The sequence below is a fragment of the Armigeres subalbatus genome, chromosome 2 (genome assembly GCF_024139115.2).
Source record: "Armigeres subalbatus isolate Guangzhou_Male chromosome 2, GZ_Asu_2, whole genome shotgun sequence".
In the NCBI taxonomy this organism is placed as follows: domain Eukaryota; kingdom Metazoa; phylum Arthropoda; class Insecta; order Diptera; family Culicidae; genus Armigeres; species Armigeres subalbatus.
Window position 1 is genome coordinate 299,179,473 of NC_085140.1, and position 288,358 is coordinate 299,467,830.

The 288,358-nt window shown below is 40.0% G+C and overlaps 9 protein-coding genes, 4 long non-coding RNA genes, 1 other non-coding gene and 2 pseudogenes across 21 annotated transcripts; 8 read left to right on the plus strand and 8 right to left on the minus strand.

Annotated features, from left to right (window-relative positions):
• Nucleotides 1–4,939: 4,939 nt before the first annotated feature.
• LOC134212478 (uncharacterized) lies at nt 4,940–15,268 on the minus strand. The gene is made up of 8 exons (XM_062690383.1): nt 15,174–15,268; nt 14,114–14,179; nt 6,110–6,483; nt 5,971–6,055; nt 5,635–5,906; nt 5,470–5,581; nt 5,304–5,401; nt 4,940–5,240 (listed from the first exon to the last, which is right to left on the minus strand). Exons 1-8 carry the CDS (start codon nt 15,187–15,189, stop codon nt 5,064–5,066), a joined length of 1,200 nt encoding a protein of 399 aa, XP_062546367.1. The 5' UTR covers nt 15,190–15,268; the 3' UTR covers nt 4,940–5,063.
• Nucleotides 15,269–15,291: 23 nt separating this feature from the next.
• Nucleotides 15,292–137,854, minus strand: LOC134212475 (arginine kinase Lit v 2.0101). Of its 8 annotated transcripts, none has more exons than XM_062690373.1 (15): nt 137,366–137,854; nt 100,521–100,880; nt 55,122–55,178; nt 54,847–55,007; nt 54,471–54,782; nt 52,634–52,786; nt 52,376–52,545; nt 51,426–51,648; nt 40,014–41,126; nt 39,141–39,479; nt 38,548–38,694; nt 35,918–36,071; nt 20,115–20,272; nt 17,063–17,186; nt 15,292–16,688 (listed from the first exon to the last, which is right to left on the minus strand). In XM_062690373.1, exons 2-15 carry the CDS (start codon nt 100,639–100,641, stop codon nt 15,292–15,294), a joined length of 4,629 nt encoding a protein of 1,542 aa, XP_062546357.1. In that variant the 5' UTR covers nt 100,642–100,880; nt 137,366–137,854. The 8 variants fall into 8 exon arrangements, with proteins under 8 accessions (XP_062546357.1, XP_062546360.1, XP_062546359.1 ...); XM_062690376.1 differs by lacking the exons at nt 100,521–100,880; nt 137,366–137,854 and adding exons at nt 64,367–64,608; nt 64,871–64,892; XM_062690375.1 differs by lacking the exons at nt 100,521–100,880; nt 137,366–137,854 and adding exons at nt 64,367–64,608; nt 64,792–64,810.
• Nucleotides 102,558–104,646, plus strand: LOC134209820 (uncharacterized). Its single transcript, XM_062685847.1, has 4 exons — nt 102,558–103,211; nt 103,337–103,535; nt 103,628–104,062; nt 104,129–104,646. The coding sequence occupies exons 1-4, from the start codon at nt 102,558–102,560 to the stop codon at nt 104,644–104,646; spliced, it is 1,806 nt and encodes a 601-aa protein (XP_062541831.1).
• LOC134209821 (uncharacterized) lies at nt 105,513–142,728 on the plus strand. The gene is made up of 2 exons (XM_062685848.1): nt 105,513–105,543; nt 140,048–142,728. The coding sequence occupies exons 1-2, from the start codon at nt 105,513–105,515 to the stop codon at nt 142,726–142,728; spliced, it is 2,712 nt and encodes a 903-aa protein (XP_062541832.1).
• An 8,459-nt stretch (nt 142,729–151,187) lies between these two features.
• On the minus strand, nt 151,188–151,889 carry LOC134216608 (uncharacterized). The gene is made up of 3 exons (XR_009980740.1): nt 151,794–151,889; nt 151,370–151,445; nt 151,188–151,303 (listed from the first exon to the last, which is right to left on the minus strand). It is a non-coding gene; the product is annotated as an uncharacterized LOC134216608 (long non-coding RNA).
• Nucleotides 151,890–158,051: 6,162 nt separating this feature from the next.
• LOC134216609 (uncharacterized) lies at nt 158,052–158,686 on the minus strand. Its single transcript, XR_009980741.1, has 3 exons — nt 158,604–158,686; nt 158,332–158,534; nt 158,052–158,264 (listed from the first exon to the last, which is right to left on the minus strand). It is a non-coding gene; the product is annotated as an uncharacterized LOC134216609 (long non-coding RNA).
• A 356-nt stretch (nt 158,687–159,042) lies between these two features.
• On the plus strand, nt 159,043–160,062 carry LOC134216610 (gamma-secretase subunit Aph-1). The gene is made up of 2 exons (XM_062695474.1): nt 159,043–159,394; nt 159,458–160,062. The coding sequence occupies exons 1-2, from the start codon at nt 159,173–159,175 to the stop codon at nt 159,953–159,955; spliced, it is 720 nt and encodes a 239-aa protein (XP_062551458.1). The 5' UTR covers nt 159,043–159,172; the 3' UTR covers nt 159,956–160,062.
• A 13,809-nt stretch (nt 160,063–173,871) lies between these two features.
• LOC134216611 (tRNA N(3)-methylcytidine methyltransferase METTL6) lies at nt 173,872–175,952 on the minus strand. The gene is made up of 5 exons (XM_062695475.1): nt 175,004–175,952; nt 174,766–174,818; nt 174,466–174,513; nt 174,154–174,232; nt 173,872–173,937 (listed from the first exon to the last, which is right to left on the minus strand). Exon 1 carries the CDS (start codon nt 175,891–175,893, stop codon nt 175,012–175,014), a length of 882 nt encoding a protein of 293 aa, XP_062551459.1. The 5' UTR covers nt 175,894–175,952; the 3' UTR covers nt 173,872–173,937; nt 174,154–174,232; nt 174,466–174,513; nt 174,766–174,818; nt 175,004–175,011.
• On the minus strand, nt 174,293–174,388 carry LOC134218677 (small nucleolar RNA snR60/Z15/Z230/Z193/J17). The gene has a single exon (XR_009981438.1). It is a non-coding gene; the product is annotated as a small nucleolar RNA snR60/Z15/Z230/Z193/J17 (small nucleolar RNA).
• Nucleotides 175,953–178,600: 2,648 nt separating the features above from the next.
• Nucleotides 178,601–193,576, plus strand: LOC134209822 (cyclin-dependent kinase 8-like; annotated as a pseudogene).
• A 4,900-nt stretch (nt 193,577–198,476) lies between these two features.
• LOC134212477 (poly [ADP-ribose] polymerase tankyrase-1-like) lies at nt 198,477–200,382 on the minus strand. Its single transcript, XM_062690381.1, has 2 exons — nt 200,225–200,382; nt 198,477–200,146 (listed from the first exon to the last, which is right to left on the minus strand). Exon 2 carries the CDS (start codon nt 200,143–200,145, stop codon nt 198,562–198,564), a length of 1,584 nt encoding a protein of 527 aa, XP_062546365.1. The 5' UTR covers nt 200,146; nt 200,225–200,382; the 3' UTR covers nt 198,477–198,561.
• Nucleotides 200,383–205,535: 5,153 nt separating this feature from the next.
• LOC134216614 (probable proteasome subunit beta type-2) lies at nt 205,536–206,852 on the minus strand. The gene is made up of 3 exons (XM_062695476.1): nt 206,651–206,852; nt 206,323–206,548; nt 205,536–205,917 (listed from the first exon to the last, which is right to left on the minus strand). The coding sequence occupies exons 1-3, from the start codon at nt 206,739–206,741 to the stop codon at nt 205,614–205,616; spliced, it is 621 nt and encodes a 206-aa protein (XP_062551460.1). The 5' UTR covers nt 206,742–206,852; the 3' UTR covers nt 205,536–205,613.
• Nucleotides 206,853–210,387: 3,535 nt separating this feature from the next.
• LOC134216616 (uncharacterized) lies at nt 210,388–210,886 on the plus strand. Its single transcript, XR_009980743.1, has 3 exons — nt 210,388–210,517; nt 210,590–210,643; nt 210,704–210,886. It is a non-coding gene; the product is annotated as an uncharacterized LOC134216616 (long non-coding RNA).
• A 348-nt stretch (nt 210,887–211,234) lies between these two features.
• LOC134216615 (uncharacterized) lies at nt 211,235–212,433 on the plus strand. Its single transcript, XR_009980742.1, has 3 exons — nt 211,235–211,819; nt 211,903–211,938; nt 212,005–212,433. It is a non-coding gene; the product is annotated as an uncharacterized LOC134216615 (long non-coding RNA).
• A 9,534-nt stretch (nt 212,434–221,967) lies between these two features.
• LOC134212483 (myotubularin-related protein 14-like) lies at nt 221,968–240,584 on the plus strand. Its single transcript, XM_062690388.1, has 7 exons — nt 221,968–222,298; nt 232,029–232,512; nt 232,575–233,298; nt 233,467–233,763; nt 233,825–233,932; nt 239,206–239,634; nt 239,710–240,584. The coding sequence occupies exons 1-7, from the start codon at nt 222,218–222,220 to the stop codon at nt 239,864–239,866; spliced, it is 2,280 nt and encodes a 759-aa protein (XP_062546372.1). The 5' UTR covers nt 221,968–222,217; the 3' UTR covers nt 239,867–240,584.
• Nucleotides 240,585–270,388: 29,804 nt separating this feature from the next.
• Nucleotides 270,389–282,181, plus strand: LOC134209823 (uncharacterized; annotated as a pseudogene).
• Nucleotides 282,182–288,358: the final 6,177 nt, after the last annotated feature.

The window sequence follows — 288,358 nt, forward strand, 5'->3', positions numbered from 1 at the left end:
TGCCCGGCTATCGCTTTAACCTGTTGCCAGGTTAGATTTCGGTCGACTTCTTTTATTTCTTTATTGAGGATTCGCCGCCATGAACCTCTGGGTCTGCCTCTGCTGCGATGTCCCGCTGGGTTCCAGTCTAATGCTTGTTTACAGATTTCTTAGATTTACGGTGGCCGACCCAGCCCCACTTCCGATCCCGAATTTCTGTTGCTATCGGCCTCTGGTGACAACGACGATGGAGCTCGTTGTTTGAGATCCAGTTGTGAGGCCACCAGGCCCGAATTATATACCGCAGGCATCTGTTAATGAACACCTGCAGCCGTTGAGTGTTCTCCACTGATACACACCATGTTTCGCTAGCGTATAACAGCACAGATTTCACGTTAGAATTGAAAATTCGTATTTTGGTGCGTTCACTTATCTGCCTGTTTTTCTTGATCCGTGCGCCTATGTCTATCTTGGTACCGCCGTCTGACGCCATTTGGCTACCAAGATATTGGAAGCTTTCAACATTTTCCACTGGTTGCCCGGCTACTGTGAAACTGGAAGAAGTCACCGTGTTTACATCCAACGATTTGGTTTTGTTGACGTTGATGACTAAACCTGCCGAAGAGGAACGTTCGGCAAGGTCGTTGAGCTTACTCTGCATATCAGAGCGCCGTTGCGCGAGGAGTGCAACGTCATCAGCCAATTCAAAGTCGTTTAGGTGCTCCATGGTTATAGGCTGCCATAACAGCCCGCGGTTTGGTTCACGGTCAATCGCATCTATCAGAATCTCATCGATTACGATGAGGAACAGTAACGGTGATAGAATACATCCTTGCCTCACACCAGCTACGACCCGGATAGGGTCGGACAAGACCCTATTGTGCAGCACTCTACACAAGAAGGCCTCGTACTGTGCCTCAATGAGGCCGATGATTTTCTCAGGGACTCCCTGGCGCCCCACATATTCTCGTGATTGAGACGGTCGAAAGCTTTTTCGTAGTCAATGAATGCCAAGTAAAGGGACTCTTGGAATTCGTTGACCTGCTCCAGAATGATGCGGAGCGTGACAATATGGTCCACACAGGATCTTCCGACACGGAATCCGGCCTGCTGCCGCCGGAGAGTCGCATCGATCTTCTCCTGAATCCGGGCTAGGATAATTTTGCACAGAATGATTATCACCCTGCTTCAATCCATCTAAGGTCACAAACGAGGTTAACACTTCGTGTGCAATCCGAAAACTTGATTTCGCGACATCCAGCGTTGCACGTATCAGTCTAATTAGTTTCGCCGGAAAACCATGTTCGGACATTATCTGTCACAGCTAATTTCTTTTCACTGAACCGTACGCTGCTTCGAAATCATTAAACAGATGGTCAGTCTGCAAGTTGTACTCCAGGAATTTATCAAGGATCATCCGCAGGCTGAACATCTGATCCGTCGTTGATCGGCCCTCACGAAAACCTGCCTGGTATTTGCCGACGAAGGACTCCTCTAGCGGTCTCAGTATGTTAAACAGGATACGCGACAGGATTTTGTACGCCGAGTTCAGAAGGGTGATCCCTCTGTAATTGGCTCACTCTAGTCTCTGCCCTTTCTTATAGATTGAGCATAGGCTATCCAACCAGCCGGCAGGCAGTTCTTCATCCTCCCATATTTTCTGGATAATGTGGTGGATTGATTGATGCAGCTGCTCACTTCCATGTTTGAGAAGCTCGACCGAGATCTCGTCCTTCCCAGCAGCTTTACTGTTTTTCAGCTCGTTTAGAGCCTTTTTAACCTCGTCCAGCGTTGGTGGTTCCACAGATTGACCGTCGCCGACTATGTCCATCCTATTCCTTAATACACCTTCATTTTCACCGTTCAACAAATCTTCGAAGTGCTCCTTCCACCTGGCTGCCACCATAGTCTTGTCTGTCAGCATATTCCCCTCTCGGTCATTGCACATGGCGGGCACTGGCGCAGTCTAATGCCGCGTGGAATTGACAGTTGCGTAAAACCTCCGCATATCGTTTCTACACTCTCTTCGCTCAGACAAACAGACATAACACTCGTTAAAATACCATCGCTCACTGATTTACTGGTCAATTCAAATAATCATTAGTTGGCTAATCGATCACTCGTGGCGCGCTCATCGTATTTACTCTAGTTTGACGTTTGCTCACTACCGCCATCTGGTTCGTGATTTGCCCAACTAACTGAAATCAACAGATGTCGTTAGTGTTTGAACGACGATGAATATGATGAGTGAATATTCAATTTGTTCTGTCTGTTTGTCTGTGCTAGCTGTCTGTTTGTCGTCACTAGCTGGCACTCCTCATCAAACCAACCATTTCGTTGGCGTAGCTGTGCAGTGCTGTGCAGCTGGCATCTCCTATCTGCTCGTCTAGCTTCTGGTGGTACTGTTCAGCAACTCCTTCAACTGACAAGCGTTGGATATTGAAACGCACCATTCGGTTGTTTCGTGAATTCGTAACGCTGGAGAGTCGCGCCCGAATTTTTGCAACTACAAGATAGTGATCCGAGGTGATGTTCGGACCTCTGAAGGACCTTACATCTACAACATCCGAGAAATGTCGTCCATCGACCAGCACGTGGTCTTTCTGTGAGCAAGTATCTCCACTCGGATGTTGCCAGGTGTGTTTGCGGATATTCTTATGTGCGAAGTAGGTACTGCTGATTGCCATCCCTCTAGCAGCAGCAAAGGGTACAAGTCGTAGACCATTATCGTTGGTAGCGGAATGAAGGCTTTCCGTGCCAATGACAGGGCGAAAGAAACTTTCTCTTCCGATCTGCGCATTTGCATCCCCGATGACAATCTTTCCATCGTGTATTCGGCACTCTCCGTAGGCCTTATCAAGGCTCTCATAGAACTCATACTTCACGTCATCAGGCTTATCGTTCGTTGGGGCATAGATGCTGATCAGGCTATAGTTGAAGAATTTGCCCTTCATTCTCAACACGCAAATGCGGTCGCTTATCGGCTTCCACCGGATAACACGCTTCATCTGCTTCCCGATCACCATGAAACCAGCTCCTCGTTCTGCTCTGTTACCGCCGCCATAGTAGATGTGGTACTTGAATGAAGCGTTCGCTATGGGATCCACCGCCCGGAATTCACGTTCTCCAGTTCTGGGCCACCGTATTTCCTGGATTGCTGCCACACTCACGCCGACTTTCTGCAGCTCACGAGCCAGGAGCCCAACACGTGCGGGTTCATTCAAAGTTCTCACGTTCCAAGATCCGACTTTCCAATCGTTGTCTTTAATCCTTGCCGGGTCTGTTGCCGTTGAATCAATCGTTTGCTCTACGTTTGCCTTTCTTGGTAACTGTGGAATCTTCGGTAGGCTACCTTACCAGGGTTGCGCTACCTACATCGCGTTGAAGGGGCTGCCTTCTCGATGCTGACACGATGCAACATGGTGTGCACAGTTAAGTTTAGAGTCCCTCGATGGCACTCAGACGATGATCAGCCGCCCCTAACATGGAGAACAGACGCTGTTGTGAGCTGATCCTGACATGGAGAACAGACGCTCAGTAAGATTTGCCCCCAAGCCCCCGCCCCCTTCCCTGTCAGCATACGATCATAGTTCCCACCGGTTACCCGATCTTCCCTAAGGTTGCTCGTATCCCGGCCAGCACGAGGAGGTAGGGATAAGAGTTGCCAGGTGAGAGGCTAAGGGCCACGAGATGGGGTCTTTTTTATTCCTTCAGGTACGCGAAGTACCAATGGTACGCTTTACCCAGTATTTGCCGTGCCATTTCCGAAGTAATTCATTCTGAAAAAACGGCCAAAAGCGAACACCCATTTTGAATCCGGAATAACTCCGGAACAGAGTGGCCAATCCTGGAAATCCTTAAGGCTCAAATTACCGTCATCCAGTTTTTTGACGAGAAAGACAGCCACATGCTCCTAGCACCCCCCAGTAAGAAAACCACCCACCGAGGAGAAAAAGCAGTCTCCAGCTGGATGGGGGAAGTATTTTTGTTTCAAAACTACATCATCCAATAGCGAAGACATAATTATATCCGGTGGATGCTTCATTTGGTTGCATTTCGCTTTAGTTTTCAAAAAAACTGCCTTTTGCAACATGTTTTGCCGAGAGGAGATATCGACGATTTACTCTCTAGGGAAAAAAATGTAGCAAAAGTCAGTTTTTTTTAACTAAAGCGAAATACAACCAAATGAACAATCCACCGGATATAATTATATCTTTGGATGATGTAGCTTTGAAACAAAAATACTTCCCCCATCCAGCTGGATACTGCTTTTTCTCCTCGGTAGGTGGTTTTATTACTGGGGGTGGTACGAGCACGTGGCTGTCTTTCTCGTCAATGACTGGATGACGGTAATTTGAGCCTTAAAACTCATAAAACTCTTCTTCTTCTTCTTATTGGCATTACATCCCTACACTGGGACAGAGCCGCCTCGCAGCTTAGTGTTCATTAAGCACTTCCACAGTTATTAACTGCGAGGTTTCTAAGACAGGTTACCATTTTTGCATTTGTATATCATGAGGCTAACACGATGATACTTTTATGCCCAGGGAAGTCGAGACAATTTCCAATCCGAAAATTGCCTAGACCGGCACCGGGAATCGAACCCAGCATGGTCTTGCTTTGTAGCCGCGCGTCTTACAGCACGGCTAAGGAGGGCCCAACTCATAAAACTCCTAAACCTCATTTTTCAAAAGGGGGGTTGGTAACCGAAGTGTTAAACAGTTATCTTCTTCTTCATTGGCATTACATGCCTCATTAAGATTTTCCACAGGTATAGGTTCCCCCAAACACACGCGACGCGACAGTCGCGACGCGATTCTAAGTAAAAGAAGCAATGTCTTTAACAAGTAAAAGTAAAAGAAGCAATGTCTTTGCAAATCTCGTCTCTGGTCAAGACTATTGGTGCTGGAGATCGGTATGTTCCATGGATGTATGAGAAATGAAGAAGTACATTTGATGATTGCTCTTTTCAAAATTATTTACTATATCAAATACAAAACTGTACTAACAATAAACAGCTAACAAGATTAAATTACCATTTTCCAACAATTCTTAATATCATGGTCCCTTGTTCTCTAGATTGTTCATTCTTTTTCTTCTTCTTGCAAACGTAAAATGTCGGCCTTGTTCATGAAATAGTAACTCGCCTGTCGCCCCTTTAGATCCTTCGAGACTCGTTTCGATCCATTCTTTATCAGAATACGACTGATTGCTTCTACGTTGCTTATTCCCATCGCGTAGTGGAGAGGTGTACGCTCCAGCTAATATTAAGAAAGAGCAGTTTAGCTTTTTAATAAGCAAATTTTATTGTATTTTAAACTTACATTGTCACCAACTTTTAGAGTTGGTCTGAAATTAGTTGCCAAGTATTCAACGATTTCCTCATTTTCCATCAATACCGCCACGTGCAATGAGCAGCGTCCTGAAATAGAAAATGCGATTTGCATCATTTTCAATCTTCCATGTTGATAGTAATTCTAGAATTCATACCGTAATAGTTTTTGGTTCGTGCCAGCTTTGCTCCATCCGGTTGTTGAGTAATTTCTTTCACCTTTTGCATATCCTTATCTCGGATGGCACTCAGCAATTTTTCACGATTTTCCTATGAAACAAAATCTTTTAAGTTTCGTTAAAATAAAAGTCTAGTTCTCATACCTCAAACTGCCTGACTCCTTCTAAGAACCGAACCAGTTCTCGATGACCCCGGGTCGATGCAACTTGTACAATGGTCGTTCCGTCGGTACCAGTGACATCGACAATGTGGTCGTACCCGTCCAGCAGCATTCCGTTTAACGCTTCCAAATCACCGCGTGCTGCCAACCCCATAACGTAGCGATCGATTTCTCGAGCGTTTTCTGGCTGCGTGGCCTGTAACGAAACGTCTCTAGCCGTACGGTACAACTCGTCGCGATAGGTGATACTGGTCCCTGCAAGAGTAAGTTCCGAAATGTTTGAAGTTCAGTACATGATCTTGTGCATTATAAGTCTTACCGGATTCTTCAATCAGTTGGATGATGGCATTCTTCCCGTGAGATCTTGCACATGCAAAATGCAGCATGCTTTGTCCATGTTCGTCCTAGAATTAAATTTTTATGTCACGACATTTTTTCAATCTCGTTCAGCAGTTTACCCTATTGTCTATCGGTGATGAACTTTCCGCGGATTCCGGGGAAGGTGGAGCCGGTTCCTCTGCTCGTTCGGCCATCGGTGATTGTACGATCCGCGTGTCGATGTTCGAAGCGGCGGCTTGTACAGTCTGGACGATTTGAACTGTGTTAGACGATCCTTCTAGTTCTTTGTCAGAGTCCTCTTTGATCACGCCCTCGATACTATTGTTGTTGGAGTCGTTTTTTGCCGGTTCGGCTATCGTTTGACTACTGGCACTGGTTTTGATTCGGTTCTGGTTGGCAAAGTTGTACAAATAGGTAGCCAGATAGGTAATCGGATCTGCAGGGCGTTTGTTGGCCACTTCAGTAAGACCTTTGATCAGTGGGTCACCGAGCGCTGATGAAGATGAAGATCCATAAAAAAACTCATTATTTTGTATATTAGTAATAAGCTTTTCAATGCTTTTCAGACGGGTGTAGATCATAGTCTTAGTGTCATATTGTTTTTTTCGACTGAAAAAATTTTTTCTTGGATTTTCAATCGATTTTGAAGCTTAGATTATTTGAATAGAACCAGATTAAAGAACCTTTTTACCACGACAGTGTCAACCCTCGCACGACCTCTCTCTGAGCTCGAAATTCCCTAATTGGACGCATAGTCAAATCACTCGCAATTCACTCGTCAAGCCAACACTTCCACAGCTTGACGACAGACTGGCAAATAGCTCACCCAACCTCACTTGATCAGTACAGTTGCTGATGAAGAATGTGTGTAGCCGCCGGACATTCTAAATACTCACGCTCCTCGTGTGAGCGTGAACGTGTACTATACACATGTAGAAGTGTTGGCTTGACAAATGGATTGCGAGTGATTTGACTATGCGTCCAATTCGGGAATTTCGAGCTCATTCAGTAGCCGCTAGGTTGCGAAGGCCGACGGAGGTCCTTCGTAGCTTAGTAGGTTAAAGCACCAGTCTAGCGTACTGTAGGGTCATGGATTCGAGTCCCATCGAAGGGATAGTGGTTACCTCCTATACATTTTCCAAATCAACATCCTCCACATAATGTACATATTCACATATGAGTTTTCATAACATTGTAAATTAACGTTCAAGTCGGGTGGTTTAATCCCCGGAAATAGGCAGTTAACTTTGATTGAAATAAAAATGTGGAAATATATAAAAATGGAAAATTTGAATAAAAAATTAGGGCAAAAAAACATGAAATTATGGAAATATGAAAAATGGATATAAGGAAATATGAAAAAAAATATGGCATAACTGCGGTATACTTCGTAGACTGGAAACTAATAATAATAGCGCCCATGAAAAGCCACCCTCGGGCGAGCACTGGCGCTTGAAGCTGGCTATTTAGCACTGTAAAGAATTAAATAACTTCACAGAACCCGTAGCTTCCGGGAATGAAAGCACACCCAGAAATGGAGTTACGCTCAAGAAGAATACCACCCATTCGATTGCCCGAGGAGGAAGCCCCTACTGGAGCTGGTCCTGAGACGGGGGACAGAGTAAACGACCAGCGGCTAGAGGAAAGAGAGGTGCAACAGCGACCATCTAGTCATCGGGCTCAGCCCGTACCGCAAAGGCAGCAGAAGAAATCATCAATGCAATGCTGCACCTACGGATGTTGCTGTGGTTGATCGACGTCAATCACTCACGTTAGCGGGCCGCCGACGGCAACGGATCATGTTGACAAGGAAGATGAATCAGTACGCGATCCGTTGCTACTACGTTTTCACCAAGATGGAAACGGATATGTCCGGCAGACCTGCAATGCTGGAGATGTTCAATGAGAGGTTCCCTCGATTTGCACCCCAGCTTGACCAGAACAAGTTGTACATACGCCAGAGAGCTATTAAATATGTCACATAATATGCTGACTCCAGAAGACGTAGAGTGCATTAAGCGGGAAGTTGATGACAAAGAGTATATTGTTAGGCATTGCTCGAATATTGATTCCCTGAGGAGGAGGCAAGATCGAGTGATACGTCGAGAAGGAGTTCTGTTGGGTTGGATGCATCAATCGCAAGTAACCGTCGCGAATCGATTGCACCCGCCGCTCCAGAACAAACAATGGAATTGCAACGACAGCAATTGAAGGACGAACTAGCCAATCATACTTCCCGTAACACGGTAGATCACTTTGACGTAGTGTGTTGCGGTGTAAGATCTACCAAACAGAGCCCTAACCTAATCCATTTTTTTAGCTAGGGCAGCGGTTCTCAACCTTTTTCTTTAGAGGTACCCTTGGAACTTTTGTATTAATTGAGGTACCCCCTCTCGAAATTAGGCTTCCAATCCTTTCTAAATAATAATACCGAGCCCTTTGAAGGGAAGCTCCTTTAAGCTTTTGAATCCCTTTGAAGTAGAGTTTTGCGCCTCTTCATTAGAGGCTTCTGGGCCTCTTGTAGAGAGGTTTCAGAGCCTCTTGAAGGTTTTTGAGCCACTAAAAAGGAGGCTTCATTTGCAGTTTAAAACGACGCTTCCGAGCATTTTGGAAGAAGGCTTGAGCCTTTTGGAAGAAGGCTTCCCAGCCTCTTAAAAGGATGCTGAAAGGAGTCTTCCGAGCCTCTCGATAGGAGCCTCTTGGAAGGAGGCTTTTGAGCATCTTGAAAGAAGGCTTATAAGCCGGGAAGGAAGCTTTTGAGCATCTTGAAAGAAGACTTCTGAGCCTCTTGAAAGGATATTGAAAGGAGGCTTCCGAGCCTCTTGGAAGGAGGATTTTGAGCCTCTAGAGAAGGAGGATTTTGAGCCTCTAGAAAAGGAGGATTTTGAGCCTCTTGAAAAAAGGCTTCCAAGCCTCTTGAAAGGAGGCTTCCGAGCCTCTTGAAAGGACACTTTAAAGCCTCTTAGAGGGAGGCTTTTGAGCCTCTTGAAAGGGTGCTTTTGAGTCTCTTGAAAGGGATTATTGAGCCTCTTGAAAGGAGGCTTCCGAGCCTCTTGAAAATAGGTTTCCGAGCCTCTTGTAAGGCTTCCGAGCCTCTTGAAAGAAGGCTTCCGAGCCTCTTGAAAGGAGTCTTTCGAGCCTCTTGAAAGGACGCTTCCGAGCCTATTAGAAGGAGGCTTTTGAACCTTTTGAAAGGATATTTTTGAGCCTCTTGAAATGACGCTTCCGAGCCTCTTGAAAAGAGCCTACTGAGCCCATTGGAATGAGGCTTCTGAGCCTGGAAAGCGGTTTTTGAGCCTCTTGAAAGAAGACTTCTGAGCCTCTTGAAAGTAGGCTTCTGAGCCTGGAAAGATATTGAAAGGAGGCTTCCGAGCTTCTTGAAAAGATATTGAAAGGAGGCTTCCGAGCCCCTGAAATGAGGCTTTTGAGCCTTTAGATAAGGAGGCTTTTGAGCCTCTTGAAAAGAAGTCTTTTGAGCTTCTTCAAAGGGAGGCTTCCGAGCCTCTTGAAGGAAGGCTTTTGGGCCTCTTGAAGGGGATTTTTGAACCTCTTGAAAGGGGGCTTCCGAGCCTCTTGAAAATAGGCTTCCGAGCCTCTTGAAAGAAGGCTTCCGAGCCTCTTGAAAGGAGTCTCTCGAGCCTCTTGAAGAGACGCTTCCGAGCCTCTTAAAAGGAGCCTTCCGACCCTTTTGGAATGATGCTTCTGAGCCTGGAAGGAGGTTTTTGAGCCTCTTGAAAGAAGGCTTCTGTGCCTCTAGAAAAGAAGTCTTTTGAGCTTTTTGAAAGGGAGGCTTCCGAGCCTCCTGAAATGAGGCTTTTGGGCCTCTTAAAAGACATTTTTGAGCCTCTTGAAAGAAGGCTTCCGATCCTCTTGAAAATAGGCTTCCGAGCTTCTTGGAAAGAGGCTTTTCAGCCACTTGAAAGGAGGCTTCTGAGCCTCTTGAAAAAGGCTTCCGAGCATCTTGAAAGGAGGCTACCGCATCACTTGAAATGAGGCTACCGCATCTCTTGAAAGGAGGTTTCCATGCCTCTTAAAAGAAGACTTACGAGCCTCTTAAAAGAAGGAGGAGGAGGCAACCTAATCACTTGGAAGGAGGCTTCTGAAGTGCCCAGGAGGCTTCTGAGCCTCGTGTAAGATGGTCTTCAAGCTGCTTGGAAGAAGGCTTCCGAGATGCGTAGAAGGATGCTTCTAATCCTCTTGCAACGAAGCAACCGAGCATTAGTGAAAAAAAAATCATTTTGTTCATTCGACGTTTTGCTCGTTCGATCTTTTGTTCCGCAGCCCTTTAAATATTGTGCTGGTTGTGGAAGGCAGAATTCAATTGGGATTTATTGATCGCATTACATATTATGTACAATAAAAATTTTTGAAATAAAAATACACAATTATCAAAACTATATCAATGAGTTTTGATTGGAATTGTAATACGTCCGCCATTACGCATGTTTGTCCGAGGTACCCCCTAGGGCCAGCGAAGGTACCCCCAGGGGTACATGTACCCCAGGTTGAGAACCGCTGAGCTAGGGCAATAAGTTGTGGTAATTAAGGATTCATCGTATTTAGTTCTCGCTACCAACAGCAGTCTCAGAAATAAAACACAATTAATGTTACCTTGCAGACAGTTGAAAGACTCGAATTCCTCTTGTTTGAGGCTAAACTGTATGCAGCAGAAACAACTTTTCAAGCAATTAGTTAAAAAACCTCGGTACCCGGTCCTAGGCTGAACTGACTGCTGGAAAAATCGAGTTAGGGGTTTAAATACGTACTAACTCTTCTTGAACTGGTGAACAATGGTAGTGACGCACGGAAGTTCTTATTACTGAACAAATTCTCTTGCGTGAAATGGTCTTGTAGACAGAGCTAAATCCCGGGTTTTAAGAGTTTTACTGGTGATATTCTAGAAGCAAGACAAGAATGCGGCTAGGGCTCCGATGCATGGCCAAAAACAGTATTACTGTTCTGTTTTCTCAAGAAAGGATTGATTTCCTATTGATAAGGGGCGCGCCTTCAATGGGATTGCTCTCTATGAAGGGTCTAAATAGCGGGACCTTGTCATGGTGGTCTTGAGAAAACAAAACAACAACTGTATCGAAACCGATACTGCATTGCTTCTCAATAGCACTGGAGTAATTCGACATGCACTTGAACACTAAGGATACGGGTAACGCTACAATAGATCTAATAATTGGTCGCAGTGGCACACCCGAACAGGAAAAAAAGCCAATCATACGGACACAGCAGTTACACAGTTTCGTGGGACAGACCCCATGTCCTGACTCCTATCGGTTGACGAGTACAGTAAGCATCCTTAACCAGGATATTTTGCCACAGTACTTGGAAACCGTTAAGAACCTTGAGGAGCTGCAATTGATCGTGTATTCGGCTGCAGTGGCTGTTGTTAGAACGTTGGGATTGCGAATGCGCCCTCAAGGTGAGAGTAATGGACGCGCACGCCCCAAAGCACAAAAACCCGCGTGGATGCGACGTCTGGAAACCCGCATCGCCACACTGCTGTCAAAGGTTGGTCGATTAACACAGTACAAGCAGGGGAATCGATCATCCAGGCTAGTTCGGAATGTTGCTGAAATTGTGAAACCCACAGAACTCCGTGATCTCACCGAGGCGAACATAACTGAGATCCTCGACGCCCATGTACCTACAGCGGTTGAATGCTCTTGCTAAACGATTGCGACGTTGTGGAGAATGTTTAAAGAGGAAGGAGCAAAACCGAATGTTCAACATCAACGAAAGGCAGTTCTACAACCTCATCCGAAACGACAAAGCCGACCTTGGCGAAGGCCTTCCAGAGATTGGAGAATACACAACAGCAATGGGGTGTGGATGGCAGAAGAAGAGCGATATTGTGGTAAAATTGGAGACATGACCACTATCAACGTAATCTATCCGGCATATCAGGAATTGGGCTGCACCAGGGCCCAATTTTGTGCATAATTTCTTGAGCTTGAGCTTGATTGACTGCTCGTAGTTGCTACTCCATTATGACCAGATCAGCTGTTCTTGCACAGGGAACCAACAGATGTTTGCTTGTGACTAGCACACATCTTCAATGTACAAGTACTGGTGATCTCATTTGTTAGGTCATACTGGCGCCTGCCACGTCAGAATGCAAGTCAATGTAGGGAAGGGGGAGGAAATGATGATGCAATCTCACTCGCCCACTGCAAGCCGAATATACCTCTGCACTTGCCACGAGTTCATGCGGAATTTGTTGGAATTTCTGGGTTAGGTTGGAGAGGCAGAGGTCCGTCTTGGTTAACGAGCTGCCAATGTGATAGATAGGAGAAGGTAACTGATGGAATTTCTAATTGGATGTAGGAAACGAGCTCTATAGTCAATATCCAATTCTAGCAGATTACTGTTAGAATACTCAACATGAAGGTACAGGAATAGTAATGGAAACGGTATGGAAGTCCATTTCCAGTTCTAGCGATTGCTAGAACATGAGAAAGTAGGAAAAATGGAACGAACCTGGGATTGAACCCACGACCTCCTGCGTATGACGCAGAAGCAGTAGCCATATGACTACCAAGCCCGCTTCCCAATTTTGTGCATAATTTCTGGTATACAAACTCACGATGGTTCACGGGCGGCCGGAAACCATCACTAGGGGTTAACTTATCTTCTGCCGAAGGATCGAAACACTTTGAACCCAGACATGTACAGACCAATAACGTGTCTGTCAAAGTGTCCAAAGTGCTGTCATCGGTAAGCCACTCACAGGAAAAGGAACCTGAGCATGGTGTATATCGACTATAAAAAGGCATACGACTCAGTACCTCACTCGTAAGATACTGCAGTTGTATAAGATAGACGGTAACGTCATCAGGCTAATGCAGCACGCTATGGGGATGTGGAGCTCATCCCTACACATTACCGATGGAGAAAAGGTGTTACGGTTCAAGACTCTCAGCATCAGGAGGGGTATATTCCAAGGCGATAACTTTAGTCCTCTATGGTTTTGCCTTGCCATGAACCTTCTTAGCAGAGCACTCAACCATCACAGCTATGCCTATAATTTGAAGAGTGAGGAAAGAAGTACAAACATTACCCACACCTTCTTTATGGACGATTTGAAGTGGCGTTGTGGCGTCGAACACGCGGCTGGTGCGGGGTGAACTCTTCTCAGAAACAGAAGGATTCATTGTAACCATCCAGGACCGGGTAATTGCGACGAAGAATTATCGGCACCATATATTGCACAAAAACGTGGAGGACCACTGCAGGAAGTGCAATTCAGTGGGAGAGACGATCGAGCATATCGTGCCCGGGTACTCAGCCTTAGCTGATTCAGCCTATCTCGGTCACCATAGCGAAGTAGCCAAGATTGTGCACCAACGGCTTGTCGCCTACCACAAATATGCCTAATCCGGTTCCGGAAAGTAGTTTCTTAAAACCTCTGTCTGACAAAAACATGAGGATTACTATTCCCTAGAATAGGATGTGCCAAGTAGTCAGTAAAAATCGTACCAATTTGCTGTCACAATCGTACCGGTTGCTGATTGGTTGAAAATTACAATCGATTACTTCGATTGGTGGCGGTGCGTTTTTCATAGAGTAGCATGTTGTTCGTTTGGCTGTGTTGCAGGTTTGTAAAGTTGATAAAAAATACGTAAATGTTTGAGTTCCAGTTTTTTGGAAAAAAAAATTATGTTGAACTGCAAACGCCATATAAATTATTCTCAAGGGTTTAAAACTGTTGATTTTAAGCATTATTATTCACCTTTTTGTCATTTTCGATCTCAAGAACCACGGAGTTGGATATTGGGAAGGTTTTTTTTGTTTGGGTCAGGATTTGTCTGTAGCTGACAATGTGACTATGGTAGAACTTACCCCGTAACACACCACGTAAAGATGTCTACCTAGCATTACGGGTAATTATTCAGATTACCAGTTTTTTTTACGTGATTGTATATGAAATGGTAATAAGATGAGTGAACTTTGACATCAAGATACTCTTTACCATATCATAAAGTTCGTTATCTGAATGGGCTTTAAACTTAATAATCGTTATTATTGCACTAAATTTTACGATGTTGAGTTCTGATGTTTATTTAAAACAATAACGGATCGACTTAAAATACCCTGCAACATTTCTTACTTACATGTCGCCAGGTAACGGCCTTCCTCCGTTCGAAATAGGGGAATTTCGACTTGTGGATCGTTCAGTTCTGCAGAAAAGTTTAACACAAACGAACAAAGAAAGAGAATTCTTCATTGGTATGCCATTTTTATCAATCGTGATAGAAACATCAAATCAATGCATGCAACAGATGTAGCGTAGTCGAAAGACATTGCAAATTAAGACGAACGAGAAAATTGACTCAATCTAAAATACTAATACGAATACTAAAACTGAATATTATTACACATATTATGCCAATCACGTGAACACAGGGGTGAGCTAAATATCTTCCTGTAAAGGGAGTGTCTTCATAATTTAATGATGCATGTTACCCTCTAGCATTTATCCTATTCGGATATGAAAAATATAACCTTCTTCCATGGGAATTATTTGTTGAAAATCGCAAATAAGACAAATGTTTGAGCATAAAATGTTTATCAGTAACAATTACCCTTCGCATAAAATGAAAATTGTTAGGTATTTTATACAAACTGTTGGAAAGATTTTACAAGCTCTTGATTGGGAAAACTGCTACCAATGTTGGGTAATGTGTCTACTTTTCGTTTCTCATTAAAATGCAGTACATGTAAGTAAGTTATGTGTACGAGGACATGTGCTGTCAATCACCAAAGAGCATTCGGATTGATAAGCATACTTCCCCTGGCCGTATAAATATGCATGCTGTTCTGTCAAACGATACACATCAAGCACACAGGTTTGGTACGATCGTAACTTTGTTCATAGGCATATGTATATTGGATTGAAGTAAAAATGAGATCACACTGGGAACACCGAGAGGATAAGAAAGTTAATAATAAACAAAAGAAGATGCTACTAACCAGCTCCGAGTCCAGACAAAATCTTTCCAACACTTTGTACTCTCTGTCGTTCCTTCAGATCGTCTTATCTCTCGTATCAAGTTAGCTTATATTTTTTGTAATCTTCTAATCAGTAAATATTTAACACTAAATGAATGTGATTTGTGAAAGATTTTTAAAAATTCAGGAACTTTAGTAGCACAAAGTTGGATACACACTAACGGTTGCTCCTCAACATCGAATTAAAGTATGTTGCCGTTGTTGAAGCCTACGTCTCTAAGAGTGGTGATGAAGACGAACAATGAATGATTGGTGCGGTGGAACAGCAGCGTAGGGTCGTCTAGTGGGTTGGTGCCGCTTCCACCAAGCTATTCTTTTTCTTACGAAATATTTTCAACAGCGTGGCAGCAATGTGCAGTGAGTTTGACAGCGACAGTTCCTTCTCCAGTGCGACAATGTTTGTTATGGCCCCGGTGTAGTCCTGGAAGATTTGCCACTCGGTTTGTGAGAGCGAACGCATGTTGCTCATTCGGATTGTGGACTGATCCTCCGAGGTGAGCAGATGAAGACCCCGAACCAAGCAGAGGTGTCGGAGATTTTCCATTTCCTTTTGGAGTTGCGTGAGTTCAAGAAACAGAGTTATCTTCAGACCAGTTCCCAAAAACGACGGACGTGAAACGAGGTATCCGAGGAAATAGCTGTGCTTGAAATGTATTTTGTCTTCGAGGTAGGTCATGGCTCGACCAATCTTGGAGTAGGCACTTCCTATATTGGCTGGATTTTTTGAACTGGTGCAACAGAGCACGCGTAGATGTTCTTGAGCGTTGATCCAAGCGACTAGATCTTGTTTGTGGCTGACATAAACGCCACGTCCGTATGGCCAATATTTTCCATTTAGGGCAATCGATTCCGCGATTTGATACGGATCGCTGTGGTCTAGCATGGGAATCAACAGACCAGCTGTTGCAAGTATGGTTCGAATCTCCGAAGGACTCTCTAGGATTTCATTCATCGTATAGTACGTGCCTAGTTCGTCCTCCCCTATTGCGTTGGCAAACGCCATTGATAGGATCTTCGCCGTTAGAATTCGCTCCGCCTTCTCTAGTTGCGCTATGCTCAGATTTAGCGGAAAATCAAACTCGTCTAGATTTCGCGTGCATTCGATAACTACTCCGGTGATAAACTTTCCCGATGTGTCAAGATTTAAATCCACATCACAAGGATTCTCTCGGAGAACGTTCCCATTACTCTCACCATTTTGATTCGGAGAACCCTCTATCACGTATCGTGGAAAGAACTGCGACGACGGGTGGGGAAAGAACTCCTGCTGAAGCTCCATGCAATGCATATCCTTGATTAGTGGCACTAGGAATTCTTGAAACACTACAAAAACGTCGTAATCCGGGATCACAATTCCGACGTTGAAGTCTTCGTCAATGTTTTTCTCTTTGGTGGCTTTCTTCATCGCGGGCCAAATTACATCGAACAAGTTATGATCCAACTTCGTCTGACGTTTTTTGATCTTATCGAACACATTTCGTTTCATGAACTTAGCCAAATAGGACGTTATAAGAATCCTCAGCGACGAGGCACTACCGGGAACACTATTCGTTGGAAGCGGCAAAGTTTTCATCCGATCTTCGATGGGCTCGTGGATAATTTTGAAACATCGCTCTAGCGTCGTTAGCGTGTCGACGTCGTCCAACTCGCGGCGTGCACTATGTTGATCGTCGGGAACTACACCACAATCCATCACAACCCGACATTGAAAGAGCGTGCGGCGAGAGATGAGAATAAATATGACAAATGATGAGAACTTGGTGGCTGGAAAGAGTTCGCACGCGTTTTGGTGGTTGGTCAAGTGTCACGATAAGCCAATTCGAAGTTTGATCCATCTAAAAAAACTTTTCTAGAAGAAAAACTTTTCAAAAATCAAAACAACAAAAAGCGAAAAAATCTCGCGAATCTGATTAATGAGAGTGCCAAATAGTGAGGGACGGAAAAATTCCAGTTGATCAGAAGAGCAACCTTTAATACACGTGGACAACACTTAGTGATTCAGAGTTCGCACAATGAGATGAATTGAGCTTGGGTAACAAAATATGACGTACCTTGATCGTTGAGCATCGATTCAGCGAGATCCTCTTCGGCGCCATAGTCTTGCAACAGTTGACGGTGAGACAGTAGATCTTTGGTCTTCTCTTGATCCAGATAGAACTCGGCCGAATGGTTCGACTATCGAGGCGAGAATGTTGTTGCATGGAACGATACAAAAGTGCAGAAGTCCGTGACACATTTTTCATACATGGGCGGTAATTGCATAAGGAAATGTAAGCTATATTTTGCCATGAAATCATGTTCTTGTATTACAAATACACCGGCATTGTGGATCAATAACTGCTGCGCCCCGGGACATGCATTAATAATCGGTATATAGGTTGTGGTAGACACTCAAACGCGTGGGAACCTTAAAAGTATTTTCAATGGTATATACAGAAATTGTTTAAAAAATGACATTATACATTATACTAGAGGATATTTTATCGTATACTGATTTAACAGTAAATTTAAATATTTTTTAGTTTTCTACTCGTAGCTGTTTTTTTTATCACCATGCGAGGTTTGGGTCAAATTACCTGCGAGGTTTCTAAGCCGAGTCACCATTTTTGCATACGTATATCATGAAGGGCCCTCCTTAGCCTAGCGTTAAGACGCGCGGCTACAAAGCAAGACCATGCTGAGGGTGGCTGGGTTCGATTCCTGGTACCGGTCTAGGCAATTTTGGTTAGCAAATTGTCTCGACTTCCCTGGGTATAAAAGTATCATTGTGTTAGCCTTATGATATACGAATGCAATAAAGGAGAAGAAGAAGATATCATGGAGCTATAACGATGATACTTTTTAAATGTTTTGAGACCAGACCGGGAATCAAACCCTGTCATCTTCAGCATGGTCTTATTCCGCATCCACGCATCTAACCGCAGCAGATCTTTATATTTATCTACTAGGAGGAGCTACTAATTATGAGCTGACATAAAGTGGCGCTGGATGGCACGAGAAAGAAATTACACTGGGTTGCTATTTACGCGGTGGGGCCCTCCTTAGCCGTGCGGTAAGACGCTGGATTATTTGTCATGTGTTTACTCAATGCTTTATTAAATCCAAAGTCCAAAAACAAGCAAAAGCGACCCCTGTGTAGACCATATAAGTGTTGTTATACACCCATAAGCCGCCAAAACTGGAAAGCTGAATAAATATAATTAATATTTTAAAAGACACTTTTGCTATGATCTTTTTCTATGAATATAAGCCTAAATAACGATTCTAAAGATAGTTCGACATATTAACGTTTGCATTGAAAAATGGACAAAAAATGCCGATTTTTCATATGTTTACCTTCAACCACACTGGCGAAACTACATCAACCATAGCTATATCAGTCGAACTCTAACCGTGATGACAAACGTTCAGAAGTGTGCACGTTCAAAAAACGGCACCTCGCCGCCTCGAAAACGGACATCGTGCGGCACGTTGTGGACGCCGTATACGCCCGGTCCGGCATCTACTACATCTTCGCACTATTAGACTGCAATCAGAGCATCGAAAGAAAACCCGGTTCAGGACGTACGACGACCCTGAGCGACAAGAAGCTTCAAAGGAAGCTAAAGAGGAAGACCGAGGAAAATGTGGCTACATCACTGCGTGTGCTTGGCCGGGAGGTCGGTGTAACCGGCCAAACAGTGAAAAAGTACCTTGCGAACATGAGCATGAGAAATTTATCAAAGGCAATTATCAATTATATTATTTTATCACCATCCAAAAAAAAGTCCATTTTTTATGCAAACGTTAATCCTTCTAGTACAAGGGAAGTTGATAAGATAGAGGGTTAGTTGAGCAAGATCGATCAACTTATACAAACTATTAACTACAAATTCTAAATAAGACAAGGGAAGTCTAAATAACACGTCAGTTCAGTTATAGCATTGTTCACTCAGTATACCATACCATTGTTCCCTCATATTTACCATGTTTAAGATGACCGTAACAAGACTAGACCTAAAATTGTGTAGGTTTATTGAAATTTGTATCAAGATAATAGATAGAAATGTAGGAAAAACCGAAATTTTCTACATTTTGAGGAAACATCTGACACTTTGTCAGGCAGAACCAGGGTAGAAATATTTCACAGTCAATGCAGTGAAAAACATTGATCTCAGTATAATCTGTAGTCGCCTTCTTCGCCGCCGTGGTGAGTGCGACTGGGTGCAGCCGAAAAATCATTTCCAACACCGACCGGTCAATTTCGCATTCAGCCACTCACAAGTCGCTCTGACAGGCTGCTCAGTTCGCGCCTTACCGCATGACTGTGAGTGGCCCATTTAAACGCGTGGTGATTTTTTTCAATTTGCTGGGTGAATGTGTACATTTTGCTGTGGTAAATTTCATCTTCGCGGCGCAGTGGGTGATGTGAGTTCTGTTGTTCACTTTTCTGCCTCTCCGGGAATGTGAGGTTGATTTCAAAGCAGGAAGAAAATAAAAACATGATGTAAAAAAACATCACCTTCATCCAGTGCTGCCGAAAATTTACAACCCTGGGCAGAACACACAAGAGGGTCTGACCTACAATGTACTACGCGTCCCCACGCACTGTCCATACCAAAATGCAGTTAGACCGACGCGTGGTGCATTATTCCCCAAGAGCTCCCAGCTAAAAAGGCGTTTTGCCTCATGACATTTCCGGCAACAAAATATCACCACTTTTTATTAATGTGAATAATAGCAGTATGATTAAAATTTTCTACATGACATCAGCTAGCTATATTGTTTAACTGTTGCATAAGGCAAAAATTCCCATGAAAATCGTTATAGCTAAGATATTATACAGTATATTGCTCCTCCTTCCTCTACTGAAGTTGAAATCTTTTGGTAATTGTATTCACCTAATAGGTCATTTAAAAAATCTTGTTCCGGGCCAGTCTAATGTGTATACGAATCATACAGGTTGAAACATGACGCTTTGGTTCTTCAAAGAACCAGTGCTGGTGAAACCAAGCCGGGTTACCAATCTCTATGCATTCCCATGGACACACCACATACTGACTGACAACCGTAACTATCGCATAGATTGAATTTTAATATTGCATTATGTGAAAGTGTACTCACGTTATCTTCAACCTTTGGATTCGCCCCCAGATGAGCCAGCAAATTATAGAAATGACCGTTGTCCTTCAGCGTTGCGGCATAGTGCAGCGGTGTGCGCCCGTTGTTGTCCGTAGCGCTGGTCGTTTCCGGAAAACGACCCGCCAAGTATCGCACGATACCTGAAATTAGTAACAATTAGATGCTGAATATGGCAAAATCTTGGCAACAGTTGAATGTGTACTATTAATATCCTTCAAGTTTAACTGAGCCAAGCTCATCTTGGCACGGCAACCTTCTTCACTAAAACACTGGCAGATATTGAAACCGCCCAACTATGCCGGGCAGCAGTTGGGTCTTATTTATATGATCGTATTTACCCACCAGCGATGGAAGTAGTATATAGAAACAAGCAGTTCTATAGAAACAATTTAGACGCCTGCATACCGACCAACGTCCTAACAGTTATCACAGAGTTCTTGCTTTGGTCGGTATTGGTAATGTGTGTCAACTCATTAAATTGTAATAGCCCATCGAACGAGGACGTCCTTGATAACTTTACACTGATGGATATTTAAGTCGCAGTCGATGACGATTCGTTCGTACATAGGCGTGCGTGATGCGTCGTTTGCATACCATGCTATTGCAGGGCTGGTAGCAAGTCACTTTTTAGTGACTTGGTCACTATTTTGAGCCTAGTCACTAAAAGTCACTATTTGCATCCAAAAGTCACTAAAGTCACTATTTTTCGGAAAATGGTCACTAAAGTCACTATTTTCGCACCACCGTTTGCAAAAAAAAAGTTGAAAATAAAAATCATATGTACCTACCATTATCATCAACCAAATCAAATGTAAATCTGTTAGCAAAAAATATAAAGTTTGAGAAATTGCTCCAAGGCCGTCTTATGAAAGGCAGAGTGGGTTCGAACCAGGACTTCGGGATCGAGAGGCCTGTATGCAGACCACACAGCAAAGCTTGGGCTTACGTTTAGGCAACTCCTTTTATAAAGCGCAGGATTGTTACGACTACGCGGATTTCGCGATTTTCGCGGATTTAATGCGGATTTACATAACGGTTTTGAGGCTTCGCGCGGATTTAGTTTTGGGTAGAAATTTAATAAATAAGGAGCGTCCCAACAAACATTGGAAGCTAATAAAGCGCTTATTAAACCAAAAGTAGTCTTCTTCAGCTTGAAAACTAGCTTATTCTGCTAAAATTGTTTGTTGGGGTAGGCTTTTGTTTTCGATAGAAAAATGTCGTTGAGAAGGGACTCCACATTTAATGTCTATGCTTACTCAATTTTTTTATATTTCCAAGCCATTATTGAATGCATTATACTCTTGAGCACTCGTTAAACAAGCATTATAAGGGTAAGTACTTCACTTGCTGTCATTTTTCATCGTTTCTGAATATCAATTTATTCTCACGTCAAATTTGAAATAATTCCGAGATATTTCTTAGTTTCTGATTGATTACCCCTCTACGACGAACCACGCAGCATGATATTGCGGCGTAGCACCACACTAGAATTCGGAAGTCGGGACATCCGAACCGAACTTTCTTCCGAAGTTTTATCTGTCAAACTAATTGATGTGTTGTTTAGCGCATTATTAGGCGAATCCAGCGTACTACTTCCTATGTTGGGTAAGTTGCCGGTATGTATCTGGAGAAAAATCCAGCTTCGTTATAAAAAGCTTCCTAACTTTGTTTCTCTTGGAGGAACTTTCACTGTAATTTCTGTAAAAAATCTTTGTGTAAAATTCCGTAAAAATTCCGCCTTGAATTTGGAAAATAATTTTTGGAAGGTTTTACTTAGGAATTCCCAAAAGGATTTCTACCGGAATTCATGAAAAAATCCGCTTGTATTTGAAGAAGATTTTTTTTCAGGGATTCGCGGAGAAGTTTTTACAATAATTGACGTGCAGCTCCCGCAGAAATTCCTGAAAGACAGCAGGAATGTCTACAAAATATTCTGCCTTAAATTTGTGGTATGAAAGAATTTCCGGAAGTTTTTGTGCTGACATTCGCCATCGGATTTCTGTAGGAATTTCCGTTTGAACTCCTGGAGAAAGCTTTCACAAGAATTTTCCGCACAATTTCTGAAAAAAAAATCTTCACATTTTCCGCACAATTTCTGAAAAAAAAAATCCTAGAAATTTCCACAAGGTTTACCACAAAAAAACAACTTCCGCTGAAATTTCGGAAGAAAAAATTCAGAGCAATTTCTGCATCAAATTCAAGATTTTGGATTACATTGGATCATTAGGCGTGGTAAAATTCATGTTATAAACGAGTTCTGGTTAATGTTTTTAATAAAACCGAGATCAGGGTCTCGAAAAAACTGTCTTGCAGCTGAATCATTGGGAATATATTTTGACGAGACAATATTTTTTGAACGGTAGTAAAAGACAGCGCAAAATTTGTTATATTTCATTCTGCCTTTTTCATACACAAACTGCAGTTTCACGAAAAACTTCGAGCTCATGTTAAACTTCATTACCACAATGCTGTAGAACTTGCTTTACCCGTGACGCTGGCTGACTAAATAACATTACGTGGTGTGTTACGGAATAAGGTTTACCATGGTCATATTGCTAGCCTCTGGATGTCCCAACTTATACCTTCCTCAATATCCAACTTCGTGGTATTTATGATGGTGTCGCCAAGTCGGTTGCCCCCTGCTAAGATCCATCCTCTCCCTAGTTACGGTGAAGATGCACAAGGCCAGCAGTAGTAATCCTCATGCTATTGTAATTTTTGTCTTTTCTTGATTTCTGATAGCATTCTAATAAGGATTTAAAAAAAACATGATATCCCTAGTTTCCGATCTACTACGAGTTACACAGTGACAATACGAATGCACCTCAGCTCATGCAAAAGTCACTATTTGGTCACTTTTTCTGCTTCTGAAAGTCACTATTTGGTCACTTTTTTCGTCATCGTTGGTCACTAAGTCACTATTTTGACCGGCATTTATCGCTACCAGCCCTGCTATTGTGAAATAAACCGATTATTTTCTGAAACCAAACTTTGTCTCATTAGTATAGTTTGGGTGATGTTCGAAAGTCCGTTAGAAAGCCTCGTTACTGATTTTCATATTCAATTGCTTTTGCCTCATGGCAGAGAGTGTCATAACCGTCAGGCCCGAAATATTATAGTAAGTTAAAAAACAAATCCTTTTCAACAAGGAAAATACCTGTCCTGTAACATTAATATCTTCACCCTAGCCATGACGTGGGATAAAGCCTGTCCACGTTAAATTTCGGACACTAAGACAATGTGTAATTGATTTGTAGCCATTTTATAAGTTTGGACAAGAATGCAAACACGCTGAAAGAATCACATAAAGTGGAAAGATTCAGCTGTCATAAAAATTGATCTTCTTAGTGATTCGTGAAAATTTTCAAAAATCGCATTGGATGATGGGTGTCCGAAATTTAACGTGGACAGGCTTTAGTTCGACAGTGGGCTTTGTTCAATGTCTATAAAAAGCTGGCTGTATCTATGGTAAATTGATGATATAAAGTAAATTGATTGATTAAGAGAGCATGAAAGCACAACGGCCCGTTTTAGGCACTACATGTATTCTGTGTACTTTAGTTGATGAAAATCATGGATACTAAGCATAGGGGAAGTGCGGGTAGCACGCCCATAGGGGACAAAACGCGCCACCCTTGAATAAGGCTAAACATCCCCATTGTGATTATTTTCAATAGTCTATACGATAAAGCAATGGAAAATATTGATATTGGATACATACATTTCATGATTGTACTCTAATTATATATGAAAATCTCGAAAAATTAACTATTTTTGCATGTTTTGATGCAATTTTGGCTCGGTGGCATTTAGTCTTTCTATCACTGTTATACATTCATAAATTAAAAATTAAGCCATGAGCCATGATGCTTACTCGTATTCTTTATGTTCCACACGAAATCGTCGTCAAAATGGGTCTTAATACGATTTTATGGGCCCTCGAACTTCTGAGGTCGGTGTGGGGCAGTACGCCCATGCTCATTTCGTATGACCGAAGCAGCTGAAACATTCGGTTAATTGCTTTAATGTAAGCAATGAAAATGAAAGTAAGCATTAGACTGGAACCCAGCGGGACATCGCAGCAGAGGCAGATAGCGACGAAGCCTCAATAAAGAAATAAAAGAAGTCGACCGAAATCTAACCTGGCAACAGGTTAAAGCGATAGCCGGGTAATGCTCAGGATGGAGGTCTTTCAAGTCGGCCCTTTGCACCACCGGAGGTGTACAGGATCCATAAGTAAGTAAGTAAAAATGAAAATGAAAATCAGTACGATGGGCACATGCGCGTTTTAACCCATCCACTGGCGCATCCCGAGCAAAGACTGAAATCAAATCGAAATCAAAATTTGCTGTCATGATGTCAATTATTTGATTACTCCAGTTGATCTCGTTTTGTATGGATTAACGGTTAACACAGCAGAAATGAGTGAATATTTTTACCTGTGAAATCATACTGAAAACACATTTTTGCTGTCAATGAAATCAACATGATTACTACATTTAATATCATAAGATTTTTAATTTGATTTCAAAATGAGTATTCAATTAGATTATTTTTATGAGCATTCATAACAACAACAGCATATTTTGTTTGTAGATTGCCTTTAATTTTCGTAAAACACACTTTAGATAATCGACAGCATAATTTGATGTAAAGCTCCTATCATTATGATCACTAAGGGTCGATTTCTTCACCTCCACTTAGTGCTTAAACCAGGTTTAAGCGTATGGGTAAGCACCGCTTAAGAGTTAAGCGGAGGTGAAGAAATTGGCCCTAAGGAATGCATATTGAAAACATGTTGCTTTATAAATTTGTATTAACTAACAATTGACAACAAATTATGTTTTCAATATAATCTCAACAGCAGAGCTTAATATCAATTTGCTCTCATTTTGTTAACCGACTTTGCTCGGGATCTCACCCCACATGGCTTCAAAATCATTTTTTGTGGGTGCTTTTTAAAAATCAAATTTATGAACAATAAAATGATAAATTAGATAACTGTCATCGGAAATCAGTAGCAGATAAGCTGTTCTTCAGTTTGCGCTGGTGAAAACTGGCTGAACTGGTGGTTTTCATGGATAAAAACGGCATTTTCCTTAACGTGGGCGTCCTACCCTCAGTTCCCCTACCACGAAATACTATTGCGGGACATTAAACAATAACACTAAACATTGTAATTCTTAGAGTTGGTTAACCCTTAACCAAAGCAGTCTTTGCTGCTCAGAGCGCATTAGCCTAAGTCTTGGTGTTGCATGGGACGCTAAACAGACTTGATACGACAACCCCACCGGCGCAAAAAAGGCTACGCAGGCCCAAGAGGGCGTATAAAATCAACCATGACGAACGTCAAAAGAGATAATATGATTCAATACAATCGCAACGAGCTACGTAATAAATACCTACAAACTTATTTTTTAACGGGAACTCGGCAAAATGATAAATTTTTACCGAGATTCGCACAGCCATGCCCCAGCAAACATGTTTTTTGCCGAGATTACTATCGTTACTAGATAGCTGAAAACCAGCTAACAAACGACATTTTTTTTGCCGGAATATCAGTTTTCATTTTTGCTGGCGCACAGCTGTGCGGATTTTTGCTGAGCTGCAGAAATAAAAACTGAGTGTGTATACCTATGATGGTCGCACACTCCGTGTTGGTCGGAGCAAAGCGAAGGTACAGTCACATAGTACAGTCATAGGTGGCTCGTTGTTGGACCGCCAATCGCCAGTCTTCCTGCACACCGACCGCACACGTACATTCCTGGATTGCAAACAGTTATCGAATGCGATTGCGGGGTCTACTCCGCAGCCGACGTCCTCTTCCAAGTTCTCTGCTAAACACTTTTCACTTTTGCTGATCTCTCTTCCGGTATCCATTGCCAGCACACTGTAATTTGCCGTATTTGATCAGCCTGCCTGCCTTTCATGTGTTTGTGCCATCCGCCATTTTTCACCACGCTACGAAATATTGAACGCAATACTTATTGCTCCAAGATTCCGAGAACTTGATAGTCTGCATCCTTTAACGTCCATGCTTCATGACCATATAGGGCCAACGGCCGAATCAACTATGTGTTCAGAGGTAATTTTGTTCGTGTTGTCTATGCAAACCGTAGAAAGCCCTATTTGCAGCCGCAACACGAGTGTACCAACACCGTTTAGATTGTCACGTTCTCTGCCAGCCACCAGGTGCTTAGTTTTGACAGAGTTTATGATCAGTCCTATTCTTCTAGTCTCCCGTTTAAAAGGCACGAAAGTCTCTTCCACTGCTCTGCGATCTACACCAATGATGTCGATGTCATCCGTAAAACCAAGGACTGTAAGACTTGTTGATGATAATTAGTTTCTTTGCACACCAGAGCTTTGAATTGCACCTTCCAGAGCTATGTATGTTGCATAACAGGGCATCGCCCTGCTTCAATCCATCTAACGTTACGATCGAATCGGATGTCCCACCGGATATTCTGACGTTCAATTTGGAACCATCAAGCATCACACGAATCAGCCGATTAAGCTTATTCCGTTTCACTGAGTTCGCAAGTTTTATTTCCATAATTTATCAAGGATTTGTCGCAGATTAAACATCCGCCGACAAGGGTCTCCGCAAACGGACGCAGTCTGTTAAACAGAATTGGGGAATCTTCTGGCTCTATATTCCATCTGGAACTTGACTTGCTTTTCAACTTACTATTCTATTAGCATTTCCTCATTTATTTATTGAAAGCTTTTCTATGCCCGCCATTGCATGAGTGTGTATCTTGTGTGGCAAGTACAATGGATACACAATTCCCAGGACGTAGAGAATGTTTCCAACCCGAAAACATACTAGACCGCACCGAGAATCGAACTCGCCATCTCCGGATTAGTAATTCTACGCCTTTGCTCACAGGGCTACTGGAGACCCCATTGAGGAGTGTCATACATAGATAATAAGGACAATCGAGTATGTGCCATTTTTTGTAGATAGGACATACGCAGGCCTGGTAGCGGGTCACTTTTTAGTGACTTGGTCACTTTTTTCGGGCAAGTCACTTAAAAGTCTCTTTTTTCGACCACAAGTCACTAAAGTCACTATTTTCAACTATTTTGAAACTATTTTTTTGAATTTTTTTTAAATAAAGTCTTATGTATCCGTCGGATGATGTTTTGATCATGGCGGAAATGAAATTACGAATCTTGGAAAAATGATCGCTCAGAAACTTCGCCAGCCATTCAACTCGCTGCTCTTATTCGCATTTCACTAGTAGCTATAACTAAAAATGTTTTACGTCACAATTTTTAAATTGGTATACAATCATGCAAGCAGGAGACCTGCCGATTTAGATTTTGTTTTAAAGCTTAAACTTTATGCAGTAGGGGAAGGTGGGAAGACGTAATTTCTTGGGAGACTTAATTCTCCGCTATTTTACCGAGAACTATACCGCCGTGAATCGCATATCTGTCCCATATTTGCTGGGTTTCCTATTCATATGGGACAAATATGTGATTCACGGCAGTATAGTAGTATTGTTGTAGCGTATTTTTATTATAGATCCTCTAGACAAATGATCGTTATGTGGCGAGTTATTTTTTTGATTGACAACCTTATTTACTCTATTATTTACTGTGTTGTGTCCCTCTTAAAGATGTTTTTAAGTGGCCACGTAAAATTGCTAAATGATCTTCACTGATAAAAATGCCAACATCCCACCACATTTTCAGGATAATTGGATTTTGCGTTGTTGCCACAATATGAGGAGACTTGATCCTTGAGACTTGAGAAGTTTGGCAAAAAATATTCAAGAAAATATAAATTGTTCTCAAGCGGCTATTTTTTTTGTAGATGTGACAGATGTAATGAAGGGTTTGCTCTAAAAAAATAGTTTCCCCAATTTTGAAGAATGCATGCGCTATCAAATTCCATAGCAAAAATCGTTCATGAATAACCACAGCAAGTTGGAAAATCTGCGTATTTTGGAGGAAAATTATTTAAAAATTCGGAAAGCATGATCCTGCCGGTCGTGCGTTCAATCCCAGGCTCGTTGTACCTGAATCGTCATAATTATTGTTTCGTTATACAAATTACGAAAAAAAAGATTCTCTCAAAGTCACTATTTTGAACGGCATCGGTCGCTACTGGCCCTGCATATGTGGCCATCAAGCCAGCTCGAAGGCATTTCTTCTCCCTCCCAAATCATTTCAATTGCTTGGTGGTTTTTATCGTTCAGCTGGTCACTTCCAGCTTTTAGAAGCTGATCGGAGTAGATTTTTTGGCCCTCGCAAGGTCCTCGCATCTATGACATCTGAGAAATGCCGCCGTCCACCGAAACATGATTTGAGAAGGCGTATCACCGTTTGGGTGTCTCCAGGAGTGCTTCCGAATATTCTTGCGTGCAAAATAGGTGCTACAGAAAGTCATTCCTCTGGCTGCGGTAGAATTGATTAGCCTCAGGCCGTTGTCATTGGTTTTTGCGTGGAGTTTCTCCTTTCCAATGACTGGGCGAAAGAACTCCTCCCCTTTTCCCACATTTCACGTCGTGTTTTGGGCATTCTCCGTAGGTCTTGTCTAGATGCTCATAGAATTTGTCCTTCACATCATCGGGTTTGTCGTTGGTTGGTGCGTATGTAGCATTGGTCAAGCTGTAGTTGAAGAGCTTGCCCTTAATTCTCAACACCCAGATGCGATCCCTTACCGGCAATCATCTAATCATTCAACGCTGTTGCTAATCAAGCACTACGAAACCAACTCCTTGTTCCGCCTTCTCGTCGCCACTGTAGTAGATGTGATACTGTCTGTTCCCGAAAAAATACACCGTGAACTCGTTAGTTCACGAATTCATGAACGCTTTTTTTTGCGTGTGCCCCCTCCACCTTCGCCTCACCTTCACCTTTTGATACTCTCGAGCAAGGAGAACAATTCGTGCAGGTTCCAGCAGGGTCCTAACGTTCCAAATACCGAGTTTCCAATCAGTTTTCGTTAAACATTGCCGTGTCCTTTGTCGATTGCTCAATCCAGTATTTTCGTTTACATTTTCGGGGTTGATTGTTGGTTTTTCAGTATGCAGTCTCACCAGGGTTGCAATACCTAGCCACGTGATAAAGCTACCACGCTACCACGTGAATAGCTGTCGTGACACTGTAATTCTTATTCAGTCGCCCGCTACGGGTCATACGCTGCTCTGGGCCGCCCCTAACAGGAGGAACACTCGCTCACGCAGGCTTGATTAAAGTTACCAACTCCATGATTAGGCTAGTGTGCTTTGAGCGGCATACGGTCGTTTTGATAAGGCCTGCTTTTGCGGACATATGCAGCTTTTTATAGAAGTTCAACAGTGCCAAGGCTACACTACCAGCCAACTACGCAACTTTTAATTAGCGGTCTATTGTCATCGGCAGACCCGTGGAAGCATGAGAATTGGAACTTGTGAAGACCAGGGCTATGTTTGTCGCCTCTTCCTAGTCAACTCGTCATTCGTAGCCCAATCTAACTACTATCTACACTAATATTTACATAACAAAAATTTGATAAACTAATCGCAGGCTGATCCGAATGCAAGCAACAAATCCTAAACTTTTCCTTAACTCACCAAAGCGATCCTGTAAGGTTTTTATCCCGGTCTTACTGTGGACCTCAGATGTGCTTGTCCTGGGTGGGGTGTCCATGAACATCCGCAGGAATTTGTTTTGGACCCGTTGAAATTTCAGGTGAAGAGTTTTTGCACAGCTCTCCCAGACCAGCATGTTGTATTCGATCACAAAAAGGATGATTTGCTTGTAGACAGCAAGATTATTTTTCAGGGACAATGACGACCGGCGGTTGATCAAAGGGTACAGCAGTTTCAACAAAACGTTACACTTTGTCACCGTCTTGTCAACCTGTTGTCAAAAAATAATCTTGCTTATTTCACAGGCATGCCATTGCCATGTTTTGAGAATTTAGAGTTGGGGGGAAATGATCAGTTGGCTCCTCGCCGCGTTGTTGATACAACGTGAGGTGAGATACTCTGTCAGGGCATCCAGGTCTTATTGAAATTTTGCCACAAGTGCTCTGATCGCCCTCGGGTCTCCAGTAGCCTTGCGAGCAAAGGCGTAGAATTGCCAATTCGGAGACGGCGCCTATTCTCTATTCCTTTCTGCTTTTTCAGGAATTTCTCCACTAGTTCATTCAGGCTTTTGTTCGAAGTTTCCTTTTGGAATTCCTCCGCAAGTTCTTGCAGGCATTTATTCGAAGTTCTTTCCGGAATTCCTCCGGATGTTCCTCCAGAAATTCCTTTAGAACTTCCTCCAGGAGTTCCTTCTCAGGAAGTTCCTCCAGGAATTCCTCCGTAAGTTCCTTCAGGAATTTCTCAGAAAGTTCCTCCAGGAATTTCTCAGAAAGTTCCTCCAGGAATTCCTCAAGAAGTTCCTTCAGGAATTCCTCCGGCTGTTCCTCCAAGAATTACTCCGGTGGTTCCTCAAGAAATTCCTCCGGTGGCTTCTACAGGAATTCCTTCGGTGGTTCCTCCAGGAATTCCTCCGTAAGTTCCTCCAGGAATACCTTCAGAAGTCCTAGAGGAACTTCCGGAGAAATTTCTGGAGGAACTTCCGGAGGAATTTATGGAGAAACTTTCAAAGGAATTCCTGGGATTCCAGAGATATTCTTGGAAGAAATTTCGTAGAAACTCTTGGAAGAATTTCCAGATGATTTTTTGGAAAAAAATATGAAGAAAAGCCTGAAATATTGTTTAAATGCATTGCTGGAAGAATTCGCAACCTGGAAGAATAATAAGAATTCTTTGAAGAATTTCCGTATGATTTTTTTTTGAAGAACTACTTAAATAAAATAAAATTTAAAAAATAATTAATGGGGCAATTTTCGAACAAATTGCAAATAAATTATCGAAGGCCCATAACATTTCCGTTTAAAACAAAATCTCCTGGGATTACTGAAAAAAGACCTAAGGGAATTTAAATATAATGCAAATGTAGACAAATATCATAGACAATAAAAACCCCGTAAAACGGAGTTTGATGTGCATTCTTTATTAAGGTGGTTATTCAACAAAGCCACAAATCGGCCATCTTGGAAACCACGTGCTTTTTCTAGTGATTCTTCGAGAGCACGAATTGAAAGAACCACAACGCCCATGGGGATGAAACATCCGTAGATCGTTTGCTTACTCATGCTAAACAATCGACTTTAATTTCAGCATTGTACGAAAATTATTACGCTAGATTTGAACTTTTGATGTTACGAGTAGAAAACCTTGTGGTGAATTTGAAATTCACCACATGGCTTGATTGTATAATCACCTTAAATGCACAAACAGTTTCGTTTTTACTCTGATATGCAGTTGTATTGGTGAACCTGGTGCGAAACCGTGAAACAACACAGTGCGAACCCGACAGCTTTGGGGTTGGAACTAGTGCAAACTACAGTGACTATAATAACAGTGTCGTCAAGTGTCAGAATTGGAACAGAATCGTCTGTCAGTTCCATACAAATGCGCGTTCCAAACGAGCAGGAGACCTGTCAAACGTGTCACATGACGTTACTCTTCTTATAGGACTCTAGTGCGAACCTAGTTAGGTTGGAACTTTTTAAAAACGAATTCGACATTAGATTTTAGTATTTTGGTCAATTTTCAGAACGGTTTAGCACCGTCTGGAACAGCACGGATTATTTGAAACATCGATGTTTCTGAACGCTGGAACTTCCTGCGAGAGACATTCCGCAATCGAAGCAAATCTTTGGTGAATGCAAATCTATGCATGGTTAGGGTGTTGCTTATCTGCCAAGCTGTCGGTACATATCGCTCCCTGGCCACTGAGATCGCGTCCTCGATGGAACTCAACTGCCGGTCGATTGTTTCAGGCGTTTCTGTCCGCGCCTCGTAGTCGGCGTTGGAGTCAACACACTATCGAAACCGCTGCCAGTTCACTCGATTGTAGTTTCGTCGGAACTACTGATAGCGACTAACCGGGGAGCCTACTTCCGCCTTCCGATGATTAATCGCCAGTTTTGGCTTGATTTTGGCAGGAATGGTAACTTCACCACCGATGGCCTCGATGACACTCAGCTGGAAGCATTGGCAGCAGTCGACAGTTAATGTTGAAGCGAAGGGCGATGGTCACACTACCTCCCCTGGTTGGCCAGTCAAGTCTCACTATGCAAAAGTCCGGGATGTAGATGCTCACCTCCGGTTTTAGGTGCGTTTCGGTGATGAACGCCACGTCTATTTCCTTCTCCTTCAGGAAATTCTTCAGATCAATGGTTTTGCTCTTGAGTGAGCAAGCGTTCCAGTTGACCAGGCCCTTCCTAGCAGCCATTTTCATGCCTAGAGTGAAGACCTGGTTGAATCGAGTGTTGACACCACGCAGTCGAGTGGCAAGCTGCGAGAAGTTCGGCATCAGTTGCTCCGAGGTGTAGAGCGGAGCAGATTCTTCCGGTGGGACACTTTCGTTCTCCGGCTATCGACGGAATCCGAGAGAAGAGAGTGGGGGCCATTCGCTGAAGGATTGAGCCGGTGGTACTGGAGCTTGAACCGACGCAACTGTCAGGTAAGAGGATTGGAATCGCTTGACGAGGAGCCGTGACGGCCGATGAGTTCATACCGTTGATTGCAGGAACACGGTTATTTTTCGGCAGGGTCCTGGTGGCAGCTTCTTCCGGATTTCCAGAACTCCGCCTGCTTTGAACAGTTTTTGATGATGGCCCGATGTTTGTTGCCACAGTTGGCAAACCTGGGATTGGCCACCTCCATCATGTGTCACTTATCGGTCGGGTGGGGTTCGCCACACTTGCAGCGCGAGTTCATGTGGCAATTCCGGGAGCCATGACCGAAGTTGAAACAGTTGGTGCATTGTGTTACGTCATGGTGCCGGTATCGCTCCCAGTCGACGACTGTGTCGAGCTTAGTCGATTGGTATATATACTCAATCCAGTTGAAACCCGAAATTGGGGGCTAGCGAAGTTGGATTTTTCTCACAATCCGTACGTTAAACCTAACTTCGGAAGTGGTGCGCTGAATAGCGCTTCGCGATATGAAAACAGCGCACCACTTCCGAAGTTAGGTTTAACGTACGGATTGATCCTTACGTTAAACCTAACTTCGGAAGTGGTGCGCTGTTTTCATATCGCGAAGCGCTATTCAGCGCACCACTTCCGAAGTTAGGTTTAACGTACGGATTGTGAGAAAAATCCAACATCGCTATACCCCCATTCCGGTTTTCAACTGGATTGAGAAAATAACACAAAGAGTCGCTGAGCCTTTTATCACAAACAAACACACATAACACTTCAATTCAATTCATCGTACATGAATTATTTTGGGCGATTCCCTCACTAGAGGCGCTAGCAGTCAACCACTCTAGTATTTGACGCTCGAAATACCAAATTAAGCAAAACTGAACTGATATACATATTTTTAATTTTGTTGAAAACTTGGTTGGTTATACTATCGTTAAATGTTATCTGTATATTTAATTCATATCGGCAGTATTTTCATTCGTCGAGAGGGTTCCTAGTACCGGCCCCTTTTTGTGGTACCGGTACTACGGTACTGAAAAAGTCCAGTACCGGTAGTACCGGGAAAATACCGGTACTAGAGTATTTTTTATTGATGTTGGATTTTGATCTGAATAATTTGCTCCTTTTACCTTAAATTAAGAATGACTTAGATATACGTTCAGTCATGTGTGGTATTCTGTTTTCCGCGAGCGGTAATGGCCGCCTAAATTGGATTAGTTTTATATTTGGCATTCTGTCCAAAATAGTAAATAAGAAGGTGTTGATGAAGTAGATCCACACGAAAAATATTTTAGTTACAAGATAAAGATTGTCGTTTCGGTTCCCCTTGTTCTGCTGTCCGAAACATATTGGATATATAGTTTTCAGTGATGAACTTAATAAAAAAAATGTTGGGTACTGAACTGTCAAATCGTATGGATTTTTCCTCCATTTGGAATAGTTAGCACATCATGTCATCCCGCAGGCAAATTGGTGTCCATTACATTGATGAAAATTAGAAAATCGCCCGTATTCCCGCTATTTCCGGTACCGGTACTACCGGTACCACAACCCTAGTCACTCGAGACGCCACACAGTGCAATACTTTCCTGTTTTAACGCGAATTATTTTACTATCAAAACACATAAAAATAAACAAACGGTAGAGGATGTGCACCGGTTTTGGCCAACTTAGTGCCTAATTTGGCCAACCCTGGAAAATACATATTTTTCCAATATAATCGATCAGTTGAAATCAGCGTTGAACCGTGAGGGATATATCTTTTGATGGAACTAATAAAACCCTCGCGAATTGCTTTATTTTTGGAGTTATTCGCAAAATTGGCCAAAACCGGTACAGCTCCCCTATTGAGTTATTGTTATTTTCCAGGGGGAGAAAGCGGAGCACTGAATCCCTACCCCAACATGTGCGACATCTGGATTTGGTTCTAAACTGTAAACAACAGTGTTAATTCTCTACCACCTTTTTGTTATGGCGAGGCAATTTTTATGCACACTTTTGTTTTCGATATTTTATCAAAATTAAACACTCAATCATGCAGCAATATAACGATATGGTATGCTTGAGATACCTGTTTGATTATAGCGGCTCGAAAAAAAATTTATTTACAGTAACTAACAGAATATAAATATGTTCGCATTAACGTTTGCGCCCTAACACCGGTTCTAAGCTCGATGCAGAGTACACGAGCTTTGTTCGCCAGTGACAGGCGTATGAGGCCCTTGTTATTTTCACTTTTCGATAGCCATCATGAATCAGATAAAAATAAACAATGTGTCACCCAAGATTTTTTTATGTACAGGTTATCCGACTTCGTCAGTAGATGGGAATAACCAGCGCGGGGGGGAAACATACATTTTCAGTGCAAAACGTAAACAAACGAGCATAAATTCCATACAAAAATCCAAGATGGCTGAGTTGGGGATATTGTCGGATAACCTGTACATAAAAAAATCTTGGTGTCACCATAGCAGCATGACATACCATGATCAAGCAAACGCGTTTCAAGAAAAGATATTTTAGTTACTAGATAAAGATTGTCGCTTCGGTTCCCTTTGTTCTGCTGTCCGAAACATGTGTGGTACATTCCTGTCAAATCGTATGGATTTTCCTTCTTTGACATTTAGCTCCCCTATCCTCGCCAGCAAAAGGTGTTCCGGATCCGGACAGCGACGACAGCGACCATCTTTATCTAGTAACTAAAATATCTTTTGTTTCAAGGCTTTGCTTTCAGAAGTGGAGCGTCAAACGCAACTCGATTCGAGTAGATTGTTCAACAGATGGCGCTAGTATTTCAATGGTTCTTTGATGACGATATTTTGTGATTTTCACTAAGAGGTGCGTCTGTTTGTCTGTGCTTTTATCAAAAAATCGTCTTTGAACTGAGCATATAGCCCTTTCATTACATCTTGGTGTACGAGGAAGGTAAAACTTGTTGGAATTTGTTTTGGCCAAATTTCGTATTTTCCGACCATTTATTGTGTAGTGATTCATTTGTTTAACAATAAATCTAGCACAAACAAGCAAGCTCACAAAGCTGTGCTACGCTGCCGAGCTTGATAATAATAGACTACTTTTATAGCTCCACATGTGCTGAGGTAAACATAATTTCCCGTGCGTCAAGGGAAGGTAAATTTTACTCAATCCGTCACCACCGTGATTGAGAACAAACACACATGTTCTACCTGGCTGGTGTTGCGTGGGAATGGTACCACGAAGTTATGTGTACAACAACAAAAAAGACTCAAACAAAGAGATTATATGCTAAATCGGAACAAGAATAGAAATAATTCACCTGAGTGTCCGAAGATGGTGGCCACGTGCAGGGGTGTGGCACCGTGCGGTGAAATGGAGTCCTTGGCTGTGGCAAACTTCCGTCGGTCCAGCGCCGATTGGAGATCGCGTAGACTGCCCTCTCGAGCCGCAACGTGAACCCGACGAATTTTGTTCTGCAATGGAAGTTTGAAAATCAAAAATTTAAAAATTATTTACATCTTGACGAAAGATATGACATGTGTCTTTAATTTGAATAAATTGGCAAAAAACAATTTCGTGTGATTTGGTACGTTATGTTGGAAATTTTCTCAACTTCTCTGGGCATAAAAGCATCATCGTGGTAGCGCCACCCCCTGAAATGAGATGTAGTTCTTGAAGCCGTCTACCGATTGGGTGGCGCTAGTGTTGCCTTTCCTATTTTAAGCTTCATACTTCATACTGCCGCGAGAGCATTGGCGATTGGCGCTTTGATATTGCATGAAGATGAATAAGCAGAAAGATGATAATTAAAATATTCACACTAGAAACCAAACGCAGGAATTTTTGAAACTCTTCTCAAAAATATAGAAGCAATTTAATTAGAAACGGTAAGCGGTACGGGGTTAGGCTTGTTTTCAACTGCACAATAAACACAATATTTCAATTTCAATTTTTACTCTGTGATATCATACTTAATACACAGTATGAGAAAAGTCCAACCCCGTACTGTTTACCGTTTTTAATTAGATTGCCTTTAGAATTTCAGAGATATCTTTGTATGTTTTCTCGTGCGAAAACTTTTAATATATTTTCTTTCTGCTTCTTCTTCTTCATGCAACATCAAAGCGCCAATTAATCACGTCGAGAATCACGCAACAATGCAATACATCTCGTTGAATATAATTTAACAATACAACACATGACGCTTACGCATCCGACTTCGACATTCTGACTTCGTGTGTTTATTGCTTAACCGGCAATGTTTACATCCAGCACCATGTTGCAGCACCATGTTTTCGGCTTCAGGCGAGTTGTTCGTGGATGACAGCCGTTTCATGGGGGTGGGTAGCGCATGATGTATGTATATATGCAAAAATGGTAATTTGTCCGTGAAACCTCCTAGTTAATGACTGTTGAAGTGCATTATGAACGAGCTGCGAGGCGGCAATATTCTAGTGGGGGATGTAATCCCAATTAGAATAAGCAGTATCGTGGTTTTCATTACTTTTTGAACTTTTTTGACGGACGGAAGAGCTAGATCAAGATTTTTTTATGTACAGGTTATCCGACTTGTCAATATCCCCAACTCAGCCATCTTGGATTTTTGTATGGAATTTATGCTCGTTTGTTTACGTTTTGCACTGAAAATGTATGTTTCCCCCCCGCGCTGGTTATTCCCATCTACTGACGAAGTCCAATAACCTGTACATAAAAAAATCTTGAGCTAGATAGCATAACTATCATTCCTACATCCTTCACACCTCGGAAATCAGTATAATAAAATAGTCATGTTTGAGGATCAGAATCTCGATTCCTAGCGATTAGATTGAATTTCGATTTTATCTCCCATGTAAAAATTACCTGCTTTTTAAAAATGTTAGCTATTTGCACATCTACTACTAGCTAAATCTTACAATTCTCGCGTATAGGATCATAGGGGCGTAACTTTATTGATCGATTTATCATGATCGATTTAATATTTCATTAATAACGTAATTGTCAACCGTCTAAGACGAGTTTAGCACTCTCCATTTATTTCCACTACGTTTTGTTATCTTTGCAGATACGTATTTCGACCTCAACTGTGAGGTCGTCTTCCGTCACAGTTGAGGTCGAAATACGTATCTGCAAAGATACCAAAACGTAGTGGAATTAAATGGAGAGTGCTAAACTCGTCTTAGACGGTTGAATACATTTCACTAAAAAGAGCTTGAAATATTTTTTCTGAACTTAACTGATTCAAAAGCTACGACCATGATTGTTGCTACTGGTGCATAATGCAACCATCCTTTATCATCCCAAAACATTAAAATAAGAAGAAAATATCGACGAAGAGAAATCGATCAATGCAGTTACGCCCCTATGATTCTAAGCGCGAGAATTATAGTATTAATTCTTGGCATATTCAATTCTGCAAGGTTTTGATACAAGAAATGGAAGCTTTTCATACAGCTACTGTATTGAAATAATTAAAAATAATATAAAATTTCAATACAATAATTGTATTAATATCTTAAGAATTGTATATGCCAAAACTTTATACAGTTTCTGTAAGGTTCTTATGCAGAACTGTATTAAAATCTGCCATCCATTGGTTGGGTGCATGCATGTTGACATCTATCTGTTAAATCTGGGAGGATGAAAAACTTCCACGGCTTCCTATGCCCAATCTACAAACGAGATCACAGACGGAATACGCCACTTGCACCTTCTGTGTGCACACTGTTTTCACGCATATGCAGGCTGATATCCTTTAAGAAGTCCTTCTTCGGCGAACAACAAGCACAAATAATTGATTTATTCGCTTCTTGGTGAAAATTTGTTTAGCTAATAAACTGATATTTGTTATTCAGAAGGTAAGTAGCATTCCGATAAACTAGACATTCAACATATAGCAATGTATGCAAATAGAGTATAAAACTTTTCCATTAAACAAACGTTTAGACTCACCATATAGGAAGGCACATTGTCTAGAAATGCTTGAATTTCCGGCTGTTCCGAGCGCCGCCCCAGCAGCTTGCCACCGTCTCCATTCAGCACGATTACCGCCAGCTGTTCCATATCACCACTCTCGATCGTCTCCTGGATCGACTGCCCCTGCAAGATAGAGATAGATTGTGTGGCATTCGTGTTTTCCTGAATCACTGTAGATTTTGGTATTATGTTAGTGTTCTGAGGTGTAGAAAATGTGTCGAAAATAGGAAGAATTTTTTTCAAAACAAAAACTGAATGTGAAATAAAACTTGTTGGAATTAATTCTGAACGTTCAAGTGATAGATTTTGGAAATTTGTACATTCAAAAAGTGGCAAGCATAGATAGAATTTGGAACCATTCGAACACAGTTTATGTTCCGGAAGTAACCGAAATGGGGAAAAAGTGCATTTTGAATGAAATAATATATACAAAAATACTTCCTGCTTATGACAGTGACCAAAACTGATTCGACACCAAAACCTTAAAAACTCATTTTAATACAGAGATTGGATGTGAGGGAGGAGTATTGATGTCGAAGAGGCTGAGCTACTTAAAATAGAAACATTACATTGAAGGAATCTAAGTCTCCGGATGGTCGTCCGCTGTGCAGTTGGCCTCCATCCGGTTCACCCTCAACTGTGCCGTTGATCTCAAGGGCCGGACTGGGCGAATCAACGTTTTCCTGTTGCTCGTCGTTATTGGTGCTGTCGGTGGAAGTCTCTTCAGTCGTGTTTGCACTTTGGTCAATTTTTATCAGCACTGGAGTTGTCTCTTTTTGCCGGGCGGTTGAGTCAGTATCAATAGGAGCTTTATCGATTGCTACCCCGTCATGGGTATCATTCTGTGTCCCATTTCCGCCGCCGTTGTCGTTGACTTCATTAAATTGACCGTTCTCATCGGGTCCAGCCTAAATAATAACGATTAATTGGTATTTAAAAGCAAGAGTGTCAAATAAGAGAAAGAAAACAAGATAATTAGACACAAGTTCTCAATAAAAGCTAGGTTTTCAGGCTAGAGATGCAGCAATTGATAAGACAGACAAAAATGCTTCATATTATATTTGAACATTGAACAAACACAGATACAAACACTAATATATGCTATTCTCTCTTGCTAAGCGTACTGCTCTTATTGACATTCTCGACTTCCAAAAGTAGGTGTCTTGTCTACACGTTCATTTACACAAAAAAGTAGGTTAGTTACTTCCAAAGAGAGGAGAAAACTTTAATAGGTATCAATAATTCAACGGTCAATGTTTCTAATGATGCTAGGGTATGGTATGCGTTGCTAGTCAAAAAACAATGGACAACATTAATTGCTGATAGGACACGCTATAAGTAGATTGATAGGGGTAGTCAAAATCATTCCATAGTCAAAAAATAACGATTCTTCGTTCATTGAAGTTGCGTGGAACTGAAGCCAAAGATTATAGACTTTATACCTCATCGCCATTCTTGTAATGAACGATTTGAACATCAGCTTGATTGGAATCGTCGTTGGAGTCACCGTCTTCTTCATTGTCGGCGGTGCGGCTCTTCTGCGAAATGGCGGATTTAGCCGAGGGTCGCCGTTCTACAACCGAAGTGGCTGAAACGTTTCTTACGGTAGAACTCGAATGAGTCCGAGACGAGTTGGATTGTTCATTACGGCTTGCAGTTGTCGAAGGCCTTGAGCCGGCTTTATTGGTACCATTATCATTTTCTACTTCATCCACATCATTATTATTTCCATCGTTACTAGATCCAGCAGATTTGGCCTTACTAGACACTGCAGAGGTTGATTTTGCCGATTGTCGTCGAGAGGATGTTGATTTTGCTGATTTAGGTTTTCCATTGTCTTCGCCATTCAAGCCACTTACAGGTCTAGATGAAGTCACTTCATTGATTATAGTTTCAGTAATCCTTTCGGATTGTGCTGAAGATTGTCTGCTTTTTGTATCGCTGATGTTCCCATTCGCATCCAGCATGTTGGATTTTGCTGAAATTTCGCGGGAAGATTTCTCATTCCCGGTTTGGGATATTGCTGACAATTGACGAGACTTAGCTGAAATTCGACTAGCATTATCATAATCTACTGACACACCTCCATCAGCATCTACTGATGGGTCTTCAACATCGTCATCAGGTCTATTCAAGCTATCTTGCTCAAGTTCTTCAGACTCTTCATTTTCCTTTGATGGATTACTTTCCAAACTATCATTCGTGAGCTCACCGGTTCCCTGCGCTTCTTCTCTGTTTTCATCGCTCATCTTCTCATCTACTAAATTCGTTTTTTCTTCTTTTAGTGCATCTTCTTCGTTATTTTTATCATTCATTTTATCATTTTCGGACAACCCATTCTCATTGATGTCTACCTTGTTCTCGGTTTCATCCTCATTGCGTTCCACTTCTTGATCCTGAGCAGGTCCATTTGGTTGATCTTCTACATCATCGCCCGCATTACCATTTTCTCCAGGATCGTTCTCTGATTCCTTCAAATCGACAGCATCCACCTGATTGCCACCATCAGCATCAGTAGCTTCATTTTCGGTTACCGAATCCCCTGATTCAGTTGTCTGAAAAGCAAACAAATTGAACACGTATGGTTCCCTGTGATTCTGACTGTATTTAGTAACGATACACTTTGTGTGTTATTATTTGCATGATAACTCTGTGGAAGGAAATGTGTGATTAAGAAAAGTTTAAGACTACAACAGATACGGAACCTACCATAAAAGGTTAGTCACTTCTAAAAGATGCACGTTTCTAATTGAACAGTAGTGACGGATGATCGTGAAATAGCAAATTAAAACGAATCTGATGCATTTTAAGTTGTGCTGATCATATACATAATAAAACGAAATTTTCAAAAAAGTAAACAAAGAATACCAGAATTTGTTCCCAAAAAAGGTTCGGATTCGAGTATGACAAACAAAAATATACTGAATTCTAAAATGTTAGTCTAATTTCTTATTTCTCGATTAAAGTGGAAATCATTTTTACCCGCATTATTAACATTGACCATGACCATAAGTGATACGATAAATACTGAGTAATGCGTATCATTGGTACTTCTTGTACCTGAAGGATTAAAATGGACTCCATTCAGTGATCCTAAGCCTCTTAGATCACAGCGAGTCTTATCATAACTCCTCGTGATAAAGTCCACGGTGGTGCAAACCTGATCCAGCGTCTGTTGACAAGGAGGTGAGAGGGATGAAACGATACCACTGAGGTATCGATACTTTTACTTTAAAGTAGTATCGTATAAAAGTATCGACACAACTAAATATCGAATTAAAAGTATCGATACCTACTCGTATCATATGAGTACTCATACATATATTTGAAGTAAAATTCAAAAACGATTTTTTTTTGTCACTGTCAAGTAGTTATTCATTATTTATGTTGAATTAGGCACATAGAGCTAAAGAATTAAGCATATTTTATTACTGTTTGTTCTTCGATAATTCAATTCACTTATCTCGAGAGTGTCTTAAAATCTATTAAACTTTATTTCACGTGAATCATTTAATATGTAAACCAATTGCATCTTTTGACGATTAAATATATTTTTCGGTATTTTTAATTCATGTTCCTAAAGATGTGAATTTCTCTGATGCTTCGTCAATGGAATGGGACTTTTGCAACACAGTTGCAAATATTACTATCGAGTTTGAGGAAATTTTAAACCGATATAGGTTTGAATAAAGTGACCAGTTTTTCTTGGATCAATCCGGGACACTCGATTCCTTAGAAATAATTACTTTGGATTTTCTTATGTTATATAATTGAAAGACATTTTTTATAATCTTGATCTCGTGGCCGTTCGGTTTGCGGCGCCGATCATTTGAGCGTATGGTATAGTATGTGTGTACTGCCTTTGATCGCATATCAGTCCCATCTTTGCTGAATTTCCTATTCATATGAGACATATATGTGTTTGTGGGTAGTGTATGTTCTTCTTCTTCATTGGCATTACATCCCCCACTGGGACATTGCCGCCTCGCAGCTTAGTGTTCGTTAAACACTTCCACAGTTATTAACTGCAAGGCTTCTAGAACCAAGTTACCATTCCTGCATTCATATATCATGAGGCTTACACGATGATACTTTTATGCTCAGGGAAGTCGAGACAATTTCCAAACCGAAAATTGCCTACACTGGCACCGGGAATCGAACCCAGCTACCCTCAGCATGGTCTTGCTTTGTAGCCACGCATCTTACCGCACGGATGAGGGCAGTGTATGTATGTTGTGTATTAAGAGCTGAGGGTTTGATCCCGCTTCAGTCGTGAAAATTCTTCGATAAGCAAAACATTTTTCACTGGTCTATTGGGTATTTTCCACCATTGCACTATGGTCCAGGATACAGATTTACGCGGAAAGATGCATTTTACGCCAAAACTGTATTTTTTAGAAAAAAACTGTTGTTCTACAAAATTGTTCGAAATAGTAAGGCCATCATGATGGTGCAACCAAAAAATAGGGTGGCCCATCATATAAAAAATAGGAAATATTTTTTATTTCTCGGAATATTGACATGATATGTTCTACAAAGTTGTAGCGCAGCTTATTCCAATCAATTTTACTATAAAAACTTTTTCTGTAGCTCTTAAGTTGGCTGATTTAGAGCAATTTTACTTAATTGGATTAGGGTGTACTTCACAAAAACAGTATTTTTGATCTACTTTTTTTGTTTTAGATTTCTCGAAAAAGTAGTCTTCAGGTGACTTTTAGAGCTCAAAAAAATGCAACTTTTGATGGGTAAATATGCTCAATATATTTTACCGATCAAAAGTTATAATCGTTTTTCTGTCAAAATTACATTTTTTTCATAAATTGATATCTCCGGTTAGGGCAGACCAAAAAAATATGTTTACACGGCATTTGAAAGAGAAATTCATATTCTTTATTATGTCAAAAAATTGGAGATATGTTATTTTTTTAGTTTCACCAATTTTACTAAAATCATGTTTTTTCAAAAAAATTGACATAACTCGACAATGGATGAAGATACAGACGATATTCTTATAGCAAAACACGCGTTTTGGAAAGCCCCAAAAGTCTTCAGAAGGTGACATTTGTGAGAAATGAAAAATAAAAAATCTACAGCTTTACACTTTTAGTTTTATCATTATCATCGTATTGCAAGATTTACGAGAAAAGATGCATTTTCGGCCTGAAGCATACTTTTAAGAAAAAAAATTTGTTCTACAAAGTTGTTCTGGATACTCGGGCCCTTATTATAGAGTTACCGAAAAATAGGGTGGGCCATTTTATAAAAATGTGAAATTTTTATTTTTTTTATTTTGCGGAATATTAATATAAAATATTCTACAAAGTTGTAGCGCAGCTTTTCCAATCAACTTTGCTATATAAACTTTTTATGTAGCTCTTAAGCTCACTTGTTTAGAGTAATTTTACTTACCAGAATTAGGGTGTCCCTCAAAAAACAATATTTATGATCTGCTCATTTCATTTTTTATTTTTCACGTATGTCACCTTCTGAAGACTTTTGAGGCTTTCCTAAACGCGGGTTTTGCTATAAGAATATCGTCTGTATCTTCTTCCATTGTCGAGTTATATCAATTTATTTGAAAAAACATGATTTTAGTAAAATTAGTAAAACTTGAGATAAAAAAATAACATATCCCCAATTTTTTGACATAATAAAGAATATGAATTTCTCTTTCAAATGCCGTGTGAACATATTTTTTTGGTCTGCCCTAACCGGAGATATCAACTTATGAAAAAAATGTAATTTTGACAGAAAAACGATTATAACTTTTGATCGGAAAAATATATTGAGCATATTGACTCACCAAAAGTTTTACTTTTTGGAGCTCTAAAAGTCACTCGAAAACGACTTTTTCGAGAAATCTAAAACAAAAAAAGTAGATTAAAAATACTGTTTTTTTGAGGTACACCCTAATCCAATTAGGTAAAATTGCTCTAAATCAGCCAACTTAAGAGATACAGAAAAAGTTTTTATAGCAAAATTGATTGGAATAAGCTGCGCTACAACTTTGTAGAACATAAGATGTCAATATTCAAAAAAAAAATCTATTTTTTTTATATGATGGGCCACCCTATTTTTTGGTTGCACCATAATGATGGCCTTACCATTTCGAACAATTTTGTAGAACAACAGTTTTTTTTTTAATATAGTTTGGCGTGAAATTCATCTTTCCGCGTAAATCTGTATCCTGGACCATAGTGCATTGGATGGCGGTGAAGTTGTTTTTTTTAATCCTCAAGTGCTTCAGCCGTTTTCCTGATTTTACAGATTTCCAGATCTTAACAGAACTATGGATGATTCTGACATATTTTTAATTCCGTACATCAAACTAATTTTCAATTCAAATCAAGGTTATTCAAATCCTTTTAGATTCCTAGGATTTTCTACAGATTTCATAGTCTCTCGAATTTACTGTCTGGGAACGTCCCGCATAATACGAGACGTCTGGTCCTTTTAGGATTGAGGATAGGCCACATTAACGATCCTCAATTTTAAGAGAATCATAAGAAACCTATAAAATAATGCTTAGTTCACTTTTGTTTTTGTATTTTGTTTCCCTAATAATATACCGCAATTACACAAATAAGTGTTGAGCGGCAGAAATAAAAACTTGTTATTTTTTCTTCGAATTAAATACTAAAACTAAGAAGATTATTTCGAAGAAAATACGAATGTTTTGTAAAGATTTATTAGATTAGATAGGCTTTAAATCGAGTACTCGATTGATTCAAGTATTTCAATTCGATACTTACTTGGTATCGGATATCAAAGTATCGATTCCAAAAGTACTTGGTATCGAATTAAAAGTATCGAGTATTTACTCATATTTACTAGTATCGATTCATCCCTAGGTGAGGCTCACATCAGCGTATGTTGCCCATGTTGTCCATGTTAGCGGTGACTGATCATCGACCGAATGCCAGTGGAAAACTCTGAAAAATACTATGCATTGTAGTGCTCCGGAAATTTAGGGAAAATGGTCCTAAAAAAAATCAGGAGGATTGGTTCCAGGCTCTGCAAGCCAGCTTTTTAAAAACTAAGCAACGAATAACCTCAGTGACGAAATGGTACTAGCGGTTGGTTCCTCGGTACGTAGAACTGAAAAGATCTCTGATGCACCGCTGTTCAATGGTGCGCTCGTTCAGTAGTAAATCATATTATCTACGAGAGCTGTGACAACACATACGACTTGGGAACAGATTTCATAGTCATAGGTGATATGCAGAAGTGCATGTTCTTGTGGTTGCTGTTGTTATTGGTTTAGCGTAATTAATGTCCCCAGCCAACATACCGAGAGCACTGATGCAGATAGGGACGCATTCTAGGCAAACATGTGTTCGATAGCTGCCCGTTAAAATCGTCATAGGAAATTTGAACGCTCCGGTTGGTCAATGGGAGGCGTTTAGACCATCTCTTAAAAACATAAACGCCCGCCGGCTGACAAATAAGAACGCCCTGTGATATCACTGCCTACAAGAATGTGGCCATTTGCAACTCCTACTTCCAGCACAGCCTTTACATATATTTTTCTTCTACTTTTATGACTGGAACTTGGCCTGCTTTTCAACCGGTGTCAGGCCATTAGGCCGAAGGCCATTTGGCCGAAGGTCATTAAGCCGAATGGTCGTTAGGCCGAATGGCCATTAGGCCAAATAAACAAAAAGAAGTAAAAAGTGAAAGATGAAAAGTTCTTCCTTCACCTTACCCCTTCTTCCTTCTCCCTTCTTTCATCTTCCTTCTTCTATCTGTCTTCTTCCTCCTTCCTTCTTTTTTCTCCCTTTTTCCTTATTCCTTCTTCTTTTTACCTTCTTCCTTCTTCATTTTCTTTCTTCTTTCTTTCTTTTTTTCCCTCTTCCTTCTTTCTTCTTCCTTCTTCTTCCCTCTTCCTTCTTACTTCTCCCTTCTTCTTTCTACCGCTTTCTTCCTTCTTTCTCCCATCTTCCTTCTTCCATCTTTCTTCTTCCTTCTTCCTACTTCCTTCTTCATTCTTCATTCTTACTTCTTCCTTCTTCCTTCGTCCTTCTTCTTTCTTCCTTCTTCCTTCTTCCTGTTTCTTTCTTCCTTCTTCCTTTTTCCCTCTTCCTTCTTCCTTCTTCATCCTTCATTCTTCCTTAATCATTCTTCCTTTTTCCTTCTTCTTTCGTCCTTCTTCCTTCTTCCGTCTTTCTTCTCCCTTCTTCCTTCTTCCTGTTTTCCTTCTTCCTTCTTCATTCTTTCTTCTTCCTTCTACCTTCTTTCTTCCATTTTCTTCCTTCTTTTTTCTTCCTTCTTCCTCCTTCCTTCTTCCTTTTTCCATCTTCCTTCTACCTTCTTTCTTCCGTTTTCATCCTTCTTCCTTTTTCCTTCTTCCTTCTTCCTTTTTCCTTTTTTCTTCTTCCATTCTACTTCTTCCTCATTTCGCACTACTCGCTTCTCACTCCCCAGTTATCATTCGACCTAATGGCCATTTGGCCTAATGACCATTCGGCCTAATGACCCAGTATCTTTTTAACCTAGTATTCTATTAGCATTTTCCCAGTTATCAATTGAAAGCTTTTTTATGCCCGCCATTACATGAGTATGTATCTTGTGTGATGTTGTTTGGCAAGTACAATGGATACATTATGTGATGACCCACAATATCCCAAAACTATCTTACAATATTTGTTGAACCTTCCAAGAGGTGTAATGAACATAATTGAATGCATATCGAACTTTGAGCAACGAAAAAAGAATTTCCAGCAACTGCCGATTCATGTTTCGAATTCAAGGACAGTTTGGATGACCCACAATATCCCGAAACTATTTTACGATATCTGTTGAACTTTCCAAGAAGTGGAATGAGTACAATTTAATGCAGATTGAAGCTTTGAGTAAGGAAAAAAGCTTTTAAGCAGCTGTAGATCTGAAGTCCCGCAATCAAGAACAGTTTCGATGACACAAAATATCCCAAAACTATCTTACGATGTCTGTTGAACCTTCCAAGAAGTGGAATGAATACAATTGAATGCAGATCGAAGCTTTGAGTAACGAAAATTTTTTTTTAGCAGCTGTAGGTCTCAAATCCCGCAATCAAGATCAGTTAGGGTGACCCAAAATATCCCAAAACTATCTTTCGATGTCTGTTGAACCTTCCAAGAAATGGAAGGTGAACGTTCTAGGTGAACGTCGGTGTTCAGGTCGAAAGTCTTTGATCTTCCATGCCTGATATTTTTTCATGATAGCTCCGCGGTTCTCAACCTGGGGTACATGTGCCCCTGGGGGTACAGGGGCCCCAGGGGTACCTCGGACAAGAATGCGCAATGGTGGACAATGAACAAAATGTTGAAAGAACAAATAAAAAAAAACTTCAATGCAATCTACCTATCTATTTGAAATAAAATATTGAATAATATGTTAAAAACATGCTTCTAAACTAAAATCTAAAGACTGAATGTACGAAAACCTCCATTTGAGAGGCATGAAGGCTTTTTTTTTTCGAAAAGCTCAGTTGCTTCTTTGCTAGAGAATTGGAAGCATCCTTCCACGCTTCTCGGAAGCCTCCATCCAAGCAACGCGAAGCCTCCTTGCAAGAGGTTCGGAGACCTTTTTTCAAGAGATTCAGAAGCCTCCTTTCAAGAGATTCGGAAACCTCCTTAAAGATGTTCGAAAGCCTCCTTTCAAGGAGCTCGTAAGCCTCTCTTCAAGAAGCTCAGAAGCTTCCTTTTAAGTGGCTAGAAAGCCGCCTTTCAAGAGGCGCGGAAGCCTCTCTTCAAGAGGCGCGGAAGCCTACTTTCAAGATGCTCAGAAGCCTTTTTAAGTGGCTCGAAATGCGCCTTTCAAGAGGCTCGGAAGCTTCTCTTCAAGTGCCTCGGAAGCCTCTTTTCAAAAAGCGCGGAAGCTTACTTTCAAGAGCCTCGCAAGCTTCCCTCCAAGAAACTGGTAATTCTTCTTTCAAGGGGCTTGAAGCATACTTTCAAGATGCTTAGGAGCCTCGAAAGCTTCCTTTCAAGAAGCTCTGAAGCCTCTCTACAAAATGCTCTTAAGCCTCTTTTCAAGAGGCTCGGAAGCCTTTCTTCAAGAGACTTGGAAACCCCCTTTCAAGAGGCTTGGAAACCTTTTTTTTTTCAAAACCACGTGAATGTTTACTTTCAAGAGGCTCGGTATAGAGTCCTTTCCAAAGGCGCGGAAGCTTCTTTTCAAGAGGCTCGGAATTCTTCTTCCGAAAGGCTTGGAAGCATACTTTCAAGAGGTTCAGAAGTCTCCTTTTAAGTAGCTCGGAAGCCTCACTACAAAAGGCTCGGAAGCCTTCCTCCGAGAGGCTCGGATGCCTCCTTCCGAGAGAGGAAGAGAAAATCTTCTTCCAAGACGCTCAGAAGCCTTGAATGGCTTGAAAACCACTTTCAAGAAGCAATGAAGCCTCCCTTCAAGATACTCGGTAGCCTTTCTTCAAGAGGATCAAAAGCCTCCTTTGAAGCCCCTTCCTAGGGCTCGAAAGCTGCCTTTCAAGAAGCCCGGAAGCCTCCCTTCAAGAAGCTCGAAATTCTTCTTTCAAGAGGCTTGAAAGCATATTTTCAAAAAGCTCAGAAGCTTTATTTTAAGTTGCCCGAAAGCCGCCTTTCAAGAGGCCCTTTAGCCTCCCTTCAAGAGGGACGGAAGCCTCACTTCAAGAGGCTTATAAGCTTCCTTTCAAGAGGCTCGTAAGCCTCCTCTCAAGAGCCTCGGAGGCTTCCCTTCAAGAGATGCAAAATTCATCATCCAAGAAGATTGGAACCGTATTTTCAAGTGGCTCAAAAGCCGCTTTCAAAAGGCTCTGAAGCCTCCCTTAAAGATGCTTTCAAAAGGATCGGAAGCCTCCAATTAAGAGGCTCTGAAACCCCTTTTTAAAGGCTTATTTTCATTTACAGCAAAAAATAGAGGGTATCTTAATTAATGCAAAAGTTTGAAGGGGAACCTCTCAAGAAAAAGATTGAGAACCGCTGTGATAGGGTAATGAATTTCAAGCAATTTTGCTGAAGACAGTGTTTACTTTTATCCATCATGCGATTTTATACATCCATTTTACTTTTAAGGGTCATATTGGGCCTGAAAGGGTTTAAGAAACGCCTCGAAACACTGACCTGTGAATATCATCTTTCAACAGATTGAGTTACAGTTCAGCTGGGTGTTTGCAGCGAGAACTAAACGGCTATTGGGGATGGTCATGTAATGTAAGGTTCTTTGCAATGGTTCTTGCAAGATATCAGCACATAAACCTCTTAGAATGATCTCGGTATCATCTGCAAGTTGTCTGAGCATGTACTGTAGAGTGTCGAGAGTAATGATCATATGTTTCACGGTCAACAAATCACACAACAAATTATTCAAAATGACGGATAATCTATTGCTTCTATGGAAACGGAACCCAGGACCACAGAGGAGAACAGTCCATGCACCCCTCAAGCTTTTTCAAAGTTATCACCAATAAAACAAGAATACCGAACCATTTCAACGTGCAGATGCAAAATTTACAAAAATAGCTACTTTTCACAGTAATCTGCTATTCAAAACAACAAGGTTTTTGTGACTTTCTAACACATTTAAAATAGTCTCGAAAACCAACACAAGAGACATTTTTTTTGTCAGATTCACCCGTACCAAATCGTAAGATCAGGAATAACGTTCTGCTATAATGGAGTTCTAGCAAATGGGCGTTGCTTTCGTTGGCTTTAGCCCCCTACGATGATGGACGGAAATATCTGCCGTGTCCCTATGTTTTGAAAACGGGCCTGGACCTGGAGTAAAACCCCCGAAAGGTTGTGTAAAATGACTGAATCTCATGTGAAATAATGGTGAACGCATGGTTGTTTGTTTTGTCTTAACGGATTAAACGAAAATATTACGGGTTAGGTGAAGGAATCGCTAATCGTAAAATCGAAGTAAAAATGAAGGGATTTTGCTCAATTCTTCCATTGCAGCTCAATAATGAATAACTAATATTGGATTGTAATGGTAACATTGGTTCACAAATGTCCTACAAAAGATTATATGAGTAAATTTATGAGAGAAGCCTTTTTGCCCCGTGGTGCGTTTTGCACTGTTCTCCCCTTCTTATGGAAACATCGAAGCTCACATACCTTTCGAGTCAATGATTTTTTTTCGCAAATTTCAACAAAATGATGTTGACCCTGTTTATAACAAAAATCAGTTCTTAGAGTAAATAAATAAAGAAAAACTTATGAAGTGAAGAACTGAAGCAATTAAAGAATTCGCAGAAATGAAGAAAGAAAAAAAAACCTTTGGTAGGTAGATTTTCGTACCATTTGTAAAATATGACACAATAAAACAAATCCGAAACCAAAAAATATGATAAAAAGCATGAAAACTTAGTATTAGGCAGTGTTCTCGCGGGTTGATCGTTTTAATAACCGGTAAATAACTGCCATTATGTGCAGATCCACGGCAACGATATCTAAACGCACCTAAAGCGCTCTAAACAAGTAGACCGTCTTATCTGATTGTTTCCATAAACATGATTGATTTCACGAGCAACGCGGACAATGTCCCATTTCGGCATTGATGACTAATGTTTTATGGTACATACGAATATACACAAGTGTATATGGCTTGTTTTTTTAATTACACTATATTTCCGTTTTAATTGTGTCAATTTTGTACTAATTGTTCGACTGTATCTAACTTTACATGTCTCGTGTGGATGTATGTGTGTGTTACATGTGTTCGCTTTGAAGGTGAAAGTACTCAAATAAAAAGGAAAATAAATGTATGAAACAATTAAATGAAAAACTGAACTACTTTTGTAAAATAGAAAACGAAATGCTCTCTCGCAGTGGCACCGTTAAGGCGTTAGTACGGAGTAAAAGTTCATTTCAAATGCAATCGCCATGCGTGACTACCTGATTCGTGTCTTCGGGGATTTTACTTTCCTCCTCCACATCGAATACCTCGCCAGTCGTGTTTTCCGGCTCGTTATTGTCCTCCGGATCGGGACCAGAACCATCACCATTGACGTCACCGACGACTTCTTCGGACTCACCAACGGCATCGTCGCCATCTGTCGATTCCTGTTCATTTGTTTCCGGTGGCTCCTCATCCAGCTCCTCTACAGTTGACTCTTCCCTAGGGTGTACGTTACAGGTTTGAAGTGTGGAAACAAATTGTATTATTACTGGATTAGGATAAAATGACAGCCTAATAAATGCCCCATATTAAAGTAGAACTTATCCGCAAAATTGTCAGTTTTGATATAAGGTGGAAAAACTCAAACTATCTCATCTTATCTAAATTTATCTTATTAACTAAACTTATCTAAATTTTGAAAAATAAAATATGCATTAAAGCTAACTAGAGCAGAACTCCAATTGTTGCAAATGCTTTTCGCAACTTTTATTCAGATTGTGTATTGTTTGTTGTGTGGACAACAATTAGTGTCTTGAATTTTCATTAAAGAAATGTTCCCTCAATTGTCAAATCAAATTGAAACTTAATTTATCGGCCAAAAATATATGATAAATGTACTTTCTAGATGAAAGTATACGAGAGTTAGAGAATCTATACACAAAATTTCAATAATCTATGAATACATTCAATAAAAATGGAAACCCTAGTTCAAGAAGAATGTTATTGTTGCTGCCACCTTAATTTCTTGATAGACAATTTTGGACAATTTATGGAAATATTCCACTTTATTATGGGACGTTTATGTTTCAACCGAAAAAAAAAACATTCTTAATTACACTGTACATTTAAGAAAGTAGGAAGCTTAGGTGAGTAATAAAGGAAAAGGCAAACATAGAATCGTGAACGGACGGAAACACAGGACAGCAAATCAGTCTCGGATAATTACTTGTTCTTGGTCTCGCTTTCGCTCTCGTCGTTCGGGAGATCGGTTAGCGTCCCGTTAGTGAGATTGTGCACAGATTTAGACTTGGAAACACTATTGTAATTATTTACATCGTTATCTAGTAAGTTATTTTGCGATAAAAAGGGTTTCATTCTCGTTTGCGAACCGTTGCTCTGAAATGGGTTACGGGTATAGGAGGGGTTGGTTCAGTGTTAGTTAGGGGTTCACAGACTAATCAGTTTCGTGTAAATAGGACATTACATCGTCGGTATCCACGTCGAGGGTGAACATGGTCCAGTCGAAGAACGCCGGGAACCCTTGCTGTGATATTCGTGGCGCTTCCGGTATGACGGTCAGCAGCGAACGGTCGATCTCGTTGGGCCGGTTCTTGTAATACTCGGCCGCCTTATCCCGCTGATTGTGGGTGGTGCGTGCGTGTGATCACGGGGACGGATTGGAAAAAAATGATTTTTTTGTGCTTGGATATTTACGGTGCGTTTGCTGGAAGGCGACGCATTTTTTGCAACAACATACGAAATTGTAATCTGGTTTAAGCCTCATAAACAGAAGATCTTGATCTTCGTCTATTTCTATGCTTTACCCGGTATAACTGAAAGTGGGCCTACTACTAGTTTCATTTCAAACTAAAAATGAATGCCTATTAGGGTGGCTCAAATTAGTATGGGAAAAACTTTGTTCAAATTTTTTGATGGGCCGCCCTCTTATTCGGTTCTATTTGATGCCCTGATGCTCTGGACAAAATTTCAGCCAAATCGGTCAACGTTTGGGCGGTGCTAAACTCGTTGGAAGTTTATATGCAAAAATGTATGCAGAAACATCCAAAAACAGTAAATTGCAGCTGCACTACACAACTTACGATGAAGAACTATGATACTCATTCAGATCTTGGAGAATTTAATACAGAATGTTATGCAGAAAACCGCGAGAAGATTCGAGTTTGCCCGGCTAAGTTATTAGCATTTCTCTGTAGTGGGGTTTGAGCAAATTTCGTTTCTTTTATCTTTGAAAAGAAATAAATTCACCCCTACAACACTCCAGTAAAACGCTAATATCTTAAAATTTTATAGAGATTTGCGCTTGACTGCATTCTTGTGACGTCACGGAAATGAAACTAATTTATTATTCTAATTTTAGGTAAGCTCTCCCTAGAGAACACTATTTATCAACTATCTATCTGACCTGTTTCACCACGCAGTCTTTCGTTGACGATGGCTAGCATGCTCCGTACTTACGACCACTTCCACGTCGGAATACCGTTGGGCTTCTGGAGGCAACGAATCGGTCCCGTATGTGCGAATGCCGTCGGGATAAAAATGTCCCCGGAATAAGTGGAGTTCGAGTCAACTGACGTGACTCCGATCGCACTGCTCTATCTGACGGAGTACCAATTCGTGAAAATGCACACCAACGAAACACGATTGCCCACGATGTCGCTTTCAACCGTTGACCAGTGTACCAACCGTCTCTAGGTCTCACAGTCACGGGAATACCGCAGCCTTGCTGATATGTTCAATGGCGTCCACGTGGTCGGACGAAGACGAAATGTTAGCTCGGCACACGATTCCGGTTGATTAACAGAGAAGCACTAGTTTCAATTGCTCGAGATAAGCCTTGGCGACGTGGTCTATCCTTTGGATTTGGTCTAGCCCATACCGACTGCCCTCGTTGCTTGGGCTTGGCCTAAACTCCAGAACGTGACCACCTCGATCTGCATTCAACGGTATATATTCCCTGTCGAATGCAACATGCCGCATCAAAATCAGCTAAAATATGTACTGTGTAAACAATAAACACGTTTCCGTAACGTAAAAAACACAACATTTGCAGAACATTGTTTATCGATCAGTGTAACGAGACGATTTTGAAATTAATTCAGTATTCGTGTTTATCAGCAATTTAAGTTCACAGCTTCATTTCTATTAATGTATACGTATGTGTATACGTATATGTATTAATGTATCATTCAAGCCAAAGTATGAGTTTCAACCATAATTTAAAAATTAACAACTTCAATAGAAATGCGACTCATTCCAGCAAACCAAACCACACAATCGAGAATGTGTCACATATTTCATACGTGATCCAGCGCGGTTTCATCGGCACCAGCCTGCACTAAAAGATTGAAACTTCTCGCATTGTTCTTAGCACTGGCCGCCCAGTGCAGCGGAGTCTTTCCCGTGTGGTCCACGTCCGACGACAAGCTCGGCCAAATCGACAGAATATATTCTACGATCTGGGTATGGGCCAGTCCCGCCGCTTTGTGCAGTGGCGTCAACCCGTTAGCATCCTTGCTGGTCAGAACAATCCGCGGCGTTGGCGACGCCGTCTTTTCCTTCAACGTATCCAGATCGTTATCGACGACAGCTTGATGGACATCCTTGATAACGCCCTAAAGTTTAGAACGACACTGCATCAAAATTTGTTCAAAATAGTAATAAAACTAGGAGTAGTACCATGACATGTGGCACACATTCCAGAAATCGCTTCATCTTCGGATGGTGCGACGTTTCCGTTCGAAGACGCATTCCCTGTCCGGCCCATATCACCTTGGCCAGCTTGGCCAGGTGCTTCTGGTGCAGCCATATTCTAATGTTGGATGGCTTTATGATTAGACCTGGGGCAGATTCGGCGTCAGGGAGGGGGACAAAGAAAATTGCAATATTCAATTCGATTACAATCAACATCATCAAACATTCAGCTGCGGAAGCGTATGATGCAATGAACTTACCATCCTTGATTCTGCTATCATTGTCTCGTTGCACGTTCTGATTGTTCATTTGTAATACTGCAAGGGAAGAGTAAAGAAAAATAAAGGGAGATCCATTAGACTAGGGCTTTTTTCTGTTGGTTCATGTTAAGTTCGTGGGTGCGGGACGATAGAGCAGGATGAGTGCTGCAATATTTCGATCGGTACGAGACTTGTACGACGTTGTTGACTCGGTAAATATCGTGCAAGCAGTTGACCGATGGGTAAAATCGATTTAAGCATAATTTCAGCTGGACAGTCGTGGTACTATCTTTTATATAATATTCAATCGATATGGCGTAATAAACTATGTCTGGGTACATCTGATAGATGTATTTTTTATTTCGACGTAGGACTGTTTATTTTGTGAATGATGCCCTCAATTTAAAACTAGGTTAAGTCTCAATTTGGGCAATTATAATTAACAGGATACACAGCGTGTTAACTGACAAAGTTATTACACCAAAAACCCTTAGGCGAATCCGAGTATTTTTTCTGATTTCGAACCAGGATCTTTAGTTATGCAATTCCCGATCAACAGCCGTATAATCAGTCACACGATTTCTTTCATTTCTTTTTATAACAATAACAAAAGACATTCAGTCGATATGCAATCGCTGTATTAGAACACAGAAAAAAGCGTTCCCGAATTTGTGAACCAGCAAAAATACGCCGTAATTTAAGTCATGGAAACATCAGCCACATTTTCCAGAACATTCCAGAAAACGTGACTCAAAATACCTCGTAAACTTGGTAGTTCACGAATTCATGAACGCATTTTTTTGCGTGGTTGTAATAAGCAAGCGAAAACCTATTTTTAATCAATAAGGCCAACTAATATGTCATAGTTTTGCTTGCCTCTAATTGAGAAAGAATAATTGTTCCGTAATTGATCCGACATTATGATTCGGGTCGAAGCCATGGTGTGGCTGGGATGGGTTTGATTCCCAGTCCAGTTTAGGAAACTTTCTCGATTTCCTTGGACATACAAGTATCATCGTAGCCTCATGATATACAAATACAAATATGGTAACTTGGCTTAGAAACCTCGCAGTGAATGTGTGGCCCCAAATGCATAGACGCAATGATTTTGGGCGAGACGAAGAAGAACATGTTGCATTTGAGAAACCGATTAATTCTTTTGAAAACTGAACTCCAAAATAAATTTGTCCTAACATCGTTCTTTTCAATCGCAAAGCAACGATATGGAAGTCAATAGATTTTTTGAATTTCTCATTGGCTTCTATCGTGAGCTCAATGTAAGAAAGAATAGAACTGAGAGATATCGCAAGCGAGCGACAAGTATGTACTATTCCATTTAATTTCACTACTTTATTGTACCTTTGACAGATACGTATTTCGACTTCAACAGTAAGGCCATCTTCAGTGTCTCGTACTTGACTCGACGGCCTTACTGTTGAAGTCGAAGTGCGTATCTTTCAAAGGTACAATAAAGTAGTGGAATTAAATGGAATAGTACAAACTTGTCTTATGACAACTAAATACATTCCACTAAAAGCTCAACATAATTTTCGGTCTTCCAGACGCGCTTTGTGATTTTCCAAACGACAATTCCATGGTTAGCGGTGTTACAGACGCGCTTTGTAACAATGCAAGCCACTACCATGTGATTTTTTTTTAAACCATCAAATATTTTAACACATTAACCATCACACTACGAAAAAGTCGTGTAATATTATGTCATTTGAGACCGACATATGCAAGCGAACCAAAAATGTGGATTTGGAATAATTATACACGACTCAAAAATTAGTGTTATGGAACGTACACACGGTCAAGCAGTTTGACCAACATTGACTCCACCTCTCGTTTATTCAAACATCCATCAAGTTTCACCAACAGCGACACGAACAATCAATTTATTCGACCAACAATATCACACACGAACGACCGAAGCGCCAACTTGAGCACCAACCATCACAAAATATATGGGGGTTTGTGCAACTTCACTACAAATGCTCAAACATGTTCGGCGAACTTTGACTCCACCCCCGACAACTCAAACCAAAATCAAACCGTTTTAATTTTTTCCAACCGAGCCGCCAACTGTCAAATGGTTGTTCGAACAACTTCACACACGTTCAAACAAAGCAGCAACCGAAGCGTTTTCTTGGGGGCGGAGTCAATGTTCGTCAAACTGCTTGACTGGTGTGTACGTTGCATTAGTAGCAAAAACGGTAAATGTCTAGCATGGAAATCTAACACCAGATCTGTTGAGTTGGAGTTCCAATTCGATACCACTATATTATTTTTGTTGCTTACCAGAAAGGAGATCAAAGTTCATCATGTTCTACGTTTTGATGCATATGCATCGTCCGTCGTCATCATCTACGATTGTACCCCGTTTGGCACAAAGTCGTTTGGCATAATGTCGTTTGGTATAAAGTCGTTTGGCATAATGGTCGGTCGTTTGGCATTAGGTTATTTGGTATAAATAGAATCATTTGTTTGAGAAACTGCATATATCCATTTTACACAATTTCGAGAAAACAACAAAAAACTATTTTTGAACAAATTGGCACCGATTCTTTTGATTTTTTTGATACAGATCAATAGTTTTTAGAAAAACTCAACACCCTGGGGTACTTCCAGTGCGAAAACTGTAAGCAGTACTTGCTCTTTTGTTCTTCAAAGTGCCTGCGCATATGTAGTTTCTCAAACAAACGAAACAGCTTTCATACATTCCTGAACAAAATTATTTTTCATATTTTTTGCCAGGATACGTAATTTTGAACGAGGATTCAGAATATATTATAATCTCATTTTGGCCAAAAAAATGTTACTTATGCAGTTTTTCAAACAAACGGTTCAATTGTTATTTGAATTGTGTGATTAGAAAGTAAGATTTGTCGTGCCATTCAGCTCAATTGATAATTGGAAGCAGGATTGTACGGCTTGGTAAATCTATATACGAACAGATGAACTTCTGTCTGGCTGGAAACTACTGAACCGATCGGCGTGAAAATTTGAATGCGAAGGTTTTTAGGGCCGGGGCAGGTTCTTAAGATGCTCTAGAAATGGGGGTTTCCATACAATTGAATCACATATTTCTGCATAATTCGCAAACTAATCAAGCAAATGAAACCAAATTTGGCTTGTGGAGGTTTTTGAAGACAATAAATGTTTCTTTGTTAGTTCTAGACCTCTCCTTGCTCATGTACAAGTAAAACTAAAAATTTTGAATAATTCGAAAATTAATCAAGCAAAAGGAACCCAATTTGGGATGTGGTTTAGGCGTTTATTCTGCTAAACGAAATCGAATCGCAGAACAAACATTAACACTTAAATTGGGGATATAAAACAGATATTTGTACTAACTAGGCGAGATGTAGCTCGACGGATCAGCTAGTTAAGAATCCTGCCGCTAGTTAAAAGCTAGTTAAAAATCCAGCTAGTTAAGAATCCACATGCCGGCAAAATGCAACCTTTGAAAGGAGGGATCATATTCTACCTTGCCGTTCACCGAACAAAGGCTTGAATTGAAAGCAGGAACCATATCGTCTTTTGCCTTCTGATGAACAAATGCATTCTTTGAAAGGAGGGATAATATATTCCCTTGCCTTAAATTGAGCAAATGTCTGAATTGAATAAGAGAACCATGTTGTATTTTGCCTTCTGACGGTCAAATGCATTCTTTGAAAAAAAAGGGTTCATATCTTCGCTTGCCTTAAACTGAGAAATTGCCTTAATTGAACAAATGTACGTCTGAATTGATATGAAATGACTTCCGTTTTTTTGTGAACAAAATACCACAAGTCACTTGTCGTAAGACGAGTTTGTACCATCCCATTTAATTCCACCACTTGACAAGTGGTGGAATTAAATGGGATGGTACAAACTCGTCTTATGACAAGTGAAGACATTCTACTAAAAAGCTCAAAATAAATCACAAGTCAGTCAACGACGATCTTGCTGCTGACCCAGAGGCAGGGCCAGATTTAGAAGGGGCCGTGGCCCCGGGCCCCCACAAATCTTATGTACCAAAACAACCCGCAAGCTGTCGGCCCCGGGCCCCCCTTCCGGCTAAATCCGGTAAAAGGATAACGGAAAATGCAGATAATAAAAAAATTCATGGAGTCTACCAATGTTCCTTCGAGCTGTGATTTGATACAATCAATAATTCAAAACAAAACAATTCAAAGCATATCTCTTATAATGTTCGAGCCATAATAATTATAAATAATTGAACACATTATGCATAAATTCCAAGATCGGTGATTACATAACAATTATACCAAATGACCATTATTTCAAACGAAACCGAGACGAATGCCAAACGGCCGTTATGCTAAACGACCTTTATGCCAAACGGCCTTATGCCAAATGGTGTTATGTCAAACGACTTTATGCTAAACGACCTATCACCGAAAAAGACCATTGCATTCATGCATCGCTTTGTTTGCTTCGGCGCGCTTAGAATTTCGGTTATCTTGTTGTAAATTAAGTCATTTGATAATGAGAAGCTTGATGGTTTGGTTTCGGTATTGGATGACATAACAGTAGGGGAAAAATTTCGATAGTCGTGGGTGTTCCTATAGTTGTGGTAGTGTTGTTTTTACACAACCTACGGATCAAACGCAGCAACCCATTTAGTCTATCAATTTGTTGACCAGTCATTACACGAAATAAAAAAAAACAGATGGAGATTTTCATCAAAATCGAAGAAGTATCACTAAAATACCTTATCTTATTCTCTGCTTTGCACCAATACACATTGGCTGTTTTGCGCATTTATTTAATAGCACTTTTATTATGCAATTTAGTGTATTGATTTTTTCGAGACATTTAACCAGTGAGTTAATGCGCTTTTTGGAGGTATTCAGCTTACTAATCAATAAGGTTTGATTCTTCATAAAAGTTGTAGCAAAAGTTCTCCTGAAAAATGTTGTCGAGGACACCAAGTTTGTAATTCCGTTACTTTTGGAGATTTTTTACGTTTTATGCTGACAAACCTTTAAAAATGGTTTTTTCATCATATCTTTTTCATTTTCATTTCTACATTTTTTGCATATTCTAGAAAGTTTTAGATAATATAAAAATACGTCGTTGGGTGGCTATTGTGACTTAAAAACTTGAAAAATAAAAAAAAGTTATAACAGTTTTATTGGATTTTTAGGCATATTTGATTTAACTGCTACTTGACAAGGGGCACATGGTGGCAGTAAATCTCATACGCATAATAAAGTACAAGTAATGAACTTTAAATTAATACCTGAGTCCTGAACTGTAGATTTGTAAGCGAATGTAAGTAATGTTTCAAAAACCATTTCCTACTTTGCAAGGCAGAAATCAATCACCCACCACAAGAAGTTGATGAACCAATGCACCATGCGTCTCCATATGATTGTATGCTTATACACAAGGATTGAACTTATCATTTCATTATCATTTAGTATTCAGCCAATAACTCATTCCAGAGGTGGAGTTCCGGAAAGTGTTGTATGGCGGACTTCTAGCGATATTTTTCCTCTACAACTTTGTCTAAAAGTAGATTGCTCTATGTCTAATATTTACAGCGTAAAACGCTAGTATCGGTTAATATACTAAATGATAATAAGTATTATTATCATTTAGTAAGTTGAATGATACTGGCGTTTCACGCTGTCAATATTAAGGGGAAATAGCGCTAGAAGTCCACCATATAACACTTTCGGGAACTCCGTTTGAGGGTGAGATTTAATAGAAATTGGGCAATCCACTTTGAGCGTGCATTGATGACAGACATGTAAATATCATCCGTATGGGGAGGTGCATCTAATGAACACAATGACGTTTGAGCGGTGCGCTGTTTACTAAAAATGAGCACTCTTTCATACATCGAGTTCATTCAAAATGAATTTCGGCACCCCTCAAAAGTCAAATAATGAACCTATGCACTGCCCCATAACGGTTCGGTTGCCAACATTGACTAGTGAATAGCAGGCCATAACTTTTCCCCTTTCCTCGTCGGGCACGCCCGGAGTTGCACACTCGAGAAGACAGCACACAAGCGATCAAATCAACGGATAGCTCGTTCGGCGGAACTATGCCACACATTTGGCGATCCTGCCAGGTTGTTTCCTGGTTGGAAATTATTGTTCTGTAAGTATCCTGTGGGCGTGATTAGGACATTTTTTTTCTTCGGTTTCGACTTGTGATGTCGAAGGGAAGATCGCCGGAATAAATTATTTGTTTTCTCATCGGTTTCGACTTGTAATGTCGAAAACGCTCTGGAAGAGCGTCGGATTAAATGATTTGCTCATCGGTTTCGACTTGTGATGTCGAAGACGCTCTGGAAGAGCGTCGGATTGAATGATTTGCACATCGGTTTCCACTTGTAGTGTCGAAGGCGCTCTGGAAGAGCATCGGATTAAATGATTTGCTCATCGGTTTCGCCTTGGGAAGTCGAAGATGTTCTGGAAGAGCGTCGGATTGAATGATTCGTTCATCGGTTTCGACTTGTGATATCGAAGAAGCTCTGGAAGAGCTTCGAATTGAATGATTGTCTCATCGGTTTCGACTTGTGATGTCAAAGACGCTCTGGAACGGCGTCAGCTTAAATGATTTGTTCATCGGTTTCGACTTGTACTGTCGAAGGCGCTCTGGAAGAGCGTCGGATTGAATGATTTGCTCGTCGGTTTTGGTTTGTGATGTCGAAGGCACTCTGGATTGAAAAATGTGTTGTTTCTCAACGGTTTCGACCTAAAAAACTCGAAGGCGCTCTGGAAGAGCGCCAGCATAAATGATTTATTTTCTCATCGGTTTTGATATGTGATGATATAAGCTGCTGTGGTAGAGCACCGGATTGAATGATTTGCCCATCAGTTTTGGCTTGTAACGTCGAAGAATAAACGTTAATGCGGTGGACCAGCAGAATCAAATTTAAATTTCAAAGGTGTTATGTGAGAGCGCCGGACTAATTGGCTTAAGCTTGAAGGACCAATGCAGAGTATGTTTGGAGAGTCACCGATATTGTTTTGACTTTTCCTGTTGGAAGGCCATAAAAATTGTATTGGATATGGTCTGCCGGCTCGAACTCTATTTGGTTTTGGATTGAAATGCTGGATATATTTGCAAAAAAAATAAGAAGGAATACAGATGGAGGATCATGAACATAAAAAAGTTGACAGTTCAAAAGGTTCAGAAAAAAGGCTGGATTAATTTGTTTAGAAAATATGCACTTGCGTATTGATTGGAAAATCGTATCAAACGTTGGATTGAAATATTTAAATTAGGATGATTTTGAATATGGGAATTGAGTACGGATATTTGATACTGAATTGTAAAATTAAATTTGGCTGTAATGTAAAAAAAAATGCGTAGAAAAATTATGTAAATAGTTGTTTTATGAAATTCGCAAATCAATGTTTTTTTTCTCTTTTTTGATTTTTAACTACGAGATTTAACTTAAACTCCGAGCGTGCATTGATGACATCCGTATAACGGTTCGGTTGCCAACATTGACTAGTGAATAGCAGGCCATGACTTTGCCCCTTTCCTCATCGGGCACGCCCGGAGTTGCACGCTCGAGAAAAAAAGAAAAGACAGGAACACTGTCTTCGACCAGAGGTCGTACAGACTGAACACTTAACACCTAGACAACGGACAGAACACATAACACCCAGTGGACCGGTGAAGAAATTTTCGATCACGAAAAGTTTCCTCCTTACCGGGGCGGGAATCGAACCCACGCTCCATAGCCCATGCAAGAAGACAGCACACAAGCGATCAAATCAACGGATAGCTCGTTCGGCAGAATTATGCCACACACTCCACTTCTGGAATGAGTTATTGGCTGAATACTAAATGATAATGAAATAGTAAGATTAATTCTCCACGAGATGAGCCAGCCTCGGGCTGAAAGTCTCGATAATGAAGACAAAAAAAAAGATTAATTCATCGAACATGTTCAAAACTTGTTGGCATAAAATGCAATAAATCTCCAAAAGTAATGAAATTGCGAGCTTGGTGTCTTCGACAAATTTTTTCAGGAGAACTTTTGCTAAAACTCTCGCGAAGATTTATTTATTATTTTTCATCTCACTTTTAGGAGGATTGATCATAAAAGGCTGAATACCTCCAAAGAAGCGCGTCGACTAACTGATAAAATGTCTCGAAGACGCCATTACGCTAAATCACATAATAAAGGTACTATTAAATAAACGCGCCAAAAACACGATTTTAGCCACCGTGCAATAGCTTCGGTAGTGTTTCTGAAGTTCCGAGTCCCATATGAAAACAATGGGATTCGCAACTATAGGAACACAAATTCAAAAAATACCGCAACTATAGGAGCACGGTACCTACTGTAAATATATTGTTTTGGGTGTTCCCGAATCAAATATGACACAATATTATGTTATATTCGTATATGTCACGGTGTGTCTATGGGGAAATATTATTTTTCAAAAATCAGTATCTCTGAAACACCCACCACGTGAAAGTATATGCTCTTCTCTTTCATATAGTGGGTAAACTAAAATGTTCTATCGGGGGATCTGAACATTTTTTTATTTTTTTTCACTATTTTTGGAGCAAACTCCATAGAAATCTCAAATGATAGCCGATTACACCAACCCAAACCCCCCCCCCCCCCAAATGTTTTAAAAAAGACCCCCGATAGAACATTTTAAAAATGCACCTACTTGAAAAAAAAAACCTATACTTTCGTGTGATGAGTGTTTTAGAGATACTGATTTTTTGAGAAAATAAGCTTCTTCGGACAAACTCACCGTGATGTGTCTCAGCAACAACTTCTTATTGGGGGATACAATGTCGTTCTACGGATAATAGTCCTAGTTACCTTTGATGAAAACAAAATCTCAAACTTCGGATCTTCCGAAAATGTTGATTATTCATGAATTATGATGATTACAAACGCTGGTCCTCCGATTTATACAAAACAAGAATATGAATATTAAAATATTCACTGATTAGTCACATTCTATATTTGGAAGCATGATAACCGTGCATTTCGTTGTCACTGTTCGTTTTTGAATTAGAGAAAAAGCATGCATTTGAAAAAGGTGATATGTATAATGATCATTATTGCAATCAATTAAAATGCATAATGCTAATTTTAACACCTTTTATATGAATATATTTATACCTTAAGGCAAATTGACTTAATGATTAGTCGAATAGTGTGCTCTCTATGTCGTGCAATTTCCTTTTATTCATTCAAATGGGGTTTTCCCATAAGAAAATAAATAAAAAATATGTACTACCTTGGTTTGCTCCAACTGTCTGAACTCAAATTTCTTTCAATGACTGTTGACCACTATTTTACAGAAGCACTTCTTACTTATGTTCATTTGCAGCTAGTAAAACCTCACCATCATACACCGGCACTATCACTGGAGTATTTGAAGACACGCAATATCATCTAGCACGTTTCTTCTCTCCTTTTCAGTTAAGTATTTGTAACACTATTCCGTTCGTTAATAATTCACATTCGACACAGTTACTGCTACCAGAGTGGTAAATAAATAGGTTAGATACTGCAGACAATACGGTTTGTGTTGGATGGTCTATATTTTCCTCCTTTCGTTGCTGTCTTCTGCGTCTCGACGTGTATCGATCCTAAATCGATGGATTCCAGAAGTTCCATTCAACACAACACGTCGCCTGCCGGTGTTCAAGTCCTAATTACCACTGGTAGCGTTGGCGGGCCGAACAAACCTTGAGGTGATTTATGATTATTTTATGAGCATTCGCGGAACTGTAAGTACGTGAGTCGTGACCATATCCAGCCGTAGGTTGTGGGATCGTTTCGATGAACTTGTTGCAAAATTTATTCCCAACCACCGTACGACGTAAGCGATGGCATTCACACCACACCCCGTACGAAAAGGATGACGTTGTAATAATTTTTGAGCAGATGACTTTCACCAATGAAAGTTTACAAGTGATTGAATCTGGGCTTAGGTTCTTGAAGCTACAACCAGGACTACCTATGGTACGTCAATTACTTCCAAAGTCCATACTGTGACTGAAAGCAACCTCGTGGGAAAGGCCACATAGATGCCAACTGCCGCATATCACTCTGAAGCGTGTTAGAATCTATATGTTCAATAGTTTCCCACCTATTACGGTAACACCGTGGTAGTTGTGTGTATTGGATCGGTTCGGAAATTGATTTGCCCCGAAAGATATAATTTACCCCTATGTATCTTGAACGTGAATAGAAGAACACCTTTCGGTTGGATCCGTTTGAACGGAAAGGATTCAAGTGGGTAGAGGGGGAGGAGGTGTAGTGACAATGTGGAAAGTTAGTTTGAGTACTTTCACCCGCACTGACTGACATGGTGAAGATGACATGCAAAGGTTCAAAGTGCTCTGTGGGGTATGAGTTAATTACCTTCAGTGTGTACTTAGAGGCATACCCCTTACATGTTGGTCGATGGATGAACATACCTTCATCTATCCGTTTAACGATTGCATCATGCATGATTCATCACGGTGGTCGATTAGCACATAGCAATCCATGACTCTTCCTCTTTCTTCGTCGGACAATCGAGCTGGTCGGAAGCAACATCAGCTGTGTGCAAATCAACTCCCCACAATGGCGATCCTGCCAGGTTTTGGTGTCCGAGTGGACATCAGAATAAAAAGCGAATCACGGTGAAGCTGGCTCCCTCCCAGGAGCTAACATCCCTGCAATTGGATCTTTCGGTAAGCAACTAAATATTTTTGTGGAATGTAAAAGAAACAAACATTTTGGAAAACAATATTCGGCACGAGTAGTTTGGTTAATTATTTGGAACAGCCCAAGACACGTTCGTAAGGAAGTTGAACAAAACTAATTTCTGTCCAGAATCGGACATTTTCCGTGGATTTTTTGTAACATTTTAGTTTACTTGGATATTTTAGACGAAAACAGTTGGAGATGTTTTCAACGTATAGCGTGGAATTGGATCTTCATAGATAATAATTATTGTGTTTCTGTAAGCGGGATGCTCAGGAAGAACTTATCTCGAAATAGAACTTTCGATAACAAACTCAAAGCGGGACGCTTTGGAGTAACAACGATTGTCTCGGGACGGGACCTTCGTAAATACAAATTCTTCGAAGCAGGATGCTTGGAAGCAGCTAAGCGTGCCTCGGAACGGGACGTTCGAGAAGAAATATACCTCAAAGCGGGACGCTTAGGAGGAACATCGTTTTCGGATGTGGCAAAAAAAAATCTCTATGCGGGACGCTTAGGGAGAATTTATAATTCGTTCAAAAAAGACGCTTAACGAAGCAACACGATAGTCGGTCGCAAAATGGGACATTTTGCGAAGGGTTTGAATGAGTTCGGTTTGGCACTCTACATGAAAGTCTTCACAAGATGGGACGTCAGTGAAGTTCCTCCCGAAGTTAGTCGCACTCCTATATTTAGCTCGTTGATTGTTCATATCAAGGCGTACCACACTTTGTGGTACAGTGGTACCCGAGAACGAGTGCATGTTCCACTTAGCGATAGATAGAAGCTTTGTGCAGTAGCAACGGAAAACAGTTTCTGAATTGGAAAAACTGCAAAGTGAATCTTAAGAATAATAAAAAAAAATTTTTTTTTAGCTGCAGATTGAATTCGGTTGAGGATCAGTATTGAATGGTTCATCAATTAGGAAAACACGTGGTTTGAAAACGTAGCGTACGTGATCCCTGGAAAATTGAGCTTGATTTTAGGAAATTACAGGGTATGCCCGCAAGGTACAATGGTTTGTACTTTTAGAAATTAGTTTTGGATATCTTTCGTTTAATGGTGTCAGTATATATAGCAAAGTCGAATTAAGTCTTAAAAACATTGCAACAATTTTCCATATTTTTCAAGATATAAACGAGGACAAACTCATGTATTCCAATTTTGTAAAAGAGTAATTCAGAAAGAACGTGTGCGTGTAGAAGATCAACGTAAGTTTTTTTTATTATTTTATTGTCTGGGTCACCGTCCTAATGTTTTACAGTATGCTAGCTTGTTGTGTTAAAAGTGTACCGGAAAGGTCAATGATTACATTTTCCTTGTGTGCTCCCATAATGAGTGGATGATAAATCTTGTGTTTGTTTGCCCACTCGAAGACCTTTCGTGACTGTTCATCGGACGTGGTACGGAACTCATGTTCGGCCTTATGGATGCTCTCTTTGATAGCGAAAATGTTGATCATGTTCAAATCATCGTATATGTGCGGCACTACATTCTTGGCATCGGTGACCTTCTCCAACTTGCGCTGCCACTTGGCTTTCTTACCTAGGATTAAACGGTGGGATGCGGGATGCAAGGAACAAAAATAATGAAATAAATATTTCACCAGAAAGGAAATTTAGTGAAGATTACTTTACACCAGTTTAATCATATGTCCACAAAGCTTTTTTTTCGAATGCAGACGTAATTTCTCGCTCTCGCTAGTCATTGCAATCACCTGACAGCACGATGAAGACCTGCGTTATGACCGAACTGCCGACGCGTATGTTCTGCGTGACCAGCGACAGTTAGGTTGTTGAAGCGCTAGAGCAATGATATTCTCGTACAGTTGGTGGACTGCTGGGCATCAACTGGTGAATTTTCCATTGCTGCAAATACTTTTACTGCTTGAAGAGCAAAGAAGGAAGTTCTGTTTTGCAGCAAGTCTTAACAGTAACATGTACAAAGATCTGGGTTTTGAAGAAAATTGTCTTCGTAAGGGCCTGCAGCTTGAATGCTATTGCTTGCCGTTCGCACCAACACTCGAATTTTGAGAAGCCCATCCATTTGAATACAACTTCGGTTTTAGTAGAGCATGTCAGTGGATTTTTTTTTCTCTTTTTAATGAGAGAAGAAGGAGAATGTGGGGTATGAGTTAATTACCTTCAGTGTGTACTTAGAGGCATACCCCTTACATGTTGGTCGATGGATGAACATACCTTCATCTATCCGTTTAACGATTGCATCATGCATGATTCATCACGGTGGTCGATTAGCACATAGCAATCCATGACTCTTCCTCTTTCTTCGTCGGACAATCGAGCTGGTCGGAAGCAACATCAGCTGTGTGCAAATCAACTCCCCACATGCTCTATTTGTTCTCATTGGTCTACATGGCACTCGGAAGTTCTATTGGAAACGCGTTACTTTATCCATACAGGAAATTGCACTCACTTTGTTTAGAAATTGGATTTGAACCACACCTTGTAACATGAAATTGCATTACAATGTATTGAGATGTAAGAAATTGATGGAACAGCTGCTAACCAGTTTGAAGATGCCAAGGCTGTGTCTGCGCCAAAAGCATCTTATTGTGACAAACATGTGACAAACTGGTTGACCCGGCAAACATTGTCCTGCATGTAGTTGGCGAAATGCGCGTTGTGAACTGCTCATGCAGAATGATTTTTGCATGAGAAAATATCATGTAAACCCGTCGGAAATCATAACGAACATAATCTGCTCAAGGAATGAAGAAACAGCCGTTTTCGAATTATGCGGATACGGAAACAGACCATTTCATTTTTATTATATAGAAGACTAGTTGACCCGGCAGACGTTGTCCTGCATAGTAGGCGAAAATGCGCGTTGTGAACTGCCTATGCGGAATTCCCATACGAATCTTTGTTTTAGTTTTTCACGATTTACTCAACTTCACATATGATTTTCACATAAGGAAATATCATATAAACCCGTCGGAAATCATAACGAACATAATCTGCTGAAGGAATGAAGAAAATCCATCCAGCCGTTTTCGAGTTATGCGGATACGAACACACACCATTTCATTTTTATTATGTAGAAAAGAAGAAGATTAGACACATTTATTTCAAACGCTCGTGTTGACATCTTGTGTGTTTTCTAGTTATCAACTATGTAATGTTCGAAGTGCTGAATATTTTTGCAAAATTATATATTCAAAGTAGAATCAAAAGTTTTACCTACGGATTTTAATTGTTGAATGAACTAAAGTGTGAGGTATTCAACTTAAGGTAAACGTATACATTTGTGGTATACAGCTAGATCAGTCCTACAGTGGACATGTTTATCTCTGCAACTCCATCAATGATTTATGCAATTATTTATGAAACATAATCTGCATTATTGGTTTGCCATTTTGAATCTAGCCTATTTTTTGATTTAACAAGGGCCTAAGCAAAAACACATTGCTTGAACATATTCAAAAAAACCCAGATTAATCCACCTAGCGGTGATGGTGCCTTTCTCGACCTTCGTAAAATGTGTGCTTGAAAAAGATGAGCTAGTGGCTAGGAGTAAAAAAGACAAATTTCTTTGTCCGTTCTATGAAAATCAGATTATTTATGGCAAAGATATTGTAGATCCAGTTGAAAACCGAAAATCATATTTTGTCCCATTTCCGGATGTCGCAACTGCATCGCGAGTGGTGCCCGACTATGGCACAGTTGCGCACAGGAGTCTGCGAAGCAGCCATGTTTTGATACCAGCATCATAATCATCGATTAATTTAACAGGAAGACGTAATTATAGTCATCGAAAACCTCCCATTGAAAATATGTTTCAAATATCTTAATATTTTGGCGAAGTAGGGCGCTTGGTGCCGATCGAAATATGAACATTTTTTAAAGGTGTCAATATTCTTGTTCAAATACACCTCGTATTCATACTTTCGCCCAAGTTCTCGAAAAATGGTGAAAAATATTTACGTCCATTTGGAAAAAATCAGTTCGGAATAATGGTTTGTTTACAAAATAGAATTGTCAGTGGGAAACCCAATTTCAATAGAACAATGGGAAACTCAAAGATGTTGGCTATTGTCAAACGTAGTGGGTAGGATTGGGGGTGCCAGATACCTGGTTGCGCACTACTCGCGATGCAGTTGCAACATCCGGAAATGCGAGAAAATGCGATTTCGCGGGACCTCGGTTCGGTTTTCAGCTTGATCTACAATATGCTAATAAGAATTTCGACATTTTGTTTCCTTTTCCAATCTTTTTGACGTACATAACCCTGTTTTATTTCACCCAGTCATATATTTTAAGGATATCACTTTTGGATGTTAGTTGAACTGAAGCTCCGACTACACAAAAAGAAAACGAAAATGTCATTCCCATCACGCGAGCGGAGGGCAATATTTGTTATGATATAAATCTCATGACCGTCTTTCTGCCAAACTCCCGTATGAAGTGGGAGAGACAGAGACATCATCTCAGTTCGTCGAGCTGAATCGATTGGTATATATTGTACTTCCAGTTGAAAACCGAAGTGAGCTCTCGCGACAATCGATTTTTCTCCCGTTTCCTTTTGTCGCAACTACGTCGCGACTAGTGCGCATCATGGCGCACGGCGGTGGCATAGATGCGCACTAGTCGCGATGCAGTTGCGACATCAGGAAATAAGGAAAAACTCAATCGTCGCGAGAGCTCACTTCGGTTTTCAACTGGAAGCACAATAACACTATGGGTCTCCAGGCCTTCTGTAAAAGTTTGGTTTTTGGAGCGAACATACAGCCTTTTCGTATAAAAAGGCTAAAATGGTGTTTCGGCCATATCTTCCGATCCCATAGTCCGATCTAGCCAATTTTCAATAGGAAACAATGGGACAGGATTCTGCGTCGAATGCAACTTGTTTCGTGTGAATCGATTAAGGTTAGGTGTCCGAAAAATAGGTGACATTTTTTGTGATTTTTATGAAAAAAGGTATTTTGGTCATAACTTCCAATCCCATAGTCCGACCTGTCCAATTTTTAATAGGAAACAATGGGAAAGAATTTTGCGTCGAATGTAATTTGTTGCGAGCAAATCGATTGAGAATAAGTGCCTGAAAAATGAGTGACATTTCTTACGCAATATTTTCGTATGAATTTGTATTTTGGCCTTAACTCTCGATTTCATAGTCCGATCTGGCCTATTTCAAATAGGAAACAATGGGACAGGATTCTGCGTCGAATGCAACTTGTTGCGAGCAAATCAGTTGAGGATAAGTGCCCGAAAAATGAGTGACATTTTTACACGATTTTTCGTATGATTTTGTGTTTTGGCCATAACTTTTGATCCCATAGTCCGATCGGGCCAATTTCAAATAGGAAATAATGGGACAGGATTCTGCGTCGAATGCAACTTGTTGCGAGCAAATCGGTTGAGGATAAGTGCCCGAAAAATGAGTGACACGTTGTACACGAGTTTTTCGTATGATTTTGTGTTTTGGCCATAACTTTTGATCCCATAGTCCGATCTGGCCAATTTCAAATAGGAAACAATGGGACAGGATTCTGCGTCGAATGCAACTTGTTTGCGAGCAAATCAGTTGAGGATAAGTGCCCGAAAAATGAGTGACATTTTTACGCGATTTTTCGTATGATTTTGTATTTTGGTCATAACTTTCGATCCCATAGTCCGATCTTGCCAATTTCAAATAGGAAACAATGGGACAGGATTCTGCGTCGAATGCAACTTGTTTGCGAGCAAATCAGTTGAGGATAAGTGCCCGAAAAATGAGTGACATTTTTAAGCGATTTTTCAAATGAATTTGTATTTTGGCCATAACTCTCGATCCCATAGTCCGATCTGGCCAATTTCAAATAGGAAACAATGGGACAGGATTTTGCGTCGAATGCAACTTGTTGCGAGCAAATCGGTTGAGGATAAGTGCCCGAAAAATGAGTGACATTTTGTTGAGTAGTTTTGCGCACACACACACACACACATACACACACACACATACACACACACACACACACACACACAGACATCACCTCGATTCGTCGAACTGAGTCGATTGGTATATAACACTATGGGTCTCCGGGCCTTCTATAAAAAGTTTGTTTTTGGAGCGATCATATAGCCTTTACCGTATACTTAGTATACGAGAAAGGCAGAAATACATGGTGTCTGCAAATTATCTGTACAGATTTTGATAGTTTGCTGCTACAAAGCAAAAACAGGCAATAATAGACTGAATCAGTAGCTATATGGACATAACTCAGCAGGCTGTAACAGATGTATATTCTGAGAATACTAAGTATCAACGATCACGAGCGTCTCTGATACCGTACGGGCTGTTTGTTGCTTCCTCTATAACGCTGAATTAACGTGTTGAAGACGTTTAAAAACTAGACAATCTGTGTTAAAGTCAAGTCCATTGAACGTTTTGTCAAAAAGTGTCATCATTAATTGATTATTTCACGTTTGTGCCCGTTAATTTCACAAAATATCCGTTTCTGAACAGCAGTCGCGTCGACCATTGTTTAATAAAACCATGACAATGCATTGTGAGAAATGCTCTCTCGCTATCACCGAGACTGATCTCCATACGGTGTGTGAAGGGATGTGTGCTGTGAAGTTCCACGCTGACTGTGTTGGAGTAACAGAAACTGATCTGTATGCTTTATCCACAAATATAATTTGGATGTGCAACACCTGCATGGATATGTTCTGCAAGATCAGGGAGCGAAGAAAATTGGATGCTGCCACTATAACCGAACCAATGGATGTCGCTACAAACACCGAACCATACCGCTCATTGGAAAGCGAAATTGATCAACTGAAACGTACCGTCGCTCATGTGGTCCAAACGCTTGCTGACATCGTCGAGAAACCAGCTACCGCCGCTCAGTGTTTGCATTCCACACCCATGTCTACCTATAGCCATCATGAATGTTCTAATGAGATAGCTTGCTCATCACAATGTGCCGAGAAGGAAAGTGAAACGTTCTCGCTGTACTTATCTAACATCGATACTTGCGCTACTGAAAACGATGTACGGCTAATGGTATCCCGTTGCCTTGGCACTTCAATGACGACTTTTCATAATGTGGTTAAGCTTGTGCCGAAATGGAAGAATTTAAGTGAAATGGATTATATATCGTTCAAGGTTGTTTTGACTATGGAACAAAAAGCATTGGCACTAAATCATTCAACTTGGCCCAAATGTATAAATTGCCGCGAATTTGTGACTAAAGTTAACGAAACTTGGAAACCGTAAAATTGTAATTGTAAATGTGTCTGTATGAATTATGTAACGTCAAAAAAGGAGAATGAAGTTTTGTTTTTGTAGTTGTTTGTAAGTTGCTCAAAAATATTGATGTTTGTGTGATGTGCAATTATGAAATCTGTTATTAATCTGTTGTTATTGAGTTGAAGAAATCAGTTATTTATGAATGCTATTATTTCCTAGTTATAAGATGTTCAATAAGACCATGTTCGGTCAGTTGGATCTAATAAAATACAAATACAAATACAAATCATTTCATATATAGAAAAAAAAAAACTTTTAGTCTTTGTGAATGCTTTTTTCCGGTTTTCCGAACAAAAAGGAATTGCCTTCTTACTCACCGGATTTGGATTCATTCCATCATTCGGTATGGTCCATCTTGAAATCAACAGCCATCAAAACACCGAAGATATTATCGAGACATTTCATCGAAAATGTCTGAATCTGTATAGAAACGTCGGCCATTGTGGTTTTTTTTCCAACACAGTCGAAGGCGTATAACTCAGGATACAGGGGTCGTTTTAATGTGAACAAATACAGCTTAGGTTTATGTAGTCCTATTATAATAACATGCAATGCATTCTGTTTTTTTTTTAATTTATTTTAAAAAAATATTTAAAATCTATCTTGTTGTACGGGTAATTTGCAGTCATCCTGTATAAGTTAAAAACGGCTTGTCCGATCGTTTTGGTGTTTCCGGCAATGTTTTAGGTCAGCGGCTCTCAACCTGGGGTACACGTACCTCTGGGGGATGTATAGATGTATCATCTATTTTTTCTTTTGAGCACATTTGTTATTCTAAATAAAGATCACAAGCTCTGTTCAAAACTCGAGATTCAAATCAATTACGCCCATTGCACAGTGGTCCACAGAGCTAGACGAGCTAGGTGGTCTATTGTCTACCGCGACTGCCTTATAAGCAGGAGGTTCAATTCCAGGTTCGTCCCTTTCATACTTTGTTATTTATTTATTATCAGACTAAGGCCGGAATGGCCTGTGCTGCACATAAAAGGCTTCTCCAGTCAGCTCGGTTCATGGCTGCACTTCTTCTACTTTGTATTTCAATCTTAGTTCTTTCTGTGTTTTACGTTCTACCAAAACGATTCCTACTGTTATAACCACATTAACAATGAATCACATACAGTGGTTGATTTCCTACCCGCCACTGCCGTATCCAGGCGCTAACGTATATGTAAAAATAGCCAGTTAACCACCTGAAGTTTGTATGGCGAAAGACATCTAACGCAGGTTTTCTTAACAACAGGAACTTTTCACGAAAATCTATTTGTTACCAGTTATGTAGGAAGGTGTCTGCTACTACGCCTACCAAATATTTTTTCGATAAGGGTGATTATTTTCGAAATATCAAACTTTAGATGCCTTTCGCCATACTGATTTCCGAAAGTTAACTCCTAGTGTGCCGCTTAAAGTAGGCGATTCATTAAAAAAAAAAAACTCCCGTGACACCTATGAGAGGTCGTCGAGTTCTCTGCATCTTTCTTAAGTAGGTGTCCAACTAACCATCCTTCCCCTTCCTCAGCATTCGCAAGGACGTGGCCAGGACAGTGCTACCGTTTCTGAGATGCAGCGATTATAAGATGAAGTAGTCGGGTGTCAGCACCCCGACGTAACTTTGACAGACATTTTGACATATGTCATGATCGTCAGATCGAAAAGAGAAATTTATTACGTATTTACAAAATTTAGTCTATTTTGTGATTCAATATTGAATGCTACCGTAGCGTTCGCAATTAATCTTTTATTTTCATTTTCAAAATGATTGCTAATTTTGGTTGTTGGCATCCAAACATTGTCGGTCGTCGGCACCCCGTTTTCGAGGAAATATCAAGACAAATAAAAGGTTATTGCTTAATTTCGGGTTATTAGCCACGTTGTGAGCGAAAATGACAATCTTTGAAACACTAAATTAATGATTTCGTGTGTGTTACTTCTACGTGAAGTTAAACGATTTACAATGATATGGAAATGCTAATATCATCTTCCAAACTTGGACGTACATGTTTATGATAGAATTAGAGGCGAAAGTGTAGAATTGATAGTTCCGTTAGGATACGGCAGGCATGAAGAATGTTTTTATAGAAGTCGATTTGAAAGCGAGCGGAGGGCAATATTTGTGATGGCACATATCACACGACCTTCCGTCTGCCAAGCTCCCGTATGAAGGGGGAGGGAAGAATATCAGTGTGGAAGCTGATATATCTCCACTGGCCAGTGGAGATATACCACACTGATATTCCACACTGTGCTCTAGTTCTTACTATTCTTGTTAATACTTATGAGTGATGGTCGGAAGAGTATGGAACGACTATAATTTGCTTTTGGATGACCCATTTTTTGCGCCTTTTAGATGGAATCAATGGAGTAAATCGTAAAAACGTAACTCAATCTTAGGCTGGTTTCGAAGCCGACGACATGAATTTCCAAGCTCCAGAGTGCTGATTAATTATGAAAGAAGCGCATGCGAATTTGGTGGATCTGCTGAACCATCTGACTAATTATGGCTCTGTGTAAATGCCAAACGCAATGAAATCAGATCTCTGTAGAAAAGCGAATTCGGAACTCATGGGAAGAAGTAAAAATTTGTTTGAACTTCAGTACCGATGCATGGTCAAAATCAGTATTATCACACTTATTGTTGAGCCAGAAACTGATTGAGGGCGCGCCTTTGAGAGTTGGTATAAGCCATTTTCGAAGGGTATAAACAGCGCTACCTTAATCTAAATAGGCCTTACATTAAGCTTGAGAAATATATGAATAAAAATGTCTTGTTTTGTTTTCTCAAGAGTATCATGTCAAGGTCCCGCTAGAGAGCAATCCCATTGAAAGCGCTTGCCTTATCAATAGAAAACCAACCCTTTCTTGAGAGAACAAAACAGTAATGCTGTTATTTGACCATGCCACGGAGCCCTAGCCACATTCTTGTTTTGCTTCTAGAATATCACCAGTAAAATGCTAAAAAAAGAAAATTTGTTCAATAATTAAATTTTCCGTTTGTTCCTCTCACTACCTTTACATACCAGTTCATGAAGAGTTAGTGCGTATTTAAATTCCCAACTCAATTTTTCAGCAGTCAGTTTAGTCACTAGTTGACATGACCAGTCGGCTAAATGAGCTACGAACGAGGGAGCGCGGTAGCGCATTAAGGCTGACGCCAGTAAGGTCTCAATTATGGTTCTGACAGGCACGTCAAGACTATGTGTATGGTATATTGCAATATTGTGAAGCGAGGGCTGGCAGTCTGACATTCTACTATCTTAGTAGGGCCGGGTGACACCGACTCGAAACGGCGAGTGGGCTAATGGCTAGGCGTCTTCCGTCCCGTAAAACCGTGGCGGGCCTTGTAGCACGCTGCCCAATCCTGCCATTCTGTTTTACCTACTGGGTGGGAGTAGGCCCTTTCCTGACTTGCGCTGATCTGGCTCTGAACACGCAAGTGCCAACCCTGGCATGGCCTTCCTGCTTGCCGCAAGGCAGGCATAGATAACCATGGGATCACTAAAGGCGACTACTCCAGTAGGATTCGGCGGCAGCAATGAGTCTTGAAAGGCAAAAATCTTTGGAGATGGAGGTGGTGGACCCCTCTGCCAAAAGGGATCAAGCGTGGTCCTCTATTAGAGAGGGGGAGAGTGGACTGACGGTTGCTGCAACTGGCAGTACCGAAGAGTCTCCAGGGGTGGTAGGAATAGCCCTGCTTGCACGCCCGATGAGCCACTACCAGGGATACGGGTGGTGGCCGAGAAACTCGATGACATCATCGAGTTCATAAGCGGTTAGCAGAACACCAACAAGGAGCTTAAACAGAGCCTGTTGGTGCTTCGCAAGCTGTTCGAGTCGCAAGACAAGAACAGGACGCTTACATCAGGCGTGTAGCCAAAGGTATCCAGACTAAGGCCCTCTCCTCTCCTAGCGGTGTTACTGCGACGAAAGAGGCGACCGACTCCGCCCTTACGGCCAGTGAAGGAAAGAAAACGCCAAACTCGAAGCGACCAAAACGCGCTACTATTAAGGCAAAACATCGTCTGGATGGTGCACCGGAGCCTGAAGGGCGTGTGCCCAAGAAGGTGAAAGGCACCAAACAGGCTCAAGTTGCTGAGGTATCCGCCCAAGGGGATGCAAATCCTTGGCAACTGGTCAGTAGGGTGTGGAAGTCGAACACCCCTCGACCTGCAAAGAAGGTGAGAGACAGAGGCGAGACCTTACTGGTGAAAACCGACAAGGACAGGTACGCCGATGTCCTCAAATCGCTGCGAGCGGCCGATAGCCTATCGGCCCTGGATCAGGATGTGCGCAGTGTCAGACGTACCAAGAACGGTGAAATCATCTTGGTACTGAAGCGTGGCGCGCAATCCAGCGGTGTAGCGTACAAGCTTGCCCAGGAGGTCTTGGGTGACGGCGCTCAGGTCAGGTCGTTGGGTGCGGAAGTGACCCTCCAGTGTAAGCAACTGGACGAGGTCACGACCGCGGAAGACGTCGTCTCTGCCGTCAAAGAGCAGTGCGGCACAGAGGTTAAGCGATTCTCTGTACGTCTAAGAGGGGGACTCTTTGGTACGCAGGTAGCCTATCTCAGACTACCGGTGGCTGATGCCAAAAAAGTCACTGAGAAAGGGAAGCTGAAGATAGGCTGGTCAGTATGTCCAGTAAGCGTGCTCCAGCCACCTTCAGTGGACAGGTGCTACCGGTGCCTTGAGTCCGGGCACAAGTCTTATGACTGCAAGGGCCCAGACCGAAGCAATATGTGCCATCGCTATGGCGAGGAGGGACACAAGGCGCAGGAATGCGACAAGGAACCTAAGTGCCTCATCTGCGCCAGAAAGAAGCAGGCCCGGAACCATGCTATGGGCGGGCCTGCGTGTCCCATTACTCGAGGACAACATAAGCCTCCCACCACGAGTTTGTATAAGTGGTGATGAAATCGAGGTGGTTGAAGAATTCGTGTACCTGGGCTCACTGGTGACCTCCGATAACGATACCTGCAGAGAAATTTGGAGACGCATCATGGCAGGAAATCATACATATTTTGGACTCCGCAAAACGCCCCGATCGAATAGAGTTCGCCGCCGTACCAAACTGACTATCTACAAAAGGGTCATTAGACCGGTAGTTCTCTACGGACGCGAGACCTGGACGATGCTGGTGGAGGACCAACGCGCACTTGTGCTTTTTCTTGTAGATAGGACATATGAAGCAATCCAGCCAGCTTCAAGGTACTGTATACGCATGATAATTCCATTCGTGTGGGTTTGATAGATCATGTGATAGAACATGCGAGACCTACTTATTTCATAATGCTGCAGTTTTTGCCTAATGATTGATCCATTATCAATTTGCTATTTGAATCATTTGTTTGAGAAACTGCATTAGTCCATTTTACACTATTTCGAGAAAACAACAAAAAACTGTTTTCTGAAAACAAATTTGCACCGAATCTTTTGATTTCTTCGATACAGATCAATAGTTTTTGGCAAAACTCAACACCCTGGTGTATTTTCAGTGCAAAAAATCTAAGCAGTATTCCACAATTGCTCTTCAAAGTACGTGGACATATGTAGTTTCTCTAAAAAACGAAAAAAAATCCATACATTCCTGAACAAAGATTTTTTTTCGTATTTTTTGCCAGAATACGTATTTTTGGACGAGGATTCAGAATATATAAAAATCTCTTCTTCTTCTTCTTATTCTTCTTCTTATTGGCATTACATCCCGCAGGGTGGCCACCGAACCAGGGAAAACGGGAAAAGCGGGAAAAAGACGGAAATTGAAGTCACCGGGAAAAAAAGCGGAAAATCAGGAATTCAGAACATGAACCGGGAAAAAATAAATTTTGGACAACTTACATTCAAAATTCTTCAATGTTTTTAATGAAGTTGATATAAAGGGAAATATTTACTCTTTGATTTTCATTATTCAATCGCATTCTAACTGAGTTATCTGATTTTAGTACATAATGTGTGAGGTAAAAAAATAAGTAGTTTTTTTCCAGATCCATTTGCCTCTAGATCATTTTGATTCCAATTTCGAGTAATCGGCTTTTTGATTGACTTGCGATATTTTGTACGTATGCGTACATTTGTTGTAGGATATCCTCAGTTATGGGGTTGAGGGATATCCTTTAGTATAGGACCTAAACTTGGGCAAAAATATGAGTATTTCACCCCGGCCATATATAATAAATATTATAAGACATAAAAGCATAGAATCGAATATCGAAATATTCATTTTTTCAAATGAATGTTTTTATCTTTAAGTTATTCTTCTAATGTCCAAGTTTGCATTTGTATGTACTTCTGTTATTTGTATGTAATTTCCAATTGCACAGAATTCGAAAAAAAAATGAATATGGTAAATAATATATATTTTAACACATGTTTAAGAGTTGTTTGAAATTATATTTGAAAATTCTACAAATCATTGAAAATGGTAGATTTTTAAATCTTCGTGAATATGTCTTTAATATTCTAAAGAGTCTAGTATTTTTTACGCAACTAGCATTAGCATTGAGCAATTCGCAAAAATTCGTAGGAGGTACAAGCCAAATTCTTCACACAAACAATGACAGTTCTTTATGGGTTTTTACAGTAGAGCAACAGAGAGGAGGAGATGGCGGCCATGTTTCACTCAAACTCTGACAGATAGCAATGGGGTTTCCCATAGAAGGGAAGAGCAGAATTTGCTTCGACTTCGCGAATGAGAGTAGCATCACTTTCATCCGTTACCACAGATATTGATTTGAGACTAATCACCATCTCTTAGATGAAAGCAATGCACTCTCCAATAGATGAGATCTGTCTTAGCCACGTCCTTGTGAATGCTGAGGAGGAGGAAGGATGGCTAGTTGGACACCTACACCTACTGCTTATAAGGCGATCACCGAGCTCGTCATAGTTTAGTATTTTTTCACAACTAAGGCCGTTACAAATATTTAATTAACTTTTGTCTTAGGGAAGATCCATAAAGTACGTCACGCAAAATTTGGCGATTTTTAACCCTCCTCCCCTTCGTCACACTGTTTGTATTAAACTTCTAAAATTTTTGTATGAGTCGTAACGCTGCTCGGAACCCCCCTCCCCCCTAGGAGCGCGACGTACTTTGTGGATGGCCCCCCACTGGATTTTAAAAATAAAAAAACTCCTCGGATTTGTTAAAGAATGTTTTGAAAATCCTCAAAATTATCCGAATTTTATTTTGTTGCCCCCTCAAAATATTATTTTTTGGCAAAAAAATCCGAGGGGGGAGACAAAATAGATTTTAAATATTTGTATCGGCCTAACCTAATATAATAGAAGGTTATGATGGTGAAAAAGATACTCTAAGATAGTTTTCTAATTTGTTACACGGGGAATAATGAAAAGGTTCCATAGCTTAGAACATTTCAATATACTAATATTGAATGGGAACGTTCAAAGTTTCCATAAAAAATCCAAGATTTACTTTCTAGACATTAATTCTAGAAATTAAAAATAGGTAACATTGAATAAATTACGAATCGAATGTTTTGATTGCCTAAAATGTGTTTAAATCTTTTTTAGAAAACTGAATCATTATTTTGGTCGGAAACAAAGATTGTCCTCGGGTTAAATCTTTGTTCAAATTAGTTAATTAATAATTTAAGTAGGGTAAAGTGCCCAATAGTGGACCCCCAACCAATAGTGGACCCTCCGGCCATTTTTGCATTATTACAGCACAATGTAAACATTTTGCTATGAAATTGCATCGGGGCAACCTACCTTAAAGTCCTATGATTTGTTTACATGCATCGGACATGTTATGGGTAGCACAATTAGATGATTTTTTTCATATAGAATATGAAGTCATATAAAAAATAAACATGAGAGTGTCGATTATAGGAATATTTTGGGGAATCCATAATAGGGAAGAAGAACGTCCCGAAACGGAACATAAAAATCACAGGAAGTGTCGACTATAGGGAAGCAATTTCTTATTATGGACCCCCAGGGGGTCTACTATAGGGCGAATTCAGTCAGACTTTAAAATGTTAATTTCAACAAATAACGTCGAGTATTTGAGTGTTTTATGTATGTATCGTGAAGAGGAGATGCAGAGCTTGATATTGGATATCACGCAAAATTAATATTTTGAAAATTTCCACTCCTTATGCCAGGAAGAGCAGAATTTCGCTACTAGAGGGTCCACTATTGGGCATTTTACACTATAAAGGTAAGAAAACTCTTACCCTGATTTTTTTCAAGTTAAATTAAAACCGGGAAAATTTGACAAAAATTACCGGGAAAAGCGGGAAAAAACCGGGAATTTGAAAATAGAGTTTCAGTGGCCACCCTGCATCCCCACACTGGGACAGAGCCGCCTCGCAGCTTAGTGTTCAGTAAGCACTTCCACAGTTATTAACTGCGAGGTTTCTAAGCCAAGTTAGCATTTTTGCATTTGTATATCATGAGGCTAACACGATGATACTTTTATGCCCAGGGAAGTCGAGACAATTTCCAATCCGAAAACTGCCTAGACCGGCATCGGGATTCGAACCCAGCCACCCTCAGCATGGTCTTGCTTTGTAGCCGCGCGTCTTACCGCACGGCTAAGGAGGGCCCCTCATTTTGGCCAAAAATGTTACATACGCAGTTTTTCAAACAAACGGTTCATTTATCTCTCAAAATTATGTTTACATATTTTATTTCGAAAAAGAATAAAATCATCTGCACCATGTTTAAATTCTCTAAAACTGCTTAAGATGTAGAAATAATCGGGCGATAGAATTTCAGGTCATCAACAAAGAATAATTTACACAAGGAATTAATCAAATCTGCACAGATCATTTATATAAATGTTGAATATTATCGGGGGAAAACCCGTCGTGATTTTGAATGAACGTATGCAATTCGGCCAAATAAGTATGAAGCTATCTCTTCTCTGGCATTACTTCTCCCATTGGTACATTGCCACCACGCAGCTTCTACAGTTGTCAACTGAGAGGGTTGTAATAAGGATTGTGATTTTTCGCATGGTTTTTGCAGACGCATAGCAAATAATAGATTGAAAATCCGGGAACCGCAATTTTCTGTGAGCTGTGTTTTAGCCCTAGCAGTACGCATGTTTCACAAAGGTTTCTGAAACTCATGTGTGATCAGATTCAGTCCCAATCAAGTTGCTGCTACCATTTTTGTCTGACTCTAGCTGCTCGGGAGTATTTCATTGTGCGTGTAGACGCACTTTAAACAAAATGAGGATCATATTGCTAATATCGGTTGCTTTGGCGAAGAATTCGCTTGAAATATCAGGTAACTGGTGTGATACGAGATATTTAAAGGTTTGTCGCAAGAGTCATTTCGGTGTTATGGGATAAATCTTCTGTTTTTTTTTTCAAAAATTATTAGAAATTCTGAAATTTACTGAACCTTAATCATTTGAGTGATCCCACAAATTCAAGAGCATTCAAGGTCCTATAAAATGAGCGCGAGTCATGATATCATGAATTGACATGTTTCTTGACTTTCAAATTCTAAATCCAATTAATTCTGCCACGTCGAATCAACCTAAGCCTGAAACATATACAAATTTTGCAGAAAATCCTTGAATAGTTGGGTGCTGTCCAGATCTGGACAATTACTTTACTTTACTGTAACTGTTTACAGTTACTGGAATGTTTACTTGGGGATTCACGTCCTCAAATTTAAATATGTTATTTGTAATGGGCTTGATAAGACAAATATAAAAATAACTGTCTGTGTTAACACAATTTTTTTAGTAGCAATATCTTTCTCATGAGATCTCGAAAACAGAATAAACGGGGATTACAATGCCGTTATAAAATATGGATAATGTATTCATTCGAATAAACATAACTTATTGGTTCATTATCTTTGACATACATATAATCAGGATTGAACATTTATTAGGCCTCTCTATTGACGCAAGTCTTCAAACGAAGCTAAACTCGAATCAGCGATGACCTGATTATGGGTTCATTCACTCTACGGGTGAGGAAAAAAATGTTTTGTACTGTCTGTTCACAGCTTATGGTATAGATGCAATCACGTCGCCTGGCAAAAGGTCGTCTCAGCCAAAGTGACCTAAAAACTGTGTCATGTCTAATCAATCTACCGGAATAACATAGGACACCAGCATTGATTGACCTGCACACAGTCATGGGAAAAAACCAGAAAGCCTGTAATTATCGTATGGTCTATATACCTACTGTCAACGAATAACATGCCCGCTGTCTATTTGATGTTATCCTCGTGTGCAACTATATCCTGTACCTATTGCTGTAGGGCATTTAATAGCTGTCTATCAATACATGGACAGACACAATGGGGTATTTGATAAGCAAACAGTTCATCCCAGTATTTGAGGTATGTCAATCAATAAATCGACGAATTTGAAACCCCGTATTGAAATTGGTCTATGAGATTTCGAGAATTACTTGGGTCTTTAAGATTATAAAATTACACGAACAAATAGTTATCGGCATGCAAACAGTCATAAGGTGTTAATGGTGGCTTCATAATATGTTGAAGTAGAACCATTCTGAAGTTAGTGGTTTCATAATTTGCGCCATAATGAAGCCCACAGATGCCACGGATTGTTGTCCCTCAGATTGTGAATACCCAATCAGAGTGATTCAAGGTTATCGTGTTACGACGGAATAGGTTTGCCCCCCGTAGCATGAAATGAAAAGTTCTGCGTCAAAATAAAGCTGTTAGTTGTTTACCCGCCCCGCGTAGTATACACCGCATGGACCTCGTAACGGTAACGAATCACACTAACCAGCAGAAGGAGATCCGGAGTGGCAAATTAGTGTTGTTTTCCTCGTCAAAGGTGGTTGCAATTTCCCGCTAGCATGCAAGACCACATAGAGTCATTATATCTACGATGGAATGACGTTAATCATGACAATGCTCTGGCAGTGCTCGAGCGGAGCACACGTATGCACTTATACAGTCACTTTAGAATAATAAAAAAGAAGACGATATTTTTCCAATGGAGTATCTTGTATGCATATTACAACCAATAAACTGATTAATTTAGGAATCTCCCAAACCCCCGGCGCGAAAATGTCTTTCGAAAATCCTCCATATTTATCGTTATTGAACTAAATGCCGAGAAAAAACAACATAAGTTAGGTAAAACAAACAGTGAAAATAACTAAAGAGGAAACTGAATTTTTCCACATTTTTGAGAAACATTTATCGATTTTGTGAGACAAATGCCTTCACGAAACTAATGTGCGATGTAGGAGATGACCCCAAGCACTATTCACTCTAAAATGAGAAAAGCGAACGCATGGTGCGCTGTTCCATAAAAATGTCTGCCCAGCATCTGCTTTGCTGCAATAAAGTATCACCCACAATTTTTATTAATTCCTGAAGTTGTCAATATTGAAGAAAAACCGCCTTCATCTTCGGGAGCTGAACGTCCTTTTGGAATTGCCCATTAAACTAGGTACACCGAAAAAATTCTTTATATTGAATATATTTGTCGCACACATAAATTTTTGCAATTTGGCGACCCAAATATGCAATTTGTACCCACACATAAATTCAATAACTGCATATTAGAGACCACACATACATTTTATTTGATTATAGATTATATTTGTACTTCGCGTGGAGAGTGGTTATGTGTGCACTAATTAGAATCATGAATTAAATTAATGGATTTTTGCCAATAAAAATGTGTGGAATTTTTGTAGTGTAGGTCTAGTTAGGTTAGGTGGACAAAGCATCAAAATTCAAAAGTTAAATATTAAGACTTGGATGAATCATTTAATGAGGCAAAACGACTACGCGACACAACTACGATCTACCACGCAAAAACAGTCGCATGGTGTTTTGTTTTCTATGGATTGTCGGCTAACAGACGTTTTGACGCCATGATTTATTTCCGAAAACAGTGCATCGAACATCTACATTTCTATTGTTGATATTTGCATTCAGATAGAAAAAAGTAACCGCACCGACCCAAATTTCCTAACGATTTCATTTATACTATTCATAAAAGCAGCTACGAATATCCATTTATTTGTGTTGACATTGTGAGGAATATTTTCAGAGAAGTCTGAAAAATCTAACGAAATACTTGCAGAAGAATCATCAACAAATCAAAGTACTCCCAAGAATCTAATTATCTATCAGCAATTGCACAGTCATTTTTTTAGATATTATTACAGAAACTATTTTAGGAACTCAAATAGTAATTCGATATGAAAAAAAATGCTAAAAGTTTTAGTCTTTAACATTATCAAGAAGTAGGAAAGAGATCCCCCAGCGCCGGACACCTCCCAATACCAGACACTTCTAAAAACGGCACTTGCAGAGATCTCTCCATCATCTTGTGTAGTACAAAAGAAAGCTATTGAAAAGTCCTTTACCTGCATGGAATATCAGATTCTCATTACGATCCTCATGTACAAAATTTGAAATTGAACAGAAATGTCAAAAATTTCCATGTTTCGCCTTATTTATAACAATATTAAAATCAATCGAATACATTCTGATTATATCCAGATGGCAGAGCCGTAGCGTGGACTCAAAGCGCCCTTGGCGAGACCCATTTGGGCCCCCTTTCTTACTAAGTAAAATAAGAGATTTATAATTCCCAATGCTTACCGAAAAGCTCTTGTAGCTCAATAAGAGAGCTCTTTGCATCTTTACTGGGCTTATAACCGGACACTGTCCGAGTAGATATCATATTGGCCAGGTTCAGAATGATATATTTCGTTTCTGCAACATAGGACATGGAGCCTCCGAACATCTGTTCTGCTAAATTTCTAAAAAAAATGGCTTCATGCAATCAGGAGAAATTTCGTAAGGTAAGGGGTTTTATTATTTCAATTTTGCCGGACTGGGATAACACGGATCTTAGGTTGTTTACAAGATGCGAATAGTCATTGGCGTAAATAAGAGAAGGCTAGGGGGGAGAGGGGTGCTCTTAGCCCACCCTAGAAAAAAATAGCCCCCCTAGGATTAGTTAGCAGTGATATCAATTTTCAAGATATAGCATAATTAATAACTGAAAAAAATTGAAGGCAAAAGAGTTATCTCCCATATTCATCCTATCGTAATGAAATGAGTGAGCTTGTTTTTCATTTCTGAAAAAGATTCCTGTGTGGCAGTGAAATTGCACTAGGTGTTAATTATGAAAAGGCAATATCTAATTTATTTGAAAGCATCAAAGTAATCTTGATATGAACAACAACGGAGAGCCACCAAAATATCAATCAAAGCAATCGTGGTACTTTTCCAGCAGTCAAAGACATGTGGTCAACCATCACGGACTGGAGTGACAGTTTTCTAGCAGACTTCCGCTTGCCTATCAGATTGAAAATCTCCACAATTGCCATCAGCATCCGGGAAAATTTCTAAAGAATTCCTTTCAGAATCATCGAAGTATTCCAACCGGAATTCAGAAGAATTCAAACTGGATTTCTTTCGGTATCGTTGAGGGATACCCTTGGGAATCTGTGGGGAATCCATAGAGGATTTGCCTCAGAATCTCTTGTTGATTTGTTTCGAAATTCATCCGGAGTCGTTCGAAAATTTATTCCGAAATCGTTGAGAGATTTGCTTCGGAATTCCTTGACGATTTGTTTCAGAGTACTTCGACGATTTGGTTCAGAACCCCGTGAATATTTATTTCGGAGTCTCTCGACGTTTTGCCTCGGAATCGTTCAATGATTTGCTTCGAAATCTCTCGCCGAATTGCTTCGGAATCATTCGACAATTCGCTCCGGAAATACATCGACGGTTTGCTTCAGAATTCCTCGAAGATTTAGTTCGGACACCCTCAACGATTTACTTCGGAATCCCTCGATGAACTGCTTCGAAATCATTTGATGTTTTGCTACGAAATCCTTCAATGATTTGCTTCGGGATCCCTCGAAGATTTGCTTCAACATCCCCTGAGGCAGGGCTGCCCAACGTACGGCCCGCGGGCGGGATGTGGCTCTCGGCTCCATTTTTTGTGGCCTGTGGCGTGTAAGAAAAATAACCTTATATTCGGCACGCCAGCTTTTCTATCTGGCCCGAGAAGCTCTTTTTATTATTAATTATTAAATACGTAAGTTTTAAATCAATTAAATGCAAATCCATTTATTTGAATTTGAAACGAAAAGTAATATTTTACATAACTTGAAATGATTGCGTAACGCAAACCTAAGACACAAAAGAATGATGTGGAACATCGTGTTTTCAATAAAGATGGATCAGAGTAGCTGTGTTCACATTGAAAAAAAGAATGCCGATTTGTTTAATTTGTTCGGAAAGATTTGTTATATAGACGATTGCACGTGCCAAAAACTCCATATAAAAAAAAACGATGCAATGGTTCATTGAAAAAGCGATACGGGCCAGTTTTGCTGTTAATAAAATTTTGGAAAAACGGATAAAACCTTTCCAGGACGGAGAAATTGGTTAGGAATGTATTTCCACAGACAAACAGACATAACACATTGAACATTCACTCATCAAATTTATCGCCATTTAAACACTAACGACATCTGTTGATTTCAGTTAGTTGGGCAAATCACGAAACAGATGACGGTAGTGAGCAAATGTCAAACTCGAGCAAATCCGATGCGCGCGCCACTAGTGACCGATTGGCCAACCAATGATTATTTGAATTGACCAGTAAATCAGTGAACGATGGAAATTTGACGAGTGTTATGTCTGTTTGTATGTGGTATTTCGGTTGTTGTTGACATCGTGTGTCTTAAGGAATATCCTCCTTCACTAGAATTAGTTTGCGCGGAACATGGTGAAGAGTAAAAGTTTTCGCAGAAGGTTTGAAAGTTACGTTACGTGAAAAAGCCGCCTGCTTCATATTCGCAAATGATGAATATTCTGACGTGAAAACGTGGCAAAGGTGGTTGTCTTCATAAGAGGAGTTGATGATTATTTTCGAATGGGATAATTCGAATGGGAATAACTAACGGAAAACCCTGAAGGCTGTTGTGAAGGGACTTTCTTCTCTTTCGAAACATAAAGTGTCGTTACGATTGTTGAAGCACCAGCAACGACAGGAAAGAACAAAGGCGTTGTGACTATTCTAAGCATGGTAATCACATAGGTTTGGCGATATTTGGCATATTCGCAATTGGCATATTCACCAAAAGAATCGATATGCGAAAACGATCAATATTCCTCAAGTATTGACGCTCGTTATTAAGAAAATCAATTTAATCAGCGTTAGAGAACTCAACCCTCACCAATTATGAATTCCATTGACTAAGCAGTGGTACCATGCTTGAGAGATTTTTTTCTTTTCGAAAAAAAATGGCACACTTTTTTATAAGATAAAGAAAAACCATTGCCCGAGCTGAATGATCCTGAATAGATGAGTGACCTGGCTTTTCTAGCAGATATCGCCAAACATCTCAATGACTTGAACAGTTCATGCAAATTTATTAATGCAACGACGGAAAAAAATTGGCTGGATGATTCTTCAAGGAATACCTGAAGGATTGGTTTGGAGTTCCTCGACGATTTGCATCGGGATCCCTCGCCAGATTGCTCAGGAATCCTTCAATGATTTGCTTCTACATCCCTGGAACATTGCCTACGCAATCCTTAAACATTCACGTTGGAGTTCCTGGAGGATTCTATTCGGAACCTCTAGAAGATACATTCCCAACGGAATCCCTGGTCGATTGCATTCAGAATTCCTGGAGGCAAGCCAATTGAGTTCAACTAAGTTGTTCAACTCAATTGCTCTGTCAAAGCGTAGCATTTGACGCAATAGCCATACGCTATCAATTTGAGTCGTAATAGCAATCATCGGCTGGTAAACAAACACACTTCGATACTGTGGGCTACGCCAGAAATCACGTGCTTGAGAAAATAGAATGTGATTGATCCGCAATCGCTTTAGGTGGTAAGAACATATTTGATACATTACCACTAAGACAGCTAAATTAGGTGGTTAAATGTTCGAGATTTTTTTTTTTTAATAAGTTCAAAATAGAGAAAATAGATAAAGGAGCTATAGGAGCTATTGCTAGAACATTAGAAATATATAGAAAAAAATAAAGTAGGAGGCATGAAACGGGCCTGTGATTGAACCCACGACCTCCTGCGTATGAGGCAGAAGTGGTAGCCGTATGACCACCAAGCCCGTTTGGGATATGTCAAATTATTACTATTCACCAAATATTCAACGACTTCGTTTTGTTTATTCACATATATGAACTCGTATAAGTTTTTGGTCTATTTGAATCCGAAATGCAATTGGATTGAATTCGGCCATAATGGGCATTTTTCTAAGCTCAAATAAAGTCTGAATAAAATGCCTTCCGAAACCGGGATTATTATGGCTGTAGCCTCTAAGGGAATCGCTTGAATCTAAATAACTTTAAACTAGTAAACGGATGACTCTCAGTGACCGGAAAAGCCATTTGACATGTTGATATATAAAATATTTTCTAATTAATATCTTTACCACTTTAGGTTTTGTATTTATTTATTTATTTATTATTTATTTATTACTTACTACATCAACAGACTTGGTACAGCCCCAATGATGGTTAAAAAATATATAAATACAATATCACATCACTACATTAAAAACATTGTCAAGAGGTTAAAATACAATACAATCACAAATACATTGTAGTCGGTTTGTTATTGATTGCCCCTTAACTTATAATTCTGATCTATTCCTCAAAGCTGAAATCTTGATCTCGGCGCCCCCTGAGACCTGGCACCCTTGGCGGGGGCCAACCTGGCCAACCTCACGCTACGGCGCTGCAAGATGGTCAATATTAGTCATATTTCAAATAGCCATCATGATTTGTTAGATGTATAATGTATCTATGGTGCAAAACAAAATTTCTATATCCGGTAGCTGTCCCCCGGGTCCGGACAATAGGTTTTTTCTTGTGATCAAAAAGGCATTCCTTGCACCTGTTTTGTTAAACTTACTTCAATTCCTTTGTTTTTTCTTTCTGAGGTATCAGAAAACCACAGAAATAAGCAGAAACAAAATTTGAAGATGTCATTGAAAATGGAGGGAATTTTGAGAAATTTAACTGGAGAGTCAAATAAGCTCTACTAACACGTGTTAATATCTACAACTTGAAGCAAGTGAAAAATATTACTATTCTAAATGATGTCTTTACTCATGTAATAGGAACTTGGTCATATTTGCACATGATGCAATAGTATCCGGTACTCGGGGACACTTTTCTAAACCGTGAAAACTTTCACCAAAATTCATCATCAAAATACATCGTCCAAAAACGTGTTCAAATGAACAAATATAGTTTGTATGAATCATCAATGATCAAATTTTGTGTATATGGTATACAAGTAAACAGAATACGGATGCTTAGAGAGTTGTTCGTTAAATGGCTTATGTGTCCGGCACTGGGGGATCTCCCCCTATATAAAAACTCAAAAGCTTTGACGGTGTTCAGAATAAAATAGCATAAATTCCCTTTTACTTCAGAAAGATCCAAGAGGGGTTTTCTTGAAGCAATGCCTGGAATTACTTCACTAGTAATATCCAGAAAATTTCAGTTTTGAAAAATAACTTGTAAAAGAATTCAAAATAAATTTTAAACATAAACTCAGATTTAAAGATTCCGTTTTCCATCGTACTGAACATATATTCATCTCATCGCAAAACATAGAAATACGGCACCAATTTCGTCGCTACTTTTTGTTAACATGCGTGCTCACCGCTGAAAAAAAAACACAAAAATAAGAAACAAATCAAATACCTCTCCGTTGCTTTGTTTTTCGTGGGATGAAAATCGAAACTATGAGATGAAGTCCAAGAGTAGTAACCCTCCCTTATAACACCAATCCAGCTTTTAAGTAACTTATAAATCATGAAAAATTAAGATTTTATGTAAAGATTCTCCTTCTTCTTCTTCTATGGTTCTACATTCCAACTGGAACTTGGCCTGCTTTTCAACTATTAGCATTTCCTCAATTATTAATTGAAAGCTTTCTATGCCCGCCATTGCATGAGTATGTATTTTGTGTAGCAAGTACAATCTGGATACACTGTGCCCAGGGAGTCGAGAATGTTTCCCACCCGAAAACATCCTAGACCGGACCGAGAATCGAACTCGCCATCTTCCGATTGGAAATCCTACGCCTTTGTTCGCAAGGCTACTGGAGACCCCGAAGATCCTCCTTATGGAGATATTTCACTCAGCAGTTTTGACATTCGGCCGAAAATGTCGTTCGTTTGAGGCGATCATTTGGCCTAAATGGTCGTTTGGCATGAAGGGTCGAACGGGTGAAACAGCCGAAACTGTCATTTAGCCGAACAGTACATATGCCCGTAAATTTCGTTTTCTGAACGAATCAAATGGCCAAATATGTCGTAAGAAAAAAAACGAGAATGATGGTGAGGAATAAGAAGTGAGGAATCAGAAGTGAAATGTTTCACTTCTAACTCCTCACTTTTCACTCTTCAGGTAAAGTCTCACATATTTCTTCTTATTTCTCACATCTTACTTTTTATCAGGATTGAACTTATCATTTAATTATCATTTAGTATTCAGCCAATAACTCATAACAGAGGTGGAATTCCGAAAGTGTTGTATGACGGACTTCTAGCGCTGATTCCCCTCTACAACTTTGTCTAAGGGTACATTGCTCTATGTCTAATATTAACAGCGTGAAACGCTAGGATCACTCAATATACTAAATGATAATAAGTGTTATTATCATTTAGTATATCAAATGATACTAGCGTTTCCCGCGGTGAATATTAGACATAGAACAATGTACCCTTAGACAAAGTTGTAGAGGGGAATCAGCGCTAGAAGTCCGCCATACAACACATTTTGGAATTCCGCCTCTGGAATGAGTTATTGGCTGAATACTAAATGATAATGAAATGATAAGTTCAATCCTTGCTTTTTATTTTGTACTTTTTTTTATAAAAAGGGAGAAGTGAGACTTCTCTCTCATCTTCACGTCTCATTTATCACTTATCACTTTTCGCTTCTTGTTTCTCACTTCTAACTACTAACTACACTGAGAAGTTAAAAGTGAAAAAAAAAATGGGACATGAAAAGTTCAAAAAAGAGATGAGAATTGAGAAGTGAAACGTTTCATTTATAACTTCTTACTTCTCTATGAAAAAAATTAAATGAGAAATATGTGAGACGTCTCACTACTCAATTCTCTCAAATGCAAAAGGAGAAGTAAGATGTCCCATTTCTCGTTTTTCACTTACTTCTCACAGTTGCATATCACTTCTTACTTTTCACTGTGAGAAGTGAAAAATGAGAAATGAGAAGTAACAATTGAGAAGTATGAAGTTTGATGTAATAACTGAGAAATGAGACGTCTTTCTCCTCACTTTTTATTTCCTTTTTCTCACTTCGCTGTTCTCAAAGATTTCCTTCTATATTTAGAAATTCCAAAATGGTCTTTCTGGCAGCAATTCCAGAAATCACTTCACCAGCCTGAAATTAGTTCACAACTTCTCTCAGTGAGAATTTAAAAGTGAGTAGTGAGAAATAAAAGACATGTCACTTTTTTATGAAAGGTGAAAAATGTGCTTCCTATTTCTTCCTTCCTATTTCTCATTTCTGAGAAGTAACAAGGAAAACGACTCACTTCTTGTTCACTTCTTAATCATTTAATCATCATTCTCCACTTCACACTTTTCATATTCACTATATCGTTCGGCCAATCGGCATTTTCGGCCAAAACACTTGTTCAGTCAAACAACATTTGAAATATTCGGCTTCTTCTGCCAAAAAGAACATACCAGTGGGTTGAGCATATTGGATTACATTGCCCATAAATCATAGTCAACTTTGATCTAGCATAGAGGGCATAGAGGGACGCTCTTGCTTGACTACCCTATTCAAATGTTGAGTATTTCATGAGAACTGCATTTTTACATGCCGAAGATTATTTTCAAGAATAAAGTGATGTATGGACGAAACTTCCGCAATACTCGAATGAAATAAACGGGAAAATTTATACTACCCCCTGAAGCACCTAAAATAATTTATCAGGTTTTTAGGCAAGTTTTTCAGCTAAACCTACTAAAAAGTCATAGAATAAGCTCTAAGAGGTCATACACTAATTACGTAAGCACTTATGGGGTGAGGGGGGTCTGCCATTTTCTTATGCTCCATATAAATAAAAAAAAATATTTGTATGGGAAAAATCTTACATGGTGGGAGCGGGGGTTGAAAATCCCAGAAAAAATGCTTATGTAATTAGTGTACGGCCCCAAAATATCTTAGTATAAATGACAATAGTCTAAATAGTCTAAAGAAGTTATTAACGACAAATGCTTTCTTTATGTGGAGTAAAATTGATGCATTCAATCGACATTTCTATGAATAAGTTTGAAAAATCACAAATCTCGTTTGATGCATCTCTAAATCTCCATGAATTTGGCTGAAAATTGGTCATGAGACCCCATTTAACATATTTATTAAAATAGAGGGGTGATCTTTGAATCTGGAATACTTTTGAAAATAGTGAACAGGTCTAGTGTACAAAACCATTTTTTGCAATTAAATTTGTTTTATGTTTTAGATTAGGTATGATTTTGTGTACAAAAAAACACCCACTATCAGTAATGAAGCAAGGTTCCCCAAAAAAACACTGCGCGACTGTTTATCGCTGGGTCGCTGCTTAAAAGGTGCCATGTCAATGCGACATACAATCGCAGTCGCCCAGTGACAGTCGCGTTTTGTAGGTTTGGGAATCCCGACTAGAAGGTCATATCAAAATTATATCAACCTATGTTATTATGTTATACTAAATTTTTATAACAAAATTTGATTGAAACATGGTGCAGGATGTTGTTAAAATATCTAAATTTCTATCAAAAACTACACTACTGGAAACAAAAAACTATCAAATTTCGTTACAATTTTATCATAAAAATAACATATCTTGATAGAAATTTATAACAAAATCAGATGCAAAATATATTGTTTCTGTGCAGTTGGAATTTTTACAGGTCGTGATAGGTCTCCAGATTGTGATCAACAATCAGAAATTTTTGTTTTTATTCGAACATTACAACATTACAACATTACAAATAAGGCAACCTTCTTAAATTAAATCAGCGTTGTGATATCTATGGCTGGAATACTTTGCTACATCTATTTTAATTGCCTACTGTTGGGCAATTCGATGTTAGGCATTTTTCAAATCATATTATGATATAATCCTGTTGCAACATTTGAAAGATAATGGCTACTGAGAACAAAATTGTATCAAAATAAGATATAAATATCACAATATGTTAAAATTGTGTTCAGTTTCTGTTATGCTCTTCTAGTCGGGATACCTTCATTTGGAAAGCTCCCTCGTTATTTTTTTCCAGCGAGTTAATGCATTCAAATATGCTACCATGCGTCTCCACCCGATAATGCTGGCTCGCACGAGCTTGATTCTCAAAGTTGGTTACCCTTTGGCTAACCTCAAAACGTCCATCACAGTACACATTCTACGAACTATAGTAGATGTTTAACTGGACGTAATTGGAATGTTTGTCCTAAATTAAGAGACTCATTCCATTACCTTGAACAGACAACCAAGTATATGCCGCAGCGACTCAGGTCAATAGCTCAGTCTGTGAGTATGATGGGAAAGGACACGGCACATGGAAAAAAAAACGTCCATGGCATGGCGTTTCAATATCTTATTTATTAGTTCTCATCGATGCGTTAACCAGACTTTCATTAGTACGTGACAACAGTAAATTGAATCCTATGTACACTTTTCATGACGTGACTCGGACTTGATGCGGCCAAATTAATGGGGTCACAGCACTGTGAAGATAGTTTTATTGTCTTGTGATGTTGTAATCCTCCAGGCAGTGTCAGTGGTGTGAATCATTTGAAGTAGCTGAACATGTGGTATATGTTTAAAAAGAGATTATTTTTGTATAATTGGCAAAATGTTTTCCAACAATAACAAACTTATTATTCTATTTCGAAAAAAAAAACAAGTATAAAGCACCAATTTCGGCGTTTCTTTTTGTTGATTGTTTGATGTTTATTGCTGAGAACATACAAAAATAAGAAATAGCTCAATCCGCTTTATTTTGTGTGTGGGATGAATGCAGAAGCTAATGTTAGTGTTAGTGTTCTTTATTATTAATACACCTCTTTTAGTGTTTTTTTTTCTAAAAACATATCTTACACACAGAGAAAAGCATAACAATAATCAATTAATCTTAAACTAATTTCTTGGATTATTACGATTTGTTAGCGCCTACAAAGCAGACTATTTTGGGTTCATACGTCGTTTACAAATAGTAATTGTACTACGGGGATAAATCCAGAAATTCCTCAAGACTCTAAGAATTCTAAGATTACAAATAGTAATTAATGTCATATGATACTATTTTGTCAGCAAATTCTACATTGTCATAACCATAAGACAAGTTTAATATTAGTCCATTTAATCAAGAAAAGAGTTGCGTTTGAGTTTGAACCAAAAGTTTTGATGAAACTGAAGAGGCAACGTGGTTGCAATCATTTATTCACAAGCTTTAAATGCGTTGCTCTATTTTTTTACATAGTACATAGTTTGAGTACATAAATCGTAAACAAAGAAACATCCTAAAAATAAGCCGCATCGCATTCAAATCAGTAAGATTATTTATAGCATTATGCAATTAGGGAACAATTTCTTCGCATCCGCTTAAGCACTGAACTTGGGTTGTTCACACCGATTATAGTTATGTGGGGCTGAAGAAATTGGCCCTGAGTGTCACATTTTTTTCCGTTAAAACAACCTTCACTAATGCATACCACATAACCCGAAACTATCCAAACCATCATGATTTGATCGCTATTTCCTTGCCCGCCATACGTGCCACATAATACGATAAACGCATAAACAATCAATCAACGAAGCAACTTTTTCTCCACAGTCAAACTCTCAGCTGTGACAGTGTGGTTCATATTTCATGTTATAGCCACACCGTCATTATTAAAATAACACACCGTACTTGTTCACGTCAATGGAGTTATTGGCATACGTGCAGCAACGAAATCGTTCGAGGGCGGTTAAACTTTTTCTGAAGGTCACAGAGCTACATATTAGACTGATGGAGGCGTTAAACTACCATGCGTTTCCATTTCAACTTCCTAAATCTATGTTGAAAAGATTAGTATAATGGAAGATAAGGAAAGCAATTTAAACAACAGAGCACTCTTTTATGCCATTGTCCGGCAATTCTTAAAAAGAGATTACAGTCCTTCAACAGAGGGCTAAAGAACCCTCTGAAGATTAGAGAACAAGCCCCAATAGGGGAAAGTGGAGAGACCTAAACACCCCCTGTTTTATCGAGAACTAAAGTAGTTTTGTTCTAGCGTATTTTTTAGTATAGATCCTCTAGACAAATGACCCTTATGTGATGCGTTAATTTTTGGATTGACAGCCTTATTTACTCTGCAGGGCAGTTTGTGTGTTTTCACTTTCCCAAAGATTTTTTTAATTGGTCACGCAAAATTCGAAGAACTTTTCATAACAATGACGAAATGCTTTCATTTTTTTCACAGCACAAAGCCATAAATATGCTTAATGATCTGTACTGATGGGGGCCCTCCTTAGCCGTGCAGTAAGACGCGCGGCTACAAAGCAAGACCATGCTGAGGGTGGCTGGGTTCGATTCCCTGTGCCGGTCTAGGCAATTTTCGGATTGGAAATTGTCTCGACTTCCCTGGGCATAAAAGTATCATCGTGTTAGCCTCATGATATATGAATGCAAAAATGGTAACCTCGCTTATAAAACTCGCAATTAATAACTGCGGAATAGCTTAATGAACACTAAGCTGCGTGGCGGCTCTGTCCCAGTGTTGTTGCCAATATGGGGACACTTGATCCCCCTTTAGTCACCCATACAAAAAATTGACGAAAAAATTCTAAAAATATAAATCTGTAGATTTGACAGATTTGATGAAGGATTGCCAGGAAAAAATATTCATTGCGTAGATATCACAGTGATACATCGGAAATCAGAAAAGGGGATCAAGTCTCCCCATTCTCCCCTACGCCTACGGTAGTACGATTCATCAGAACCAAAATACCGCATTGGGATACCGCTAGAAGTCAAGGCGATGCGATTACTCTACATAGTAATAATGAGCCAACTTGACAAAGCTAATTTCAAAAAAATAATTTTCCGTGAAAAAACTTGAGAAATTTTAGTGGAAATTTTACAATTTTTGGATATCCAAATATTTCTTGCTAAAATTCCGAAGAATTTACGTTTTTTTTTGCGAAAACTACTGAAATGCATCCAAATATTGATAGAAATAATTGAATATAAATTCCTGCCTCGATGATTGAGATTTGAGTATGATTCTACCAACACTGGCCGCGAGGTGAAAATACGTGTTGCGGCTGCAAGTAGGACTTTCTACGGTTTGCGTAGCCATCTAAAGTCTCGCCGCTTACAGACACAGACAAAACTAGCTTTGTACACATCGTTGATTCGTCCAGTCACCCTGTACGGCCATGGATGTTAAAATATGCAGACTATCGAATTCTCGGAGTGTTTAAGCGTTCGTTTGGTGGCGTAGTGGAAAATGCTGAATGGCGCAGACGCATGAATCACGAGTTTTACCAAGTGTACAAAAATGTAGACAGCGGCTTACTGATAGAGCAAGGCAAACTACAGTGGGCTGGATGTGTAGTGTGTATGCCGGAAGAACGACCAGCAAGAGTGATGTTCAGCAGAGAACCTGTATGTAAAGGGACGACCGCTCCGGGGTTACCCCCGGCTGGCTGTGTGCAGTCGAGGAATATGCGCGTGCGGTCGCTGTGCTGGCGATTGGCGGCCAAAGAACGAGCGACTCAGAATATAATATTCAGCGCCGTAGTGCGTGGTTGGCCAGGTTGGCCCCCACCAAGGGCGCTTGCCCTAAGAGGGCGCCGCAATCAAGTATTACGGCATGAGAAACAGAACATTTTTATTAGTAACAGGACCAATTAATGACAAACCGACTACAAAGTCCACAGGACGAATTGTTTATCTCAAATGAACATGTTAAATGGATTTGTCTTAATTTTGACCGCTATTTCGGTTTCTCTTCCGGAACCGGTAACAAGGGTCTAAGAAAAAGTCTATAAATTTGTTATTTAAAAAGGTATTTGAAAATTGTGGATGGGATTATTTCCATTTTTGGACACTATTACTGTCACCGATTAGTTCACCAAATTTCGAAGGGCCCTCTTGCTCTAATGTAGAGGTTTGCAAACTTTTTGGACATGCGACCCACCTAACAGAATCCCATATTGCTTGCGACCTACCTGTGACCTGGTACTATATGCATTTTTGTTTTGCAAAGTGGATAAAACCTTGAACAAATCATAAGAATGAATTATTTCATCATTGTATTTGCCAATATCTCAGCAATATTTTATTATATTCAGAATGGATTTCCCAGTCAATACAACATCGTATATGATGTCACATAAGATGCTTAAGTGGAAGCCATATAGGTACTTCCCTATACAATATGTACGTTTATCGCCTCCGCATCTTCTGCTGCCTCATATACGATTGTGTGTTGACTGGGTTAATTTGGATTGAATTTGGAATTGACTTGGATTGGATTAAGATTATATTTCCATGATTAATTTCGTATTGGATTTGCATTAGATTTGGATTTGGATTGGATTTGGATTGGATTTGGATTTGGATTGGATTTGGATTGGATTTGGATTGGAATTAGATTGGATTTGGATTGGATTTGGATTGGATTTGGATTGGATTTGGATTGGATTTGGATTGGATTTGGATTGGATTTGGATTGGATTTGGATTGGATTTGGATTGGATTTGGATTGGTTTGGATTGGCTTTGGATTGGTTTGGATTGATTTGGATTGGTTTGGATTGGATTTGGATTGATTTGGATTGGTTTGGATTGGATTTGGATTGGTTTGGATTGGTTTGGATTGGATTTGATTGATTTGGATTGGATTTGGATTGGTTTGGATTGGTTTGGATTGGTTTGGATTGGTTTGGATTGGTTTGGATTGGTTTGGATTGGTTTGGATTGGTTTGGATTGGTTTGGATTGGTTTGGATTGGTTTGGATTGGTTTGGATTGGTTTGGATTGATTTGGATTGGTTTGGATTTGATTTTGATTGGTTTGGATTGGATTTGGATTGGTTTGGATTGGTTTGGATTGGATTGGTTCGATTTGGATTGGTTTGGATTGGATTTGGATTGGTTTTGGATTAGATTTGGATTGGTTTGGATTGGATTTGGATTGGTTTGGATTGGTTTGGATTGATTGGTTTGGATTGATTTGGATTGATTTGGATTGATTTGGATTGGATTTGGATTGATTTGGATTGGTTTGGATTGATTTGGATTGGTTTGGATTGATTTGGATTGATTTGGATTGGTTTGGATTGATTTGAATTGGATATGGATTGGTTTGGATTGGTTTGGATTGGTTTGGATTGGTTTGGATTGGTTTGGATTGATTTAGATTGGATTTGGATTGGATTTGGATTGGATTTAGATTGGATTTGGATTGGATTTGGATTGGATTTGGATTGGATTTTGATTGGATTTTGATTGGATTTTGATTGGATTTGGATTGGATTTTGATTGGATTTTGATTGGATTCGGATTGAATTTGGATTGGATTTGGATTTGATTTCAATTGGATTCGGATTAGATTTGCATTGGATTTGGATTGGATTTGGATTAGATTTTGATTGGATTAAGCTCGGGTTTGGATTGGATTAAGTTTGGATTTGGGTTGAATTTGGATTGGATTTGAATTGGATTTGGATTTATTTGGATTATAGTTGAATATGGATTGAATTTTGGGCTTAGCCCTCCCTAGGAACAGGTTTTTACAAAACTATTTCTTGATAAAGATTTGAATGACTGAGCATCTGTGCCTGATATTGAGCGAGAAGTTTGAACCCTGATTTAAGTTTAAGTGCGAAAATGTCGTTTAGAAGTTCATACTTTTTAACGTGGTTTAAGGACAAGTCTCCTGGAATCTAAGAATGAATGCATTCAGGGGAACACCATTCAATACGGATCTTGAAATTATAAAAATGACTATAATTTGGACGGGATTGTGCTAAACCACATGAAGCGGCTTTTTAACTGTCTTGTGATACTTTGCTCGTAAAAAGAGCGTAGAACAATATGTATATCTAATTATGCGCTTAAGTAATAAAGAATGATGATATTACTCAGTTGAGAAATGCTCGATAAGGTTTGTTATTGATTACATGCTGTTTTGTACGTACAATTGGGTGATTTTTCATTGGCACTTGGTATGGATTGGGAGAGTCCGACCATTTATACTGATATTTTTCTGTCCATTGTTGTCCATTGAAAGCCTACCCTTTGCTTAAACTTGTATCTTATGTAGCAATCACAACCGCATGCACTATCTCACTGAGTTGAGAGTTTGAGAGTTGAGTTGTTAAAAATATTCAAATTCCATTGTTGGCGCCAATATTTCATTCAATAAAACCCTGTCACTTACCTTTAGGTGGTGATGAATGGAAGTACAAGCCATGGGTTTTCCTCCTCCGTTCCCGTGGCGGACCCGGCGGTGCCATCTTGGTGGGTTGAATAGGCGCAGGAGCTACCTTCGGCACCACCATTGATGTTGTTCGATCACGCTTGCTTGCGATTTTCCCAGCTAAACAGTCACTGCGGCCCGACACGCACCGTCTATCATGTTCTGTTCCCCGTTGGTTGACGGAGCACAATTCGCGAAAAGAGGATACTTTTTCACGCCCGGTTAACAGAGCAGGGTGACAATTGAATTATCGCTCAGATTTACGTTCACCTGTCGGCAGGTGCGTGTCGCAACGGTTTAAGGTGGATTGTCGACTGAGTTCTGTGAAATACGAAACGAAGTGAAAGGACATTATTTATCATATCTACATATGTGGGACAGCATGGGGCGAAGGGTTCAGGAATTGGGGCGTATGCTTCAGATATACAAACAAGTTGGTGTTCATCATTAGAGACACACATATGATGACTAACCAGTGTCCTTGTAAGGGAAATGTCTTTTTTGAATTGGTTTTGTTGAAATCAATGAATAGATTTTCTTTATGGGATGAATGTATAGTCATAGTAGATATCATTTAAGTGGATCTTTCGAAAGTCATTCTGATGAACTGTTCGTGATGGTACTCTATTAAAGACAACATGCTACAGTCAAAGAATCGATAAAATTCAGCGGCAAGACTTCCAAACATTTTATTTCATTAGTTGCGTTATTTCTGTATTAGCTCGATAGTATATAACATTCTTTGTTTTTTTTTTCTCAAATAAACTTTGTTGTTCTTCAATGTATTGGATTGATGTAAAACAGTTACCGCTCAACTTCTGAGACGAGCAGACGTGTTTTCGATTGCGCTCTCCGAAACTCAAGCGATTTAAATCCGGTGGTTTATTTTTCATCCGTCCGTGCCGCGTCGCGCGCTTCTAGTGATTCGCGATGAGGCGAGAAAACACTTTCCGAATCGATTACTCGCGCTTCCCAGTGAAGCCGTCATTCGAGAAGGTGCATGGCTTTTGCCGCACAGTGCTTGGACTGAAGAAAGAAGACGTGGAGAGACTCCAGTGCCATCGCGGTGAACAATGTGCGTTCGTCAAGGTCAAGGACCTGACGCTCGCACAAAAATCGTGGATGATCACGATGAAAAACACGAAGTGGACATTGCGGGAAGAAGCACAAGCTTCGAATAACCATAGAAGATGGAAGTGTAGAAGTCAAAGTGCATGATTTGCCGGAAAACGTTTCCGAAGAGAAGATAGTTGAGTTCCTCAGTGCGTTCGGAGAAGTGATCTCGCTGCGGGAATTAACGTGGGGTGATGGTTTCGAGTTCGGTGGAATTCCGCTCGGCATATGGTCGGCTCGTATGCTCATAAAACGCAACATCGATTCGTGGGTCACGATCGATGGCCAGCAGGCGTATATCGTCTTCAAGGGCAGATTTCCTCTTGCAAACACTGCAAAGAGCAGGCCCACATTGGCATTTCTTGTATGCAAAACAAGAAACTACTGGTCCAAAAGAGCTACGCCAACGTGACGAAGCAAGTTGGTCCACGACAACCACCGCAGAAGGCAAACGGCAACAACACCCCGATCGCTAAAACGGTCGGCAAGAGCTCTGTCGCTCCTCGACCAGCATCGCTGGAAGCCTTTTCCGAGCTACCGAAGCCAACGAGTGAGACCGAACCGTCTAGCTCAAACAATCACTCAACAAGTCAGCCAGCTGCAAGCACCGCACGAACGGTGTCCCCCAGCCCACTGTTGCAAATACAGCAGGCACGCAGCTCTTCATCGTCGTCGTTGCGAACAACCACACAAGCCGAAGTGGTATTAGTAAATATATTCAGAAAGCCTGTAAGCGCGTTTCGGTCGCAAAGCCGAACTGCCGGCAACGAAACAGATGATTCTTCGTCATCGACAAGAAGTAGCCGAAGCCGAGGGCGTCCTCCCGGCAAGAAACAACGATGCGACGACGGAGACGACGAGCGGGACGAGAACTACAAACCATAAATGGCTCTCGCGTCCTACAATCTCGCGTCGATAAATATCGGAACCATCACGAACCAAACAAAACTGAACGCACTCCGAACCTTCATCAGCAGCCAAAGTCTCGATATCGTGTGTCTGCAGGAAGTCGAGAACGAACAGCTTTCCTTGCCTGGCTTTATCGTTTTCGCGAACGTGGACCACACGAGGAGAGGCACAGCTGTTGCAGTGAAGGATCACATCCACGTCTCTCACGTCGAGAAGAGTTTGGACAGCCGGTTGATCGCGCTGAGACTGCACGACACGACCATCTGTAATGTTTACGCTCCCTCCGGCACTGCGCAGCGAGCGGCCAGAGAAGATTTCTTCAATGGCACGCTGGCCTACTACCTCCGTCACCGCACCGCAAACGTCATCATCGCTGGCGATTTCAATTGCGTACTGCGCGCATGCGATTCGTCCAGCCCGAACACAAGCCCGTCCCTCAAAACAGCCGTCCAACAATTGCAGCTGCATGACGTGTGGGAAAAGTTGTGCCCGCGAGATCCCGGGTTCACGTACATCAACCGGAACGCACAATCCCGATTAGATCGCATGTACGTAAGCGCTGGTCTGCGGAATAATCTGCAGTCCGCCTACACGCACGTCTGCTGCTTCACAGACCATAAAGCGCTGACGGTAAGATTATGTCTCCCCCACTGGGACATGAGCCCGGGCGCGGATTTTGGGCCCTGCGGCCGCATCTTCTGACGGAAGAAAACGTTGCCGAGTTCCATTATAAGTGGCAATATTGGACTCGGCAGCGCAGAAACTACGGGTCGTGGATGGAATGGTGGCTGTCGTACGCTAAGCCCAAAATCAAAACGTTCTTTAAGTGGAAATCTCGTTCCATTTTCGAGGATTTCCACGATGCGCACCAGCGTCTCTATGCGCAACTAAGGCTAGCGTACGATGGGTACTATCAACATCCCGAAATGTTGACCACCATAAACCGTTTGAAAGGTGAAATGCTGTCACTGCAACGGAATTTTTCCCACACGTTTATGCGTATAAACGAAACCCACCTGGCGGGAGAGCCCATGTCGATCTTCCAGCTGGGGGAAAGACGACGGAAAAAACAACCATTACGCAGCTGCAAACGGCTGACAACGAGGTAGCTGATGAGCCCCATGAAATCGAAGCAAATCTGTTCGCCTTTTTCTCGAGCCTCTACACGGAAGAAGCGGCAGACAACAACGAGGATGGGTTTGTTTGTGAGCGAATAATACCACCAGACGATCCACTGAATGAAGCATGTACGGAAGAGATCACAACAGCGGAAATTTTGTCTGCTATTAGAGCGAGCGCACCGAAACGATCTCCCGGAGCTGACGGTATCCCACGAGAGTTCTACCTTCGTATGTTCAACGTCATCCATCGTGAACTGAACCTTCTTCTTAATGAAGCACTCACCGGCAATCTCCCGCATGCCTTTGTGGAGGGTATCATTGTGCTGGTAAAAAAGAAGGTGGAGAAAATACGGCCCGAGCGTACCGGCCGATATCGCTGCTAAACAGTGATTACAAACTTCTCTCGCATTATCAAAACCCGGCTAGAACGCGTCATGCAAGCTCACCGTATTTTGAGCGCCGGACAGAAATGTTCAAACGCAGAGCGCAACATCTTCCAGGCCACTCTTGCTCTGAAAGATCGGATAGCTAGCCTCCGTCACCACCGTCGCCCCGGTAAGCTCATCAGTTTTGATCTCGAGAACGCCTTCGATCGGGTTCGGCATTCGTTTCTCTTCGACACCATGCGGTCGCTCGGATTCAACGAGGAACTCATTGCTCTTCTCGCACGGATTGCCAGCCGGTCCACTTCCCGGCTACTTGTGAATGGGCACCTCTCTCGTTCGTTCGATATTTCTCGTTCGGTGCGGCAAGGCGACCCTTTGTCCATGCACCTCTTCGTCCTTTACCTTCATCCACTGGTGTGCCGGCTCGAACAAGTGTGTGGGGAAGATTTGCTTGTTGCGTACGCCGACGACATCAGCGTGATCGTAACGTCACCGTGGCAGATCGAGGCGATGAGGGAAGTTTTCGTCGTTTTGGTCTTGCCGCCGGAGCGCAACTGAATTTGCGCAAAACTGTTGCGGTGAATGTGGGGGTTTGCGAAGGGAATATGTTTGAAACCCAGTGGCTACAGACTACTCATGTAGTCAAAATTTTGGGTATTTCCTTCGCAAACTCAATTCGATTGATGACAACAATTAATTGGAACGCAATGGTGGGAAAGTTTGCGCAGCAAATGTGGCTGCAATCGTTAAGGAAACTCACATTGCACCAGAAGGTGATCATGCTGAACACGTTTGGCACGGCGAAATTGTGGTACCTGTCTTCGGTGCTACCACCGTTCGCCATTCATACGGCCAAAATCACGTCGTCGATGGGAACATTTCTATGGAGAGGAATAGTCGCCCGCGTTCCCATAATGCAACTTGTCCGGAAGAAGGAGCACGGTGGCTTAGGCCTGGCAGTTCCGGCGCTGAAAGCGAAGAGTCTAGCAATAAATAGACATATTAAAGAGATCGATTCCATTCCTCACTACAAATCCCTTATTTTCCACGCAACTCCTCGCCCAGTAACTCCAATGGACAATCCCGACATCAAACAAATCCTTTCAAACTTATCCCACATTCCCGCCAAATCCTACAAAACCCTCCGCCGATCAAATCCACCAGCACCTAGTACTGCAAACCGAGCTGCCAAAGGTGGAACGCAACAGTCCGGCAGTTGACTGGCCACGCGCATGGCGCAACATATCTATGAAAGAGCTCTCATCAGCACAACGAACACAACTCTACCTTTTCGTGAACGGAAAAACTGAGCACCGCAAACTGCTGTATGTGATGCAACTAGCAGCCGACGAAAACTGCCAACACTGTGGCAATCTTGAAACGCTTCAGCATAAATTCTCTTCCTGCGCTCGTGTCGGCCCGGCATGGACGGTCCTGCAGCAGAAGCTGGCGGAAGTAATGGGTGGATGGAGACGACTATCATTCGATGACCTCGCGAGGCCTGCTCTGCCAGGTATTCGGAAGACAACTCGAGTAAAAATTCTGAAAATGCTTCATAATTACATCTGCTTCATTATAAAATGTAATGGTATAATTGATGTTAACGTTTTGGAGTTTGAATTAATATTAGATTTTTGAAATTGCAACAACATTATAAATACTAACACTGTTTGACAAAATAAACTGAATTTTAAACCACAAAAAAAAAAAAAAAATCATAATAAAATCTTTCAATTGTTTCATACGACATAGACTCAAAAATTAAGTATGGTACACTGGGGTCGGACACAAAAATTTTCTTTGGGAATTGAAATATTGGCAATAATGAAATAAGGAGATTTCCTCACCAATCGATCTGTCTTGGGATCAGCTGTGTTTGTGTATAAAAACAGACAGACAGTTTCCCCAGAATAGTTCGAACACCACGAAATTGCGAACAATTTGATGAATTGTAAAGAAATTTAGAAGGATCGTACATAAATCAATCTACACACCTAAAAATAATCATGTAATTTTAGGTGCTGCGACAACGACATATACGAGCGTCACTTTTGACGGAAAATTAGATGATATTTTAATTTTACATCACAACTTTATTGACAAAAAAAAATTTAAAGATTAGAACGAGAAAGCCCGCTGAGTGAGAGCCCAACACGTTACCCCTCAGCTATCTTACACGTTACACGTCTTACACGTTATCTATCTTACACGTTACCCCTCAGCTATCTTCGTCTCTTGAAAGAGGGGTGATCGAAGTACACTGAGGAAAATAGACGTATGGTTTTCAATCAAACGCCTTATGAAAATTTGCCACAAGGAATGGTATGGTATGAATTTCAATATGTTGCCTTATGAATGATGATTTTCATTTAAAAAAAAAGTGTAGTGCGGGAGACTGGGTTCGAACCATAGACGTCGGGGTTGGGAGGCCGGTATGTAGACCACACGCCCATCGACGCTTGATTACTCGGTAAGGTAACTGCGTATAAGAACCACTGTTGGTGGAATAATCAGTAGAAGATTCATAAGGCGATAGTTATGAATTTCGATAGTCCAGTTCGCTGAGTGTAAAGCATTCCACGATTTGCACTGAACAAGTATTTCACTGCATCAAGTCATCGACTGCTAGAGCGTTAAGTGCGTCGCATCGGGTGCTGTGTTTGGGTTCCATGACATGTAATTTTAAATCATCTAACATTGAAAAATATGCGATTCAGTTTATGTCATGTGGTTTTGTGTCATTTTATTCACATACATCACCTGTAATATTCATAATTTTTTGGTGTGTAGAGTGCGGCGCTGTAAAAAAAAATAACAAATAAAAAGCAAACGTTCCGAACCCGCGCAACGCAGCGTATGTTTTGCTGATCTTTTCTTTTCTTCTTCTTTTTTTTCTCTACTTATAACACAGAGTTTGCCTTTTCTTTTAGGCAATATAAGTTACGAACGAATGGACCGATTTGCTAGATTTTCTCACCTTGGGAGCAGATGTGTTTGTACATACTAAAAGTTGATCAATTTGACGGGGAAAATTGTCAAAATGCAACGGTTTTATGAGTTCTCTAAACTCGAACTGAAATAGATCTAGAGTGTGACGCTGCAATCAACTAAATGATTGACAGATCTATATACATAAAAATGAATTTCTGTCTGTCTGACCCTTATAGACTCGGAAACTACTGAACCGATTTGCGTGAAAATTTGTATGCAGAGGTTTTTGGGACCGGGGAAGGTTCTTAAGATGGTTGGAGACCCCTCCCCCCTTTGTAAAGGTGGGCTCCCATACAAATGAAGCATACATTTCTGAATAACTTGAGAACTAATCAGAGAATAAATCAATTTTAGGCGAAACGAAGTTCGTCGGGTCTGCTAGTTAAAAATAAAACCCGAGCGCGATCGGGCAGGTTCGCCTAGTATGTATATAAAAATGAGTTTACATTTCCTAAAAATGAGCAACATAACTCATGAACGGATAGACCGCTTAGCAGGGTTTCCTCATTAATCGATTCGCTATGGTTAAGTTGTGTTTTGTATATATAAAAGAACATTTCGCTGGGAAAGTTGAACAAATGTGAAAACACTACGTTTTTACTAGAAATACTAGAATAAGGGATCGGCGAAGACGCCATCTTGTTTCCAATCGAACCGTCAAAAGCGGTTCCAACTCGACTTGTTTACTTTTTGCTTCCATAAGAAGCAAGCAAAAAGTTCAAGTGCTGCCAGAATTATTTTCACGATTTCATGCATTTTCATACGTTGCCATTTCGACAGTTTTTCACTCCGCCGGTCTCTGGTTATAGGGTTGCTAGTTTTTACGAGCTCTGAAAAAAAAACTTTCAAACTCGCACTGAGATCGATCTAGAGTGCGACGCTAAATCAACTAAATGATTGACAGGTCGTTCGTCTAGTTTGTAACATATGTCATTTTTCACCTTTTACAATAGGCGAGAATGTTAGACACAAACCATTTTTCATATTCGGTTCGATTGCCACAAAAAGATACAAAACTTGTGAACATCTCATTTATCATCCAGTTGCACGATATCCAGATTTCCAGTATGCGACAAAGTGCTTTCCGATGAACTCAGTAACGTGCTGGAGGTCTCTGTACTTGGTTTCTCTTCAAAGAACAATAATTGAGCATATCATGAACATAACTACTAAGGCAATTTACATAATAAAAAGATAATCGAGTGCAGAAGTAAACGTTTTTGGGAAATTTCGGTTGTTCAACTTTAATGTTTTGCGACGAACACGTGAAAAATATCGAACACAATCTTATTCAGTGTTGTGTAGAATTATTTTCAAATGATAACGATTATTATTTTCGTTTAATTTTTTTCCAGGCAAGTTGTCGCCAGCGACAACTTTTCACACTTTGTAATAAATCGTTGGTCAATACAAAATCTTCATTGCAAAATTTAACTTACCAAGCACTTTTTGCATTGGTTTTTAATGTGTGGAAAAATATTTCCAAAAACGGGTTTGGTGGTCATATGGCTACCGCTTTTTCCTCATACGCAAGAGATCGTGGGTTCAATCCCAAGCCCATTCCGTTCCTCCTAATTTGTGTCTTTATCTTTATATATTTCTCATGTCCTAGCAATGTAGAACTGGAAATGGGTTTTCATACCGTTTCCATCTTCTATCGCTATATCTACATCTACAACTTGATTAGTTCTAGCAGATATCTGTTAGAATTTAGAAATGAGCGAAAAAGCTCGTTCCAATTAGAATATATCACCTTTTCATTACTATCAATTTGGCATCTCGTTAATCAAGACGAACCTCTGCCATAAAACCTAACTGGGGGTTAGGTTTTATGGCAGAGGTTCATCTTGGTTAACGAGAAGCCAATTTGATAGTAATCAAATGGTGACCGCAGGATCGGATTAGAAATTTGAATAGGGATCAACCTGACAATGTAATTATAAATACGTATCCGTGATTTTGAAGAATTCGTTGAACAGATTGAAATGGAATTACTTTATTTATCGGTGGAATGCTTCGGATCCAGAAAACTTGTAACCTTAATATCAAGGTGAGACTTTAACTATATGCAGAATAACGAGCAACTTTGCTGAACATCCCGAGTTTCTATCTCTTATATATAACAAACTTAAGACGTTTTATGTAAAAACCCCATAAAAATCTAATTTTTCATTCTAACTCTTTCCAATGATTTTTCTCATTTTCCGTCTCTTCTACAAAGTTGTTAAACAAGCAAAATTACATGCTTTTGCTGAACATTTTAACATTCCATCTCACATACAACAAAAGTTATCTTTAAATTATACAAATTCTTAGAGGTATTTCCACTTGTGATTACTCCCTTAATTGCAGAAAGTCGCAAATTTCTGCACAATATGCTGAAAATCGCTTATTTCATTTTTCTACTGACATTGAAAACTTTTGTCGACAAGAGTCTTCTCGAATGCTGTGTTAAAAACTTGTAAACCTATGAAAAATCATAATATTTGAATAACTTTTGTTTTATAAGAGATAGAAAGTTACCATGTTCAGCAAAAACATGTTATTTTGCTGGTTTGACAACTTTGTAGAAGAGACGGCAAATGTGAAAAATCATTAGAGTTAGTTTAAGTTAAGAGAATGATTTTAAGGGGATTTCCACATGAATCATGTTAAGTTTGTTATCAAAAATATAGAAAAATGAGAAAAATCATTGGAAAAAGTTAGAATGAAAAATTAGATTTTTATGGGGTTTTTACATAAAACGTCTTAAGTTTGTTGTATATAAGAGATAGAAACTCGGGATGTTCAGCAAAGTTGCTCGTATTAACATTTGCTACAACTTTGCGGAAGACACTACGTGCCTATCTCATTCTGGTGGAAAAATAATTTTCTCAACTAACTTTTAGGGGGATTAATCATCAAACTGTTTTTATGGAAAGATGCGCTCCTAAATATCTTGAAACTTCTGTGAACAAACCCTATATCCAAAATCAACACTTTTCGAGTTTTTGTATTTCGATCGTGCAAATGACGAAATAAAACACTGTGGACCGGCACCGGGAATCGAACCCAGCCACCCTCAGCATGGTCTTGCTTTGTAGTCGCGCGTCTTACCGCACGGCTAAGGAGGGCTGAACATATTGAGGCAAAAACTTCCTGCAACCGTCCGAAAACGGGAAACGGGTTGAATCAAGATGAGCATTCAAAGCATACGTCGAAACTGATATCGCAATGGTACAGCACAATCACCTGACCTTAACCCAATAGACATATGTGGTCTATTTTGAAAATTAGGGTTCAGGAACAACATCCAACAAGCATCCACGAATTACGACAAGTAATTGCAACTGAATGGGACAGATTCACTCTAGAAACGACTGCTAAGCTTGTTGAATATCTACTTTATTACTAGGGTCTCCAGTTAGCCTTGTGAACAAAGGCGTAAGATTGCCAACACGGAGGTGGAGGGTTCGATTCTCGGTCCGGTTTAGGATGTTTTCAGCTGGGAAATATTCTATGCTCCCTCGGCACCTGCATCCATTGTACTTGCCACAAACTTGCAATGCCGGGCATAGAAAACTTTAAATTATTAACTGAGGGAATGCTAATAGAAAGTTGAAAAAAGGCTCCAGTTGGAACGAAGAGCCATATAAATAGAAGACGAAGATCTGAAAGTTCTGATATTTATATTATTAAAACCAATAGAATGAAAAGTAAATTAGCTCGTTTCATATTTTTTATTGTACCTACTATGTGCTTTGCTCTCTTTTTTTCAGAGTGAGATAAATATGAAAGCATGAAGATAAAAAGTAGACTGGTTTCTTTATATTTACTCACATAACTCTACGCTAGTTACTGAGAAGCTCTGGTATCATGAGCCAATAGCCTGACAATATTTCATAATGTGCACCTAAATAGTGTCCACTACCATCACAACTAGAATCAGACAATGACAGTATGCTATGGGCCCTCCTAAATTGTGGCAAAACATAACAGAAACAGGTCAACGAGACACGCCACGTGGACACCGACAGTGGTGAATTTACAAGAGAACTCGAATGCACAGTATGTAGGAATGGATACAATTAGTACCGGGTTTTGTGTTGTTGTTGGAAAACTGATTGGTCTGTATGTATTGATTCAAAGAATGTAATAATTTAAATATTTACAAGACATACATAGTGGTTCGAAACAATTCTTATTTTTTACCGTGAAATGTTTATGTAGATTCAAATTATAATGAATCGAATATTCAAGATAATCAACATATAAGGAAAAAGTGGTCAGTGTGATTATTGTAAGTTCTATGTTTTATGTTAGTCTATTTCCCAGACCAATATTAATAAAAAGGATAATTCTTTTTTAGCTAATGGAGGGCTGGTACAACACACACAGATTTTGCGACTCTTGCGTTTTTCGCAAATCTTGCGGATTTGTCGCGGATTATCTCATCCAGTCGCGATATTCGCGGTCCTTTTTTTTTTGTTGGGGCGTAGAACCACTGCGTCCATTGAGTTGAACTTTTGTGGTATACTCCTGATTACTCTTAACTATGTATTCGCATCTTGTAGGTTGATCACCATTTGTCAAGTAAACAACCTAAGACGCGTCTTTTCCCAGTCCGGTATGATTGAGTTAATAAAACCCACTACCTTTCCAGGATTTGCAGTCCAAATATCTCCTGGTTGCATAAAGCCACTATTTAGAAATTTAGATCTACCCTTGTACAATGCATCGCAACTGCAAAGCAGATGTTCCGAGGTTTCACGTTCCATGTTACAGAAACGACAGATATCATTCTGAATCTGGCCAATATTTTTCAAGTGATATCTGCTCGGGCAGTGTCCGGTTATTAGGCCAGTGAAGGTGCAAAGAGCTCTCTTGCTGAGCACCAAGAGCAGTTCGGTCACTAAAACATTTTGAATTATAATTTCTTTGATTGAGCACACTTTTCGGCAACCAACCAGTTGGTCATCAACCTTTGGGCTTCCCAGGATTTCAATTCCATTTTTATAGTACAGTATGATATACCGCAGAAAGGTTCTGGGCCAATAAACTGTGTGTTTGAACCTCGTTTTGCAAGTTCGTCTGCCTTTTCATTACCCTCAATGCCACAGTGTCCTGGAACCCAGTACAGATTTACGGAGTTCACGCAGTTCACGGAGGCACACTTTTCGCAATGAAAGAATGCAGTCCCAGACAAGTTTTGATGTACATTTAAAGCTACTCAATACTTTGAGTGCCGCTTGATTATCTGTGAAGATACAAATATTTGCATATCTATATTTTCTCTCTACACAGATATTAGCACATTTCATTATAGCAAAAATTTCCGCTTGGAACACCGTTGGATAGTTTCCCATTGCCACTGAGATCGATATCCCAGGGCCGAAGATTCCTGCTCCCGTTTTTGTTCCTATTTTTGAGCCATCTGTGTAGAATTTTATGGAACCGTCCCGAACAGTGGGACCTCCGACTTCCCAGTCCATACGTGATGGCTCACGTATGTAATAAGGAATGTCATAGTTCTCCACAGGTTTCATCCAGTCTCCACTCATATTCATCACTGGCCCGTATTGAAAATTTTGTGAGATACTCAAGTGGCCCACTAAATCGCCTGACTTGAATAACTTCAATCGTTTAAGTTTTTGCATATTCTTTTCCGCTTCTAACTGCACGAATTCATACAATGGTAGCAGATTTAGAATTGCATCTAACGATTTTGAAGGAGTGCTACGCATCGCTCCCGTTATAGCAATGGACACTATCCTTTGCAGTTTTGTCAGCTTCTTCTGTGCAGTAGCCTCTTTTGTTTTTGGCCACCATACAAGAGCAGCATATGTCAGTTTTGGACGAATAATGGAAGTATAAATCCACTTTATCATTTTTGGTCTTAAGCCCCATTTTCTTCCAAATGTTTTAGAGCATATCCAGAAGGCACTAGTTGCCTTTCCGATCGCACACTCAATATGAGCATTCCAGTTTAGTTTAGAATCCAGAATGACTCCCAGGTATTTGACCTGTTCACTAAGCTGAATTTCTAGTCCTCCAAGCTTTAGAGCTTTAAGATCAAGTTTCCTTTTCCTAGTGAATGGTACAATTACAATTTTTGACGGATTAATGCTAAGGCCTTCCTGAATACACCACGATTGGGTAAAATTTAGAGCCCATTGCATTCTTTCAGAAATAATATTGTCGAATTTCCCCCTCACTATGATGACAATATCGTCAGCAAACTTACCGGACTGGTAAGCAAACTGGAACTTAGACAGTGGATGTTTAATCATGTAATTTGAGTTGATATAATCACTCAACACCTTTTCCATAGTTTTCAACAGAACTGATGAAAGACTAATGGGCCTGAATGATTTAGGATGCGTCTTATCTCGCTTTCCTACTTTTGGTATGAAAATAACTTTTACTTTCCTCCTCGAAGATGGAATATAATTGAGTCTTAGACTTGCCTTGAAAATCTCAATTAACGGCGGAATCAGCACTGATTCTCCGTTTTGAAGCATTGCTGGAATTATTCCGTCCGGTCCGGCAGATTTATAAGGCTCAAAAGATCTCACTGCATTCTCTACCCTGACTTTCGTAAAGATATCGTCAGCCAAGGCTTGTGCAACATTTTTCGCATCATCAGACATTTTAGTTGTTCTTGCTGAACATCTTTGACTTTCAAACGAACCACTTGTTGTTGGGTCTACACACATAATCGATCCAGGAAAATGGATTTCCATAATCAACTTTAATGTTTCACCAGAAGTTTGTGTGGAAAATCCATCCTTTTTTTTCAGATTCCCTAGTTCATTAGTATGATCTTTTGCAAGTGCCCTCTGAAGTCTCGCGACTTCTGGAGTATTGCTAATATTTTCACACGTTTGAACCCACGATCTTCTTTTGGACTTTCTTATTTCGTTATTGTACTCAGTAAGTGCACTCCTATACGGAGTCCAATTCAAGGTTCTTTTTGCTTTATTAAAAAGTTTACGAGAAGTCTTCCGCAGTTTCTAAAATTTTGAGTTCCACCACGGAACGTCCCTGTTAGAGGACGACAGTTTCGTAGGACAACTGTTGTAGAAAGCATTTAAAATCTTATCATTTACCTTTTGGGAAAAATATTCCAGTTCTTGAACTAAATCAATCTTTCCACCTTTTGTAAATAGGTCTGAATTTAAATATTGCTCATATTGTTCCCAGTTCGTTTTTCTAGCGTTTCTAAATGAAGTTGATGATCGTTTTCCCCAACTCCATTCAAACACAATATTTCTATGATCTGACAATGATGTTTCCTTGGAGACATGCCAGTTTGCAATTCTTTCATAAATCGCACTGTTGCACAGTGTCAGATCTAAGACCTCTTGTCTAATTGCATTGCTTAGGAAGACAAAAAAAATACCTGACCTTAACCCAATAGACATATGTGGTCTATTTTGAAAACTAGGGTTCAGGAACAACATCCAACAAGCATCCACGAATTACGACAAGTAATTGCAACTGAATGAGACAGATTCACACTAGAAACGACTGCTAAGCTTGTTGAATATCTACTTTATTACTAGGGTCTCCAGTTAACCTTGTGAACAAAGGCGTAAGATTGCCAACACGGAGGTGGAGGGTTCGATCCTCGGTCCGGTCTAGGATGTTTTCAGGTGGGAAATATTCTATGCTCCCTCGGCACCTGCATCCATTGTGCTTACCACAAACTTCCAATGCCGGGCATAGAAAACTTTAAATTATTAACTGAGGGAATGCTAATAGAAAGTTGAAAAGGAGGCTCCAGTTGGAACGAAAAGCCATATAAGTAGAAGACGAAGATCTGAAAGTTCTGATATTCATATTATTAAAACCAATGGAATGAAAAGTAAATTAGCTCGTTTCATATTTTTTATTGTACCTACTATGTGCTTTGCTCTCTTTTTTCAGAGTGAGATAAATATGAAAGCATGAAGATAAAAAGTAGACTGGTTTCTTTATATTTACTCACATAACTCTACGCTAGTTACTGAGAAGCTCTGGTATCATGAACCAATAGCCTGACAATATTTCATAATGTGCACCTAAATAGTGTCCACTACCATCACAACTAGAATCAGACAATGACAGTATGCTATGGGCCCTCCTAAATTGTGGCAAAACATAACAGAAACAGGTTAACGAGACACGCCACGTGGACACCGACAGTGGTGAATTTACAAGAGAACTAGAATGCACAGTATGTAGGAATGGATACAATTAGAACCGGGTTTTGTGTTGTTGTTGGAAAACTGTTTAGTCTAAATGTATTGATTCAAAGAATGTAATAATTTAAATATTTACAATTGTTTATGTAGATGGTCAGTTCAAATTATAATGAATCGAATATTTTGGATAATCAACATATAAGGGAAAAGTGGTCAGTATGATTATTGTATGTTCTATGTTTTATATTAGTCTATTTCCCAGACCAATATAAATAACAAGGATAATTCTTTTTTAGCTAATGGAGAGCTGTTACAACACATGCAGATTTTGCGATTCTTGTGTTTTTCGCAAATCTTGCGGATTTGTCGCGGATTATCTCATCCAGTCGCGATATTCGCGGTTCCTTAAAATGATTCTTAGAAATTTCCGAACGAATCATTAAAATAATTGAAGGAGGAATTCCTGAATGAATTTGCGATGAAACTCTGGAAGAAATTTCCGACTTTCTTAGATTTCTCCAAGAATTCTTTCGTTACATTTCTCCAACATTTCTTCAGGGATTCCTTTGGGAATTCCATCAGGAGTTCCTTTGGAAATCACCTTGTTTACCAACATATTTATTCAGTATTATTCCTTTGAAAATTCATTCAGGGACTACTTCAAAAATTCCTTTGGAAATTCTTTCGATTTTTTAGGAGCTCCTTTGAAAATTTCTATAGCAATGTATTCGAAAAATTCCTTTTTGAACTCTTTCGAGAAATAGAAATTCCTTTAGAATTTTTAATAAAAATATCTTTGGAAATACTTCAGAATCTCATCGGAAACTATTTTATTCTTAAAATTCATAACATTTCTAGAGAACTCCTGCAGTTATTTTAAAAATTGAGCATGGTTTATAAAAGGGAACTTTCGAAGCAATTCCTGCAAAGGCTTCCGAAAAATTTCCAGAGAATTTTCCGAAGAAATCTGAAGAAATATCCGATGAAGGGGTCCCCCTTAGTCGTGCGGTAAGACGCGCCGCTACAAAGCAAGACTATGCTGAGGGTGGCTGGGTTCGATTCCCGGTGCTGCTGTAGGCAATTTTCGGATTGGAAATTGTCACGACTTCTCTGGGCATAAAAGTATCATCGTGTTAGCCTCATGATATACGAATGCAAAAATGGTAAACTTGGCTTAGAAACCTCGCAATATCTGTGGAAGTGCTTAGTGAACACTAAGCTGCGAGGCGGCTCTGTCCCAGTGTGGGGATGCAATGCCAATAAGAAGAAGAAGAAGATCCGATGAAATTCTTCTTAATTTTTTTAAATAACTCCTGAAGTAATTTTCTAGAGTTGTTCCCGACAGTATTCTCAATGGAATTCCCGAATAAATTCGTATTTAAATTTCTGTAAAAAATGATGATTTCTCCAGAAGTTGTAATGAAAAAGCCTTAAGAAATTCTTTTGAAAGTCCTCCAGAAATAAATAATGTCCGCGGAAATTGTTTTTTTTTCTTTCTCGGTGTAATACAATTTTTGCGTAGGTATATTCAAAATTCAAGAAAATATTCAATTTGGAAGGTCACGTGCCCCAGTTTAAATCCGCTAGTCAACAATACTTTAGTATCCAAACACGTTATATCCAAGTAACGCAATGATTATGGATGTTTCTGCCGTCTTCACGATATTCCGTTATACAGACTGATCGTATGGCGGTTATGGATCTCCGGAATATTGCTAGGGCCGCCGAATATTGCCTAGGGCCTTCGACAGTGGTTCCCTTAAATGTAGTGGCAAAAAATGTGGTTTATTAGTACGTTTTAGTCCAAAATATCTCGTTTCTTCGTTTGCTTGTGCCTACTAAGTCATTGCAGAAGTTGGGACTCCATGAGAAGCCAATATTGTCCAATTTGTCCGAAAAACCGCATATCTGTCTGTCCCTGATTGTCATAGAGTTCTTCAAGCTTTGTTGGGTAGGATTTTTAAATCTTTCGAGAGAATTGCACAAGGTTTAGAAATACCTCAAAGAATCTGCACCTTTTGATTTTGAAGCAGATTTCAAATTCTAGCTATTCTTTCTCGGTGTAATACAATGACCAATATGAATCATGTTCGTTCTGTATATTAGGTTAAAGTAGAAATCATTTGAAATTTAAAAATTAAATTTAAAAAAAATGTTTTTTTCATTTTAGAGGAGATTGAAGGTGTTATCGTGTCATATGAATATGGTTCACTTCTTCTTCTTCTTATTGGAATTGCATCCCCACACTGGGACAGAGACGGCTCTGTCCCAGTGTGGGGATGTAATGCCAATAAGAAGAAGAAGAAGAAGTGAACCATATTCATATGACACGATAACACCTTCAATCTCCTCCAAAATGAACAAAACATTTTTTTAAATTTATTTTGCCTGATTTTTATCCTTCTTTGCACCAGTTGTCGCATTATGGCCATTATGCCCAATCCAAAAAACAATTGGATTTGCCATAATAGGAACCAAAAGTAAGAATAGTGCCACAATTGGTACATGCATTCCTATTATGGATTAAGCAATATTGGCCACCATCACGAATTTTATTGCGGTTTTCACATTTGTTCTAAGGAGCAGGGAGGAATATCTTTCGTTTGACATATCAACACCATCAACATGCCTTTTATTTATATTTTTAAAAAATGTTGCTCTTAACTATGGCTACGATTGGTACACCTACCCCACCTATGAATGATTGATACGACAGCTATGCCATGGTGTATAGTACAGCAAAAATTATTTGTTTTTTTTTTTTTAGTTGCTCAATATGTCGTTAATGTCGACAGATTAAACGTAAATGTATTGAAGTTTCGCATTGCAATGTGTATTTGAGTAAATTGAACAATATTCATGTTGGTCGCGTTTTTGTTTTTGCAGTCGCGGATTTCATTTTATTAGTCACAGATTTTGCGGTTGGAAATTTGCCCAGTTTGTAACAGGGCTGAAAAAGCAACTTTATTAGACGATTTTTCAGTAATTTCTGTTGTATGGTTATTGGCATCAGCCGCATTCGATTTTGAGACAATACACTGGTGTTGCTTTTTACGCGGATGGAGTCTATCTAAATTCCCCCATTTTTTTAAATAGCACCTGATTTTTCTTCGATTTTTGTGGATTTATTCGTGGGGTCAACTCAATGTTTTGATGGCCAGAAATACCCGAAATCGAACCGTGTAAAAAGCGACCCCCGTGTTATGCGTGAAAGAAAATGGAGTTACGCATTTTACCCAATCGTCACATTTTAAACATATTTTTCCTTTACGTTCTTCTTGTAAAAAAAATGGTCAAAACGCACTCCATAGCGAGGTTTTTCGTCTTTCTGGACCACAAAGTGTTATCGACATGTGTACTATTTTTTTCTCATGGCACATCTGCTTTGGATATAAAACTAACTCATACTCTTCCATTTGCGACAATTTTCTCCTATCACGGCACATGGAGCGTCCAACCTTAGCTGCTACTTAGTTGTGGTCAGATCAATTACCTACTTGCACTGAGAAACAACAGATGCTCACAAGCAATAATTATGGTAAATGTTAAGTGGATGGTAAATATATGATAAATATATGTTTCTACAGGAAAATTGTTATTTATGTCATTCAATAAACAGATTTTTATGCAAACATATATTTTTCGTGTACTAGAAAAGGTCAAAGAAGCACTGATTGGTTCCACTTTTGGCATTTAGAAAATAATTTAGAGAACGACTGTCGAACGCAAATTGTTGCAAGTAAATTGATTATTTTGTACCTTGCAACAAAATGACAACTTTCGTGATCATTTTCCAATGCTCTCATAGATCTGTAAAATTTATCCACAGTACAAATAGCACGTACTATCAAAGCATTCATCGTCAGAATCCACCACGTGAAGGCCAAATTTTCAAAAATATCAAAGTAGCTTTTTAGAGTTATGTTTTTCTTATTATCTAGCGCTTATTTTTCGTTGCGATCAAAAATGAGCGAAGTAGATTTTTTATGAGTGGTACAATATATAATTGGCATAAAAATGAGCGTGATTTTTAGGCGTTTTGACATTTCTCGTACAACAATGGTTGTATAAAACATAGCACTTTGATCATATGAACCAAGGAATGTAATTGTCGCTGAAAAATGCAAAAAACAAGCAACAAAATAGAATAGCGATAACTCTTTGTCCTCATCTGTAGAGGATAAAGACAATGTTGCGTTCCATCACAGACAAACAGACATAACACATTAAACATTCACTCATCAAATTCATCGTCATTCAAACACTAACGACATCTGTTGATTTCAGTTAGTTGGGCAAATCACGAACCAGGTGGCGGTAGTGAGCAAACGTCAGACTCGAGCAAATCCGATGGGAGCGCCACGAGTGATCGATTAGCCAACTAATGATTATTTGAATCGACCAGTAAATCATTGAACGATGGAAAATTGACGAGTGTTATGTCTGTTTGTCTGTGGTTCCATTTTATTTGCAGCAAACATGGAGAGGTAGTTGTTGCTGCTAATTGTTGTGAACTTTTCAAACTGCGATAACTTGTATATTTCAGAAGTAAAACACAAATCATGTTAACAGATCGTTAAGTTTATGTCTTAAAATTGATAACTGATACTTATTTAACCAAAAACATCATCAAAAACCGACTACTTCTCTAAATGCGCGGCAGGCGATCATTGTCCTATTCTGTTGCAGTTTGGGACAAACGCTTATTGCGAGTTGAGTTTGTCTCAACATTTATTGCCGATTTCACCAATTTGAAGAGTTATGTGTAGATTGTGATTTGCCCGCTTCTTTTTCTCACACTCACTCTCATTTCGGGATGATCGATGTTTGCTACTGAAATTTACCCAATTATAACCCATTACTCGTTAGTCACATGTAATCGTGTACACTAAATCGATTCCCGCCATGATTTGACGTCTATTTGTTTTCAGATTGAGCACTCACACACAAATATTATACACGGAAAATCAAACTTTTTTGAGTGTATTGAGTGTGAGAAAAAGATGACTGTGAGAAAAAAAAATCTCGCAGAACTCTTATAAAGTGCAAAAAGCGCAATACTAGAGTAAGAGAGGACAATGTTGTTGTCATTGGCAGTGTTGTTATTTTACATTCCCTGATAAGAACACGTTGAACGATTGCGCAATCATTCCAAATATTTTATTCTGCTTTGTTCGGCCGATAAGTATAAATGAATTATTTAATTCGCGTTGGATTGTGTTTTCGACTAGCTCGCCAGTTTGACAAGAAAGAACGTGAGTAGAACATTTTCAATGCGCATACCGCACTACATCTCGCGAGGAAGCATGCGTATTTGAGGACATGATGCTCATCAAACTGGTGGTCGAGGAAGACGAGGAATGCTACGCCCTAAGGCAGTGATCCCCAAAGTGCGGCCCTCGAAGCCTTTTCCTGCGGCCCGCGAAGGATTTCAGAATATACACTACATATGCCCCGTTGATAAGTAATAGATGACACATAACGCTTTTTATAACGCTGAGTTGTAGTTATACTTAGTTCTTCTTTTTTGTGACCCTCCGCTCTCCCCCACACCAAGAAGCTCAAATTGGAGCCCCCTGGTAGTGGACACTCAATTCTCAGCCTTAGACAACGCGATAATTACAAAATTCTCGCTTAACTTTTCAAAAGGACCTAAGTAACATTTTTTCATGAATTAATTTGAATAGCGCAATCAACACAACAACATGAAAGCTATTGATTGCTGTATTCAAATTAATTCATGAAAAAAATGTTACTTAGGTCCTTTTGAAAAGTTAAGCGAGAATTCAAAGAAACATACTACATTAAATGGCTGAGAACAAAACAATAAAAATAAACTACTGATGAGGAGAATACTAGCAAACATTAATAATGTGCTTCTAGTGGATTAAGCATCCTTTTAAAGAAGCACAGGTTTTATAACAAATATTCTAATAATAATTCTAACTATAAATTATATTTTAACTTTACGATGACGGTAAACACGATGATTATGTAACATAATAAAAAAAAACATTGATGGAAAAATTATATTATTTAGTAAGTTAGGGTATTTGAGTTTTGAGGAAACTTTTGATTTTAGCTTTGAAAGTGGAACGATTCGTTAATATTTGAATATCTCTAGGAAGATTATTATACTTCGATGGACCTATGAATGTAAGCCGTTTCTGGCCAAAACTAGAAAAAGCACGAGGTCTTTAAAAATTGGTTTGTCGTGTATTACGCAATCTTGGCATAACATTTAGACTCATATTGTGGATACTTGCTGGGTTATGCAACAAATTGTGAATGAAGAGTAAAGTCTGCTCTTCACACAACCCTTGAATTGGTAATGTTTTATGTGTGAAATCTGTGTACAATCGAGCTGAAGAGAAAAGAGGAGGTAAATTGAAAATAATTTTCATACAACGATTTTGTAGTGTCTGGAGTTTTTTTAACTTGGATTTACAAGCTCTGCCCCAAACAATAACCATGTAGTTTAGCTGAGAATGGATATGAGCGTAATAAAACATAAGTAGTGCTTTCCGAGGGACAAAACTACTAACCTTCTTCAATATTCCACACAAATAAGAAACTTTTCCCGCTGTTTTTGTAATGTGTTGATCCCATGATAGTGTAGAGTCTAGATACACACCCAGGTATTTAAACGAATTGACTCTTTCTATAATAACTGAGCCCATCACTAAATTAGGAACACTCGGTAGTAGCTTTCGAGGCGAGCGAAACATCATGTATTTAGTTTTGTCAATGTTTAGTGAAAGCAAATTATCACGGAAATAGTCATTAAGAATTCGTAAGTCTTCATTCATATATGTAATAATCGTAGTCGGACTGATATGTGGATAGAACAATGCCGTATCATCCGCAAATAATCTCGGGGTCCCAATTAGTCCTATTTTATTTATATCGTTAACATATATGAGAAAAATTAAAGGGCCTATGTTACTCCCTTGTGGCACACCCGTGGTTGTACGCATCAGGGAACTTGTTTCTCCACCATACGACACGAATTGATTTTTATTTTCTAAATAGCTCTGTATTATACTATTCGCCACCCCTCTAATTCCGTAGTTCTCCAACTTACGCAATAAAATATCATGATTCAAAGTGTCGAATGCCTTTTTCAAATCTAAGGACAAAGCTCCTACATATTTTTTGGAATCTGTATCCTCCAGAATTTTATCGACTAGTTCTGTTGTAGCAACAGTTGTACTACTTCCATTACGAAAACCGTACTGCATACTATAAAGTATGTTATAGCGGTCTAGAAAATTCTCTAAACGATTAATGAGCATTTTTTCTAATATTTTATTTAAAACGGAAAGTGTCGATACAGGCCTATAATTATCAGGTATAGCGGAGTCTCCTGACTTGAAAATTGGAATGACCTTAGCTATCTTGAGGCAATCCGGGTAAATTCCGCTCTGAATCATAAGGTTGAAAGATTCAGATAAAATTCTAGAGAAAGATACGGCATTATGTTTAATTATTTTTGTTTATTAATGGTATCACTTCATTAGCTGAAGAAGGTTGTAGAAAAATTGAGTTTGCATTTGGTTCAATATGCCGTGATGCATTCCCATTGGTCGGAGTGATCTTTTCTGCTAGTTTTGGTCCAACTGACGAAAAATATTCATTAAATGTTTCGCAAATAATTTTGCTGTCAGATGTGCTATCACCATTGACTGACAATGTAAGTTTTTGTGTAGATTTTGTTTTACCCAGTATTGTATTAATATTTTTCCATATTTTTGAGTGTGTGGTATTATTTAATAGCCCTTCGTAATATTTCCTTTTAACTTCCTTTTTTGTTATCTCTGTAGTAGACTAGATCACCAGAGTAGGCTACTTGGAATACATCACTCACTTGAAGTGTACTGACGAAGACAACGGTTGTGTTCCATTTACGGACCACTACATTGGCGACGAGGATAAATCAATTTTCATTCTTGTCAATTTTCAAGTCAAATTGAAGAACAGTAAAGTGAAGTCGAAACGTTGGCTTTCATATATAAAAATATTGAAAAAAAACGATGGATAAGGTAAAGCTGATTATTAAAAATTATGTCTGTATTCTGAATCACTAAAAAAAAATGGAATAGAGAATAGTGATTATCATGTTGTGGAATTATAAAAAAAAAATCCAGGATAACGAAGAGAAGACGTTTTCTAGTCCGTATACCTGGTAGTTGTGCGCAGGGAATGCTGAATTCCAGTCCGCAGATAAAACCCAGTAAAACGAAGAGAATGAGAGCATTCTGGTCCGTAAAACTGGTAGCTAGGCGAAGGGAATGTAGAATTCCAGTCCGCAGAAAACCCAGGAAAACGAAGGGAGTAATCCAGTCCGTATACCTGGTAACGTTGCGCAGAGAATACTAAATTCTAGTCCGCAAGTGAAGAGGGAGACGAAGAGGGACCATGTGTAACCCTAGTCCGTCAAAAGACCAAATGTAGGAGAACCTTTGTTTCTCAGCCCATTTGGCACCTGAAATTGAATTTTCAAATTTGTTAGAAAATTTTCATTTGCTACCATGGTTACAGCTAAGAAAAAAACTGAAACGTCTGAAAATCCTGTGTTGATCGCACACGAATTAAAATATTATTCTATTCTAGCAGTAAACTAGCACTACATGAGCGACCCATGTACTACTAAAAATGTTGATGACTATATAATAGGTAACTATCAAGCTATAGATATCCCACACTATTGGCTGGAACACAATGCATCTCCACTACACTAGTCAGGAAGCTTATTGGCTCTATATGTTCCGAAATGGAAATAGGATTGAAATCGACGTATACATTTAAGGAACCGGTAAGTTTTAAATTGGTAAATTTAAGAAGTTCATAAAGCTCTGTTAAGCCATAAATTATTTATATTAGTTGAACGCGTTTAAAATACTTCACTAACAAAAATGTGTATTAAATTTAAATATTCAATCTAGGCATATTAATGTGCCTCCCCAACAAGTCATAAATTTTGTTGTAGCGAGTTTGTGATGGGCAAATGTGATTCAAAAATCTATAATTGGATAATGAAGAAGATGAATTAAATTAACTCAAAAATAACAAAAAAAAAATGCGAATACGGAAAAAATACAGCAATTGACGTTTGTTTAAATGTTCAAACGAACGTAAATAAGAACGTTAGTTGGTTTATGTAAAAGCATATATAAAATGGTTTTGTAAAAAAAAAAAAAAATTAAACAATTCCAGCTTAAATTAGGAGCAAAGAAATTAAGAAAAAAAAAGATGATGTGGACCAACTAGGGGAACGTCCACAAATTACGTCACGCTTAGAGGGGGGAGGGGGGGTTCGGTGAAGTGTGACGATCCATACAAAAATTTCAGACGCTTCATACAAAAAGTGTGACATAGGGGGGAGGGGGGGGTTGAAAAAACCCAATTTTTGCGTTACGTAATTAATGGATCTTCCCTAGCCAACAGGAATACATGATATGGAAATGCTAATATCATCTTCCAAACTTGGACGTACATGTTCATGATAGCATTAGAGGCGAAAGTATAGAATTGATAGTTCCGTTAGGATACGGCAGGCATGAAGAATGTTTTTATAGAAGTCGATTTGAAAGCGAGCGGAGGGCAATATTTGTGATGGCACATATCACACGACCTTCCTTCTGCCAAGCTCCTGTATGAAGGGGGAGGGAAGAATATCAGTGTGGAAGCTGATATATCTCCACTGGCAAAAGGAAGGTGGTTTGACTTGCTCATATGCCATCGCGTGCGGAAGGATTTTAATATACATGATTAACATTAATATTTATGATTAACATGAATACATGATTAACACTGATAGCTATCGATTAGTGTAATGGTTTGTGTACAGAGTTGATCATCAAGATTTTTCTTATGAATTAATAAATAGTCTCTCGTAGCAGAATTTTTTTTATTTCCAAAATTTGTTGAATGGTAAAATGCCATTATTGATTATTTATTCATATGGCGAAGTATAAAATAAACGAGGAGAGAAAGAGAGATTAGGTTTCATCAAGAAAAAAAATAGTTTACAACCAATTACAATGATACATGCAATTACTTACTTGTAAGGAAAGCCACCGTTTACAACGCAGTGATGACATTCGTTAATGATACCTATTTGTCTTTTTAATAATATTCTAAAATCAATATCAACATTTTAGACATCCTCTGAAACTGACTTCAATCATTAGGTCAAGCGTCTTATTTCTAGGAGTTTAAAGTTCTAGCATCTAGCATGTACCAATAATATACAACGATGCTCAAATTATATTTAAAACTTTATTAAAACAAAGGAGAGATGTAGTAGACTAGATCACCAGAGTAGGCTACTTGGAATACATCACTCACTTGAAGTGTACTGACGAAGACAACGGTTGTGTTCCATTTACGGACCACTACAATTCTCTAGCTTCTTTGAAACATGTTTAGAAGTTCAGCGGCGTGAACATTGTTTGGATCTCTCCGAGTTTTTTAAGTAGTTATTCTTAATTTTGATTAATGTCCACAAATTCAGGTTCATCCATGGACATTGTGTGTTTTTGATGTTGACATTCATTGTAACTGTTTTTGTACAGTCTTCCCATATTGTATTGTATTTAGATATTATATTTTGAAAACATGTATTCACATCTTGAATGGGTCCGATACCCATTCGTCGATATAACGTTTGAATTCCATCTCTAATTTTTCGTGATTTGTTACTTTTTTTGATAGATCTACTCTGTGCGTACCAATCTGCATTTTGAATTCTGATACTATTAAACAGTGATCACTTAGATCGTTAAAAATAGTATGATTGTTTAAACGATGAGCATCGGATATTTTGCACATAATATGGTCTAAAATATTTTGACTGGCTGGTCTTGTGACAATAGTGTTTGAGCAAATAGGATTGCAAACGGTGTTTATATTTCAAAACAACATTATTATTTGACAAATTGACAGGAATTATTACGTCAATTGGCACCGAAAAACTATCAACTGCTATCAGAATTTCATCAAATTTTCGTAGATCATTAACTCCTCGAACATTCCACTGTAAAATGCGTAAGTGTTTCGTTCCCATCGTTTCAAGTAACAAATTAAAATCATCTATATTGTTATGAAAATTATTTAAAGTTTGATACATAATTTAGTGCAATTTGAATAGTGATCTATGTTCAATGTTGTGACGGTAGTGTTAGCTTAGACGAAGTAGCATACTTACATAGCATACATACATTGAGATGCTCTCTTGTTCTGATCAGTGTAGGCTTCGAACATGCGTCTTTTTTACAAGAATCCCACCCGAGCAGGAGCGACGACCTCGATAACAGAAATTGGTATGATTTAGCCTTGCATAAGAGGTAAAATACCAAAAAATAATACCAAAAACTTCTATGCAGAATACTTGAGGCATACCATGCTTAAGTATTTCAATACCAAACGAATAATAATTGGTTATGCATTTGGTATTGAAATTCAATGTAATAACTGAGTTTGTTATGGCTTAAGCATTGTGCATATTAGTTTTTGGTATTATTCCTTTGGTATTTTACCTCTTATGCAGGGCTAGTTCATAACAGTATGGTATCAATAACAGAATTAAGTATTATTGAGCCAATTTCTCCTGCTCGGGGAGTGACCTTAAAGGGCGACGCTGTCAATTATAAACACAATTATTAGATCTTACATGCTTGTGCGTGTTTTATATTAACTCACAGTCAGCAATTCAAACTTGTTTCATCAACTAAAAGAACACAAACCAGCCTTGACTTCGAAAAGTCAGCCAGCGTTGCAGTGAAGTGAACTTTTCCGAAAATAAGCAATATTCCCTCGTGTGCCCATTTTCTCCACTCCAACTGAGTTGCTGCTAGTAGACTGACTACAATTTAGGTACTAGGGTTTATTCAATTTCAGAATCTGCTCTGCTTTGCACACACCATCGAAATACACATTTCCTTTAAATGATGTCAGAAGGTTACAGCGAAACGATGAACTTCCAATGAATGATTGAAACATGCACCTTCATGCAATCGCTTTACATTCCCCGCGCATCTCTTCATCTTGCACTTGGCACCTTGATAATTGGAACTTTTCTTTCGCGCCGCCGATGGCTAGGGTTAGTATTCTACTAGGGAGAACGTTCCAATATAAACGCAATCTGCGAATGTTTCTAAAATGGGCTACGGAGTAATGGATCTGATGCTAAAATGTCCTTAAAAGAATGTTAGTTTTGTCAAAACTTATGTTAACCCGACAAGGTATCCGGGAACGTTTTCCGATTTCAAGCTTGGAACTGCAGGCATAGTCAAGGAATAACTTACATTCATCTTTTCCTAACCGATAATGTAAGCTATACATATTATTACATCTTACATATATAAAATAAAGTTGGCATTTGTACGACCGCGCATCACTCAAGACCAGGCAGCCCAATGCACAATGGTCCCAGAGTCGAATCTAGCAAGACAAAAATATTTGCGCCAAAACTATTAGTTTTATATATAGAGTCTTCGGGGAAAAAATCATATTTCTTGACGATTTTTTCAATGTAGTGAAATTAGGGTGGTACCTATATTTCAGAAGGTAACCCATACAAAGTATCCCTCGAAAATCAATACACAAAAATGTATTCAAAGAAAACCGTCAGGGATCGCCCTAACGTATTTATTGAAAAGCTCATAACTTTTTTTTAATCTGTCATTTATTTGGAAGGCTCATTTGCCATGAAGCGTTACGGAGCCGGAATCAAAGCTCATAACTTGTGAACCATAAGTGATAGAAAAATTATTTATTCGGCAAAGTTGCTCAAAATTAAATGCTCTACAACTTTGTGAAACATTGCACAATTCTATACCCAAAAATTAAAAAGTTGATATTATGAACTTCTGAAATATAGGTACCACCCCAATTTCACTACATGGAGAAAAATCGTTCAAAAATATGACTTTTTTCCCCGAAGACACTATATATCTAAAACTAATAGTTTAGGCGCAAATTTTTTTTTTGTTTCCTAGATTCTAGGGGGTGGGGATATATCTGCTTCCACACTGATATTCTTCCATATGAGAACTTGGCAGAAGGAAGGTCTTGCGATATATATATATATATATATATATATATATATATATATATATATATATATATATATATATATATATGATCACAAATATTGCCCTCCGCTCGCTTTCAAATCGACTTCTATAAAAAAAACCCAGATTAATCCACCTAGCGGTGATGGTGCCTTTCTCGTTCGTTCAAAAGGTTTGGAAAAATCTAAAATAACTCCAATATGTGGATTGGTTTTATTTTTCATATTTGTTTATATGCATCGGATGAGCATAAGAGCAAAAATGGCATTTTATTTAGTAGTTTTAAAATTAGTATTTTCGCCATAACTTTTGACCCAATTGTACGATCCGGCCAAGTTTCTATAGGAAACAATGGGACAAGATTCTGCGTCGAATGCAATCTGTTGCGAGCGACCTGAGAAGCACACATATTGCACATCAATCACAGTAACTTATATATGACCGGATTCAGTCACAATATGGTTACTGCAACCAGATTTGTTGAAATTGTGTTGCTTGGGGAATAGATGAAGTATAAGTGCTAAGAAAGTGAGCTAGACTTTTTTGAACTCTTTTTCACAATAAATAGTAATTTGACCATAACATCTAAGCCCATAGTCCGATCTGGCTAATTTTCAATAAGAAAATATGAGACATTCTGCGTCGAATGCAAATGCGAGCAAATCGGTTGAGGAAGTGCCTGAAAAATGAGTGACATTTTTTTTAGCGATTTTTTCATTAAAAAATGGTATAATTTTCGATCCCATAGTCCGATATGGCCAATTTTCAATAGGAAACAACGGGACAGGATTCTACGTCGAATGCAACTTGTTGTGAGCAAATCGATTAAGGATAAGTGCCCGAAAAATGAGTGACATTTTTTACGCGATTTTTTCGTATGAATTTGTATTTTGGCCATAACTTTTGATCTCATAGTTCGATCTGACCAATTTCAAATAGGAAACAATGGGACAGGATTCTGCATCGAATGCAACTTGTTGCGAGCAAATCGGTTGAGGATAAGTTTCCGAAAAATGAGTGACATTTTTTACGCGATTTTTTCGTATGAATTTGTATTTTGGCCATAACTTCTGATCTCACAGTCCGATCTGGCCAATTTCAAATAGGAAGCAATGGAACAGGGTTCTGCGTCGAATGCAACTTGTTGCGAGCAAATCGGTTGAGGATAAGTCCCCGAAAAATGAGTGAAATTTTTTACGCGATTTTTTCGTATGAATTTGTATTTTGGCCAAACTTCTGATCCCATAGTCCGATCTGACCAATTTCAAATAGGAAGCAATGGAACAGGGTTCTGCGTCGAATGCAACTTGTTGCGAGCAAATCGGTTGAGGATAAGTGCCCGAAAAATGAGTGAAATTTTTTACGCGATTTTTTCGTATGAATTTGTATTTTGGCCATAACTTCTGATCCCATAGTCCGATCTGACCAATTTCAAATAGGAAACAACGGGACAGGATTCTACGTCGAATGCAACTTGTTGTGAGCAAATCGGTTGAGAATAAGTGCCCGGAAAATGAGTGACATTTTTTACGCGATTTTTTCGTATGAATTTGTATTTTGGCCATAACTTCTGATCCCATAGTCCGATCTGACCAATTTCAAATAGGAAATAATGGGACAGGATTTTGCATTGAATGCAATTTGTTGCGAGCAAATCGGTTGAGAATAAATTCCCGAAAAATGAGTGACATTTTTTACGCGATTTTTTCGTATGAATTTGTATTTTGGCCAAACTTCTGATCCCATAGTCCGATCTGACCAATTTCAAATAGGAAGCAATGGAACAGGGTTCTGCGTCGAATGCAACTTGTTGCGAGCAAATCGGTTGAGGATAAGTTCCCGAAAAATGAGTGAAATTTTTTACGCGATTTTTTCGTATGAATTTGTATTTTGGCCAAACTTCTGATCCCATAGTCCGATCTGACCAATTTCAAATAGGAAGCAATGGAACAGGGTTCTGCGTCGAATGCAACTTGTTGCGAGCAAATCGGTTGAGGATAAGTTCCCGAAAAATGAGTGAAATTTTTTACGCGATTTTTTCGTATGAATTTGTATTTTGGCCATAACTTCTGATCCCATAGTTCGATCTGGCCAATTTCAAATAGGAAACAATGGGACAGGATTCTGCATTGAATGCAATTTGTTGCGAGCAAATCGGTTGAGAATAAGTTCCCGAAAAATGAGTGACATTTTTTACGCGATTTTTTCGTATGAATTTGTATTTTGGCCAAACTTCTGATCCCATAGTCCGATCTGGCCAATTTCAAATAGGAAACAATGGGACAGGATTCTGCATCGAATGCAACTTGTTGCGAGCAAATCGATTGAGAATAAGTTCCCGAAAAATGAGTGACATTTTTTACGCGATTTTTTCGTATGAATTTGTATTTTGGCCATAACTTTCGATCCCATAGTTCGATCTGGCCAATTTCAAATAAGAAATAATGGGACAGGATTCTGCGTCGAATGCAATTTGTTGCGAGCAAATCGGTTGAGGCCAAGTGCCCGGAAAATGAGTGACATTTTTTACGCGATTTTTTCGTATGAATTTGTATTTTGGCCATAACTTCTGATCCCATAGTTCGCTCTGGCCAATTTCAAATAGGAAATAATGGGACAGGATTCTGCATTGAATGCAATTTGTTGCGAGCAAATCGGTTGAGAATAAGTTCCCGAAAAATGAGTGACATTTTTTACGCGATTTTTTCGTATGAATTTGTATTTTGGCCATAACTTCTGATCCCATAGTTCGATCTGGCCAATTTCAAATAGGAAACAATGGGACAGGATTCTGCATTGAATGCAACTTGTTGCGAGCAAATCGGTTGAGAATAAGTTCCCGAAAAATGAGTGACATTTTTTACGCGATTTTTTCGTATGAATTTGTATTTTGGCCATAACTTCTGATCCCATAGTCCGATCTGACCAATTTCAAATAGGAAACAATGGGACAGGATTCTGCATCGAATGCAACTTGTTGCGAGCAAATCGGTTGAGGATAAGTGCCCGAAAAATGAGTGACATTTTTTGAGTAGTTTTGCGCACACACACACACACACACACACACACACACACACACACACACACACACACACACACACACACACACACACACACACACACACACACACACACACACACACACACACACACACACACACACACACACACACACACACACAAACACACACACCCCCTCGATTCCTCGCACTGAGTCGATTGGTATATAACACTATGGGTCTCCGGGCCTTCTATAAAAAGTTTGTTTTTGGAGCGATCATATAGCCTTTACCGTATACTTAGTATACGAGAAAGGCAAAAACATTCTTCATGCCGGCCGTATCCTAACGGAACTAACAATTCTATACTTTCGCCTTTAATTCTATCATGAACATGTACGTCTAAGTTTGGAAGATGAAATTAGCATTTCTATATCATAATGAAGTCTTGTTCCTTTCTATGCTACCACCAAATTTCTTGTGCTGTACAGACTAAAAAATAAAAATTCCATATAAAAATTGAAAGACAACAAAAAGTCGCAAGTCGTGCCTGTTGTGTCTCGATATGAGATACGTTCTGAAATAGACTGATGAATTACATACAGTGTGCTGAATTATCACTTTTGCTTCTTCATTATTATTTAGTGTGTAATGTATATGTCATTTGACAAGCTATTAATGTAGCGTCAGTATATAAATATACAAATGTATATGTATGCAATTTGAGTTGAAATATAAGCCAGCAGTAATGAACTGGTGTCATTCCTGTTCTGGACGTCAACCGACTTAGATATTATTTCAAGGTGTTATCCCGAAAGTTTCCCTCTGCAGTACTTATCAGTGCCCTTTTTGACGTCAAATGTGAATTCATAAATTGAAATCGGTATCGGTATCTGCGGTAAGATGCGCGGCTACAAAGCAACGCCATGCTGAGGGTGGATGGGTTCGATTCCCGGTGCCAGTCTAGGCAATTTTCGGATTGGAAATTATCTCAACTTCCCTGGGCATGAAAGTATCATCGTGCTAGCCTCATGATATACGAATGCAAAAATGGTAACTTGGCTTAGAAACCTCGCAGTTAATAACTGTGGAAGTGCTTAATGAACACTAAGCTGCGAGGCGGCTCTGTCCCAGTGTGGGGATGTGATGCCAATAAGAAGAAGAAGATTTTTACCTTTTCACTCTTTCGTGTTCAACCTTAGGAGTTTTCAGCCTTAAGCCTAGTACGCTGCTCTTACGGAATGGGTTTACGGAAAATTTGATCAAATTACCACGGTAAATTTGACAGCTGATTCAGTATGGGAGAATTGTCACTTTTCCGTACGGAATAATGACGGAATATTTTTCCATAAGGAAAAGTGACAGCTTCATTTACTTTACCCAGCAAGCGTTAATTAGCGTTACGAAATTTTCTCTACTTGTCAGCTCCGTACTGCTCACGGAATTTCAGAGCGGAATCATTCCGTGAGCATTCCGTATCCTATCTATTTGCACAGTACTTTTCAGCAGCGTATTAGCCTTAAGTGGAAGTCCCGTAGCGTGTCCTAGGTGGTTGGTTCGTTCCATGGTAAGCGGCGCAAGGTGTAGTTGATGAAGCGCTCTGTATTCTCCCAATGCGGTCGATGTGAGCGGAATGATACAGAGCCCAGATTTGTACTCCATAGTCGAGTATGCTTCGAATTAATGCACAATGCAGCGATTTGAGAGAATGGACATGATCGAACTGTGCTGCGTAATGGTGGGCATAGGAAGCTTTCAATTAATAACTGAGGAAATGCTAATACAGACGACTCTCTACATCTCGATGTTCTATATCTCGATATCTCTCCATATGTTGATGGTTTCCTAAGTCCCTTCAATCTACATGCATTTGGGCTTTCTATATCTCGATAACCTCCCTATCTCGATATCTCTATCTTGATGGGTTCTGATCATATTTTGTTCAGGATTTGCTCTCTTAATGTCGATATGTTTGAAATTTTAGGCTACTAGAACAGGAAACAGGAAACGACATTTGCTTTGTTGTTGTTTTACATAGCAACTAGCTTTTTTGATCTAGTTCCCATTTAAATTTTCCTTACATTCCTCAATCTTTCCCTATCTCGATGGTCCCTTCAATATCGAGATGTGGAGAGGCGACTGTAGAATACTGAGTTGAAAAGTTGAAATGTAGAGCCATAAGTCTTCTGCTCCTATGCTACCAAAAACCGGAGGAATTCACAGTGGAACTTCCGGATAAATTCCGGAAGGAACTTCCGGAGAAATTCCTGGAGTAACACCTTAACGTTCCGCCACCTTAAGAAGCTCAAAATTAGAACATTAGAAACTTTTCATAAAAAACTATTTGGCACCGGTTATGTAGGAAGGTGTCCGCTACTACACCCACCAAGTATTTTTTCGATGAAGCTGCTTAATTTTGAGAAATCGAACTTTAGATGCCTTTCACCATACTGATATCAGAAAGTTAACGCCTAGTGTGCCGCTGTAAGCACGCTTAAAGTTGGCGATTCATTATGAGAGTTGACTTGTGCCACGACTATGATCATTCAATGTGTGAATGTAAACAATAGTGCTGTCCAATGAGCAGCTCGAAGTAGCTCAAAGTTGTTCCCGTCCTGCTCGTTCTTTTTTGTCAACAAATGGACATGAGAGGGACGGGAATAACTTCGAGCTACTTAGAGCTGGTCATTGGACAGCATTAATGCATGTATTTGTTCATCGAAAGCTATAAATATTACTCAAAACGCTTTGTTGACAAATAATAACAACAGTTTCCGATTTGGAACGTTTCAGTGTCGAATAAAACCAGGTCTTGGTTCTGCTCGGAAAATGACGCCTCCAGAGAGCAATTATTGGATACCCTTGTGTCCCGAGGTAAACAACCCTTCAGGGAAGTTCGAGGAGTTTTGGGAGATCGTGATGTTGTCTATATACAGGCCATTTATGGTTTTCTTTGTTCTTCTGACATCAAAATCTAATATTTTGTTATTTTTTTTCTCTTTCATCAAAGTTTTTTTTTAAGTCTCTGCCTTTCTGTTCCGTAGAGCTCAGTAGCTCTGGCCATCCGGAAGATGCTCCCAGTCGAACCATTCCTCGAGCACGACGACACGCCACATCGACTCTGACCCCAAATGCCCGGATGAGAAGTTGAAATTTCCTGATCCCAAATCCTAAGCCCCGTCCATCCTTTAACATTGTAAACTAACCTCGAGTCACCACGAGTACGCTGGCTTCTATCCCTCTCTTACTAACTGTACAATAAAATGATATTGATTGTATATATCACAAAGAACCATGGCTCCGTAAAGTGTTATACACGCCTGAGCCTACCAAATAAACGAAATTGGAGACAAACCAGGTCGGTGACACGACGCCATGGTTTTGTAGCCAACATTTCAGTGTAAAATTCATGATAGTATGTGTTTTGTTAATACAAACTTCACCTTTGATTCTTATTAGGATACATATCTGTCAGTGGGTACGATCGCGCAATATTGGCTACAAAACAAACCTATTGTGTGAGATAGGGATGTCACCGGGCTAAATAAAACCAGTTGCACTTGAATCGTTCAAGTCCTTCTAGGTATATGAAAAGTATAGTGTTGCGCACATAGATACAAATGCACACACAGACAGATATTTGCGCAGTTTTTCAGTCGATTGGTACATAATACTAAAGGTCTCCGAGACTCCTGTAAAAAAATTGCCGCTTTTTAAGTGGAATTATAGCCTTCTGGGACCAAAAATTAAATTGCAATACATCTCGATACCCAAAAATATTGAAATTTTCATAGAAGATGCTTGAATACCATATATTTCTGAAACCGTATATATATGGGGGAAAATTCCGCGAACCAAATTCCCGAGGTGTGAGGCTACCTTTACACCTCGGGAAAAATTTCCGCCGGATTTTGGTCCCCGTGCATTTTAAATGGGGCCGGGATTTTGATTTTCCGTGCCCAAATTTCGAAAACATCGCATATGTAAAAATGAATGGGGACAAAATCCGCGAACCAAATTCCCGAGGTGTGAGGCTACCTTAAGGTGGCCTATACCAACATGTTGATCAACCGACGCTTGGTGCGTTGTTCCTTAAGAGCTCCCAGCTGAAAAGTGATTTGCCTCATGAGTTTTTCAGCAATATAATATTTTTTGCCTTTAAAGTTAAGAAAATTATTTTGAGCTTTTTAGTGGAATGTCTTCACTTGTCCTAAGACGAGTTTATACCACGAGTGGTATAAACTCGTCTTAGGACAAGTGCCTTTAAAGTTGTTATAGAAGTTTTGGAGACCCATGATGTTATATACCAATCGACTCAGCTCGTTGAGCTGAACAAATGTCTGTCTGTCCGTGTGTATGTGTGTGTGTTTTTTTTTAATTTTTTTTTCTTCCTAAGCAATGGAGGGGGAATCTGCTCAGCAGACATCCTGAGTTGTCCAGGAAGTGCGGAGTTAGGGACCACCTCCAACAGCAAACGAGGGAGGCAGGACTACATCCCGACCCGCTAAACCGTTTCCATTGCCGCCAAGCCCATCGTCCCTTCGGTACAACCAGAAAGTAATGCTTCAAAGGGGGGCCAGTGCACAACGTACCCTCGTGGTTAGCTGCCGGTCCTTGCAGCATCGAACATCGTGACTCGCTTTTTTAGAAGAACACCATGGTATCGTGCCAGCGCATTGCCGGCTTTCCAGGTGGCCTTACCACGCCCTATGTCCTCGGAAGGTGGGAAGGGTCGACTTCGCGCCTGCTTCCCTCTGCAAGACTGGTATCACGAATGATTATGCCGCGTGCACCCCAAATTAACCTCTCTGCGATAGGGTCTATTCGCCAACACACAGAGGGACTTGCCGACGCGGTGCCTACGCCTGCCCCAGCATTGACGAGTATAGACACTATAGGTTCAATAGACGAGCTGAGGCGAAGGCGAGTGTAGCCAAACGAACTGTCAGTTAGTGTAGCCAAATGAGCATGACGTCACTATTGCAACCCAAGCAACGCAGCGTGTGACGTCAAATTCGCGTGGTACACTGTGAAAAAGGGGAAAACACACTTAATCGAAATAACCCAACCGTGCCTGCGCTCGTCTATGGAACCTATAGTGCCTATATTGACGAAGACCCCTTTCCGTCCTCGGGCTCGGAACCCACCCGGTTGACCGACGCCGCGAAAGCGACGATACCATGTTGTTCTTCGCGCCACTTGTTCGATAAAAAAAATCTATACAACTAAGACAAAAGCTGCTTTTCTTAAGTTAATTAAATTCAAAGCTAACAATTAAGCTCAAATGTTCTAAACATGCAAATATAGTTTACTGTAAATTCATTCCTGAACATGTGAGTAATTGTCTAGGTACAATACAACTTTTTAGCAGCGATAACTCGTTTCGTAATGAAAGGAATAACTTGTGATGCATCTGATGTGCAAACATTTAAATGAAAATCTCTAATTTACCACTGCGATTATCTTGTTTTCTTGTTTGACTAGTATGGCACGTTATACAACTCAATGTTAATTGAAGGTTAATGATAAAGCCTACCTTAGCCTAGCGGGTAGATGCTCAACTACAAAGCAAAATTATGCTGAGTGTGGCTGGGCTCGATTTCCGATCCGGTCTAGGGAATTTTCGGGGTGGAAATTATCTCGACTTCCCTGGGCATTACAGTACCATCGTTTTAGCGTCATGATATACCAATGCAAAAATGGTTACTTGTCCTAGAAACCTCAAAGTTAAAAACTGTGATTAACACTTAGCTGCGAGGCGGCAATTTCCCAGTAGGGGATGTACTGCCAATAAAAAGAAAAATAAGAAAAAGTTATGACCCAAAAATTGAGTGACTGAAAGACAATTCCAGACATAAACACCCAGGATAGTCCTATCATCCTATTTGCCAACAATGTCTTATATTAATTTTGATCAAAGCTAAATGCACAGGAATGCATTTTAATAGAACCACCGCACACGACACAATATGCTTTCGCTGGTCAAATCCTCATGATTTTCCTAACTAAGATTCCAAACATTCAAAGTCATAATTGATCTACCTACCCTAATGCCGACGCGCAAAGTTTCTTTCGTGCCTCGAAAATTTTGCGCCAAATACAAACTGCAAGCTGGTAGCCAAGTGCATTGATTTCACTTTCTTTCCACTGTTTGGGTTCCACCGACACCGAGCGAGTGGCACTGAGGTGGCACCGGCAGTATGTTCGTGAAGACTTCTGCTTGTTCACACTAATGCGATGTACCGGAACTGTTAGTTTGTTGGTAAACTACTTCCCTGTCGTATTGAAATTGCATTTTTGAGTATGGATGGTTTTATTCACGTAAAAGTTCATTGGAGCACATGTAGATATGCTCTTCGGTTACACATCCATCCTGCCGTACCGTGTGACACGCTCCATTCGAAATAATGGCGTTGTAATGAATTTTTGAACAATCGTGATTTCACTCACTGCAGTTGCATTTCCTCTTCCAAATCCTCTGTCGTTCCCATCCACATGAAGTGGAAAACGCAAGAGACTAAATTCAAAACACAAGTGCACGTGGTCAGGTGTAAACTGCTACTGAGCTCGCCGGACTTTATGGAAACCCACTTCACCCGTGGCGGGAATCCTTAATATCGTTCTGTCTCATTCTACGGAGGACTCGTTTTCCCTTCCCCACTTCCCAGTGAGCAAACAAAACAACAATAAATGCAACAGTGGAATGGAGTAGCACGTGGTCAGCGAAGCGGCGGCCGCCAGTGCATCACGCAATGTGCGATCACCATCAGAAGGGAAACAAGGCGCTCAAAATGAACATCCACCACCATCCACCATTGCCGTTCATGGAGCGAGACAGCCAGGAAAATTGAGCATAACATTCCACTGCTGGCTGCCTCCCACTCAATTTGTTTGAATGAGTCGCCGCGCCGAACAATTGGTACTTTTTCGATGGAGACGGATGGTCTTTTGAATTTTATTTGCTTGGCAAACGATCGACACCATTATTTTGAATGGCGCTTGCCATGAGCTTGGGAAGGTGGATTTGATTGTTCTTTAACGTGGAAGGGCGAGGCACAGAAACAAGAATAACGTTCTTCGGCTGGCTTACAAAAGCAAGATATGCATGAGTCACGGAACGAAGAAGCGCAGGCAAATAATAAGTATGTAATATCTACTTCTGGAAGAAAAAAAAATGTTCACTAGCCTTGATACCAAGCATTTTACAAGACATCATTATGATTGGCAATGAGAAAGCGTTAATTGTCAAGAAGGGTAAAGATATTTATTTCCCGAAGGGATTCCATTCCCACACAAAAAACATATTTTAATCAAGCGATTTAAAGTAGGTAAGCGCTGTACCACTGACATTTATGAGCATCACGTTTGACGCAAAATTAAATCACAAGTAGGTCATAAGTTATGAATCATGACTCATTCAAATACAGTGATCCATAATCTTTGCGTTTTCTCAGGTTCTTTTTAGCAAATAAAATAATTAGCGCAACGGATCTTTTTCCAATTTTGTCGAATATTTAGAACAGACTTGTCCCAACCGATATTGTAGTGCAAGGTCATCTCTGTTTTATGAGAAAGCTTCAAATCAGCTGTTATCAATCTGAGGTACATTCTACATGGGGGTAGGTACCTGAGACAAACATGCGTAATGGTGGATGTTGTGTGAAAATGAATCGCCTACTTTGAGCGGCAAACTACACTGAAATCAAATCCACAATTTTTTTTCTGCAATTCCTGCAGCCGAATTCCGGTGGTTCAAGAAAAAAATGAAAAATTTCTTTACAATTAGAGATTTATAAATTTTCTTTCTCTTTCCAAAAATTTCTTCTTTTCATACCGTATTCCGATATACTGAAGAGAAAGAAAAAACTAAAATTTCTAGCGAAGAAAAATATTAGTTCACTTATTTTCCACTAGATGTCTTTTGACATCTATTTGTATACAGATTGTTCAAAACATCCTCATATCGAAAATAAAGCTTGCTTTCGCCTATAGTTACCGAAATAATGGAGGCAAAAAATGATATATGAAAAAATAAAATATTCAATCTAGTGATGAAAATATGCAGTAATATAGCTGACTGTCTGAAAATAACGAATGCTCTAACTTTCTTACCTAGGTGTATTGTTAACCATTAGCATTTGGTTGCTTTAGCCAAGCTTTAGCTTAGCTTTAGCTAGCTTAGCTTAAGCTTAGCTTAAGCTTTGCTTAGGCTTGAAGCTTAGAAGCTTTGCTTAGCTTAGCTAGCTTAGCTTAGTTGAAGAAGCTATTAGCTAGCTTTGTGCTTTAGCCAGCTTTTAGCTAGCTTAGCTTTTAAAGAAGTTTAGCGAAGAAGCTTTAGCTTAGCTTTAGCGTTAGGGGCTTTTAGCTTGAAGCTTTTAGCTTAGCTTTAGCTTAGCTTTAGCTTTAGCTTTAAGCTTAGCTTAGCTTATTAGCTTAGCTTTTAGCTAGCTTTAGGCGAGCTTAGCTTTAAGCTTAGGGGCTTGGGCCATTAGCTTTAGCTTAGCTTAAGCTTTAGCTTAGCTTTAGCTTAGCTTTTGGCCAAGCTTTAGCAGCTGAAGACTCTGAGCCCCACCTGTTCCCTTAGCCCCACCCAGCCCGCTTAGCTCCCCAGCCTTAGCTTTTACCCCACCACCCCACTGTCCTGCTCCCAGCCTGTTCCCCTGTTCCTGCCCCAGTTCCCAGCCCCCACCTGTTCCCACCCCTGTTCCACCTCTGTCTCACTCCCCAGCCCAGACCCTGTTCACCTCCCCACCACTGTTCCCCCACCCTGTACCCCACCACCCCTGTTCCACCCAGCTCCAGCCCCTGCTCAGATCCTCACCCAGCCCCCAGCCCAGCCCACCCACCCCAGCTCCACCCCACCAGCCCCACCCCCACCAGCTCCCTGAAATTCCAGCCCTGTCTCGTCACCCTGTTCCCCCCAGCCCTGTTCCCACCTGTTCCCCACTCCTCTCTGTTCCACCCACCCTGTCACCCTGGTACCCCAGTTCCTGTCTCAGCCCCACCCCAGCCTCCCAGCCTGTTCCCACCTGTTCCCACTCCAGCCTCAGCCCCTGTTCCACCCAGCCCCACTCAGCCCTGTCTCCAGCTCCCTGTTCTCAGCCCCAGCCTCAGCTCCCCAGCTCCACTCCACCCCAGCTCCCACCCCTGAAATTCCCACTCCCACTTCCACCCCCAGCCCACCCCACTCAGCCTCAGCCTCAGCCTCAGCCCCAGCCTCACCCAAATGAATTTCAGCCTCCCAGCCTCAGCCTCCCAGCTCTCCAGCATCCTCAGCTGTTCTGTTCCACCTGTTTCAGCCCCCAGCCTCAGCCTTACCAGCCCCAGCCCCAGCCCACTCTGTTCCCAGCCCTGAGGCCCCCACCCCCACCAGCCCCACCACCCCACCTGAATTCCAGCTCCCACCACTCCCCACCCACCCAGTTCCCCACCTGTCTTCAGCCCTGCCCTGCACCCCACCCAGCCCTGTCTGTTCTGTTCCCTGTTCCCACCCCGTCCTGTCTCAGGCCCCAGCCCCACCAGCCCACCCTGCCCAATTCCCCATCTGTTCCTGTTCCCATCTGTTCCACCCCCTGTTCCCACCAGCCCTGTGCCCTGTTCCCACCCTGTTCCCACCCCTGTCTGTTCCTGTTCCCCAGCCCCAGCCCACCACCCACCCCACCTGCCCTCAGGTCTCAGTTCCCACCCACCCCAGTTCCAGGCCCCACCCCACCTCCACCTGTTCACCTGTTCCCAGCCCCTGTTCACCCAAATCTGACCCCAGTTCACTTTGTTCCACCCCACCACCTGTACTCCCACTCCCAGCCCCACCACCCACCCCCTGTTCCCTGTTCCCCCAGCCTGCACCTCCAGCCTCCCACATCTCAGCCCCTCCAGCCCAGCCCCCAGTCCACTCCAAACCCACCCCACCACCTCACCTCAGCTCCCACCACCTCACTGTTCCAGCCCCAGCCTCAGCCTCACCACCCCAGCCTCAGCCCCACCTGTTCCACCACTCCTGCCTCCACTCAGCTCCACCACCTGCACCACCCTGTTCCACTCTGTTCCCTGAAATTCCACCCCACTGCACCAGCTCCTGTTCCCAGCCCCAGCCCAGCCCCACCAGCCCCCTGTTCCCCAGCTGCTGTTCCACTGTTCCCCAGCCTCAGGCCCACTCTGTGCACCCCAGCTCCAGTCTCACTGTACCCCTGTTCCCCAGCTCCAGCCCTGTTCCAGTTCCTGCCCAGCCCCTGCCCCTGTTCCCAGCCCTGTTCACTCAGCCTCCACCCACCCTGTTCCCACCACTCCAGCCCCTTCACCCACCTCCTGAGTTCCCACTCCCCACCCCAGCTCACCAGATCCCCACTCCAGCTTCCACCTGTTCCTGCCCTGTTCCCCATCTCCAGCCCCTGTCTCCCAGCCCCCTGCCCCAGCCTCCTGTTCACAGCCCCTGTTCTCCATCTCCCACCAGGCCCCAGTTCCCCACCTCAGCTGCACTCCCCACCACCTCACTCCCAGCCCCCCACCCTCACCCCCAGCCCCACCAGCCCCAGCCTCAGCCTCTGTTCAGCCTCACCCCAGCCTGTTCCTGCACCCCCCCACCTCACCACCCCTGAAATGTCATCCCTCAGCCCCAGCCTCAGCCTCAGCCCTAGCCCCACCTCACTCAGCCCAGCCTCTACCTCAGCTCAGCCTCAGCCCCAGCCCCACTCTGCCCTGTTGACCAGCCTCCAGCCCCCAGCCCCCTGTCTGTTCCTCGTTCCAGCCTGTTCCACCCCTGTTCCAGTCTGTTCCACCCACTCCCACCTGTTCTGTTCAGCCCCCACCTGCCCCCCCACAGTTCCCCCACCCCACCTCCACCCACTGTTCCACCCCTGTTCCCACCAGCCCCAGCCACCCCAGCTCCACCCACCCCATTCCCACTTCCACCCACCCCATGTCCCTGTTCTGTTCAGTTCCCAGCCCCCACCAGCCCCACCAGCCCCACCTGTTCCTGTTCCCAGCCTCACTCCTCACTCCCACCCCCTGTTCCACCCCTGTTCCCACCCCCTGTTCCAGCCCCCTGTTCCCACTCCACCACCTGTTCTGTTCCCACCCCACCACCTGTTCAAAACCTCTGTTCCTGTTCACCCCTGTGCCCCACCCCAGCTGTTCCTGTTCTGTTCCTGTTCCACCTCAGCCCCACTGTTCCACCCCACCCTGTTCCTGTTCTGCTCTCACCCACCAGCCCCTGTCTCTGTCTCAGCTCCTGTTCCTCCAGCCCCAGTTCCTGTTCCCCCAGCTCAGCCCCTGTCTCAGCCTCCCCAGCCCCACCCCTCAGCCCCCACCTCAGTTCTGGGCCCACCAGCTCCCAGCCCAGCCTCACTTAGCTCCCAGCCTCAGCCCCCTTTAGCCTCGCCCCACCAGCCCCACCACCCCTTAGCCCTGTAGCTCCCAGCTTACCAGCTTTAGCCTTGGGGCTCCAGCTTTAGCTTTAGTTTTTAGCTTTAGCTTTAGCTTTTAGCTAGCTTTAGCTTTAGTTTTAGCTTAGCTTTAGCTTAGCTAGCTTCAGCTTTTTAGTTTAGCTTTAGCATTAGCTTTAGCTATTTCTTAGCTTTAGCCAGCTTTTAGCTTAGCTTTAGCTTAGCTTTGCTTAGCTTTAGCTTAGTTTAGCTTTCAGCTTTTAGCTTTCAGCTTTGTTAGCTAGCTTTTGAAATATGCGTGCTTTTTGTTATGATAGTTGATTGTGCACATATGCATCATGATATTTGACTAATTCGGATGTTCTGGAATGTTTGCCTCGAAAAAATGTAATCAAATACAGTATCCCCCCCGCTTATCCGGACCTCGCTAATCCGACGACTCGTTAGTCCGGATCTCGCTTATTCGGAATTTTCCAGATTAAAAAGTATTATCCAGCTTTTCGCGCACGGTAATGGCGGCTCTGTTGATTTAGAAGTGTATCCGTCCCTGTACTTTTTTTTTCTTCTTCTAATTTTGGCACAGACCTGTTGATCCATATTTTGCCAAGGTGTCAAGTGATGTTATTTAAAATGACAGTTTACGACGCGAAACAAAAATTGGTTTTCTTCGCAAGAATTGTTCAAAAATATTCTGAACAGGTCTAGTAGTCTTTCTATTGTTGAATCAGTGCAGATTTTTATTTAAATTGTGTCAAATGCTCGCGATTTTAACGTATTCAAACATTTACTCTGGTCTCCTCCAAAAAGCCGGCAATCTGAGCGTATTCATCACATCTTTTATTTTTTAGGATGTCGTATAGTAAACATTTGTTACTGAGTATGGGGTACTTCCTCCTTACAGACGACAGTTTAGAGCAATCGAAGAGTATATGGAAAAGGTCCTCTTTAACCTGGCAAGATTCACATAAGTCTGACCTAATAAGATTCCATTTCGCTAGCCGATCCTTTGTAGCTGTATGAAAGGTGCGTATTCTTCCTAAAGTAATTATTTGATTTGTTGGTAAATCTATATCTCTAAACTAAGGTTCTAGTTGTATTTTTGGCATTATCTTAAAGTGTTCCTTGCCCTTGTCTTGAGATGTTTCTACGTATTCCTCATTCCATTCTGTTGCAATTTCTTTTTTAAAACCCAAAAGGCAGTCACTGATAGTGAGGCGTTACCCACTATGTCTATGTGCCCTGGAATCCACTGTATTATCACTTCCCCTGTATATTATTTAAATGTAATATGGTGTAAAGGTGATTAATTAGGTAGTTATCTTTCTGTCTATTATTATTTAACATACTGCAACAACGTAAATATGTGAAAATAACGATTTTGAATTCATTCATACTGATTGCATATTCTATTGCTTCTATAATTCCAACTAGTTCTGCGTTCATTATGGTAAAGTTTTGGTTCAATCTGTAGCTAAATGATGACTTGGTTTGTTGATCATAAATTCCATACCCTACTCCATCTGAGGTTTTTAACCCATCTGTAAATATTTGATAGTGTTGCTGGTATTTTTCATTAATTAGCTGTAGAACTATTGATTTTTGAATTTCCTTTGGGGTGTTATTTTTGTTTATTGAAGTTATTTTAGAATTTATTATTATGTTATTTAGTGGAGGTGTATTTATTGGGTTTTGATTAAGATTGCATTGAAGTATGTGGTAGTTGTTTATTGACGCTATTTTAAGAATGTAACTTGTGAATTTAGGCATTTCATCTGAAGTAATCAGTTCATTGAGATTTGTAGTAATGGGGCTATTATTATAGTATAGATTTTCAAGTATTTCTTTCATTGCTAGAAATTGCGCTCTATATTTGAATGGTAATTCACCTGTTTCTGCATATAGTATATGTGTACTTGCGAAGGGTTTTAAACTGCTCAAAAATGGCAATTGATATTTCAACTGGCAATTTCAACTCCAAATATCAATATCAATTTTTCGTCCATTGGCACCTAACTGGGGAGAGCCCGCTCTCGAGTTGTTGCGATTCAATAGCTTAGCTGCCACGTTCGTACCTCCGTTTCACCGTGACCAATGACCCGCTGGCGCTGTTTCTCGCGAGTGTTGTGTGGCGCCCGCGGTCGCTTCTTCTGTCGGCCACCTTCTTGGAGTTGATTGTAAATACCTAAATGCGGTTCTCAAAGACAAGTTCTGGACTTTCTCTATTTTTTGTATATCGTAATTCCATAATCCAGTTGTGATCTAACTATTGCTTTATTTATGTTGCCTAATGTTGTTGGATGAAGACCTGTGCGCCGCCGCGCCACGTCGCCGCCGCCGATACTTATTGACGTACGCCGACGCCGGTCAAGGTGTCGGCGGCGCGCCATACGCCGGTTGGCTCGATGCCGCCGAATTTCGTATTTCACGCCGATGATGATTGGCCAACACAAACATCACAGTATTTGTTTGCTTCTATCTTTGTCATTTTTACCCGCATTGGCGGGTTAAATGTTACATCATCAAAGATCTTATTGGCTACAGAAAGCAATAATGGTAACTAGGCTTCTGAAGCTGGAACACGATGGGGCACGTTACCCACCAAATTGAACATTTCCTTCACTCTCCTTGTACTTGAATAGCTCTAAAAATAACGGTTTCGATTTATTTTGATAAACAATTCCCAAAGAAATTTCTTGGTTTTCCTGAAATAATTTCTGAAGAAAGTCCTGGAGGAATTTTTAAGGGAATACCTGAAGAAAATTCTTAGAGTCTTGAGGAATTTTGGAATTTATTTCCGTCTGGAAGATTTTCTGAAGGAATCCCTGGAGAAAATTCCGAAGGAATTCTTGGAGGAATGTCCAAAGAAATTCTTTAAGAAATTTAAGCATGTCGGTAATTCCTTTGAAAGTTCCATTGAAAATTGCTCATTGTCAGAATTAATTTTAGGAGAGTTTTTTTAAGAATTAGGTTTTTTTTGAAAAATTGGTTTCATTTGTGGAGGTTTTTTGAAGAAATTCCTGGAGAAATTCCCGATCGAATTCCTGACGGAATTTTTGAAGGTATACTAGAATGAGTTTCTTGATGACTTACCGAATAAATTTCCTAAAGAATTATTAAAGGTATTCACGAAAAAAAATGTAGAAATTTTCGAAGGAGCTCCTGCTGTAAGTCCCAAGGAAACCTTGAGAATATTCGAATATCCGCAATCTCAGGCGTGGTAGCGGGTCACTATTTAGTAACTTGATCACTTTTTTTGGCAAGTCACTAACAAGTCTCTTTTTTTCGAGCTCAAATCACTAAAGTCACTATTTTCAACTATTTTGGAACTTTTGGCTAATTTTAATTTTGGCCAATTCCTAGAGTTCATGACCACGGATACAAATTTCATCCATTTGCTTCAAAAATATACATGTTTACTTCCAAAATGGTAAAATGTTTGAATCAAACATATTTATTTTTAAAACCAAATTAAATCCCTGTTTGTTTTATACGTACACTAGTGGGCAGCCCCTCGCTCGCTCTTGCAAAAGTAAACAAAAACTCGAGTTCGGATCGGATCCGATCGGAGGTCAACGGAGGAGCAGGAGCAAGCGTGGAATAATATGTTTTTTTGCTACCGAATTGATGATAAGGATGTTTTTTAGGTACAGAAAGGTAAGTAAATGAAATATGAACGATTGGAATTGTGAAATCTGGTAGTCAAATGCTACCAGAATATGAAAATTGGTAGAGTTGATAAGAAAATATTATAAATGGCCGAACCAAAACAATAATATCCATGTTTGCTTCAAACATTTAGCTGGTTGAAACAACTTGAAACGCACATTTGATTCAAAAGAAAGTTTTCGTTCGCTTTAAATACAACAATATGTTTGATCCAAACATATTTAATTTTGATGCCAGAACAAACTGAATTATTGTTTGGATTTACCTAGAATATGTTTGTTTTTAACGTAGTTTTTTCTGCGTGTTAGTGATTTTGATGCTATGGAGGGTGCGGGCTATTTCCATAATATGAATGTGCTTGCTTTCCTCTGTTGGTTCAATGAAAAAGGTTTTGAATGTCTTATTCTGTTCCCAATCATGTTCAAGAAAACCATCGCGTTCCCTGTACTTGTCTCCTGTGTCCTTTTTCGATTTCACTTTAGTTTTGCTGGGTTCGCCATCTTGTTTTTCCCTGTCTTTATCCTTTCTCCTTTTCTTCTTTTATTTGTTCTGATCATCCTCACTTTCGCTACTCATTTTTCTACGTTGGGTGGTTAACCCTTCGCAAGCTGATTCGTATCCTGTACCTGAGTCTAGCTCCTTATCTTTGCCGTCTGGAAGGTTCGAGGGCCTTCCACCTGTAGAGGTTGCTATTTTGGCTTTATTTACGCACTGGTGGGGATCGTCTAAGCGTCTGTGCAACAAACATGATGATGATGATGATGGTCCCGCCACATACCCCTACAAAGGTTTGAGCTAGACGATTTATCTTTAAGATAATTAATTGAATTTAATTTTTCAATAATTTAATCAGATTTGCAAAACAAAACAAAAACGATCTGATTACCATCACAGATATAAATTTCATAACTTTCCATTACTATCCAGCAAAAATATAAAATGTAAAAAAACTGTTCATTTCATCTACAGATTCTCATAAGTCTCAGTAGTGATACTTCGAGTTCATAAAATGCAAAACTTGTGATACCTCTCGCACAGATTTCAAAAGTTCCACCAAGAATCGCGTTTCATGTTATTACAAGTAACGTTAGCCACTCGAAAGCATCAATAATAATCTAATAAACTATGTCGTTGTCAACAAAATCAAAACTTGTGTTACCGCTCCGTCGATATCAAAAGTTTCGGTATCAACCGCGGAAACCAAACTCTACTAGATAGCCTATTACTAATCCGCAGAATCATTGAAACAGCTGAAAAAGCGCAAGTCTGTACATAAATTTAAAAATCATTCATATCTGCTTTACGCGCGCGAGACTCAAACTTTTGTAGACTACACAAGAAAAGGTCAAATTACAATTACGTCAATAAATATAAAATCCATCATCATCATCGAGGCGAACAAAATAGTTTATTAGTGCCTCAATAATTGAAAAACACAATTGTCCAAACAAAATATCCGTAGGTCAAACTTCGTCAAGATACAATAATTAATGATTTTAAAAAGTCAACTAAGTAGCTGCTTAAAATACAGCTTTTACGTGTGAAACACAAAGTCTCTTGAATTGTGATAATGTCGTTGCACGTTTGATATGTGTAGGCATCGAATTGAAATCATTGATACCTTTAAAAAACAAAGAATTTTGTGAAGCTCCATGCAAAAAGTTTGGTGTTCTTACATCTTCCGCGTTTCTAGTGTTATATCTATGAATGTCACTTCCTCTTTCAATTCGATCACACAAATATCGAGGCAGCAAACCATTTACTACTTTGAAAATGAACACTGTTAAATACACAATTCTTTTGCTTCACCGAGAGCCACTGCAATGCATCCAACAAAAAAGTTGAGGAAGTGAATCTGTTACATCTCAAAATCAAACGTAAAATCTTATTCTGCAAACGCTGCAATATCGATATTTGTGTCTGATTTGCTAAAAACAAAATGGAAGGACAAAAGTTCAGGTTAGGAGAGATGATTGATTTGTGCAAGTGTATTTTACTAGCTGTATTTAATTCGTTTTTCAGTCGACATATGATTCCATACTTCTTGGCTATTTTCTTGATGACATTGTAAATATGTTGGTCAAATTTCAATTTATCATCAATAATCACGCCAAGATATTTAATTTCCCGTACGCGATCAAGTGTCTCGTCATCAATTTTCACAGAGACATTATCAATTGAACGATTTCGCGAAATAACCATATACTTTGTTTTACTAATATTCAATTTTAACTGTTTGTACTTCAACCATCTACTTAAAGAATGCAAATCTTCATTCAAGTGTTCAATCGCTTCCTCCAGATTTTGAGCTGCAATGAATATTACAGTATCATCAGCAAACAAATTAATGAAACAAAAACGTTAGCCCCGTCGCATGTCTCTAACGTTCATAATGAACAAAAGGGGCCCTAATACACTTCCCTGTGGTACACCAAGGTCATTCTCCACGGGACACGACACATAATCATTGAAAGCAGTCCGTTGGGATCTGTCAGACAAATAGCTCTCAAACCATTTGTATGCAGAACCCGAAATTCCAAAGCGCTTAACAGTTTTCAACAATAAGGGCCGAGAAATTGTCTCAAAAGCGCGTTTGAAATCCAAAAACACAGCTAGAATAGTATCTTTACGCTCCATATTTTCCTTCCATTTAGATAATACCAAGTTCAATGCAGTTTCACAGGAATGACCTTCCCTGTAACCTGATTGTTCCGGTATTAACAAGTTATTACTATTTAAATATGTAATTAGCTGGCCTTTAACTACAAGTTCTAAAATTTTCTCTAATGTGTGCAACATGTTGATGGGACGAAACTCTTCGGCTTTAATCGTTCCAGCAACTTTTTGTATTGGAATCACTAGTGATTCCTTCCAAACATGCGGCACGTGCCCAGTTTGTAACGATTCATTTATAAGGTCCAGCAAGTTGCGTCCAATGACATGAAAGCAATCTTGAATAACTCTAGCATTAACATTATCAACTCCAGCCGTTTTACCTAAAGAAAAGCAAATGTAATCGGGTGAAAACAATCAAATCTACAGTTAATATTTATCGGCAGTTTTATTTCATCAGGCTCATCCACTAACTCGATAGATCGGTTAATGGATAAGACACTATTGACGAAATAATCGTTGAATTTAGATGCAATTTCTTGTTCTGACTGTTCTAAGGTGCCGTTAGGAGGTATGGACCGCGGCTTGCCACTACTAGGCTTTCATAACGATTTCAATATTTTCCATAACTCTTTGCTGTTGTTTTGATGCTGATAAATTTTCCCTTGAATATACTCGCAGCGTGTACGTGTCAAAGATTGCGAATATTTGTTTCGCGCTACCTGATACCTATTCCAATGATTTTCATTATTAGTTCTACGAAACTTTTTATACAATTTATCTCTTTTACGTTTCAGGCGCAAAAGGTCTAAATTATACCAGCTGTTAGAATTATGCAAAGTTACTATCTTCTGTTCTACTAATTGATTGGTACAGGATTTCAAAACGTTTGTAAGAACAGCTGATCTTTCATCTATATTACCGGAATTTTCTTGAAAATCCACGTTTCTTTCGACAAGACCCGAAATTGCTTGTTTAGAATATTTTCTCCAGCACTTCATTTTAATTAAATTACTATCATTACTATTCCGTCAAAAATTGTAATTGTACCATTCACTAGGAAAAGGAAACTTGATCTAAAAGCTCTAAAGCTTGGAGGACTAGAAATTCAGCTTAGTGAACAGGTCATTCTGGATTTTAAACTAAATTGGAATGCTCATATTGAGTGTGCGATCGGAAAGGCAACTAGTGCCTTCTGGATATGCTCTAAAACATTTGGAAGAAAATGGGGCTTAAGACCAAAAATGATAAAGTGGATTTATACTTCCATTATTCGTCCAAAACTGACATATGCTGCTCTTGTATGGTGGCCAAAAACAAAAGAGGCTACTGCACAGAAGAAGCTGACAAAACTGCAAAGGTTAGTGTCCATTGCTATAACGGGAGCGATGCGTAGCACTCCTTCAAAATCGTTAGATGCAATTCTAAATCTGCTACCATTGTATGAATTCGTGCAGTTAGAAGTGGAAAAGAATATGCAAAAACTTAAGGCTCTATAAACCGTAATCAATTTGATGATGAAGATGATTTTGTTCTCATTCGCACTAATACTAATGCAATTTTAGCCAAAATTCAATATTTCACTGCTATTCACCAACTTACCTCTGTCAACGTATATTCATGGTATTTTCATACGAATTTTCCACTCACCTAGCTAATTAATTATCAATTAATTGACTGAAAAGCGCTTAAAACTGCTTTTTTCCTAGACAAATTTTCGTATACTAATCATACACACACCAACTCCGAACGATCGAGACACACACATACACATGCACTCAGTTTTTCACTTCCCGCATAATTCTTAACTATATCTGGACCGTAGCTCGTATTATTCTTGATGATAAATAACGTTGTCATTATTATTCTGATTGTAGTATGTAAAAACAATAAGCATACTTCAACATAAATGGTTTCAACAACATGATATATTGTGTTCGTCAAATGTACTATTCGAGTAATGGGCGGTTAAGTATAATTACAATACAAAAATGGCCATTTTTCAGTACATATTTTTCGGCATACAGCATATATTATGGTGCTTATACAATCCCTTTTCTCAGATGAAAACAATTAGGAATGTAATAATAATATAGTAGGACCATACATGGAAAAAGAATCCGTACCATATTCTTTAATGTTTGTTGTTTTTCTTATTTTGTAGTGATAATGAAGTAATTAAATGAATAAGCACACAAGTATATCATTGCACAATCATATTTTTTATTATCTACATCAAGTACTTGAGTATTTCATCGGATGAAATGGAAACCAATTTTGGGGACTTTCGGAGCCGACTGCAGTATATGTTCCCGAGAATGTTGCTGCAATGAGCGTATGGAATCAATTCAGTTGTTAAGATTCACTTTTAATTGTATAAAAATACATACCCTGTAATCGGCGATAAAGAATAAAGACGGTCACTTTCATGGTCAATTTGATGAACTCCTCGTCCGTGTGTTGGATCTGTAGATTTTACATGGAAATAATTAATTCGACCTTTTTGGAATTTCATCGAGAATTCAGTCAAGATTTGTTATACACGTAAAAAAATTTAATGTTATTTATTATTAAGATTTCTAATACTTTTTTGCCAAAGCAGGCGCCTAATGATATGTATAAGAAAAAACTTATACATTGCATTAGCCACATACATTCCAAAACTTATACTTTTCATTAACTTATGAATATTATTAGCTTTTTGGTATGGGATCATTCATTAGGTGGCATAATGGTATTTTCGAATGGTTTTTTTGCCATAACATATAAGGTTTTTTTTACGTGTACCTATTCACTTAACCAATATACACTTACTTTTTTTCTGGAGCTTAGAGATAGAATTAAACGAAAAACAAGTTTATTTCAATGATGCAAACAGGCCGCGATTTTATTTTTCGAACTGCTGTCATGGCTACTGCATAAACATATGCTGTATGTTACTATTTATAATAGGGTATAGTATGCGTTCTCAATAAACATAAAGTTCCAGCATAAATGGACAATAACATGAGTTGTAACAATATCATTTATTTCATGTGAATAATATCCACCAATCTACGAACGGTTTTTAAATATGCGGGTTGTTCTTTTCTCGCCGTTTTCTTGATTTTCTCACAACTAAACATAATTCACTACCTAACTTTCACTTTTCTATTTGATGTTGAACACCAATTTCTTCAATTCACGTCGAAAAACCAACGAAAACTGCTTTAAAAAATTTGAAGTGAGAGACAAATTTGACGGCCGTATTGTGAATGTTGCAAAATTCGGAACACTCAAATTCACTACCGCATTAGGTGAAATAGTGCGCTCTAAATCTCGGCAAAGCAACTTAGAGGTATCAAAACAATACATCGAATATGCTAGTCGACACGCAAACAACTTTATGCATATACAAGAAAAGAATCATCATTTCATCGTTGCCAGATTTATTTGATCAAATAATTATTGCGATTTGTTTGCGAATTAAACCAAATCAACCAGAAAAAAGAAAAGATTATGCAAGCTTCTGTTGGCTGCGTGGAGAATGGTTGAAATTTAATTTTACCGTACCATTCATCCTACCATGCAGTCAAAAAACAACACACAACCACGGCAGCCGCAGCAGCAGCCCCGACCAAGCAGACGACAGCACATACTTTTACTATTTTCTCCCCCCACAATCAATGTTTTCGTAGAATAATTTCTCAACGTATAGCCGGTTTTGGTAGCAAATATACATTTCATTATTCCTTACTCATTTTACAGATTTGAACTAATAAATCAGTATCTGTGGCTAGCACTCTTTCAAGGCTGTGTGCAACAGCCTAATTCAACTCGATTCTGTTCTATTTGCACTGCGCACAAGAAAGTGTGGATGGATGGCACGAGACTCACGCAGCAGCAAACAAACAGTCTGCGGATGAAGAACAAAAAAGACTTAATTTCGTCTTACATTTATTTGGGAAACTGTCTCAGTGTGCTCGACTGCTCAGTGCACGAAATTTTACCGGATAAAATGTAAATATTCGGAGAATCAAAGTGTTTTACTGTACTTTCCCCAACACTGTATGTTGAAAGCCCAGTGGTGTACGAAGAAATTTAAAATAAGTTTCCAAATATTTCATAAATGCTCAAAAATAAACATTTTGTTGCATCTGGCAACATTATGTAGCAGCTGACAAGCTTTTACCACCCCATTTCCACCCACCTCAAATTTTCGTACAAGTTGCCTCACCAATACTAACAAGCAATAACGTCATTAATTTTCAAAACAGAGTTACGGAGTCTTGAGCCTTAAACGATTGAAGTTATTCAAGCCAGGCGATTTAGTGGGCCACTTGAGTATCTCACAAAATTCTCAATATGGGCCAGTGATGAATATGAGTGGAGACTGGATGAAACCTGTGGAGAACTATGACATTCCTTATTACATACGTGAGCCATCACGTATGGACTGGAAATCAGAGGTCCCACTGTTCAGGACAGTTCCATAAAATTCTACACAGATGGCTCAAAAATAGGAACAAAAACAGGAGCAGGAATTTTCGGCCCTGGGATATCGATCTCAGTGGCAATGGAAACTATCCAACGGCGTTCCAAGCGGAGACTTTTGCTATAAAGAAAGGTGCTAATATCTGTGTAGAGAAGAAATATAGATATGCAAATATTTGTATCTTCACAGATAGTCAAGCGGCACTCAAAGCATTGAGTAGCTTTAAATGTACATCAAAACTTGTCTGGGACTGCATTCTTTCATTGCGAAAAGTGTGCCAAGAGAACTCCGTAAATCTGTACTGGGTTCCAGGACACTGTGGCATTGAAAGTAATGAAAAGGCAGACGAGCTTGCAAAACGAGGTTCAAACACACAGTTTATTGGCCCAGAACCTTTCTGCGGTATATCATACTGTACTATAAAAATGGAATTGAAATCCTGGGAAGCACAAAGGTTGGTGACCAACTGGTTGGTTGCCGAAAAGTGTGCTCAATCAAAGAGATTTATAGTTCCCAATGTTAAAGTAACCGAAAAGCTCTTGGAGCTCAGCAAGAGAGCTCTTTGCACCTTCACTGGCCTAATAACCGGACACTGCCTGAGTAGATATCACTTGAAAAATATTGCCCAGATTCAAAATGATATCTGCCATTTCTGTAACATGGAACATGCAACCTCGGAAAATCTGCTTTGCAGTTGTGATGCATTGTACAAGGGTAGATCTACATTTTCAAATAGTGGCTTTATGCAACCAGGAGGTATTTGGACTGCAAATCCTGGAAAGGTAGTGGGTTTATTAACTCAATTATGCCGGACTGGGAAAAGACGCGTCATAGGTTGTTTACTTGACAAATGGTGATCAACCTACAAGATGCGAATACATAGTTAAGAGAAATCAGGGGTATACCATAAAAGTTCAACTCAATGGACGCAGTGGTTCTACGCCCCTTCAAAAAAAAAAAAAAAAATCATTACTATTATTGTCGGTAACGTTAATGACTAGCGTTTCATGATCAGTTACTTTTAAATCATCACTCGTTTCGCTAGTTACAGAATCAAAATTTGTATACACATGATCAATCAAAGTTCTACTGTGCTGGGAAATACGCGTATAAGAATTTACTTTTTGTTTCAAATTAAAAAAATCCGCTAAATGTTTCAAATGATTCGAATTGGAATCGTCACACCAATTGATATTAAAATCACCAGCAATTACATTTAATTTACTAGGATCTATAAATGACTCAAACCAGTTTTCCAACATTTCAATAAAACGCTGGTCACTTGCACTGGGAGAGTGATATAAAACACCATAATTACCCATCTTCATGCCACGTACAACTGCAATGCCTAAGAACCAGTTTCCATCACAAACTTCGTTCAATTGAAGCTTGAACTGAACTGATTCTTTGACATAAATAGCAACACCGCCAGTGTGTCTAGAATGTGATAAACAAGCAGCTACACTATAACCCGGAATGCTATACTGATCAAATGCTTCAATGTCGACTATATGAGTTTCAGATAAAAACACTAAAAATGGACGTTTATCTTCTACAATCTTACGTAATGCAACGTAGTTAGTAGACAAACCCGCAATATTCAAATACAAAATATCGAATCTGCTCACATTTCTACTAGAACTTGGTTGCTATTCATTGAAACGTAAGCTGCTCTTTTTCCGTTCAACTAATCGCTTATAAACACTACACTCAGTACTGAAGGCACTGTGGTTCACGTCCAATTTCATTTTACGTTCGGAATTCATTTTATACAATTGACACATTTCAATACAGTTGACGTGCATTCGGATGTCTTGTGACGATCGCTGCACTTTGAGCACGCAATGCTGTTTTTGCAATCCGTACTCATGTGCCCAAATTCTCCACATTGAAAACATCTCAAAACACTAATTTCGGGAACAACAAGGCACCGATCAAACCTTATGTTAACTTTTCTCGCGGTCAACAAACAACTATAAGTCTCTTTATCGACTTCAATAACAACATTGTTCTTGTTATACTTAAAACGTGGATTTTCATACATTCTTATTACTTTAACATCATTTATTGCGATGTCTTCATTCTGATCTTTCAAAATCTAAATGAATTCATCGGAAGAAAACTTATCGCACATTCCCATCACTTTTAGTATTGGCACCGATAAGGGAACAACAGCATTATAGTTTTCACCCAGATCGCTTTGAATACCATTTTTCACAACATCAACATTAAATCCTGTTGCACACTCAGCAATAATAGAGCCATTTTTCCCGTTTCTAAAGTTACTGATCCTGTGTGTTTTCGGATCCAGTTTACTATTCAAAAATTTACGAGTATCATCGCTACTCTGGTTGGACTCTTTCGGTTTAATCACAATGACCGGACGAGCCTTACGAGGGACCTTTACTTCCTTAGGCGCAGTGACTTGTTTCATTACTTTGACGTTATTTTTCCCAACATTACTTTTAACAATATCCGCGAAACTAACATTTTCTGGCATTGCAATATCAGATGTGTCGTCAACATCTTGTACCTTACCCTTTTTCGTTTTGGGAGTCAAATTAAGGCTGCCTCACACCTCGGGAAAATTTTCCAGCGGATTTTGAGCCACGTGTATTTTAAATGGGGCCGGGATTTTGATTTTCCGTGTCCAAATTCCGAAAACATCGCATATGCAAAAATGCATGGGGAAAAAATCCGCGAACCAAATTCCCGAGGTGTGAGGCTACCTTTAGGCCCCGTAGCCTTTCGCGACGTACCTTGCATTTCATTCATTACAGCTACATTTCTACTCGGGTTAAATTGAAAAAATGAACATTTCATATTTTCCATTTCTTTGCTGATCGAATCTTTGAGACCATTAACAGCCTCGTTCAAAACCTCAGATACATTTTTCTGCAATTTCTCAATACCGATTAACAACGCGCTGTCTATTTGGGCAGTTATGTGATTCCGAATATCACCGATCGAATCAGAAAGAGAAGAAAGTTTCTTCATCTCTTCATCGAAACGAATGGTATTCGGAACCTGTACATTCTGTCCGTCGCAAGATCGACTAGATAGACAGTCACAACACTTGAGAATTTGCATTCTCCGTAATCAATCTAGCCGCTGCCTTCGCTTCAATAGGAGAGCAGCGGGCATGAAAATATTTCTCACATTGAAAACAACACAGTGGGAAATCGTTGATTGCGATCCCCACTTTGCACTTTTCGCACTCCATCCTCTACACAGCAGTGGACTCAAGCATGCAACAACACACTACACGATCCACAGAGACGAATAAAAGAAATAGGGCAAGCAAATTAACAACAACAGCTTGCCGCGCAAAGCTATAGGTAGAACCAAGATGAATACACCACTAGGTGTTCCAATCTGCCAAATTCACGATTCAGCCATCACAGGCTTCACGGGATGCTGTGTTGAGTAATAATTGTTAAATTAAATGAAAATTTGGCACGGAGGCTTAATGCCTCCTACTTATCCTCTTATAATCACGAAAAGGGCACACGATAGAAATATTTTTCCCGCGGCACAAGTTCACTTTCACACGTAAAAATTCCCGAATAGAAATGAACCATTCATCAAATCGGTAATATTATTCAGTTTCTATTCATGGAATGATAACTCTTCAAGTAATAGCGCTTTTATGATTCTATGATACAAATGAAAAATGTCAAACTATTCATAATTAAATTTCGATCATACACCAAACGATTATTATTCATAGAATCATTGAATGCATGATAAAGTGATTGTAACCTCAATGATACAGACATTTTTTTGTTCGCAAAAAAGGTAATTTTTGAATGGTAACGATACTTAACGACCCGTTAAGTGTATCATCCAAATTCCAAAAATTGTAGAGGCTATCGTCAAAATTATTCATGGTACAATTGGTGTATAATTTACTACGATACCATAAATAATCTTATCATAAAATGTATAATCGAAAAATGATTAGTGGAAAAATTGATGTTTGATATTTTTCTATGCGGGTTAACTTTTCTTTCCGCACAGAGGCAAACAAACTATGATGTCCACCATCACCACACAGAATGAACAGAATGAACAACCGATCAGAGTGTATGTAATTAAGAGTGGTGACATGTGCCGCATTTGACAGGTCTCCTGCTCGTTTGGAACGCGATTTTGTATGGGAATGACAGATGAATTTTGTTCCAATTCTGACAGTGTCGCCACTCTTAATTACATACACTCTGCAACCGATTAGTCGGCTGCAAAGTAGGCCGATCCAGCCGACGAAAACCGACTAAATCTGGGGAAAAGTCGGTATAGGATGTTTTATGGGGCGAGCTTTGTTCGCCAGTGACAGAGGCGTATACACTCTGAGAAAAATCTATACTAAATAGATTTAAAGTTACGCTAATGAGCTATTTGCCTGGTTGACCCCAAATTCGTTTAGGTTCGCACTATACTGCGTTAGTATAACTTTGATATATTGGGAGATAGTATAAGATAGGTTTAATCATCTTTAGTTTCATCTTATTCGGCTGGAAAATTAGATGGATTCTGCACTGAAAAGCTGTTTTGTTTTGCTCAATTAAAATGTTGAAGTGAAAATATGTTGTTAAGTATAAGCTTTATTTAGCGTTTACATTGTATCCATACATAACATAAAACACCTATTTGTTCTGGAACATAGTGCCATGGTACATTCGCTTTCTAAGAATCATTCGGAACAATTTCTCTGATTCGATGGTACTGCGGAACTGCCAGCTCTTGCGGGTAATAATCCAGACCACCATCACCAACTGCTCCAATGCCAGAAGTGTCATATTCGTTTGGTACTGATAATTTAAATAGAGAATAAAATCGTAAACCTTTCTCCTGCGATGTGTAATGTAAGTAACTTACCACGTACGCTTCGGAAACTATGTACCCGAGTCCAGGTACTCTTTCAGATGGTTCACTTTTTAGAATGCCTTCAACAAATAATTTTGCTTGAGCAGTACATTACCGCTGCTGATTACAATTAGTCCCCATCTGGGACATTCGACATTCTGTATATTATTTCTTGTTGGTTTCCGGAGGCGACATTTAACATCTCCCAGCATTCCCTATATAGAACAATATGTGAGGTATTTATTAGTATGATTTGATCAGTTGCATTTTAATGCAGAGCTTACCTTTTACCATCGAGCATGGATATTTTGATTAATACTTTTTGAAAAAAAAATTTAATTATTTAAGGCTGTTTTAGTAGCAATGGAAGCAAACTGTCAAACCCAGATATGCTAAAGAAAATAAATTCATGTAAATCTGTGTTAGTCTAATTTCAATGCTGTGAAAGTATACACTTTATACTAAGCTATGTATAAATCATATTAATCATAAAAAAGATTAGATTTTATACTATAGATGATTTTTTACATTTCTGAGTGTAGGCCCTTGGATTGAACACTGACTCACCCGCCAAACACAATATTACTCACTTTTTGGCAGTTCCATTAAATCACAAAGTGCAATTTTGATTTACTTTTGAGCAAATTCAATTGTGCGTGCATTTTATTTCTTCCGTGTGTTGGTGTGTTGAGTAAGATCAACTGTGGTATTATAGCTGTCACTTGTCTTTTTGTTTTCGATTTTTCTCTTATTCCTTGTTTTCAAAACAGTCATCTTTGCAGAGAAAAAAGTGGAATTTTTCCTTAGTTTTGTTTCTAACAAAAGTGCAATTGAATATAAATAGATCACAGCCATGACCGTGGTAGAATTCTTTGGTTGTTCATTCTTGGCGTTCGGGCCACCGTTGGCCATGTTCTCCCTTACGATCGCTCACGACCCCATCCGGATCATTATACTGATAGCAGCTTCCTTCTTTTGGCTGGTCTCGCTGCTGTTCTCTTCGACCGTCTGGTTCGCCGTATATCCTCTACGGGATAAGATCGTCTTTGGACTAATATGTTCCGTGTTTATTCAGGTAAAGCATAATGCTGTCTACATATGTCATAGTTCACTTCCTCTAACTACGGCTCAATTCTAGGAAGGATTCCGTTATCTGATGTACAAGCTTCTGCGAAAAACCGAACGAGGTCTACAGGAAGTGACCGAAATAGTGCGCATCTCCGATTATAAACACATCCTGTCGTACGTCTGTGGCATGGGATTCGGTATCATTAGCGGTGCCTTTTCCCTGGTAAACATTCTGGCCGATTCGGTGGGTCCGGCCACGGTGGGGCTGAAAACCGGATCGAACATCTTCATCGTGATCAGTGCGGCTCAGTCGCTGTGCATGATTCTGCTGCATACGTTTTGGAGTGTGATATTTTTCAATGCTTGTGATCTGAAAAACTACTATCACATGGGGTATGTCGTGCTGAGCCACTTGTTTGTATCCTGCATAACGTTACTCAATAGTCAGGACTTGTTTGCCGTTTCGCTGACGGCATCCTACATCGTGATGCTGGTTACATGCGTAATTGCTTTCCGAGTGGTGGGTGGAAATTTGACTTCTTTTAAGAAATTTATTACTTGTAAGTAGAATCAGTAAAAATATCTCAAACTATCGACTCATATTTCCAATAACTACTTATTTTTATACTAATGCGAAACATGTTATTAAAAATGTAATACACCAACGATCTCAAACGTTTGAATTATTGAATATTTAGAGAAAGAAAAAACCTTGATGAATCCTGTTAGAATAGTAAGCCATGAATTAGTAATACTATAGATCGAATAAAAAAACCTTCAGTTGCTTTCAGTATTAGCTATGAACCAGACGTGTTTCATTTCTATTAGGTTATGAGGCCCAGTCACGTTGCCCATAGCAACGGATAAACAGAAGCACATTTTTTTTTCAAGTCTGTATAGTTTGTGAAGTGTCTGAAGCGGAAAAATGCCAAGAAATCGAAATTCGAATGGAGTTGGCGGTGAAGGCGTCGTCTCATCAAGAAATGGAGTCGGAAATGTTCCAGGTGGAAGGGATTTCTTTACCAGCAACGGAACGGCTTCGAGGGAGAGAAAATTACAGCTCGTGGGCCTTTGCAACAAAGATGCTCCTTATACGTGAAGACACATGGGATGCCGTAACTCGAGAAGCGGAAGATCCTGCAGATGCAGTTTCGCTTTGAGCACTTGCGACCATCTGCCTCAGTATTGAGCCAGTAAATTACAGTCTGGTGCAGAGCGCAGAAACTGCAAAGGTGGCGTGGACAAATTTGAAAAATGCTTTTCAAGATGATGGAATGACCCGTCGAATTGGCTTACTGCGGACACTAACCAGCATACGGCTAGCAGAGTGCAGTTCCGTGGAGGAGTATGTAAGCCAAATGATGTCCACAAGCCATAAGCTCTCTGAAGTTGGGTTCAAGGTTGACGACACGTGGTTGGCGAGTCTTCTTCTAATGGGTCTACCAGAGATGTACGAACCCATGATAATGGGCCTGGAGGCGTCGGGGACCCGGATAACTGCAGATGCTGTTAAAGCTAAAATCCTCCAAGACGTGAAGATGAGTAGTGTGGTCAAATCCAGTTCCTGTGACGGAGCATTTTCAGTCGACCAAACAAGTCCAAATCCAAGGAGAAAGCATCAGTGAAATGTTTCAAATGCAGGCGGTTGGGACACTACGCATCGGAGTGTCAGAAGCGAGAAGCGAGTGACAGGAAGGAGAAGAAAACATGCAAGCAAGCAGCATTCAGTGTACGTGATAATCACGCGGGTGCAAGCAATGCGTGGATTTTCGACTCAGGAGCAACGTCCCACATGTGTCGCGATAAAATGATGTTAGAAGGAGTTACTACAGTTTCGAAGCATATCAACGTGGCAAACAATTCAGAATCTCCGGTGATTGCAACTGGAACAGTGAAGCTTGCGGCTAATGTGGCAGGTAATCCGAGCAATTTGACAATGAACAATGTCCTGTGCATTCCGGACCTGGCGCTCAACCTGCTGTCCGTGAGTAAAATTTGCAGCAATGGATATCGAGTAATATTCACGAAGAATGCATGTGAAGTGCGATCAAAAACCAATGAGCTGGTCGCTGTTGGAAGACAGGCAGATGGTCTATACAAGCTATGCATGGTTAACGAACAAGTCACATGTGCAGCGAAGGAAACAGATGATATGGTGTTGTGGCACCGACGGATGGGCCATTTAAGTCATCAAAGTCTTCAACAACTGCGTGGTATGGCTGATGGTATTCGTTTCCGTGATGAGATTATTCCCCCGTGTACCATTTGCCTAAAAGGAAAACATCATCGTCAACCATTCAAGAACAAAGGCACAAGGGCAAGCGAAGTTCTGGAACTGATACATTCAGATTTATGCGGACCCATGGAGAATGCATCGATAGGCGAAAGTAGATATTTTTAACGTTTATAGACGACGCCAGCAGAAAGGTGTTCATCTATTTTCTCAAATCGAAGAAGCAAGTTTTGGACTGTTTCAAGAATTTTAAAGTCTATGCTGAGAATCAAACTGGGAAGCGAATCAAGCGGCTTCGAACGGATAATGGTCTGGAATACGTGAACAAGGACATGGAACGTTTCTTGTGCAATTCCGGAATACACCATGAAACAACGGTACCCTATAATCCAGAACAAAATGGCCTGGCTGAGCGGATGAATCGAACAGTGGTGGAAAAAGCACGATGCTTGCTGTTTGATGCTGCGTTGGAAAAGCGTTTTTGGGCAGAAGCTGTAGCAACGGCGGTTCATTTGATCAACCGTTCGCCGACAAAAGGGCTAACTGTGACTCCAGAAGAAAAATTCAGCGGCAAGAAACCAGACCTTTCAGGACTGCGAGTTTTTGGCGCGAAAGTTATGTGCTATATTCCGAAAGTCAGACGGCAGAAATGGGATTCAAAATCTGAACCGGGAATCTTTGTCGGATATGCAGTTCAGGCAAAGGGTTTACGAGTCTACGTTCCGCGGACGAAGAAAGTTATCGTTAGTCGAGATGTCATCTTCTTATCAGAGGCAGCAGAGATTCCAGTTCAAGCTGAATCAAGCGATGGGGCTAACATCAGATGGATGCAGTTTGAATGCAATGATCCAGTTAATCTTGATCAAGGCGGAGAAGAAATAGTGTGTAACCCATCAGATCGGAACACTGACAATGAGCTTATCAGCGAAGACGAATCAAGCATTGAAGGCAGCATTGTTGAAACGGACTATAGCAGTGCAAATGAAACAATTATTACATTGTCATCTCCTGCGCTCCCTCCGCAACAAGAGGATCCACCAAGTGTGGTCAGGCGCAGCGCGAGGGAGCGCATACATCCAGGCAAGTATATTGACTTTGACATGACTTGCAGTATTCTCCTCAAAGTATTACGCGTCCACAGGTAATCGTTGAGCCACAATCATACGTCGAAGCTATAAAATGCAGCAATCGAGAGCAATGGCAGGAAGCAATGGCAGAGGAGTACGAATCTCTGAAGAATAACAACACATGGGAACTGACCAATCTTCCACAAGGGCGAAAGGCGCTAAAGTGCAAGTGGGTCTTCAAAATGAAGACAAATGCTGACCGATCCGTGCAGCGTTATAAAGCTCGATTAGTCATCAAGGGCTTTTCGCAGGTGCAAGGTATCGACTACAATGAGACATATTCCCCGGTGGTGAGATATGCCAGTCTCCGTTACCTGATAGCGTTAGCTGCCCAAATGAACCTCAGCATTCATCAGCTGGATGCAGTCAGTGCCTTCCTTCAAGGCAATTTAACGGATGAGGAAATATACATGGAGCAGCCCGAAGGGTTTGTGGACGAGAAGTATCCAAGGAAAGTGTGTCGTTTGCGGAACGCACTAAACGGTCTGAAGCAGGCCAGCCGAGTATAGAACTGGAAACTGGATTCGGAATTGAAGAAAATTGGTGTGAAGCGTGTCAATTTTTATCCATGTGTTACTTCAAAGTCGATGGTGATAACGTCATAATCATTGCCGTCTACTTTGATGATTTTTTTGATATTTTCCAATGTACCAAAATGGGTAAAACATGTTAGAGAACAGCTTATGTCGAAGTTTAACATGAAGGATCTTGGAGAAGCAGAATATGTTTTGGGTATGCGAATCACCCGTGTCAATGACGCGATCATGTTGGACCAACAGCGATACATCGAAGAATTATTGGAGCGTTTCAACATGGTCGATTGCAATACGGTATCAACACCATTCGATGCAAAACCAGCGATTGACGAAGAAAATGTGTCCGGAAAATGATAGCGATAAGCAGCGAATGGCATCTGTACCGTTTCGAGAGTTGGTAGGAGGCCTTCAATTCGTGGCGCAATGTACTCGGCCTGATATTGCGTATGCCGTGAACTCCGTAAGCAGCTTTAGCAATGATCCCGGAGAAGCGCACTGGACGGCGGCCAAGAGGATCTTACGTTACCTGAAAGGAACAAAGTTGATGAAACTTGTTTATACGAGACGAGATGGAGCGTTCGAAGGATTTAGTGATGCTGATTGGGGTAACGACCCTGATTCAAGGCGTTCTATTACTGGCTACGTTTTTCAGCTAGCTGGTGGATCGATATCATGGAGCTGTCGTAAGCAACAAACCGTTGCGCTATCGACCACTGAAGCAGAATATATGGCTACATCCGCTGCAACACAAGAAGCATTGTGGTGGCGGGGTTTCCGGAACGAGTTGTTTGGTGTTCAACTACCAGTGAAAATAAGCTGTGACAACCGCAGTGCGATTTTCTTGGCAGAAAAAGAAATAGGATATTCCCCCCGCAGTAAGCACATCGACTTGCGACATCACTTTGTGAGGGAACAAGTTGAGATGAAAACTGTTCTACTGCAACACGTAGAATCTAATCAACAAAAAGCGGACGTCTTTACAAAACCGATCACAGGACGGAAGTTTTTGGAAGCTATTGAAGCCCTAGGAGTTATTCAAATTCATGTTTAAGAGGAGAATAGTAAGCCATGAATTAGTAATACTATAGATCGAATAAAAAAACCTTCAGTTGCTTTCAGTATTAGCTATGAACCAGACGTGTTTCATTTCTATTAAATCCACCTAGCGATAATAATGTCTTTCCCATGCATTATACAGCCATAACTTGTCCCATAATCCTATCTTGCCCATTTTTGGTAGGAAATAATGGTACAAGTTATGCAAAAGCATAAGATTGCTATTATCGCTTCAGTTCGCGTGACCAACATCTGATGAATCCAAACTACACTACACTACAACATTATACATAATACACGGCCAAGAAATGGTCATTTGAATTTTGATAAAATTTAGCTTGTCTCGATCATTCTGTCCAACCCCTGTATTGTAAGGATGCGATGACTCTGCTTGGCCTTTGACCGAGAAGGAAGTCATCACATTGTAATTTAATTTTTGGATAAATGTTCGAAAGTCATATAATATGGTAGAGTTGCAGTATTTTTCATGTGCCATTTTTGAAAACAACAACATGGTACATTTTTCTAAAAGTGGGTTTTATATACAAGGTATGAAAATGTTCATATTGGCACATTAGTTTGCCAAATTTTAATAAGGGAAAATAATGAAGGAGGATATAATCCTATAGAAAGATTTATTAATTGAAGAAATCATATATATAATAGCCCTGTTTGTCTGTCCGGTGACTAGCCAACCAGACGCAGCACGCGGGGAAATTCTCACAAAAAATAAAATATTTGACACTTCAATTCTTTTTTACTGTCAGATGCAGAAAACAAAACCAGTGACAACCTTAGACAACCAGACACAGCATTTGATGAAAAATATCACAGACAACAGACGTTGAAAAATTTGATTTTTGATGCAGAAAAGAATCTATCACTTTTAAAAAAACACTTGCCATGGGCGCTATTGCGTCCACGAATAAACTAGTAATACTATATTACAGGAGAAGAGTGCCTCCTATAGAAAGAAATTAAAATAGATATTACAGGAGAAGAGTCATGCCTCCTATAGAAAGTTTTATGAATAGAAGAAATAAAATGATATTATAGGAGAAGAGTCTTGCCTCCTATAGAAAAAATTATATATAGTAGAAATGGAAAATGAAATATAGTTATGATACAATATGCACATCAATCGTAATGGCCAACCAGAGGGCCCTGCCAACAGAGAAGCACCGTCAGCAGAACCCCTGGACTTCGATCCCAATCAGCCGTTGTCACCCAGAAAGTAATAATGCACCATCAGCAGAATTCCCCACCGGTCGATCACCGATGTTCCAAATAGGCAGGCATAGGAAATGTTAAGTTAGCAATAATAAGTTATAAAAGGTAGTGAAAGACAGTGAATTGGGCAGTTCATAGTTAGTAAGCAGTGAATTCAGATGTAATTAGTGTAAAGTTTGATTAATAAAGTTTTTTTATGATTCCGTAACACTTGTTACTATAATTGGCGCAGCCGGATAGGCCAGTGAAAAGTGATCTTAGGGAAAAACAGTGGAATAAATTGGACTAATAAACCAATTTGAAGTGGTACCCGTTTTTCAACATCCTCAACTGAAGGCGTAGCCGTTGACGTGATTAGAGGACCCCCCGCCACTAGGACACGCGGAGCACCGCCAACGTTTTTCATCGAGCCACCACGACTAAAAACCGTAAGTAGAACCCTTTATTCATTTTAAAGTGAAAAGTGTTACTTGCGTCTGTGATTAATTTTATCGCAGCGAAACGAATTTGCGAGTTCTAAGAGAACGCAAGTTCAAAAACCCAGTGAAATTTAAACCGTGTGTGCACAAGCGAGGCTAGTGAAATCAGAGACAACATTAGTTGAACTTCATTCACATTAACAGCTCTTGTTGCATAATCGTATAGGTCAGGTACGTTGAGTCGCGCAGCGAACCGTATCGCATGCCAAAATTCATCGCAAAAGAAAATTTGTGCTGAACTTTTCAGATTCTTCTGAGGACGAGTTTAATACATCCTCACCTGATATGGAAGAAATCTCTAACAAGCTCGCTCAAATGATGACTGCTATTGTCAGTCTTCAAGAGAGACAAATTCAATTAGAACAGAATTCAACTGCAGCCGCCAGCAGTAATTCACAAACCGAAAACACAGGCGATGTTCCAATCGGGGATTTCTTCAAAATTCCCGATCCCATTAAATCTCTTCAGCCTTTCGAAGGCAACAGAAAACAACTGGCCGCGTGGCTTACCACGGCAGAAAATACTTTAAATCTATTCAAGAATAAAGTTGCACCGGAATTATACACAATGTATGTGACGGCTGTAACAAATAAGATAAGTGGGAAAGCAAAAGACATCCTATGTCTTGCAGGCAATCCACAAGATTTCGATAACATTAAGGAAATTTTAATTCATGCTCTTGGTGATCGCCAAGAATTATCTACGTATAAATGCCAGTTGTGGCAGAATAAAATGGATCAAAATATGAGCATTCATAGATATTACCACCGTACAAAAGAGATAGTACAGAATACTTATTAAAACTTTATCAAAACAAAACACAAAGTATCGTGATAATTGGGATGCAATAAATACTTTTATTGATGAGGACGGATTAGCCGCTTTTATTTCTGGATTGCGTGGAAACTATTTCGGTCACGCTCAAGCAGCAAGGCCTAAAGATATTGAGGATGCATACGCATTCTTGTGCAAATTTAAGAGCCAAGAAATCAACGCCAGTAATATGGAAGACATTTCAAAAGCTAAAAATTCAAACGGTAGTAAATTATTTACGAGTAGTAGCAGTAAAAATCAGGATCCAAAACCCATGCAGCATACCAAATTTAAACCAAACTTTTCGCACAAACCAAACTTTGTTTCAGGTAATAACAGCAAAGACTCCATAGAACCGATGGAAACTGACTCATCGCTTCAAAGCAGATTAACTTATAATAAAAAGCTCATTAACAATAACGAGGTAGCTAGCGAATTTGAACTTTCCGCATCAGAAGACTCATCTGATGATGATGAGGAAAAGAGGTAAATTTTTGTCAGGCCAATCGAGTAACTCAGAATAAAATGAGGAACTTCTTACCATATTTGAAATTGAACGGCTTCAAGTTTTAATTGACACGGGCGCTAACAAAATCTCATTCGCCCGGGATTACTTAAGAATACTGTAGAAACCAAACCCGTTACAATTAAAATATCTCTGGTTCTCATATTATTAACAAAAAGGATATTTTAACTTCTTCGGAAAAACTTTCCACCACAAAATTTTACGAAATCTCTTTTCATAATTACTTTGAAGGTCTTATTGGATCTGAGTTTCTTTCAAGAACCAAAGCTGTCATAAACTACGAAAAAGAAATTGTTAAAGTTAATGGCATCGAAATACCATTTAAAAAATATTACCCTGCTAGGAAAACATACAACCACATTGTTACCCTTTCAACTACAAACGATGGAGACTGGTACGTCCCGAAATTCTCAAAATTAACAAATAAACTCACAATATTACCCGGTCTTTATAACTCTAGGCATTTTAAATCCACAATCCTTGTTCAAAGCAATAGCAAAACCCCACCAAAAGACATTCCAAAATTCTCTCTAAAAGTTAATAATTTCGAGACTATCTCCCCAATCCCTGTTAAAATTCATAAGAGTCTAGAAGAATCAGATATACAACAATTAATTCGTACAGATCATTTATCCAATTTTGAAAAATCCAAATTGTTCGATGTTATTTTGGAACACCAGGATACATTATTAAAACTGGTGAAAAACTCACAGCAACTACTGCAGTGAAACATAATATTGTAACAAAAGATAGCCAACCAATCTATACAAAGACGTATAGATATCCTCAACACTATAAGAAAGACGTAGACGAGCAAATTCAAGAAATGCTCGAATGCGGAATAATTAGAAACTCACTGAGCCCATATTCTTCTCCCGTTTGGGTAGTCCCAAAAAATCGGACGCCTCTGGAAAGAAAAGGTTAGAGAAGTTATCGATTACCGGAAACTTAATGACAAAACGGTAGACGATAAGTATCCTATCCTCAGATAGAAGAAATTCTCGACAGTCTTGGCAAGTCTGTGTACTTTACGAATTTGGATTTAAAGTCAGGCTTTTATCAAATCGAGATGAACAAAAAGGACATAGAGAAAACAGCATTTCAACAGGACAAGGGCACTACGAATTCACACGTATGCCTTTTGGCTTGAAGAACGCGCCCGCCACTTTCCAGCGAGCGATGAATAGCATATTGGCTGATTACATTGGTATTATATGCTTCGTTTATCTGGATGATATCATCATCATTGGATATAACTTAGAAAATCACCTTGAAAATGTTTCAAAGGTTTTAAAACGTCTAGCGGATTTCAATCTTAAAATCCAGTTAGACAAGTGTGAGTTCTTGCGAACCGAAACAGAATTTTTAGGTCATGTAATCACTCCCAATGGCATTAAGGCAAACCCCGATAAGATACAAAAAATTCTAGAATGGCAATTACCAACTACATCAAAGCAGATTAAACAATTTTAGGACTTACTGGATATTATAGAAGGTTCATTAAAGACTATTCTAAAATTACTAAACCCTTCACGAAGTATTTGAAAAAGATGTAGACATAAACATAAATGATAAAGATTACAAAGAATCTTTTGAAAATTGAAAACCATCTTATCTTCGGATCAGGTTCTTGCCTATCCTGATTATAACCTTCCTTTCATTTTGACCACGGATGCGAGCAACTATGCTCTGGGCGCGGTTTTATCACAAAAACAGGATGGAACAGAGAGACCAATAGCATTTGCCAGTCGGACCCTCAATAACACTGAACTAAATTATTGTACCACAGAAAAAGAAGCATTGGCGATAATGTGGGCTATTAACAAATTTAAACAATATCTGGGTGGGAATAAATTTACTCTCATAACAGATCACAAACCTTTAACATACATAAAAAATTCTAAAAAGAATCTAAAATTGATCAATTGGAGCCTTGAACTAGAAAACTATGATTATGATATAGTTTACAGGTCAGGAAAAACAAACGTTGTAGCTGACGCACTTAGCCGTAAAATAGATGCGAACGCAAATGACGTTGACGAAGAATCCTTGGCTACAAATCACTCTGCGGATACTTCAGGTGATTTCTTCATTCATTTTACTGAACGAGCAATCAATAGTTATCGCAATCAAATAGTATTCAGGCAAACAACCTTCAATAGCATTATAACAGAGAACCCTTTTCCTAACTTCAACCGTGTAACTATTTGTGCAACGTCGTATGATCCAGAGAACATAACCAGATTTATCAAAGAATACAGCTCGGGTACACAAACCGCCATTCTGGCACCTGAAAATCTATTCCAGTTAATACAAGAAGTTCACAGGGAACACTTTTCGTTGACAAATTCGCATTTCGTCATTACTCAAAATATCGTCGAAGATGTGACTTCGGAAAACAGGCAAGATCAAATAGTTCGCACTGAACATGAACGAGCCCACCGTGGAATATCAGAGATGGAAAAGCAAATTAAGAGAGCATACTTTTTTCCTGGAATGACAAAAATGATTAGGCAAATAGTAAATTCTTGCTCTATTTGTGCAAAACACAAGTATGAAGGCAAGCCCTACAACATTAAAATTTCTCCGAGACCCGTGGAAAAATCACCCTTCGATAGAGTCCACATAGACATTTTTGGAATCGATAAGCATAACTACTTATCATTAATATGTGCTTTTTCTAAGCACTTACAAATGATTGAAATTCCGTCCTGAAATCTTACCGATATTCAACAAGCCCTTTCTCAATATATTAGAACATTTGGAGCCCCAAAGAAAATAATTTGTGACCATGAAGCTGCGTTCACTAGCTTACAGTTGAAAGCCTTTTTAGCTAATTTAGGAACAGACATTGAGTTTGCTTCATCCTCCGAGTCGAACGGACAAATTGAAAAGACTCATAGTACTATTATTGAGATATACAATACCAATAAACATAAATTTGAAGGACAAAGTTCGCCAGAGATCGTAGCTATAGCAACAGCCCTTTATAATAATTCAGTTCACTCAGCTACTTCTTTTAAACCCAACGAAATTGTGTTTAATCAACGTAATAATATTGATCCAGAACAGATTGCTGAGGAAGCAAAAGATTTATACGCGAAGGTCACCAACCAATTGATAAAATCAGCAAAGACAATGACGAAACATAACCCAGAAAGAGAAGACCCCCAAATTTTGCTGAGAACACAGACATTTTCATAAAGAAAACCACAAGAAAAAGTTAGACCCCAGATTCACAGAAACTAAATGCCTAAAGAACAATGAACATTCTGTTGCAATCAAGAGAAATGTGAAAAGAAATAAAAATAAACTTAAGCGAATTAGGAACAGAAACTAACATATTTTTCTCTATTTTCAGATAAAAACGTCGAATACCCAACAATACCATCAACACATTAACGCCGTTTTCTACTTTCAGCTTGAAACCATACTGAATAAAATTACTAATAAATTCATTTTTTTTGTATAATTGCAGCTCCCATACGAAGGACGAAAACAAAAAAAAAACATTTTAATATGATAAAAAATAGATTTAATAACTGCCCAATAAGAATGATTAGGCTACTATTTTTACATATAATCTTAATAGTCGTAATTTTTCAAATTAATTGCCAGGAGATAGAAATTGCAAACCTAAATTCGAATCCAATTTTAACTTTGAAAATCAAATCATGTAAAATTCAAACAGGAAATGTCTATATTATTCATCCTATAAACACTACAAATTTAGAACTTACAATCAATTCTTTGACAAATTTAGCGTATAAAAAGATTAATAATCATTTATCTGAAATTGTTAAACTCAAAATTAAACTCTTATATTCCAATTTCATTCAAATACAACCACGAAAACGTTTAGCTAGGAGCCTGAACCTTATCGGAACGACTTGGAAATGGATCAGTGGAAGCCCGGACGCCGAAGACCTTCACATCATCAACACAACCCTGAACAACTTAATCGAAAGCAACAACCAACAATATAAAGTCAACGAACAGATTGGTAAAAGATTGAGTCATTAACCAGAGCAGTCAATAAGGTAATTGAAAGCAAACATGAAAACCAGATCATACTAAATGAAATAGAAACCATCACCACCATTATTAATATTGACCTGATCAACAAGATACTAGAAGAAATTCAGGACGCAATATTGTGGACTAAAATATCAGTTGCCAACAGCAAAATTCTCACAACCCAAGAGATACACACAATTCGAGTATTATTGGAGGATCAAGGAGTTTACACAGATCTGCCAGACGAAGCACTAAACTTAGTGCAACCCAAAATTGCCGTTAACCACGAAACAATACTGTACATCTTACGTGCTGAATAATAACAATTCAATGATTAGGAAATATCCAACACACCTGATTAAAAGCAGTCATGGACTATTCACAACCACCAAACCTGATGAATTCATTCAACGTAGTAGTTACATCAGTAAGTACTCAGATCAATGTATATCGAGTTTGATATTGGGAAAGAAGAGCTATTGTACTACCAGACGAGAGAATAGTACAGAAGCACAACTAATAACCGACAACCAATTATTAGTTACCAATGCGAAATCAGAGTTAATTAAAACTGATTGTGGTCCCGATAATCACATCCTAGAAGGAAACTTTTAATAACATTTTACAATTGTACAGTAACTATCAGAAACCAGCAGTTTTCATCAATCAGCCGAATCGTTCAACCGTCCATCATTCAGGGGCTATGTACAATCTGATAATACACCACCAATTAGAGGAGGACGACATAAATTATCTCAACAATAAAACTATAACCAACAGGAAAATGATTAATCACGTTTACTTGAAGCAGTTTACAAATCAACTTTGGCATTGGAGTTTATTTGGAGGGTTAACACTCTCAACCATTATAACCATAACATTAGCTGTGTTTGCTCTACTCTATTACAGACAAACTGTTCGTTACTTCATTTCTAAGCTAACCAAAAGAGACCCCAAATCTTCATCGCAGAATCCCATTGAAGACGCGTGAGGCCACGCTTTTTTCACCCCCCGGAGGAGTTATGATACAATATGCACATCAATCGTAATGGCCAACCAGAGGGCCCTGCCAACAGAGAAGCACCGTCAGCAGAACCCCTGGACTTCGATCCCAATCAGCCGTTGTCACCCAGAAAGTAATAATGCACCATCAGCAGAATTCCCCACCGGTCGATCACCGATGTTCCAAATAGGCAGGCATAGGAAATGTTAAGTTAGCAATAATAAGTTATAAAAGGTAGTGAAAGACAGTGAATTGGGCAGTTCATAGTTAGTAAGCAGTGAATTCAGATGTAATTAGTGTAAAGTTTGATTAATAAATTATTTTTTTATGATTCCGTAACACTTGTTACTATAATTATATATCAGGGGTAATCATGCCTCCTATGAAAAAGGATAAAATTAACAAGAGATTATGGGAGAGGTAAAACATCCTCCAGGAAAGGCAACAAAGTGATAACATTTATAGAATTTTGTATGGATCTGGATACTTAAAGTTATCCAAAAAGGGAAAAGTGTACAAAAATATTGCAAGTTCTACCAAGTTGCTATAAAGTTTAGAAATCAACCCGCTCCTTTCAATTGAAAGTGATCTTTTCAAGTACACTTTCAACTCATTGGGTAGGGGGTAATGTGACGACCCCAACTACTTAAATTCCTTCAGGGGGATTCGTCACAATCTTTTATGCGGAGTCAGTTTACCTTGGCACCGACCCGCGCTAGAAAAGAGTTTTGCGCCCAGCAACAGGGTTTTGTTGTTTAAGTCTGCTTACTTTTGCTTTTTAAGCAAAATACAGCACTTGGCAAGGTTCTAAATGAACCGTTATGCGTAAGAGAGTCATTAAGTAAAGAGAGAGAGAAAATTGTCAACATAACGTAGGTTAGCTATAAGTTAAATGTAAGTTAATAAAGAGTCTTAGTTGTACCACCGAACCGGAGTGGTGTTTTAATTTTTATTCGAAAATCCAGTGCCGCCGCGCGGCCCACCGGCGGGGATCGTCGCCCCGTCGGTAGAGGTCTGTTCAAGGAAACTGTTCCGTTTTCTATCTCACTGAATGTGTATCTCATAGCAAAACAAAGAAATACAGCACCAATCTCGTCGCTTCTTTTTGCTAACTAGTGAAAACAATCACAAAAATAAGAAACAAACCAAGTTCCTTTTCATTGCTTTGTTTTTGATGGGATGGAAATAAGAGCTATGGGATGAAGTGCTGAACCGTTCCCGTTTATGTTATAATTTTGTATGGACACTAAAGCTTGAGCTGACCCCTCTCTCCCCATATAGCGTTACGTAATTTGTGAACCGTCCCTTAGAGCCCTTTGAGTTTATTTTATATGAGGAAACTATTACCAGAAACTTGTGCATGAAACAAAAACAAAACTGAGTTTCTAAACTTTACCATCATAGTACTCTCAAAACTAATTCTATCGGACTTTTTCGGATAATTGTGTTTACATCAAATACATATTTAATCCATCATTATTTTTATTCAATTGTAAAAATACATAACTGAATACCATGTTAATCGAATTTCTGGAATGAGAAATAAAAAGAATGATATCGTGAGATGTGTGTTTTAAAAAATATTAAACTTCTACTATAACTGACATATTTTCAGATAGGGGTGAAAGACCAATTTCAATGCATATAAAATGCGTGTTTGTAGTTATCATTCAACTTTTGTCAAATGAACTATGCGTCATCAGGGTAGCGCGGTAACTTTGAAATACAAATACTTTAATTGCTTACCTGCTTTCCAGACCCAACGATCAATTGCAGTAAGGCAGATGATGCCATACCCGGTATCGATACTGACATCCGATCTGATCTGGAAATAAAATGGCGGGTTATTAAAGCATTACATACTCAAATCAGTGTTTTCGACCAACAAATATGTCAGGTAGGGGTGAAAGACCAATTTCAAAGATAGTTAGATTAGTTATCATTCTTTGTAAGTCAAATGAACTATGCCTCATCAGATTTTTTGTTTCAACTGATAACTGCGAACTTATGTAATACAGAATAGTTACTAAACTAATGCAAAGATCAGGAGGTTTTTACCTTGCCAGTTTTTTCTCCATATTATAGTTCCGTTGAAAAACTTAATGGCTGGAAATGAGAAAAACACGAAATGAAACATACGCTTGGTGAAAAATTTACGACGTTAGAATGTTTCCGATTGTGTCAGAATCCTTTTGGTTTAATGTTTGAAATGGGTGTAATCTATCAGCGATTCTCAGAAACATTTTATCATCATGGTAAACTATAAGGTAGATTTTTCAGTAGAAGGATTTGCTTTTACATATACTTTTACTGAAATATCAACATAAGCACTTTGGATTAAAAGATTTCATTTTTTACCTCATTTGTGCTCATCAGCATCATCAAATACGTTTCCAAAAAATTGCAACCAGCTGAAAAAAAAACATCGGAAGTTTTAATACAGTAAAATACTTCGAATAAACGATTTTGTTATATGAACGAGCATATCAGCTGGCCGTTCTTATAATTATAATCATGAATTATATTTCATTCTAGAAAAGAACAATCATCATTTTAAATCGCAGTCAACAATTGAATATACAAAAAAAATAATTACCTTGGTTCTCATCCAAACGGTTTCCGGAATTTACCCTGCACAAAAATTCTCGGAACGTCGATGCTCTCCTTGGGATTGATGGTCCTCCGGTAAATATAGCTGTTGATCACCTCTTCGAATCCCTCATCCCGAAACAAACTACCTACTTCGTCCTCTGCAAAATAGTAGCTTCTGGTTCCGTCTTGGCGCATGTAGAAATTCTCCGCAATCTTGTGCCCCGGTTTAAACCTCAACTGGGCCATATCGTACAGACCATAGTCGCGGAATAGCACCATTCCGCCGGGTTTCATCAAACGGAAGATATTTCCTACCACCGCCCGGAACTTATCCGGATGAATGGCAGATAAGACGAAAATTAAAGTTGCTATGTCCAGACTTTTCTCCGGAACCGTTTGGAACACTTCTCCGGTAGTGATGTCGCACGGAAATGCATTCATGTACGCTTCATCGTAGAGGTTATGTTGCCGGACCAGCTCGACGGCACGTGGCGACAAATCGCATGCATATATGAAATAGTCGCGATGGCCGTCCTCAATCAGCGGGAAAATCAAATTACCCACGCCGCAACCAATTTCCAGCATAGTCTTAACACTATTTCCAGTACCGTCGTTACCAGGGGAAGATCCAACCAGCAGCTCTTCAAACTCGCGTGTTGTCCAGTGCCGATCTTTGAAAAATCGCGTTTCATTCCGCTTGTAGAACAGGTCCCAATGCTTTCGTTCCAGCTCCAGTTTTCTCTTGGAAATCGATATCATCCGTTTGTTCTGCTCCTGCAGACGAATCTTTTCATCGTCGGTCAACGTTTTGGGCGTTTTCGTGGCAACGTCACCCAAATCGAAGGCACCTTGTTTGACTGCCTGAGCAGATGAGTCGTCATCGTTGCAGAGCATAGTTACTAGTCTGCATTAAAATTTCTATTAAACTTTGGTCCTGATGACGAACCATTTCTTATTACTGCTGCACATTACATTAAAATTTCAAGTTTTAAATAACTAGGTAAATCAGGACACAGCAAACTGAACCTCTCTTGATGCTGTCCAAAAACGAAATGGACGATGAACGACGGTCGTCGAATCTTCATACTTCATGCCGATCGCGGCGCCTAAAACCATTCGATTACAGCGGCACTATTTAACTTTGACAACCGCTGTCACAGTCCGAAACAATCGAGAGGGAAAGAAACCACAAACTTATTTAAGGTGAATCCGCCGAATAGAAATGAGTGACATTTGCGCTCGCACACTGTGCAATTTATTCAGCATGTGTACCCAGCAAGGAAGGTTACTCTAACTTGAGCATAATTGCATCTAACCTGTGAGATAGTTAAGGTGCCGTCAGACGTTGCAAATCACTCACACGAGCATTTTGCTCGCAGAAAGTGACAATTGTCAAAATTTTCCTGTCTGACTACACTGAAAGTGATTGCATGCAAACAAATGACAACTCGTAAGCAAACGCTCGCTTGCAATGTGTGACTGCAAAGCGTTAAAATTTTCAACTCAGAAACGAAATTGCGCTTGCTAGTGCAGCACTAGCAAATTTTTCTCGCAAAAGTGAAGACGTTTTCAGGTGCAGTGTTGCACTGCAAAATAGGAATGAAATTACATTTTGTGGCCGAAAAAAAGTTTTTCGTTTTGTTTATATTTGCATGAGGTAAATCTGTCATTTGCTTAAAGTAAAAATTGCTACGTGTGACTGAATTGCGAGTGCTCTCAGAAATCATTCGCTCGCACGAGTGATTTGCTTGCAACGTCTGACGGAGCCTTTACACTACATTCTCACTAACGGTTAGGGTAAATGAGGCTAAAGTTACGCTAGAATGACACACTTTTTGTTAGGTATGTTTATGCTTGGTGCATAATTTCATCTAACCTGTTACACTCGTTACATCAACGTTAGATATGTTTCGCTTTGGGCGGTTAGCGCAGTTAGGGTTGTTTCAAAAGGATTTCATGTTGATTTATTTACACTCCAGCTGTCATCGGACGCAGAATATATATGTACTTGTGAAAGTACATATACATAACTGCCTCGAATGACAGCTGGATATAAATAAGTTATCAATAAAGAAATTGATTGGGAAAATATATTTACCAACTGAATAGTACGGAACGGCTACATTTTTTACAATGCCTGGAATTATCGACAAAACATTCGTGCTGTCGAGGCCAAGATCCGCTCCGGTGCAGGTTGCAGGTAGTAAGCAGGCTCTCCACGAATTGCCGCAGGAGAGTAGTGAGTGAAAGTGCACTCTATAACAGCTTGTGTCGATATTGAGGATCCCACGAATACACCAGGACATCCATCTTTGTTGCAAACCTTAATCCAGCTCAAAGGATTCATCCCAGTTGAACTGTAAATTTCTGATCGCACTACCGTACGTGCCTTGCGGATAAATCGCATTCCAGTACGCAATATAAATCTCGGATCATCGGTTGCTGCGCTTGAGACGGTTCAGACATAGCCCGTAGTCCACGACCGGCAAGCAGAAGGATTCACACTCCGGACATTCGATTGCGTGAACCACTGTTAGAAGAAAAGCAGAATAAATAATTATTTCACAGTTACTAATTTGCTAACAAGGTCCGTCTCACCTGTCTTATTCACTTGACCTAGTATACTCGGCCGGTTGATGTCGATCGGATGGTGGGTGCAGGGATATTGTGCTCGATGTAGGTGCCGGGATCTGATGGCCGGTGAGGGCTGCCATTGCCATTCTATTGCGCCACCCGACTAGCTAGTCAGTTTCAGCAGCTATCGCATACGCCGGACACTTGGCGAACGAATTGACGACGGCCCAATATGTTGCGAGGACCGAGGTGAGGACATAGACCGTACCGGCAGTGAAGACATGCAGGTACCACCTGCACCGGTTGAGTTATGCAGGTCCAGTGTGCCACCGGCTGCTGAAGATGTTTTCGTGTTTTAAGACGCCGCAATGTTTCGGCGGAACAAGAAACCGATGCACTAGCTTCCGATTTAGGACGTCGCGTAGGCTCGCATTTGTCCGCAAATAGCAGAATTGCTAGGTACTCGTCACAAACTGGCGGTCAAGCGCTGGCGAAGATCTCGAGGATCCCTTTAGATGGGCAGGTGAGTACTTGGGAGCTGAAAGGTTTCCGTCATTTTTTCCTGCAGACGGTCAGCACATGGCTCCGGAGACCCTACGGACCCGGTCGATACAAATCTCGGATCATCGTTGCTGCGCTTGAGACGGTTCAGACATGGCCCGTAGTCCACGACCGGCAAGCAGATGGATCCACGAATTCCGGACATTCGATTGCGTCAACCACTGATATAGAAGAAAAGCAAAACAAATAATTATTTCACAGTTATTTACTAATTTGTTCAAGTTCCATCTCACCTGGCAATAGCTGGGCTTGTATCTCGGCCGAGTTGATGTCGATCGAGTGGTGGGTGGGGAAGTGTTGTGCTCGGTGTAGATGCCGGGATCGATAGCCGGTGAGGGTTCCATTGCCGATCCTGGCGCCACCCGGACCAGCTTGAGTCAGTTCCAGGAGCTATCGCATACGCCGGACACTGGGCAACGAACGGCCCGATGTGTTGCGAGGACTAGACCGTACCGCCAGTGAAGACATGCAGATATGTAGGTACCACCGGATCCGGTTAGGTCGCCCGTCCAGTGGCCCACCGACTGCTGAAGAGGTTGTTCGCTACGTAATTTTTTTGCGGCGGAACAAGAGAACTGATGTACTCACTTCTGATCTAGGATGTCGCGAGGCTCATTTGTTGCAGATAACAGAATTGTTGGGTACTCGTCGCAGCCAAGTTCGATATTAACTGGTAAAGATCGATGACTGGCGGTCAAACGCATGGCCGGATGTTGTAGTAGTAGTAGGCCGCGGTCCGATCATGGCTTCCGTATCGGTGGAGTAATCCAATCCAATCGATGGACCGTATCGGTGTGCGTGATGGCGGTGGAGGTTCGTCGTCAGCGTCGCATGCCGCCGGCAATGGGAGCTGCTTGGTCAAGGTCGGATTATGGCTAGACCGAATAGTGCGTGTCTCCGAGTGTTTGGTGGTCTGCATATTCGACTCATGGCAGGTGTGATCGGAACCGCTGTGCAACCTTTGGTGTGATTGCGACATGGTGACACCGGTTCCGGCTGACATGCGTCGGTTGGCGCTTGGGTAGAACGAGTGCACCTTTTCGGCAAAACTCTCTAGCGTGCGTTTTCTAGTACTAGAACGAAGTTTGAAAGCTCTGCGTTCCCTTCGGTTGTTTGGTGATGACCGACGGCGGTGATGGATAGCCCCAGCTGGGTGTTTCCACTGACTGGCCCTGTCGGGGACCGTAGTACAGATCTAGCTGTTCGCTCTGGGGCTGTAATCTTGAAGCCCAGTCCCATACAGGAGTGAGACTGGGTCATTTCCTACCGAATCTCATTCGTGCACTCTGGTGGATCTCAATGAACATGGCGCCCAGTTCGAACTGCAGGAGTACCTTCGGAGAAACCTGCAGTAGTTCCTCGAAGATTCCTTCAAGAATTCTTTCGAGATGATCCCACAGAAGTTCTTTCGGTGATTCATCCAAGATTTTTCGGAGATGATCCCACAGGAATCCACTGCAGATTGGGAGATTTTCTTGGAGTTCCTTGAAGATTGTTACAGCAGTTCTCAGAGATGCTCCAAGAGTTCCTTCGAAATTACCTAGATTCCTGCAGGAGTTCCTTCTGAGATTCATGCAGGACTTATTTCGAAGACAAACGCAGGAGTTCCATCAGAGATTCCTACAGCAGTTCCTTCCGAGATTCCTCCAGGATTCTCGGAATTCCTCCAAGAGTTCCTTCGAAGATTCCTCAGGAGTTCCCTCGAGAATCCTGCAAAAGTTCCTTCGAAGATTCCTGCAGGAATTCTTTGAGATTCCTCCAGAAGTTCCATCGGAATCCTTCAGAGCGGAGATTCCTACATGAGTTCCATCTAAGATTTACCCAGGAGATCCTGAGATACCTCCGAAATATTCGGAGATTCCTCCAGAAATCCTTCGAGAATTCATTCAGGAAATCCTTCGAGGAAAAAAATCCTTCAGGAGTTCCTTCAGATTCCTTCAAGAATTATTTCGGAGATGCATCCAGGAATTCATTTGGTGATTCCGGAATCCTTTCTCAGATTCCTTCTGGAGTTCCTTAGGAGATTCTCTAGGAGTTCCTCAACAAATCTCCAGCATTTCCTCTGAGAATTCGTTTAGGAGTTACTCTCAATTTCCTCCAGGAGTTCCAATAAATGTATTCAGGAATTCCTCCAGAAATTCATATGGAATTCCTCCATGAGTTTCTCTAAACCACCTGAACCTTCTCCAAAAGTTGCACAGGAAAATCCTCCATGAGTCTCATTGGGAATTCCTTAGGAGTTTCTTCGAGAAATTCCTCAAGAGTTCCTCTCAGGAATTCTAACAGTTATTCTGAAAATTATTCCAGAAGTTTCACTGGAAGTTCCGCCAAGTTTCTGGAATTCTAAGGGTTATTCTGGGAATTTCTCCAGAAATTTATCTGAAAATTCTTCCAGGAGTTCCTATATTGTTAGTTTCGTAAAGTTCCTTTGAGAATTCTTTGAGAAATTCATCTGAAAATTCCTCCAAGCTACTTCCGGAATAGTTCCTGGAGAACAGAACTATTCATCAGACGCCGCAAAACCGTGTATGGTTACAACAACCCATTTGATCAATGCCTTCGTTCGTTGAACAGTATTAGTAACGTATTTGATTTTAATATGTCTAACATGTATTTTAAAATGAGGATTAAGGCTCTAGGTTAAGGTGCAGTCTTGAAATAGTTTTTAATTCTTTCGAGACGTTGGTAAATAAATACATAAAATTCATTTGGGAATTCCCCAGCCTTCATTTTAGAATTCTTTAAAATTCCTCCAAGAGCTGCTCATGGAATTCCTCCTTGAGTCTTTGAATTTCTTCAGTAGTTCATCAAAAAAAAATCCTCCAGCCGTTACTCGAATATTCTTCCAGTAATTCCTCTGTGAGTTCCTCCAGAGTTCTACTGGGCAACCGGAGGTATTCCTCGAGCAACTCGAAAGAATTCCTGGAGGAACTTCGGGGAATTCATGGAGGAATTCTGCAGGATCTTCCGGGATTCCTAGAGAACTTCCGGAGAATTCCTGGAGGACGAGACGAGCCAGCCGGCTGAGTCTCTAAATAAAGACAAAAAATCCTGGAGGAACTTTCTGGAGCAACTTCTTTACCATTCCGGAAGAAACCCGGATAAATGCTTGAGAAACTCCAGCGGAACTTCCTGATGAATTCCTGAAGGATCTTCCGGAGGATCCTGGATGAACTTCCGGAGGAATTTCTAGAGGAACTTCCGGAGAAATTACCTGACAATTTCTTGACCATTTCCGGACAAAACTTCCGGATGAATTCTTGGAGAAATTCCAGGAGGAACTTCAGATGATTCTGGAGGAATTCCGAAGGAATTCCTGGAGAACTTCGAAGGATTCCTGAGAAACTTCCTTGAGAATGGTGAAGAAGTTGCTCAGGAGTTCCTAACCTAGAATTCTCCAGGAATTCTGATTCCTCAATGTCCTCGAAGTTCTCCAGAATTCCTCGAAGTTCCTCAAATTCCTCCGAGTTCTTCCAGGAATTCCTCCGAAGTTCCTAGGAATTCCTCCGGAAGTTCCTCCAGGAATTTCTCCGGAAGTTCCTCCAGAATTTCTCGAATTCTCCGGAATCCTCCGGAAGTTCTCCAGGAATTCCTCCGAGTTCCTCCAGGAATTATCCGAAGTTCCTCCAGGAATTCCTCCGGAAGTTCCTCCAGGAATTCCTCCGAGTTCCCCGGAATTCCTCAGTCTCCAGTCTCAGAAGTTCCTCGGATTCCTCCGGAAGTTCCTCCAGGATTCCTCCGGAAGTTCTCAGATCTCGGAAGTTCCTCAAATTCCTGAAGTTCCCAGGAATTCCTCGAAGTTCTCCAGGAATTCCTCGAGTTCCCGGTCCTCGAAGTTCCTCCAGAATTCCTTCGGAAGTTCCTCAGGAATTCCATTCATTCCTCAGGAATTCTCAGTTCTCAGGAATTCATTCCAGTTCCGAATTCCTTCGGAAGTTCTCCAGGAATTCCATTCGAGTTCCTCCAGGAATTCCTCGGAAGTTCCTCCAGGAATTCTTCGAAGTTCCTCAGGAATTCCTTGAAGTTCCTCCAGAATTCCTTCAGAGTCCTCCAGGAATTCCTTTGAAATTCTTCCAGGAATTCATTCGGAAGTTCCTCCGGAACTCCTTCGAAAGTTCCTCCAGGAATTCATTCGAAGTTCCTCCAGAATTTCTTCGGAAGTTCCTCCAGAATTCCTTCGGAGTTCTCAATTCCTCGGAAGTTCCTCAGGAATTCCTTCAGAATTCCTTCGAAAATTCTCCAGGAATTCTGGAAGTTCCTCAGGAATTCGCTGAATTCCTCCGGGAATTCTTCGAAAATTTCTCAGGAATTCCTTCGGAAGTTCCTCCAGGTCGCAAAGTTCCTCCAGGCATTCCTTGGAAGTTCTTCCAGGAATTCTTTGAAAGTCCTCCAGGAATTCCTTTGGAAGTTTCTCGGAATTCCTTCGAAGTTCAGAATTCATCTAATTCCTGAATTTCTCAAGAATTCATCCGGAAGATTTTGGATATGATCAAGAAATTGCTTCAGGTAATTCCTCCGGAGTTCTCAAAAATCCTCGAAGTTCATCCAGGTATTCCTCTGGAAGATCCTTCGAATTCATCCGGAAGTTCCGCTGAGTTTCTTCGAAGTTCCTCAGGAATTCCTTCGGAAGTTCCTCTAGAATTCTTCGGAACTCTTAATTCCTTCCGAAGGAATTCCTGGAGGAACTTTCAGAGGAATTCCGGAGGAACTTCGAAGGAATTCCTGGAGGATCTTCCGAAGGAATTCCTGGATGAACTTCCGAGGAATTTCTAGAGAAACTTCCGGAGGAATTACCTGAAGCAATTTCTTGATCATTTCCGGACAAAACTCCGGATGAATTCTTGGAGAATCAGGAAACTTCGAAGGAATTCCTGGAGACTTCGGAGGAATTCCTGGAGGAAATGCTGGAGGAATTCCTGGAGGAACTTTCGAAGGAATTTCTGGAGACTTCCGAAGAATTCCTGGAGGAACTTCCGAAGGAATTCCTGGAGGAACTTCGAAGGAATTCCTGGAAGACTTCCGAAGAATTCCTGGAGGAACTTCCGAATGAATTCCTGGAGGAACTTCAAGGAATCCTGGAGGAACTTGAAGGAATTTCAGGAGGAACTTCCGAAGAATTTCAGAGGAACTTCGAGAGAAACTTCGAAGGAATTTCAGGAGGAACTTCGAAGGAATTTCAGGAGGAACTTCCGAAGGAATTCTGGAGGAACTGAAGAATTCCTGAGAACTTCCGAAGGAATTCCTGGAGGAACTTCGAATTTCCTGAGAACTTCCGAAGGAATTCCGAGGAATTCGAAGATTCCTGGAGGAACTTCGAAGGAATTCCTGGAGGAACTTCCGAAGGAATTCCTGAGGAACTTCCGAAGAATTCGAGAAACTTCGAAGAATTCCTGGAGGAACTTCGAAGGAATTCCTGGAGGAACTTCCGAAGGAATTCCTGGATGAACTTCCGGAGAATTTCTAGAGAAACTTCCGGAGGAATTACCTGAAGCAATTTCTTGATCATTTCCGGACAAAACTTCCGGATGAATTCTTGGAGAAATTCCAGGAGGAACTTCCGGAGGAATTCCTGCAGGAACTTTCGAAGGAATTTCTGAGGAACTTCCGAAGAAATTCCTGGAGGAACTCCGAAGGAATTCCTGGAGGAGCTACCGAAGGAATTCCTGGAGGAACTTCCGAAGGAATTCCTGAGGAACTTCCGAAGGAATTTCAGGAGAACTTCCGAAGGAATTTCAGGAGGAACTTCTGAAGGAATTTCTGGAGAAACTTCCGACGGAATTTCAGGAAGCTTCGAAGGAATTTCAGGAGGAACCTGAAGGAATTCCTGAGGAAGTTCTGAGGAACTTCCGAAGAATTCTGGAGGAGCTTCGAAGATTCCTGGAAGACTCGAAGGCTGAGGAACTCGAAGGAATCTTCGGAAGTTCCTCCAGAATTACTTCGAAGTTCCTACAGGAATTAGCTGGGGCTTCTGGGGTTATTCACAGAGGAGTCCTGAAAGAATTCCTAGAAAACTTTTGAGCAATCCCAGAGAAACTGCTGGAGAAATTCCCAGATGAATTTTGGTGAACTCTCAGAGGAACTTTTGGAACAGTTCCCAGAGGAACTGCTGGAGGAGTTCCCAGAGGAACACCGGAGAAATTCACAGATAAATTTCTGATGGAGTTCTTAGAAACCCTGGAACATTTTTGAAGCAAATCTCAGTGGAAGGATTTGAGCATCTCCCAAGGATCTCCTGATGAATTCCAGGAGAACTCCTGAAGGAATTCCAGATGAATTTCTGGTGGATTTCATAGAATCTCTTGGAGGAACTCCCGAGAAATTGTTGGAGAAATACCTGAATGAACTTTCAGAGGAACTGCAGGAGTAATTCCTAATTAGTTTCTGAATTATTCCGGAAATCCTGAAGGAATTCCAGAGGAACTTTGGAGCAATTCCCAGAGGAACTGGGAGGAATTCTCATATGATTTTTCCATATGGATTTCTAGAGAAACACCTGGAGGAATTTCAGAGGAACTCCTGGAAGAATTCTCATATAATTTCTGGTTGAATTCAGAAACCCAGAAGATTCTCGAGGAATTCAGAAACATTTCCAGAGAAATTTCTGCAGGAATTCTAATTGAATTTCTAGAGGAACTCCTGGATGAACTCCAGATGAGTTTCTGGGATTGTTTGAGCTATTCCACTTTTGGAGCAATTCCAGAAAACTGAGCTACTCCCAAAGTAAATGCTGGAAGAATTCCCAAATGAACTGCTGAAGGAATTCCCAGATGAATTTTGGTTGAATTCCAGAGGAACTCCTGAGAGAATTCCCAGATGATTTTTGGTAGAATTCCCAGAGGACATTTTGGATCAATTTTCAGAGGAACTGGTGGAGGAATTCCCAGGAACACCTGGAGTAATTCTGCTGAACTTTCTGTGGAATCCCACAGAAACTTTTAGAGAATTCCCAGAGAAATTGCTGGAAACACCTGAATGAATTTTCAAAGGAACTCCTGAAGGAATTCTCAAATGAGTTTCTGGGGTTATTCCAGAAGGACTTTTGGAGCAATTCCTGAGAAAACTGCCCAAGCAATTCCTGAAGGATTTCGGATGATTTACGAAGGAATTCGAGGAACCCCGAGGAATTCCTAAGGAATTAGTTTAAATCTCGTTAAATAAATAAATTTCTGGTTTTGATGGAAATCCGGAGGAATTCTGTAGGAATTTCCATAGAGTTTCCGGAGGATTTCTCGAAGGAGTTAGTTTAAATCTTATTGAATAGATTCCCGAAGGAATTCCTGAAAGAATTCCCGGAGCAATTCCTGAAGGAACTCCCGATAAATTTAAAAAATTAAAATTAACAAAATTTGGGAATCAATTTTCTATGTATGTTAAAACGCGCAGCTAAATGCTATAGAATATAGCTTAAGAGCCGTAATATAGGATAGTTTGCGTTGCGTTTGACAGTTTCCCTGGAAATGTCAAACGCAACGCAAACGTATCCTATGTGCTCGCTCGATACCCACGTAGCGTCTTTTCGACACAGAGTGCACACGGCGGTAAATCGACGCAGGTAGCGGTAACGCAGCGTCATCGCGCCGATGCACACCTGCGTTATTTTAACACTGCGTGCACATGGCGTCGAAAAAATGCTACTTGGGCATCGGCTCTTAGATGGTACTTTTGTTCGAATCATGTGTACCTGCGTTCTCTTCTGCGACTCCGACTGGCATGGACTGGACTGGAAAAGGGTAGTGATGCAAATCCTGGAGACAAAATTCAATATAAATATCATGAATTTGCATATGCAGAAGAAACTTACATGAATTATCCTTAGGGCCGATCTCGTAGCGTTTTCAACGCTGCGTGCGTCGTTGAGAAACGCAGGTGTGCATCGGTGCGGCGACGCTGCGTTACCGCTTTTCCCGATGCACATCTGCGTCCTTTAACTTGTGCACGCAGCGTTGAAAACGACTACGTGGACATCGGGCTATATGTCCCGTAATCCGTACACCGGATGCGATACGGTATCGAATTGCTGTTTCAACTTCGATCGAATACGGAAAACTTATCTGCATATGGTGTCATTATTTCTATGCTTCTCTGTTAATTTCTCCCCAGCTGGGCCATTTTTACCCTCTCGATTACTTGTACACTTCCGAGTTAGTTGTAAAGCCATAATTTTGTCCTGCACATCCTTACGCGTGTTGTAAAAATATCAGTGGAACCAGGTTCGCACCTGATGCAATCAAGTTTTGATCGTAGAATAATTACTGAACTTGGTGATAGCTTCGTATGCTCGATATGTGGTAATGTGTCCTTTCGTCATATCTCCAGGGACGCTAATCCAGTCAAAATGTTCAGCGTTACAACAACGATGCGATGTTTCAGAACATCATCCACCGTTGGTCATCGAAAGTTGCGCATACTGATGTTCAGATCGATTAGACATTGTTTCTGCACAATGCTGTTGACCGTGGCAACATCGTTTGTAGTAGACAAGCAGTGGCCTCTTCCAAGCCTACCTCAATGACCTCAACCCATGGATACAGAAAATCCTTGATGTACAAATCGCTGCCGACACATCTCCTCCAAGTTTTATGAGTGAACATTCAGCCGAATGGGAATATTTGGCTATGCTGGTAGCCATACTGGTTCAACATATGATAATTGCTATTGTTGTCTAGTGGTGAGATTGAACTGAGCTATTTGTTCATACCGGGCGATTTCTTCCACGTACAATAGCTCGTAAATGCGGTTTCTTTAGTTGTTCTTGTACTTTTATCTGTGATGATAGATTGCAAAATATGTTGCAGAGGATACCTTGCAGGCAAGTCCTTGTCATGTTCGGCATCCGTAGCAGGCCGGAGATATACATATGAGGGATGATGGTTGTTGAACTCTATTATCTCCGAATAGGTCTCTCTCTCGTTCCGAATTAGACATTATAATATCTTATCACACCGGATAGTTCTGCTTGATGATGAAATGATTCAGGTAAGCATCTTGGAGCATCCACGCCTTCTCTATTCTCTCTTCATCACTTTATCGGACTAGCGGCTGTTTCCCACCGTTCCAGCAACTGTTCGGTGTATTTTTCCACAGTTCTTAGTAACGCGCCCTTTCGAGTTTTTTGTTCGTACGATGCTAAACGTTCCTTCCACTCATTCTGTTCGTCTGTTCCGTGAGGTTCTCCAGGTAATTTTCACACAATGCATATAATTCCGCCGTGGAGGTGCACGTTATTTCCAATCACATCCTGTCGATAAAAAAGAAACGTTTAGGTATTAGGTAGGAATCGAAGTATTATAGAGTTAAATCAATCCGATTCAATCATTTTCAAAGGCACATTTAAAAAAACAAAACATATTTAAATTAACGTACCTTCATCCGACATAATAATGTTCTGATGGATTTCCGTTTGGCAATGTTTTGCATCTCCGAAAGAAATCCACAGGAATCCTTTGATGTCTTCATTGTCGCTTCGTTACTTTGGATGCTATTGTTGATGTCGTCACTGCCATAGCTGGGCTTGTTTTCCACCATGTCATTTCCATCCTCAGATGCAGGTTCTTTCTCACTGGGGTGGATGTCCCTAGTCAATGAGTCAATTCTGAGTGGCTATATGAAAGTCACCCTAATAAGCTGGATAGCGTTTCCTTACCTTTTTGTTGTAGCGGTTGGATTATTTTGCGTTGGAGAACTAGACGAAGCCGCAGAAGATGACGAATCGGTGACACGATCTGTTTCAGCAGTCTTAGTAGATGGCAATCTTCCGCGGACGTCGTACTACCAGTTCTCCGCTCGGATCAGCACAAAACGCTATTTTGAAAATAATCCTTAAAGGAACGTACAACACGAAACACGCGATTTTTATTCCGCAAATTGTGCTCTGTATTTTTCCTTTGTTTTTTATTATTTACTGCAAACCTCGCTGTGCCGTTTCGTTATTGAAACGAAAAGAACTGGAGAAAAAAACAAAGAAACAGTATCAGCATAAAAGCATGAAAATGGTTATGTTTTGAAAGGTAGCATATCTAACAATCTAACGGAGCCTAACATCTAACAAATTGTTTCCTGGGTAAATAGACGAATCCAAGTAAAAATAAGAAGAAGACGCACGACGGTGTTAACTTTGACAGATCCTACAGCACAGCATAGGAAGATCATTTTAAAATGCTTATAATAAATTCTAGACAAAATGTAATTAAAATCTGATTGAAGTATGATACGGAAAAGCTCGAGTCTGTATGATAGATACATTTTGGAAAATATCGTAGTCAGTTGAAAACGAAATGGTGGATAGAAGTTGGCTTTTCTGCAATCCGTCGTTAAACCTAACTTCTAGTAGTGCGCTACTCTTGGGCCCTAATTAGACTAGCGCGCCACTAGCGAAGTTAGGTTTAACTTACGGATTGCGAGAAAATCCAACTTCGCTAGTCCCTATTCCGTTTTCAACTTAATCGAGTATATTCAAAAATTGAGATAAGCTTCCGAATATGTAATTCAGAACTTTTCCGTACCGCCATGATTTGATGTCTATTTGTTTTCAGATTGAGCACTCACACAAATATATACACGGAAATCAAACTTTTTGAGTGTATTGAGTGTGAGAAAAGACTGTGAGAAAAAAAATCTCGCAGTACTCTTATAAAGTGCAAAAAGCGCAATAAACTAAATCTTTTTCAATACTTTTTCCGTGGCATGCATCATTAGATGACACGTAATGGCGTGATTCAAGCAAAGCTCAGTTCATTCAAATTCACTGTGAAAAACGATAAAATTATACATACACCGGTATGCTGCACGTACGTCGGTGTACATTGGTCGTTTTCCATAGTGCGATTGACGCAACTGCAGTTTTGTTTTGTTTTGCTTTTTGGTACATAGGACACTCTTAGTTCCATGGGAACATATGCATAAGTTAAAGCGACGTATGTAACAGCACAGAGAACAGACGTTGAAGCTGCACTCGCCATGTTGTGATAACTTTTACTGTTCATTTTGAAATAACTTTGAATGTCGCCGTTATCCTGCATAATCAGCGCTGCGTCATCAAAAATGCCACCGTGCGCTGGTGTCGTTATGCATGCAAGAGCATACCAGCGCCATCATGTTGTCAAAATGAGATTGTGAGTTCAATGTCGACGTCGATGGCGTTGCGGTTCGGTGTGTTTGTTTACACATGTTTTGCAAGAAATTTTGTTCGAGCCTCCATGTCTGTTCTCTGTGGTAACGTGAGACTTCAAAATAAAAATTTTTACATACGTCGATTCCAAAAGATTGAATCAAAGAATTTTAAGATCTGAAATCAGTAAAATCGATACGTATTCGCGAAGTCGAAGCAAATTCTGCTCTTTCCTCTTATGGAAATCCCATTGCTATCTGTCAGAGTATGAGTGAAACATGGCCGCCATCTCCTCCTCTCTGTTGCTCTCTGTAAAAACCACAAAGAACTGTCATTGTTTGTGTGAAGACTTTTGCTTGACTTCGCGATTATATAAATAAAGCGCGTGTGATTGTCACGGTGTATTAAAACCCCGTTTTGTTTACTTTTTTACATACGTCGTTATGAAAAATTTAGCTTGAATTAAATTTTCACGCTCGTCCGGCTGTGAACTCAATTTTGAGTCGCCTTAACTCAAAATAATAACTTCTTCAGAGACGTCAAACTCTGAGTAACTGAGAATTATTTTGAGTTGGTTTGACTCTTCTGAATAAATCAAGCAGAACTAGAAAATGAGTTCACAGTGAAATTTCAAGAAGTTCAACGGTCACTGATAGAATTTCACGTAACTTTCTGATTTAATAACCTAAAGTCTCAATAAATTTGCATGTTTAACTCTTTCTCATTGCAGCATTAACATCTTGAAACAACGACCCAACCTATAGGCAACTGAAGCACAACTATTTGACACAGGAACATATATTATCTATTTTACTATTTTGGATCTATACAATGGACTTCTGATTTCCTAAGATGCTCGCCTATAACGAGGTCTACAGAGCAAGACGATGCTGAAGGTGACCGGTCCGATTCTCGGTTCGGTCTAGGAAATTTTCTCTCGACCTGGGCATAAAAGTACCATCGTGTTAGCCTCTTACGAATGCAAAAATGGTAACTTGGCTTAGAAACGTCGCTGTTTATAACTGTGGAAGTGCTTAATAAATACTAAGCAGCAATTTTTTTCATATTTTCAAAACATTCACAGATCACTAGAAAAATGTGAAACATTTCCGGGATTTTGTCGCCGCCTTTGACACTTCGTCAAATATGTCAGCATCAGTGACCGCTATTACGACATCCTGCTATAACAGCAGATATGAAGGAGGTTTGGGCAGAGGTCCACGATTAGATCCTACTAATTTATGCTTCTTAGCCAATGCTCTTTTCTTGCCGCATCATTACTCTCTCATTACAACCACCGCTCAACAACCATTTTAGGATCGTTGAATTATTTTATAATATTTAGAAAGAATTTATTATATTTAGAAACTATTGTTTTATTTCAATTTATATTTGATAATAAATGTACTCTGTTTTCAAATTAATTATCTTTTAACTGAACAAGATTGGTTTTCTCGATTTGACAAACTCAAAATCCTATAATCAATTTTATATTTGAGTTGAAGCAACTCAAAAAAAATATCTTCCTCCGTTACTCAAAATTGAGTTCGATGGCCTTAACTCAATTTTGTCTTGAGCCAGTTTTACGATTTTGAGTTAAACTGCCCAAATTTGAGTTCAGCCGGACGAGCGTTTTGATCTCCAGAAGCCAGAACATAGCTTGCAACAATTTTTTTTACCAATCTCTGTTCGAAAGTAGGAATAATCTCCACTCCTGAAAGTTTTTTCAAATTAAATAATTTATCAAGAAAGCTGTATATTGTTTTAAAATTGTGTTTTGAGTTTTTGTTGTTTATACATTTCATAGTTACTATATGTGAAGCCGCACGATAAGTGTTTGGTCTCATGAATCCGAGTGTTAATAGAAAAAACTTTCTCAAAAAAACAATCGTTTCGTTGGCTGCTGCTAAGATAGAGCAACGCTGTTATGATGGATTACGAGTTCAAGATGAAAACCCAACAGGAACGAGCTAAGGTGGAAGACTTGTTTGAGTACGAAGGTTAGGTTGGAGGGCACGTACGAGACGTATACAAGGCCCACCGAAAAGAAAGCAACGACACTAAAGACTACGCTTAAACAAATCGAGGGAACGGTTGTCAATCGGCTTGTCGGAGATTGCGGTAAGTCGGCTGAGATCGATCCGAGGTTGGAAGTGTACTTTGTGAATTTAACATGGATGATTTGACGTTATTTTACTCCTTGTTGACTTAATTGCTAATAGCATACTCGTTTGTTTGCCAGTTACTTCGAGAGTTGAAACACTAACGTGATCAACCTGATTCGAGTGTTTTGTCGCATACAGACAGAAAAGTTTGGTTACTGTTCGATTACGCTGAGCATGATTTTGGCATATTATCAAATTCCATCGAGCGGCAAAAACTAGAAGCCCGTTATGGTTCCGAAAGGAATGGTCAAAGCTTACTCTATCAAATATTGGATGGCATCCATTATTTGCACAATGTGGGTTCTACACAGAGATCTGGTTAGCTGATGAATGAAAGGCTATTTGAAACATATCTGATCAATTTTGTTTTTTCAGAAACCTGCCAATATCTTGGTGATGAAGGTACGAGCGTGGTCGTGTCAAGATTGCTGATATGGGTTTCGCTCGTTGTTTAATCCCCATTAAGCCATAGCAGTTTAGACCGTCGTGGTCACATTCATCGTGCTCCAGAGTTGCTGCTTGGCGCCCGGCATTACACAAAGGCGATTGATATTTGGGCAATTGGATGCATCTTTGCGGAACTGTTGACTTCGAACCAATATTCCATTGTCGGCAGGAAGATATAAAACTAATCCATATCATCACGATCAACTGGATGGGATCTTCAACGTGATGGGCTTTCCACAGGATAAGGATTGGAGGATATCAGAAAATGCAGACATCACCTTTGACGAAAGACTTCAAGCGGTCCAAGTATAATTCATCTTTTCAATCACAAGCGCATTCTAATTACTCCTTTCAGTTGCAAAACTGCTCTTTGGGAAATATATGGAACGGCACAAATTAAGCCGGACAGCAACTTTCCATCTGTTGCAGAAGCTGTTGCTGATGGATCCAAATAAACGTATTACTGGAACAGGCCATCAAGATCCATTTCTCGGAGGACCCGATGCCCACAGACGTTTTGCTGGTTACCCTATTCCGTACCCGAAACGTGAATTTTAACCGGAGGACCAAGATGACAAGGGTGAAAGCAAACGCCAGCAGCGAACAACAACAGCAGCAAGCTAATGTGAGTAACACGCCCATACATAAATCTTGCAGCATTCATATTCCTTCATAAACATACACAAAGCAATAAGCAAAACCCCACACTTTTATTGACACCTGCGATGATCTTCTTCTTCTTATTGGCATTACATCCCTACACTGGACAGAGCCGCCTCGCAGCTTAGTGTTCATTAAGTACTTCCACAATTATTAACTGCAGGTTTCTAAGCCAGGTTACCATTTTGCATTTGTATATCATGGGCTAACACGATGATACTTTTATGCCCAGGGAAGTCAGACATTCCAATCCGAAAATTCCTAGACCGGCACCGGAATCAACAGCCACCCTCAGCATGGTCTTGCTTTGTAGCGCGCGTCTTACCGCACGGCTGGACCGACACCTGCGATAATACTTTCTTAAAACTTGACCCATAATTACCCCAACATTATACCTAGTTGAGGGCTTTACTTATTAGATCTGCTTTATTCATAAATGAATCACAGGAGAACGTAGTCGTTTATCTTATAGGTGAAGTAAAAAATTTTTAGGTATATTTTCACCTACCCATAAAAGTATTTTATTTGGATTAATGTCCCTTTGAAGCAGTTGTGTATTCATGGTTTACTAATCCAATTTTATGTTTTCTGCAGCAACAAGCTCAACAGAACCAACAACAACAGGCGAATGTAAGTATCCTCATTGTAAGTCGTGATATATTGTTACGCTTATTTAATTTTTATTCTACTTCACATCAAAATCAACAACAAAACCAACAACAGCAAACAAACGTGAGTGTTCTAATTATTGCATTGTTTCTGAGTTTTCCTATTCTCAATTATTCACATTCGATTATAACCAACAATCAACGAGCAGCACAGCAGCAACAACAACAACAACAGCAGCACAGCAAGCACAATGGTGGTATTGATCACAATGCTGCAAGCGTGTTCGGATGTCTGGTCCAAATGCAGCCCGGAAACGGTATGAATCAGCGGATTATCAGTCCAACAGGCCAGCAGGCGGCTGCAGTGGCGAACAGCAACAACAACAACAACAACAACAGCAACAACAAATGATGTTCAATAACGCCCAGCAGGTGGATTCCAGCAGCGATATTAAAAACAAGTGAGGTAGGTAAGCATTATTCGTTCTATAAATTCTATCTTTATAGACAATTGTACCTATTGACTAATTTATGTATTGTGAACTCCCTGAAATTGGTAAAATTCTGTTTCATATAGACGGCTTTGTGGTCCTAATAAAACCTAATAAATCTAATAAAAAATAACCTAATAAGGTAAAAAAATGGAAAAAAAATGGAGTTGTACAAGACACGACCACTCGACATAAACGTAAAACCAAATATAGTACCACAGACAAATAAACATATACACTGAACATTCATTCATCAAATTCATCGTCGTACCCACATTGAGGCGATGTAGTCTGTATGCACAAAAACTCACTCATCTGTTAGGCACTTATATGCTTATAATATCATACCACATTAGCATTGAGCAATTCGCACAAATTCGTAGGTGGTATTGCGGATCTTTCAAAATTTTCCATTTTGCGGATTCCAAAGTTCTTCCGCACTATCAAAGATCTACCGCCAGCTTGAGAATTTTCAAAACACTGAAACAAAATCATGATATTTGTTTTGTCATCGTAGAATGCCATGCAAATCAGCTCAGTGGAAGTATGAAGTGACGCTGCGTAATTAATATGTTGAATCGTAAAAGAAAGTTATCTCTGGAACAGCAATAAGCCTGGACTATTGTATGAGATTAGCATCACTTTTATCCGTAACCACAGATATTGATTTGCAGGGTTGTTACGGAGATCTGAATATTTTCCGCGCCAAATCCGCGCCGACTAAATGAAATCCGCCATTTCCGCGCGACATGAAATCAATTCTGCGCAAAATCCGCTCGACCCAGAACTGACTTTTCCTATACGTGAAATATTTTGATTACCACAATTAATTGAACATAATCTCATTTACAGTTAAACCTCCATGAGTCGATGTTCTATGACTCAATATCGACTCATGGAAGCAAATTATTCCACACTTTAAAAAAATTTTCTGAGTTACTGTGATGGTCCCTCCAAAGAGCTTTACATGAATTTTTCCATTCCACATCTCGATATTTCTATGAGTCTATGGTCCTTCAATATCGACTCATGGAGGTTTGACTGTATTTGAATTTGTATCAAGAAACAAAAATAAAAAAATAGCAGAAACTTCTTGTGAATTTTATAGAACAATTAACACAAACTCCAACAAATATTAGTTCGGAATTTGTGAAGTCCTTCTTAAATTCTTGTGACAAGTTTGTCTAGGAGTTCATGAAGGAATTCGCCAATTTACATTTTAACACCCATTTTCGTAATTTTCCTGCAAGAATTCTTGTGTCGTTTTACTCAAATTTCAACTAAAATCTTCAAGATTATGTGCAAAACGAACGGTGGTAATTCTGTGACATAACCGCTAAGTGGACGTAGGACGACTCGACCATGCCTTTAAGATACATAATATGTCCAAATTTCTCACATCAACTATTTTGGATAAATAATCGCGTTGCATACCATTCCTTGGCAAAATCTTCTCATCAAACCGACACAAACCGAAATCAAATCTACCTCGAACAAGAATCATTAAAAACAATTCAGGAAGTATCTGTTCGGTCACGGAATATTAGCCTCGACAGTGGCAACCTTCCCACTGAAGGACTGCCTGAAATAAGCCACAAGTTGGCCCAGCAGGGATGTAGGGCCTCTAATCCAGGATAGCGACTGAAGGAGAACATTATTTTTAACTCTTAGAGCCTTGAAAAGGCTTTTGCTTCGCTAAGTCCAAAAGTAAGAAACGATCATTTCAAATAACCGCGAATTTCTATGGTGGTATAAAAAGACTGAATACTCTGCGACGAATACCTTTCTCTTATACCTTATTTTGAATCTCTGCTTCCCATTGGTGGGCCAATCAGCCAGTGTCTGGTATCCCGCTTCTTTGTCAGCAAAGCGTCATCATCATCAACGCGTTCGAGAAGGGCTTCTTCTTTTTACGCTTGTTGCTCGCTGCTGCGTCTATTTCCTAACGGACTTTTCGCTTGATACAGGAATAAGCCGGCAAGCGAGCTTAGAATTGCAGTTCAGGTGAAAAGTACGTGTTCTTTTCTGAGACTACATTGTTATTAGAAGATGGAAGGAAACACCCGGACATGGGATTTCTGATAAGATTTAGAATTGGTAACATGGGACGATCATTCAGTCACGTTCGCTTTGTGTGCGGTCAGTATCAAACAATGTTTATCTAGATATTTTTGATCAATGCCAAAAATCCAACATTTGATGAAAAATTGATTAATAGTTTATTAATGTTTGAGCTGTTATCGTGTTCTTTTAATCCAAATATCCAAATATTATGTGAGAGATTTGGACATCTTATGTTTTTTAGGCATGGTCAAGCGAAGTCCTTCGCGGATTCGAAAAATTATCCACTGTTAGTTTTGACGCTATTTATGAAAATCACGCATACAATTTTATCACTAGAATATTGGATTTGGCACCCAAGTACAATTTCTATCCAGGAGAGTGTTAAGCTTTGATATTGATCTCTATTATTGGCTCTCTGAAGAACCGTTTGTTTTTGGACATACATGCTGCATCATGCGGCTTTTCTTCAGCCTGTCTCGGCTCATCACCGATGCCGCCGGTCTCGCTCGCTCTGCTGCTGCTGCCGGTATCTGCTCAGCATTGCTGCTTTGTCGGGTCTGTAAGGTGGACTGCTGCTGTACTGGCTGGTTTCGGCTGATGATGGTGGCTTCGATGGTGTCGAGCCGAAAAGCGGTCGTTCAGACTTCATTCCCTGCTAAATGGCGTGAGTGCTGTTCAACCGATTATGCGGTTGCTCCGCTTTCCCGGTCAGAATGAAAGGAAAAATTGCGTTGCGCTATTTTACTTCGGCAGACCCAGCGGCTGCTCATTCGCTGTGTCTGCACCAATGAGAACGTGGTAATGGAATGATGCAAGAATTATGCGGTACCCATATTTATAGGTTCCTTAATCTCAATGTTTTCATTGGAAACAGTTTCATGCCTATTGAAACAAGTTTTGGGTCTTATCAAGCATGGACATGAAAGGCATACTTGAAATCTGTCGATTGAGTGGCTTACCGCAGAAATTCGTCCATTGAGACGAACGCTCAACACAGAACGCGGTCGATTTGAATATTTTGGAATGACACCGGTATAGTAAGAGGACTAAGTCCTCGTCAAAATTCATCATTCATGCACACATTCATTCCAGAAATTTCTACGGTGAATACTCTGGAAATTATTGGAAAATCCATCTGCTCTTGGAACTCTGCAGAAGTTGTTCCAAAATTATCTACATCTGAAAATTCTCCGGATATTCTTGCAAAGTTTCCTGGGAAATTAAGCGTATTCATTCGAATACTCGTCAAAAACCTATGGAACATTTTCAGGGACAACATGTGAAAATTCCTTCAATAATTCCTGGGAGATCGCTTTGGCCATTCATTCAGAAATTGATTGGTGACTTCCTGCGGACAAACTCCGGAAATCTTTCTAGACGCAATTTTAAAGATTGCTTAGAAATTCCTGTGATCATCGCTACAGGAATCTGGGAAATCGCCACGAGAATTTTGTGGAAATTTCTCACAGAATCTGTAAAAATTCTTCCGAAATACATTCGAAATCTCTTCATGAATTCCTGTGGCAATCGCTTTGAAAATTTCTGCAGACATTCTTTGGTAATTCCTGGATAACCTTCCGAGAATTGTTTCGAAAATTCAAGATGGCATTGCGGATTTTTGTCAGTGCTCTAAGAATTTCTGCGAAATTCCTCCACAAGTATCTTTTATATTTTTGGTTTAAAATGCTTTTTAGGCTGCAATATATTCATAAAATTCCTCATTGTGAAAATTCTTCAGGAGGTTTCGTAATTTTAAAAATCCTCCTGTAAAAATTCTTCAGGAGGTTTCGTTATTTTTCGGTGAGTATTCCTGCGAAACTAACGGGGTATCTGAAAATATCGCAAAAATACTCCTAGAATTGCTGCGTTTTTCAGAAATATTTTTGAAAATTACATTTAAAGTTTGAACGAATTTCTGGTGAAGTACTTATTTCAATTAGGCAGCATCTACATCAAATTAAGGAACATTTTTGTTATTATTCGTTTTGATGAATATGTACAATGAAAGCAATATAAAATGTTCAACACTATATCAGAATTCCTGACGAAAAAACATTCGAAAAATGATATGATATATCATGCTATGTGGTTCCCTCGATGGTTCCTTTGACGATAATGAATCAGATGTGTTTATTCTGTGTCTCGTATGAGGTGAGGCGTTTCGAATGAAGTGAGAATTGTCGATATGTACCTCCATTTAAATAACACAATGTGAGTAATTTAAACAAATATTTGTTCTCAACGACATTTGCTAACGAAAAAAGCCCATCTAGATTGACATAAACTAATTTTCAAATGAATTTTCACTAAAACTAAATCCGCCAAATCCGCGCGAAGCCCTAAAATCGTTATGTAAATCCGCGCAAATCCATGAAAACAAAATCGCAAATCGCGAAATCCGCGAAAATCGCGAAATCCGCGTGTCAACAACCCTGGATTTGATCAAAACTATCTCTTAGATGGAGCAATATGCACTCTAATAGTCGAGATTTGTTCTGGCCACGTCCTTGCAATCTGAGGAAGGAAAGGTGATTTAGTTGGACACCTACTTAAGAAAGATGCAGAGAACTCTACGACCTCATGTGCCACGGAGGTTTTGTTTGTTAGTTGGAAGGAAGGCTATAACAGTAGGAATAGTTTTGGTAGAACGTGAAACACAGAAAGAGCTAAGATAGAAATATAAAGTAGTAAAGGGACGAGTCTGGACCACGACCTCCTGCTAATAAGGCAGAAGCAGTAGCCACCGAGCTCGTCTTGGCACTTATATCATACCGACATACCGACATACCGAAAAAAAACATTGTTTACAATTTATATAAATTAAGAATGTGCTGATTTCCTTTTATTGTCTACTTATAATAAATGAAATTCTACCTTATCTATAATCACATATATCGCAGGTAGCGGATTAGATCCCGCGGAATATCAAGCGCGTTTATCCGTCCAATAAATAGCAAGTCCCGTTTTTTCTCATCTTCATGAATGGAACTGAGTACAGCTTTACGCACCACGTCTCGTGCTTGTCGCAGCAGAGAAAACTGCTCAAACTGAAAATTCTTGTCATTGTTACGGCAACTTCGCTGAACCAGTCCAAGGGTACCATGCTTGTGCAACAATTCACAGTACATGACTTTTTCCAGGTTTCCATCGACCAGCCATCGTTCATCCATGAACACGTCGGTGCAGAAAGTCACTACCGGATGGAAGAACTTGGCCTGCAAATGCAAATCGCTAGCCGAACAGGTCATAGTTAGAAGAACCGTATCCGCTTCTACCGAGGTTATCTCGATCATCTTGCTGACGACCGTTTCATAGCGTGTCAATTCTGCTGCACTCAACGGTTCATTCTGGTCACTTTCGTCGACAATTAGGACGTTTTTTATCACGTCCAAGGTTTCGGAAAGATGGTCAGAGAAAAAGTAAACCAAGTGTTTCACAAAGTCCAGATACTCGAGTAGCATCCGCAACTTCTTCCCATTATCATTCTCACGAATTGCCGCAACACTGAGAGCCACCAATTCGTTCTGTATCAACGAATGACTGTAGATCACTTCATAGTTCATAAAGTCGTCCTGTAACCGTCGGATGCCTTCATCATCCGAGAGCAGCAACGCGAGGAAATGGTAAAGATTCTTGTTCACCCGGTCACTGAACCTACTTGTGTGATACTGATCCTGTGGCCCTTCCAACAACTCTTTCGCTAAGCGACATTTATCAGGATTGGATTCCCATTTTAGAGCTACATCAACAAAATAAGGTACAAGTGACGTCGAACGATAGCTGAGCAGCGCAACGGCGTAAATGTCCTCCATTCGGTACCTCTGGCGATATTCCTGCTTTCTGTGCATGTAGTTGAACAAAAGCTTGAAACAAGCAATCTTGGTTTTGAGGTCGTAATTTCCTCGAGCGGCCAACATTTCAAGGGCATCGATGTCGTTCTCCGATCTTACATTTGCATCGGCATGACCCACGTAGAGTAGGTGTATCAAAATTTCCACGGTCCCATATTCCAATGCAGCATGCAGAGGCGTTTCACCGGAAAAATCCGGAGCATTTACATTGGCTTCATTGTCGACTAACAGTTCAACCAGGCTTAAGTTTCGCTTCTCAACAGCAATATGAAGCGGAGTGACAAATTCATTATTGGACACATTCACAAGGGTGACGTTCTTCACCAAAAGTAATTCTGCAATCTCAATCGGGACTTGCTTCATACAAGCAAGAAAGAGCGCCGTACGACCTTCATAGCAACGAGCCTTCACATCGATGTCCGTTTTGGAAAGCAGCAGCTCGACGCATTCCATATTTGCACTGACCACGGCATGGTGCAGTAGGGTCCAGTTGTGATTATCACGAAAGTGTCCGATCTTGATAAGTCGATTTTTATTAGACTTGCGTTGCAAACACTGCTGGAGCGCAATCGGATCACCAGTTGCTGCGGCTTGCCAAATGTTTTTCCCCGCGGACATACTTGAATGTAAGGAATATATCATTAGTGGTCGGTAGAAGGTAATTCAGGTAGAAGTAAATTTTAACCAGTTTGCTTACCTGTATGTACGAAACGTTCGAATTTAATTTATCTTATCGAAAAAACATTGTTAGGAAATTGCGCATAGCGACTACAAAAATGTTTATTTATTTACCTTTGAGATCTCACGTCACACGTTCATTTAAGTCTACTCAAAAGTGAGTCTGTCAAAGGCATCAGGCATGCATTACAAACGATAATAAATATCATATCTTTTGATAATATTATATCTCTTGATCTTCTGGATCTTCTGAGCATAGTGGGGCAATTGGGACACCTAAAAGATATTTTAGTTACTAGATAAAGATTGTCGCTTCGGTTCCCTTTGTTCTGCTGTCCGAAACATGTGTGGTACATACCTGTCAAATCGTATGGATTTTCCTTCTTTGACATTTAGCTCCCCTATCCTCGCCAGCAAAAGATGTTCCGGACAGCGACGACAGCGACAATCTTTATCTAGTAACTAAAATATCTTTTGGACACCTTAATAAAGATACTTTATACTTTTTCATAAAGATACTGAAAGTCACTAATCAGTGTTTATTGATACTTATGTCAAAGACAGGTAATCATAATGGTGTTTTGTCAGCAATTCGAAGGAGTTTTACTGTTTTACAAGTATTACCGCTTAGCGTAGAGAGGACTTTTTCCGCCCCATAATTGGCAGGGAGAGCCTTCACTCCACTACCAATGACAACGGCTTACGGGTAGTAAATTTCGCTGCTGCCAGAGCGATGGCCATCAGTAGCACCTATTTTGCACCAAAGAATATCCAAAAACACTCCTGGAGACACCCAAAATGGTGAAACTTGCAACCAGATTGACCATGTTCTGGTGGATGGGCGCCATTTCTTATGGATGTTATCGATGTGCGGGCATTCAGAGGTCCGAACATTGACTCTGATCACTACCTCGTTGTCAGTAAAGTTCGATTACGGTTGTCAACTGTATTGAACGAAAGATCACAGCGAACGATGCGTTACAATATCCAGCGATTGTCGGCGGAAGGAGTATTGCCTGAGTACCGCCAGAAGCTCGAAGAACGGATAAGTGCAATCAACGTTAGCGACAACATCAACGATCTATGGGAGTCGATCCATGGAGCGGTGAGCACAACAGCACGATCTTCTTACTCTTATTCTGAATGATGCTCTTGTTAATATGTTGAAAATTTTCATTTTTGTTCAACCCTTCAAGTGACTTCACGGAAGTGATCACTTCTAAAGCTTTTTAATTCGATAACCAAAGTCACCTACAGAGTGCAAACACATGAGCAACAAGAAGCAACTTTATTGGGGGGTGTATTGAAGGTTTTTGAAGCTGTTTCTAGAACAAATCTAATACATTTCAATTCATGAGTTTTACTTCGCCATAATAATCATCAGGCGATAACAATACTTCCGCCTTACCAACAAGTATTTGTTTACTTTGCTCGATAGGTAGACGGTTTGACAGTTCAATAGGTAGATTTGGCTTCACTCTTTGCGTAACTCTATAGAGTTATATATAATATACTATAATAGATAATATAATAGATAATATATTAATAGATAGTATATATAATATACTATTATATATAATAGACTCTGATCGGTACAAGGAAGCAAGAGCAGCCGAAAAACGAACCCACCGCAGGAAGAAGAAAGAATATGAAGAACAAGTGATTAGCGAGGCGCAGGAAAAAAATGGAGCAGAATGATATGCGGAGGTTTTATGAGTCTGTCAATGGCGTGCGGAGAAAGACAGCGCCATCATGTGCAACGACCAAGGGAATTTGCTGACAGATAAAACCGAAGTGGCTGCCAGGTGGAAGCAACACTTGTCCCGTCAACTAATTCGCGAAAGGTTCAGTTCTTTTTTTTAGGAGTAGTTGATAATGATACTTGACCATATAATGTAATCTCGCATTTTGTAATTAATTATAAGCATCATTGAGGCTAATACAGCCTGTTGATGTATCATATAAACAAATAAACACTTCGAGACATTGTTGAATAGTGGAAGTGGTGGTGCATCGGTGAACAGAATAAATATTAGCGACGATGGACAAGCTTTGGAGTCGCCTACACTAGATGAGGTTAGAAAAGTATTAAATACCTGAAAACAATAAGGCTGCGAGGAAGGACCAACTCCCGGCTGAACTTCTCAAACATAGCAGTGAGCAGCTTTATGAAGTTCTGCACCATATTATGTCGAAAATATGGGAAGACGAGGAAATGCCTGCTAGCTGGTTGGATAGCCTCATTTGCCCTCTCTTTAAGAAAGGGCACATACTGGAGTGCGCCATTTAGCGAGGAATAACCCTCCTTAATTCGGCGTACAAAATTATGTCCCGTATTATGTTCAACAGATTGAGACCGCTTGAAGAGTCATTCGTCGGCGAATACCAAGCAGGTTTTCGCGAGAGCCGATCAACGACGGATCAAATGTTTAAGAGTGGAGCAAATTGGATACGTTTGCGTGCGTTTTGACAGTTTTCCCATGGCAAAACTGTCAAAACGCACGTAAACGTATCCATTCTGCTCAGCTCTTTACCCTGAGACAAATCCTTGATAAATTCCGGGAGTACAACTTGCAGACACATAGTTTGTTTATTTATTTCAAGGCGGCGTACGATTCAGTGAAACGGAATGAATTGTGGCAAATTATGCTTGAACGTGGCTTTCCGGCGAAACTGATACGGCTGATTCGTATAACGTTGGACGGATTGAAATCAAGTGTGAGGGTTGCTGATGAAATATCGACGTAATTTGTTACCTTAGATGGATTGAAGCAGGGTGATGCACTCTCTAATCTACTGTTCAATATAGCCGTCGATGGTGCGATTAGAAGAGCTGGTGTGCAAAGAAGCGGTACCATTAACACAAGATCGCATATGCTCCTGGGATTTGCGGACGATATTGATATTATCGGGATTGATCGCCGTGCCGTGGAAGAGGCTTTTGCTCCTTTTATGTTGTTCGCATGCTCGATAACGCCTGCCTTGTGGGGAATGACGATGTTCTGTCCAAGATTGTGCTAGTTGACAAAGTGACGACATATTTCGCCTTTTTTTGTTGAGGCGACATATATTTCGCCTATCTTCTCTGCAGGAGTTATCAAGCGAGGTCGAGGCTTGGATTTAGGAATTTTGATTAAGGGTCTGTCTCATTTGGAGAATTAAACTTAAAAGTGACAGTTCGAAAATTAAAAAATCACCCGACCATTAGAATGGTTGGTACTACCAAGCAATTCCAATAAGACATCGATGCAAGATGATTCGATATCTGTCAAAAGTAATCTTGCTCTACGAGCTGGGTTATTTGATAATTATTGAAATGTCACTTTTGAGTTTAATTTCAGTTTAATTCTCCAAATGAGACAGACCCTAACTTCCAAAACCGTTTCGCACAGGCTCGGACAACGCGGATCTTGTTGTGTTGTTCCCGGACCAGGTGATGTCTTAAGGTGATTATACAATCAAGCCATGTGGTGAATTTCAAATTCACCACACGGTTTTCTACTCCTATTATCAAAAGATTAAATCTAGCGTAATAATTTTCGTATAATGCTGAAATTAAAGTCGATTGTTTAGCACAAGTAAGAAAACGATCTACGAATGTTTCATCCCCATGGGCATTGTGGTTCTCTCAATTCGTGCTCTTGAAAAATCACAAGAAAAAGCACGTGGTTTCCAAGATGGCCGATTTGTGGTTTTGTTGTATAACCACCTTAAGGTGTTAGCATGATGATGTCCCTCCGAAGAGAGGTCGATGAACCATCACTTGAGTTGGATGTACGCCTCGATGAGCGTGATTGTGCCGACTGAAGTGGTAACTTCGACACCGAGTCTCACGATAAGAAGACAAAAATAGGTTTTGACGTAAACTACGTCTATATATCAATTTATCGTTTATATATCAATCGATTCATAAACTTTCCACCAATTTACACTAAACTATTTTAAAATTTAAGTTTTTTCATGCTTCATGCATTTCCTATGCAGCGCGTTCCAATCCTAGGTAATTGCCTACTTTTAGGGTATTATCAATTGTTGAACTGGGGTGCATGGATGGGTGGCCCAGCTACTAGACAATGGGGTCCCTACTTCCTCCGGAGTGGGAGATGCTGCTAAAACTGGGTAGTAGTGTCGTTGGGATAGTTCCTTCTCTTCTATATAGAGCGGAATAATTGGTTCATCGTACTATATTTGATTTTACGTAGTTTACGTCAAGCGGTCATGTCTTGTATACAACCCCAAACATTTTTTTTAAGGAAAAAATATTTGGAGGAAAGTTTTTGCGGCTACGCTTGCTAAATATTTTTGGACAAAGGTGTTCAATCTCGTGGAATTTTAGTTTTTATGTATTTTGTCATACTGATTTGAATGGTTGTGCCACTATTAACATGCTGAAACTGCATTTATCAGGGATTGAATCCTAAAGAGAATGAACAAGTCTCTCACTTATCATCTCAGTATACATATACGATATGTAGCATACCGCGTGAGGGCCCTCCTTAGCCGTGCGGTAAGACGCGCGGCTACAAAGCAAGACCATGCTGAGGGTGGCTGGGTTCGATTCCCGGTGCCGATCTAGGCAATTTTCAGATTGGAAATTGTCTCGACTTCCCTGGGCATAAAAGTATCATCGTGCTAGCCTCATGATATACGAATGCAAAAATGGTAATCTGGCTTAGAAACCTCGCAGTTAATAACTGTGGAAGTGCTTAATGAACACTAAGCTGCGAGGCGGCTCTGTCCCAGTGTGGGGATGTAATGCCAATAAGAAGAAGAAGAAGAAGCATATCGCGAGAGACTTTTTTCGCAAGCTGTCATGATAGAGAATTGATTCGGGAGGCTATACCACATGATAAATTTCTTTTAGAAAGCTCCAAATGCGGGGAGCACTGGCTCTGATGATGCATTTCAACTTGTTCTACACAGCTGTGCAGTGACCAATACGAAATGAGCGAAAACAAAGCTAAAATCACCATTTTTCTGTGGGGGCTGCCTATCCGAATCTGTTTTTTCGCACTTGTATACAAGCTTGATAAATTTGTTATCATAGCTTGTTATAATTCGGAACAGTTTTTGCCTTTTTTTATCGTTGTTCGTTATCTATTAAGAGCGATTTCTGCAAACCCTGGTATTTATACATAATACATAAACTTGTGAACTCGTGAATAAAACGAGTGTAATTTTGCCTCCCAAAGTAAATTTACAAATCGAAAAAAAAAAGTTTTCTTAGTGACCACAAAAGTTTTATATGATAAGGTGAAGGAGAATTTCGGTAGTGAGCACGATTTCATCGCAACCCACAATAATCCTCGATGGTTTTTATTGAAATGTGAATTGAAATTTATTGTTCTACACCCAATACTCAATTGGGTTCAAACAGCTTACTCTTACCATCACCAAAAACAAAAGATTCAAGCCGCAACGGTTTCCGCCTTCAAGCTGTCGGCAGTGATATCCTTCAGTTCCTTGATCCCGTTCTTGTCGATGACGGAAACTTTAAAGTTGGGTAAGTTGATGATCAATCGCTTTTGAATTTCTGTAACGCCCTTCTTCATGATTTCGTACGCTTCATCCTGCGAGATCTTGCTGTGGTGGTACCTGTCAAGAATACTGGACACAAACAGTCCACCGTAACCGTGAGCAGCGTACTTCACCGGCAGTGAGTTTGCCAAGTAGTCGATGTAGTGCAACTGTGCGCCATCCGCAGCGTCATATCTGAAAGGAAGAAGAAAAGCATATCTGTGTAATGCTCGGTTGTCTGTTTATCATGGTTGGATCTGGGTTGATTATGATTTCAGATTTTGAAACAATGAGTTGACCCAACAAAAAAATTACAAAAAAAACACAGAAAATTCAGACACTAAGTATTTAAAAGTTAAAAAAGTTCAAGATGACAAAGACATTTCCCTCAAAGGTTTTGAAACTAAACCATTTTCCAAGAAAAATTGAAATTTTAAGATACGGCGATTCTAGAAGATCTAATGTCAATAAATACATGTTTTATTTAACTTCGTTAGATCATTGTTGATTTATAAAAATACATATTACAAAAAGTAATGCACAAGAAAGGCGCTGATACCGCTAGGGATTAATCAGAGTTTTTTGATAATGTACACTTACCCTCCTACCAGAACATTGACCTGATACGGTGTGCGAGATCGCAGATAGTCGGCCAAATTCTTCCGTGTAAAATGAGCGGCCGATTTCGGGCCCAGCTCGTATCCGTTGCGCATTTTATAAAGCAGAATATTTTTGCTGATGTACTCCGTAAACTGCACTCGGTCACCCGCCTCTCCAATCGTTGCCATCATCAGATTATCAGAAATCTTGTAGATTTTACTTTCATCTGCAAGGGCATAAGAAATTACATTGCATTTTTTGTCGGGTCACTCGTTAATTTAAGGTTATGGAAGATCCAGATACAAGGATAGAAGCTTTTTGCACTTACCATCTTTGAGAACCATAATGGAATGGGCATGTGTGCAGTCTGCTGCTAGCATGACAAAGTCGGGACCACGAATTCCGATTAGAGTTTCCATTTTTACGCGATGAATTACAACAAACTTGCCGAGAAACAATCGAACCTTTAAGCCGCAGCAACGAATGACAAACAAAATTTTCTGCCTTTGAGTGATTGTTGACGATTTTGACAATTAAATTTGACGCTTGATGGATGTGGGGTCACTCGTATATGATGTTTTATGATTGTAGAGTTTTGTTAACATCAACGGTAACGGGCACTGCCCGAATAGAAATAAACCATTCATCGAATCGGTACCCGGATAAAAATGTACTATTGGTTCAATAGTGTAAACAATTGAATTACCATACCATGTACGGTATACAATAGGATACATTGTTTATTGAGGGTTGCACAGATTGTATCAACACTGAGGATACAATACATCAACATATTTCTCTAATGTAACAATACTTGCAATTGTTTTTGAAACGTTTTCGTACATAAGATTCATACATTGATAACTTTTGAAATGTTCCATTACATTGCATATAAACTATTTAACAATATTTGCCTCATAGCGCCAATTATGCATTTTTTCCCTTTAAATTGCATTGTTGAACAGTAAAGCTGTCACAACTGAGAAATCAAAAATCGTATTGTTTTACTATACAAATACAATACAATCCATTGTATTTTGAACAGATTTGTTCGGATATTTCAACAATATATTAACCATACACTCTATTGTGTGACGAAAAAAATGTATGGAAAAATCTCAGATTTTGTATAGTTACGATACTTAACAACCCGTACATTCTATTGCGAAAACTTCATTTACATTTGAATAAATGGTTCATAACAATGCATTCAAATGTATTTCTATGGTTTCATTTACAATATAATCTATCACCAATTTAATGTTATTAATAGTAGTGTTACAATAAATTGTACTGTTATTCTACTGTATTTTTTATTCGGGTAATGTTGTCTATCCGAAACAAAGTTATAACGCTTTTTATACCGAAGTTGGATTTTTCTCCAGATTACAGGCAAATTTCCCAACTTCGGAAGTAGTACAGATGAAAAGTGTACAGTGTACAAGTGTACGGAAGTGTACAGATGAAAAATTTAAAATTTTCCATCACCTAGGGTAAAGTGTCCAATAGTGGACCCCCAACCAATAGTGGACCCTCCAACTATGTTTGCATTATTACAGCACAATGTAAACATTTTGCTATGAAATTCCATCGGGAGAACCTACCTTACAATCCTATGATTTGATTACATGCACAGGAAATGCTATGGAAAGTAGAATTAGATGATTTTTTACAATTCTATAAAAAACAAACACGAGAGTGTCCATTATAGGAATATTCTGGGGGGTCCATAATAGGGAAGAAGAACGTCCCGAAACGAAACATGAAAATCAAATGAAGTGTCGACTATAGGGAAGCAATTTCCTATTATGGACACCCAGGGGGTCTACTATAGGGCGAATTCAGTCAGACTTTAAAATGTTAATTTCAACGAATAACGTCGTGTATTTGAGTGTTTTATGTACACTCAACTAAACTATCTCATAATCATCATAAGCCTCATCTTATGAAGCGTGGAAAAATAATCGAATTCCATTTTCATAGAGCCTCTTATGATAACTACTTGGCTCTTATGAAGTTCATAAAATTTATCTATAGAAAAAATGAAACATAAGAGTTGTCTTATGATTTTCATTTCTACCCTTGATGTGAAAAACTCATAAGACAAATCTTATGAAATGAGAAATCAACATGGTAGAAAATGCAGTGGATTAATTAATTATTATCGCAATTTTATTCTTCGGTATGAAACTAACTCGGTCTCACTACAAGGTGGATTATTCAGGGTCGGATGAATTGGCACACTCCTTTCACGTCCATTCTCTCTCTCAATGAAACGTTCATTCATGCCGGGAACAGTGGAAAACGAAATGTCTGCCCAGCGAGGTGACGTCATCCTGAATGAACATAAATCTAAAGTCTAACACTCAGAAACCACTCAAAAGCCTGAAGGAAAATTAGCTTTCATGGAACACACTGAGGACGAGGCTTGATGGCTACTTTGCAAGCCTAGAAAAGCGGAAAAATACAATAAATAAACTTTTAACCTTATTGTTCAGGGAATGCGCACTTGTCAAGAATAGTCGAACACGAATTTCAATTTAACTTATGGCTAATTTTAATGTACTTTTCTGGTCCTACACTATGCTAGCACTGTCACACTTGATAGGGGTACTTGCGTGGTTGGAGCATCGTCATGCTCGGGATCCGGATCCTCGGTGATTCCGTTGAACAGCAAGTGGCCACTGCTTAATGCTGCGGCACTGGCGGAGACGGGCCACGTCGACATCTTGACGAGCTTGATGATGTGGAACAAGCGGCGACGGGCCGCTTTCGGTTGAGATTGATGATGGCCGTAAGCTGTCGGCGATGGGAAGGGTCGGCATGTGGGACAGCTTGCTACATCGGCGGAATGGCCGATTCAAGATGGCGGATATGGCTTGGGAAGCGGTCTGAACAATACACGTCTTCAGACAATAGGTATTCTGTCGCTGTGCTTCTGCCGGCGTTTGTGGGAGATGCCGGATGGCAGTTTCGCTCGGAATGAGGTCCTCGAGCTAGGTAACATAACCTTGAAATCAGCGTGCGTGAGGATTAGGCCTCTTGGATTGCCACCAAGAGCCTGTCGTCGATGTAGCTTGTAAGTAAAAGAAAAGGCCCATTCGTGGACCTGCCAAGTGGTATTATTACACCTATCGTGTGACAGTCGGATTTTGTTATCACTTTCTGACTAAACTAAGTTTAATTACCGTTTTCTTGCACATAACTTTCACAGTAGTGTTTTCTTAGTTTTTAGACGGCATAAATGTATAATAGGCTATAAGAAACATTACAATTATAATTTAGGTTAGGTTATTTTACATTTACAATTAACTTCTCTAACCGTACTATAGTTTTGTGGTTTGTTTTGCCGTACTATTTTCACTTTACTATTAGTATTAAGGACACAATTTCCACTTAGAATAAGATACAAAGCTTTTAAAACACACACACTTTTGTGACAATTTTAACAATTTATACACGACGCGCACTACGATTTCCTCGGAGGTTACGACAGAAAAGAGAATCTTCATTGCCTTTGGCTGAGGTATTTATTATAAAACGAGTGTTAAGATGGAGCTCAAACTTCGTCCAAAATACGAAGTTTGACATTTCATATTTCTCCGACCTTTGTATGTATGTTCTGATCAAAACTAGTAGTGACCTCTGTTTGTCAAATCTTTTTGGACATTTTCATTTGTTTCGCTATTTGTGTCACCGTTTGCATGAACGTGCATTGATATGGAACGGATGGAAATGGTGTATGAATTATCTACACTGAGCCAAAACATCGACCTTAAATCGACTGATTTGACATTTCCCTTGTTTAAAATATTATTCCTTCCACAAGTGTATGCTGTCCCACTGTGTATGACTTACCCATGTAAAACCGAATGAAAATCATCCGACCAGCAAACAATGCTTATAACGCTTGTTGAATGATGTGTCACTTAAATTTCATATACATCTATACCGAACTAGAATCATTGCGTTACCGGATGATATTTGTTTTGGTTTGTCCCCACAGCGAAATTCAATCGGTATTGAAATGTATTGCGTACATAGGAATGTGCGGATTGGCTGAGTGAGTGCCTGCCAGAGGCAAAGCAAACATTATCGCCATGTTTTTTTTAGTTTTCTGCCACATCACTTGCTATTTCCCATCGCAAGCTAATTTCGGGACTTGGAGTTTATTTTCAGGCGCTATGGATTTGTGGTACGTATGAAAGAACATAATCAGTGAAGTAATAAGTGCACACAATAATTTAAATATTGTTTCCATCCTCAGTGATAATTCATCTTGCTGTCATCACGGACTTGGCTTGCGCTCGCGCAGCTTCCAGTAAGTAAAAACATTCGATTAAATACGCACGGAAACATAAAATAAGTATTGTTTCTACAGGATTTTGCAGGATCTCAGGAGGATTGATGTAACGTTGTTCTGATTCCTTCATAATAACATTCCCCCGAAGAAACCCGTACGGCACAGAAGGCAGCGCAGTGAAGTCCGAAGCTCGGTCCGAAGAATGGCCATATCTTTGTAGACGAACAAATAAATGAAGAACACAATACGCAAATAAAATGTGCATGCTATTTCTGAATATTATTCGTGTTTTACTTGATTGTGCAAAAAAATGGTAATTGAATTTGTCATCCAGTTTTCAAATTGAAAAACATTATTTTCAAATTAAAATAATTTCAAAACCATCCTGGAATCATCTGTTCCCCGAACATTCCTCACCTTCACACCATCTGCATTGGGCAATGGAAAAGGGATGACTATCATACGTGACGCACGTTAGCGAATGGGAGCTGGCAAATGACGATCATCCTGAAAGTGAATGATTATCGTTAAGGGGCGGGACCAAATCAAGTATCAGTCGCTATCAGGATGAAGGTTTGGTTCAGTGTACTTGTCAAAACAAGTGAGCGATTGCACTCTCATTGAATGCTGTCGGTTTGGATGGATAGGGTGGGACAAGAAAGGAAATCTTGCGGTGGAGCCGCAAGTCAATCACATGAAACCGAACGGTTACATTACCCCATCGTTCCTCCTTTCAAAAAGGAAGCATTTCATTTTGAATCAATCTCATAATTATAATCATTATCTTCAACCATGATCTTTTTCAGATTGTGGTGAATCAAAATTATGAATTGGTTTTTCTCTGGAGCACCCTATTAACCTTCGTCACTCAGTTGACGAAGCAATGGTACTCGCAGTGAATGAACTTCAACACTCTTTGTGTTGAGAAATGTCAAAAGATTATCGTTGTTTATGTTTACAACGCGACGACGAATTCGATGGTTCGCGAAGCCATGAATTGTAGCGTTTTTGATACTAAATTTATCGCGGTCGATGGCTAAAACGGTCGAAAAAAGTATCCGCGGAGAGAACGTTTCCCGGGGGTGCACTGAATACCGCGATTCGACATCATTTTCCGGTCTTATTTCCCTAGCTGTTCGTGAATCCGCGGAGATGGGAACCAAACTCTTACGCCGAGAATCTCGAGTTTGCCAGGTGAGAATAGTTTCTGTAAACAAAAATCGATTAAGTTGTATTCGATGCTTTCCTAATAATGCGACTTCATTTTCATTGAATAGGATTTCATGGAAATCGGTCCGGACCTTTTATGAATGGTAAGTAATCAACTAATCATTACGACTGAGTTGAAGACTGAATTATTGATTGAATCCTGATTCCAGGTTTGGGACTTCGTGTGTCCGCGTATGTAGCTCGACGGGATGTATGGATTCGCCAGTTCGCTTGTCTCGAACTGGTCCCGCGAGACTACCAATAGAGCGTACTTCCTGACTTCGGAGGAGTTGCACGTCTTCATCTGCATAACGGACTGGCCGTTCTTAAATACCCTCAGGTTCTCTGGAAGACCCGAGCAGAATATAATTCATTATTGTATCTCGCTGTATATTTCAGGAGCAAATTGAATGATTAAATGGGTGTTTTGCTTGTCTGTTTTTTTTTATGAAGAAATTATTCCTCAACAGAAAGACTTATTGTAACCTTCGTTTCTTCCCTGTTGGTCGGGAATCGAAGAAAATTGACTTTTAATTGGTCATGGGACTTTTGGGTTTCTATTTACCGGTTTCGCGTATTTAATTGATGTAGGAGTACAATGTTGCTTGACTCTGCGATTGAGTCGGCACAATTTACTGAGCTTTTCACGACGTTTATGATCATCCTAGCCATGGACACGATTGGAATTTCCGAATGACTTCCCGTTCTGCAGAGACGGCAAGTCGCGAGGAACCTCGTTAGTTCGTCGTGAAGCTATTTGTTCGATTGTGTACTTATTCCATCGATATGGAGTGAGGTTCTATTCGCGCTTCAAACGTAATCTCGAACGACTGCAAATCATCACGAATTCCTTACAGTCCAGCAGAAAATCTGCTTCATCGAGAACCGTTACAAAATCAGTCGATCTCCGAGATCACTGTCTACGTCGTTCCGAACCGCGGGATCTTCTTCTTGATCTCGATCTAAATTATAAAATGCCTAATATCATTGATTCTCATGTTGCTTCGAATTTGTTATTCTAAGTAATTGATTTGATGTACATGCCTTAAATAGAAATAATTATCATGCAATTGAAAAAAAACCTAAGACGAAACCTACTCAAAAAACGGAAATTGGAAATTCTAGAATCATTATCGGCTCCTCGGATTTTCGGATCACCGATTCCGAGAAGACTTTGCAACTTATGTGTTCTCTTCGTTTGGAGAACGAAGGCGTCAACAAAACAGGAATCTGTTTTCTCGCCCCTTCCCGGAGGGAATGGAAACTTATGGGAGTTATGCATTTTTAGTCGGGCGCCATTGAAACTAACTCGGTCTCACTACAAGGTGGATTATTCAGGGTCGGATGAATTGGCACACTCCTTTCACGTCCATTCTCTCTCTCAATGAAACGTTCATTCATGCCGGGAACAGTGGAAAACGAAATGTCTGCCCAGCGAGGTGACGTCATCCTGAATGAACATAAATCTAAAGTCTAACACTCAGAAACAACTCAAAAGCCTGAAGGAAAAGTAACTTTCATGGAACACACTGAGGACGAGGCTTGATGGCTTCTTTGCAAGCCCGGAAAGCGAAAATACAATAAATAAACTTTTAACCTTATTGTTCAGGGAATGCGCACTTGTCAAGAATAGTCGAACACGAATTTCAATTCAACTTATGGCTAATTTTAATTTACTTTTCTGTTCCTACACTATGCTAGCACTGTCACACTTGATAGGGGTACTTGCTTGGTTGGAGCATCGTCATGCTCGGGATCCGGATCCTCGGTGATTCCGTTGAACAGCAAGTGGCCACTGCTTAATGCTGCGGCACTGGCGGAGACGGGCCACGTCGACATCTTGACGAGCTTGATGATGTGGAACAAGCGGCGACGGGCCGCTTTCGGTTGAGATTGATGATGGCCGTAAGCTGTCGGCGATGGAAGGGTCGGCATGTGGGACAGCTTGCTACATCGGCGGAATGGCCGATTCAAGATAGCGGGTATGGCTTGGGAAGCGGTCTGAACAATACACGTCTTCAGACAATAGGTATTCTGTCGCTGTGCTTCTGCCGGCGTTTGTGGGAGATGCCGGATGGCAGTTTCGCTCGGAATGAGGTCCTCGAGCTAGGTAACATAACCTTGAAATCAGCGTGCGTGAGGATTAGGCCTCTTGGATTGCCACCAAGAGCCTGTCGTGGATGTAGCTTGTAAGTAAAAGAAAAAGGCCCATTCGTGGACCTGCCAAGTGGTATTATTACACCTATCGTGTGACAGTCGGATTTTGTTATCACTTTCTGACTAAACTAAGTTTAATTACCTTTTTCTTGCACATAACTTTCACAGTAGTGTTTTCTTAGTTTTAGACGGCATAAATGTATAATAGGCTATAAGAAACATTACAATTATAATTTAGGTTAGGTTATTTTACGTTTACAATTAACTTCTCTAACCGTACTATAGTTTTGTAGTTTGTTTTGCCGTACTATTTTCACCGTACTATTAGTATTAAGGACACAATTTCCACTTAGAATAAGGTACAAAGCTTTTAAAACACACAATTTTGTGACAATTTTTAACAATTAATACACGACGCGCACTACGATTTCCTCGGAGGTTACGACAGAAAAGAGAATCTTCATTGCCTTTGGCTGAGGTATTTATTATAAAACGAGTGTTAAGATGGAGCTCAAACTTCGTCCAAAATACGAAGTTTGACATTTCATATTCTCCGACCTTTGTATGTATGTTCTGATCAAAACTAGTAGTGACCTCTGTTTGTCAAATCTTTTGGACATTTTCATATGTTTCGCTATTTGTGTCATCGTTTGCATGAACGTGCATTGATATGGAACGGATGGAAATGGTGTATGAATTATCTACTTGTCAAAACAAGTGAGCGATTGCACTCTCATTGAATGCTGTCGGTTTGGATGGATAGGGTGGGACAAGAAAGGAAATCTTGCGGTGGAGCCGCAAGTCAATCACATGAAACCGAACGGTTACAGGTATACACTAGCGGTGTGCGGGCATATATTTATTTCGACATGCGCGATTGTAAACTATCTTATATCTATTTGCCATCAATCGGGATAGTTTTGAATTCTATTATTGATCAGTTAAATCAGTTGGAAATGTGAATTGGAAGATCAGAAAAGTAAGTAAATTTTTCTTCTTTTTGAAGTTTTCTATCCTGTCATTCTATCCATCTAAAATCAAAATTTATATTTACAGAAGTTTGTCGATGCAAGACACCAGTTCAGGAAAAAGTACCATTCAACATTTCGCACTAGCAGAAGAGGGAAACACCGACGATGAGACTCTCGAGTTTTCCAACTGGTGCAATGATATATGATATACCATCTCAACGAAAAATAAATCAAACGAATAAGAAAGTGCATATGATTAGTTAGATTATTAAATAATCAGAAAAAATAGAATAAAATGTTATATTCAAAATGATTTGTAGCATTATTTTTTTTTGATCTCGTGAGAAAGCACAATCGTGTTGAAAATATTATGTCCTTCATAGGCATAAGAATGATTGATGTTCATAAGATTCAGTTATGAATTTCGTTATGGGCTCTGACAAATCTTGATATTTTCATAAGATAAACTTATGAAAATCATTCTCGGTCAAATAACACACGGTTCATAAGAAAATCGTACAAACTTTGTAAGTAATTCTTATAGCAAAAAAACATGAGATATTCGTATGATTATCACTACACGTAAAAAAATTTAATGATTTTATATATTAATTCCCATTCATGTAAACCATCAGATATAAGATATAATTTTCATTACAAATCTGAATCAAATTTATTTAGAGTGCTTATATTGCATATTATCTTATTGAATGAAAAGTATAAGTTTTGCTAAATGGCAAAAATGTATTGAGCGGAACTTATACTTTTGATGTACGTTGCGAAATGGAAAAAAAAGGTCAGCCAGAGGAAAACTGCTGCAGAGAAACTTGCAAATTATTTATCGAGGAATATTTCCGCATTGAATTTGCACATGGAATGTTTGTTGTAAATCCTTCATCGGTGCCAAACCCACGTTAAAAGCTTCAAGAAAAACCTGGCAGGTAATTAATATCATATTTATGGACATCAAGTGATTATATTTATTGAAAGAAAATTTGTTTTTTTCAGCGATCCAGAAACGAAATTGTGATGGTTTGTCGGTGCGACAATTGCGTTGTCGTCCATAGCGGAGTCAAGATCCAACGGAAACTTGGTAATATGTTGGGATGTGTAGACACGCAAGCTAGATCCCGATCCAAATTATGGTGGTATTTTGTTTCGAGGTATATAGTCGCAGCTGGTTCGCTGGACGAAACCATCCGGCAGTCGACCAGCAGTACAAAGAGTTAACCAGCGACACAGGTGGAGTTTCCATCACACTAGCACAACACTAGTGAACGATTTGTTTGCGGGAGGTACGGACAGTATGACTCGGATCGACATCGCACCGGATGGATGCAGTTCGTGTATTCCTCTGGAAACTAATCCGATCTCGTTACAGCATCAACAGGAAGAACGCGTTAAAATTTATATTCAAATTTAAGTCAATAAAAATACATAATAGGTAAACCAAATACGTGCGATTCTCGGATTTAAAATGATTCCAAGATTTTAAAATAAAAATGAATTGATATCAGAAAAAAACCATTGATTTTATCGTTATTTCTCTAATAAAAATCATACATTAACGTTATATGGACTATTCAAAATCTCTAATTATGTTTATTTTTTTTTTCTTCCTAAACAATGGAGGGGGAATCTGCTCAACAGACATCCTGGGTTGACCAGGAAGTGCTGGGTTAGGGGCCACCTCCAATGAGGGAGGCAGGGCTGCATCCCCGACCAGCTAAACCGTTTCCATTGCCGCCAAGCCCATCGTCCCTTCGGTACAACCAGAAAGTAATGCTTCAAAGGGGGGCCAGTGCATGACGCACCCTCGAGGTTAGCTGCGTGTCCTTGTAGCATCGAACATCGTGACTCGCTTTTTAGATGAACACCATGGTATCGTGCCAGCGCATTGCCGGCTTTCCAAGTGGCCTTACCACGCCCTATGTCCTCGGAAGGTGGGCAGGGTCGACTTCGCGCCTGCTTCCCTCTGCACGACTGGTATCAAGAATGATGATGCCGCGTGCACCCCAAATTGACCTTTCTGCGATAGGGCCTATTCGCCAGCACACAGAGGGACTTGCCGACGCGAGGCCTACGCCTGCCCCAGCCTTGACGAGGACCCCTTTCCGTCCTCGGGCTCAGAACCCGCCCGGTTGACCGACGCCGCGAAAGCGACGATACCATGTTGTTCTTCGCGCGGCCACTTGTTCGATAAAAGGATCGAGTTCGACCACAGAGCATGACCACCGGTATGACCCATGAAGCCGACTCCGATCCCTTGGACCACCTCTTATTTGCGCCTGAACTAGCCATCCTTGAGTCCACGCGCCACCTTCTGTGTAGCTCCGAGACGATTTGGGCGATAGCCGATAAAACGGCGTTCCAGCCAACTTCGTCTTTACACATCCTCCGAACTAGATTGTCCGGGGTAGTGTCCAGACCACATGTGGCAAGCATGTGGTCACGCATTGCGCGAAAACGTGAGCACACGAACAACACGTGTTCCGCCGTTTCCTCTAAACCTGCGCACACCAAACACTCGGGCGAAGCCGAGCAAGCCAGCTGCTTTACCTGCACTTTGATTTTGCAGCACGCTTAAACGCCGGGCACATCGAGCCCCCCATGGGGTGCTTGCTGTTCACAGCTTTGCTGGAACAAATCAAACAATTGGGAGGGTTCGTGCAGCATTGTGCCTTATGTCCCTCCAATCCGCATCGTCGATGTCACCAGAGGCCGATAGCAACAGAAATTCGGGATCGGAAGTGGGGCTGGGTCGGCCACACTCTACGTAGGGGCGGAAACGAAATCTGTAAACAAGCATTAGACTGGAACCCAGCGGGACATCGCAGCAGAGGCAGACCCAGAGGCTCATGGCGGCGAAGCCTCAATAAAGAAATAAAAGAAGTCGACCGAAATCTAACCTGGCAACAGGTTAAAGCGATAGCCGGGCAACGCTCAGGATGGAGATCTTTCAAATCGGCCCTTTGCACCACCGGAGGTGTACAGGATCCGTAAGTAAGTAAAAATCCGCAGCGTCGACAGAGATTGCTTCTGTCAGGGCCTTTGCAGTCCCATTGCTTGTGCCCCGGTTCCAGGCACTTGAAGCAAACTTCGGGTTGCTCGTATATGCGCACAGGGCATACCGACCATCCCATCTTGACGCTCCCTAACTTGACTACCTTGGAGGCGTCCGCTGCAGATAGCCGAACCAATGCTACCTGCGTCCCTGCCGGACCTTTCCGTAGCCGAACGGCTGCGGTGGGCGTCTCCACTTCACACTGTCGCCGCAGTGCCGTGACGAGCTCTTCGACTTCAGTGATCTCGTCCAGGTCTTTAACCCTTAGATTCACCTCCGTCGTGAGTGCCCTCACCTTGACCATCTCGCCTAGGACCTCCTCCGCCAACTTCTTGTAGGCGGCTCCCTTTTGCGAGACGCCCCGCTTCAGCTCGAGTATCATCTCGCCCATCCGGGTACGTCTTATTCGACGTACGTTGGCGCCGAGTTCACCGAGCTTGACGTCACTCCTCATCGCCTTCAAAACATCCGAGTACTTAGCCTCGTCCGCCGTGATGACTAGGGCATCGCCCCTGGAGCGATTGGCGCCTACCCTAGACTTCTTGCTACCCTCATTCGCCTGGGCCTTCTTTTCGGCCCTTGACGTCTTCGGTTTCCTCTTGTTCTTGACCAGGGTCCAGGAGGCGGCGGTTCCCTCTTATTCCCTGGTCTGGTGCGGCTGAGAACTTTCAGCCTGCCGTAACCCCTTACCACCGTCTTGCCTGAGTGGACGGACCTTTCCAGGTCCTTCCTCCCCGGTTTTGGAGGTACCTGACCGGGGTTCAGCTTCCCAGCCCCACTACCCTTGTTCGGGGTAGTAACCCTCCGCGTTTTGGAGCGGCCCCAGGAGCTCATCCCTGGAGACTGTCTCCCCCGTTTTTGTGTCTGCTCCGTTGGAGTAGTCACCCCCGACGTACCCGCAAATACTTGAGCCTCAGTCTGGGTAGACTTTGGCACCACCGTCTTAGCTGGCACACCTTCGGTCGACTCGACCTTGCCCGAGTCCGCGGATCCTTGGGCCTCAGTCTGGGTAGACCTCGACTCCACCGATTTCACGGGTTTACACTTGGCCGTCCCGACCGCCCTCTCCAGCTTGGCGTCCAGCATCGACTTTCGAAGTTTCTGCAAGCTCCTCTTGAGGTCCTTGCTGATATTATGCTTCGATGACGCAAATTCGATGATGGCGTCCAGCTGTTCCGTCGCCACCTCGAAGGCCGAAAGCCCATCGCGTTTGCGGTTCATCGCCTTCACAAGCCATGGGCCGTCAATAACCCCTTCCGGCGTTTTTATAGCCGAGAGGAAGGTTGAGTGACCCACGCTGGCGCTGCGCACTGAGCTGCCGACTATTGCCTCTGGCCTCCTAGGCGGAGACCTGAACAACCCACCTCTTGCGAAGGGGTTGTCGCCTACACTACTACCACTAATTGAAGAATTGACTTGGTTTTCCATTTTGGTCCCACGAGTTGCTCGGGAAAAGAGGTCCACCACGCCAGAGCCCAGCATAACGCGGTAAGGGACAATTATTGTGGAGGGTGCCCAGGTACCCCACAGGCTCCGTTAAAGGCCTAGCTTATTATTTCACCCCCCTGGCCATGCATCCCCTCGGCACGGGTCGCTTGACGCCTTGGGATTAGGGGTTAGGGACGATGGTCCCGGTCTAACTCGCAGTGGCCATGGGGAGGGGTCGTTTATTAGCAGTCGATATGAAATGTATAAGTTTCATGTTATGATTATCTTATGCAATGCTGCATTGTTTTCATTGCAAATAGACATATGTTTTATTGAGAAACCACAATGGCAAAAATGTATGTGTTTTGCCGAATACATTCATTATGAAGTTTTTTTTTCGTGTAGTTTTCTTGGCTGAGTGTATGTATCGTGAAGAGGAGATGCAGAACTTGTTATTAGATACCAAACAGAATTAATATGTTAAAAATTTCTACTCCTTATGACTGGAAGAGCAAAATTCTGCTACTAGGGGGTCCACTATTGGGCATTTTTATCACTCGCAAAATCTTAGATCTTTCAAAAAAAGATCTTAACACATATACAGGTCTTGTAACAGGCCATTGCCCGAGCCGTTATCACTTGAAGCTGCTAGGAAAACTTCAAGATGATGTATGTCGCTTCTGCGGTATACATGTGGAAGACTCGGAACATCTGTTATGCCATTGTCCGGCAATTTTTAGAAAAAGATTACAGTTCTTCAACAGGGGGCTGATAGAACCCTCGATAGAACCCTCTGAAGTTTGGAGAACAAGTCCCAATTTGGTAGTGCGATTCATCAGAACCATAATACCGTATTGGGAAGATGCTGGTAGTCAAGGTGATGCAATTGCTCTACATAGCAATGATGCGTCAACTTGACAAAGCTATATGAAATGGGGCATATATCACAATAGATCTAACAAATGGTCGCAGTGATTAAAATACCCAACAGGGGAAAAAAAAATGGGCATTTTACCCTATTAAGTTTTGATCATACTCCGATCGATTATTATTATACAGTAACAGTGATTGTAACCTCAATGATAAGCTTTTTTTTCTTTGCAAAAAGACCATTTTTGAATGGTAACGACACTAAACAGTGTATCATCCAAAAAATGTTGGGGTTGTATACAAGACACGACCGCTCGACGTAAACTACGTAAAACCAAATATAGTATTGCTTTTTGCATTGAAACTTTTCGTTTCGTCACTGAAGCCATTGACACTTGTCTTCAGCGACTACTTCCGCGATAGAGCATTTGCACATTTTATTCACTCATACATCTATATTGCTGTCAAAATGTGCATTTGTCAATTAAATTTTCAGCTAAAAGCTCTAATTTTTGACACCGATGCACTCACACAACCAATCGACATCAGTTGTCAAAAAATCAGGAGTATCAACTTGACCACTATCTCCTTGTCGCCGAGTCTGGCGCTGAGTGCTCGGCGCGGAAACCCAAAGGTGGGAATAAAATTTTGGGGCTTATGCGCAATACACTGAACCAATTTATTATTCCGCTCTATATACAGTGAACGTTCGCTAATTGGGGTTTTTCTAGTTGGGGCGCTTTTTAGTTGGGGGTTCGCTAATTGGGGCGAAACCCAATTAAAAAGCAGCTAAACGTCAGAATATTATGTCAAAAACGCGTTGACGTTTTGTTTCCGTGTTTGGCGGGATCGATATTTTCTGGCGCGTAAAATTTTTCTTTGTTCAATGCAAAAAGTAAACAACATTGACGCTTGTCAAAACGCCCCAATTAGCGAACGGCATTCGCTAGTTGGGGTGAGGTCGTGCCCCAATTAGCGAACGATCACTGTAGAAGAGAAGGAACCATCCCATCAACATCACTACCCAGCTTTAGCAGCATCTCCCACTCTGTGGGGGAGTATGGACCTGTCTAGCGGCTGGTCCACCCCATTCATACACCCCAGTTCAATAACTGATAATACCCTAAAAGTAGGCAATTACCAAGGATTGGAACGCACTGTATAGGGGATGCATGATGCATGAAAGAAATAAATTTTTCAATAGTTGAGCGTTGATAATTCAAAGTTTCAATACTACTGGCAAATTGGTGGAGAGTTTGCGAATCGATTGATATATAAATCTTTCAATTCCATTGAAAGATAAAGGACCTATTAATGTCACAAATCTTACATGATTTCGTGACGGTTTCCCATTTTCAAATTTTCATTTTACACCCTGTATCCGAGTCTTCCCCTTAGACGTAGTTTACGTCAAAATAGTAGGGGCTATCGTCAAAATTATCAAAATTAAGAACCCTTGTGTTTGAACAACTTCACACACGATCAAACAAAGCAGCAACCGAAGCATTTTATTGGGGGCGGAGTCAATGTTGGTCCAACGTGTTTGAGCGTGTGTACGCTATACATTTTTAGGACCTTGTCAGTTGTGAGGCGCGAGAGATCACGCCGCCATCAGAAAGAAGACAACTTTGTAGAGATTCTGTTTTGTTTTCCTTTGCCAGCTCGCGTAAGTGGATCGTTGCGTTGTGGTGGCAAGTTTTTTGTGCGTCGTCGAGAAAAGTCTCAAAGAAAGTGTTTTATTTCGCACTTTGCAAATCATCATTAGAAGATTAGAAGATATAAAACCATTGTTGTTCAAACTCGTGGGTCAAAATTTTTCCCGAAAGGCATTTTGTTTCGCGGTCGCGACGACGTCCGAAAAGTGTCCGTAAATGTGGCGCAGCAGCAGTGAAAATGTCCGAAATACTGCAGCAAGACATCCAGCAGCTGCTGGAATTTTTCTCCAAGAACATGTATCGTGCGAAGGACTGCGATGTAAGTATAACTGGACTTGATCGACAGAGCTCCCTAATTTTGGTGGTTTTGGTATTACTGATGTTAAAGAAAATTTTGATATTGGAGGGATGGTTTTGTTTGATGTTGACGACGATGTTGGCTTGCGGATAATTGCAACAGTAAAGTGTTGTGATAGCCCACCGCGAGCCCACTTGCAGTCATGTGCTGTAACGTGGTTGTATTGAAAAAAGAGCAAAAATGCAACCCTAACCTATTCACCTAGATTAGTTTGGGGAAGGTGATCTTTATTGTTTATCATTGTCATCACAAAAAAAATCTCCTCAGACTAGTAGAACACTCGTTTGAAGGTAAAGTTGGAGGTCACATAATAAGCAAGCATCGTATAGAACAAAACGCGTAGTGCGTCTTTTCTTTAGCAGAAGGTCGCATCAGTAACAACATCCCATATGCATTACTTCTTGAATAATAATCTTGCAGACAGGCCTCCGAAATGTTTGAGTCATTTCCTCTACTTGAGTGCAAGCGCACCAAATCAATCTATTCGAAGCTATGTATATAATGTAAGTGCGCAACTAATGTTTTTGATGCATTTGATTTGTGTTGTCATTTTCGGACTGTCGACAGGGCTGGTAGCGGATCTTTTATTTATTCGTTTATTTTTAAAAAAAATTTCTATTAAAAAAATGAGTATCACTTTTGCGTGAAGTTAAACGCTTTTTACAATGATATGGTAATATAGGTGATTGTATAAATCGTGGGTGGCTATACGATGCTCAACAGAGCAAACTAATGTATATTGTGGCAAACTGACACTTGGAATTACAGTAAAACCTCCATGAGTCGATATTGAAGGGACCATCGACTCAAGGAAATATCGAGATGTGGAATACACAAACCTTGTGATGCTGTTTGAAGGGACCATCTTAGTAACCCAGAAAATATTTTTTAATATGGAATAATTTGCTTCTATGAGTCGATATCGAGTCATAGAACATCGACTCATGGAGGTTTAACTGTAGTATCTATATCTTTAAAGAAGCAGTTGTATACATGGCCTAGTCCTTACAATCATGGAAGAAAGGAAAGGAATGTTAGTTCAACATCTACTTAGGAAAATATATTCATAAATTTATTTACGAACCATCCAAACTCACTCACTCATATATCTTCAGCACCCCTAGGGTGCATCGGGTAACCTAAAAGATCTTCATCCGCTTTAGCCTAGACATGGGCCCAGGTCAGATTCCTGTCGACTTTCTTTATTTCTTTTTTGAGACTACGCTGCCACAACCCCCTGGAATTGCTGCCTGCTGTGATGTCCTGTTGGATTCCAGTCTAACGCTTGATTGCGGATTTCTTCTCCACTCTTTCGTAATGTGTGGCCGATCCACCTCCATTTACGCTATCGAATTTCTGTTGATATCGGTTTCTGATGGTATCGTCGATGGAGCTCAGCATTCAAGATCCAGTTGTGAGACCACCAGGCTCGAATTATAATACATCGGTTGATGAATACTTGCAGTTTCTGCGTGATTTCGGCTGATACCCAAGTCTCACTGGGGTATAACCGTATAACAACACATATTTCACGTTAGAGTTGAACATTCGAAATCAGGGTGTCGACTACCTGGAAAAACCTGGAAAGTCAGGGAAAGTCAGGGAATTTCAATTTGGACCTGGAATGTCAGGGAAAGTCAGGGAATTTTGATTGAGGTCAGGGAAAAAATCACAAAACCCAATATTGAAAATTTAAATTTATAGTGATTTTTTTTAATTCGAGCAAAATGTTAAACTAAGGACACGCTGAATCCATTGAAAAAAAGTCCAATAAAGGTACCAAAACTTCGGAGCAAAATTAATCTAGCGTTTTAACTGGTCATTGTGGTACTCGGGATTCATCCTCAGTATTTGATTCCGTCCAGATACGATTGGACCAATATTGCAGCGCTCAATATGCGTCTATACGCTTCAAATTCCGTACACTGAATTTTCCTAGATTCGAACTGCTGACCTCTTGGGTGGAAGGCGCTTGCCATACCACAAAACCATCGGGACACACATCTTTATCTACTCGGCGGTTCGAACCGTGGACCTCTTGATCTGCAGGCCCTGACACTACCACATAGCCCACTCTAGATCTAGCAACAGTTTCAAAGGTTTTTGACACGTTATCTCTGGTTGAATTATGCGTTTCACACGATAAAGAAATAAACCCGAAAACGTGTCAAAAACCTTTGAAACTGTTGCATGTATTGTCATGTCCATTATATATCCTACAGTCATCAGACTGAATAGCCGATAAACAATACTCCGAGGAAGTTACAGTCGACAATGACTTTTACTATCAAGCTAAAAGCTTTTTCTTGGGACCGGTGACAGTCTCTAGACTAAAAGTCTATTCCGGGCCCATTCCATACATACCATGGCATTCGAGTTTGTTTCACTGACAAAGCAATAATACAGGTGTCAAAGCTACGTTTTTCAAATGGTCACTGTTGAAGCCTGATCCAAATATTTTTTTTTATAAAAAGTCCCCTTTAATATTTTAGATTATTTAGTTTGAGTGGTATTGGCCCGTATGAATAAAAAGTAGTAATCCACACTTTACTGCAAATTATGTAGTATTTACTACTTTTGTAGCAAAACGGTATGAATAAAAGCTCGTTTACTTTACTACAATTTTCGAACATACTACTTTTGTGGAACTTGTTTAACAGTTGGTATGAATAAAAGCAGTAAATACTACAAATTATTTGTAGTCTGCTCAGGAGCTTGCTACAAAGTTATTCCATCGCCTGGATTTAAATTTGCCTACATGGTAAAAGGTGTTTACGAATTGAAATAACCACCGCAAATTAAATTAACGATACGATTAGTGCTATTTATCAAAGTTTATACGATGGGGTCGGTTTTTACTAGTTTTTTTTACGCAGGTCGTTTTTACGCGACGAATTATTTTCGAAATTTTTGGACATACGCGGGTTTTTATACAGATTTTCTTGAAGTTTTTTTACGCGGTTGTCTAAAATGTTCCCCACGTGAAAACCGATTTAAGTGTATCGATTTTTGGAAGTGGACGTAAAATGTTCGACGAAACATTTGTTAATTGAATCGAATCACGAGGAGAAGTGGCGAACGGCAAATGCGATCTATACATCCGTGTAACACAAAACAGCAGATTCCAAAAACCACAGTCGAAATGATTTCAACTATAATCGATTATTTGCGTTTTTTACTTACCCTGACTATAATAAAAAAAAACCGCGTGAAAACCCACATAGATCCCAAATTTAAAATAGTTGCGTAAAAATTAATTACGTTAAAAAAACGCGTGAATGTAATACATATACCAGAGCAAGCGTCAGCGTGTCGGAAAATTGCCGAAAAAACTGACCGTTGGATTCAATTCCCGAACTCAAGCAATGCGATGAAAAATATCAAGATTCTTGGCCCCAGAATCAAAATTTCCATCATGCTAGGCTTTTTTACTTCATTTGAATTTGAACTTTCAATAAATATGGTACATATAGGGAACAACTACAACAACAAAACATAAACAAATCAAATTTTGACAGATGTATTTTGTAGTAAATACTACTTTTTTATTTTTGAAATTAGTTTTTACTACTATGTTCGAAAAAGTTTATTATTCATACCAAAGCAACTTTACTACATGTGGACCTTACTACAAAGTAGTAACTACATATTGTAGATTTTACTACTTTTTATTCATACGGGCCATTGTGTCGAGGTAGTTTTGATTTTTTGCAGTTTTCTCAGTAGCGTTCAAGTCATGTTCCCATTAAACAAAAGAAGTTCTGAAAGTTCGTTCAAATAGTGGTCATAAGACGAGTTTGTACAATTCTTTTTAATTCCACTGATTTATTGTACCTTTGACAGATACGTATTTCGACCGCAACAGTAAGGTCCTCTCCAGTGTCTCGTACTTGACTCGACTAAGTCGAGTCGACTAAGTATTTTTTTTCCACTGACTCGTACCTGACTCGAATAAGTTGGAAATTGGAAATAAATCCGATCTATTTCGATAAATTTAAATTGTTGATTAGTAGCCAACTCTAATATGTCATATTATACTTGTGACAGATATATGATGCGAAAATCACTGTACAGCATAAAATCATATATCTGTCACCCAGAATCACGTTGGTATTACCCAAGCAATGATGATTCTACGCTGATACGTACCCTGCTCTGCGCCCGTTGTATACAACGTTACAGGTACAGCGCAAAGCAAATTTGAATGCAAGCAATGCTAGTAACGCATACAATGGCGCCATCTGGTTGCGGTCACTACCCATCACTGACGTTAAAACATAATAAAAAAAATGAGTTTTTCTTGTTGGAATATGAAAACGACCAATGAACGTGTTCGTCTGCGATATATTAGTATATTCCATTTTAGTTCAAACTACTTATTTTACAAATTTATATGCCACATCATATCACTGAATTTACTAAATGATTTGTTCAGTAGGCATATACTTATAAAATATTGTAACTGTTTGTCCTGGTTATACTTGATGACCTTAAATAATTTTCTTTTGCTATTATCAACTTTTTTGAATTCTGAGTTTCAGACAAGTCTGGAACGCTGATCTTTTTTCTTAGTTTCTTGTAAATATTTCTTATAAAAAGGAAACGTCAACATATTTTCTATTTATATTTGAACTAATTATTTCCCAACAATTAAATGAATATTTCATCGTCTACAATAAGTAATACTTAACAGCACGGATATCTCCATCAATCCTTTTACTAATTTTAATATTACAGTCCTGGATTCACTGATTCAGCCTGCTTGATCCGAATTGCCCGGAGAATGTCCCGCATTACCACATGATAAATCAGTAAATTCTAGATGAGCTATGGAAATCGTAAGAAATTGGATTAAAAAAATGGACCACATCCGAAAAACCAGAAGGAAAAAGAAACCTCTGGCACTCTAGAGGGTCTACTGAACTTGAAGAATGGAGGTTTAAATAACTTTGAGAATCTTGGCCTTTTCCGTATATGTACTGAAAAATCAACGAATACTGAAATTATTTGTCAAACTCTGAATAACGCAGGAATCTAAGGAATCTGAAGTATTTGATTACCCGGGAGGGTTTAAAGGATGTGGGTTTAAAGAATTTGTATGATTCACAGAGTTAAACGTGTCTGAAGATATTCTGTAAAGTTAAGATCATGACAATGATCCAATCGAAGCTCTACCCAACAAACAATTTTAGCTGAATAAGCTAGTTTTTTAGCCGAAAAAGACTACTTTTGGCCATATAATCGATTTACCCACCTCCAATGTTTGTTGGGTAGAATCTAAGAAAATGGGATATCAGAAAATGTGAGTACCTATCCTTAAATTAGCAAAGATCTACAAAATTAGGAAAACGCTTTCAAAATCCGAAGAATGAAAAAAATCACAGTGATTGTTCAGACTGAACACTTACATTTTTTTTTAAATCACGATAATAAAGAATATAATAATAAATACTTACATATTTTGTAAGACAACGGATAATGCCAGAAAATTTTGCATATCGAAGAGTTTCCACGATTGGAGGGGGAACAGTTTTAATAGGGATTTTGTTTGGGCGTAAATAGGGATTTTACATTTTTTGTCAATATCAATAATTAAAAAAGCTGTACATATTGTAATATAATAATTTTGATAACGACAAATTTACTTTTTAGCAATTTTACAGATAGTAGTGTTTCTTTACATCAATCGAAAATTCACCAAGTGTGTTTTGAACAACAATAAAAATGTATAAAATAATCAGCAAAAGGCCGGATTTTAATAAAGTATGTAGGAGGAAGGTTTGGCAGGTTTTGTTCTATTATTGTCAGGGTGGTTTTTGTCGACCAAATTTTATGAAATTTGGCCACAATATTATTTGATATGCAAAGAATGTTTAGGCCAAATTTGAGCATTGTCAATCATAAAAAAACCCCTGCCAATAATAGAACAAAACCTGCCAAAGCCGTCATTCCCCCTATTTACATTTTAATAATATATTTACAGGTCATGTAAAAATGGAAAATAAATTTTTATTATTTTGTAAGAAAAATCTATATGTAACGCAAATAATACTATAGTAACACAGCGAATGGTAAAAAATATGTGTGTCATCCTGCTGCTGTACGCGTACAACATGGTACGTGTATCACTGTACAGAAATCATATGTCTGTCGATAGTATTAGACTACGTTCAGATTATGAGCTATATCACTTGATATAGCGAATCTTGACATGAGATGCCATATGCATTATTTACAGTGAAAACTAGATGTACAAACACTGATGCCAAGATGCTCTATATCAAGTGATATAGCTCATAATCTGAACGTACTATTACCTTTTGATGAAAATAGTTCAGAACCGATACACAAATAATCATCAAAAATGTTCAACCTACAACCAACAACTATATTTTTAGAAACTTGTTTAAAGAAAACGCCGAATACTATCTTTGTGGACCTTTGACAATACACCACAGCATCGGCATCATCTCCAAACAAGATTCTGTAGGTTTTAAAAACATTTCGTGAACTTCCATTTGATGATGGGCTTATAAAGTCATTGGCCGATCCTCATGTCCTTAGGTGGTCAAATTATTAGTCATGTAGAGAAAATGATAGTGGATATGGTATATGGTCATATGGTCTACTTCATGCACGTAGGTGGCGGTGGTCTTAATAAAATGTTTTCTCGAAACTCCATAACCATTCTTGGTCGCAAGCGGAGGAAAATGTTGTTGTGAATAATAATGTTTCAGTTTAACATTCGCTGCTTTTGATGTTTATTTTACAATTTTATCAGGAAATATTCTGGTTGATCTTTGAGATTTTTTTTCCAGAAATTACTTTAGTGAAAATGCTTTAGTATTTTTTGTGAAGATAATTATTCCCTTCATTGTTCCTTTCAAAATTTCATTGCGTGTTGGTGTTATACTTGTCTGACATATAGTTGATAGTAGTTGAACTTTTTATAAATAAAACAATGTTGGAATTCTAAGACTATCGATTCACTTTTGGTAAAAAACTAAAAATCGATAAAATATACTGAGGAGTAGGTTGTGCTCCCCTTAGCATATGAGCCTAGCTATGCCACTTCTTCACAAAAATGACTATTTTTTATATTTTTCCATGGGGCCATTGCCAAAGGCCACAATCGGCAAATATTAAACGAATTGAGAATATTCAGTCCAAAATATTTCAAGTATTGCATGATTAGAATATTTTTCTGGGCTTACTGTATGTGCTGCATGGATTTATGTGAGCTTGGAGGGATTGAATTCCTGATTATCTGGAAGATTGCAACGTCCGTGACTATTTATAGAAGTCCATTAACTCCACAGAGAATGAATAAAAATTCTTACTCCGTAAGTATTGTTTTTGAGCCAATGGAGGTTTCTCGATGTCCACGAAAATACCCAACCTGTAAGATTTTTTTTTAACGATTTAGAAGGATTTCTAGAATCTCCACGATGGTTTGGAAGAGTTTAAAAGTCGGGGCAATAAAAGTCGTGTCAGTAGTCTTGGAGGTCTATTGCGTTCCAGAGGGTCCATGAGAGTTCCCAATGGTGGATGAAGGCACCAGAATGTTTATAATCAATGTTTGGAAAGATGTGAATTATGAAAACCTTTCAGGAGTTCTGCGTATTTACTTGATTCTTTGTGAACGACCAGAATTACCTACGAAATTCTACATATCCTTAATGTTTTGCCTCTAGAAGTGATTAGGCTTCCAGTAACCCTAGAACATGGACAGAATTCAAACATGCAGAGATTTTTATACACATTTTTTATACCTGGAATTTTTCGAGAAATGGTCTGGAAAGTCAGGGAATTTCATTTTCAAATTTGAGTCGACACCCTGAAATTTAGTGTGTTGACTAATCTAATTGGATCTCAATTTTCGTAGACTCGCACCCACTATCGCACCCACTATGATCTTGTCGATTACGATGAGCAACAGTAGCGGAGATAGAATACATTCTTGTCTAACACCAGCAACTACCCGGGTCAGATAAAGCTCCGTTATGCAGGACTCTGCACGTAAAAGATTCGTACTGCGGTTCGATGCGGACGACGATTTTATCCTCCTCCTTTGAGTCTTAGAGCGCCCCACAGATTTTCGTGGTTCAGATGATCGAAAGCCTTGCCTGTTGAACTTTGAAAACAATGCACAGTAACATGATGGCTCGCCAATTGTCACACACAGTTAGATCCACTTTTTTGGGACCTCCACTAAGATGCCCTTCATCCCAGATATCGTGGAATAGTATACAACATTTGCGCAGATAGTTTGGGGTCAGCTTTGAGCATCTCTGCTGAAATGCGATCGACCCCGGAAGCCGTGTTGGATTTCATGCTTCAGTTGGCTGCTTCAATCTCCTGCAATGATGTAGCTTCGGAGTTGACGTGGGTAATGCGTCGCACCCTTGGCGGCTGATGACGAGATGTTGATGGTTGGTCGAGTGTCGAAACTTGAAGAAGGTATTTGAATTGAAGTGCTCGATCCAACGTTTCAGCTGATCAGTTGGGTTGGTGCAGACCTGGTAGCGGGTCACTTTTTAGTGACTTGGTCACTTTTTTCGGACTAGTCACTAAGGGGCCGTACACTTATTACGTAAGCAATTTTTCTGGGATTTTCGACCCCCCCTCACCCCATGTAAGATTTTTTCCATACAAAAGATTTTTTATTTATATGGCGCATAAGATATTGACAGACCCCCCCTCCCCCCATAAGTGCTTACGTAATATGTGTACGGCCCCTAAAAAGTCTCTTTTTTCGACCCCAAGTCACTAAAGTCACTTTTTCTCGGAAACTTTTGACTATGTTTCGTGAGCATCATCGTGGAATGAGATAAAATATTGAAAAATTTGAAACTTCGTTCGTCGAGAGATGCATGATCCGTCATGAAATGACGAATTTAGTAAAAAAATACCACTTAGTAATTTTTGGCCAGAACGCGGCTCGGAACTTCTTTGTGACCCCTGGGATTTGCTGTGAATCTCGGTGTTGTCATTAGATTTTCAACAGCGATTAATTGAAGGGGTTTTGTGTCACAGTTTATGATTGGGTACATATACCGATCGACTCAGTTCGACGAACCGAGGTGATGTCTGTATGTGTGTATTTGTACAAATTTTGTAGACACACTTTTCGCAACTAAGCACACACAGACATCACCTCAATTCATCAGGCTAAGTTGATTGGTAGATAATACTATGGGTCTCCGAGCCTTCTATTAACCCTTAAAGGCGCAAGGCGATTTTTTTAGAAATCGTCGGAAATATTTTTAACGTAAATAACCATTAAAATTATTAACGTATTTTCGGTTTGTTGTTTTAAAACAACATTGCGCATTTAAGGGTTAAAAGTTTGGACTTGGAGTGATCCTATTGCCTTTACGTATACTTTGTGTCAGTGTATCGACACAGTGTTGTAGCTGTCCTGGTAGTAAATCATCCCCAGGGCGTTGGACCACATTCACATTCATTCCACTTATAGATCACCTTGTAATAATGCACGAGAAAGACATCGCTATTCCCAGATACATTGAAGTTGGATTTTATTCTGTACCTACACGTCGAAAACTATCAAAGAGCAATTTAATGAGAAACATATTGTCCAAACTACGGTCGTCCATAAGGAGCCGAACGAAATTAGTTATCAGTCATGTCCTAAAAAGTCTTTCTAATGTATATTTTTTCAACTTCTCAGGCCGAAGAAATCATGAATCGATGCGGAATGTTGTTACGAATGGACTATAGCGTGGTCGATATTCACAATACTAACGGAGAACTATCGGCACATTATCCGGTCAAACTACTGATCCCCGAGCAGGAGGTGAAACGGGTCTATCCCTTTGGGCCAAATGTTCCCGGTGCGTATGGCGAATACAACACAGACAACAGCCGCAACCCGAGTGTCGCAAGTACTGGCGGTAGCTCGAATTCCAGAGCTTCGCCTCCAAACCGTGACCAGGTCATTATCGATGGAAAGTTGGATGGCCAACGGTTACGATATATGATAGTTAAGGCGAGATTCGCACGGTGCCGATCCCGTTTTCCATTGCCAGTAATTCTGTACAATGGGAAATATGTTTGTCGTTCAGCGACTTTGTCCGGCGGACCAGAGCTTTACGGTCGCTCGGGATATGAATACTTTGCTTATGCAGCGGAAGCCACCCCACCGGAACCAGAAGGTAAGTTCTACATAATTTAATATTTCAATCAAAATAGTATTCATTGCTTCTTTTTAAACCAGACGAAGCGTATGAAGCGCAAGAGGAATCCTCATCAGACGAATCAGAGTCCAAAGATTGGCCCTTATTCGGGCGACTACGCAGGAAAGACATTCGGTTATTGAAGGCTCTTAACGTAGGAACTATAATCGATTTTATGGTGGAAAACAAAAAAGTGAAGTTCTGGGTAAATGTTACCTCATCGGAGAAAGTGGACAAAGAGAATCGGTATAACTTTTTCAAAATACTTGCATTGCCTTATCCTGGTTGCGAGTTCTTCCGGGAGTATCGCGACAACGACTATCACGGTGAGGGGCTGATATTCGACTGGAACCAATCGTACGTGGATGCGGGAATACGGGTTCCGGAGGACTCCGTCACTACTCAGTTAAATATCGACTGGTCCAACTACAAACAGTGGGACCTGGTGAAGATAACTCAAAACTACCTCCGCTTGTGTCTCAAGTATCTGCAGGAGAACAGCACGGGGATTCTGGTTCACTGTATTAGCGGCTGGGATCGCACACCGCTGTTCGTTTCGCTGCTTAGAATTTCGCTCTGGGCGGATGGTGAAATTCATCAGTCGTTGGATGCGGCACAGATGCTCTACTTTACGATCGCTTACGATTGGTTTCTGTTCGGTCACAATCTGCCCGATCGGTTGAGCAAGGGCGAGGTCATATTCTACTTCTGTTTCTACATACTCAAATATATCACCGACGAAGAATACAGTGTCTTAACTCACAGGTGAGTTTGAATGATCAACTAATTGATTCATTCAGGTGTCCATGACCGGTCCTAGTGAACATTCTCTATATGGAGAGTGTTGCTTAGCTACACACTAATCTATGAAGATGCACACTAGTTATAACTACAATTACTATAACACTTTTCGTTTGCAAATTTGTGTTTTAGATACCGAAGCCAGCACAGCAGCGGCAGCAGTAGCATAGACGTGATTCGGACAGACAGCGACAGCATCCTCGATGGATTGTTGCTGGATGGGGAAAGTCGGGGTTCCAGTCTCTCATTGAACTCGGTTTCCAGTTTTACAAGTGGGAGAAGCTCTTCAATGCATGATACACAAACATGCATTGGATTGACCAGCGATGGGGCAAGCAATAGTATAGCAATAGCAAACCGTATGGGCTTAGGGAAGAACGGAGGTGCACAGGGTTGTAATGGAGATGATAGTGTTAACTCATTCAACGGGTAAGCCGATGGGGTTTTGTTGCTTTCGTTTATGTTGACCAAAATGTATTACTTGTTCCAGCAATAACGGATTCACAGCGCATAGTCATGATAGTAGTAGCAGTATTGGATGTATATCTCAAGATAGCTCTAACCACAACAACCAATGGTCACCACCGCCACCAAGAAGGTAAACCCATAATCATCATTTTTGTGATATTTTTTTTCACGTTCATGGCCTAATGCTACACGTTAAAAATCATCACTCCATATTCACGACAAAAATCAAGTGGTTGTCCGACATTTCGCGGTAAAACATTCCGCGGTAAACCATTTGGCGGTGTACCATTTCGCGGTCTGTATCATTTGGCGGTAATCTGTTTCGCGGTTTATACAATATGGCGGTATTCCGTTTCGCGGTGATCCGTTTTGCGGTATTCAAACTTACCTTATCTTCTTATTAACTTTTTTTTTGTATTTTTAAGAGTTTGCCATTCTTTTCTTCTTCTTCTTCATTGGCATTTCATCCCCCACTGGGACATTGCCGCCTCGCAGCTTAGTGCTCATTAAGCACTTCCACAGTTATTAACTGCGAGGTTTCTAAGCCAAGTTACCATTTCTGCATTCGTATATCATGAGGCTAACACGATGATACTTGTATGCCCAGGGAAGTCGAGACAATTTCCAATCCGAAAATTATCTAGACCGGCACCGGGAATCGAACCAAGCCACCCTCAGCATGGTCTTGCTTTGTAGTCGCGCATCTTACCGCACGGCTAAGGAGGGCCCCCATTCTTTTCTACCAACTCTTAATTTTCTCTTCTTTATATGGCCGTTTCTTTCATTGCGTTTCCCTTTCAAGTATTTTTCTCTTTTCTTTTACGCATTATTTTATGTTATTTCCAAAAGACATATACATTATTGTCAATATGATAATTAGATGTGTGAGCTTTGTCACCAAGATACACTATATCATATGATAAAGGTCGCTGTCTTAATACCTACAAAGGCTATGGTATTCTGGTAGAACTTAGAAGATGAAAAAACTGAAAATTATTCATAAGGCAAAATGTATCTTCCTTAAATGTTAGCCGGCATTAGGCGAAATATCATGTGCTGTCTTCTTCAAATGTTCGCATTTGCCCGGTATAAGACAAAATGTGTTGTTTCGTCTTCTTTAAATGTTCGCATTTGCCCGGTATAAGGCAAAATGTGATGTTTTGCCTTCTTTAAATGTTTGCATTTGCCCGGTATAAGGCGAAGTGTGTTGTTTCGCATTCTTTACATACCATCGTAGGGGGTGACAATGGGTCAAATGGGGTTGAGAATGGGTCACTATTTCAACCACTTAGAATGCTTTTAGATTGGATTGAGGGCAAGAAGACTAAAATATAAGAGACCTTTTTGGACGATTTTGCTCTTTGACCTCCAGACTGCCGGTGAAAGTGATGATCCATTCTCACCCCCAGACCCATTGTCACCCTCGTTGCGGTGCCGGTAGTCGTATTTGCAAATATGTTTTGCTTCAAAACATTGTTTTTGTTGGGATTTGAATTTATATAAGTCTAATGTAAACTGGCTGGGTTCGATTCCCGGTGCCGGTCAAGGCAATTTTCGGATTGGAAATTGTCTCGACTTCCCTGGGCATAAAAGTATCTATCATCGTGTCAGCCTCATGATATCTTCTTCTTCTTATTGGCATTACATCCCCACACTGGGACAGAGCCGCCTCGCAGCTTAGTGTTCATTGAGCACTTCCACAGTTATTAACTGCGAGGTTTCTAAGCAAGGTTACCATTTTTGCATTCGTATATCATGAGGCTAGCACGATGATACTTTTATGCCCAGGGAAGTCGAGACAATTTCCAATCCGAAAATTGCCTAGACCGGCACCGGGAATCGAACCCAGCCACCCTCAGCATGGTCTTGCTTTGTAGCCGCGCGTCTTACCGCAGCCTCATGATATACGAATGCAAAAATGGTAACTTGGCTTAGAAACCTCGCAGATAATAACTGTGGAAGTGCTGAATGAACACCAAGCTGCGAGGCGGCTCTGTCCCAGTGTGGGGATATAATGCCAATAAGAAGAAGAATGTAAACTCAATGATTATTCGCTTTACATAATAATTAGGTAGATTTTTAGGCTTTTCAAAGCTGAAGAACACATTATTGAACTACTTGTAACATTAGTAAAATTAAACCTGCAAATTGGTATTGACCGCGAAAAGTTTCACCGCGGAATAGTACTAACCGCGGAATGGTAAACCGCCAAATAATATAAACCGCGATATGATACTGAACGCGAAGTGGTAGACCGCGAACTGGTACACCGCGAAAAGGTTAACCGCGGAATGTTTTACCGCGAAATGTCGTACAATCAATCAAGTAAGGTAAAGTAGGGTAAGTGGGTAGAAAAAAAATTATGGTTCAAGTTTACCTACATGGATACCTGGTTGACTACAGCGTCGAAACACCTATGCCTGGTGTATTGTAAAGCTCCATAATTGTCTTCTTGAGCTTCTTATCAAACACCACTCCTAGATACCTACTTGCCTTCGTCTTCCCATTAAGTTGGTTGGCCATTGATTGTGATCGATCTGCGGAGGTAGTATCGAGCGACGCGCCTCCTGGTGAAAAATATGGACTGGGTTTTTCCAGCATTCAGCATTGATACGCCACTTCCGTTGGAATTCCTCGAGGTTGTTCATTGCCGCTTGATGGTGGGTGACAACGATTTGTGGATCTTCATCCGACGTCAGGAACGCAGTGACACCCGCAAAGAATGCATAATTATATCAGAAGTGAGAGCGTTGTAAAGAATCGGACTCAACACTGATCCTTGGAAGTTATTTGATTCAAGTGTTTTTGATCCCGTCCTGCCCGAGAGATTTGCTATTTCTCAACGTGCGGATGATTGACTTCACCTCTTTCGGTTTTACCAGAGCAGCATTAGGAACGAGAGGGCTTGGTGTACGAACTTGATCGGCTGCATCTTCCGCGGCGGCCGACGTTCCAGGATCGCTCAGCTCTTCATTGTTGTGGGCAGCAGCAAACGCCATTGCGAATGCTTCAGCTTTCTGTGATGGGCTCACTACGAAATTACCATTCACGTTTAGCGGGGACTGTGTTTCACCGTGTTCCGGAGGTTGCGGGTCAACTTCCCATTTTTTTGTTATCTAGGTTCTTGGATCGATGTTCTGTGCTTGTCGCTGTGATGGCATTGTTTAGATGGTTGACCACCGCACCAATCAATGGGTTCCGAACTTCCGACTCCGAATGAACTGCCTTCCAGGCAGGATTCTCAGCCGAATCAGCAGCTTCAACTCATCAGTGATGTCCTTCTTCTTTGAAAAGATTCTACGCGTAGGAACAGCAGCCTCCTTAGCTGCAGTTTGCAGTTTGAATATGATTTTGAAACATTCATTTTCCCAGCAACTGTTCTACATTTTTTTTTTTATACCAGTCTACTGTCAAAAATTTAAAACCTGATAGTACTATTTTGCGGCGAACCATTTCACGGTGAACCACGGTTTTGCGGCCAACACCCGAGCAAATGCGAGTATTCGAATAAGACAAAATAACTCATTTGGCCTTATACCGGGCAAATGCGAGCATGTAAAGAAGGAAAAACATCTCGTTTTGCTTTATAACGGGCAAATACGAACTGTTAAAGAAAGCAAAATAACACATTTTGCCTTATTACGGACTAACGCTTCTTCTTCTTCTTCTTGGCATTACATCCCCACACTGGGACAGAGCCGCCTCGCAGCTTAGTGTTCATTAGGCACTTCCATAGTTATTAACTGCGAGGTTTCTAAGCCAGGTTACCATTTTTGCATTCGTATATCATGAGGCTAGCACGATGGTACTTTTATGCCCAGGGAAGTCGAGACAATTTCCAATCCGAAAATTGCCTAGACTGGCACCGGGAATCGAACCCAGCCACCCTCAGCATGGTCTTGCTTTGTAGCCGCGCGTCTTGCCGCTACGGACTAACGCGTACACCGCAAAACGGCACAAAGCAAAATTGTGAATATATCCTGCTGAAGACGTACCGTTTTGGCTCATATCCCGAACATGACTCATATTCCGAACACTGGCGTTTTTGCACCCTAAAACTAAAAATTCCATCGGTTTTCAGTTCTGATGATCAAGATTACAAATAAATTCAAGATCCTATGGAAAGAATTTCACGAATAAAGCCCAAATAGTTATTTAAAACCGAGTGTTCGGATTATTTATTTATTTATTTCTTTTTCAATTCACTTTATCACCTTATCGTTTTAACTTCCTATAATTTACCCTTTTTTGAAACGTGGGCAGTTCTTTGTTTGATATTTTATACTTGATGGGCTACAGCTCCTCGATGAACCTACGCCGAATGGAGTATCCTTCTCCACTGGACTCAATCCTGGGCCAATCGTTTTCAGTCGCCCTGAACATTATTGAGCGCCCTGAGTTCTTCTTCAACTGCAAAAAGCCATCGTGTGCGCGGCCTTCCACGAAACCTGTGGCCTCTTCCGGGTTCGCTACTAAATATTATATTCGCTTGATGTTCTTCCGGCATACGAACAACGTGTCCAATCCACCGTAGTTTGCCGTGTTGTATAAGCTTAATAATATCCAGCCCTTAATTAATCCAGTTAATTTCGAAGGATTTTCGAACCGACTATTTTTTGAAAGCCATGATAACAAAGCTTTTATTATTTTTCCTGTAATTTTCCCTACTTTATTGCATGTGCAGTTCTTTTACTTTCAGCTGTTCATTTAAACCTTGACACAAGAAGCCTTAAATGTATTCAAGATTAGATTAACTTAAAATTTGGTATTGCATATGAATTATGCCAAACAGCAATTAATTTGGAATCATATGTATATTATGCCAAACCCCTTCGATTTTTAGACCAGCTAAGAGCTTCAGATGCAGTACTCCGTCGTACATTCAACTATACCGGTCCTGAGATCGATCCCTGTGGAACACAGTATGTGGTAACTCTGTCATACAATTATATGCGGTAAAAATTCAGGATCTTGCGCAATTGGTCTGGAAGCTCTAATCGGTGTAGAGAGACTTTTACGTCTAGCGGCATCAATGCGCAGTACCTGATACCACGTCTATTCATCAATTTTGGCTGTGTCGGTATTAGCTAGAGTAGCTTCGATCTCTGATCGTGAACCTAGGCTATTGTCAGCGACAAACTGATTATCTTCATCCTTATTTGTATCAATTCTCAACAAAGGATTGTCCCAGCTTGCAGTAGAATAGGAATGTTCATGTGCTGCGCATCTATCTACCTAGCTGATTTTTTATGATTAATTCGAAAGTAAATAAGTGTTTGTCTTTGGTGACTCGGTTCATTCCGTTTCGTTTCAACTTCATAACATGATCATTTTTCTAGGCCAGATAAGCATTCGGTCTTCTTTATAAAATGGCAACTAATCAAATTATTTTCACTAATGCAGAACTAGTCCCGTAACAGTGCCAAGTGAGAACAGGCTGAGACAACGTCAGGAGTCTTCGTCATCGCTTTCGGTGGGTAGCTGGCAGATGATCACCGGTACCGGAAGCCTCCGCAGTGCCGAATCGGTGAACGAAATGCATACCCATGTACAACGGAATCCCGGACACAACTGCCCCAATCATCCACATCATCAGCATCACTATCACCATCCCCATCAGCATCCGCAGCACTATCAGAGTTCTAACAATGGCCAATCCGGTAGCAGTCATTCGTCGCTGTTCCATCTATCAGGTGGCGGCAACATCCCTGGACCATCATCAAGCAACGCTTCGACACCAAATGCCAACCAACATCACCCCAGTCAGGTAACCAGCTGCTGTTCAACCATCAACGGAGAGTACTACCCTAATCAGCTGGACCTGTACGCCATGTGAGTCGTATGAACTAAAATATACAAAACAAAACGAGTTTCAATAACGTCTAACCCGATTTCAATTGTCCACAGTCGACGGGAACGCCTCACACAGCTTCGAACGCTGTTCTACAACTGTTACTACTCAACGATTGCATTCAAGTTCAACTCCGGTCCGGACTCAGCCCTTGGGAGTTTGCTGGGGAACTTTGCCGAAAAAGTCGGACTGGCGAGTCGACCTTCCGTCTAGAGAGAAATGCATTTTCAAAGGCCTATTTGGCAAGTCGAATCGAGAAAATTGCCACCTGTTGTAGATCTACTCGACCAAGTATGGGAGCCGAGCGAAACAATCGACTCTTGAAACATGCAAGCCCACGCCAACTACAGACAATGTAACTGGCGAGTCGTTTTGGTCGTCTCGGCCTGCGTAATAGACCTTGCATAATTTTAATGAATTTCGACCGCGAGCGAGCACGTGTCTTCCTTTACAACAGCATTACCTAGTGAAAATAATGAACAAAGTCTGCCTTAGCTTCCTCAGTGTAATTCGTTTAAATTTAGCTATATGAAACCGTGCGCGATATTGGGGAGTGTGACCGGTCCCCGTAAGGTAAATAATGATGTTAAATCATTTTTAGAAAAAGTTGTCGACACTGATACTAAAAACGATATGATAATACGAAACCGATAAAACACACCGAAGTGATGTTCATTTCTCAGATATTGAATGAAACTGTAATACTATACCTATCTATGAATATAGCGACGATTATTGGACGGATTCTAGACCGATCTAGAGTTATATTATTTTATGTGGAAATTTGATATGGAGTACCCCATTTGATATTACAGATATCCATTTGGTATAACAGTCGCCGGACACGGTTATTCCAACAATGTAGAGGCAAAATCATACGTCATACCGTATAAATATGACTTCAATATAACCATAACATATTCTGACCGTCTTTCTAACGTCTTCATTTAATTTATTCAATTATAAAAGGCCCTGCAGTAGTACGTGTGCGAGTATGGACAATTTACAATCGAAAAATTTCCCTGACCGGGCCGGGAGTAAAATTCAGCCACCTAGAGAGCACTGTCTTGCTTTGCAGCCTCGCATCTTTCCCCACGGCCAGAGAAGGCCTCTCAGTCTTATACCGAGCAAACGTGTCCATTGCAAGAAAGCAATATCTCCTCACTTTGCCTCATGTCGGCCAGATACGCTCATCATGCGCATTACCATGAAAGAAGACTTTAAACCACAATATAAATGAATTTAGACCGGAATTCAAAGCACTAGCACCATGTGAATAAGAAGAATTTCGGTGAAAAAGTACATTTTCCGAAATTTCTTTCGGAGAATTTATACAAAAGATCACGTTATTGAACTACAGAAAACATTAGTAAAATTGAAAACGTAATGGTTCAACGCGCAATAGTACTATCGCAAATTGTACAATCGAGGTAACTCGTAGCTCTCAACTATCTGTGTAACAAAGTAAGAAAAATCCGAATAAATCTAGTTTATATTCAGTATTTTTAACAAAAAAGCCTAGTTTATTTGGCTTTTTGTGATTGGGTCTCATGTGGTTTCGGTCTTTTATAATTCGTGCCTTTATGCACTTTCGGCTTTTTGTAATGCGGCCTTTCGGAAAAGACCCATCTAATTTATTCCATGGAAAATTGAATAGTTTGTATTCTATTCAACACATTTCATTTTTTTTTTCAAAATTTTACAGCCAAAAAATAATACCAAATGGTTGTACATATTAAAAATGGCTCCACACTGATTATTACATCTCAAATTATTACCAATTGGAAAAAAGATTTTTTTTTGTAGATAGTGAACCGCTTTTTACTTTTCCGATTTTTTAATCGTCGTTTAAGTTGTATTACATTTGTTTTCAGTCATATGTTAATTTGCCTCGTTCTACTTACTATTAAACAACAAATGCATTAGGTGCTCAGAAATTTTTTATTTATGTTTTTTTTCCTTTTCTAAAACTTCAACTGACTCGCATACCAAGGTTCAAGAGGATGAAACAGAGTTTTTTTTTATGTTATTCAAAAGGATTATTGAGGTTTCTATGCAAGAATGCAACACACGGAAAACAGTGAAGAAATATGTAATGACAGATAAAATATTTCTAGTAATCCCTGTTTAATTTTACATTTACAATGAAAATTATTTTGAAAAATAAATGAACACATTTTGAATTTAACAACTGCTCCTTAGTAGGTACTTAGTTTATGTTTGACAGAGATGATATAATTTTCTCCGAAAGCCAACTAAATTGAACTTATTAAACCTGTTAAATCTGCTGAGAGATTGATGAAGCCGATGCTATGAATGTTTAAGCAAATAAAATTAGAAATTATTTATTGAAAATAGAAACTTAACTTAAATTAAAGGAGACACCGTAAGAAAAGATGCTTGATCAAAAACGGGAGTGGGGGAGAACTCATAAAATTTCAATCGGCCTTTTTAAGAACATGTATAAATTTTAACGAAGGATTTTAGTGCCGTGGCTAAATGTATAGGATATAGAATAATGGTTCGAGCTAGTGCACAAGCGTATCATGGTTTGAACCATTTTGAAATCAGTCGAAATTACCATTTCATTGGCAGGAAATGAACCTAACATAGTATGAATGGCATAGGTTTACTGGACGTGAACGACTGCATTTAACGCTTTATAAGGCAGTGGCAACTATATTACTTATTACTTACCACACACAAATTATATGTTTTTCTGTTTATTAACAAGAGCTCTACTTATTATTTCCCATGTCGTGGCTATATTTGCTATCTAGTAACACCACAGATGAATTTGAGCCATAAAAAAAATTAAATGTCAATTTAACAACAGTTTTTTACGAACAGATCGTAAGTTTCGAGTGAAAGAAGGATTTTTAGCTATAATTTGTTGAAAAACGACAAAGATATATTTTTACCGTTGGTATTAATTATTTTGAATCTCCTGTGTTAGATTATAGCGTGATTAGCGTGAAAAAGGCTTTGCCTTTTTGTATATTTGGTTTTTTGGATTTTTTACGAAATGGTGTTGGTGGCGGTCCCCTCTTGGGAAGAAAAGTGCAAAATTCTTTTTTTCACTTATAATCCGTTTTCCGACTAAAAAATTTACATTTCTCCTAGCGGGCGGTACCCCGTTTGGCATAATGCCGTTTGGCATAACGCCGTTTGGCATAATGGCCATTTGGCATAAGGGCCGTTTGGCATAATGGCCATTTGGCATAATATATATGCGGTGTCAAATTGAAGGCCATTTGGCATAGTGGCCATTTGGCATAAGGGCCGTTTGGCATAATTTGTATGCGGTGTCAAATTGAGGGCAGTTTGGCATAAAGACCATTTGGCATAATTTATATGCGGTTCCAAATTAATTGCCGTTTGCAACAATTCATATGCAATAAAGAAGGATAAATTACAGAAAAAGTGAATAAAAGTTTTTCTATCAAGGCTTTCAAGAAATGGTCAGTTTAAAAATTCCATTGAAATAAACAAAGAACTGCTCGCGTTTCAAAGAAGGGTAAATTATAGGAAATGAAAATGATAAGGTGTTAAAGTGAATAATCTTCAGCGGGATATACAGTGAACCCTTCAAGAGACGATGTTCTGACTCGATAACGAGTCATGGAAGCAAGTTATGCCATATTATAAAATATGTTATGGATTACTGCGATGGTTCCTTGAAAAACCCTAGCAGAAACATGTGAAACATGACATAGGTTACTGCAATTTATCTGTGACCAGATTTGGTCACAAACAAGTTGCTGCAACCATTTTTGCCTGACTTTTGTTGCTCGGGAAGCTTTTCAAGGATTTTATATTCCACTTCTCGATATTTCCATGAGCCGATGATCCCTTTATTATCGACTCATGGAGGTTTGACTGTCTCAACAATTTTATTGTGTACCGTTTCGTGATGCACGTGTTTGCCTGTTATAAGGCAAAATGTGTTATTTTGCCTTCTATAGCTGCTCGCATTTGCCCGGTATAAGGCCACATGCGTTATTTTGCTTTCTTTTGAATACTGAATTTGCTCGGGTATTGGCAGCAAATGATTCACTGCAAAATAATTCTAACTGCGGAATGATACAAAACGCAGAATGGAATATCAAGACTCGAAAAATATTTAAAGAGTCTTTAATAAACATAAAAAGAATAGAATATTGCGCAATGGTAATGATCGCGATGTGGTACATCAAGAAATGGATTACCGCGGAATGTGTACCGCAAATTGTCGTACAATTTTTAGAGTTTAAAGTCTATTTAGCATCATCGGAGTAATTCACCCCGATGATGCTAAGTAGATTCCTGGGCAATTAATTTGGAACAGTATGGAAATTATGCCAAACGGCCCTCAATTTGACACCGCATACAAATTATGCCAAATGGCTATTATGCCAAATGATCATTATGCCAAACGGTCTTCAATTTGACACCGCATACAAATTATGCCAAATGGCCATTATGCCGAACGGCCATTATGCCAAATGACCATTATGCCAAACGGCATTCTGCCAAACGGGGTACCGCCCTCCTAGCGTATTAAAAGCACTTTTAGAATAAAATATAATCATCCACGATTTTTTTTAAATTAGGAAATAAATTTTTATTTTAATCTTCAAATTTATATATCAGGATTTTTTCAAAAAATATCGGGAAATATGCGGGAATTTTAAAATGGAAGTTGTGGTCACCCTGAGATACGGTGCAACCCCTTACGGCAATTAGCAGTTCAATCACACTCATCCCTCTTCTCAAACACGTGCTTTCTGTTTTGGTTCACAGTATCGAAGCGTGTTTGTTTACCACCCGATGATTGCTACAACGGGCTACAAGTGCTACAACATCGAGTCTTGGAGCCTTGAATGGTAGTGCAGTCAGGCAGATCTCTCATCCTCAGTGATAATGGTGGTAAGGTACACTGGGGGTACAAAAGGGTACAAAAGGGGGTAAGTGTAAAAATCGACTCGAAAAATTGGAATTGTACATACTTTACAGTTTTTACCACATCATAGCATCATGCAATGTTACACTTTGATGCTCACACTAATACTATGTTGAAATTTGTGTAACACATACACTAACACGGTTAACGCTTAAACTGTAATTTTAGATTTCGCGAAAAATTGATATTTGCATTCATAAAATTAATTCTTATTTGCACCAATTGGTCTTTTTTCAAGTGAATTTATATCACAGGTGACCATTACAATACAATTAAACTAATCCCATTCAAGGTTTGTATTAGTTACTAGATAAAGATTGTCGCTTCGGTTCCCTTTTGTTTGCTGCTGTCCGAACATGTGTGTTACCAACGTCAAATCGTATGGATTTTCTCTTTGACATTTAGCTCTCCCTATCCTCGCCAGCAAAAGATGTTCCGACAGACGATGACACGATAATCTTTATCTGGTAACTAAAATATCTTTTGGACACCTTATAAAGATATTTTATACTTTTCATAAAGATACTGAAAGTCACTAATCAGTGCTGCTTATTGATACTTATGTCAAAGACAGGTAATCATAATGGTGTTTTGTCAGCAATTCGAAGGAGTTTTACTGTTTTACAAGTATTACCGCTTACGGTAGAGGACTTTTCGCCCCATAATTGGCAGGAGAGCCTCACCCACTACCGACAACGGCTTACGGTAGTAAATTGCTGCTGCCAGAGCGATGGCCATCAGTAGCACCCCATGGCACCAAAAGAATATCCAAAAACACTCCTGGAGACACCCAAATGGTGAAACTTAAAACTAATTGACCAGTGTTCTGGTGGATGGGTTGTCATGGATGTTATCGATGTGCGGGCATTCAGAGGTCCGAATATCAATTCTTAATCACTACCTTGTCAGTAAAGTCGATGATGGCTGTCAACTGTATTGAACGAAAGATCACAGCGAACGATGTGCCATAATATCCAGCGATTGTCGGCGAAGGAGTATTGCCTGAGTACCGCCAGAAGCTCGAAGAACGGATATGCAATCAACGTTAGCGACAACATCAACGATCTGGCGGGAGTCGATCCATGGAGCGGTGAGCACAACAGCACGATCTACTTCTATTCTGAATGATGCCTTATAATATGTTGAAAATTTCTATTTTGTTCAACCTTCATGACTTCACGAAGTGATCACTTAAAGCTTTTTTTAATTGATAAATTCAAAGCCACCTACAGAGTGCAAACACATGAGCAACAAGAAGCAACTTTATTGGGGGGGTGTATTGAAGGTTTTGAAGCTGTTTCTAGAACAAATTTAATACATTTCAATTCATGAGTTTACCGCCATAATAATCATCAGGCGATAAATACTTCCGCCTACCAACAAGTATTTGTTTACTTTGCTCGATAGGTAGACGGTTTGATAGTTCAATAGGTAGATTTGGCTTCACTTTGCGTAACTCTATAGAGTTATATATAATATACTATAATAGATAATATAATAGATAATATATTACGGTTAGTATATAATATACCATTATATATATAATAGACTGATCGGTACAAGGAAGCAAGAGCAGCCGAAAACGAACCCACCGCAGGGAAGAAGAAAGAATACAATAACAAGTGATTAGCGAGGCGCAGGAAAAAATGGCGAGAATGATATGTGGAGGTTTTATGAGTCTGTCAATGGCGTGCGAGGAAAAGACAGCGCCATCATGTGCACGACCAAGGGAATTTGCTGACAGATAAACCGAAGTGGTTGCCAGGTGAAGCAAACACTTGTCCCGTCAACTAATTCAAGAAAGGTTCAGTTCTTTTTTTAGAGTAGTTGATAATGATACTGACCATATAATGTAATCTGCATTTTGTACTAATTATAAGCATCATTGAGGCTATTACAGCCTGTTACGTATCATATAAAGCAAGTAAATACCGAGACATTGAAGGTGGAAGTGGTGGCATCGGTGAACAGAATAAATATTGAAGGACGATGGACAAGCTTTGGAGTCGCCTACACTAGATGAGGCGTTAAAAGCTATTAAAGAGCTTTAAAAACAATAAGGCTGCGGGGAAGCGGATTCAGGCCCTGACCGAACTTCTCAACCATGGCAGTGAGCAGCTTTATGTTCTGCACCAGTATTGGCGTCGAAAAATATGGGAAGACGAGGAAATGCCTGCTAGTGGTTGGATAGCCTCATTTGCCCTCTCTCAAGAAAAGTACATACTGGAGTGCGCCATTTAGCGAGGAATAACCTCCTTAATTCGGCGTACAAAATTGGCGTCCCGTATTATGTTCAACAGATTGAGACCGCTTGAAGAGTCATCTTCGTCGGCGAATAAGCAGGTTTTCGCGAGCCGATCAACGACGGATCAAATGTTTAAGAGTGAGCGTCTGGATACGTTTGCGTGCGTTTTGACAGTTTCCCCATGGCAAAACTGTCAAACGCACGTAAACGTACCCATTCTGCTCAGCTTTACCCTGAGACAAACTTCGATAAATTCCGGGAGTACAACTTGCAGACACATAGTTTGTTATTTATTTCAAGGCGGCGTACGATTCCAAAGGAACGGAAATGAATTGTGGCAAATTATGCTTGAACGTGGCTTTCCGGCGAAACTGGATACGGCTGATTCGTATAACGTTGACGGATTGAAACTGGCGGAGTCACGTTCACCGTCGACAGCGGATTAAAGAGCTGTGCAAAGAAGCGCACGACACGTAAAGATCGCATATGCTCCTGACGCAGGACGATATTGATATTATCGGGATAGATCGCCGTGCCGTGGAAGAGGCTTTGCTCCTTTATGTTGTTCGCATGCTCGATAACGCCTGCCTTGTGGGGAATGACGATGTTCTGCCCAAGATTGTTAGCTGGACAAAGTGACGACATTTGCCTTTTTTTGTTGAGGCGACATATATTTCGCCTATCTCTGCAGAGCATTGCCGAGTCGCGCTTCTGGATTTAGGATTTGATTAAGGGTCTGTCCTTATTTGAGAATTAAACTAAAAGTGACAGTCTGAAAATTAAAAATCACCCGCCATTAGAATGGTTGGTACTACTCAAGCACCTAATAATAAGACATCGATGCAAAAAGATGATTCGATATTCAGTCAGCAATCTCGGGATTTCACGAGCTGGGTTATTTGATAATTATTGAAATGTCACTTTTGAGTTTAATTTCGTTTAATTTTCCAAATGAGACAGACTCCTAACTTCCAAAAAACCGTTTCTGCAATAGGGTCGGACAACGCGGATCTTGTTGTGTTGTTCCTGACCACCCGGACCAGGTAGATACCCGGTGATTATATGCACGGTTTCAAGCGTGGTGACTCAAATTCACCACACGGTTTTCTTACCCTATTATCAAAAAGATTAAATCTAGCGTAATAATTTTCGTATAATGTTGAAATTAAAGTCACTGTTTAGCACAAGTAAGAAACGATCTACGAATGTTTCATCCCATGGGCATTGTGGTTCTCTGCAATTCGTGCCTTTGAAAATCACAAGAAAAGCATTGTGGTTTCCAAGATGCCATTGATTTGTGGTTTTGTTGTATAACCACCTTAAGGTGTTAGCACGATGATGTCCCTCCGAAGAGGTCGATGAACCATCACTTTGAGTTGGATGTACGCTTCCTGATGAGCGTGATGTGCCGACTGAAGTGGTAACTTGACACCGAGTCTCATACGATAAGAAGATAAAATAGGTTTTGACGTAACCATGTCTATATATCAATTTATCAACATATCAATCGATCTATAAATCCTTTCCACCAATTCTTCCGGTACCATTGAAACTTCTGAGTATTTAATTAAACTATTAAAATTTTAAGTTTTTTTACGTTTATGCATTCCTAATTCTATGCAGCGCGTTCAACTTAGGTAATTGCCTACTTTTAGGTATTATCAATTGTTGAACTGGGGTGCATGGATGGGGTGGCCTGCTTACTAGACAATGGTGTCCCTACTTCTCCGGAGGAGATGTTACAAAACTGGGTAGTAGTGTCGTTGATAGTTCCTTCTCTTCTTATATAGAGCGGAATAATTGGTTCATCTAAAATTATATTTGATTTTACTTGTTTACGTCAAGCGGTCAGTGTCTTGTATACAACCCCAAACATTTTTTAAGGAAAAATATTTGGATGAAAGTTTTGCACATGCTTACAAATATTTTTGACAAAGGTGTTCAATCTCGTGAATTTTAGTTTTTGTATTTGGTCATACTGATTTGAATGGTTATGCCACTATTAACATGCTGAAATCAATAATGTGATTGAATCCCAAAGAGAATGAACAAGTTCCCTACTTATCATCTCAGTATATTATATATATACGATATGTAGCATACTGCGTGATATTCCTCCTTAGTCGTGCGGTAAGACGCGCGGCTAGCAAGACCATGCTTGAGGGTGTCGATTCTCGTTGTCTAGGAAATTTTGGATTGGAAATTGTCTCGACTTCCCTGGGCATAAAAGTATCATCGTGCAGCCTCATGATATACAAATGCAAAAATGGTAACCTGGCTTAGAAAACCGCAGTTAATAACTGTGGAAGTGCTTAATGAACACTAAGCTGCGAGGCGGCTCTGTCCCAGTGTGGGGATGTAATGCCAATAAGAAGAAGAAGAAGCCATATCGCGAGAGACTTTTTTCGCAAGCTGTCATGATAGAGAACACTGGGAGTGCTATACCACATGATGTCTCTTTAGAAAGCTCCAAATGCGGGAGCACTGGTTTGATGATGCATTTCAACTTGTTTCGCGCCAGCCGTGCAGTGATTCAATACGAAATGAGCGAAACAAAGCTAAAATCATCATTTTTCTGTAAAGGCCTATCCGAATCTGTTTTTTCAGTATTCTGTATACAAGCTTGATAAATTGCATTATAGCTTGTTATAATTCGAATAGCTTTGCCTTTTTTTATCGTTCGTTATCTATTAAGAGCGATTTCAAACCCCTGGTATTTATACATAATATATAAACTTGTGAATCCTCGCAATAAAATGAGGACTTTTTATATATACTGACTGCTTTTTGAATTTTTGATTTTGTATGTCATAGATCTTGTAATTTATATAAAAGAGTCCACTGTAACTAGAGTATCTGTGTAATGCTCAGTTGTCTGTTTATCATGCAGTGATTCGTTGATTATGATTCTTGAGATTTTGAATACAATGAGTTGACCCAATAAAAATTTACAAAAAATAGAAAGAATTCAGACACTAAATTTAAAAGTTAAAAATTCAAAGATAAAGACATTTTCAAGGTTTGAAACTAAACATTTTCCAAGAAAAATTGAAATTTTGGTCATATGGATTCTAGAAGATTCTAATGTCAATAAATACAGTATTTATCATTAACTTGTTAGATCATTGTTGATTTACATAAATACATAAAAAAGTAATGCATTAAGAAAGGGCCTATAAGCCGCTAGGAAGTTAATTCTCAGAGCTATTTTGATTAGATGACACTTACCCTTCCTACTCAGAACATTGACCTGAAGGTGTAAAGGAGATCGCAGAGTCAGGCCAAATTCTTCCGTGTAAAATAGGCGGCCGATTTTACAGCCCGCTCGTATCCGTGTGCGCAGTCAGAATATTTTTGATGATACTCGTAATACCGTACTAGTCACCGCCCTTCAATTCGTTAGCACTCATCAGATTATCAGAAATCTTGTATGTTACTTTCATCTTGCAAAGGTACATGAAATTGGTTCACATTTTGTCAGCACTGTTAATTTAAGGTTATGGAAGATCCAGATACATAGATAGGCTTTTGCACTCCGCATCTTTGAGAACCATAATGGAATGGGAATGCTGCAGTCTGCACACTGGCATACATAAAGTCGGGACCACGGAATCTGATAGTTATTTTACCGATGATTTAGACAAACTTCGAGAAGTCGAACCTAGCCCACAATATCAAAACAAAAATTTTCTTGCCTTTGAGTATTTGTTGACGATTTTGACAAGACAACTAAATTTGACGCTTGAGGATGTAGGGCACTACATGATGGTTTTATGATTGCAGAGTTTTCAACGTCAACGGTAACGGCACTGCCCGACAGGAAATGAACCATTCATCGAATCGGTGCACGGATAAAAATACTATGTGTTCAATAGGAACAATTGAATTACCATACCAGTCGGTATACAATAGGATACATTGTTTATTGAGGGTTGCACGATGTATCAACACTGGGGATGACATCATCACATATTTCTATTAACAAGACGCAATTGTTTTTGAAACGTTTTCGTACATAAGATCTACATTGATAATTTTGAAATGTTCCATTCATTGCATATAAACAATTTAATATTTGCCACTATAGCGCCAATATGCATTTTTTCCTTTAAATTGCATTGTTGAACAGTAAGCTGTCCAACTGAGAAAAATCAAATCGTATTGTTTACTATACAACAATAAACAATCCATTGTATTTTGAAATAGATTTGTTCGGATATTTCAAAAATATATTAACCATACACTCTATTGTGTGACGAAAAATGGAAAATTCTCAGATTTGTATATATACGATACTTAAAACCCGTACATTCTATTGGATGAAATTTCATTTACATTTGAATAAATGGTTCATAACAATGTCTCAAATGTATTTCTATGGTTTCATTAAAATATAATCTATCCCAATTTAATGTTATTATTAGTAGTGTTACAATAAATTGTACTGTATTCTACTGTATTTTTTTATTCGGGTAATGTTGTTCTATCGAAACAAAGTTATAATGCTTTTTATACGAAGTTGATTTTCTCCAGATTACGGCAAAATTTCAACTTGAGTAGTACAGATGAAAAGTGTACGAGTGTACAAGTGTATCGAAGTGTACAGATGAAAATTTGAAATTTTCCATACACTAGGGTAAAGTGTCCAATAGTGGACCCCAACAATAGTGGACCCAACTATTTTATATTATACAGCACAATGTAAAAATTTTGCTATGAAATTCATCGGAGAACCTACCTTACATCCTATGATTTGATTACATGCGGAAATGCTATGGAAAGTCAAATTAGATGATTTTTACAATTTATAAAAAAAACAAGAGTGTCCATTATAGGAATATTCTGGGGTCCATAATAGGAAGAAGAACGTCCCGAAACGAAACATGAAAATCAAATGAAGTGTCGACTATAGGAAGCAATTTCCTATTATGGACATTGGGTCTACTATAGGGCAATAGTCAGACTTTAAAATGTTAATTTCAACGAATAACGTCGTATTTGGAGTGTTTTATGGCACCTCAACTAACACTATCCTCAATCATATAAGCCTCATCTTCATGAAGGTGGAAAATAATCAATTCCATTTCTAGAGCCTTATGATAACTATTTGGCTCTTATGAAGTTCCATAAAATTTATCTATAGAAAAATGGAAACATAAGAGTGTCCTTATGATTTTCTATTCTACCCTTGATACGTAAAACTCATAAAGACAATCTTATGAAATGAGAAATCAACATGTATGAAAATGCAGTGGATTAATTAATTATTATCGCAATTTTATTCTTCGGTATAGAAAACTAACTTTATCCTTACTCTACAAGGTGGATTATTCAGGGTCGGATGAATTCGTTACACCTCTTTCACGTCCATTCTCTCTCAATGAAACGTTCATTCATGCCGGAACAGTGGAAACGAAATGTCTGCCCAGCGAGGTGACGTCATCCTGAATGAACATAAATCTAAAGTTCAACACTCCAGAAACCACTCACAAAAAGCCTGAAGGAAAATTTAGCTTTCATGGACACAATTGAGGACGAGGCTTGATGGCTTCGCAAGCCCGGAAAAGCGAAAAATACAGCCAAATAAACTTTAACCTATTGTTCAGGGAATGCGCACTTGTCAAGAATAGTCGAACACGAATTTCAATTTAACTTATGGCTAATTTTAATGTAACGTTTTTCAGTCCTACACTATGCTAGCACCGTTACACTTTGATAGGGTATTGCGTGGTTGAGCATCGTCATGCTCGAACCGACCCTGGTGATTCTGTTGAACAAGGCGGCCATTGCTTAATGCTGCGGCACTGGCGGAGACGGGCCACGCCGACATCTTGACGAGCTTGATGATGTGGGAAACGTTGGGCGACGGGCTTTCGGTTGAGATTGATGATGGCCGTAAGCTATCGGCGATGGGAAGGTCGCATGGGATACGGCTTGCTACATCGGCGGAATGGCTGGACGTTCAAGATGGCGGATATGGCTTGGGAAGCGGTCTGAAATAATACACGTCTTCAGACAATAGGTATTCTGTCGCTGTGCTTGCCGGCGTTTGTGGAGATGCCGGATGGCAGCTTGCTCGGAATGAGGTCCTCGAGTTAGGTAACATAACCTGAAAATCAGCGTAAGTGTGAGGATTAGGCCTCTTGGATTGCCACCAAGAGCCTGTCGTCGATGTAGCTTGTAAGTAAAAGAAAAAGGTCTATCATCTGTGGACCCGCCAAGGGTATTATTACACCTATCGTGACAGTCGGATTTTGTTATCACTTTCGACTAAACTAAGTTTAATTACCTTTTTCTTTGCACAAATTTTCTTGCGTAGTACTTTTTAGTTTTAGACGGGCATAAATGTATAATAGGCTATAAGAAACATTACAATTATAATTTAGGTTAGGTTATTTTATACGTTTGCATTAATTTCTAACTGTACTATAGCGTTTTGTAGTTTGTTTTGCCGTACTATTTTCACCGTACTATTAGTATTATGATACAATTTCCATTAGAATAAGGCATGCTTTTTAAAAACACAATTTTGTGACAATTTTTAATAATTAATACACGACGCGCAATTACGATTTCCTCGAGGTTACGACAGAAAGAGAATCTTCATTGCCTTTGGCTGAGGTATTTATTATAAAACGAGTAAGTTAAGATGGAGCTCAAATCTCGTCCAAAAATACGAAGTTTGACATTTCATATTTCTCCGACTCAGTGCGCGTTCTGATCAAACTAGTAGTGACCTCTGTTTGTCAAATCTTTTTGACATTTTCATTTGTTTCTGCTATTTGTGTCACCGTTTGTGCTGAACGCATTGATATGGAACGATGAAATGGTAAAAGGAATTATCTACACTTCGAGCCAAAAAATGACCTTAAATCGACGGATTTGACATTTCCCTGTTTAAACATTATTCCTTCCACAATGTATACATGTCCCACTGTGTATGACTTACCCATGTAAACTGAATGAAAATCATCCGACCAGCAACAATGCTTATAACGCTGTTGAATGATGTGTCACTTAAATTCTATATACATCTATACCGAACTAGAATCATTGCGTTATCGGATGATATTTGTTTTGTCCCCACAGCGAAATTCAATCGGTATTGAAATGTATTGCGTACATAGGAATGTGTGATTATTGAGTGAGTGCCGCCATAGAGGCAAAGCAAACATTATCGCCATGTTTTTTTAGTTTTCGCCACATTGCTATTTCCCATCGCAAGCTAATTTCTCGACTTGAGCTATTTTCAGGCGCTATGGATTTGTGGTACGTGCGTGAACATAATAGTGAAGTAATAAGGTAATAATAATTCTAAATATTGTTTCATCCTCAGTGATAATTCATCTTGCTGTCATCACGGGACTGGCTTGGTGCTCGCGCAGCTTCCAGCAAGTAAAAATATCGATTAAATACGCACGGAAACATAAAACAAGTATTGTTTACAGGATTTTGCAGGATCTCAGGAGGATTGATGTAACGTTGTTCTGATTCTTCATAATAACATTCCCTGAAGAAACCTGTACGGCAGAAGGCAGCGCAGTGAAGTCCGAAGCTCGGTCCGAGAATGGCCATATCTTTGTAGATCAGAACAAATAAATGAAGAATACAATACGCAAAATAAAATGTGCATGCTATTTCTGAATATTATTCGTGTTTTACTGATGCAAAAAAATGGTAATTGAATTTTGTCATCCAGTTTTCAAATTGAAAAACATTATTTTCAAATTGGGTAAATAATTTCAAACCATCCTGGAATCATCTGTTCCCGAACATTCCTCACACCTTCACCATCTGCATGGGCAATAAGTGGATGACTATCATACGTGACGACGTTAGCGGCTTGTTTGAAAATGACATCCGAAAAGCAATGATTATCGTTAAGGGCGGACCAAATCACATCAGTCATCAGGATGAAGGTTTACCAGTGTACTTGTCAAAACAAGTGAGCGATTGGACTCATTGTCACGCCGCCTGATGGATAGGTGGACAAGAAGCAAAATCTTGCGGTGGAGCGCAGCTTCAAAACGTCACATTAATTTATCGTCTTCAAAAAGGAAGACGAATTTGAATCAATCTCAATATAATCAGTCTTCAACTGTCTTTTTCAGATTGTATGAATCAAAAATTATGAATTGGTTTTTCTCTGGAGCACTTAACCTTCGTCACCAGTTGACGAAGCAATACTGCAGTGAATGAAACCCTGTTGACTGCGCTGAGAAATGCTGCATTTACCGTTGTTTATGTTTATTAACGCACAATAATCTGATGGTTCATATGGCGAATTGGTGCGTTTTTGATACCAAATTCTCATCGCGGCTGGAGGCTAAAACGGTCGAAAAAAGTATCCTGCGATGCTTCCCAAAGTTCGAATACCGCATTCGACATTATCATTTTCCGGTCTTATTTCTAGCTGTTCGTGAATCCATGGAGATGGGAACCAACCTTACGCCGAGAATCTGGAGCCTGCCAGGTGAGAATAGTTTCTGTAAACAAAAATCGATTAAGTTGTGCTCGATGCTTTCCTAATAATGCGACTTCATTTTCATTGAATAGGATTTCATGGAACGGTCCGGACCTTTTATGAATGGTAAGTAATCAACTAATCATTACGACTGAGTTGAAGACCAAATTATTGATTGAACTTGATTCCAGGTTTGGGACTTCGTGTGTCCGGGCGTATGTAGTCGACGGGATAAGGGATCTGCCAGTCTGGCTTGTCTTGAACTGGTCCCGAGACTACTGAAGCTGCAATTTCTCCTGACTTCGAGTGAGTTGCACGTCTTCATCTGCATAACGGACTGGCCGTTCTAAATACCGCAGGTTCTCTGAAGACCTGGAGCAGAATATAATTCATTATTGTATCTCGCTGTATATTTCAGGAGTAAATTGAATGATTAAATGGGTGTTTTGCTTGTCTGTTTTTTTATGAAGAAATTATTCTCAACAGAAAGATTCTATTGTAAATCCTCTGTTTCTTCCTGTTGGTCGGGAATCGAAGAAAATTCGACTTTAATTGGTCATGGACTTTAGTTTCTATTTACCGGTTATTACGCGTATTTAATTGATGTAGGAGGCATAATGTTGCTTTGACTCTGATTGAGTCGGCACAATTTAATGAACTTTTCGCGACGTTTATGATCATCCTAGCCACGGACACGATTGAATTTCCGAATGACTTCCTGTTCTGCAGAGATTTGAAAGTCGCGAGGAACCGCGTTAGTTCGTCGTGAAGCTATTTGTTCTGCAATTTGTTAGATTGTGTACTTATTCCCATCGGTATGGAGTGAGGTTCTATTCGCGCTTCAAATGTAATCTCGAACGAGACTGCAAATCCTCACGAATTCTTTACAGTCCAGCAGAAAAATCTGCTTTATCGCGAACTGTTAGCAAAATCAGTCGATCTCCGAGATCACTGTCTACGTCAAATCTGAACTGCGGGATCTTCTTTCTTGATCTCGATTCAAATTATAAATGCCTAATATCATTGATTCTCATGTTGCTTCGAATTTGTTATTCTAAGTAATTGATTGATGTACATGCCTTCAAATAGAACAATTATCATGCAATTGAAAACCTAAGACGAAACCTACTCAAAAACGGAAATGGAAATTTAGAATTTTATCGGCTCTCGGATTTCGGATCACCGATTCCGAGAAGACTTTGCACCATGTGTTCTCTTCGTTTGGAGAACGAAGGCGTCAACAAACAGGTGAATCTGTTTTTCGCCCTTCCCGGAGGGAATGTAAAAACCATGGGAGTTATGCATTTTTAGTCGGCGCCATTGAAAACTTAACTCGGTCCACCACAAGGTGGATTATTCAGGTTTGGATGAATTGGCACACCTTCATATCCATTCTCTCAATGAAACGTCTATTCCATGCCGGGAACAGTGGAAACGAAATGTCTGCCCAGCGAGGTGACGTCATCCTGAATGAACATAAATCTAAAGTCTAACACCTGTGAAACCACTCAAAGCCTGAAGGAAAAATTAGCTTTCATGGAACACACTGAGGATTGAGGCTTGATGGCTTCTTTTGCAAGCCCGGAAAGCGAAATACAATAAATAAACTTTAACCTTATTGTCTGAACCGAATGCGCACTTGTCGTAAGAAGCCAGTCGAACACGAATTTCAAATCTCAACTTATGGCTTAATTTTAATGTACTTTTCTGGTCCCAGGCAATTGGCGTTAGCACTGTCACACTTGCTAGGGTACTTGCGTGGTTGAGCATCGTCATGCTCGGGATCCGGATCCTCGGTGATTCCGTTGAACAGCAAGTGGCCGCTTAATGCTGTTGCAATTGGCGAGACGGCCACGTCGATATCTTGATGAGCTTGATGATGTGGAATAAGCGGCGACGTAATGCTTTCGGTTGAGATTGATGATGCATGTAAGCTGTCGGCGATGGGAAGGGTTTAGCCAGGGATAGCTTGCCAGCATCGGCGGAATGTTGATTCAAGATGGCGGATATGGCTTGGAAGCGGTCTGAATACACGTCTTCAGATTAAATAGGCATTCTGGTCGCTGTGCTTCTGCCGGCGTTTGTGGGAGATGCTGGATGGCAGTTTCTGCTCGGAATGAGGTCCTCGAGCTAGGTAAATATAACCTTGAAATCAGCGTGCGGAGGATTAGCCTCTGATTGCCACCAAGAGCCTGTCGTCGATGAAGCCAGGGTGAAAAAGAAAAGCCCATTCGTGGACCTGCCAAGTGGTATTACACCCATCGTGTGACAGTCGGATTTGTTATCACTTTCTTGACTAAACTAAGTTTAATTACCTTTTCTTGCACATAACTTTCACAGTAGTGTTTTCTTAGTTTTTAGATTTGCAAATGTATAATAGGAAATATAAGAACATTACAATTATAATTTAGGTTAGTTATTTTTACGTTTATAATTAACTTCTAACCGTACTATAGTTTTGTAGTTTGTTTTGTTGCAACATTTTCAATTGCAATTATTAGTATTAAGGACACAATTTTACTAGAATAAGGTACAAAGCTTTAAAACACACAATTTGTGACAATTCTTTAACAATTAATACACGACGCGCACTACGATTTCCTCGTTGAGGCGTTGACAGAAAAGAGAATCTTCATTACCTTTGGCTGAGGTATTTATTATAAAACTGAGTGTTAAGATGGAGTTTCAAACTTCGTCCAAAATACGAAGTTTGACATTTCCATATTTCTCCGACCTTTGTATGTGCTGGTGTTTGATCAAAACTAGTAGTGACCTCTGTTTGTCAAATCTTTTTGGACATTTTCATTTGTTTCGATATTTGTGTCATCGTTTGCATGAACGTGCATTGATATGGAACGGATGGAAATGTGTATGAATTATTCAATGTCAAAACAAGGAGTTGATTGCACTTCATTGAATGCTGTTTGGTTTGATGATAGGGTGGACAAGAAAGGAAATCTTGCGGTGGAGTCAGTAAGTCAATCACATGAAACTGATCGGTTACAGGTATACCTGAAGCGGTGTGCGGCATATATTTATTTCTGGACATGCGCGATTGTAAAACTATCTTTATCTATTTGCTCATCAATCGGGATAGTTTTGAATTTATTATTGATCTGGAGTTAACCAGTTGGAAATGTGAATTCGAAGATCAGAAAAGTAAGTAAATTTTTCTTTCTTTGAGTTTTCTATCCGGTCATTCTATCCATCTAAAATCAAAATTTATATTTACAGAAGTCTTCGATGCAAGACACCTCAGTTCAGGAAAAAGTACCATTCAACATTTCAGGCATAGCAGAAGAGGGAAACACCGACGATGGAGACTCTCGAGCTTTTCCAACTGGTGTAATGTATATGAATACCAATCTCAACGAAAAATAAATCAAACGAATAAGAAAGTGCATAGATTAGTTAGATATTGCAATAATTAAAAATAGAATAAAATGTTATATTCAAAATTGTTTGTAGCAATATTTTTTGATCTCGTGAGAAAGCACACGTGTTGGAAAATATTATGTTCTTCATAGTATAAGAATGATTGATAATTCAAAGATCAGTTATGAATTTCGTAAGTGAGTATATCTTTATATTTTCAAAGATAAACTTGGTGAAAATCATTCTCGGTCAAATAACACACGGTTCATAAGAAAATCGTACAAACTTGTAAAGTAATTTAGTAGCAAAAACATGAGATATTCGTCATGATTATCACTACACGTAAAAAATTAATGATTTTATGCAGGTTAATTCCTTCTATGTAAACCATCAGATATAAGATATATTTCAGTACAAATCTGAATCAAATTTATTTAGAGTGTTGATATTGCATATTATTTGATGAATGCAAGTATAGTTTTGCTAAATGGCAAAAATGTATTGAGCGGAACTTATACTTTTGATGTACGCGTTGTGAAATGAAAAAAGGTCAAAGCAGAGGAAAACTGCTGCAGAGAAACTTGCAAATTATTTATCGAGGAATATTTCCATTGAATTTGACATACGGAATGTTTAGTTGGTAAATCCTTCATCGGTGCCAAACCCACGTAAAAGCTTCAAGAAAAACCTGGCAGGTAATTATAATATTAGGTTTATGGACATCAAGGATTATATTTATTGAAAGGACCAAATTGTTTTTTCAGCGATCCAGAAACGCATACATTGGATGGTTTGTCGGTGCGACAAATTGGTTGTCGTCCATAGCGAGCAAGATCCAACGGAAACTTGGTAAATATGTTGGGATGTAGACACGCAAGCCAGGATCCCTGATCCAAATTATGGTGGTATTTTGTTTCGAGGTATATAGTCGAAGTGTTCAGTTGGAGGAAACCATCCGGCAGTCGACCAGCAGTACAAAGAGCGTTCCCAACAGCACACAGGTGGAGTAATTCGCTATCACACAGCACAACACTAGTGAACGATTTGTTTGCGGGAGGCACGGACAGTATGACGGATACGACATCGTACCGGATGGATGCAGTTCGTGTATTCCTTGAAATCAATCTGATCTCGTTAGCGTAATCAAACTAGGAAGAACGCGTTAAAATTTTATTCAAATCCTTAAGTCAATAAAAATACATACAAGGTAAACCAATACGTGCGATCTCGGATTTAAAATGATTCCAGACTTTAAATAAAAATGAATTGATATCAGAAAAACCATTGATTTTATCGTTATTTCAATAAAAATACACATTAACGTTATATGGACTTCATTCAAAATCTCTAATTATGTTTATTTTTTTTCTTCCTAACAATGGAGGGGGAATTCGCTCAACAGACACATCCTGGGTTACCAGGAAGTGCTGGGTTAGGGGCCACCTCCAATGAGGGGAGGCAGGCTGCATCCCCGACCAGCTAAACCGTTTCCATTGCTGCTCCATCGTCCCTTCGGAGCAACCAGAAAGTAATGCTTCAAAGGGGGCATGTGGTTGACCCTCGAGGTTAATGTGTCCTTGAGCATCGATCGTGACTCGCTTTTTAGAAGAACACCATGGTATCGTGCCAGCGCATTGCCGGCTTCCAGTGGGCTTTACCCGCCTGCACCTTGAGGTGAGCACCCGTGCCTGCTTCCTCTGCGACTGGTATCAAAATGATGATGCCGCGTGCACCCAAATTGACCTTTTCGGATAGGCCTATTCGCCAGTCACACAGAGGGGATTCTGCTGACGAGGCCTACGCCTGCCCCAGCCTTGACGCGAGGATCCCTTTCCGTCCCGGCTCGTGAACCCGCCTGGTTGACCGACGCTCGCGAAAAGCGTACGATACCATGTTGTTCTTCGCGCGGCCACTTGCCTTGATAAAAGATCGAGTTCTGACCACAGCGACCACCGGTATGACCCATGAGAGACCGACCACTCTATTGCGAACTGCCACCTTCACGCGCACCTCGAGCCCAGACGATTTGGGCATAGCCACGTTCAGATCTGTCTTCCTCGAACTAGACCTGAGTTCCCACATGGCATATGGACGCTTCCGACGTGAGCCCGCAACAAACGTTTTTACCTGCCCAACTCAACCCAGCGCTACCGCCCCGATTCCGAACGCGGAACGACCCTGGTGCTATTTCACAGCTTGCTGGAAATCAAAACAATTGGAGGGTTCATTGTGCCATGCCTCCAATCCATCGTCGTTGTACACACCCGAACTGAGGCGTCAGTAGTCACAGACAATTGTCGGAAGAGTGGTCCGACATTGCCGAGGGCTTGGAATAAACGAGACACAAGCATAACTGTTGACCCGTTCACTTAACCTGCAGCACGACCACGAGCTCATGGGCGAAGCCCATAAGTAAAGCAGCCGCACCGACTTATTCAATGTACAGTTAAAGCGAGCCGGGCACATCGAGCCCTTCAGGGGATGCTAGCATTTTCAACTTATCGGTTGGACACAAACACGGGAGGGTGTGCAGATTCGTGTGTATGGCCTCAATCCGCAGCGTCGACAGAATTATTCGTCAGGGCTCTTTGCGTCTGCCATTGCTTTGCCCCTGGTCCAGGACACTGAAGCCAACTTCGGGTTGTCGTATGACGTGCACAGGCATACCCGACCATCCCATTCTTGACGCTCCTTAACTTGATTACCTGGAGGCGCCGTCCGCTGCAGATAGCCGAACCAATGCTACCTGCGTCCTTGCTGGACTCTTTCCGTAGCCGAACGGCTGCGGTGGGCGTCTCCACTTCACACTGTCGCGCAGTGCCGTGACGAGCCTTTCGACTTCAGGGATCTCGTCCAGGTCTTAACTTTAGATTCACCTCCGTCGAGTGCTCACCTGACCATCTCGCTTAGGACCTCCTCCGCCAACTTCCTTGTAGGCGCCTTTTGCGAGACGTGCCCCGCTTCAGCTCGAGTACTCCGCCCATCCGGGTACGTCTTATTCGACGACGTTGGCGCGAGTTCACTGAGCTTGACGTCACTCCTCATCGCCTTCAAAACATCCGGAGTACCTCGTCTCGTCCGTGATGACTAGGGCATCGCCCCTGGAGCGATTGGCGCCTACCCTAGATTCTTTTGCTACCCTCATTCGCCGGGCCTTCTTTTCGGCCCTTTGACGTCTTTGTTTTCTTGTTCTTGACCGGGTCCAGGAGGCGTCATTCCCTCTATTTCTGGTCTGGTGCGGCTGAGAACTTTCAGCCTGCCGTAACCCCTTACCACTGTTTTGAGTGGACGGACCTTTCCAGGTCCTTCCTCCCCGGTTTTGGAGGTACCTGACCGGGGTTCAGCTTCCCAGCCCCATCACCTTGTTCGGGGTAACCTCCGCGTTTTGGAGCGGCCCCAGGAGCTTCATCCGGAGACTGTCTCCTGTTTTTGTCTGCTCCGTTGAGAAGTACCCCCGACGTGCGACCCGCAAATACTTGAGCTCTCAGTCTGGGTAGACTGGTACCACTGTCTTAGCTGGCATTCACTTCGGTCGACCTGACCTTTGCCCGAGTCCGCGGATCCTGGGCCCAGTCTGGGGTCGAGACTCGATCCTCACCGATTTCACGGGTTTACACTTGGCCGTCCTGACCGCCTTCCAGCTTGGCGTCCAGCATCGACTTCTCGAAGTTTCGCAAGTCCTCTTGAGGTCCTTGCTGATATTATGCTTCGATGACGCAAAGTCGATGATGGCGTCCAGCTGTTCCGTCGCCACCGAAGGCTTCGTCCATCGCGTTTCGGTTCATCGCCTCACAAGCCATGGCGTCAATAACCCTTCCGTGCTTTTTATGCGAGGAAGGTTGAGTGACCCACGCTGGCGCTCGCACTGAGCTGCCGATTATTGCCTCTGGCCTCCTAGGTGGAGACCTGAACAATCACCTCTTGCGAAGGGGTTGTCGCTACACTACTACCACTAATTGAAGAATTGACTGGTTTTCCATTTTGGCCCACGAGTTGCTCGGAAGAGGTCCACCACGCCAGAGCCCAGCCCAGCGTACAGGATCCCACAAATGGCTATACCGTTAAAGGCCTAGCTTATTATTTCACCCCTGCATGCATCCCCTCGGCACGGGTCGCTTTGACGCCTTGGGATTAGTTAGGGACGATGGTCCCGGTCTAACTCTGCAGTGGCCATGGGAGGGGCGTTTATTAGCAGTCGATATGAAATGTATAAGTTTATGTTATGATTATCTTATGCAATGGCTGCATTGTTTCTACTGCAAATAGACAATGTTTTATTGAGAACTACAATGGCAAAATGTATGTGTTTTGCCGAATACATTCATTATGAAGTTTTTTTTCGTGTAGTTTTCTTTGGTGAGGTATGTATCGGAAGAGGAGATGCAGAACTTGTTATTAGATACCAAACTGAATTAATATGTTAAAATTTCACCCTTATGACAGGGAAGAGCAAAATCTGCTACTAGGGGGTCCTACTATTGGGCATTTTTATCACTGGGTGAAATCTTAGATCTTTCAAAAAGATTCAACACATATACAGGTCTTGTAACAGGCCATTGCCGAGCTGTTATCACTTGAAGCTGCTAGGAAAACTTCAGATGATGTATCGCTTCTGGTATACATGTGAAGACTGGAACATCTGTTTGCCATTGTCCGGCAATTTTAGAAAAGATTACAGTTCTTCAACAGGGGCTGATAGAATATAAACCCTCTGAAGTTTGGAGAAAAGTCCTAATTGGTAGTGATTCATCAGAACCATAATACCGTATTGGGAAGATGCTGTAAGTCAAGGTGATGCAATTGCTCATATAGCAATGATGCGTCAACTTGACAAGCTATATGAAATGGGGCATATATCACAGATCTAATAAATGGTCGCAGTGATTAAAATACTCCACAGGGAAATAAGAATATTAGTTGTCTCTCCGACGATATTTCATTCGAAATTGTTGAGAATTGATCTTGTTTCTTTGGAGTGGCGATATCTTCAATGAAGGAAAACGCGCCACTCAATTAGTATATGAGTGAACATTCGCACCCAACGTCTTACATAACAGTGATTGTAACCTCATGATAAGTGCATTTTTTTTCTTTGAAAGACCATTTTGAATGGTAACGACATCTAAACAGTGTATCATCCAAAATGTTGGGGTTGTATACAAGACACGACCGCTCTTCGACGTAAACTACGTAAACCAAATATAGTATTGCTTTTCGGTATTGAACTTTTTTCGTTCCTGTCACTGAAGGCCATTGACACTTGTCTTCAGCGCGACTACTCCGCGCGATAGAGCATTTGCACATTTTATTCACTCATTCATCTATATTGCTGCCGTGCATTTGACAATTAAATTTTCAGCTAAAAGCTCTAATTTTGACACCGATGCACCTACACAACCAATCGACATCAGTTGTCAAAAATCAGAGAATCTGACCACTATCTCCCTTGTCGCCGTGTATGGCGCCGAGTCCTCGGCGCGTAAACCCAAAGGTGGGAATAAATCGGGGCTTATGCGCAATACACTGAACCAATTTATTATTCCGCTCTATATACAGTGAACGTTCGCTAATTGGGGTTTTTCTATTGGGGCGCTTTAGTTAGTTCGCCAATTGGGGCGAAACCCAATTAAAAAAGCAGCTAAACGTCAGAATATTATGTCAAAACGCGTTGACGTTTTGTTTCGTGCCATGGGATCGATATTTTCTGGCGCGTAAAATTTTTCTTGTTCAATGCAAAGTAAACAACATTGACGCTTTGTCAAAACGCCCCAATTAGCGAACGGTACGCGCAGTTAGTGAGGTCGTGCCCCAATTAGCGAACGATCATCGTAGAAGAGAAGGAACAACATCCCATCAACATCACTACCAATTTTGCACATCTCCACTCTGTGGGGAGTATGGACCTGTTCTAGCAGCTGGTCATTCATCAACCCATTCCTTTAGTTCAATAACCATAATACCCTCAAAAGAAGCCCAATTACCAAGATTGGAACATCGCATAGGGGATGGCTATGATGCATAGAAAGAAATAAATTTTTCAATAGTTGAGCGTTGATAATTCAAAGTTTCAATGCTACTGGCAAATTCCAGGGAGTTTGCGAATCGATTGATATATAAATCTTTCAATCTCCATTGAAAGATAAGGAATCATAATTAATGTCACAAATCTTACGCGTTGTGGCGGTTTCCATTTTCAAATTTTCATTTTACACCTGTATCCGAAGTCTTTCCCTTAGACGTAGTTTTACTCAAAATAGGTAGGAGACTATCGTCAAAGATCTGAATCAAAATTAAGAACCTGAGATTGAAGGCAATTTCACACACGATCAAACAAACCATGCCTCGAAGCATTTATTAGGAGCGGATTCAATGTTGGTCACGATTGTACGCTATACATTTTAGGGACCTTGTTGGTTGATTGAGGCGCAGAATCACGCCGCCATCGAAAGAAACCTCGTTATGAGACTTCTGTTTTGTTTTCCTTTTTGCCACTGCGTAAGTGGATCGTTGCGTTGTGGTTGGCAAGTTTTGTTGTCGTCGTCGAGAAAGAGTCTCAAAGAGGTGTTTATCGACTTTGCAAATCACTCTCATTAGAAGATTAGAAGATATAAACCATTGTTGTTCAAACTCGTGGTCAAAATTTTTTGAAGTGGCTGTTTTCTGGTCGCGACGACGTCCGAAAAGTGTCTAGTAAATTGGGCGCAGACAGTGAAAATGTCCGAAATGCATAAAGACATCCAGTCAGCTGCTGGAATTTTTCCAGAACATGTATCGTGCGAAAGTCGCGACGTAATAACTGGACTTGATCGACAGAGCTCCCTAATTTGGTGAGTTTTGGTATTACTATGTAGAAAATTTTGATATTGGAGGGATGGTTTTTGTTTTGACTGAACGAGTTGACTACGGATAATTGCAACAGTAAAGTGTTGTGATAGCTCCACCGCGAGCCCACTTGCAGTCATGTGCTGTAACGTGGTTGTATTGAAAAAGAGCAAAATGCAACCCTAACCTATTCACCTAGATTATTTGGGGAAGGTGAGATCTTATTTTATCATTGTCATCACAAAAATCTCCTCAGACTAGTAGAACACTCTGAAGGTAAAGTTGAGGTCCATAATAAGCAAGATCGTATAGAACAAAACGCGAAGTGCGTCTTTTCTTTAGTAGAAGTGGTCGCATCAGACAACATCCATATGCATTACTTCTTGAATAATAATCTGCAGACAGGCCTCTGAAATGTTTGAGCATTTCCTCTACTTGAGTGCAAGCGCACCAAATCAATCTATTCGAAGCTATGTATAATGTAAGTGCGCAACTAATGTTTTTGATGCATTTGATTGAGTGTCATTTTCGGACTGTCATGGGCTGGTAGCGGATCTTTTATTTATTCGTTTATTTTTAAAAAAATTTCTATTAAAAAAATGAGTATCACTTTTTGCGTGAAGTTAAACGCTTTTACAATGATATGGTAATATAGGTGATGGTCATAAATCGGGTGATGGCGATGCTTCAAAGAGCAACATCGTATTGTGGCAACTGACACTTGAATTGTAGTAACTCATGAGTCGATATTGAAGGACCATCGACCAAGGAAAATCAGATGGAATACAAACCTTGTGAGCTGTTTGAAGGGACATCTTAGTAACCCAGAAATATTTTAATATGGAATAATTTGCTTCTATGAGTCGATATCGAGTCAGAACATCGACTCAGGAGGTTTAATCAGTATCTATATTCAAAGAAGCAGTTGTATAACATGGCCTAGTCCTTACAATCATGGAAGAAAGGAAAGGAATGTTAGTTCAACATCTACTTAGGAAAATATATTCATAAATTTATTTACGAACCATCCAACCTCTACCTTATATATCTTCAGCACCCTAGGGTGCATCGGGTAACCTAAAAGATCTTCATCCGCTTTAGCCTAGACATGGGCCCAGGCTCAGATTCCTGTCGATCTTTCTTATCTTTTTGAGACTACGCGCACAACCCCTGGAATTGCCTGCTGTGATGTCCTGTTGGATTCCAGTCTAACGCTTGATTGCGGATTTCTTCCACTCTTCGGTAATGTGTGGCCGATCCACCTCCATTTACGCTATCGAATTTCTGTTGATATCGGTTTCTGATGTATCGTCGATGGAGCTTTGCTATTCAGATCCAGCTGTGAGACCACCAGGTCGAATTATAATACATCGGTTGATGAATACTTGCAGTTTCTGCGTGATTTCGGCTGATACCCAAGTCTCACTGGGGTATAACTCGATAACAACACATATTTCACGTTAGAGTTGACATTGAAATCAGGGTGTCGATTACCTGGAAAACCTGGAAAGTCAGGGAAAGTCAGGAAATTCAATTTGGACCTGGAATGTCAGGAAAAGTCAGGTAATTTCGATTAAGGCCAGGGAAAAATCACAAACCCAATATTGAAAATTTAAATTTATAGTGATTTTTTTAATTCGAGCAAAATGTTAAACCAAGGACACGCTGAATCCAGTGTCCAATAAAGGTACCAAAACTTCGAGCAAAATTAATCTAGCGTTTTAACTGGTCATTGTGGTACTGGATCCATCCTCAGTATTTGATTGTCCAGATACGATTGGACCAATATTGCAGCGCTCAATATGCGTCTATACGCTTCAAATTCCGTACACCGAATTTTCCTAGATTCGAACTGCTGACCTCTTGGGTGGAAGGCGCCGCGCCATACCACAAAACCATCGGGACAACATCTTTATCTACTCGGCGGTTCGAACTGTGGACCTCTTGATCTCAGCAGGCCCTGACACCACCTACATAGCCACTCTAGATTTGCAATAGTTTTAAAGGTTTTTACACGTTATCTCTGGTTGAATTATGCGTTTCACACGATAAAGAAATAAACCGAAAACGTGTCAAAAACCTTTGAAACTGTTGCATGTATTGTCATGTCCATTATATATCCTACAGTCATCAGGACTGAATAGCCGATATCACACCTGAGGAAGTTGTAGTCGAAATGATTTTACTATCAAGCTAAAGCTTTTTCAGACCTATGACAGTCTCTAGACTAAAAGTCTACTCGGCCCATTCCATACATACCATGGCATTCGAGTTTGTTTCACTGACTAAGCAATAATACAGGTGTCAAAGCTGCGTTTTTCAAATGGATCACTGTTGAAGCCTGATCCACAATATTTTTTTTTATAAAAGTCCCTTTAATATTTCAGATTATTTAGTTTGAGTGGTATTGGCCCGTATGAATAAAAAGTAGAATCCACACTTTACTGCAAATTATGTAGTATTTACTACTTTTGTAGCAAACGGTATGAATAAAAGCTCTTTCTTTACTACAATTTTCGAACTACTACTTTTGTGGAACTTGTTTAACAGTTGGTATGAATAAAAGCAGTAATACTATAAATTATTTGTAGTCTGCTCAGGAGCTTGCAAAGTTATTCCATCGCCTGATTTAAATTCTGCCATATGGTAAAGGTGTTTACGAATTGAAATAACCACCGCAAATTAAATTAACATACGATTAGGTGCTATTTATCAAAGTTTATACGATGTGGGTCGGTTTTTTACTATGTTTTTACGCAGGTCGTTTTACGCGACGAATTATTTTTGAAATTTTGGACATACGGGGTTTCTTGATTTTCAGTTTTTTACGCGGTTGTTCAAATGTTCCCACGTGAAAAACCGATTTAAGTGTATCGATTTTGAAGTGGACAAATGTTCGACGAAACATTTGTAATTGAATCGAATCACGAGGAGAAGTGGCGAACGGCAAAATCGTATACGCTCCTGTAACACAAAACAGCAGATTCCAAAACCACAGTCGAAATGATTTCAACTATAATCGATTATTTGCGTTTTTACTTACCCTGACATATAAAAAACCGCGTGAAACCCCATAGATCCCAAATAAATAGTTGCGTAAAATTAATACGTTAAAAAACGCGGAATGTAATATATATACCAGAGAAGCCAGCGGTCGGAAAATTGCCGAAAAACTGACCGTTGATCTATCCCTGAACTCAAGCAATGCGAAAAATATCAAGATTCTTGCCCCAGAATCAAAATTTCCATCATGCTAGGCTTTTTACTTCATTTGAATTTGAACTTTCAATAAATATGGTACATATAGGGAACAACTACAACAACAAAACATAACAAATCAAATTTTGACAGATGTATTTTGTAGTAAATACTACTTTTATTTTTTGAAATTAGTTTTACTACTATGTTCGAAAAAGTTTATTATTCATATAAAGCAAATTTTTTACTATGTGACCTTACTCACAAAGTAGTAACTACATATTGTAGATTTTACTACTTTTTTATTCATACGGGCCATTGTGTCGAGGTAGTTTTGATTTTTTGGTTTTCTTGTCAGCGTTCAAGTCATGTTCCCATTAAACAAAAGAAGTTCTGAAAGTTCGTTCAAATAGTGGTCATAGACAGAGTTTGTACAATTCTTTAATCCACTGATTTATTGTACCTTTGACAGATACGTATTTCGACCGGAACAGTAAGGTCCTCTCCAGTACCCGTACTCTGACTCGACTCAAGTCGAGTCGACTAATTTTTTTTCCACTCGACCTCGTACCTGACTCGAATAAGTTGGAAATTGGAAATAAATCCGACTATTTCGATAAATTTAAATTGTTGACAGTAGCCAACTCTAATATGTCATATTATACTTGTGACAGAATATGATGCGAAAATCACTGTACAGATAAAATCATATATCTGTCACCCGAATCACGTTGGTATTACCGCCAATGATGATTCTACGCTGATACGTACCCTGCTCTGCGCCCGTTGTATAAACGTTACAGGTACAGCGAGCAAATTTGAATGCAAGCAATGCTAGTAACGCATACAATGGCATATCTGGTTGCGGCTACTACCCATCACTGACGTTAAAACATAATAAGAAAATGAGTTTTTCTTGTTGGAATATGAAAACGACCAATGAACGTGTTCGTTTATGATATATTTGTATATTCATTTTAGTTCAAACTACTTATTTTACAAAATTTATATGCCACATCATATCACTGAATTTACTAAATGATTTGTCTCAGTAGCATATATAAAATATTGTAACTGTTTGTCCTGGTTATACTTGATGACCTTAAATAATTTTCTTTGTTATTATCAACTTTTTGAATTCTGAGTTTCAGCATGTTCGAACGCTGATCTTTTTCTTAGTTTCTTGTAAATATTTCTTATAAAAAGGAAACGTCAACATATTTTCTATTTATATTTGAACTAATTATTTCCCAACAATTAAATGAAATTTCATCGTCTACAAAGTAATACTTAACAGCACGGATATCTCCATCAACTTTTACTAATTTTATATTACAGTCCTGGATTCACTGATTCAGCCTGCTTTGATCCGAATTGCCCGGAGAATGTCCTGCATTACCACATGATAAATCAGTAAATTAGATGAGCTATGGAAATCGTAAGAAATTGGATTAAAAATGGACCACATCCGAAAAACCAGAAGAAAAAAGAAATCTTTGACTTAATCTTAGAGGTCTACTGAACTTGGAGAATGGAGGTTAAATAATTTTGAGAATCTAGGCCATTTCCTGTATATGTACTGAAAATCAACGAAAATTGAAATAATTGTCAAACTCTGAATAACGCAGGAATCTAAGGAATTAAGTATTTGATTACCCAGGACGGTTTAAAGAATGGTTAAGAATTTGTATGATCGTTACAGAGTTAAACGTGTTCGAGATATTCTGTAAGTTAAGACCATGACAATGATCCAATCGAAGCTCACCCAACAAAACTATTTAAGCTGAATAAGCTAGTTTTACTGAAAAGACTACTTTTCAAATATAATCGATTTACCCACCTCCAATGTTTGTTGGGTAGAACCAAAAATGGGATATCAGAAAATGTGTGAGTACCTCATCCTTAAATTAGCAAAGATCTACAAATAGGAAAAGCCTTTCAAAAATCGAAGAATGAAAAATCTGCAGTGATTGTTCAGACTGAATACATTTTTTTTTTAAATCGAGATAATAAAGAATATAATAATAAATACTTACATATTTTGTAAAGACAACGGATAATGCCAGAAAATTTTGCATATCGAAGAGTTTCCACGATTGAGGGTAACAGTTTTAATAGGGATTTTGTTTATGGTAAATAGGGATTTTACATTTTGTCAATATCATATTAAAAAGCTGCAATATTGTAACATAATAATTTTGATAACGACAAATTTACTTTTTTAGCAATTTTACAGATAGTAGTTTTTACATCAATCGAAAATTCACCAATGTGTTTTGAACAACAATAAAATGTATAAAATAACAAGCAAAAGGCCGGATTTTAATAAAGTATGGAGGAATTGGTTTGTTCTTTATTGTCAGGGTGGTTTTGTCGACCAATTTTATGAAATTTGGCTACAATATTATTTGATATGCAAAGAATGTTTAGGCCAAATTTGAGCATGTCAATCATAAAAAACCCCGCCAATAATAGAACAAAACTCAGCTAAAGCCGTCATTCTTTTTACATTTTTAATAATATATTTACAGGTCGTAAAAATGGAAAATAAATTTTATTATTTGTAAGAAAATCTATATGTAACGCAAATAATACATAGTAACACAGCGAATGGTAAAAAAATATGTGTGTCATCCTGCTGCTGTACGCGTACAACATGGACTGTGTATCACTGTACAGAAATCATATGTCTGTCGATAGTATTAGAGATGTTAGATATGAGTTATATCACTTGATATAGCGAATCTTGACATGAGATGCCATATGCATTATTTACAGGAAACTAGATGTACAAACACGATGCCAAGATGTCTATATATCAAGTGATATAGCTCATAATCTGAACGTACTCATTACCTTTGATGAAAATAGTTCAGAACCGATACACAAATAATCATCAAAAATGTTCAACCTACAACCAACAACTATATTTTAGAAACTGTTTAAAGAAAACGCCGAATACTATCTTTGGACCTTTGACAATACACAACAGCATCGGCATCATTCTCCAAACAAGATTCGTAGGTTTTTAAAAACATTTGTAACTTCCATTTGATGATGGGTTATAAAGTCATTGGCCGATCCTCAGTCCAGGTGGTCAAATTATTAGTCAGAGAAAATATAGTGGATATGGTATATAGGTCATATGGTCTACTTCATGCACGTAGGTGGCGGTGGTCTTAATAAAATGTTTTCTCGAAACTCCATAACCATTCTTGTGCAAGGAGGAAAATGTTGTTGTGAATAATAATGTTCAGTTTAACATTCGCTGCTTTTGATGTTTATTTTATAATTTTATCAGGAAATTCTGGTTGATTCTTTGTGAGATTTTTTCCAAAATTACTTTAGTGAAAATGCTTTAGTATTTTTTAAGAAGATAATTATTCCCCATTGTTCCTTTCAAAATTTCATTGAAAGGGTTATACTTGTCTGACATATAGTTGATAGTAGTTGAACTCTTTTATAAATAAAACAATGTTGAATTCAAGACTATCGATCTACCTTTTTGAAAAAACTAAAAATCGATAAAATATACTGTGAGGAAGTAGGTTTGCTCTTAGCATATGAGCCAGCTATGCCATCTTCTCTAAATGACTATTTTTATATTTTTCCATGCATTGTGCCAAAGGCCACAATCGGCAAATATTAAACGAATCTGAGAATATTCAGTCCAAAATATTTGTCATTGCATGATTAGAATATTTTCTGGGCTTACTGTATGTGCTGCATGATTTATGTGATTGAGGGATTGAATTCTGATTATCTGGAAGATTGCAACGTCCGTGACTATTTATAGAAGTCCATTAACTCCACAGAGAATGAATAAAATTCTTACTCCGTAAGTATTGTTTTGAGCCAATGGAGGTTTCTCGATGTCCACGAAAATACCCAACCTGTAAGATTTTTTAACGATTTAGAAGGATTCTGAAATTCCACGATGGTTTGGAAGAGTTCAAAAGTCGTGCAATAAAAGTCGTGTCAGTAGTCTTGGAGGTCTTTGCGTTCCTAGAGGGTCCATGAGAGTTCCAATGGTGGATGAAGGCACAGAATGTTTATAATCAATGTTTGGAAAGATGTGATTATGAAACCTTTCGAGTTCTGCGTATTTACTTGATTCTTTTGTGAACGACAGAATTACACTGAAATTCTACATATCCTTAATGTTTTGCCTCTAGAAGTGATTAGGCTTCCAGTTACCCCAGAACATGGACAGAATTCAAACATGCAGATTTTTATACATTTTTTATACCTGGAATTTTTCGAGAAATGGTCTGAAAGTCAGGGAATTTCTATTTAAATTTGAGTTTGACAATTCTGAAATTTAGTGTGTTACTAATCAATTGGATCTCATTTTCGTAGACTCCGCACCCACTATCGCACCCACTATGATCTTGTCGATTACGATGAGCAACAGTAGCGGAGATAGAATACATTCTTGTTCAACACCAGCAAATACCCGGGTCAGATAAAGCTCCGTTATGGGACTCTGCACGTGTGATTCTACTATGGTTCGAGCGGACGACGATTTTATCCTCCTCCTTGAGTCTTAGAGCGCCCTACAGATTTTCGTGTCTAGATGATCGAAAGTCCTTGCCTGTTGAACTTGAAAACAATGCACAGTAACATGATGGTCGCCAATTGTCACACAGTTAGATCCACTTTTTTGGGACCTCCACAAGATGCCCTTCATCCCAGATATCGTGGAATAGTATACAACATTTGCGCAGATAGTTTGGGCCGCGGAGCACTCTGCTGAAATGCGATCGACCCGGAAGCCGTTGAATTCATGCTTCAGTTGGCTGCTTCAACTCCTGCAATGTGGTAGCTTCGGAGTGACGTGGGTAGCGTCGCACCCTTGGCGGCTGATGACGAGATGTTGATGGTTTCGAGTGTCGAAACTTGAAGAAGGTATTTGAATTCGAAGTGCTCGATCCAACGTTTCAGCTGATCAGTTGGGTTGGTGCAGACCTGTGGGTCACTTTTTAGTGACTTGGTCACTTTTCGGACTAGTCACTAAGGGCCGTACACTTATTACGTAAGCAATTTTTCTGGGATTTTCGACCCCCTCACCCCATGTAAAGATTTTTTCCATAAAAGATTTTTTATTATATGGGCATAAGATATTACAGAACCCTCCCCCATAAGTGCTTACGTAATATGTGTTCACGGCCCTAAAAAGTCTCTTTTTTCGACCCCAAGTCACTAAAGTCACTTTTCTCGGAAACTTTTGACTCTGCGTTTGTTATCATCGTGGAATGAGATAAAATATTGAAAATTTGAAACTTCGTTCGTCGAGAGATGCATGATCCGTCAAATGACGAATTTAGTAAAAAATACCACTTAGTAATTTTTGCCAGAACGCGGCTCGGAACTCTTTTGTGACCCTGATTTGCTGTGAATCTCGGTTGTCTTAGATTTTCAACAGCGATTAATTGAAGGGGTTTGTGTCACAGTTTATGATTGGGAATATATCCTATCGACTCAGTTCGACGAACCGAGGTGATGTCTGTATGTGTGTGTGTACAAATTTTGTAGACACACTCGGAACATAGCACACACAGAATCAATCAATTCATCAGCCGGTTGATTGCAGATAATACTATGGTCTACGAGCTCTATTAACCCTTAAAGGCGCAAGGCGATTTTTAAAATCGTCGGAAATATTTTAACGTAAATAACCATTAAAATTATTAACGTATTTTCGGTTTGTTCTTTAAAACAACATTGCGATTTAAGGGTTAAAAGTTTGACTGGAGTGATCCTATGGCTCTGTATACTTGTGTCAGTGTATCGACAGCGTTGTAGCTGTCCTGGAGTAAATCATCCCCAGGGGCGTTGGACCACATTCACATCTATTCCACTTAGATCACCTTGTAATAATGCACAGAGGACATCGCTATTCCAGATACATTGAAGTTGGATTTTTTGTACTCCACACGTCGAAAACTATCAAAGAGCAATTTATGAGAACATATTGTCCAAACTATGGTCGTCCATAGAGCCGAACGAAATTAGTTATCAGTCATGTCCTAAAAGTCTTTTCTATAATGATTTTTCAACTTTCAGGCCGAAGAAATCATGAATCGATCGGAATGTTGTTACGAGGATTAGCGGTCGATATTCACACATACTAACGGAGAACTATCGGCACATATTATCCTCAAACCATTGATCCCTGAGCAGGAGGTGAAACGGGTCATCCTTTGGGCCAAATGTTCCTGTGCGTATGGCGAATACAACACAGACAATAGCCGCAACCGAGTGTCGCACTTGGCGGTAGCTCGAATTCAGAGCTTCGCCCCAAACCGTGACCAGGTTAATATGAAAGTTGGATGGCCAATGTTAGATATATGATAGTTAAGGCGAGATTCACGGTGCCGATCCGTTTTCCATGCCAGTAATTCTGTACAATGGGAAATATGTTTGTCGTTCAGCGACTTTGTCCGCGACCAGAGCTTTACGGTCGTCGGATATGAATACTTTGCTTATGCAGCGAAGCCACCACCGAACCAGAAGGTAAGTTCATAATCTTATATTTCAATCAAAATAGTATTCATTGCTTCTTTTTAAACCAGACGAAGCGTATGAAGCGCGAGGAATCTCATCAGACGAATCAGAGTCCAAAGATTGGCCCTTATTCGGCGACTACGCAGGAAAGCAATTCGGTATTGAGTGCCTTAACGTAGGAACTCAAATCGATTTTATGGTGGAAACAAAAAGTGAAGTTCTGGGTAAATGTTACCTCATCGGAGAAAGTGGACAAAGAGAATCGGTATAACTTTTCAAAATATTACTGCCTTATCCTGGTTGCGAGTTCTTCCAGTATCGCGACAACGACTATCACGGTGAGGGCTGATATTCGACTGGAAACCAATCGTACGTGGATGGGAATACTGGGTTCCGGAGGACTCCGTCACTACTCAGTTAAATCGACCGGTCCAACTACAAAACAGGGACCTGGTGAAGATAACTCAAAACTACCTCGCTTGTGTCTCAAGCTATCTACAGGAGAACAGCACGGGGATTCTGGTTCACTGTATTAGCGGTGGATCGACACCGCCGTTCGTTTCTGCTTAGAATTTCGCTCCATGGATGGTGAAATTCATCAGTCGTTGGATGGGCACAGATGCTCACTTACGATCGCTTACGATTGGTTTCTGTTCTCACAATCTGCCCGATCGGTGAGCAAGGGCGAGGGTCATATTCACTTCTGTTTCTACATACCAAATATATCACCGACGAAGAATACAGTGTCTTAACTCACAGGTGAGTTTGATTGATCAATTCATTCATTCAATCAATTGATTCATTCAGTGTCCATGACCGGTCCTAGTGAACAGTCTCTTGATTTTGAGTTTTGCTTAGCTACACACTATTTTATGAAGATGCACACTCGTTAAAACTACAATTACTATAGCACTTTCCGTTTGCAAATTTGTGTTTTAGATATCGAAGCCAGCACAGCAGCGGCAGCAGCATAGACGTGATTCGACGACAGCGCAGCATCCTCGATGGATTGTTGCTGGATGGGGAAAGTCGGGGTTCCAGTTCTCATTGAACTCGTGCTTCCAGTTTTACAAGTGGAGAGTTTCTGATATGCTAAACATCATTGATTGACCAGCGATGGGGCAAGCAATAGTAAGCAGCAAAACGTAGGGCTTAGGGGAAGAACGGAGGTGCCCAGGTTGTAATGGAGATGATAGTGTTAACTCATTCAACGGTAAGCTGATGGTTTTGCGCTTTGTTTATGTTGACCAAAATATATATTGTTCCAGCAAGGATCTACAAGCGCATAGTCATGATAGTAGTAGAGTATTGATGTATACTCTAAGATAGGCTCTAACCACAACAACCAATGGTCACCACCGCCACCAAGAAGGTAAACCCATAATCATCATTTTGTGATATTTTTTTTCACGTTCATGGCGCTAATGCTACACTTTAAAAATCATCACCACATATTCACGAAAAAATCAAGTGGTTGTCCGACATTTCGCGGTAAACCATTTGCGGCATCATTCGCGGTCATCATTTGGCGGTAATCTGTTTCGGTTTATACAATATGGCGGTATTCCGTTTCGCTGGTGATCCGTTTTGCGGTATTCACAACTTACCTTATCTTATTAACTTTTTTTGTATTTTTAAGAGTTTGCATTCTTTTCTCTTCTTCTTCATTGGCATTTCATCCCCCACTGGGACATTTGCTGCCTGCAGCTTTTAGGTCATTAAGCACTCCACAGTTATTAAGCGAGGTTTCTAAGCCAAATTACCATTTCTCATTCGTATAATCGAGGCTAACACGATGATACTTGTATGCCCAGGGAAGTCGAGACATTCCAATCCGAAAATTATCTAGACCTCGGCACTGGGAATCGAACCCAGCCACCCGCATGGTCTTTGCTTTGTAGTCGCACTAATTTCTACGGCTAGTGAGCCTCGTCTTTTTTCTACCAACTCTTAATTTTCTCTTCTTTATATGGCCGTTTCTTTCATTGCGCTCTTTCAAGTATTTTTTCTCATTTCTTTTACGCATTATTTTAAGTATTTCCAAAGATATACATTATTGTCAATAATAATTAGATGTGAGCTTGTTACACGATACACTATATCAATGATAAAGTCGCTGTCTAATACCTACAAAGGCTATGTATCTGGTAGAACTTGAAGATGAAAAACTGAAATTATTCACGTAAGGCAAATGTATCTTCCTTAAATGTTAGCCACATTAGCGATAATATCATGTGCTTCTTCAAATGTTCGCATTTGCCTGGTATAAGACAAAATGTTGTTTTGTCTTCTTTAATGTTCGCATTTGCCCGGTATAAAACAAATTGTGATGTTTTGCTTTCTTTAAATGTTTGCATTTGCCCGGTATGGCGAGTGTGTTGTTTCGCATTCTTATATACCATCTAGGGGCATGACAAGGTAAAGGGTGAGAATGGGTCATATTTCAGCCACTTAGAATGCTTTAGATTGGATTGAGGGCAGAAGACTAAATATAAGAATTTTTTACGATTTTGTCTTGACCTCAGACTGCCGGTGAAAGTGATGATCCATTCTCACCCCAGACCCATTGTCACCCCATGGTGGTGCTAGTTTTATTTGAAATATGTTTTGCTTCAAACATTGTTTTGTTGGATTTGAATTTATATAGTTCAAGTAAACTGGTGGTTCGATTCTGGTGCGGTCAAGGCAATTTCGGATTGAAATTTCTCGACTTCCTGGCATAAAAGTCATTCATCATCGTGTCACCTCATGATATCTTTTCTTCTTATTGGCATTACATCCCACACTGGGACAGAGCTGCCTCGCAGCTTAGTGTTCATTGACACTTCAAGTTATTAACTGTGAGGTTTCTAGGTTTTTTATTTTTGATCGTATATCATGAGGTAGCACGATGATACTTTTATGCCCAGGGAAGTCGAGACACTTAATCGAAATTACTCTAGACCGGCACGAATTGAACCCAGCCACCTCGCATGGTCTTGCTTTGTAGCGCGTTCTACCGCAGCCTCAAGGATATACAATGCAAAAATGGTAACTTGCTAGAAACCTCGCAGATAATAACTGTGGAAGTGCTGAATGAACACCGTGTGAGGCGGTTGTCCTAGTGTGGGGATATAATCATAAGAAGAAGAATGTAAACTCAATGATTATTCGCTTTACAATAATATAGATTTTAGGCTTTTCAAAGCTGAAGAACACATTATTGAACTACTTGTACATTAGTAAAATTAAACTCAAATTGGTATTGACCAGAAAAGTTTCACCTGCGAATAGTACTAACTCGGAATGGAAAACCGCCAAAATATAAACCGCGGATATGATACTGAACGCGAAGTGGTAGACTGCGAACTGGTACACCGCGAAAAGTTTAATCCGCTGAATGTTTTACCGCGAAATGTCGTACAATCAATGCGAAAGTAGGTAAGTGGGTAGAAAAAATTATGGTCGTCGTTACCTACATGGATACCTGGTTGACACAGCGTGAAACACCTATGCCTGTGTATTGTGAAGCTCCATAATGTTCTTCTGAGCTTTATCAAACACCACTCCTCAGATACCTACTTGCCTTCGTCTTCCCATTCTGTTGGCCATTGATTTGATCTGATCTGGGGAGGTATTATCGAGCGACGCGCCTCCGGTGAAAAATATAGACGCCTTTTTCCGCATTCAGCATTGATACGCCACTTCCGTTGAATTCTCGAGGTTGTTCATTCGCTTGATGGTGGATACAACGATTTGATTCATCCGACGCCAGGAACGGTGTCACCCGCAAAGAATGCATAATTATATCAGAAGTGGATGTTGTAAAGAATCGGACTCCAACACTGATCCTTGGAAGTTATTTGATTCAATGTTTTGATCCCGTCCTGCCCGAGAGATTCTTATTCTCAACGTGCGGATGATTGATCACCCTTTCGGTTTTACCAGAGCAGCATTAGAACGAGAGGGTTGGTTGAACTTGATCTATTGCTCTTCCGCGGCGGCCGTTCCAGGGATCGCGCTGCTCATGTGCAGCAGCAAAGACTCATTGCGAATGCTTCAGCTTTCGTGATGGGCTCCATGAAATTCGCATTCACGTTTAGCGGGGACTTCGTGTTTCATCGTGTTCTGGGGTTGCGGATCAACTTCCATTTTTTGTTATTCAGGTTCTTCGGCAAGTTCTCATATCGATGTTCTGTGCTTGTCGCTGTGATGGCATTGTTTAGATGGCTGACCACCGCACCAATCAGGGTCGAACTTCCGACCTGAATGAACTGCCTTCCAGGCAGGATTCTCAGCCGAACCAGGCCTAACTTCATCGGGATGTCCTTCTTCTTTGAAAAGATTCTACGCGTAGGAACAGTCAGCCCCTTTAGGCTGCAGTTTGCAGTTTGATGATTCTGAAACATTCATTTTCCCAGCAACTGTTCTAGATTATTTTTTTATACCAGTCTACCGTCAAAATTTAAAACCTGATAGTACTATTTTTTTGGCGAACCATTTCACGGTGAACAGTTTTGGGCCAAACCGAGCAAATGCGAGTATTCGAATAAGGCAAAATAACTCATTTGGCCTTATACTCCAAATGCGAGCATGTAAGAAGGAAAAACATCTCGTTTTGCTTTATACGGGCAAATGAATCGTTGAAGAAAGCAAATAACACATTATGCTTTATTACGGACTAACGCTTCTTCTTCTTCTTCTTGGCATTACATCCACACTGGGACAGAGACGCCTCGCAGCTTAGTGTTCATTAGGCACCTATAGTTATTAACTGCGAGGTTTCTAAGCCAGGTTACCATTTTTGCATTCGTATATCATGAGGTAGCAGATGGACTTTTGTCAGGAGTTGAGACAATTCAATCCGAAAATTGCCAGACTGGCACCGAATCGAACCCAGCCACCTCAGTGGTCTTGCTTTGTGGCAGCGCGTCTTGCGTTAGGATCATCGCGTAACCGCAAAACGGCAAAGCAAAATTTTGATATATCCTGCTGAAGACGTTCGTTTTGGCTCATATCCCGAACATGACTCATATTCGAAACTGGCGTTTGGCAACCTAAAACTAAAATTCGACGGTTTTCAGTTCTGATGGCAGATTACAAAAATTCAAGATCCTATGGAAGAATTTCACGAATAAAGCCCAAATGGTCATTTAAAACCGAGGTCGATATTTATTTATTTATTTCTTTTCAATTCACTTTATCACCTTATCGTTTTAACTTCCTATAATTTATCCTTTTTGAAACGTGGGCAGTTCTTGTTTGATACTTTATACTGATGGGCCCAGCTCCTCGATGAACCTACGCCGAATGGAGCATCCTTTCCACTGGACTCAATCCTGGGCCAATCGCTTTCAGTCGCCCTGAACATTGAGCGCGCCTTCAGGTCTTCTTCAACTGCAAAAGCCATCGTGCGCGGCCTTCCACGAAACCTGCGGCTCTTCCGGTTCGCTCTAAAATTATATTCGCTTGATGTTCTTCCGGCATACGAACAACGTGTCCAATCCACCGTAGTTTGCCTGTTGTATAAGCTTAATAATATAAAGCCCTTCTTCCAGTTCTTTGTTTATTTCGAAGGATTTTCAAACTGACTATTTGTTGCAAGCCATGATAACAAAGCTTTTATTATTTTCCTGTAATTTTCCCTACTTTATTGCATGCAGTTCTTTTACTTTCAGCTGTTCATTTAAACCTTGAACAAGAAGCTTTAGTGTATTCTAAGATTAGATTAACGACTTAAAATTTGGTATTGCATATGAATTATGCCAAACAGCAATTAATTTGGAATCATATGTATATTATGCCAAACCCTTCGATTTTTAGACCATAAGCAGATCAGATGCATTCGTCGTACATTCACTATACCGGTCCTGAGATCGATCCCTGTGGAACACAGTATGTGGTAACTCGTCATACAATTATATGCGGTAAAAATTCAGGATCTTGCAATTGGTCTGGAAGCTCTAATCGGTAGAGAGACTTTTACAGCGGCATCAATGCGCAGTACCTGATACCACGTCTATTCATCAATTTTGGCTGTGTCGGTATTAGTAGAGTAGCTTCGATCTCTGATCGTGAACCTAGGCTATTGTCAGCGACAAACTGATTATCTTCATCCTATTTTGTATCAATTTCAACAAGGATTGTCCCAGCTTGGTAGAATAGGAATGTTCACAGCAGCATCTATCTACCTAGCTGATTTTTGATGATTAATTGAAAGTAACAAGTGTTTGTCTTTGGTGACTCGTTCATTCCGTTTCGTTTCAACTTCATAACATGATCATTTTCTAGGCCTGATAAGCATTCGTCTTCATTATAAAAAGCAACTAATCACATTATTTTTACTAATGCAGAACTAGTCCTGTAACAGTGCCAAGTGAGAACAGGCTGAGACAACGTCAGGAGTCTTCGTCATCGCTTTCGGTGGGTAGCTACAGATGATCACCGGTACCGGAAGCCTCCGCAGCTGAATCGGTGAACGAAATGCATACCAGTACAACGGAATCCCGGACACAACTGCCCCAATCATCCACATCATCAGCATCACATCACCATCCCCATCAGCATCCGCAGCACTATCAGAGTTCTAACAATGGCCAATCCGGTAGCAGTCATTCGTCGCTGTTCCATTATCAGGTGGCGGCAACATCCCTGACCATCATCAACAACGCTTCGACACCAAATGCCAACCAACATCACCCCAGTCAGGTAACCAGCTGCTGTTCAACCATCAACGGAGAGTACTACCTAATCAGCTGGACCTGTACGCATGTGAGTCGTATGAATCAAAACATCAAAACAAAACGAGTTTCAATAACGTCTAACCCGATTTCAATTGTCTCACAGTCGAGGAACGCCTTCACAGCTTCGAACGCTGTTCTACAACCGTTACTACTCAACGATTGCATTAAGTTCAACTCGGTCCGGACTCAGCCCTTGGGAGTTTGTTGGGAACTTTGCCGAAAAGTCGGACTGGCGAGTCGACCTTCCGTCTAGAGAGAAATGCATTTTCAAAGGCCCTATTTGGCAAGTCGAATCGAGAAAATGGCCACATGTTGTAGATTCTACTCGACAAGTATGGGAGCGAGCGAAACAATCGACTTGAAACATGCAAGCCCACGCCAACTACAGACAAAACGGCGAGTCGTTTTGGTCGTCTCGGCCTGCGTAATAGACCTGCATAATTTTAATGAATTTCGACCGCGAGCGAGCACGTGTCTTCCTTTACAACAGCATTACCTTGTGAAAATAATGAACAAAGTCTGCCTAGCTCTCAGTGTAATTCGTTTAAATTTAGCTATATGAAACCGTGCGCGATATTGGAGTGTGACCGTCCCCGAAAGGTAACACGATGTTAAATCATTTAGAAAAGTGTCGACACTGATACTAAAACGATATGATAATACGAAACCGATAAAACATACCGAAGTGATGTCATTTCTCAGATATTGAATGAAACTGTAATACTATACCCATTCATGAATATGCGATTATACGTGACGGATTTAGACCGATCTAGAGTTATATTATTTTAGTGGAAATTTGATAGAGTACCCATTTGATATTACAGATATCCATTTGGTATAACAGTCGCCGGACACGTTATTCCAACAATGTAGAGGCAAAATCACCATACCAGAAATATGACTTCAATATAACCATAACATATTCTGACTGTCTTTCTAACGTCTTCATTTAATTTATTCGATCTATAAAAGGCCCTGCAGTAGTACGTGCGAGTATGGACACATAATCGAAAAATTTCCGACCGGCAGAAAATTCAGACCAATAGTACCGTCTTGCTTTGTAGCCTCGTACTTTCCATGGCCAAAGAGGTCTCTCAGTCTTATACTGAGCAAACGTCCATTGCAAGAAAGTAATATCTCCTCACTTTGCCCTCAGTCGGCCAGATGCGCTCAGTCAGAAGCATTGCCATGAAAGAAGACTTTAAACCACAATATAAATGAATTTAGACCGGAATTCAAAGCACTAGCACCATGCGAATAGAAGAATTTCGGTGAAAAGTACATTTTCGGAAATTTTCTGGAGAATTTGTAAAAGATCACGTTATTGAACACAGAAAACATTAGTAAATGAAAACGTAATGGTTCAAGCGCAATAGTACTATCGCAAATTGTACAATCGAGGTAACGTTCTCTAACTATCTGTGTAACAAAGTAAGAAAAATCCGAATAAATCTAGTTTATATTCAGTATTTTTAACAAAAAAGCCTAGTTTATTTGGCTTTTTGTGATTGGGTCTCATTGGTTTCGGTCTTTTATAATTCGCTTTGTACTTTGGCTTTTTGTAATGCAGCCTTTCAAAGACCCATCTAATTTATTCCATGGAAAATTGAATAGTTTGTATGCTATTCAACACATTTCATTTTTTTTCAAATTACAGCCAAAAAATAATACCAAATGGTTGTACATATTAAAAATGGCTAATATGATTATTACATCTCAAATTATTACCAATGGAAAAAAGATTTTTTTTGTAGATATGAACCGCTTTTTACTTTTCCGATTTTTAATCGCTTGTTGTAATTACATTTGTTTTCAGTCATATGTTAATTTGTCTGTTCTCTTACTATTAAACAACAAATGCATTATGTGCTCAGAAATTTTTATTTATGTTTTTTTCCTTTCTAAAACTTCAACTGACTCGCATACCAAGGTTCAGAGGATGAAACAGAGTTTTTTTATGTTATTCAAAGGATTATTGAGGTTTCAAGAAGCAACACACGGAAAACAGTGAAGAAATATGTAATGACAGATAAAATATTTCTAGTATCCCTGTTTAATTTTACATTTACAATGAAAATTATTTTGAAAATAAATGAACACATTTTGAATTTAACAACTGCTCCTTAGAGGTACTTAGTTTATGTTGACAGAGATGATATAATTTTCTCCGAAAGCCAACTAAATTGAACTTGAAAACCTGTAAATCTGCTGAGAGATTGATGTAGCCGATGCTATGAATGTTTACAAATAAAATTAGAAATTATTTATTGAAAATAGAAACCAACTCTAAATTAAAGGAGACACCGTAAGAAAAGATGTTTGACCAAAACGGGAGTGGGGGAGAACTACAAAATTTCAATCGGCCTTTTAGAACATGTATAAATTTTAACGAAGGATTTGTGCTGTAAATGTATAGGGATATAGAATAAGGTTGAGCTAGTGCATTGCCTATCATAGGTTTGAACTATTTTGAAATCAGTCGAATACTATTTCATGGGTGAAATGAACCTAACTAGTATGAATGGCATAGGTTTACTGGACGTGAACGACTGCATTTAACGCTTTATAAGCAGGGCAAATATATTACTTATTACTTACCACACACAAATTATATGTCTTCTGTTTATTAACAAGCTTCCACGAGGGCATCGATGTCGTTCTCCGATCTTTACATTTGCATCGGCATGACCCACGTAGAGTAGGTGTATCAAAATTTCCACGGTCCCATATTCCAATGCAGCATGCAGAGGCGTTTCACCGGAAAAATCCCGGAGCATTTATACTGGCTTCATTATCGACTAACAGTTCAACCAGGCTTAAGTTTTGCTTCTCAACAGCAATATGAAGCGGGTAATTCATTATTGGACACATTCACAAGGGTGACGTTCTTCACCAAAAGTAATTCTGCAATCTCAATCAGGACTTGCTTCATACAAACAAGAAAGAGCGCCGTACGACCTTCATAGCAACGAGCCTTCATCGATCTCCGTTTTGGAAAGCAGCAGCTCGACGCATTCCATATTTGCACTGACCACGGCATGGTGCAGTAGGGTCCAGTTGTGATTATCACGAAAGTGTCCGATCTTGATAAGTCGATTTTTATTAGACTTGCGTTGCAAACACTGCTGGAGCGCAATCGGATCACCAGTGGCTGCGGCTTGCCAAATGTTTTCCCCGCGGACATACTTGATATGTAAGGAATATATCATTAGTGGTCGGTAGAAGGTAATTCAGGTGAAGTAAATTTTAACCAGTTTGCTTACCTGTATGTACGAAACGTTCGAATTTAATTTATCTTATCGAAAAAAACATTGTTAGGAAATTGCGCATAGCGACTACAAAAATGTTTATTTATTTACCTTTGAGATCTCACGTCACACGTTCATTTAAGTCTACACGCTCGTCTGGCTCAACTCAAATTTGGGTCAGTTTAACTCAAAATCGGAAAAACTGGCTCAAGACAAAATTGAGTTCATGGCCTTGAACTCAATTTTGAGTCATGGTGTAAGATATTTAATTTTGAGTTATATCTACTCAATTTCATAAAATCGAATATTTATGAAATTGAGTTTGTCAAACTAAAAGAAGCTCATTATTAGCATGTTTTCTTTTCAAAGCAAAAATACAAATTTTATTACGTTTATTAAAGTGAATGAATACATAAATTGAAAATAGCTTATATAATTATAATAATGTCGTATCTTGTCGTATAAAACTCGGCATGAAGGAGTCTTCAGAATTTGAATTGGCCAATGTCATTTACATCTCAGGGGTATTTTAGGTTCCAATTCTGCATTGTTTTGCGCCGAGCATCCATGAGTCTTCACCGGTCTGTCCGACGTCTTCCAGTAACATTGGATTTTTCTATTAGGTCGTCCAGTCATTAACTTTCTCCAAAATTCATCAATTCGCTATCGGAAAGTTTGGAAGTAACTCTTTAAATTCGAATCCAAAAGGTTATTATTTTAACTTTATTCATGAATATGAAACATGTCAGAAACTTACTCTATAAGCAGAAGTGACCGCTTCTTGCCATCTTGCTATAAGACCACTCTTTGTCTTGGCTATTACCGTTGCGAGCAAAGACAGGATTACTGATACGGAGATGGCGAGTTTTATTTCCGATATCTGGCCTATGGGCCTGTATAGGATGGGATGGAAAACATTCTCGGTCGAGTGTATCTGTTGTGCTTGCCACACAACATGTATCTTATGCAAAAACGAACATATAAAAATTGTTCCAATAAATAATTGTGGAAATGGTAATAGAACACAAGTTGAAATGCAGGCCAAAATTCCAGTTGGAATTGTAGAGCCGTGAAGAAGAAACCTATATGAGTAATTGAACTGAATGTGATAAACATACAAGTTGCTGACGTATGTTGGCTAAACTTACCGAGAAACTTACGTATTTTAATTACTATATTTTCCCACTAAAGATTTTCACCCATATAAAACGTTTAGATTGAGGTTTGGACTTCATTTTTCTAACATTTTCTCAGTGAACTCAGTTTCATATTTTAGCCTTTTTATATTATTTTGAGTGACAATTACTCAAATTCATAAATTTCAGTTATTCAGCGTTTGACGTCTCAGAAGAAATTATGAATTTGAGTTAAATCGACCCAAAATTGAGTTCAGCCGGACGAGCGTGTACTCAAAAGTAAAGGCTCCGTCAGACGTTGCAAAGCAAATCACTCGTGCGAGCGAATGATTTCGAGAGCACTCGCAATTGCAGTCACATTGTAGCAATTTTTACTAAGCAAATGACAGATTTACTCTCATGCAAATATAAACAAAACGAAAAACTTATTTTTCGGCCATAAAATCTAATTTCATTCCTATTTTTGCAGACAACACTGCCACCTGAAGACGTTTTACTTTTGCGAGCGAAAAATTCTAGTGCTGCATTAGCAAGCGCAATTTCGTTTCTGCGAGTTGAGAATTTTAATCGCTTAGCAGTCACACATTGCAAGCGAGCGTTTGCTTACGAGTTGTCATTTGTTTGCATGCAATCACTTTCAGTGTAGTCAGACAGGAAATTTTTGACAGTTGTCACTTTCTGGAAGCAAAATGCTCGTTGCGAGTGATTTCTCCTTAACTTTTCAGAAAGGTCTAAGTAACATTTTATCATGATTTAATCTGAATAATGCAATCAACATATTTCATGTTAATCTGTTGGTTGCAATACTCAAATTAAATCATGAAAAATATTACTTAGGACCTTTGAAAAGTTAAGGAGATTTGCTTACAACGTCTGACGGCACCTTAAGTCTGTCAAAGGCAGGCATGCATTACAAACGAAAGAAACGAAACGATCCCATCTTTTGATCTTCTGGATCTTCTGAGCAAAGATAGGCGAAGTGGGGCAATGGATCAATCAAGGTAACTCATTTTGCACTCACCGCATCAAAATAACGGCGGCACTGTATATGCATATTTCTATTCGTGTGTGTTTGACAGAACATGTCTACGGTGGCGCGATCTGCTCATTTCATAGCGGCAGTTTTTGCTTAGGGATCGTTCAAAAATTACGTCCATCGTTTTTCGGCATTTTCAACCCCCCTCCCCCCCTCCTCTCACAAACTGTCACAAATCATTGACTCCCCCCTCCCCCTGTATGTACATGTGTCATTTTTATTTTGGCGATTATTTTGGTTTTTCTATTTCGTACACTGTTTTTACAATCCAGCATTTTACGAACGCTAATGGCCGCCACAATCAAGCTCAGTTTTTGGTAGGGTGGAAACAGTTTGAAGTTTAGGTTGTGTCGTCTGACACAAAACGATAAGTTTTCATCATCATGATGATTAATTCATGATGATGATGATCACTACGATGTCAAACGACACAAGCCAAATGTCAAATCGATTGCACCCTACCAGAACATGAGTAAAATTGTAGCGGCCATTACCGCACGTAAAATGCTGGATAACATAATTAGTTAAGTCCCACACTAACAGTTTGAATATGTTTTTAAAATACAAGTTGTTCCTAAAATGTTTTCAGCATTTTTTTCTTGTGGATGGACGTCACATAAGACGAACCTCCCTCCCTCCCCCTGTCACAAAACTCTGACCCCCCTCCCCCCCTCAAACATTGGACGTAATTTTTGAACGGCCCCTTATTGATTGATCCATTGGGGCACCTTACTCACTTAATTTAATTTAACGGGCTCGGTATACGAATTACCGATTTCTCAACAGCTGAGCTCTCGGTCGGCAGTCTGCTCAGTAAAAAATTGAACCATATACCGAGTGCTCGGTTTGCTCTCTCAACGAGTAAATGTCAAAAAATACTCAGTATTTTTTCAAACTTAACTGACCTCTCGGTTCAAATTCATGTTTACCGGGTAAAATCGGTAAAAAATATTACCGAGCCAAAGTTCTCGATTTAAGTGTGAACGGCTTACGGGTAGTAAATTTCG

Excerpts from the sequence above, each read along its gene's own strand:
- LOC134212478 (XM_062690383.1), bottom strand. Across the intron at positions 6,056-6,109 it reads CATCACCGATAGACAATAGG|GACGAACATGGACAAAGCAT; the intron begins GTAAACTGCTGA and ends ATTTAATTCTAG. Across the intron at positions 5,241-5,303 it reads CTCTAAAAGTTGGTGACAAT|CTGGAGCGTACACCTCTCCA; the intron begins GTAAGTTTAAAA and ends TCTTAATATTAG.
- LOC134212475 (XM_062690373.1), bottom strand. The coding sequence starts at position 100,641 with ATGGTGGTGCCGAAGGTAGCTCCTGCGCCTATTCAACCCACCAAGATG. Across the intron at positions 55,179-100,520 it reads CCATTCATCACCACCTAAAG|TATTACAAATGAACAATCAG; the intron begins GTAAGTGACAGG and ends CTTCCCTTGCAG. Across the intron at positions 54,783-54,846 it reads AATGTGTGCCACATGTCATG|GGCGTTATCAAGGATGTCCA; the intron begins GTACTACTCCTA and ends TCTAAACTTTAG.
- LOC134209820 (XM_062685847.1), top strand. The coding sequence starts at position 102,558 with ATGGCTCTCGCGTCCTACAATCTCGCGTCGATAAATATCGGAACCATC. Across the intron at positions 103,212-103,336 it reads CAGACCATAAAGCGCTGACG|CGCAGAAACTACGGGTCGTG; the intron begins GTAAGATTATGT and ends TGGACTCGGCAG. Across the intron at positions 103,536-103,627 it reads CACCATAAACCGTTTGAAAG|CTGGGGGAAAGACGACGGAA; the intron begins GTGAAATGCTGT and ends TCGATCTTCCAG.
- LOC134209821 (XM_062685848.1), top strand. The coding sequence starts at position 105,513 with ATGGACGGTCCTGCAGCAGAAGCTGGCGGAA. Across the intron at positions 105,544-140,047 it reads TGCAGCAGAAGCTGGCGGAA|CCCAGACCCTGTTCACCTCC; the intron begins GTAATGGGTGGA and ends CTCACTCCCCAG.
- LOC134216610 (XM_062695474.1), top strand. The coding sequence starts at position 159,173 with ATGACCGTGGTAGAATTCTTTGGTTGTTCATTCTTGGCGTTCGGGCCA. Across the intron at positions 159,395-159,457 it reads TATGTTCCGTGTTTATTCAG|GAAGGATTCCGTTATCTGAT; the intron begins GTAAAGCATAAT and ends GCTCAATTCTAG.
- LOC134216611 (XM_062695475.1), bottom strand. The coding sequence starts at position 175,893 with ATGCTCTGCAACGATGACGACTCATCTGCTCAGGCAGTCAAACAAGGT.
- LOC134212477 (XM_062690381.1), bottom strand. The coding sequence starts at position 200,145 with ATGTCCGCGGGGAAAAACATTTGGCAAGCCGCAGCAACTGGTGATCCG.
- LOC134216614 (XM_062695476.1), bottom strand. The coding sequence starts at position 206,741 with ATGGAAACTCTAATCGGAATTCGTGGTCCCGACTTTGTCATGCTAGCA. Across the intron at positions 206,549-206,650 it reads CATTATGGTTCTCAAAGATG|ATGAAAGTAAAATCTACAAG; the intron begins GTAAGTGCAAAA and ends ATGCCCTTGCAG. Across the intron at positions 205,918-206,322 it reads GTCAATGTTCTGGTAGGAGG|ATATGACGCTGCGGATGGCG; the intron begins GTAAGTGTACAT and ends TCTTCCTTTCAG.
- LOC134212483 (XM_062690388.1), top strand. The coding sequence starts at position 222,218 with ATGTCCGAAATACTGCAGCAAGACATCCAGCAGCTGCTGGAATTTTTC. Across the intron at positions 222,299-232,028 it reads ATCGTGCGAAGGACTGCGAT|GCCGAAGAAATCATGAATCG; the intron begins GTAAGTATAACT and ends TCAACTTCTCAG. Across the intron at positions 232,513-232,574 it reads CACCCCACCGGAACCAGAAG|ACGAAGCGTATGAAGCGCAA; the intron begins GTAAGTTCTACA and ends TTTTTAAACCAG.